The sequence below is a fragment of the Homo sapiens genome, chromosome 2 (assembly GCF_000001405.40).
Source record: "Homo sapiens chromosome 2, GRCh38.p14 Primary Assembly".
Classification (NCBI taxonomy): Eukaryota; Metazoa; Chordata; class Mammalia; order Primates; family Hominidae; genus Homo; species Homo sapiens.
The window spans coordinates 231,570,576-231,838,299 of NC_000002.12; the positions used below are offsets into that span (position 1 = coordinate 231,570,576).

The 267,724-nt window shown below is 49.2% G+C and overlaps 4 protein-coding genes, 2 long non-coding RNA genes, 1 other non-coding gene and 6 pseudogenes across 23 annotated transcripts, besides 95 other annotated features; 9 read left to right on the top strand and 4 right to left on the bottom strand.

Annotated features, from left to right (window-relative positions):
* Positions 6,467 to 7,186: an enhancer, noted in NCBI's record as "NANOG-H3K27ac-H3K4me1 hESC enhancer chr2:232441753-232442472 (GRCh37/hg19 assembly coordinates)". NCBI's record gives its function as "activates a minimal SCP1, AML or CMV promoter by ChIP-STARR-seq in primed H9 embryonic stem cells {active_cell/tissue: H9 hESC(primed)}" and the evidence as "EXISTENCE:reporter gene assay evidence [ECO:0000049][PMID:30033119]".
* Positions 6,523 to 6,817: a silencer, noted in NCBI's record as "tiled region #1477; HepG2 Repressive non-DNase unmatched - State 22:ReprW". NCBI's record gives its function as "represses a minimal TATA promoter and a strong SV40 promoter by Sharpr-MPRA in HepG2 cells {active_cell/tissue: HepG2}" and the evidence as "EXISTENCE:reporter gene assay evidence [ECO:0000049][PMID:27701403]".
* Positions 9,454 to 9,954: an enhancer, noted in NCBI's record as "H3K27ac hESC enhancer chr2:232444740-232445240 (GRCh37/hg19 assembly coordinates)". NCBI's record gives its function as "activates a minimal SCP1, AML or CMV promoter by ChIP-STARR-seq in naive H9 embryonic stem cells {active_cell/tissue: H9 hESC(naive)}" and the evidence as "EXISTENCE:reporter gene assay evidence [ECO:0000049][PMID:30033119]".
* Positions 9,955 to 10,455: an enhancer, noted in NCBI's record as "H3K27ac hESC enhancer chr2:232445241-232445741 (GRCh37/hg19 assembly coordinates)". NCBI's record gives its function as "activates a minimal SCP1, AML or CMV promoter by ChIP-STARR-seq in primed H9 embryonic stem cells {active_cell/tissue: H9 hESC(primed)}" and the evidence as "EXISTENCE:reporter gene assay evidence [ECO:0000049][PMID:30033119]".
* Positions 11,121 to 12,034: an enhancer, noted in NCBI's record as "H3K27ac-H3K4me1 hESC enhancer chr2:232446407-232447320 (GRCh37/hg19 assembly coordinates)". NCBI's record gives its function as "activates a minimal SCP1, AML or CMV promoter by ChIP-STARR-seq in naive H9 embryonic stem cells {active_cell/tissue: H9 hESC(naive)}" and the evidence as "EXISTENCE:reporter gene assay evidence [ECO:0000049][PMID:30033119]".
* Positions 12,035 to 12,946: an enhancer, noted in NCBI's record as "H3K27ac-H3K4me1 hESC enhancer chr2:232447321-232448232 (GRCh37/hg19 assembly coordinates)". NCBI's record gives its function as "activates a minimal SCP1, AML or CMV promoter by ChIP-STARR-seq in naive H9 embryonic stem cells {active_cell/tissue: H9 hESC(naive)}" and the evidence as "EXISTENCE:reporter gene assay evidence [ECO:0000049][PMID:30033119]".
* Positions 15,275 to 16,408, top strand: RPL23AP26 (ribosomal protein L23a pseudogene 26; annotated as a pseudogene).
* TEX44 (testis expressed 44) lies at positions 22,289 to 23,701 on the top strand. The gene has a single exon (NM_152614.3). The coding sequence runs from the start codon at positions 22,377 to 22,379 to the stop codon at positions 23,562 to 23,564; it is 1,188 nt and encodes a 395-aa protein (NP_689827.2). The 5' UTR covers positions 22,289 to 22,376; the 3' UTR covers positions 23,565 to 23,701.
* Positions 23,702 to 23,850: 149 nt separating this feature from the next.
* On the top strand, positions 23,851 to 27,307 carry LOC124906122 (uncharacterized). Its single transcript, XR_007088120.1, has 3 exons — positions 23,851 to 23,925; positions 24,410 to 24,534; positions 26,268 to 27,307. It is a non-coding gene; the product is annotated as an uncharacterized LOC124906122 (long non-coding RNA).
* Positions 26,540 to 26,719: an enhancer, noted in NCBI's record as "active region_17293". NCBI's record gives its function as "activates an Ori minimal core promoter by ATAC-STARR-seq in GM12878 lymphoblastoid cells {active_cell/tissue: GM12878}" and the evidence as "EXISTENCE:reporter gene assay evidence [ECO:0000049][PMID:35858748]".
* Positions 33,859 to 34,158: a silencer, noted in NCBI's record as "silent region_12432". NCBI's record gives its function as "represses an Ori minimal core promoter by ATAC-STARR-seq in GM12878 lymphoblastoid cells {active_cell/tissue: GM12878}" and the evidence as "EXISTENCE:reporter gene assay evidence [ECO:0000049][PMID:35858748]".
* Positions 34,289 to 34,578: a silencer, noted in NCBI's record as "silent region_12433". NCBI's record gives its function as "represses an Ori minimal core promoter by ATAC-STARR-seq in GM12878 lymphoblastoid cells {active_cell/tissue: GM12878}" and the evidence as "EXISTENCE:reporter gene assay evidence [ECO:0000049][PMID:35858748]".
* Positions 36,669 to 36,869: a silencer, noted in NCBI's record as "peak4081 fragment used in MPRA reporter construct". NCBI's record gives its function as "represses an SCP1 promoter by STARR-seq MPRAs in K562 erythroleukemia cells {active_cell/tissue: K562}" and the evidence as "EXISTENCE:reporter gene assay evidence [ECO:0000049][PMID:32103011]".
* On the top strand, positions 41,191 to 43,010 carry LOC105373928 (uncharacterized). Its single transcript, XR_923987.2, has 2 exons — positions 41,191 to 42,310; positions 42,397 to 43,010. It is a non-coding gene; the product is annotated as an uncharacterized LOC105373928 (long non-coding RNA).
* Positions 41,714 to 41,963: an enhancer, noted in NCBI's record as "active region_17294". NCBI's record gives its function as "activates an Ori minimal core promoter by ATAC-STARR-seq in GM12878 lymphoblastoid cells {active_cell/tissue: GM12878}" and the evidence as "EXISTENCE:reporter gene assay evidence [ECO:0000049][PMID:35858748]".
* Positions 41,714 to 42,503: a biological region, named in NCBI's record as "H3K27ac-H3K4me1 hESC enhancer GRCh37_chr2:232477143-232477789".
* Positions 41,857 to 42,503: an enhancer, noted in NCBI's record as "H3K27ac-H3K4me1 hESC enhancer chr2:232477143-232477789 (GRCh37/hg19 assembly coordinates)". NCBI's record gives its function as "activates a minimal SCP1, AML or CMV promoter by ChIP-STARR-seq in primed H9 embryonic stem cells {active_cell/tissue: H9 hESC(primed)}" and the evidence as "EXISTENCE:reporter gene assay evidence [ECO:0000049][PMID:30033119]".
* Positions 42,504 to 43,149: an enhancer, noted in NCBI's record as "H3K27ac-H3K4me1 hESC enhancer chr2:232477790-232478435 (GRCh37/hg19 assembly coordinates)". NCBI's record gives its function as "activates a minimal SCP1, AML or CMV promoter by ChIP-STARR-seq in primed H9 embryonic stem cells {active_cell/tissue: H9 hESC(primed)}" and the evidence as "EXISTENCE:reporter gene assay evidence [ECO:0000049][PMID:30033119]".
* Positions 42,634 to 42,723: an enhancer, noted in NCBI's record as "active region_17295". NCBI's record gives its function as "activates an Ori minimal core promoter by ATAC-STARR-seq in GM12878 lymphoblastoid cells {active_cell/tissue: GM12878}" and the evidence as "EXISTENCE:reporter gene assay evidence [ECO:0000049][PMID:35858748]".
* Positions 42,734 to 42,783: an enhancer, noted in NCBI's record as "active region_17296". NCBI's record gives its function as "activates an Ori minimal core promoter by ATAC-STARR-seq in GM12878 lymphoblastoid cells {active_cell/tissue: GM12878}" and the evidence as "EXISTENCE:reporter gene assay evidence [ECO:0000049][PMID:35858748]".
* Positions 43,150 to 43,796: an enhancer, noted in NCBI's record as "NANOG-H3K27ac-H3K4me1 hESC enhancer chr2:232478436-232479082 (GRCh37/hg19 assembly coordinates)". NCBI's record gives its function as "activates a minimal SCP1, AML or CMV promoter by ChIP-STARR-seq in naive H9 embryonic stem cells {active_cell/tissue: H9 hESC(naive)}" and the evidence as "EXISTENCE:reporter gene assay evidence [ECO:0000049][PMID:30033119]".
* Positions 43,150 to 44,473: a biological region, named in NCBI's record as "NANOG-H3K27ac-H3K4me1 hESC enhancers GRCh37_chr2:232478436-232479082 and GRCh37_chr2:232479083-232479728".
* Positions 43,614 to 43,993: a silencer, noted in NCBI's record as "silent region_12434". NCBI's record gives its function as "represses an Ori minimal core promoter by ATAC-STARR-seq in GM12878 lymphoblastoid cells {active_cell/tissue: GM12878}" and the evidence as "EXISTENCE:reporter gene assay evidence [ECO:0000049][PMID:35858748]".
* Positions 43,797 to 44,442: an enhancer, noted in NCBI's record as "NANOG-H3K27ac-H3K4me1 hESC enhancer chr2:232479083-232479728 (GRCh37/hg19 assembly coordinates)". NCBI's record gives its function as "activates a minimal SCP1, AML or CMV promoter by ChIP-STARR-seq in naive H9 embryonic stem cells {active_cell/tissue: H9 hESC(naive)}" and the evidence as "EXISTENCE:reporter gene assay evidence [ECO:0000049][PMID:30033119]".
* Positions 44,163 to 44,457: an enhancer, noted in NCBI's record as "tiled region #2469; K562 Activating non-DNase unmatched - State 10:DNaseD". NCBI's record gives its function as "activates a minimal TATA promoter and a strong SV40 promoter by Sharpr-MPRA in K562 cells {active_cell/tissue: K562}" and the evidence as "EXISTENCE:reporter gene assay evidence [ECO:0000049][PMID:27701403]".
* Positions 44,394 to 44,473: an enhancer, noted in NCBI's record as "active region_17297". NCBI's record gives its function as "activates an Ori minimal core promoter by ATAC-STARR-seq in GM12878 lymphoblastoid cells {active_cell/tissue: GM12878}" and the evidence as "EXISTENCE:reporter gene assay evidence [ECO:0000049][PMID:35858748]".
* Positions 50,449 to 50,649: a silencer, noted in NCBI's record as "peak4082 fragment used in MPRA reporter construct". NCBI's record gives its function as "represses an SCP1 promoter by STARR-seq MPRAs in K562 erythroleukemia cells {active_cell/tissue: K562}" and the evidence as "EXISTENCE:reporter gene assay evidence [ECO:0000049][PMID:32103011]".
* Positions 50,449 to 50,837: a biological region, named in NCBI's record as "Sharpr-MPRA regulatory region 726".
* Positions 50,543 to 50,837: a silencer, noted in NCBI's record as "tiled region #726; HepG2 Repressive non-DNase unmatched - State 20:ReprD". NCBI's record gives its function as "represses a minimal TATA promoter and a strong SV40 promoter by Sharpr-MPRA in HepG2 cells {active_cell/tissue: HepG2}" and the evidence as "EXISTENCE:reporter gene assay evidence [ECO:0000049][PMID:27701403]".
* Positions 72,477 to 72,536: an enhancer, noted in NCBI's record as "active region_17298". NCBI's record gives its function as "activates an Ori minimal core promoter by ATAC-STARR-seq in GM12878 lymphoblastoid cells {active_cell/tissue: GM12878}" and the evidence as "EXISTENCE:reporter gene assay evidence [ECO:0000049][PMID:35858748]".
* Positions 72,577 to 72,646: an enhancer, noted in NCBI's record as "active region_17299". NCBI's record gives its function as "activates an Ori minimal core promoter by ATAC-STARR-seq in GM12878 lymphoblastoid cells {active_cell/tissue: GM12878}" and the evidence as "EXISTENCE:reporter gene assay evidence [ECO:0000049][PMID:35858748]".
* Positions 72,827 to 72,966: an enhancer, noted in NCBI's record as "active region_17300". NCBI's record gives its function as "activates an Ori minimal core promoter by ATAC-STARR-seq in GM12878 lymphoblastoid cells {active_cell/tissue: GM12878}" and the evidence as "EXISTENCE:reporter gene assay evidence [ECO:0000049][PMID:35858748]".
* RN7SL499P (RNA, 7SL, cytoplasmic 499, pseudogene) lies at positions 75,423 to 75,698 on the bottom strand (annotated as a pseudogene).
* Positions 75,682 to 76,435: an enhancer, noted in NCBI's record as "NANOG-H3K4me1 hESC enhancer chr2:232510968-232511721 (GRCh37/hg19 assembly coordinates)". NCBI's record gives its function as "activates a minimal SCP1, AML or CMV promoter by ChIP-STARR-seq in primed H9 embryonic stem cells {active_cell/tissue: H9 hESC(primed)}" and the evidence as "EXISTENCE:reporter gene assay evidence [ECO:0000049][PMID:30033119]".
* Positions 91,430 to 91,629: a silencer, noted in NCBI's record as "silent region_12435". NCBI's record gives its function as "represses an Ori minimal core promoter by ATAC-STARR-seq in GM12878 lymphoblastoid cells {active_cell/tissue: GM12878}" and the evidence as "EXISTENCE:reporter gene assay evidence [ECO:0000049][PMID:35858748]".
* Positions 91,743 to 92,037: an enhancer, noted in NCBI's record as "tiled region #12409; HepG2 Activating non-DNase unmatched - State 10:DNaseD, and K562 Activating DNase matched - State 5:Enh". NCBI's record gives its function as "activates a minimal TATA promoter and a strong SV40 promoter by Sharpr-MPRA in HepG2 and K562 cells {active_cell/tissue: HepG2 | K562}" and the evidence as "EXISTENCE:reporter gene assay evidence [ECO:0000049][PMID:27701403]".
* Positions 91,743 to 102,993: a biological region, named in NCBI's record as "RN7SL499P-PTMA intergenic region enhancers".
* Positions 91,970 to 96,823: an enhancer, noted in NCBI's record as "VISTA enhancer hs1886". NCBI's record gives its function as "enhancer in: heart[5/8]" and the evidence as "EXISTENCE:transgenic organism evidence [ECO:0001131][PMID:17130149]".
* Positions 95,316 to 96,523: an enhancer, noted in NCBI's record as "amplified fragment containing the chr2:232530602-232531809 (GRCh37) CAGE-defined region". NCBI's record gives its function as "transcribed enhancer that activates a basal EF1alpha promoter by reporter assays in THP-1 monocytes {active_cell/tissue: THP-1}" and the evidence as "EXISTENCE:reporter gene assay evidence [ECO:0000049][PMID:24670763]".
* Positions 95,662 to 95,721: an enhancer, noted in NCBI's record as "active region_17301". NCBI's record gives its function as "activates an Ori minimal core promoter by ATAC-STARR-seq in GM12878 lymphoblastoid cells {active_cell/tissue: GM12878}" and the evidence as "EXISTENCE:reporter gene assay evidence [ECO:0000049][PMID:35858748]".
* Positions 95,871 to 96,406: an enhancer, noted in NCBI's record as "H3K27ac-H3K4me1 hESC enhancer chr2:232531157-232531692 (GRCh37/hg19 assembly coordinates)". NCBI's record gives its function as "activates a minimal SCP1, AML or CMV promoter by ChIP-STARR-seq in primed H9 embryonic stem cells {active_cell/tissue: H9 hESC(primed)}" and the evidence as "EXISTENCE:reporter gene assay evidence [ECO:0000049][PMID:30033119]".
* Positions 96,052 to 96,271: an enhancer, noted in NCBI's record as "active region_17302". NCBI's record gives its function as "activates an Ori minimal core promoter by ATAC-STARR-seq in GM12878 lymphoblastoid cells {active_cell/tissue: GM12878}" and the evidence as "EXISTENCE:reporter gene assay evidence [ECO:0000049][PMID:35858748]".
* Positions 96,323 to 96,617: an enhancer, noted in NCBI's record as "tiled region #815; K562 Activating DNase unmatched - State 1:Tss". NCBI's record gives its function as "activates a minimal TATA promoter and a strong SV40 promoter by Sharpr-MPRA in K562 cells {active_cell/tissue: K562}" and the evidence as "EXISTENCE:reporter gene assay evidence [ECO:0000049][PMID:27701403]".
* Positions 96,502 to 96,561: a silencer, noted in NCBI's record as "silent region_12436". NCBI's record gives its function as "represses an Ori minimal core promoter by ATAC-STARR-seq in GM12878 lymphoblastoid cells {active_cell/tissue: GM12878}" and the evidence as "EXISTENCE:reporter gene assay evidence [ECO:0000049][PMID:35858748]".
* Positions 98,019 to 98,555: an enhancer, noted in NCBI's record as "H3K4me1 hESC enhancer chr2:232533305-232533841 (GRCh37/hg19 assembly coordinates)". NCBI's record gives its function as "activates a minimal SCP1, AML or CMV promoter by ChIP-STARR-seq in naive H9 embryonic stem cells {active_cell/tissue: H9 hESC(naive)}" and the evidence as "EXISTENCE:reporter gene assay evidence [ECO:0000049][PMID:30033119]".
* Positions 100,445 to 100,584: a silencer, noted in NCBI's record as "silent region_12437". NCBI's record gives its function as "represses an Ori minimal core promoter by ATAC-STARR-seq in GM12878 lymphoblastoid cells {active_cell/tissue: GM12878}" and the evidence as "EXISTENCE:reporter gene assay evidence [ECO:0000049][PMID:35858748]".
* Positions 100,645 to 100,694: a silencer, noted in NCBI's record as "silent region_12438". NCBI's record gives its function as "represses an Ori minimal core promoter by ATAC-STARR-seq in GM12878 lymphoblastoid cells {active_cell/tissue: GM12878}" and the evidence as "EXISTENCE:reporter gene assay evidence [ECO:0000049][PMID:35858748]".
* Positions 101,535 to 101,584: an enhancer, noted in NCBI's record as "active region_17303". NCBI's record gives its function as "activates an Ori minimal core promoter by ATAC-STARR-seq in GM12878 lymphoblastoid cells {active_cell/tissue: GM12878}" and the evidence as "EXISTENCE:reporter gene assay evidence [ECO:0000049][PMID:35858748]".
* Positions 101,561 to 102,673: an enhancer, noted in NCBI's record as "amplified fragment containing the chr2:232536847-232537960 (GRCh37) CAGE-defined region". NCBI's record gives its function as "transcribed enhancer that actives a basal EF1alpha promoter by reporter assays in Daudi B cells {active_cell/tissue: Daudi}" and the evidence as "EXISTENCE:reporter gene assay evidence [ECO:0000049][PMID:24670763]".
* Positions 101,685 to 101,734: an enhancer, noted in NCBI's record as "active region_17304". NCBI's record gives its function as "activates an Ori minimal core promoter by ATAC-STARR-seq in GM12878 lymphoblastoid cells {active_cell/tissue: GM12878}" and the evidence as "EXISTENCE:reporter gene assay evidence [ECO:0000049][PMID:35858748]".
* Positions 102,235 to 102,284: an enhancer, noted in NCBI's record as "active region_17305". NCBI's record gives its function as "activates an Ori minimal core promoter by ATAC-STARR-seq in GM12878 lymphoblastoid cells {active_cell/tissue: GM12878}" and the evidence as "EXISTENCE:reporter gene assay evidence [ECO:0000049][PMID:35858748]".
* Positions 102,271 to 102,993: an enhancer, noted in NCBI's record as "H3K27ac-H3K4me1 hESC enhancer chr2:232537557-232538279 (GRCh37/hg19 assembly coordinates)". NCBI's record gives its function as "activates a minimal SCP1, AML or CMV promoter by ChIP-STARR-seq in naive H9 embryonic stem cells {active_cell/tissue: H9 hESC(naive)}" and the evidence as "EXISTENCE:reporter gene assay evidence [ECO:0000049][PMID:30033119]".
* Positions 104,283 to 104,577: an enhancer, noted in NCBI's record as "tiled region #275; HepG2 Activating DNase unmatched - State 4:PromP". NCBI's record gives its function as "activates a minimal TATA promoter and a strong SV40 promoter by Sharpr-MPRA in HepG2 cells {active_cell/tissue: HepG2}" and the evidence as "EXISTENCE:reporter gene assay evidence [ECO:0000049][PMID:27701403]".
* Positions 104,283 to 104,746: a biological region, named in NCBI's record as "Sharpr-MPRA regulatory region 275".
* Positions 104,497 to 104,746: an enhancer, noted in NCBI's record as "active region_17306". NCBI's record gives its function as "activates an Ori minimal core promoter by ATAC-STARR-seq in GM12878 lymphoblastoid cells {active_cell/tissue: GM12878}" and the evidence as "EXISTENCE:reporter gene assay evidence [ECO:0000049][PMID:35858748]".
* Positions 109,352 to 109,431: an enhancer, noted in NCBI's record as "active region_17307". NCBI's record gives its function as "activates an Ori minimal core promoter by ATAC-STARR-seq in GM12878 lymphoblastoid cells {active_cell/tissue: GM12878}" and the evidence as "EXISTENCE:reporter gene assay evidence [ECO:0000049][PMID:35858748]".
* Positions 109,352 to 110,187: a biological region, named in NCBI's record as "NANOG-H3K27ac-H3K4me1 hESC enhancer GRCh37_chr2:232544680-232545472".
* Positions 109,395 to 110,187: an enhancer, noted in NCBI's record as "NANOG-H3K27ac-H3K4me1 hESC enhancer chr2:232544680-232545472 (GRCh37/hg19 assembly coordinates)". NCBI's record gives its function as "activates a minimal SCP1, AML or CMV promoter by ChIP-STARR-seq in naive H9 embryonic stem cells {active_cell/tissue: H9 hESC(naive)}" and the evidence as "EXISTENCE:reporter gene assay evidence [ECO:0000049][PMID:30033119]".
* Positions 109,592 to 109,681: an enhancer, noted in NCBI's record as "active region_17308". NCBI's record gives its function as "activates an Ori minimal core promoter by ATAC-STARR-seq in GM12878 lymphoblastoid cells {active_cell/tissue: GM12878}" and the evidence as "EXISTENCE:reporter gene assay evidence [ECO:0000049][PMID:35858748]".
* Positions 109,752 to 109,831: an enhancer, noted in NCBI's record as "active region_17309". NCBI's record gives its function as "activates an Ori minimal core promoter by ATAC-STARR-seq in GM12878 lymphoblastoid cells {active_cell/tissue: GM12878}" and the evidence as "EXISTENCE:reporter gene assay evidence [ECO:0000049][PMID:35858748]".
* Positions 110,222 to 110,941: a silencer, noted in NCBI's record as "silent region_12439". NCBI's record gives its function as "represses an Ori minimal core promoter by ATAC-STARR-seq in GM12878 lymphoblastoid cells {active_cell/tissue: GM12878}" and the evidence as "EXISTENCE:reporter gene assay evidence [ECO:0000049][PMID:35858748]".
* Positions 110,981 to 111,772: an enhancer, noted in NCBI's record as "NANOG-H3K27ac-H3K4me1 hESC enhancer chr2:232546266-232547057 (GRCh37/hg19 assembly coordinates)". NCBI's record gives its function as "activates a minimal SCP1, AML or CMV promoter by ChIP-STARR-seq in naive and primed H9 embryonic stem cells {active_cell/tissue: H9 hESC(naive and primed)}" and the evidence as "EXISTENCE:reporter gene assay evidence [ECO:0000049][PMID:30033119]".
* Positions 114,807 to 114,856: an enhancer, noted in NCBI's record as "active region_17310". NCBI's record gives its function as "activates an Ori minimal core promoter by ATAC-STARR-seq in GM12878 lymphoblastoid cells {active_cell/tissue: GM12878}" and the evidence as "EXISTENCE:reporter gene assay evidence [ECO:0000049][PMID:35858748]".
* Positions 115,460 to 116,185: an enhancer, noted in NCBI's record as "H3K4me1 hESC enhancer chr2:232550745-232551470 (GRCh37/hg19 assembly coordinates)". NCBI's record gives its function as "activates a minimal SCP1, AML or CMV promoter by ChIP-STARR-seq in primed H9 embryonic stem cells {active_cell/tissue: H9 hESC(primed)}" and the evidence as "EXISTENCE:reporter gene assay evidence [ECO:0000049][PMID:30033119]".
* Positions 116,883 to 117,042: an enhancer, noted in NCBI's record as "active region_17311". NCBI's record gives its function as "activates an Ori minimal core promoter by ATAC-STARR-seq in GM12878 lymphoblastoid cells {active_cell/tissue: GM12878}" and the evidence as "EXISTENCE:reporter gene assay evidence [ECO:0000049][PMID:35858748]".
* Positions 116,883 to 117,636: a biological region, named in NCBI's record as "H3K27ac-H3K4me1 hESC enhancer GRCh37_chr2:232552197-232552921".
* Positions 116,912 to 117,636: an enhancer, noted in NCBI's record as "H3K27ac-H3K4me1 hESC enhancer chr2:232552197-232552921 (GRCh37/hg19 assembly coordinates)". NCBI's record gives its function as "activates a minimal SCP1, AML or CMV promoter by ChIP-STARR-seq in naive and primed H9 embryonic stem cells {active_cell/tissue: H9 hESC(naive and primed)}" and the evidence as "EXISTENCE:reporter gene assay evidence [ECO:0000049][PMID:30033119]".
* Positions 125,878 to 126,379: an enhancer, noted in NCBI's record as "H3K4me1 hESC enhancer chr2:232561163-232561664 (GRCh37/hg19 assembly coordinates)". NCBI's record gives its function as "activates a minimal SCP1, AML or CMV promoter by ChIP-STARR-seq in primed H9 embryonic stem cells {active_cell/tissue: H9 hESC(primed)}" and the evidence as "EXISTENCE:reporter gene assay evidence [ECO:0000049][PMID:30033119]".
* Positions 126,380 to 126,879: an enhancer, noted in NCBI's record as "H3K4me1 hESC enhancer chr2:232561665-232562164 (GRCh37/hg19 assembly coordinates)". NCBI's record gives its function as "activates a minimal SCP1, AML or CMV promoter by ChIP-STARR-seq in primed H9 embryonic stem cells {active_cell/tissue: H9 hESC(primed)}" and the evidence as "EXISTENCE:reporter gene assay evidence [ECO:0000049][PMID:30033119]".
* Positions 136,082 to 136,720: an enhancer, noted in NCBI's record as "NANOG-H3K27ac-H3K4me1 hESC enhancer chr2:232571367-232572005 (GRCh37/hg19 assembly coordinates)". NCBI's record gives its function as "activates a minimal SCP1, AML or CMV promoter by ChIP-STARR-seq in primed H9 embryonic stem cells {active_cell/tissue: H9 hESC(primed)}" and the evidence as "EXISTENCE:reporter gene assay evidence [ECO:0000049][PMID:30033119]".
* Positions 137,359 to 137,758: a silencer, noted in NCBI's record as "silent region_12440". NCBI's record gives its function as "represses an Ori minimal core promoter by ATAC-STARR-seq in GM12878 lymphoblastoid cells {active_cell/tissue: GM12878}" and the evidence as "EXISTENCE:reporter gene assay evidence [ECO:0000049][PMID:35858748]".
* Positions 137,359 to 137,997: a biological region, named in NCBI's record as "NANOG-H3K27ac-H3K4me1 hESC enhancer GRCh37_chr2:232572645-232573282".
* Positions 137,360 to 137,997: an enhancer, noted in NCBI's record as "NANOG-H3K27ac-H3K4me1 hESC enhancer chr2:232572645-232573282 (GRCh37/hg19 assembly coordinates)". NCBI's record gives its function as "activates a minimal SCP1, AML or CMV promoter by ChIP-STARR-seq in naive H9 embryonic stem cells {active_cell/tissue: H9 hESC(naive)}" and the evidence as "EXISTENCE:reporter gene assay evidence [ECO:0000049][PMID:30033119]".
* PTMA (prothymosin alpha) lies at positions 137,950 to 142,976 on the top strand. 2 transcript variants are annotated; one of them, NM_001099285.2, is made up of 5 exons: positions 137,950 to 138,176; positions 140,773 to 140,844; positions 141,312 to 141,408; positions 141,868 to 141,941; positions 142,229 to 142,976. In NM_001099285.2, exons 1-5 carry the CDS (start codon positions 138,132 to 138,134, stop codon positions 142,274 to 142,276), a joined length of 336 nt encoding a protein of 111 aa, NP_001092755.1. In that variant the 5' UTR covers positions 137,950 to 138,131; the 3' UTR covers positions 142,277 to 142,976. The 2 variants fall into 2 exon arrangements, with proteins under 2 accessions (NP_001092755.1, NP_002814.3); NM_002823.5 differs by having other exon boundaries at positions 141,315 to 141,408.
* Positions 137,998 to 138,636: an enhancer, noted in NCBI's record as "NANOG-H3K27ac-H3K4me1 hESC enhancer chr2:232573283-232573921 (GRCh37/hg19 assembly coordinates)". NCBI's record gives its function as "activates a minimal SCP1, AML or CMV promoter by ChIP-STARR-seq in primed H9 embryonic stem cells {active_cell/tissue: H9 hESC(primed)}" and the evidence as "EXISTENCE:reporter gene assay evidence [ECO:0000049][PMID:30033119]".
* Positions 137,999 to 138,058: an enhancer, noted in NCBI's record as "active region_17312". NCBI's record gives its function as "activates an Ori minimal core promoter by ATAC-STARR-seq in GM12878 lymphoblastoid cells {active_cell/tissue: GM12878}" and the evidence as "EXISTENCE:reporter gene assay evidence [ECO:0000049][PMID:35858748]".
* Positions 138,279 to 138,458: a silencer, noted in NCBI's record as "silent region_12441". NCBI's record gives its function as "represses an Ori minimal core promoter by ATAC-STARR-seq in GM12878 lymphoblastoid cells {active_cell/tissue: GM12878}" and the evidence as "EXISTENCE:reporter gene assay evidence [ECO:0000049][PMID:35858748]".
* Positions 138,637 to 139,274: an enhancer, noted in NCBI's record as "NANOG-H3K27ac-H3K4me1 hESC enhancer chr2:232573922-232574559 (GRCh37/hg19 assembly coordinates)". NCBI's record gives its function as "activates a minimal SCP1, AML or CMV promoter by ChIP-STARR-seq in naive H9 embryonic stem cells {active_cell/tissue: H9 hESC(naive)}" and the evidence as "EXISTENCE:reporter gene assay evidence [ECO:0000049][PMID:30033119]".
* Positions 138,889 to 139,198: a silencer, noted in NCBI's record as "silent region_12442". NCBI's record gives its function as "represses an Ori minimal core promoter by ATAC-STARR-seq in GM12878 lymphoblastoid cells {active_cell/tissue: GM12878}" and the evidence as "EXISTENCE:reporter gene assay evidence [ECO:0000049][PMID:35858748]".
* Positions 139,689 to 140,098: a silencer, noted in NCBI's record as "silent region_12443". NCBI's record gives its function as "represses an Ori minimal core promoter by ATAC-STARR-seq in GM12878 lymphoblastoid cells {active_cell/tissue: GM12878}" and the evidence as "EXISTENCE:reporter gene assay evidence [ECO:0000049][PMID:35858748]".
* Positions 139,689 to 140,578: a biological region, named in NCBI's record as "H3K27ac hESC enhancer GRCh37_chr2:232575199-232575835".
* Positions 139,914 to 140,550: an enhancer, noted in NCBI's record as "H3K27ac hESC enhancer chr2:232575199-232575835 (GRCh37/hg19 assembly coordinates)". NCBI's record gives its function as "activates a minimal SCP1, AML or CMV promoter by ChIP-STARR-seq in naive H9 embryonic stem cells {active_cell/tissue: H9 hESC(naive)}" and the evidence as "EXISTENCE:reporter gene assay evidence [ECO:0000049][PMID:30033119]".
* Positions 140,139 to 140,228: a silencer, noted in NCBI's record as "silent region_12444". NCBI's record gives its function as "represses an Ori minimal core promoter by ATAC-STARR-seq in GM12878 lymphoblastoid cells {active_cell/tissue: GM12878}" and the evidence as "EXISTENCE:reporter gene assay evidence [ECO:0000049][PMID:35858748]".
* Positions 140,529 to 140,578: a silencer, noted in NCBI's record as "silent region_12445". NCBI's record gives its function as "represses an Ori minimal core promoter by ATAC-STARR-seq in GM12878 lymphoblastoid cells {active_cell/tissue: GM12878}" and the evidence as "EXISTENCE:reporter gene assay evidence [ECO:0000049][PMID:35858748]".
* On the top strand, positions 140,950 to 141,033 carry LOC124906134 (uncharacterized; annotated as a pseudogene).
* Positions 141,624 to 142,124: an enhancer, noted in NCBI's record as "H3K4me1 hESC enhancer chr2:232576909-232577409 (GRCh37/hg19 assembly coordinates)". NCBI's record gives its function as "activates a minimal SCP1, AML or CMV promoter by ChIP-STARR-seq in primed H9 embryonic stem cells {active_cell/tissue: H9 hESC(primed)}" and the evidence as "EXISTENCE:reporter gene assay evidence [ECO:0000049][PMID:30033119]".
* Positions 142,739 to 142,823, top strand: MIR1244-1 (microRNA 1244-1). Its single transcript, NR_036052.1, has one exon. It is a non-coding gene; the product is annotated as a microRNA 1244-1 (primary transcript).
* Positions 143,927 to 144,086: an enhancer, noted in NCBI's record as "active region_17313". NCBI's record gives its function as "activates an Ori minimal core promoter by ATAC-STARR-seq in GM12878 lymphoblastoid cells {active_cell/tissue: GM12878}" and the evidence as "EXISTENCE:reporter gene assay evidence [ECO:0000049][PMID:35858748]".
* Positions 144,096 to 144,625: an enhancer, noted in NCBI's record as "H3K27ac-H3K4me1 hESC enhancer chr2:232579381-232579910 (GRCh37/hg19 assembly coordinates)". NCBI's record gives its function as "activates a minimal SCP1, AML or CMV promoter by ChIP-STARR-seq in primed H9 embryonic stem cells {active_cell/tissue: H9 hESC(primed)}" and the evidence as "EXISTENCE:reporter gene assay evidence [ECO:0000049][PMID:30033119]".
* Positions 144,144 to 144,438: a silencer, noted in NCBI's record as "tiled region #810; HepG2 Repressive DNase unmatched - State 25:Art". NCBI's record gives its function as "represses a minimal TATA promoter and a strong SV40 promoter by Sharpr-MPRA in HepG2 cells {active_cell/tissue: HepG2}" and the evidence as "EXISTENCE:reporter gene assay evidence [ECO:0000049][PMID:27701403]".
* Positions 144,626 to 145,155: an enhancer, noted in NCBI's record as "H3K27ac-H3K4me1 hESC enhancer chr2:232579911-232580440 (GRCh37/hg19 assembly coordinates)". NCBI's record gives its function as "activates a minimal SCP1, AML or CMV promoter by ChIP-STARR-seq in primed H9 embryonic stem cells {active_cell/tissue: H9 hESC(primed)}" and the evidence as "EXISTENCE:reporter gene assay evidence [ECO:0000049][PMID:30033119]".
* Positions 144,717 to 144,956: an enhancer, noted in NCBI's record as "active region_17314". NCBI's record gives its function as "activates an Ori minimal core promoter by ATAC-STARR-seq in GM12878 lymphoblastoid cells {active_cell/tissue: GM12878}" and the evidence as "EXISTENCE:reporter gene assay evidence [ECO:0000049][PMID:35858748]".
* Positions 145,484 to 145,778: an enhancer, noted in NCBI's record as "tiled region #12341; K562 Activating DNase matched - State 5:Enh". NCBI's record gives its function as "activates a minimal TATA promoter and a strong SV40 promoter by Sharpr-MPRA in K562 cells {active_cell/tissue: K562}" and the evidence as "EXISTENCE:reporter gene assay evidence [ECO:0000049][PMID:27701403]".
* Positions 150,301 to 150,380: an enhancer, noted in NCBI's record as "active region_17315". NCBI's record gives its function as "activates an Ori minimal core promoter by ATAC-STARR-seq in GM12878 lymphoblastoid cells {active_cell/tissue: GM12878}" and the evidence as "EXISTENCE:reporter gene assay evidence [ECO:0000049][PMID:35858748]".
* PDE6D (phosphodiesterase 6D) lies at positions 161,858 to 210,707 on the bottom strand. 4 transcript variants are annotated; one of them, NM_002601.4, is made up of 5 exons: positions 210,490 to 210,707; positions 168,525 to 168,613; positions 167,438 to 167,563; positions 166,612 to 166,717; positions 161,858 to 162,458 (listed from the first exon to the last, which is right to left on the bottom strand). In NM_002601.4, exons 1-5 carry the CDS (start codon positions 210,537 to 210,539, stop codon positions 162,377 to 162,379), a joined length of 453 nt encoding a protein of 150 aa, NP_002592.1. In that variant the 5' UTR covers positions 210,540 to 210,707; the 3' UTR covers positions 161,858 to 162,376. The 4 variants fall into 4 exon arrangements, 3 of the variants coding, with proteins under 3 accessions (NP_002592.1, XP_047300682.1, NP_001277947.1); XM_047444726.1 differs by lacking the exon at positions 210,490 to 210,707 and adding an exon at positions 170,304 to 170,531 and having other exon boundaries at positions 168,525 to 168,627; NM_001291018.2 differs by lacking the exon at positions 166,612 to 166,717.
* Positions 179,384 to 179,678: an enhancer, noted in NCBI's record as "tiled region #13150; HepG2 Activating non-DNase unmatched - State 23:Low, and K562 Activating DNase matched - State 9:DNaseU". NCBI's record gives its function as "activates a minimal TATA promoter and a strong SV40 promoter by Sharpr-MPRA in HepG2 and K562 cells {active_cell/tissue: HepG2 | K562}" and the evidence as "EXISTENCE:reporter gene assay evidence [ECO:0000049][PMID:27701403]".
* RNU6-1342P (RNA, U6 small nuclear 1342, pseudogene) lies at positions 187,312 to 187,375 on the top strand (annotated as a pseudogene).
* Positions 209,874 to 209,953: an enhancer, noted in NCBI's record as "active region_17316". NCBI's record gives its function as "activates an Ori minimal core promoter by ATAC-STARR-seq in GM12878 lymphoblastoid cells {active_cell/tissue: GM12878}" and the evidence as "EXISTENCE:reporter gene assay evidence [ECO:0000049][PMID:35858748]".
* Positions 209,874 to 210,120: a biological region, named in NCBI's record as "ReSE screen-validated silencer GRCh37_chr2:232645182-232645405".
* Positions 209,897 to 210,120: a silencer, noted in NCBI's record as "fragment chr2:232645182-232645405 (GRCh37/hg19 assembly coordinates)". NCBI's record gives its function as "represses an EF-1alpha promoter that drives an FKBP-Casp9 reporter gene in an ReSE screen in K562 erythroleukemia cells {active_cell/tissue: K562}" and the evidence as "EXISTENCE:reporter gene assay evidence [ECO:0000049][PMID:32094911]".
* Positions 210,244 to 210,293: a silencer, noted in NCBI's record as "silent region_12446". NCBI's record gives its function as "represses an Ori minimal core promoter by ATAC-STARR-seq in GM12878 lymphoblastoid cells {active_cell/tissue: GM12878}" and the evidence as "EXISTENCE:reporter gene assay evidence [ECO:0000049][PMID:35858748]".
* Positions 210,504 to 210,733: an enhancer, noted in NCBI's record as "active region_17317". NCBI's record gives its function as "activates an Ori minimal core promoter by ATAC-STARR-seq in GM12878 lymphoblastoid cells {active_cell/tissue: GM12878}" and the evidence as "EXISTENCE:reporter gene assay evidence [ECO:0000049][PMID:35858748]".
* On the top strand, positions 211,096 to 238,678 carry COPS7B (COP9 signalosome subunit 7B). Of its 13 annotated transcripts, none has more exons than XR_001738900.3 (9): positions 215,870 to 215,963; positions 217,980 to 218,157; positions 221,158 to 221,233; positions 223,688 to 223,776; positions 225,531 to 225,733; positions 228,284 to 228,389; positions 230,333 to 230,451; positions 230,565 to 230,632; positions 236,912 to 238,678. XR_001738900.3 is itself a non-coding variant. In XM_006712693.3 (8 exons), the coding sequence occupies exons 2-8, from the start codon at positions 217,996 to 217,998 to the stop codon at positions 237,042 to 237,044; spliced, it is 837 nt and encodes a 278-aa protein (XP_006712756.1). In that variant the 5' UTR covers positions 211,096 to 211,308; positions 217,980 to 217,995; the 3' UTR covers positions 237,045 to 238,678. The 13 variants fall into 13 exon arrangements, 11 of the variants coding, with proteins under 11 accessions (XP_006712756.1, NP_001356412.1, NP_001269878.1 ...); XR_007080108.1 differs by having other exon boundaries at positions 230,580 to 230,632; XM_006712693.3 differs by lacking the exons at positions 215,870 to 215,963; positions 230,333 to 230,451 and adding an exon at positions 211,096 to 211,308.
* Positions 215,508 to 215,587: a silencer, noted in NCBI's record as "silent region_12447". NCBI's record gives its function as "represses an Ori minimal core promoter by ATAC-STARR-seq in GM12878 lymphoblastoid cells {active_cell/tissue: GM12878}" and the evidence as "EXISTENCE:reporter gene assay evidence [ECO:0000049][PMID:35858748]".
* Positions 215,598 to 215,777: a silencer, noted in NCBI's record as "silent region_12448". NCBI's record gives its function as "represses an Ori minimal core promoter by ATAC-STARR-seq in GM12878 lymphoblastoid cells {active_cell/tissue: GM12878}" and the evidence as "EXISTENCE:reporter gene assay evidence [ECO:0000049][PMID:35858748]".
* Positions 215,868 to 216,127: a silencer, noted in NCBI's record as "silent region_12449". NCBI's record gives its function as "represses an Ori minimal core promoter by ATAC-STARR-seq in GM12878 lymphoblastoid cells {active_cell/tissue: GM12878}" and the evidence as "EXISTENCE:reporter gene assay evidence [ECO:0000049][PMID:35858748]".
* RPL28P2 (ribosomal protein L28 pseudogene 2) lies at positions 218,911 to 219,311 on the bottom strand (annotated as a pseudogene).
* GAMTP1 (guanidinoacetate N-methyltransferase pseudogene 1) lies at positions 239,499 to 239,825 on the bottom strand (annotated as a pseudogene).

Sequence of the window (267,724 nt, forward strand, 5' to 3'; positions counted from 1 at the left end):
AACATGTGCCCAAGATGGTTGGGTTACAGCTTGATTTTATACATTTTAGGAGGACAGAAGTTACAGGCAGATATCAATCAATTCATGTGAGGTGTATATCAGTTTGGTCCAGAAAGGCAGGAAACCTCAAAGCTGGGGGGCTTCCAGGTCATAGGTCGATTCAGAGATTTTCTGATTGACAACTGTCTGAAAGAGTTGGTTTTTTTTGTTTGTTTGTTTTTGAGACGGAGTCTCACTCTCTTGCCCGGCTGGAGTGCAGTGGCGTGATCTCGGCTCACTGCAAACTCTGACTCCCGGGTTCAAGTGATTCTCCTGCCTCAGCCTCTCGAATAGCTGGGATTACAGGTATGCACCACCACACCTGGTTCATTTTCGTATTTTTAGTAGAGACAAGGTTTCACCATATTGGTAAGGCTGGTCTTGAACTCCTGACATCAGGTGATCCACCTGCCTCCGCCTCCCAAAGTGCTGGGATTACAGTTGTGAGCCACCACACCCGGCCAAGAGTTGTTATTATCTAAAGACCTAGAACCAGTGGAAAGGAGTGTGTGGGTTAAGATAAGGGGTTGTGTAGACCAAGGTTCTTATTATGTAGATGAAGTCTCATAGGTGACTGCCCTTAGAGGCAAAAAAAAATGGCACGTTTCCTATTCAGATCTTTTTTTTTTTTGAGATGGACTCTCGCTCTTGTGGCCCAGGCTGGAGTGCAGTGGCATGATCTTGCCTCACTGCAACCTCTGCCTCCCAGGTTCAAGCAATTCTCCTGCCTCAGCCTCCCAAGTAGCTGGGATTACAGGCACCCACCACCAAGCCTGGCTAATTTTTGTATTTTTAGCAGAGATGGGATTTTGTCACGTTGGCCAGGCTGGTCCCAAACTCCTGACCTCAGGTGATCCGCCCGCCTCGGCCTCCCAAAGTGCCGGGATTATAGGCGTGAGACACCACACCCTGCCACTCCTATTCAGATCTTTAAAAGGAGCTGGACTCTCAGCTAATCACTTCAGGATAAGAAAAAGATCTGGAAAGGACAGGGCTTCTCTATGGATCATAAATTTCCCCCACAAGAGGAAGCTTTGCGGGGCCGTTTCAAAATATCTCAAAGAAATATATTTGGGAGTAAAATACTTTCATTTCTTTCAGGGCCTACTGTCATGTGATGCTGTACTAGAGTCAGTTTGGAATTTGGTATTTATTGCTACAAAGAGTCTGCTTGATCAGTCTTAAGATCTCTGTTTTAATGTTAATGCTGGACAGTTGTGCCTGAACTGCGAAGGGAGGAGAGTGTGATGAGCATGGCCGACACCCCCGCTTCCCATCATGGCCTGAACTAGTTTTTCAGGTTTACTTTGGAATCCCCTTGGCTGAGAGGAGGGGACCATTCAGTCAGTTGGGGAGTCTTAGAATTTTATTTTTGGTTTACAGGGCTGGAGGCTAGAAAAGTTGACTGGAGGGCTGGGGCGGTGGGAGAGGGTGTGTATGTGGTATGGAGAGGGCTGAAGCACCCTTTGTTTTAGAGATGAGTGGGAGGGATGGTCTCTCAGTTCAATTTGCTTCCCCACTCTATGGGTGTTTGGGTGGCCCCAGGAATCCTATTTGCATAAGGGGTCAAAGCCTCCTGGGGACTTGGGAAGAAGGAATTTATTTTAACTTGCAAATGTGTCCTAATAATTAAGTAATACTGAAAGGGCAAATGAATTGTATGAATTTAAACATGTTCAAAAGCTCAAAAGAAAAAACTTGCCCACAATTCTACCATGACTAGAATTCTGTCTCTGACACTGGCTGCCCATTTGTTGCTATTTGTCTCGCATTGTACACTTTTCACTTTCAGGACAGTCTCTTAAAGCAAGAGACCTTTACTGTAGGAAAACTAGAAAATGCAGCTAGCCCAAGGAAAACAATTTTATTCAGTCACTTGGAATCCTACTACCTGAAGGATCTTGTTTTTGTGTCTTATATTTATTTGACTACTGATACGTTTAAACATTTTTGCAGGTTTATTAGCTATCTGGATTTCTTTGGGGAATAGTCTGTTTTTGTCTTTTGCATATTCTGTTACTGGTTATCTAATGATGCCTTATTAATCTGTTTGGGGTCTTTATATTGTGTTGATGTCAACCCGTCATGGTATTTGTACAAATATTTTTTTCCAGTTTGTGGTTTGTTCTTAAAAATTTTAGAGTTTTTTTTTTTTTTTTTTTTTTTTTTTACCTATGTCTGTTTTCCCCTTTGAAATTACTTTACTGGCTAGGTGCACTGGCTCATGCCTATAATCGCAGCACTTTGGGAGGCCAAGGCGGGAGGATCACTTGAGGTCAGGAGTTCGAGACCAGCCTGGCCAATATGGTGAAACTTCATCTCTACTAAAAATACAAAAATTAGCCAGCATGGTGGTGCATGCCTGTAATCCCAGCTATTCAGGAGGCTGAGGCAGGAGAATCACTTGAGCCTGGAAGGCAGAACTTGCAGTGGGCCGAGATTGCACCACTGCACTCCAGCCTGGGCTACAGAGTGAGACTCCATCTCAAAAAAAGAAAAAAAAAAAAAGAAAAAAAAGTACTTTTTCTTCCCCAGATCATGTATTTTATTTTTTTAGTTTGCTTGTCTCTCTCTCTCTCTCTCTCTCTCTCTCTCCCTCCCTCCCTCCCTCCCTCCCTCCTTGCATTTACCTCTCTGAGCCATCTGGCAGTGAAAGTGAAGGGCTAACCCAGTGTTTTCCAAATACTTAGCAATCCTCCCAGCACCATTTTGTAACTCAGCCCTCCACTGTCCCTGCTCTCTGCGTCCTCAAGGGCAGTCTCTGCCTGCTCCAAGCCAACACGTAGGGGAAAACAGCACCCAGGTCCTGCAGTCGCCCCCAAGCCAGCGCTCACACAAAAGCTTGAGCAAGCAAGGTGGGATTTTTGATGTTGTGGAGGAGGAGGCAAGGCATTTACCTTGGGGACCTCAACACAAACAACTTGAAAATCCCCTTGGCGTTTCTGTTCTCCCCAAGTCCCAGCTGCTCCACCCGGGGAGGCCTGACCTTCCCCCTTCCCAGCACTGCTGGCCTCACTGCTCACCTCCAATACCCCCATTTCCCAGGAACTTCCACTCCTCGCCCCTCACTCCTGCAGAACAACTGGGCTCTACCGCAGCCCCTGCCCAAACCCAACCTCTTCCAGACAGAGGCCCTGTAACAGCATCCACCCTCCCTAGAAAGCAGGGTGGCAGCGTCCTTTGGAACTTGAGAATGCGTGTGGGTCCCCAGCCCCTACCCCATGGGGCTTATTAACCTGTTTCTTCCAAACAAATCCAGTGTGTGTTCTAAGGGGAATTCCCACGCCAGCTGCAAGTGCTGCTCCAGCTCCTGGGTTTCTTACACATTCGGGGAATGGGATTACTGGGGAGACGTGGAATCTGGAGGTCCCCTAGAGGGCTGGTGATCAGAGGGGCTGCCCTGAGAGCTGAGAGCTGGGACAGAGCACCCCTTGGGACAGTCGGCCCGATGACCCAGGTTCCCAAGGACCTTCCCAGGTCCCCCCACCCCCGCACCGCCCCAAAGAGGCCTCGTTGGCAGGCAGGGGCCATGTGCACTGCCCTCCTCAAGGTGGGCGTGGCCATGGGGGCATGCAGACAGGGAGAGCAGAGCCCTGGAAATGTCCAGGCCCACACACCCAGAAGCAGCCATGGGAGGCCCAGTGGGTCCAGATCCCCGTGGCCACCCGGAGGTGGCAGCAGCTAGAGCAGGGACCACAGTCAGCAGTGCCCATCACAGCAGGTGGAGACAGAGAGTGGCTGCAGCAGGGACACAAGGCTGAGGAGGGGTGTGCCTAACTGTAATAAACAAAGTTCCGAGCTTCCCTAAAGGGTGTGCTGGCTCCACAACATCAGCCTACACAATCTTGCAGTAGTCGGGAACGTGGGCTAGACACGAAGCTCAAAGCCCTGCTGTCCTCTTTGCTGAGCCACGGTTTCCTCACCTGTAAAATGGGGATAATAACAGTACCTACCAGCCGGGCACGGTGGTTTATGCCTGTAATCCCAGCACTTTGGGGGGCCGAGGCAGGTAGATCACCTGAGGTCAGGAGTTTGAGACCAGCCTGGCTAACGTGATGAAACCCTGTCGCTACAAAATACAAAAATTATCCGGGCACGGTGGTGCACACCTGTAGTTCCAGCTGCTCAGAAGGCTGAGGCAGGAGGATCACTTGAGTCTGGGAGGTGGAGGTTGCAATGAGCCAAGATTGCACCACTGCACTCCCGCCTGGGCAACAAAGCAAGACTCGGTCTCAAAAAAACAAAAACAAAAAACAAACAGAAAAACAGCACCTACCACCGAGGGCTCTTGGGAGGATTAAGCAGTGCTGCGTGTGACAGTGTCCGGGGTCAAGACTCAATAATGGGTCACATCCTTAGAGGTCCTGTTAGCTCCCTGGGCTGCGTAACAAATGACCACAGACCAGGCACCTTACAACAACACAAATGTGTTATCCCACAGTTCTGGAGGCCAGAAGTCCGCAGTGAAGGTGTTGGCAGGGCTGGGCTCCCCCTTGACTCTTCTAGCTTCTGGTGGCTCCAGGAGCTCTTGGCTCTCACTCCACTCTCCGCCTCTGTCCTCACAGGCCCACCTTCCCTGTGTTGTGTGTTCTCCTTTCTCCTCTTTTTTTTTTTTTCCTGAGATGGAGTTTCACTCTTGTTTCCTAGGCTGGAGTGCAATGGCACGATCTTGGCTCACTGCAACCTCTGCCTCCCAGGTTCAAGCAATTCTCCTGCCTCAGACTCCTAACTAGCTGGGATTACAGGTGCGCACCACCACACCCAGCTAATTTTTGTATTTTTAGTAGAGACGGGGTTTCACCATGTTGGTCAGGCTGAACTCGAACTCCAGACCTCATGATCCACCCACATTGGCCTCCCAAAGTGCTTTGATTACAGGCATTAGCCACCATGCCCAGGGGTATCCTCAACTTAATTATATCTACAAAGACCATTTTGTCCAAATAAAGTCACATTCATACATCCCAGGAGTTTGGATATGGATCTATCTTTTAGGGGCCTCAATTCATCCCACTACAGATGCCAACTTACTGAATCGGTTCATCAATTCTCTGTTCGCTAGTGTAGACTGGGGGTCGGGGACGGCAGCTTTTGCTTTTTTGAATGTTGAGTCTTTCCATGCTGAATTTAAGTGAGGAATCTGGCCATAGGTGAGGGGCAGTGCCAAGGAAGGCTCTGCAGACGGGTGTGGGAGGGGCCTGTGGGAGTGATTTATGGACCAGTGTAGGCAAGAGTCTAGGGATGGAGGGTTCCAGCACCCAGAGCAGGAGGGAGGTGACCCGAGAGCTGCAGCCATGGCAGCCGGAGGAGCCAGAGTGCTCCCAGAGAGGCAGTGTGGTGGGGCCCCACCACTCAGGTTCCCTGGGTGACTTTCAGGCTAGGGCTGCTGTTTCTCAGGGTCCCTTTGGTGGATAGTCACAGGAAGCCCTGGTTCAACTGGCTGAAGCAACATGGAAACAATCACCTCCCATCACAGGAAGTCCGGTGGCTGGGTGGCTGCAGGCGCAGTTTGATCAAGGCTTTGCCCTGCTTTTCTGCAATCTCCCTGGTTCGGCCATTCTCTATGTAGGGCTTTTCTCAGACCAGATGCCCTCATGGTCACAAGAGGCCTAACTGGATATGATCATTTATAGGAGGAGAGGAAGACCATGACTTCCCAGGCCTCCTAATGAGTGAGGAAACCCCCCACGGGCTCCAGGGAGCCTCCCCTTGCTCTCACGACTCCACAGCCAGGACTGCATGAAGGCCCTGAGCATGGGCCTGAGCCAGTGATGCCCAGGGAAATGGCTGAGACCACAGGAACCCACCCCTGGAGCTAGACTGGGGCCAGGCCCCTGAAATATCTGAAACTCAGTGTTCTTTGTGGGGAGGAAGAGGATGGCTAGTACATGGCACCCAGGTCACCGTGTGAAATGGTGGAGCAGCAGCCCGTTGGCACAGCCCCAGCAGGGCCAGCCTCAAAATGAGGGGCCACAAGCTAACAGCAGGTACCCAGGAAGAAAGGGCTCCTGTGCAGGCCATGGTGGTTTGCTGGGAGAGGGGCCCTGAGACCTCGCTTCCCGGATGCTGGGGCTGGGGCACTTGGGGTGAGCACTGGAGGGCATGGACAGACAGGGAGATAGCAGTATCCACAGCCCCTCCTCCTCCCCTGCTTCCCCATGAAGGCTGCTGTGGGGAAAAGCAAGAGAGATCAGATTGTTACTGTGTCTGTGTAGAAAGAAGTAGACATAGGAGACTCCATTTTGTTATGTACTAAGAAAAATTCTTCTGCCTTGAGATTCTGTGACCTTACCCCCAACCCCGTGCTCTCTGAAACATGTGCTGTGTCAACTCAGAGTTGAATGGATTAAGGGCGGTGCAAGATGTGCTTTGTTAAACAGATGCTTGAGGGCAGCATGCTCCTTAAGAGTCATCACCACTCCCTAATCTCAAGTACCCAGGGACACAAAAACTGCGGAAGGCCGCAGGGACCTCTGCCTAGGAAAGCCAGGTATTGTCCAAGGTTTCTCCCCATGTGATAGTCTGAAATATGGCCTCGTGGGAAGGGAAAGACCTGACCGTACCCCAGCCTGACACCCGGGAAGGGTCTGTGCTGAGGAGGATTAGTAAAAGAGGAAGGAATGTCTCTTGCAGTTGAGACAAGAGGAAGGCATCTGTCTCCTGCCTGTCCCTGGGCAATGGAATGTCTCGGTATAAAACCCAATTGTATGCTCCATCTACTGAGATAGGGAAAAACCGCCTTAGGGCTGGAGGTGGGACCTGCGGGCAGCAATACTGCTTTGTAAAGCATTGAGATGTTTATGTGTATGCATATCTAAAAGCACAGCACTTAATCCTTTACCTTGTCTATGATGCAAAGACCTTTGTTCACGTGTTTGTCTGCTGACCCTCTCCCCACAATTGTCTTGTGACCCTGACACATCCCCCTCTTCGAGAAACACCCACAAATGATCAATAAATACTAAGGGAACTCAGAGGCTGGGGGGATCCTCCATATGCTGAACGCTGGTTCCCCGGGTCCCCTTATTTCTTTCTCTATACTTTGTCTCTGTGTCTTTTTCTTTCCCAATTCTCTCGTTCCACCTTACGAGAAACACCCACAGGTGTGGAGGGGCAACCCACCCCTACAGGCTGCTATCTGGCTTGGAGGATCCTTTGATGGGGAGGGGTGGGGCGAGGCTGTGGGAAAGTGGGCCGAGGCTGGGAGCACCTCCTCTGCTTCCTTGGGTGAAGAGCCTGGACAGATGGGGCTCTGCTTCTGCCCTGATCACCCCCACCCTGGGTCTCCGATTCCTTGTTTGAAGACGGGGGGCAAGGATGTCAGCTCTGTCAGTCCCCTCCTAGCTGTGGATATCACCACAGGCAGACGTTCACTACGAGAGAATCTTGGGCTCACTTGATGAGAAAACTCCACCCCCCCCCCCTTTTTTTTTTTTTTTGAGATGGAGTCTTGCTCTGTCGCCCAGGCTGGAGTGCAGTGGCGCGATCTCAGCTCACTACAAGCTCTGCCTCCCAGGTTTGCGCCATTCTCCTGCCTCAGCCTCCCAAGTAGCTGGGACTACAGGTGCCCGCCACCACGCCCAGCTACTTTTTTGTATTTTTTTTAGTAGAGACGGGGTTTCACCATGTTAGCCAGGATGGTCTCGATCTCCTGACCTCGTGATCTGCCCGCCTCAGCCTCCCAAAGTGCTGGGATTACAGGCATGACCCGCTTTTATTTTTTTTAAATGTAAAAGCTGCTTTGTATTAAAGACATATAATCCCAGCACTTTGTGAGACCAAGGCGGGAAGCTCTCTTGAGGCCAGGAGTTTGAGACAAGCCTGGGCAACATATGAGACCCTGTCTGCCGCCACTGTAGGACTTTGAACAGGCCTCCTTAACCTCTCCAGGCCTCGGTTTCCTCATCTGTAGACATCTGGAAAAACAGCAAGCCCTGCCTCATGAAGATGCTGGAAGAATTAATTGATTTGCATTTACAGAGCTTAACATTGTGCTGTCTAGTGGAAGAAAACGTGTTCACATCTGGAGCTGGGAGGACTTCTGGGGTGCAATAGGCACCACCTACCTGATGCCACTGCCAGGAGGCTCTTGGCTGCCACTTGTGGATGAACCACTCACACCAGGCAATGGTGGAGCTTCCGGTGAGAAAACCCTTCAAAGGACAAATCATCCATGAGCTCTCGACAGTAGGCAGCCTGTCCATAAGAGATGAACCATCATCACCATCCCCATCACCATCATCATCACCATCACCATCATCAATATTATTGTCATCACTATCATCATCATCATCACCATCACCATCACCATCATCATCATCATCACCATCATCATCACCATCATCATCACCATCATCATCATCATCATCATCATCATCATCATCATCATCATCATCATCATCATCATCATCATCATCATCATCATCATCATCATCATCATCATCATCATCATCATCATCATCATCATCATCATCATCATCATCATCATCATCATCATCATCATCATCATCATCATCATCATCATCATCATCATCATCATCATCATCATCATCATCATCATCATCATCATCATCATCATCATCATCATCATCATCATCATCATCATCATCATCATCATCATCATCATCATCATCATCATCATCATCATCATCATCATCATCATCATCATCATCATCATCATCATCATCATCATCATCATCATCATCATCATCATCATCATCTCCATCATTATCATCATCATCATCATCATCATCATCATCATCATCATCATCATCATCATCTCCATCATCATCAACATCATCATCATCATCATCATCATCATCATCATCATCATCATCATCATCATCACAATAACCATCATCATCATCAACAACATCATCATCATCATCACCATCATCATCATCATCATCATCATCATCATCATCATCATCAGCATCAACATCATCATCATCAATAATATTCACACCACCCCTACCATCACCACCATCACCACCACCACAACCATCACCATCACCATCATTATCATCACCGTCATCATCATCATCACTGTCATCTTCACCATCACCATCACCATTACCATCACCATCACCATCATTATCACCATCATCATCATCATCACTATCATCTTCACCATCACCATCATCATCACCATCACCATCACCGTCACCATCATCATCACCATCACCATTACCATCACCACCACCATCATGCTGTCCAGCACTCTCCAGGGCACTGTGACCTCCATTACCTCCTTGCATTCTCACAACAATGCTTTCGGGAAGTGCTTGGTTTTTCCAAACAACCAATTCTTCAGTTCTCTGACACTAACTGGGTGTTCTGCAATTCCATTCAATTCCTTCAATAACTACTCAGAGTTAGCACAGACTCTGAGTCCAGAGGCCAAGGGGCTTAGTTCTGCTTCAGATGACAGCCATAAATGGGGTCCCCTGGCTATATGCAATTCTGCCCGGCCATGCTGAGGTTCAATAATTTGCTAGAACGACTCATAGAACTCAGAAACATATACTTATGACTATGGTGTATTATAAAGGACACAAATGGCCAGATGTGGTGGCTCATGCCTATAATCCCAGCACTTTGGGAGGCCAAGGCAGGCAGATCACCTGAAGTCAGGAGTTTGAGACCAGCCTGACCAACATGGTGAGACCCCATCTCTACTAAAAATACAAAAAGTAGTCAGGCGTGGTGGTGCACGCCTGTAATCCCAGCTACTCAGGAGGCTGAGGCAGGAGAATCACTTGAACCTGGAAGGCAGAGGTTGCAGTGAGCTGAGATCATGCCACTGTACTCCAGCCTGGGAAACAGAGCCAGACTCCATCTCAAAAGAAGAAAAAGAAGAAGAAGAAGGAGGAAGAGGAAGAGGAGAAGGAGGAGCAGGAGGAGGAGAAGAAGAAGAAGGAGAAGAAGAAGAAGAAGGAGGAGAAGAAGAAGAAGAAGAAGAAGAAGAAGAAGAAGAAGAAGAGGGAGGAGGAGGAGGAGGGGGAGGAGGAGGAGGAAGAAGAGGAAGAAGAAGAGAGCCTCTGTCCCTGTGGAGCTGGGGTGGCCTTACTCCCCACACATGGATGTATTCAGCAACCCAGAAACTCCCCAAACCTCGTTGCTGAAGTTTTCACTGGGGAGGCATGATTGATTAAATCGTTGGCTACTGGTAACCAAACTCATTCTCCAGCCTCCTGGAGGAAGGGGGAGGACGCGGGGCACAGGGGTGCTGAAGTTGCACCAACCCTCTTCTCATCAAGGTGGTTGGTTCCTGTGGTGACCAGCCCCATCCTGAAGCTATGGGGTGGGGAGGCCCTATCAAGAGTCACCTCATTAGCATAAACTAAGATATGGTCAAAGGGGCTTCTTATGAATAACAAAAGACATTCCTATCTCCAACCCGGTGGCAGGTGCCTATAGTCCCAGTTGAGGTGGGAGTGAAACTGCCACTGCAAAATTATAACTGAGACACTGAAAGAGATCTGACCTAACCAACTCCATCTTGCTTCTAACCTCCAAGCTGTCCTTGTTCATTCCTAACTTTAGGAGGAGCTTTGTTTACAGTTTACAACAAAGACAGTAACAGCCCTTTCCCAAAATGAACCTCCTTCTTGCCTGGGGACTAGACTGCTTTTGTAGGACTAACAAATTAGCCAAAAGGTTAGAAATTATGGTTTAGGAGTCATGCAGCTGGAGGCTACAAGATTCTGACCCTTCCCACATTGCTACTGGGAATAACATCACTATTGTAAAACCTAAGATCAGTGCTTGAGATATCTTGCAGACCCTGCACTTGATGGATCAGCTGGCACCACACAGATCGATAAGCTGGCTCATCTAATCTTGTGGCCACCACCCAGGAACTGACTCAGGGCAAGAGGACAGCTTCGAATCCCTATGATTTCATCTCAGACCCAACCAATCAGCAATCCTGACTCACTAACTCCCCACCCACCAAATTATCTTTTAAAACTCTGATCCCTGAATGCTCAGGGAGACTAATCGAGTAATAATAAAGCTCTAGTCTCCTGCACAGCCGGCTGTGTGTGAATTACTCTTTCTCTATTGCAATTTCCCTGTCTTGAAATTGGCTTTGTCTAGGCAGCAGGCAAGGCGAACTCGTTGCGGGGGGTTACTGGAGGATCATTTAAGGCCAGGGGTTCAAAGGCACAGTGCACTATGATCACACCTGTGAATAGTCGCTGCAATCCATCCTGGGTGACATCAAGACTCGTCTCTATTTAAAAAAAAAAAAAGATGCTCCTATCTATCACTCAAGAAATGTTAGGCCAGGCCAGGCATGGTTGCTCACACTTGTAATCCCAGCACTTTGGGAGGCCGAGGCAGGCGGATCACCTGAGGTCAGGAGTTCGAGACCAGCCTGACCAACATGGTGAAACCCCATCTCTGCTAAAAATACAAAAATTAGCTGAGCATAGTGGAGGGCGCCTGTAGTCCCAGCTACTCGGGAGGCTGAGGCAGGAGAATTGCTTGAACCCGGGAGGTGGAGGTTGCAGTGAGCCAAGATGCCCTCCAGCCTGGGCGACAAAACAAGACTCCGTCTAAAAAAAAAAAAATGTCAGGCCGGGTGCGTTGGCCTGTCTCAGCACTTTGGGAGGCCGAAATGGGCAGATTACTGGAAGCCTGGAGTTCAAGACCAGCCTGGGCCGGGGAGGCGGAGGCTGCAGTGAGCCGAGATTGCACCACTGCACTGCAGTCTGGGCAGCAAAGCGAGACTCTGTCTCAAAAAATAAAAAGAAATTTCAAAGGTTTTTGGAGTTCTGTGCCAGGGACCTGGGACAAAGACCAAATATATACTTTGTATTACACCAAAGGTAAGGACTATTATTATATCCATTTTACAGTTAGGGGAACTGAGGCACAGAGGTGTTAAGTAACTTGCCTTACATTACACAGCTAGCTATAGCAAAGACAGGATTTGAACCCAGACAGCCAGCTCCAAAGGCCACATGTTAGCCACAAAACTAGAATGCCTTGCTCTGTGGGACTCTGGGGAGTCGTGGGGTGTGGTCCTCCTCCACAGGGAACCCTGAGGGTTGCCCCCTTCAGAGGGCAGAGCAAACAGCCACCCCACTGGGAGAAAGAGCATAATCAGACTCAATGCTGTGCGGGGAAACCGTGATTCGTTGTGGGGGAACAGCCCTGATTTGTAGCCACTTTCAGTGGTGAAAATAATTCCACCAAAGCTGACGACACTGAACTCCAAGTTGGGCACAGAGATGCACAATCACCGGCCGCCAGCCGACTGCAACACACACCACGCACAGCTCTGTGGGGCTGGGGACTTTGCTGGGTGTCCCCAGTAGGTCCGTGGTTCTAAGAGGGCAGCTGCTTCCACCAGCGTCTGCACGACAAGCAGAAGCTTCCTTCCACTGTCTTAGGCTTTCAGCCCCACTCAGGGCCTGGACTGAGAGGACAGCCTTGCCCCTCTCCAGTTTGGTGGGCAGCACCTCGCTGGATTCTCGAAGTGGACTCTCCCCTCTCAGCCAGCCCACCCAGGGCCCCGCTTGTTTGCTAAATGCTCCACACACGGCAATCTGGATGGCACCCTGAGGCCATGGCTCTGTCTTCACAGGGACACCCCTGTCTAAGTCCACCCTTCTGGAACATGGGGGTCTCCCATTCTTTCTAGCTCAGCTAGGTATTTAACCTACTGTGGACCACATTTTATCCAGCATTTCTGTGTGTTTGAAGAGAGTGAGAATGTGTGTGAGGGGGTATGTGTGTGTGCACTGAGATAGCAGGCTTCCCACTCACTCAGTCCACCATATTTCTTAGGGTGATTTAAATTTTTATTTATAGGTAGTCATTTTTGCTTCTATGTGTCTTCTGATTTTTTTTTTTTTTTTTTTTTTTTTTGAGACAGAGTCTCACTCTGTTGCCCAGGCTGGAGTGCGGTGGTGCGATCTCGGCTCACTGCAAACTTTGCCTCCCAGGTTCAAGCCATTCTCGTGCCTCAGCCTCCCGAGTTGCTGGGATTACAGGCGCCCACCACCACACCAGCCAATTTTTGTATTTTTAGTAGGGACGGGGTTTCACCAGGTTGGCCAGGCTGGTCTTGAACTCCTGACCTCAAGTGATCCACCCACCTCGGCCTCCCAAAGTGCTGGGATTACAGGCATGAGCCACCGCGCCCGGCCCTGTTTTCTGATTTTGTTAACAATAATCAGAACTTCTTCCGGACATTTTGCTCTATTTCCTGCCAGGCTTTCCCCCAATAAACAGCCTTTCTTGCACATGTCTGTCATTATCATTTAGTGGAGTTTATGTTTCCAGCCCAGCATCCAGTTCACAGTTCACCTTCTTTTGGTAACAGCACCCCAGTTTTCCTCCTGGGAATGATTCCACTACCTTCCACAGGCCTTATGTTAGGGTGGGGCCGCACCCCCCCCGCAACCACATCAGGAGTGGTTGCATGACCCAGGCCTGAGCAATCAGGATGCTGTAGTAATTGCTTCTGAGACACGCCAGGAGCCCACGATCCTGTCCCGAGATTTGCCGAAACCGCAGGGGACCAGCATCTCTTTGAACTGGCCTGAGCTGTTAGGAAGGATGCCTGGAGCGCTAGCAGCCTCCGCATGGAGGAAATCCCCCTGAAAATCTAGCCATCAATGACAAAGGGAGCAAAGAGAAGAGAAAGAACCGAATCCCTGACAGCGTCATGAGCACCTGCTGTGTAGACCCTTTCCTCCAGGCTTTACAGGTTCCTGTGAGCCAAGAAATTTCTTGATTTTTGTTATTTTTGCAGAAGTCAATTTGATTTGGGTTTCTATAGCTTCCAGCTGAAAGAGTATGGGCAAATAAATACACATAGTGTGCATAAAATATTGCATCCTGCTTTTTAAAATATTTTATTTTTTGAGACAGGTTCTCACCCTGTTTCCCAGGCTAGAGTGCATTGGTGCTATCCTAGCTCTCTGCAGCCTCAACCTCCCAGGTCAAGTGATCCTCCTGCCTCAGCCTTCTGAGTAGCTGGGACTATGGGTGCATGCCACCACACCTGGTCCTAATTTTTTTATTTTCGTATTTTAATTTTATTTATTTATCTATTTATTTATTGACGCAGTAATAAATGTTACCCAGGCTAGAGTGCAGTAGCATGATCTCAGTTCACTGCAACCTCTACCTCCCAGGCTGAAGTGATCCTCCCTCCCACCTCAGCCTCCAGAGGAGCTGGGACCGCAGGTGCACACCACCACGTCCGGCTAATTTTGTTGTTGTTGGAGAGATGGGGTTTCTTCATGTTACCCAGGCTGGTCTCCTTCCACCCACCTTGGCCTCCCACATGCTGGGATTGCAGGCATGAACCACCATATCTAGCCTTATTTTTTGAGATGGGGTCACACTCTGTTGCCTAGGCTGGAGTGCAGTGGTGCAATTACAGCTCACTGTAGCCTCGAACACCCGGACTCAAATAATCCTCCCGCCTTGGCCTCCCAAAGTGCTGGGACTACAAGTGTGAGCCACCACGCCCAACCTCCTGCTTTTTAAAGTAACATTATATAACAATCTTTTTCCATGTTTCTGTACAGGCTTTATACAGCTTCATAATATTCCATAAACTGAGTTTACCCTAAAATAAGAGTATTTAATTATTTAATTCGAGAGTCATTCTCCCCAAGAGAAAGGAGTTGAGGGCCAGGCACGGTGGCTCATGCTTGTAAATCCCAGCACTTTGGGAGGCTGAGGCAGGCGGATCACTTGAGGTCAAGAGTTCGAGACCAGCCTGGCCAACATGGCAAAACCCCATGTCAACTAAAAATACAAAAATTAGCCGGGCATGGTGGCAGGTACCCGTAATCCCAGCTACTTGGGAGGCTGAGGCAGGAGAGTTGCCTGAACCCAGGAGGCAGAGGTTGCAGTGAGCCAAGATCACTCACGCCACCGCACTCCAGCCCGCAACCTGGGGGACAAGAGTAAGACTTCATCTCAAAAAAAAAAAAAATTAGCCAGGTGTGGTGGCAAATGCCTGTAGTCCCAGCTACTTGGGAGGCTGAGGCATGAGAATCGCTTGAACCTGGGAGGCAGAGGTTGCAGTGAGCCGAGATCATGCCACTGCACTCCAGCCTGGGTGACAGAGTGAGACTCCATCTCAAAAAAAAAAAAAAAAAAAAAAAAAAAAAGAGAGAGAGAGAGAAAGGAATTGAAAAGAAAGCAAAGGCAAATTATTTGAGACGAATTTCCTCTTATGAGAACTACTTAATAAAGGTAGAGAACTCTTTTTACAAGATGATGCCAAAGGCAAAGAAGGAAGCTCTTGCCCCTCCTAAAGCTGAAGCCAAAGCAAAGGCTTTGAAGGCCAAGAAGGCAGAGCTGAAAGGTATCCACAGCCACAAAAAAAAGATCTGCACGTCACCCACCTTCCAGCGGCCCAAGACACTGCGACTCTGGAGGCGGCCCAGATATTCCCAGAAGAGCATCCCTGGGAGAAATAAGCTTGGCCACTGTGTTATCATCAAGTTTCCGCTGACCACTGAGTTGGCCACGAAGAAGACAGACGACAACAACACACTGTGTTCATTGTGGATGTTAAAGCCAACAAGCACCAGATCAAACAGGCTGTGAAGAAGCTCTATGACATCGACGTGGCAGTGGTCAACACCCTGAATAGGCCTGATGGAGAGAAGAAGGCATATGTTCAACTGGCTGCTGATTATGATGCTTTGGATGTTGCCAACAAAAATGAGATCATGTGGTTGGGCACGGTGGCTCACACCTATAATCCCAGCACTTCGGGAGGCCGAGGAGAGTGGATCACCTGAGGTCAGGAGTTTGAGACCAGCCTGGCCGACATGGCAAAACCCTGTCTCTATTAAAAATACAAGAAAATAAGCCAGGTGTGGTGGTGCGCTCCTGTAGTCCCAGCTACTCAGGAGGCTAAAACAGAAGAATCACTTGAACCCAGGAGGCAGAGGTTTCAGTGAGCTGAGATCACATCACTGCACTCCAGCCTGGGCCATAGAGCAAGACTCTGTCTCAAAAAAAACAAAAAAAAAGCCAGGCGCGGTGGCTCACGCCTGTAATCCCAGCACTTTGGGAGGCTGAGGCGGGCGGATCACCTGAGGTCAAAAGTTTGAGAACAGCCTGACCAACATGGAGAAACCCCATCTCCACTAAAAATACAAAATTAGCTGGACGTGGTGGCGCATGCCTGTAATCCCAGCTACTCGGGAGGCTGAGGCAGAAGAATCACTTGAACTCGGGAGGAGGAGGTTACGGTGAGCCAAGATCGCGCCATTGCACTCCAGTCTGAGCAACAAGAGTGAAACTCTATCTCAAAAAAAAAAAAAGGGATCATCTAAACTGAGTCCAGCTGGCTAATTCTAAATATATATATATCTTTTCACCAGAAAAAAAAAAATAAAAGTAGGAAAGTTTTTAACTAAGATGGAGAAAACTTTCATATATATTTTATTTTGTATTTTATTTATGTACAGAATATATCTAAAATATATATTGTCCACATAACAGAATAAATATATTTTGTTCTATACTGATCTCATTTAATATTTATTTACAAATAAATAATCCTTTATTTTTTGTTCCCCAATTTTAATAAATCTCTCTGCCTTTGACATCAGTGCCTATTCATTCCACTGTAGCCTTCCTTGGGCACGATTTTCAAGCATATGAAACTTTTTTTTTTTTTGAGATGAAGTTTCACTCTTGTTGCCCAGGCTGGAGTGCAATGGTGCAACCTCGGCTCACCACAACCTCCGCCTTCCAGGTTCAAGCAATTCTCCTGCCTCAGTCTCCTGAGTAGCTGGAATGACAGGTGCACCACCAAGCCCAGCTAATTTTGTATTTTTAGTAAAATGGGGTTTATCCACGTTGGTCAGGCTGGTCTCAAACTCCTGATCTCAGGTGATCCACCCGCCTCGGCCTCCCAAAGTGCTAGGATTACAGGCGTGAGCCACCATGCCTGGCCCAAGCATATGAAATGTAACAAGGGTCAACATAAAGTGCAACATGTAGAATCAAAAGCTGAATTCCAAATACAGAGTTTGTCCTTGGTGCCTATAAGGTGCATGATGGTTTTAGTGGGCCACATGAGGGGACATCAGAAACTTTCTATTCTCAACACACACACACAAAGTAAGAAAGAAAGAAAATGGCCAGGTGCGGTGGCTCATGCTTGTAATCCCAGCATTTTGGGAGGCCAAGGCAGGCAGATTGCTTGAGCCCAGAAGTTCAAGACCATCCTGGGCAACATAGTGAGACTCCATCTCTACAAAATATTTAAAAATCAGCCAGCCATGGTGCACACACCTGTAGTCCCAACTACTCAGAGGCTGAGGTGGGAGGATCCCTTGAGCCCAGGAGGTCAAGGCTGCAGTGAGCTATGATTGTACCACTGTACTCCAGCCTGGGCAACATAGTGAGACCCTGTTGAAAGAAAACAAGAAAAAAGAGAGAAGGGGGAAGAGGAAAGAAAGAGAAAGAAAAGAGAAGAGAAGAGGAGGGAAAAGGAGGGAAGGGAAAGGAAGGGAAGGGAAAGGAAGGGAAGGGAAGGGAAGGGAAAGAAAAAAGAAAAGAAAGAGGGAGGGAGGAAGGAAGGAGGGTGGGGGAAGGAGGGAGGGAGGGAGGGAGATGGAAACTATACGAGGTGAGGGATATGTTAATTAGCTTGATTGTAGTGATTATTTCACAGTCTAATGTACAACAAAACATTAAGTCAGCCAGGCACAGTGGCTCACGTCTGTAATCCTAGCACTTTGGGAGGCAGAGGCAGGTGGATCACGGGTCAGGAGTTCAAGACCAGCCTGGCCAAGATGGTGAAACCCCGTCTCTACTAAAAATACAAAAATTAGCCAGGCTCGGTGACAGGCGCCTGTAATCCCGGCTACTTGGAAGGCTGAGGCAGGAGAATCGCTTGAACCCGGGGGCCGGAGGTTGCAGTGAACTGAGATCGTGCCACTGCACTCCAGCCTGGGTGACAGAGTGAGATTCCATCTCAAAAAAAAAAAAAAATTAAGTCATATATAGGTTTTTATTTCCTGGGTAAAGATAGGGAGCGGGGAGAACTTTCTAACTAAAAGCAGGGAGCTGTGTGGGGTGTGGGGCTTTGGAGTCAGGCAGATGCCACTGACCTTGCTATGTGCTTGGCTTCTCTAAGCCTCAGTTTCCTCATCTGAAAAATGGGGAAATAACCCCTGCCCAGCGTCAGGCCTACTGACACTCAGTGCCATATGCTACTCTTGATTGTTTAGGACTGGAAGATATTCAAGCAAACACGGACCAACCACTTGACAGGGATCTCATAACTGTTAGAATTGGATTAGGATTACGTTTAGCTGCATGTAATAGAAAACCAAAAATAATCATTTGGGCACATATAGTGTTATTTTCCCTCACATAAAGGAATTTGAGAGGTTGGCGATAGTCTGGTCTGGTGGCTGCCGGACAGCTCCAATCATGGGACCCAGGGTCCTTCCATCCTTGCTTGGTCCACCCTCTTACTGTGTGCCTTCCACCCTCAAGATTACCTAGAGGGTTGCTAGACCAGTCCTCTTGCTGGACCAAGAGGGTTGCTGTTGCTCCAGCCTTCACATTCCTGATAGGGGGAAGAGCAAAAAGATGTTAAACTCTTTGAAGGATCCTTTCTGAAGTTCGACTCAATACTTTCTGCTTACTTCTCAATGGCCAGAACATGGTCACATGTTCTTACCTACCTGCAAAGGAGGCTGGGAAATGTGTTCTTTTAGCTAAGACACAGAGGCCCTGAATAAAATCAGGGTCCTGACACTAAGTGTCAAAAGACAAAATTACAAGTTTAGTTTAAAGCTCTCAATTGGCTTTGTGATTCTAGAATCAGGCAACACTTGATTTCCTAAAATAGAATAAGGGTTCCAATGAATCAAGCAGTGAAAGTTGGCTTTATAGACAGGAAGAGGGTGGAAAAAAGCAGAAACTAAAAACAAAAACCAGGCTAGGTGCAGTGGCTCACACCTATAATCCCAGCACTTGGGAGGTGAGAGGTTCGCTTGAGCCCAGGAGTTAGAAACCAAGCTGAGCAACATGGCGAAATCCCATCTCTACAAAGAATTTAAAAAATAGCCGGACATGTTGGCACGTACCTATAGTCCCAGCTACTCAGGAGGCTGAGGCTGGAGGAGTGCTTGAGCCCAGGAGTTCAAGACAGAAGAAAAAAAATTAAAACGGAGGGAACTTCATTATCGTGCCACTTGAAGATTGAAACTGGCCTGTTTCTGTCATGTCAGCACTTTGGGAGGCTGAAGTGGGCAGATTCCTTGAGCCCAGGAGTTCGGGACCAGCCTGGGCAACATGGTGAAATTCCATCTTTACAAAAAGTAAAAACAAAATTAACTAGGTGTGCTAGAATGTGCCTGTATTCCCAGCTACTTGGGAGGCTGAAGTAAGAGAATTGCTTCAGCTCGGAGTTGGGATCACACACTGAACTCCAGCCAAGGCCACAGAGCAAGATGCTGTCTCAAAAAAAAAAAAAAAAATACCGGGCGAGATGGCTCACATCTGTAATCCCAGCACTTTGGGAGGCTGAGATGGGTGGATCACCTGAGGCCAGGAGTTCGAGACCAGCTTGAGCTGAGGAAAAAGAATCGCTTGAACCCGGGAGGCAGAGGTTGCAGTGAGCTGAGATCACGCCACTGCACTCCAACCAAGGCAACAGAGCAAGACTCTACCTCAAAAAAAAAAAAAAAGAAAAAAGAAACTGGCCCATTTGGGAAACTGGCAATCATCTCTGTCTCCCGGTGATTTGGAACCTCAGTGTGAGTGACCCCATCTTGACGTTTAGTCCAGTCTGCTGGGGCCTGGTGCAGGAGCCTCATCCGAAGCAGTAGCCTCCTATAATTTCTATTTAGCAATTGTCTGACACTAAGGAAGAAGGTCATCTGGGATGGGCAGCCACCATTCTCTCCAGGACTCCTTTACAAGCTACAGGCTGTACTCATCGGCCCCTCACACTCCAACAAGCCTGGGTTTGCCCTGTGACCTCTGAGGTGGCGGCAGGGTATCTGCGGGGAAAATAAACACTTAGTGAGCAAGGAGCCTGGTGTCAGTAGTGCCGCCAGCCTCAGAGGGTTAAGGTGGAGGCTGGCTGGGCGGAGTCAGTAAAAGGAGTGTGAAGGGAAGGCCTGATCCTGGGAGAGGTGGAGGAGGGAGGGAGCCAGCCCGGAGAGGCAGCAGGATAGAGGACAAGGGCAGAGAGTTTCAGGGAGGGGAATTTTCCATACACTCATGACCATGCTGCTGATGGTGCAGCCCAGCACTGGCAGCAGCTGTCACCTGCTGGTGTGGTGGAACCGGTTCTAATGGGAGGCCTCTGTCTGCATCTGCCAGCATCATTACCATGCCAGTCATTAGATATATCTTTTTTCTTTTTTAAGGCACAGGATCTCGCTCCGTCACCCGGGCTGGGATGCAATGATGTGATCACAGCTCACTGCAGCCTGGAACTCCTGAGCTCAAGAAATCCTCCTCCTGGGCCTCAGCCTCCCCAGTAGCTGGGGCTACAGGTGCACACCACCATGCCCAGCTAATTTTTGTTTTATTTTTTGTAGAGACAGGGTCATACTACGTTGCCCAGGCTGGTCTTGAACTCCTGGGCTCAAGCGATCCTCCCACCTTGGCCTTTTAAAGTTCTGGGATTACAGGCATGAGCCACCATGCCCAGTCCCTCATTCAACGTTTTTAATATCCCTCCTGGGTATGAGAGAGTGCTGGAAAGCTTAGTATTGAAGCCAGACAGGGTTCAAATCCCAGATTCAGCTCTTATTAATAGTGTGGCTTTGAGTAAGTCGCTTATTCTCTGTGAGGCTCAGCATGCCTGTGTGTAAACTGAGTATACTAGTAGAACCGTACCTACCCAGAGGTGATGGGTGATGAGAAGGATGCTATGCGCCCTTTTCTGCCCATAAGCAGTCACTAAATGTTAGCTGATAACCCCTGGAGAAGCACAGACACGACCGACTGAGCCTTCCTCTCCAAACATCTTCTTAATGTAGGCATTTTTTTTTTTTTTTTTTGAGATAGAGTTTCGCCCTTGTTGCCCAGGCTGGAGTGCGATGGTGCGATCTCGGCTCACCACAACCTCCGCCTCCCGGGGTTCAAGCGATACTCCTGCCTCAGCCTCCCGAGCAGCTGGGATTACAGGCATGTGCCACCACGCCCAGCTAATTTTGTATTTTTAGTAGAGACGGGGTTTCTCCATGTTGGTCAGGCTGGTCTCAAACTCCTGACCTCAGATGATCTGCCCGCCTCAGCCTCCCAAAGTGCTGGGATCACAGGCATGAGCCACCGTGCCCAGCTAAGCACAAGTAGGTGTATCTGGGGTTATCCTTCTCCAAGAAACACTCAGAGGTCTGCAGACCTTTTGTTATTCTCTGCCCTTCTAGTCCAGATGAGCAAGGAGAAGATAGAGATTTTTGCCCTACATCAAAAGGGTTAAACCCACAGCCACAAATGGAGCTGCCCAGGCCCTTGGCTTTTGCTTATACCTACTCACCACTGCTGGGAAACTGATTCCCTGCAGGAACACTGACTAAATTGGGGGTGGTTATTTGTTGTTGTTTGTTGTTGTTGTTGTTTTGTTTGTTTATTTGTTTTGAAACGGAGTACGCTTTTGCCCAGGCTGGAGTGCAATGGTGCGATCTCGGCTCACTGCAACCTCCACTCCCTGGGTTCGAGCAATTCTTCTGCCTCAGCTTCCCCAGTAGCTGGGATTACAGGTGCACGCCAATACGCCCGGCTACTTTTTGCATTTTTAGTAGAGACAGGGTTTCACCATGTTGGCCAGGCTGGTCTCGAACTCCTGACCTCAGGTGATCCCCCCACCTCAGCCTCCCAGAGTGCTGGGATTACAGGAGTGAGCCACCATGCCCAGCCTAAATTGGGGTCTTGAGGCACCAGTGTAGACAGAGAGGTGCCAGGAGGGGTCCCTTATAAACACTGTTCTAAATCAACATCTGCATCCCTTCTCATTTGTCAGAGTCACAGCTGTCACTCCTCCTGTGTCCCTGTGGTTGTACTTGCCCCTGTGCACACGCCTCCAGCCCTTTCAAGAACATTTGTCATTTTTTCCCTATGTACCTGCAAAGTTGGCAACAAACTGTCCCATAGACTTAGCCCACTTGGAAGGCTGCTCCAGAAGCTCAAGACCCTTGCTCTATGGGTACCTGTGACATCACCAGTGGCCACAGTCCCTTGTGACCTCACCACTTGGACAACTCAGCCCAGCTGGGTTGCAGCCACTCCCTCCAACCGCCACAAGCAGCAAAGGGCATAGATGACCACAGGAGAGCCCTAGGGGGAGGCCGGCTCCACCAGCAGCCCCATACATGGCACTCCCAGGGTACCCCCTGGGCAACGTGGATGACAGCAGGTCTAAGGACAGCCCAGCAGGAGAGCCCCAAGGTCAGGTCCCACTCACAGCAGATGTCTTGGCAGTGAGCAGCTCTGTCGCATCCACTGACTGGCAGGATATAGATCAGGCCTCCTTCAAGACGGCCACCCCCAGGGCCATATCAACATCTGGAGACAAAGACAAGAGTGCAGTTGTTCCAGAACACGGCCAGAAGACACCCAGAAAAATCACACCTCTGCTTCCCAGCCAAAATCCAAGTCCCCTGCAAGTGTCTATGAGCCTTCAGAATCCAGCGTGGGACAGGCAGGTTCAAGACGCAAGGACAAGTCAGAGTCTAGTGGTTTTCCCAAGTCACCTCCTGGGTAAAGACAAGATGTCACAAATGGCGAGTGTTCCTGAGAGAGAGCCGGAGTCAGCCCCCTCTGCCCCGAGTGCTGAGCTACAGTCCACCCAGCACATGGAGGCTCAGCCCGTCGAGAGTGATGCTGACCATGTCACAGCAGGTGCCAATGGCCAGCATGGCCCTCAGGCTGCCAGCACCACCAAGTCTGCTGAGGAGAAAGCTGAGCATCCAAAGGCCCCACACCCTGAAGCTGAAGCTTTACCATCTGATGAGTCCCCAGTGGCAATGGGGGCAAATGTGGTGGACAGCTTAGGAGACCTGCAGACTTGGTTCTTCCCTCCACCTCCAGCAGGCAGTGTGTCCCCGTCGCCTGGCCCCCACGAGGTGGCCCTGGGGAGAAGGCCCCTGGACTCCAGCCTGTACACGGCCAGTGAGGAGAACAGCTACATGCGCTCCATGACCAGCCTGCTGGACAGGGGCGAGGGCTCCATCAGCTCCCTGGCAGACATCCTGGTGTGGTCCGAGACCACCATGGGCATGGCCATAGCCACAGGCTTCCTGGATTCCGGCCACAGCACTGTGGCAGACCTGCTGCACAGCTCGGGGCCCAGCTTGCGCTCGGTCCCCAGCCTGGTGGGAAGCGTCAGCTCGGCCTTCTCCTCTGGGCTGGTGTCAGGGACCAGCTCAGCCCTGCGCACCATCACCCGTGTGCTGGAGACAGTGGAGCAGAGGACCGTGGAGGGCATCCGCTCAGCCATGCGCTACCTGACCAGCCACCTCACCCCACGCCAGGCCCAGGCTGACCCCAACTATGATTAGAGCCCTGCACAGGGACCCCCGAAGGGCTGGTTCAGTGGCCTCCAGAGATCCCTGGGACCCTCACGCCCTGCTCCCTTGCCCATTCTTGCTCTGGACGGTTCCCCCAGCCCATGCAATAAATCACCAGTGAGCATTTATTTCTAAGCACCAGCCTCCTCCCTTGGGGTGCAGTGAGCAACACGGTGACAGGACAGGAGGGCTCGGGGTGCGGTGGAAACAGCGTCCCCTGAGGGTTTCTCAGGCTGTCCCATTCAGGGGCTGGGGGCAAACGTGCAGAGAAGAACCTGGACAGAGCTGGAGGCAGTGTGGCGGGGGGTGTCTCAGACCTGCAAAAACCCATCCCTACTGAACCTCCACCCAGGTAAGCTCCTGAGGAGCCTTCCCAGGGGCCTAGGCTGGCCTGGCGGGCTCAAGCTGAGAGGCAGAAGAGGCAGTGCAGTTGACAGTACTGAGTCACACCATGTGGGTTCAAACCCCAGCGCCAGCACTTGCCCTGGGCGAATCACGTCACTCTCAGCCTACTCAGCTGTAGAAAGGAGAGAATAAATCCATACCATGACACTGTTATAAGACAGAAGGGAAGCGATGCAGGCCATAATGCATGGTGTCTGGCACTTGATAAGCCCACACATGGTGGCTGCCATTATCATTATCCTCCGGTGAGCTGGGGGTGCAGAGGGAGCAGGAGTCTAAGCAAACCGACTGTCCTGGTTTGCCTCAGACTAAGGGGGTTTCTGGGTTGTAGGACTTTCATATTTAAAACCGGAAAACCCCAGGCAAACTAGGATGAGTTGCTCACCTTAGACCCAGGTCTCTTTACGTGGTATTTACTCTTGTCTGTGAAGATATGCATCTGGGAAAGCATTAGCAAGGCCCGGCCTTGAGTGCAGCGACGGGGCAGCCATCTGCTTCGGAAGCTGTCAGCCCACCCTCTGGCTAGACCCTGTGGAGCACCCGGTGGTATGACCTGGTGAGTGATGCCCCTGCTGGATGTCCGCTCCAGCCCCACCCTTAGCCAAGTGCCCTCAGCAGCTCTCACCTGCATGCCTTCATGTGCGGCCCTGGCCACAGATGGTTCACTAGTCCTTCCTGGTTCCCAGCAGAGTCTCCAAATGGGAGCCCTGGGGCCGCAGCCAGCCAACTGATGGGTTGTTTGACCTACATAGTGCTTCTCAAATTGTAAACTAATCGCTAGCATTTAAAAAATAGATTTTACGGCCGGGCAGGGTGGCTCATATCTGTAATCCCAGCACTTTGGGAGGCCGAAGTGGGTGGATCACCCAAGCTCAGGAGTTCGAGACCAGCCTGGCCAACATGGTGAAACCTGGTCTCTACTAAAAATACAAAAAAATTAACTGGACTTAGCAGTGTACGCCTGTAATCCCAACTACTCAGGAGGCTGAGGCAGGAGAATTGCTTGAACCTGGGAGGCGGAGGTTGTAGTGAACCAAGATCACACCACTGCACTCCAGCCTGGGTGACAAGAGCAAGACTCCATCTCAAAAAAAAAAAAAAAGATTTTGCATTAAAATCTGGATTTCTGCTTCTCTGGGAAAATCTAGGGCCCTCGTTTCTTCAGGACCCCAGGCAGCAGAACTGCCTGCTTTAGGGTGTATGTGCTCACTGTCCACCACAGCCCACCTGGCCTGCATCAGTGACCCATGTCACCAGCCCCGCCCCACCATGCAGAAGGCTCACATGAGGAAGGGTGATACCAGGCCCCAAGGTGGATGCAAAGATGAGCCCGGTGTGCATACCTGCTTCCCTCCAGGAGCTGCCAATTTTTTTCTTTTTTTGGATGGAGTCTCACTCTGTCACCCAGGCTGGAGTGCAGTGGGACGCCATCTCGGCTCACTGCAACCTACATCTCCCAGGTTCAAGCAATTCTTCTGCCTCAGCCTCCTGAGTACTGGGATTACAGGTGCCCACTACTACACTCGGCTAATTTTTTGTATTTTTTAGTAGAGACGGGTTTCCCGTCTTGAACTCGTGACCTCAGGTGATCTGCCCGCCTCGGTCTCTCAAAGTGCTGGAATTACAGGCATGAGCCACCTTGCCCAGCCCAGGAGCTGCCACTTTCTGTAGGTACAACGGGAACTGTCCCCACGTCATGAAAGCAATTAATTCAGAGGTGTGAGATTGCGGACTTAGATCCCAGTAATCAGGGGATTCTCAGAGAAGCAATTAAGCCAGTCCCTAAAAGAGAGAAGGAGGATGCCTCCCAGACAGAGGCAATAAGAACAAAAGCCAAGGCAGGCATGGTGAGGGTGCTGGGGGGTGGCTATCGAGCAGCTGGGGCCCACTGCAGAGGGCGATCAAGCTGCCAGGGTGACCTCAAAATGTGCTCATTCATGCTTTTTTTTTTTTTTGAGACGGATTCTCACTCTGTCGCCCAGACTGGAGTGCAATGGCGCGATCTCTGCTCACTGCAACCCCCGCCTCCTGGGTTCAAGTGATTCTCCTGCCTCAGCCTCCCGAGTAGCTGGGATTACAGGCATGCACCACCATGCCTGGCTAATTTTTGTATTTTTAGGAGAGACAGGGTTTTGCCATGTTGGCCAGGCTGGTCTCAAACCCCAGACCTCAGGTGATCTGCCCGCCTCAGACTCCCAAAGAACTGGGATTACAGGCATGAACCACCGCACCCAGCCTCACTCATGCTTTCAATAAATTTTTTTTCTTTTCTTTTTTTTTTTTTTTTAGATGGAGTCTTGCTCTGTCGCCAGGCTGGAGTGCAGTGGCGCAATCTCGTCTCACTGCAACCTCCGCCTCCTGGGTTCAAGCGATTCACCTGTCTCAGCCTCCTGAGTAGCTGGGATTACAGGCACGTACCACCACGCCCAGCTAATTTTTGTATTTTTAGTACAGTTGGGGTTTCACCATGTTGGCCACACTGGTCTCGAACTCCTGACCTCAGGTAATCCGCCCTCCTCAGTCTCCCAAAATGCGGGGATTACAGGCGTGAGCTACCGCACCTGACCTCAACAAATACTTTTTAAACATCCACTATGTGCCCGGCACTGCTAGACACTGAGACCACAAGGGTGAACCAGCCATCACAAGGGTGAACCAGCCATCAGAAGGAACAGAAACCTAACTCAAACCAGATTAAGCAAAGAGATGAGTCAACCAGCACAACGGCCGGGTGTGGGCCAGGCCAGGCCAGGGCCAGGGCTCACCCTGGTCCTCAGGGCTCTGCCGTTCCGGCTCGGCTCCCCGGGGCTGGCCCCCTCCGTGCTCAGGCAGCTCAGTCACCTTCCGAGAAAAGAGAAGCTTGTTCCCACTGGCTCTGGCAAGAGAGTTGGGGGAGGACGCCGCCAGGCCTGGCTTGGTGCCTGTGCCCTCCCCTGAACCAATCACTGAGGCCACGGGAATGAAATCCCTCATCACCGGGCCTGGGGCCAGGGTCAGACCAGAATTGGGGCCTTCCTAGGGGAAGGGATGCTGGGCCCACCACCAGCAGAGTGGTAGCAAGTGTGTCCTTTGGGTCCAGCTGTCTTGAATCCTGACTCCCTCCCACAAACTGTGTCACCTTCATCTTCCCGTGCTGTTTTCTCATCTACAAAGTGATAATAGTACCTCTGCATAAGACTGTTGTGAGGATTAAATGAGTTAATGTGTCAAGTGCCTAGAACAGTGCGTGGCACGTAGTCGAGTGCTATGTGGGCCTGATGACTACTGCAGACGGGCCTGCGCAGCTGTGTGCCAGCGCATTCATGACTTCATTCCAAGGGGAGTAAACATGGGGGTGCAGCAGCTGCACATTGGCAATTACCTGAGCTGGGTCTTTGCTGTTGGAGAGAGAAGGGCAAAGGCCTGGCAGTGTGGTGATGGTGCCACCTTCGTGCAGGAGGGTGATGGGGGTGGGGGCTGCTCTATGAGGAGATGGTCCAGACCTATGGAACTCAGGCTGGCAGGGAGGGGTGGCAAAGCAAAGGGAAAGGAGACATTGCAGGTGACCAGCTGGATTGAGGGGCCAGGAAAACATGATTCCTGGGTGATTTGGGCCTGGGCAGTTAGGAGACTTGAGGTGTCCCTGACAGGTGGTGGGACATGAGGAAAGGGTTAGTGGAGGCTGGTGGGAAAGGACTGGATCATGTGTTTGTTTTTTTTGTTTGCTTTTGGTGTTTTTTTTTGTTTGTTTGTTTTGTTTTATTTTGTTTTTGTTTGTATAGTTTTTTCTCACTATGTTGCCCAGGCTGGTCTCAAACTCCTGGAGTCAAGCAATCCTCCTGCCTTGGCCTCCCAAAGTGCTGGGTTACAGGCGTGAGCCACTGTCCCAGGCATGTTTGCTTTTAGAAATATTGAGTTTCAGCCAGGTGCGGTGCTGTAATCCCAGCACTCTGGGAGGCCGAGGTGGGTGGATCACCTGAGGTCAGGAGTTTGAGACCAGCCTGGCCAACATGGTGAAACCCTGTCTCTACTAAAAATACAAAAAATTAGCTGGGTGTGGTGGTGGGAACCTGTAATCCCAGCCACTCAGGAGGCTGAGGCAGGAGAATCGCTTGAACCCAGGAGGCGGAAGTTGCAGTGAGCCAAGATCGCGCCACTGCACTCCAGCCTGGACAACAAGAGCGAAACTCCATCTCAAAAGAAAAAGAAAAGTGGCAAGCTAGCACACTTTCTCCCATCAAAGTGTTTATGAGGGGCTAGTATTAACACCTAGAAGTCACTGCTACTCAACAAGGACAGAGCTCATGCCTAGAACAGGGAAAAGTTATGAAGTCCCACTGGAACCACACAACTCTGCCTTGCATTGCATTCTGCAGGGACAAGTTCCCGGTCCCCCAGGGGGCTGTGACAGCCACGCCACATTGGTTGCTTTGTCTCCAGGGCCCCACCACTGGCCAACTCACTCTGTGCTGCCTTGAAACCCACTCAGTCCAGTGTCTGCTGGACGGACCCTCCCTGCTAGCTCTTCTTGATCCTTCCCTCCTTGCTGTGGGGTAAACAGTTGTGTTGGCAAACCCACCTGGCAACACATGGGGACCCCCAGGGATCCAAGTACTATATCATAACTGGGGAGGCAGTCAGAGCTGCATGCTCAGGGCCGGGGTGTCCAATACAGAAAGAAAGGGTACACTCCAGCTCAGGATGGATGGCTGAGGAAGACATTGTAGAGTGAGAAAGCAAAAGCCCAGAGACAGGAGCTTGGGGAAAGGTCCCATCCCACAGGCAAGAGAAGAAGAGGAAGCAGTTCCTAAAACAAAACACAGGAGCAGTCGGCAAGTGGGGGTGATCTGGCCCATTATGGGGACCTGGGCTTGAAGGCATAGGGGACCACCCCCAAAATATGCCACTTTGGCATAAGGATGATTTGAGCTGAAGGCAATTGAGAAAAAGCAGACAGGATGAGCTTTCTGCCCTTTCCCTTTCTGCCTGAAAAACAGGGTGTACATTTCCTTGTGAAGCCCCCTCACCTTGTCCATACCAGGAAGGGGAGAACGGCCTTATCACTGGAGAGAGAGATGGCACTGAGAAGCATCTACACAGACAAGCCTTACTAAATAGCCCTATCTACCATAGTGTCCCCCATATGTTTACCTTCCCACAGCTTACTACCCCTAAAACATTCAGAAGCCACTTTCCTTTGCCTTGTCACTTCTCCACAAATTTATCATCCTTTGTTAGTATGGTATAAAGCCACCAAGTCTGCTTTGTGGGGTTTCTCTTCTATGAAGCACCACCACCTCCCCCATGCCAGGTAACACTTTTAACATTAGGGAGTCACGCTGAACCTATTCTGGTTTAGGGGTCCACCCGATTTGAAAAACAAAAAAAACAAAACTTTTAACATGAAATAAAATGTGTATGTCTTTTATCTGTCTTTTTTTGTTTGTTTTTGTTTTTGTTGTTTTGAGAGAGAGTCTCACTCTGTTGTCCAGGCTGGAGTGCAATAGCACAATCTCAGCTCACTGCAACCTCCACCTTCCAGGTTCAAGCAAGTCTCCTGCCTCACCCTCCCAAGTAGCTGGGATTACAGGCATGTACCACTATATCTGGCTAATTTTTGTATTTTTAGTAGAGACGGAGTTTCACCACGTCCGGCAGGCTGGTCTTGAACTCCTGACCTCAAGTGATTGGCCTGCCTTGGCCTCCCAAAATGCTGGGATTCCAGGCGTGAGCCACCACCACACCCAGCCCTTTTCTCCTGTTAATCTGTCATTTGTCCAATTATTTTGCAGGCCCAGCTACTGAACCTAAGAGGGTAGGGAATACTTTTCCCTCCCCTGCAAAGGCCCCATGTGGTCCACTGCATGCAATGGATGAAAACTGAATAAGCGGGGAGCACTATTAACTGTTGAGGACAAGCAGTTAATAGAGACAGAAGGAGGGGATAAAGAATGAGCAATAGAATAAAAAGATGGCTGTGTGTAGGGTCTCTTCTGTGTTGAGAAGTGAGGTATGACAAAGCTATAAATTCAGCCCTACAAAGCCTTGCATTTCCTCACTCAACAAATCAGGGAGCCTGGTTCTCAGTGACTTCTTGTTTATATATGTTAGGGTTAATGTTTGAAAACAATCAGCATTTCTCTAGGATCAACAGCCATCTTTTTGGTGTGTTCTGCCAGGAGACATTGGCCAAGTAAGCTGAGGTCTGCACCAGCCAATAGGCATGGAGGCTGGACCAGGAGCCAGCAGGGCAGGCACAGTGTCCTAACGCCTGAGCACAGCAGGGGATGGGCTAAGGGGAGGGCACCAACAAGTCCTGGCAGACATCAGAAGGGACACCCAGCCTAGCCGGCCTCCACCCCAAGGTTGGACTGTCCTGACCCCCTCAAAGAAGGCCTTGCTCCTCCAGCCGCTGGGAGCACTGTTGTTGGATAGCCTTCAGCCTCAGCTCCTGCAGAGAGCATCTCACCCAAGGTGGTGAGGTCCCAGGTGGCCCAATCCCCACAATGGTCTGTGCAGGGGTCTGAGGTCTGACCATCCTGACCCAGCTTGGGATAACCGCAGCTCCAGAGCTCCCGCGGGGCTGGCTGGGGCTGTCGTTGAGCCTGCACTACAGGCTCGACCTCTCCCTCTCCAACTCTGTCTTCATTCTGCTCCTCTTCACAGGGCGTGATCCCAAATAAACATCCCGTGTACCAAACCCTGGCTCAGGGCCTGCGTTCTGGGGAACCCAAGATATCACCATAGGCTGCTAATTTCTCCCATCTGAGATGTGTTGTGGTGGGAGGGATTCAAAACATAGAAAAACATCAAAGATTTTTTTCTAATGTCTCTCTTTTTTTAAAGTTAAAAATTTAAGGCAACTTTGAGAATGGTAAAGAAACCAAATCTTTGTCAGTGTTTGTACTTGCTTTGTAAGGATAATTTTTTTTTTTTTAAATCTTGTCAACACACCTCTGCTGGCAGGAGTGTAGGAAAATATTTCTGTTTAGTCTGTGGGCCCGTGGCTAATTGGTTAAAATTCCTATGCCACTGTAGTCTAGGTTATAGGTTTGGCTGGGTGAGGTATAGCTTCTATCAGGGAAAAGAGTGTCTCCAAAACAAAGTTCACACATAGGACAGTCCCCCAAGGAGGATGTGATAAAGTGTAGAGGTAAACGAAGTACTTAAGTACGTATTTAACTATTTAAACGAAAGACCTCCCCAGGCTAAGAGGTAGCCCTATTTCCTAGACTGACTTGATCTTGAGCTTCCAGAGTCTCTAAGGACACAGACTGCGCCCTCTGCTGGAGGGAAGGCACCACCGGCCCATACTAGGGTGGCCCAAGGGCGCGGTGGCTCAACCTGTAATCTCAGCACTTTGAGGCCAAGGTGGGAAGATCACTTGAGCCCAGGAGTTCGAGACCAGACTGCACAACATAGCGAGACACCATCTCTACAAAATTTAAAAAAAAAAAAATAGCCAGGTGTGGCAGCACATGCCTGTAATCCCAGCTACTCAAGAGGCTGAGGGGGAGGATCACTTGAGCCCAAGAGGCTGAGGCTATAGTGAGCAATGAACACGTAACTGTACTCCAGCCTGGGTGACAGAGTGAGACCCTGTCTCAAAATAATAATAATAAAAATAACAATAAAATAAAAAATAATTTTTAAACATTTTTTAAAGAAAGCGGAAAAAAGGGCACAAGGACAGAGGGGCATAGACCCTCCAACTGGAGTGACTGCCAGAGCTGAACAGCACGGCAATATAACAGTGCTCCAAGACTCAGACCACAGAAGGCCCAGAGTCCTCCAGGAAGGACCCAGACACAGAGCAAAGGTCTTCATGGGTAGAGTCTGGCTGAGGGGTCTCAGGACAGGCAAGGCCCACTGACTCCGTGCCTAGAAGCAGGCTGGCCCACCCTGTGGAGTCCTGCACAAGTGGACACTGTGGCCCTTAGTGTCTCCAAACACAAAAAAGTGTTTCCTCATCTGCAAAGTGGTTCTTCCATTTGCCTCACAGAGATGCTGTGGTCAATAATGCTTTTTTTTTTTTTTTTTTTTTGAGACAGAGTCTCACTCTGTCGCCCAGGCTGGAATGCAATAGTGCCATCTCAGCTCACTGCAACCTCCACCTCCCAGGTTCAAGCAATTCTCCCACCTCAGCCTCCCGAGTAGCTGGGATTACAGGAACCGGCCATCATGCCCAGCTAATTTTTGTGTTTTTGTAGAGATGGAGTTTCACCATGTTGGCCAGGCTGGTCTTGAACTCCTGACCTCAGGTGATCCACCTGCCTCAGCCTCCCAAAGTGTTGGGATTACAGGCGTGAGCCACTGTTCCCGGCAATAATGCATATTTTTCAAAAACAGCATTTAACAGTGGGCATCTGACAAATGTCAGTTTTCCTTTACTGGGATTTTCCACATGATCTGTGTATTGGTGAGGAGCCTCTTAATTGAAAGTGACAGAAACCCAGCATGTAGTAGCTTAGGCACAAACCGGATTAACGGGCGAGGTAAGGAAGGGCTAAGAGGAACTGGCTATGAGGATGCTGAATAGGAACTCCCTGCTGCCAGTACTCTGTCCCCATCACTTGTCCTCCACCTCCCATGGAGGTTCTTTCTCTCCGCCAGGCTTCTGCTCCTTGCAGGGACCGTGGCTCCTGGAGACTCCAGGCCCACAGGCTGCTCCTTGATAAACCAGAGAGGAAAAGTCTCGGTTTCCCCTGTTGGATCTGATCAATCCTAGGGGGAAGGACCCTGGTTGGCCCAGCCTGGATCCTGTCAGAGCAGGCTGCTCCCAGAAAGGGGAAGGAGGGGCCCAAAGCAGCCTGTCCCTTGTGGCTCCCCTAAGTCCCCCACTGCAAGGGACACTGTCCTAACCCCCATCCCTCCTATATCTGAAGGTTCCCCAGCAGATAAAAGTTGCCTTTCCCACAAAAATAGGCCAGGACTCCAGATGGGGTCCGATGTTTGCCTAATGCCACACAGAGCCCACACCTAGGTTCTGGGACCCGGGGTATGCCTCCCACAACACACAAACTTGCCTGTGAATGCCCTGCACACAACCAGAACCTTCCTTTAAACACGTGCTTTGGAAAGAGCAAGGCACTCAGATCTTTCTGTACTCATCCCCCCAACCCCATGGATTCAAATATATTCCTTTGCATCTCTAAATTTTAAATGTCAAACAATGAGGAAATAGAATTCACCTAAAATTCTGCCTTGGCTACTCACCTCCTGTATTTTATTAGTACTTTTCAAAATACAGTCTTTGGGGAGGAAAAACACCTCCCACCAATGGGCTCACCACACTGAACTTGAACAAGGCACTCAGGGTCCCTCAGTAAGAGATGGTTAGGATTACCCCAGCAGCAGATGGGTAAGTCGAGGCACAGCAGGGCAGGGGCATGGTGGCCGATTGCCGGTGGCCCCTGCGCAGGTTCTGGGCCTTGCGTCCCAGTCTGGGTTCTGGCTTCAGCACTTTATATTCTGCTGCGGCGGGAACAGCCTAAGAACAGAAACTTGGAGGTGGTCAGTGCAGACCCTTCTGGCCCCAATGCCCTCTTCACCCAGGGGTGGCCTGGCCTGGCCTGACTGCCCCGACTGCCCCCAACCCCAGGCAGCGGTGGAGGAGAGGGATGTCACACAGCACAAACGCCGGCGGAGGGGCCACAGGAGTGGGGAGAGCAACCAGGGATGAAGCAGAGTGGGGTGCGCAGGCCTCGCGTCTCCTCCCCCAGGGCAGGTGGCCAAGCTCAGAGATTTCCTGGGTGATTAGGGGGAGGGGCGCGAAAACGCCCCTTGCTGCCACCTGCTCCTTGTTGCCAGAGCAGGAACCCAGGTTGGGGCTTGGGGAGCAAATGAGGCTGGGACAGAGCACGGGGCAGTCAGATGGGGTGAGGCGAACAAAGGCCTCTCTCTGCGAGAGAAATCCCGACTGGCTGCGGGGCGCACTCAGGCCACAATGGGGCTTTCTCCGGCCACAGGCGGCCCGGCCAGCCTGAGGGCAAGGCAGGGCGTCTGCGCTGCCGCGGGCCAGGCGGCACCGCTTCCGCGAGGGAAGAGCAGCTCCCGTGTCGGGGCCGGAGCTGGGGCCGAGGCTCCGAGGCGGGACCAAGGGCGCGGGTGGCCGACGGGGCCTGCAAGACCGGCCGAGCACCCCCAGCCCCAGCCCGGCCCGGCCCAGCAGGCCCGGCCCAGCAGGCCCGGCCCAGCAGGCCCGGCCCAGCAGGCCCGGCCCCGCCGTCTCCATGGCGACCGTGACCTCAACGCCTGGGCGGGGAGGGAGAGGCTGAGCCGGTTGCTGCGCGACGGCCCAGTGACGTCAGACAATTGAGTTTGGTTCCCAAGGCAACTGGCCGGGCAGCTGGGCCGGGAACTATTTGTGTCTGTCCCCAGAGGGGCTGCGGAGCCTCCAGGGTCTGGCGCAGCTGAGGAAATGCGCTCCTGGCCCGGGGCAGGCGGGGGCCGGGACACAGAGGCCCTTTCAGCCCCGGAAGGCTGCGGGCCCGGGCGGGGCGGGGCGGCACCCTCCAGGAGGACGCCCGGCCTTCTCCCCACTTCTGCCTGGGAGGCCCCTGGCCCGCCGGGCTTTGTCCTATTTATAAACGTGCTCCTGAGTAAACTCCCTGAAGAAAGGGGCCTCTGTGTGCGGCAGCCCGGCCCACAGCGCCGCCCTCAGCACACAGTAGGCGCTCAGCATGGCCTTCTCATGGGACTGAGGACAAGCACCGATCCTTGGGAGCTGCCAGGCGCCTCCAGCACCCAGAACCCCTGACATCGAGCGCCTGGACACCTGTTCCCGAAGCCCTGTGAGCTGATGGGCTACGTAACCTCTGGGCCGCAATGCTAGAATAAAATGCATGGACACTTGTTCCAAAACGATGGAGGGACGGTGTGGGAAACAGGCCCCAGCCCTGTCGACTGAGGGTGAATGCACGAGTGAAAGTGACAATACATGGGTAAACTGAGGCAGGCGGCATCAGCCGTAGAGGAGAGAGGATGAGGTTCCAACCTGGGGTGTAAGAGAAACAAGATGCTACAGGAGCAGAAGGGCCATCAGCTGTGCTAAGATAAAGCAGGGACCTAAATTTGGGCCTGAGAGCTGGTCCAGGCCTGCCAGTGGCAGTGGCTCAAGACGTGGGGCGCTGTGACTGGGTCTCAGACCCAGTGATGCCACCAACCCAGGCTTCTCCCAGGCTCCTCCCCCAGTAGCACTCTGTCACTACAGGGTGACATCCAGGCCCTTCACGATCTGTCTCCAGGGAGCCACCACCTCCCCCAGCCCAACAGGCCAAGCACTGACATCCAAACCAACTGACTACCCAGGAGCCTGGGCATGCTTTGTCCGTCTGGCCCAGGGAGGCATCTGCCCATCCCTGTGAATAGCAGCGTCTCTCCTCAACAGTCAGTGACTGCCTTCTGACAGCCTGACCAGGGGGTCTGAGTGCGAGAGGCATCTGGCATCTCTGAAAAAGCAGCTCCAGCCTGGCTTCCAGGGCAGGGACTCTCCACTGCCAGATCTGCAGACTCTCCACCACCAGGGCGCCTACTGCAGTTGGGAAAAGCCTCAGATCTATGTCCTCTCCTGTCTGGGTGGAGCAGGCACCATGATCCCTGTTTCATGCACAAGGACATTGATGCGCAGGGACTACAGGACTTGTCCAAGGATGCACCCGAGCCCACGTCCCACCTAGGTTCCCCAGTCTCTCCCAGACAATCCCTCAGAAAACAGTCCTGGGCCCAGGAACCAGAGCTGCTGAGCAGGCCCAGCTACGTAATTTGTGGAGCCCAGTGCAAATTGAAAATTTGAGACCCTTTGTTAAGAAATTATGAAGAGGCCAGGCACAATGGCTCACATCTGTAATCCCAGCACTTTGGGAGGCCGAGGCAGGCAGATCACTTGAGTCCTGGCGTTCAAGACCAGCCTGGCCAATGTGTCGAAACCCTGTCTCTACTAAAAATACAAAAATTAGCCGGGCATGGTGGCTGGTGCCTGTAATCCCAGCTACTTGGGAGGCTGAGGCAGGGAGAATTGCTTGAACCCAGGTGGCAGAAGTTGCAGTGAGTTGAGATTGTGCCACTGCACTCCAGCTTGGGCGACAGAAGGAGACTCTGTCAAAAAAAGAAAAGAAAAAAAAAATTATGAAGAGGCTGGGCATGGTGGCTTATGCCTGTAATCCCAGCACTTTGGGAGGCCGGGGTGGGTGGATCACCTGAGGTCAGGAGTTCGAGACTAGCCTGGCCAACATGGTGAAATCCAGTCTCTACTAAAAATACAAAAATTAGCCAAGCATGGTGGTGCATGCCTGTAATACCAGCTACTTGGAAGGCTGAGGCAGGAGAATCGCTTTAACCCTAGACGCAGAGGTTGCAGTGAGCCAACATCATGCTACTGCACTCCAGCCTGGGCGACAGAGTGAGACTCTGTCTCAAAAAAAAAAAAAAAATTATGAAGGATTTCAAGACAATGTCAGAAGACCATCAAACTAAGGATGGGACCCATGTGACTGCACAGGTCATATGCTCATGAAGCTGGCCAGGATGGCAAGTCCAGGACACCAAGCCAGGCTCTTTCCTGGGCACCGTGCACCTCTTCCCTTGCTCAAGGTCCATCTGCTGGCCAGTTCCTGGGATTTCTCTGACCCGCCCACTCCACACAGGCTGGACGTCCAGGGCGTCTTCAGAGAGGTCCACTAGATATTAGGGGACGCTGCCCAGTACTTTCCCATCAAAGACCAAGACCACAGAACACTTCCAGAAACGCTTCCAGAAATGCTCAATCCTGCCAGCACTGGAAGTTTGCCTGCCTATTTTCAGCTGAAGAACACTTGCTCTTGAAGAAAATGTAGCAGGGCTGTCTACCTAAGGTGAAATGTACCAGCTGACAGATGAGAATCTGACACTGATCAACATTAAAACAATATATAAGAACAAAAGTCAAGGGCATGTTTGTGGCCTCCTAGAGTCCACATCATGCCCATGATTTGTCTCACTCTGCCCTCGGAGAGCCAGAGGAGGGAACTTCTGCCTTGGCCCACCTGGGTTTGTCCCCACCCTGGAGTCAGGCCATGTCCACTCCCCTTCCAGTCTCTGCTGGGGTCCCTGCATGCCCTATGCTCTCTTCCAGCTTGTCTGAATCCTGCCCTCCAGTCTGAGTGCCACGTGGGGGGCAGCTTGCTGGGATGCCCGATGCCCCACAGAACTGCAGGGCTGCTGGCCTCAGACAATATGGCCCTCCGCTGTCAGATCCCTCCAGAGATGGCCTCAACTGGAAGAAATGCCTCTCAAAAGCCCACATCTCCCTTTCTTGGGTTCACTCAATGACTGGCGAGCAGTGGCATCCTGATGAGTGACAAGGCAGGTGGAAAGATCCAGCCCTCTTGCCTCAACTCAGGACAATAATACAAGACCCACCGGGCGCAGTGGCTCACGCCTGTAATCCCAGCACTTTGGGAGGCCGAGGCGGGTGGGTCACCTGAGGTCAGGAGTTTGAGACCAGCCTGGCCAACATGGTGAAACCCCATCTCTACTAAAAATACAAAAATTAGCTGGGCGTGGTGGTGTGTGCCTGTAATCCCAGCTACTTGGGAGGCTGAGGCAGGAGAATTGCTTGAACCCAGGAGGCAGAGGTTGTAGTGAGCCGAGACTGTGCCACTGCACTCCAGCCTGGGTGACAGAGTGAGACACTGTCTCAAATTAAAAAATAATAATAATAATAATAATAAAGAGTAATACAAGACCATCCCTGCTCCAGAGCTCCCCTTGGGGTCAGCAGGGCCTTCCAAGTTCTCCCTCTGCCCCTCCTGTGCCTTCCCCCGGAGATGCTGACCCCAGGAGCACTCCCTGATGAACCTCCTGCCTGGCAGTCTCCCTCTCAGAGCTGGCTTTCTAGGAAAGCTGACCTGCCTCCACGAAGCCACGTCTCTCCTACCTGGGGCACCTGTGGGCGCCTCCCACCTCTTCAAATGCCCTGTAACAGTCATCCATTCAGCAGATCCTCACTGAAGGCCTACTATGCACCAGATGCTGTTCTGGGTGCTGACGGTAAAGCAAAATGAAGCAGACACCCCTGCCCTCATGGAGCTCAGGCCTGCAGATGAGCAGGCAAAAAGCAACCAAAAATTTAATGTGATGACGTTAAACATCATACCACAGAATGATACAACAGAGAATCTGATTGTGGCTGGGGGCACCTGCTTTAGAACAAACTTCCTCTGGGTCAAGAAGGGTCTCTCTGAGGAGCCACGTCTGAATCAGAGGCCAGTTCCTCGATAAGTTGAAAGATGAACATTAACCAGGCAAGTTCAAAGGCTCTTGGATGGGAAGGAAATTGAGGTGTTGGATTCAAGGGAACAAAAGTGAAGCTGATGACGGGAGATGAGGTGAGATGTAGGACCAGAGGGCCGGGGAGGTTGCCTCATGCTTGTAATCCCAGCACTTTGGGAAGCCAAGGAGGGCAGATCACTTGAGGTCAGGAGTTTGAGACTAGCCTGGCCAACATGGTGAAACCTCATCTCTACTAAAAATACAAAAAAAAAATTTAGCCAGGCATGGTGGCGTGTGCCTGTAGTCCCAGCTACTTGGGAGGCTGAGTCATGAGAATCACTTGAACCTGGAAGGCAGAAGTTAGAGTGGTCCGAGATCATGCCCCTGGGTGACACAGTGAGACTGTCTCAAAAAAAAGAAAAAAAGAAAAAAAGAAGCAGGACCAGAGGATGCAGGGCCTTGAGGAAGAATCTAGAAGAATCTAGCTTTTATTGTCAGTGAGGTGGGAGCGTCAGATGGTTCTAAGCAGGGCAGTCATGGAATCTTTTTTTTTTTTTTTCTTTTTGAGACAGAGTTTCGTACTTGTTGCCCAGGCTGGAGTGCAATGGCACAACCTCAGCTCACTGCAACCTCCGCCTCCTGATTCAAGCGATTCTCCTGCCTCAGCCTCCCGAGTAGCTGGGATTACAGGCATACGCCACCATGCCCGGCTAATTTGTATTTTTAGTAGAGATGGGTTTTCTCCATGTTGGTCAGGCTGGTCTCAAACTCTCAACCTCAGGTGATCCACCCGCCTCGGCCTCCCAAAGTGCTGGGATTACAGGTGTGAGCCACCGCGCCCAGCATGGAATCTTTACCTGTTTCAAGCCATCACTGGCGGTCAGACAGAAAATGAATTCATCACATGAAATACCTGCTGTTCGGCACATGAGCATTTCTGGAAGTATTTCTGGAAGTGTTCTATGGAATGGGTGTAAGGTTTTGGGTTTTGTTTTGTTTTTTTTCCCATTAGTTTTTTTTTGTTTTGGGGATGTTTTTAGAGATTGGGTCTCATGTTGCCCAGGCTGGACTCAAACTCCTGGGTTCAGATGATTCTCCCACCTCAGCCTCCCGAGTAGCTGGGACTACAGGTACGCACCACTGCACGTGGCTGAACATTAGCTTTAACCTGCATTTGTGCAATATCCTGTCTGCTGTTTAGGAGCTGGAGTCCAGCACTTGGACTTGTTTGGATCCCCAACTGCCTTGCTCTGAGTAGGTATTCAATGAACATTTGATGAGTTGATGCTTCTGTTTTAGCTATGATCTTCTGGGTTTGTTTTGTTTTGTTTTGTTTTTACACAGAATGTTGTCCAGGCTTGAGTGCAGTAGCACAACCTCGGCTCACTACAACCTCTTCGTCCCGAGTTCAAGTGATTCTCCTGCCTCAGCCTCCCGAGTAGCTGGGGCTACAGGTGCCCGCCACCATGCTGGGCTAAGTTTTTTGTATGTTTAGTAGAGACAGGCCTTCACCATGTTGGCCAGGCTGGTCTGGAACTCCTGACCTCAAGTGATCTGCCCACCTCAGCCTCCCAAAGCGCTGAGATTACAGGCGTGACCCACCTTGCTAGGCCTGATCTTCTGGTTTTGCTTCTCAAAGTGTGGTCCTCAGACCAGTATCCGCACCAGCTGGGAGCTTGTAGGAAATGGAGAATCCTAGGCCCCACCCAGGCCTACTAAATCAGAATCTGCCATTTAACAAGATCCCCAAGAAATCCTAATGAATGGTAAAGTTTAAGAAGCACTTCTAGAGGGCAGAATAACTCAAGGGCCTCCGAAAAACCCGTAACAGACAGCAGGAAGTGGGCAGGGGTTAAAAGAGAGGCAGCCCTTAAGCCCAGCTGGGATGGAAGAAGATTTTGATTGGAGGTAAGAGAAGGTACATTCCAGGCTAAGACAAGGCTGGGAAGGAGGAGGCAAGTGTGAGGGTGGAGGGCCAGTGGTCTGAAGCAGCCAGCCCCAGGGGCCAGCAAAATGAGGAGGTAGAAATTCCCAGAAAGGCAGGAGACACCAGTTGCAGTGGCTCACGCCTGTAATCCCAACACTTTGGGAGGCCGAAGCGGGTGGATCACCTGAGGTCAGGAGTTGGAGACCAGCCTGGCCAACATGGTGAAACCCAGTCTCTACTAAAATACAAAAATTAGCTGGGCATGGTGGCAGGCACCTGTAATCCCAGCTACTGGGGAGGCTGAAGCAGAAGAATTGATTGAACCCGGGAGGCGGAGCTTGCAGTGAGCTGAAATTGCACCACTGCACTCCAGCCTGGGAGACAGGGCAAGACTCAGTCTCAAAAAAAAAAAAAAAAAAAGGCAGGAGAAAGCTCTCTCAGAGAGCAGCCCCTCAGATGGCCAAACAAGACTGGGGAGTTAGGTGGTGTGAGGCTGAATTCTGGCTCTGCCTCCCCCTAGCTGAGTGACCTTGGGCAAGTTATCATACTTAACTCTCTGAGCCTCTACAAAGTGGGGATAATAATAGATGTGCCAGCTGTTGGGGGGGCAGGAAGATTAAATGAGATAACACATATAAAACGCTTGGTACAGGAGAAAGGTGGGGAGCGCTCAGTAAATGGTAACTGTGATGACGAATAAAGTGCGGGCTGGATTGGGAAGGCCAGGAGGGGGCACTGAAGGCTTTTGAGACGGGGAGTACTGCAGCCTGTGTTTTAGGGAGATAAATCCAGCGGGTGCACCAGAGACAAGGACAGGGGCATGGCCAGAGGCTGCGGGCAGATGGGAGGTTGGTGTAATAGGGGCAAGACATTGAGAGGTGCCTTGGAGCTCAGAGAGGGGGAAGCAGCTGCCCTGGGGCAGAGAGAGGCTGGGGCAGGATGGCTCTGGGCTTCTAGGCTAGGAGGTGGGCTGAGGGCAGGCAGGCTCTGGGAGAGACGTGCTGTGGGAAGTGTCTGGCTGGGGTGGGGTGGAGAGGGGGGCTTCAGGGGACAGCAGAGAGGGGAGGTCTGAGGCATGGGGAGGATCAGGACCAGAGTCAGAGAGAAAACTTTCAGCCACAGGGGTTTATGGATGCCTCAGGATAGGTGAGGCTGCTCCCAAGAAGGAGGTCCTGAGGGAGCAGGAGGTGAGCTCAGCTGCACACAGAGGACTCAGTTGGGGAGACTCCCTCAAAAGTGGCAGCCACCCTGAGTCACTAAGTCTGTGACTCACCTCTGGCAGAGAGGAGGCAGGACAAGTAACAAAGCTGGTGCTTCCTGGGATGTTATCTGTGGGCCAGTCCCTGGTTTGCAAATCCCTTCCGTGCATGAACTTATCTAAAGCCCTATGAGGTGGAGCTAGTACCGGCACTATCCCATACTGCAGATGGAGAAATTGAGGCCCTGTGCGGTGGGGGTTATTCCAGACTCTTCGGCCAGGACACAGGCATTTGGCTAAACCTAGTGTTTGTGGCAGGGTCTGTTCTGATTGGCCGATGCCTGTCCTACTGGTTAGTCAATGTTTTGAAGGTCACCCTGGTTACACAGCTGGAGGAGGCAGAATCCCAACTAACCCCTGGGGCTGGAGCCCTGGTCTGAACCAGGATCCTCTCTCCGTCTAGCGCCGCAGCGCACCTCAGGACAAGTAATGTGCGTCGAAGGGCTTTGGAAACTGCAAGGCACAGTATAAATAACAGGTTCCTTCATTCCTCCTGGGCAGGAACTTTGGCCTCAACAGTTCCTTCTTTGTTGAGGCCAAAGAAGCTGGGCCATGAGAAGGCAGAGGAAACGCTGCTGTGGGGAACCAGCATTCTCTCTGCTTACTCAACGGGGAAAGTGAGTCAGAAGGGAAGCCTCCCTGAGTGGAGCCCCATGGTCAGCCCCTGGGAGGTTCTCACGTGCCAGACGCCATCCGGCACTAACCAGGTTAGCCTGGACTTGTCCCCAGGGCCCGTCCAGGCTCTCCTGCAACTGGCCACCAGGGGGCGCCGCTCCCCCAGCCTTCCTCTTACTGAACCTACCCCCCACCACCCCCCCAACAACCTGCTCGCGAGAAACCAGGCCTTGGAAGGAGTCCCGGGGAGCAGGCACCAGAGACTTTGAAAAGTGGCAAAAACGCGGGAGATGCTGAGTGGAGGTGGGAGTTCGTCCCTGCCCCACTGGGAGGGAGAAGGGAAGGGGGGACGGAAACCTACATATACCCATTTTCAATTCCCAAACCAGCCCTGTGGAGGAGTGCCTGCTCCCATTTTACAGATGAGGAATTTGAGGCCCAAAGATGTTGGGTAAGATCAAGAGGCTAGGGACAGGCAGCGCTGCGTCATTTGCTTCCAAGGTCAGTTCCTAATGGGACCACAAGCAAATGCTAGCTCATTTGGCCCTGTTGCCTAGCGGGGTCTCCCCCCCCGCCCCCCGTTGATCCTATGTTCTGAGTCGTGGCCAACACCACAACCTATTCCCCCACTGTGTTCCAGCAACAATTCCAGCTGCCCCTTCTCCAACCTGAACTTTCTGGAAGCCTGGGCACCTGCTTCATTGTTTTCCAGGGACCCCCATCAGCCACCCATCCCACACCCTCCCCATCTGGGCAGAGCCGGGAGCCCCCTCTGCAGCCCTGTCCTGCTTGACATCCCTTCCCCACCCCAGGGACCCCGCGGGGTCAGGCTTTGCTCCTCGACACCCCACGGTAGGCAGCAGCACGAATAAACAATGGGACATTTGAACCAGGAAGAGCCTGTGGTTGAGGCCAAAACAGGCACCAAGGTTTTCTCTCAGCTCCTACCAACTCCTTTTATGGCCTCTGGGCCCAGTTCCTTCTTCATAAAAAGTCAGAACTGGAAAAGGCCTCGAGTCACTGGGTCCAACCTGAGCCAACACTTTCCTTTTCTATAGAAAAAACCCGTCGTGCTGCCTCCCCGGCTCCAGCCAGGTTTACAGCACCAGGATCTGGGCCGGCAGCGTCCTTCACCGGAGGGAAATTCTAACCCTGGGGCGGGACCTGGGCACGTCCGCCGGGGAGGCCCAGTCCCTGCACCTGTAAAATGGGGGGCGGGCCTAACCGTAGCTTCTTCAAAGGCCCCCCGCCCCCAGCTTGAGGTTCTGTATCTAGCCCCAGGGACCCGCCCTAACGAACATCTATTTCGGCCCCCTCTGTCCAACCGTTTCCTTCCCTCTGCCCTGAGAGCTGTAGGCAGCTCGCGTGTGTGGGCGCACGTGCGTGCAAGTGATCATGTGTGTGCAGGAGCCGGTGGCGGCCAGACGCAACTCGGCACAGGCGTCCGCGCCTGGCTCTGTGCGCGCCCCCGAGATGCCGGCCTCCCCTAGTCAACCAGGTGGCCGTGTGCAGCCCCGGGTGTGCTCCGCGGGTACCAGCCCGGGCCGCTCGCCCCTCGCGGCCGACAGCACGCGGTGCGCGGCATCTGGAACGTGGGAGCTTCTGGTTCCCAGTCCCGGAGACCAGCGCCCCCTCCCCGCCAGGGATTTTTTCTGCTCCGCGAGGCGCGCTCCGGGGCGGGGGCCGAGAGCAGCCCCGCCCGGGCCGGCCTGCTAGGGCGGCGAGTCTGCCGGGAGCGCGCCGCCCCCACCCAGGCGCCCCGATGGGTTTTTCCATGACTGCATCCGGCCTCGGGCCGCCTTTGTTCCCGCCGTCCCCGGCCTGCCCGCGAAGCGGCCCGCCTCTCCCTGCGCGCCTGGGATTTTCCAGGGCTCAATTGGAGCACTGGCGAGCCGCCTCCCCGCCCCCAGCCTCCCCTGCCCCGGCTGCCCCCGAGTCCTGTTTCAGGGATCCTAGCCCTCTCTCCAGACGCGCTGCTCTGTCCACTGTCCCCGCCTCCAGGACCTGCGTCCTCCCAGCCCCACATTTGTGCGCAAAGTTGACGGTCACCGGGCCCGCGCGCTTCGGCATCTCGCGAAGGCGCTGCCCGCGCCCTGAGTCCTTCCCTGGGGCTGTACGTTGGAAAGGACAGAGGTCTCCTCTGCTTCGCAGTTGCAAAAGGCTTCACGTTTTCACCAAGGGGCAGATGGGGCAGTAGGGGCCCTGGGAGGCCTGGTCCACCAAGGAGGGGGAACCCGCGCGCGCGCGCGCACGCACGTGGCCCGGCGCGCCCGGGAGACCTCCGTGTGATCACCGCGCGCAGCAGCTCCCGGGCGGAAACACCTCCCCCCTCCACGGGAAAGTGGGCTCAACCGGGGGCGGAAAGCGACACGGCTGGGGGACGACTACGTGCTCCCTTAACCCCCTTCCCGCTGTCAGTAAGGAAGTGGAGATAAACCGAAGAGAGGCCTTGGAGAAAGGAGCAGGGCGGGGTGAGGGAGTTGTGGGGGGATTATTTGAGAGTGAGGTCAAGCTCAAGAGCCCCAGGACCCTCTCAGATCCCCCGTGCCCGTGGGAACTGCGCGTCCGCCACCGATCCTGCCCGCGCCGGGTTGAGTTCAGTTTGTGTCTCCGCGCGCTGCGACTTTGCGCGCCTGGGGGCCTCCCAGCTATTGCCTGGCTATGCTGGCGGGAAAAGTGTAAGAAACGCTGTTTGCCCTGCAGGAGAAGCCAGATACGCATGGGGTGCTTCAGGCTGGGGAAAGGTGCCTGCCTCTGTGGGGTTTTTGGAATCCCAGGTGGCGCCCTTCCTACAGCCCGGCAGAAGGCAGCCATGCCTTCAGGTGGGGAAAGATCTGGAGGTGCGGGTGGGAGGAGGACGAAGCAGGAGGGACACCCGGATCCGCAAAGGGTCAGAGACCCAGAGCTGTCTTGCTGTGCCAAGTGAGAGGGAATGCCCCGTCGGCAGCTTTGAGCGCCAGCTCCCTGGCCTAACCAGTCATGAGGGAACGGGCAGGCTGCTCTGGAAGGGCCCTTCCTCCAGGTGTCCTCTTGATCAGCTTTGCCTGCTCTTTAAGGTGTCCCTGTGTCTCGGCCGCCTCCCCTCTCGACCCTCTTTTTTGCTCTCAGAGGCAGCACACCAGTCCCCATCCCCAACCATCCCAGGATGAGAATGTCTTGGTCCTGGCCGGGCGCGGTGGCTCACGCCTGTAATCCCAGTACTTTGGGAGGCCGAGACGGGCGGACCACGAGGTCAGGAGTTGGAGACCAGTCTGGCCAACATAGTGAAACCCCGTCTTTACTAAAAATGCAAAAAATTAGCCGGGTGTGGTGGTGTGCGCCTGTAATCCCAGCTACTCGGGAGGCTGAGGCAGGAGAATCGCGTGAACCCGGGAGGCAGAGGTTACAGTGAGCCGAGATCGTGCCATTGCACTCCACCCTGGGTGACAGTGCGAGACTCCGTCTCTAAATAAATAAAATAGGGCCAGGCGCGGTGGCTCACGCCTGTAATCCCAGCACTTTGGGAGGCCGAGGCGGGCAGATCACCTGAGGTTGGGAGTTCAAGACTAGCCTGACCAACATGGAGAAACCCCGTTTCTACTAAAAATACAAAATTAGCCGGGTGTGGTGGCACATGCTTGTAATCCCAGCTACTTGGCAGGAGAATCGCTTGAACCCTGGAGGCAGAGGTTGCAGTGAGCCGAGATCGCGCCATTGCACTCCAACCTGGGCAACAAGAGCGAAACTCCCTCTAAAAAAAAAATTAATTAATTAAAGGAATTAAAAAAAATAAAGCCTTGATCCCACACCTGGGTTCCCTGCTGCTCACAGGATAACTCAGATGCCCTTTGCCCTTGTAGAATTGGTGGGAGATTCCAGGAGCAGAGGCACAGCCCCTGGCTGGGGCCCAGCCCTGCCATAAGGGGAACTTTAACCGAGATACCTGCTTCCCTCCTCCATCAGTCCCCTCAACGCCATAGCAACAGAGGCCTTCAAGGTGCACAACTCCTCACCTAGTATGCTAACTGATATTGACTAGACCGATCAGACAAGCAGGCCCTCCTTAGACTCACCTAAAAATATTGGGGTGAGCAGGATGCCATCCAGTTCCCAAAATGATAGCACTCTGGCATCTCCTTTCTTCTTCCCTCACCTTGCACAGAGGAGTAAGTCATGTTTAAGATCTAGTCAATTCCGGTGGTGCCAATAGTAATGGTGCCAATTCAAGTGGTGTCAGATGGTTTCTACCTGTCCTCCCTGACCAGGGCCGGCCTTGGGGCAGCAGGAGAGAAAAAGAGCCCGTTGGCAGGTGCTTGATCCCAGTTGTGACTCCCATAAGGGGGCAAACATCAAAAGTTCTGTCACTCAGAGATGAGGTGATTGCACCACTAAATCCTATTTGCTGTTCCTTCATCCTCAGCTGTCATATCGACTGCTCACCCTTCAATCTCCATGTCCTTGCTCAGGCTGAGAATATTCTATTTTTGTTTTGGAGACAAGATTGCACTCTGTTGTCCAGGCTGGAGTGCAGTGGTGCAATCACGGCTCCCTGCAGCCTCAACTTCCTGGGCTCAAGTCATCCTCCTGCCTCAGGCTCCCTAGTAGCTGGAACTACAGATGCGTGCCAACACACCCAGCTAATTTTTTGGATTTTTAATAGAGATGGGTCTCACTATGTTGCCCAGGCTGGTCTCACTCCTGAGCTCGAATGATCTTCCAGCCTCGGCCTCCCAAAGTGCTAGGATTACAAGTGTAATCTTAAGTCCTGGCCTGAAGCATTATTCCTCTTCATCACCTCCCACCTACTCAAACATACACTTTCCAGAACTTTCCTTCTAGTCAGAATGTTTTCTCCTCCCTTTAAAGGCAGAGTTCGGGAAAGCAGAAACAAAGAGAAATGCTTTGATCTTGACGCATTCTAAAAATGGAATTAAACTTCCAATAGTGATAGCAAACAGTTAGTATTTGCTACTTGCCAGGCTGTTCACATATGTTAATTCATTTAACCCACATAACCACTCTGGGAGGTGGGCACCATTATCACTTCCATTTTAGAGATGAGAAAACAGGCACAAGAAGTGAAGCGACCTGTCCAAGGTCACACAGGCAGAGGCTCAGCTGGGAGTTGACCGCGGCAGCCTGGCACAGAGCCTGTGCTCCTATACTGTGCTAGTAAAGTGTTGCACAGGCATACTCAGGAAGTGGTGTTCATATACATAGCTCGTCTGTAGAGTAGGAGGAAAACAATAGGTGCTGGGGTTTAGGAGACATTTTTCTTGGGAAGAGTCACATTCGTAACGGCGATGTCTGCTGCAGTTCCCACTTTGTGGCTGTTACAGTTGTTTTATGGGTTTTTTAAATCACAGCTGTCAACTGAGAAATGTATGCCAGTCAGATCATTACCCTGATGGAAGAAAACTCCAAGTCCTTCCAGCAGTAATGTGCATCCTATAATATTTCTTCATTTCATATTTATTGACCCACTTGCCTGTGCCCAGTGCTGTAGCAGAGGCTCGGGGGAACATTCTTAGCAGGAAGAGAGCTCACTTCACCATCTTCTTGGGGAGACAACAAGTACATCCATGTAACAATGATACCTTCAGTTGCCAAAGGGAGCATTTCAATTGACCAGCAGCTAATATCTGATGAGGACCCGTGGCTGACCGACATGAAGGTGGGCTCATGATCCCTCTGGTCTCCATGCCCTTCTGAGACGCCCCCCATTGGGTGTGGGTGGGGCCTGTGACTTGCTTCTAACTAACAGAATATGGCAAAGGTGACAGGATGGATGTGACTATGTGTACGTTATATGAAATTGTAATGACAGTTTTGCTAGGATGCCTCCTTCCTTGTTGGCTTACGAGCAAGAAACTGATGCCCTCAGTCCAACAACCTGCTCGTAGCTGAATTCTGCAAACAAGTACACGAGCTTGGAAGAAGATCCTTCCCCAGTGAAGCCACAGATGAGACCCTAGCCCTGGCCTGCACCTTGATCACAGGCTTGGAGAGGACCCAGTTGAGCCATGCTCAGACTCCTGTAAGAAAATTGTGAGATAGACTGGGTGCGGTGGCTCACGCCTATAATCCCAGCACTTTGGGAGGCCGAGGCAGGCGGATCACCTGAGGTCAGGAGTTCAAGACCAGCCTGGCCAACATGGTGAAACCTCATCTCTACAAAAATACAAAAATTAGCTGGGCATGATGGCAGGTACCTGTAATCCCACCTACTTGGGAGGCTGAGGTGGGAGAATCACTTGAACCCGGGAGGGGGAGGTTGCAGTGAGCCGAGATGGCACCATTGCACTCCAGCCTGGGTGACAGAGAGACTCCGTCTCAAAAAAAAAAAAAAAAAAAAAAAAGAAAAGAAAAGAAAAAGAAAATTGTGAGGCCGGGCATGGTGGCTCACACCTGTAATCCCAGCACTTGGGGAGGCTGAGGCAGGTGGATCACAAGGTCAGGAGTTCGAGACGTGCCTGACCAACATGGTAAAACCCCGTCTCTACTAAAAATACAAAAATTAGCCAGGTGTGGTGGCACACGCCTATAATCCCAGCTACTCAGGAGGCTGAGGCAGGAGGATCGCTTGAACCTGGAACCTGGAAGGCAGAGGTTGCAGTGAGCCAAGATCTCGCCACAGCACTCCAACCTGGGCGACAGAGCAAGACTCTGTCTCCAAAAAAAAAAAAAAAAAAAGGCCAGGCGAGTTGGCTCACGCCTGTAATCCCAGCACTTTGGGAGGCCGAGGTGGGTGGATCACGAGGTCAGGAGATTGAGACCATCCTGGCTAACACAGTGAAACCCCATCTCTACTAAAAATACAAAAAATTAGCCGGGCGTGGTGGCGGGTGCCTGTAGTCCCAGCTACTCGGGAGGCTGAGGCAGGAGAACGGTGTGAACCCGGGAGGTGGAGCTTGCAGTGAGCCGAGATCACCTCCCTGCACTCCAGCCTGGGCGACAGAGCGAGACTCTGTCTCAAAAAAGAAAAAAAAGAAAGAAAGACAGAAAAGAAAAAAGAAATTTGTGAGATAATAAATATGTGTTTTTGTTAGTTTGTTTCATTTTTGTAGAGATGGGGTCTTACTATGTTGCCCAGTCTGGCTGTGAATTCCTGGACTCAAGTGTTCCTCCTGCTTCAACCTCCTAAGTCTCTGGGACTATAGGTGTGTGCACCCGCACCAAGCTAAGTGCGTATTGTTTTAACCCTCTACCTTTGTGGTGACATTCTTATGTAGCAACAGAGAACCAATATAGAGCCTATTAGGTAAAAAGTCCTCTGTGGGGCTGTTAGACGATACCAAAAAACATAAGGAAGCCAGCACTTCAGGAGCCTCCCAACAGTCAAGGTGAAAAAGAAACCACAGCATACTTTTACTATTTGAAAAAAGAAAATGTTTTCAAAGATTGAACCCAGACAGCCATAGTGGCTCTCGCCTGTAATCCCAACACTTTGGGAGGCCAAGGTGGGAGGATTGCTTGAGGCCAGGAGTTTGACACCAGCCTGGGCAACATCATGAGACCTCCATGTCTACAAAAATAAAAAATAAAGAGGGAAACTGGCTCCTGATTCTAAGAGGAATTTATCATGTGGACAGTATCTATGTACAATCCGTGAACAGAGCATTGAGTCTGTAGGGGCTGGACCACCTGCAATTCAAGAGTCCTCCTCATGCTGATTCCTTTGGGTCTGACCTCCTGCCACATCACACCCTCCTGCTTGTTGCCCTCCTCCTGGACTGCCCTTCCTTCTCTGCCCATTGCCTCCTACATTCCAAAGACCAGCTGGGACCTGTCATTCCTTCTTCAAAGCCTTTAATTCCCAAGCAGAATTACCTGCTTTCTCCCTGAACTCCCAGATCACTGTTATCAAAGACATAACATTGTATTATTCATTTGTCACTGTTTTTATTGAGCATCTGCTAAATGCTGGGCCTCCTGTTAGGTGCAAGAGACACAGTCACAAATGCAGCACAGGGCTGTCCTTGGGGGCCTACAGCCTGTGGCACCGTGGTCATGGCCCCATCCTTTCCTCCATATAGGGCCTGTCCTCTCTTTGCAACCTTGGAGCTAGCGTGACACACAGCAGCCTCGAGTCTCAGCATTTGTGAAATGAATGATTGAGGCTGTGCAGACCTTTCTCTGCTAGCTCACAAGCAGTTGCTGCCTTCCTGAGAGGCTTTGGAGAAAGTGCTAGCTTAAAATATGTCCCCAAGTAGCTGAATCTGTAGGATATCATGATTCTGTGGTGTCCACGTGAACTCAACATTCAACCTGTCGAGAGCAAAAGTCAGCAGAAACTGACTTCGTTTCCCTGTTATTGATATGAGGCTGTGGGGGCTCACTGTAATTAATCAGTAGGGTCAGCCGCCTTTGAAGGTTACTCGTTGTTCCTCATAGCGGCATCTCCGCAGTATGGATGGAGATGCGGAACATCCCGTGGCAGTCATCAGAAATTTATGCGTCTAATTGATCTGAAAACTGAAGGAATTTAGCAACAAGTTAAGACGGAAGGCGACCAAGGTGTGGCCCTATTAGCTTTGTTGCTCAGCACATAGCCCCAGGCATTTACAGGAGGGGCCACACAAGTCCTTTGTCACTAGTCCTTTGTCACTAGCGGCAGCCTCACCTGAGAAGACCTCCAAGGGTGCTGCCTGTACCGTCAGGAGGTGGGGAGTGTCCGAGGGCCCTGGAGTGCACAGATCCGCCCTGGAGGGTAGCCATGGGGACAGCCCACTCCATCCTCCCACCCCTACCCCGACTTCCTGGCCTTCCCAGGCAAATGTAGGCCACCTTGTGTTCAGTTTCCTGGAGAGTCTCCTTTCCCCAGCATCCGGGTCCCCAGGGGAGGGGTGACAGCTACCCCTGTCCCCGATCTGTGGGGCCTGGCCGCCTTCCGCAGGGCTGCGCGCCATTCCCGCATCGTGCTGCGTCTTGGATGATTTTCCTGGCTGTGACCCAAGCACCTGGAGCCTCCATTATCTGTGCTCAGAATTTCCAAGTCTCTCCAAAGTCCTCCAAGGAGAACCCCCGCCCCACCCCCAGACACTGATGCGGGCCTCCAAGAGTTTGTTTTTTTGTTTTTTGTGGGTTTTTTTTTTTGCAGTGTGACAAGGTTCCTGGAAACCACGGGAGTTTTACTACATTCCCTGGGACTTGTTTACCGGAGATGCAGATTGCAGCGGCGGTGGGTGCGGGGGATGAGGGGGGCGGGAATGAGCCTTCTCCCCAGAGCTGGGGAACCTGTTTCTGTTTCTGTTTCATCATTGTCTGGTCTGTCCTCGTTGCCTCTTAGGCAGAGCTGATGCCCCATTATAATCTAAGCTGCAGGAGAAATGGTCTCAGAAATGGGCTCAAAACACTGCCCCTGGATCCCATAATCTAAAATTTAAAATATTCCGTGAAGCATGCCCCTTGTATCATATCAGCTCTCCTCTTCCCTCTGTCCTCCTTAAACCTGCACCATTTTTGGTGTCCTCTCTCTCTCTCTCTTTTTTTTTTTTTTTTTTGTTGTTGTTGTTGTTGAGACAGAGTCTCGCACTGTCGCCCAGGCTGGAGTGCAGTGGCGTGATCTCGGCTCACTGCAGCCTCTGCCTCCCGGGTTCAAGCAATTCTCCTGCCTCAGCTTCCTGAGTAGCTGGGATTACAGGTGCCCACCACCATGCCCAGTTAATTTTTGTATTTTTAGTAGAGACGGAGTTTCACCATGTTGGTCAGGCTGGTCTCAAACTCCTGACCTCCCAGTGCTGGGATTACAGGCATAAGTCACCGCGCCCGGCCGGTGTCCTCTCATTTTTTAAAATTTTTTCTTTTGTAGAGATGGCATCTTGCTTTGTTGCCCAGACTGCTCTGGGACCCCTGGCATCAAGCTATCCTCTCACCTTTGTCTCCCAAAGCATTGCGATTACAGGTGTGAGCCACTGTGCCAGGCTTGGTGTCCTCTCTTTATACTCATTTTTCTGTTTGATCCTTGAGATCTGGTGACTCTAATTTTGGCCTGACCTCTTGGCCAGGTACCTGGGATACCTTGGCTCCCCTCTCGGACCTAACCCAAGCATCCGGAAGGACTGCCTGCTCCACTCTCTCTGCTTGTCCTCAGTGCCCTGCCTCTGCCCAGCCCCAGCTCCAGGCCCAGGATGCTGCTGCTCTGGGGCCTCTGCCTCTCCAGGCTCCAGCTCTTCCGCAACTAAACAGCTCGGCCCCAGGCAGTCCACAGCTAAAATGTGGGACTAATACTGTAGGGGCTGGGTATCCCAGCACTTTGGGAGACTGAGGCAGGCGGATCCCTTGAGGCCAGGAGTTCGAGAGCAGCCTGGCCAACATGGCAAAACCCCATCTCTACTAAAAATACAAAAATTAGCCTGGCATGGTGGTGGGCGCTTGTAGTCTCAGCTACTTGGGAGGCTGAAGCAGGGAATCACTTACACCCGGGAGGCGGAGGTTGCAGTGAGCAGAGATCTCACAACTGGGCAATAGAGTGAGACAATGTCTCCAAAAAAAAAAAAAAAAAAAAAACAAAGGGGTCTGAAACCTGGGCCCAGGGGCAGGCATGATGATTCACGTCTGATTCACGTCTGTAATCCCAGCACTTTGGGAGGCTAAGCTGAGAGGATTACTTGAGCTCAGGAATTCGAGACCAGCCTGGCCAACATAGTGAGAACTCGTCTCTACTAAAATTCAAACAAAATTTAGCCAGGCGTGCTGGAATGCGCCTGTAGTCCCAGATACCACCAAGGGGGCCGAGACAGAACTATCACTTGAGCTGGAGATGTTGGGGTGGCAGTGAGCCCTGATCGTGCTACCACACTTCAGCCTGGGCAACAGAATGAGACCCTGTCTCAAAAAAGAAAGAGAGGCCGGGCACGGGGGCTCAGCCTGTAATCCCAGCACTTTGGCAGGCCGAGGTGGCTGGATCACTTGAGATCGGAAGTTTGAGACCAGCGTGGCCAATATGGTGAAACCCTGTCTCTGCTAAAATACAAAAAATTAGCTGGACATGGAGGTGCACGCTTGTTGTCCCAGCTGCTTGGGAGGCTGAGGCATGAGAATCGCTTGAACCTCAGAGGCAGAGGTTGCAGTGAGCTAGGATTGCCCCACTGCACTCCATCCTGGGCAACAGAGTAAGACTGTTTCAAAAGAAGAAAAACTCCTGGCTCAAGCGATCCTCCTGCCTCAGCCTCCCAAAGTACTGGGATTACAGGCATGAGCCACCACACCACACCCCCACCTGCCCACCAAGCCTTGGTTTCTTAATATTTTATTAGATATTTGTTCAATTTTTTTTTTTTTTAGACAGAGTTATACTCTGTCACCAGACCAGAGTGCAGTGGTACGATCTTGGCTCACTGCAACCTCTGCCTCCCGGGTTCAAGCAATTCTCCTGCCTCAGCCTCATGAGTAGCTGGGACTACAGGTGCGCACCACCACACCCAGCTAATTTTTGTATTTTTAGTAGAGATGGGATTTCACCATGTTGGCCAAGATGGTTTCAATCTCTTGACCTCATGATCCGCCCACCTCGGCCTCCCAAAGTGCTGGGATTATAGGCGTGAGCCACCGAACCCGGCCATTTGTTCAATTTTTTTTTTTTTTTTTTTGAGACGGAGTCCTGCTCTGTCGCCCAGGCTGGAGTGCAGCGGTGCCATCTTGGCTCACTGCAACCTCCTCCTCCTGGGTTCAAGCGATTCTCCTGCCTCAGCCTTCCGAGTAGCTGGGATTACAGGCACCCACCAACACGCCCAGCTAATTTTTGTGTTTTTAGTAAAGACGGGGTTTCACCATGTTGGCCAGCCTGGTCTCGAACTCCTGACCTCAGGTGATCCACCCGCCTCTGCCTCCCAAAGTGCTGGGATTACAAGCCTGAGCCACTGCGCCCAGCCATTTGTTCAAATTTTTAACAAATATTTATACCTTATTTTGTGTAAGCTGGTGGGCCTATTTTAACATACATTTTATGAGTTGATATTTAAGATGCATGTTTACTGTTATAAGAAAAAACATAACTCTTCAACAATTACAGTAAAGTTAATGCTTTCTTGCCACTGTAATAAAGGCATGTTTGAATTAGAAAAGAAATGTACTTTGAGTAAATCTTAAAGAAACACTGTTTTGGCCGAGCGTGGTGGCTCACACCTGTAATCCCAGCACTTTGGGAGGTCAAGGCAGGTGGATCATCTGAGGTCAGGAGTTCGAGACCAGTATGGTCAACATGGTGAAACCCTGTCTATACTAAAAACACAAAAATTAAGCTGGGTATGGTGGCAGGCACCTGTAATCCCAGCTACTCAGGAGGCTGAGGCAGGAGAATCGCTTGAACCCGGGAGGCAGAGGTTGTAGTGAGCCAAGATTTCGTCAGTGCACTCCAGGTTGGGCAACAGAGCGAGACTCTGTCTCAAAAAAAAAAAAAATGTTTAAATTTCTTTTTTTTTTCCTTTTTTTTTTTTGAGATGGAGTCTCACACTGTTGCCTGGGCTGGAGTGCAATGGGGTGATCTCGGCTCATTGCAACCTCTGCCTCCCAGGTTCAAGCGATTCTCCTGCCTCAGCCTCCTCAGTCGCTGGGATTACAGGTGACTGCCACCACGCCTGGCTAATTTTTTGTATTTCTAGTAGAGATGGGGTTTCACTATGTTGGCCAGACTGGTCTCAAACTCCTGACCTCCGCCTCGGCCTCCTAGAGTGCTGGGATTACAGGCGTGAGACACTGCGCCCAGCAAAAAAAAATTTATTTCCAATTGAGTAATTAGGAGTTCAGTGAGTCCTTAATTCAAGACAAGAGATAAACTGTTCTGCCAAGAAAGAAAGAAAAAAAAAGCTTTGCCTAGCTCTTTTTAAAACTTCAGATGATTGATCAAATGTCTCAGCCAAAGATAATTCAGGAATCTACAAAACCTGGAGAGAGGAGCCTAATGGAGATGGTGCATGAGCGAGCATGGCCGTGGGCTCTCTTTGTCCTCATGAGAAGCCACCGATGGCCCGGCCCAGACACCTGCCAAGAGAACATGGCTTAGTGGCTGCCCAGGACTCGCCCCAAGCTCCATTAGGAAACACTTGTTTTTTGAAACAAGCACTTGAGATGAGGACTTCAATTCCTTTGGTTTCTGGGTGACTTCCTCTCTGGCTGGCTTGTCGCTCTGCCTCCTGACATCTCTGTCAGGCATTTTGAGTTTCCTGTAGCCTCTATCAGAAGGACAGTTAGGGCTGGTGTCTACCTGGGCTTTGTGGGTCTGGGTTATTCTCTGGAAAGCTGCTCCTGAAAGTCCCTTGAAATGGAGTTTTGTATGCCCTTTAGATGGCGGAAGAGGACCCACAAAGGCGGTTTCCCTGTCTCCATCCCAGAAACAGTCGAACAGGGGGTCACAGTGCTGAGTGTTAGAATCATAACCATTGGTAGCCATGCATGGTGGCACATGCCTGTAATCCCCGCACTTCGGGAGGCCGAGGCGGGCAGATCACGAAGTCAGGAGTTTGAGACCAGCCTGACCAACATGGTGAAACCCCGTCTCTACTAAAAATACAAAAATTAGCCGGGCATGGTGGCATGCACCGGTAATCCCAGCTACTCAGGAGGCTGAGGTAGGAGAACTGCTTGGACCCAGGAGGCAGAGGTTGCAGTGAGCAGAGATCACGCCACTGCACTCCAGCCTGGGTGATAGAGTGAGACTGTGTCTCAAAAAAAAAAAAAAAAAATCATAAGCATTGGTGTGCAAGAAAGGGGAGCTTCTGAATTACCCATTTCATGCCCAGAACTCAGAAAAGGATTCACTCTCAATAGTTGAATGTCCAAATGTAAGGACCCCTGAGCATCCCACCAGTCCTTGTTCCACAATAGGAGGTTAAGGGGGACCCCACTAGCAGCACCTGGGTCCCGATTGAAGCGAGCAGTCCTTTCCCCATTGGCAGGTGCAGTCGCCTAGGAACCATCCTTTGCAGGGGTACACTACGGGCAAAGCCACACTAGTGGGGATATGGGAATATACAAAATGGCTATTTACAGCCAGAGATATAAACAAGGCTCAACGAACGATCAGGTTGGAACCAGATAGCTGAGCAATCTCTTTCACCTGAGCACATATACAGGAGGATGATACTATTGCAGTCTGTTTAGGGAGTGGCAGGAGTAGAAATGAATCATGAAGATCAAATAACTCGGAGATGACCTCTGCCATGTTAAGGGAGCTAAAGATATTTAGCCCACTGCTATAGTTGGACTTTATTTTTTTTAATTTAATTTTATTTTATTTTATTTTATTTTATTTTTGAGACGGAGTTTTGTTCTTGTTGCCCAGGCTGGAGTGCAATAGCGCGATCTCTGCTCACTGCAACTTCCACCTCCTGAGTTCAAGCGATTCTCCTGCCTCAGCCTCCCGAATAGCTGGGAATACAGGCACCTGCCACTACACCCAGCTAATTCTTTTTGTATTTTTAGTAGAGACGGGGCTTCCCCATGTTGGCCAGGCTGGTCTCGAACTCCTGACCTCAGGTGATCCACCCGCCTCGGCCTCCCAAAGTGCTGGGATTACAGGCGTGAGCCACTGCGCCCGGACTTTTATTTTTATTTTATTTTATTATTATTAGTTTTTGAGACAGGGTCTCTCTTTGTCACCCAGGCTGGAGTGCAGTGGCATGACAGTGGCTCAGTGCAGCCGTGACCTCCTGGGCTCAAGCAATCCTCCCACCTCAGCCTTCTGAGTAGCTGGGACCACAGAAACATGCCACCACACCCAATTAATTTTTGGTATTTTTTGTACAGACGGTATTGCCGCGTTGCCCAGGCTGGTCTCAAACTCCTGAGCTCAAGTGATCCTCCTGCCTCAGCCTCCCAAAGTGCTGTACATGTGTGAGCCACTGCACCAGGCCTAGTTGGATTTTAAAAGGAAGAGTTAAAAACCTAAACTGAAAATTAGCTAGGCATGGTGGCGTGTACCTGTAATCCTAGCTGTTTGGGAGGCTGAGGCAGGAGAATCCCTTGAGCCCAAGAGGTTGAGGCTGCAGTGAGCCGTGATCGCGCCACTGCACTCCAGCCTGGGCAACAGAGTGAGACCCTGTTTCAAAAACAAACAACAACGACATCCACAACAACAAAACAAAACCTAAAGTGGAAGGGGATTTGGTTTCTAAAAGCCACAGGCTGGTAAAGAAATGAGGCTTATTCTGGGAAGAAAGGTCAGAGTCTTTGGATTTCTTCCTCCCTCCCACCACATTCCAGGACAGAGTTTTCAGTTCATTGGCAGGTATACTTCACAACACCCTTGGGGGCAGGAAAAAAACAGCCATTTATTTTTGGAGTTCAGGACGGAATATTCTGGAATGGATTTATTCACATAATCAGGGTTAGACTTGCCTAATTCATGTAGACTAAAGGGTAGTAACGCAAAAGACTTCATTCCTCCCATGGGAAAATCTCTGCGCATTCCAGGGCATTCTGTGGGAAGAGCAGAAAGCTCCAGACCCACACAGGGTAAAGCTCTTCTCAGGCTGGCAACAGTGAAACCGTGGGCAGAGCAGTCTGGAGTCACGGGCTTCACAGAAAGGGGATCTGGGGAGGGGTCCCATGCAGGGCTCAGAAGGTCCTGGGTGGATTTGTCGTCCAGGGTCAAGATGGAAGAAGGTTCCCAGCTGCATGAACAGTCAAGAAAAGATTGGGAGCAGTACAGATTGACTGGAAAATACATAAGAAAAATCTATTTTTTTTTTGAAACAAGCTTTCACTTTGTCACTCAGGCTGGAGTGCAGTGGTGTGATCTCAGCTCACTGCTGCCTTGACCTCTCAAGTTCAAAGCGATCCTACTGCCTCAGCTTCCTGAGTAGCTGGGACTAACCACCACACCCCGCTAACTTTTTTTTTTTTTTTTAGAGATGGGGTTTTGCCGTGTTGGCCAGGCTGGCCTAGAAGAAATTCACCCTAAGCTCAAGAAATTCACCCACTTTGGCCTCCCAAAGTGCTGGGATACAGGCATGAGCTGCTGCGCCTGGCCAATCTTTTTTTTAAACAGTAAATCTGAGCCAGGCATGGTGGCTCATGCCTATAATTCCAGCACTTGAGCCTGGGCAACACAGTGAGACCCCATCTCAATTAACTTTAAACATAATTTATAAAAAGAAATAAAATTTAAAAAGAATAGTATGATCAGATGTGGTGGCTCAGCCGGGTGTGCTGGCTCACGCCTGTAATCCCAGCACTTTGGGAGGCCAAGGCGGGTGGATCACGAGGTCAGGAGATCGAGACCACCCTGGCTAACACAGTGAAACCCCGTCTCTACTAAAAATAGAAAAAATTAGCCAGGCGCCTGTGGTCCCAGCTACTCGGGAGGCTGAGGCAGGAGAATGGCGTGACACCGGGAGGCGGAGCTTGCAGTGAGCCGAGATCGCGCCACTGCACTCCAGCCTGGGCAACAGAGCAAGACTCCCTCTCAGAAAAAAAAAAAAAAAAAAAAAGATGTGGTGGCTCACGCCTGTAATCCCAACACTTTGGGAGGCCGAGGCAGGCTGATCACTTGAGGCCAGGAGTACAAGACCAGCCTGGCCAACATGGTGAAACCCTGTTTCTACTAATGATACAAAAAAAAAAAAAAATTAGCCAGGCGTGGTGGTGCACACCTGTTGTCCCAGCTATTTGGGAGGCCGACCCAGGAGAAGACCTTGAACCCGGGAAGTGGAGGTTGCAGTGAACCAAGATCATGCCACTGCACTCCAGCCTGGGCGACAGAGCGAGACTCCATCTCAAAAAACAAAAAAAAAGTCCCTTTAAACAAGTAAATAAAAAGAATAGTAAATCTGCTGGGCATGGTGGCTTATGACTGTAATCCCAGCTACTCAAGATGCTGAGGCAGGAGGATCACTTGAGGCCAGGAGTTCAAGACCAGCCTGGGTACACAGGGAGACCTCGTCTCGTCTCTAAGACAAAAGAAAAATAGTAAATCTGAAAATGCCAGATACTGGTGAGGATATGGGGAAATGAGTACTATTTTTTTTTTTTTTTTTGAGACAGAGTCTTGCTCTGTCGCCCAGGCTGGAGTGCAGTGGTGCAATCTCGGCTCACTGCAAGCTCCGCCTTCCGGGTTCACGCCATTCTCCTGCCTCAGCCTCCCGAGTAGCTGGGACTACAAGCACCTGCCACCACGTCCGGCTAATTTTTTTTTTTTTTTTTTTTGTATTTTTAGTAGAGACGGGGTTTCACTGTGTAAGCCAGGATGGTCTCAATCTCCTGACCTCGTGATCCGCCCGCCTCGGCCTCCCAAAGTGCTGGGATTACAGGCTTGAGCCACCACGCCCAGCCAAGAGACAGGGTCTTACTCGGTTGCCCAGGCTGGACTGCAGAGGCACATTCTGGGCTCACTGCACCCTCAACAAACCTGGGCCCAGGGGCCAGGCACGGTGGCTCACGCCTGTAATTCCAGCACTTTGGGAGGCCAAGGCAGGCAGATCACAAGGTCAGGAGATCGAGACCATCCTGGCTAACACGGTGAAATCCCGTGTCTATTAAGAATACAAAAAATTAGCCAGGCATGGTGTGGCATGCGCCTGTAATCCCAGCTAAACGGGAGGCTGAGGCAGGAGAATCGCTTGATCCCAGAAGGCAGAGGTTGCAGTGAGCCGAGATTGTGCCACTGCACTCCAGCCTGGGTGATAGAGCAAGACTCTGTCTCAAAAAAAAAAAAAAAAAAAAAACCTGGGCTCAGGTGATCTTCCCACCTCAGCGTCCAAAGTAGCTGGGACTACAGGCACTCACCACCACGTCTGAGTAATTTTTGTATTTTGTGTAGAGATGGGGTTTTGCCATATTGCCCAGGCTGGTCTCGAACTCCTGAGCCAAAGTGATCGCCCACCTCGGCCTCCCAAAGTGCTGGGATTACAGGCTTCAGCCACTGCGCCTAGCCTGAAATGACACTGTTGTTGGTAGTACTTTGAGAGCACGTAGCAATACCTGGTAATGCTGGAGGTGTGTGAATGTGCTCTTCAGAGTTCCTTACCTAGGCTTTCGGAACAGGTGTTCAAGAAACAAGTACAAAGATATTTACTGGAGCACTGTATGCAATTGCAAAAAAAAAGTTAAAACAACCTAATTTTCTCTCAGCAAAAGAAAGGACAAAATGAACCCAAACTTGCTCAAGTTGGTATTCTATGCTGCAGTGAAAATGAATGAACAAGATCTTCATTTTTGGCTGGGCGCAGTGGCTCACACCTGTAATCCCAGAACTCTGGGAGGCCGAGGTAGGTGGATCACGAGGTCAGGAGCTCAAGACCAGGCTGGCCAAGATGGTGAAACCTGGTCTCTCCTAAAAATGCAAAAGTTAGCTGGGTGTGGTCGTGGGCACCTGTAATCCCAGCTACTCGGGCGGCTGAGACAAGAGAATCACTTGAACCCGGGAGATGGAGATTGCGGTGAGCCAAGATCGTGCCATTGCACTTCAGCCTGGGCAACAGAGCAAAACTCCTTCTCGAAAACAAAAAACAAAAAAGAAGAAGCAAAAGTTGGCCGGGCACGGTGGCTCACGCCTGATATCCCAGCACTTTGGGAGGCCGAGGCAAGCGGATCACTTGAGCTCAGGGGTTCGAGACCAGCCTAGACAACATGGTGAAACACCATCTGTACAAAATATACAAAAATTAGCCAGGCATGGTGGCTTGTGCCTTTCTTTTGTTTTAGAGATGAGATGAGGTCTCCCTATGTTACCCAGGCTGGTCTTGAACTCCTGGCCTCAAGTGATCCTCCTGCCTCAGCCTCTTGAGTAGCTGGGATTACAGTCATAATCCCAGCTAATTGGGAGGCTGTGGCAGGAGAATTGCTTGAACCCGAGAGGTGGAGGTTGCAGTGAGCCGAGGCAGCGCCACTGCACCACTGCACTCCAGCCTGAGTGACAGAGTGAGACTCCTCTGTCCAAAAAAAAAAGAAGAAAAAAAGAAGCAAAAGTTGCAAAATGGTACACATAGTGATTCCATTTATGTAAAGTTCCAAAACACACACACAAAATAGTAAGTTCTGTTTAGAAAGACATTTATAATATGTAGTAAAACAACAACAAAAAAACATACACGAGGGTGATTTACATACATGGGGGTGATTTACACCTACCTCAGGATAATGGTCACCTCTGGGGAGAGAGGGAGAGAACAGCCATAGAGGGCTTTAGCTATTTCTGTAAAGCTTTATTTCTTTTTAAAAAAATCTGAAGAAGGCCAAGCACGGTGGCTAACGCCTGTAATCCTAGCACTTTGGAAGGCAGAGGCGGACGGATTGCCTGAGCTCAGGAGTTCGAGACCAGCCTGGGCAAACATGGTGAAACCTTGTCTCTACTAAAATACAAAAGAAATTAGCCGGGTGTGGTGGCAGGCGCCTGTAGTCCCAGCTACTCCGGAGGCGGAGGCAGGAGAATGGCGTGAACCTGGAAGGTGGAGGTTGCAGTAAGCCGAGATCGCGCCATTGCACACCAGCCTGGGTGACAGAGCGAGACTCCGTCTCAAAAAAAAAAAAAAAAAAAAAGCTGAAGAAAATGAGGCAAAATATTAATATGTATTTAATACATATTACACATGTGTGTTTATGATATTTCATTTTATATTTGTGCTGGGCTGAATAGTGGCACCTCCACAAATGTCCACCCGCTATCCTAATTCTCAGAACCTTCATGTTGTAAAGGAAACTTTGCAGATGTGATTATATGTCTTGAGATGGAGATAATCCTGAATTTTCTGAGTGGATCCAACATCATCACAAGGTTCCTTGTAAGAGGGAGGCAGGAAGGTCAAAGTCAGAAAGCGGAAATGTGACAACGGAAGTGGAAGTTGGGGTAATGTGCTTTGAAGATGCGGGAAGGGGCCACGAGCCAGGGAATACAGACAGTTTCTAGAAGCTGGAAGAGACAAGGAAAAGATTCTTCCCTGAGGCCTCCAGAAAAAACATGGCCCTGTCAACACCTTCATTGTAGCCTCTTTTTTCTTTGTTTGTCACCCAGGCTGCAGTGCAGTGGCACAATCTCAGCTCACTGCAGCCTCGACCTCCTGGACTCAAGCGATCCTCCCACCTCAGCCCCGCAAGTAGCTGGGACTACAGGTGCACGCCACTGTGCCCAGCTAATTTTTGTATTTTTTTGTAGAGACGGGGTTTTGCCACGTTACCCAGGCTGGTCTCAAACTCCTAAGCTCAAGTGATCCACCCGCCTCGGCCTCCCAACGTGCTGGGATTCCTGGCATGAGCCACCATCCCCAACCCTTCACTGTAGACTTCTGACCTCCAGAAATGTACGAGAATAAATAAATTTCAATGTTTTAAGTCACTAAATTTGTGGGAATTCGTTACAACAGCAATAGGAATCTAATCCAGGACTTCTGGGAATGTTTCATCATTTTAACTTTTTGTTTGTTTTTCTTGTATGACGTTATGTTGTGAGAGGCCTGAGTCCTGTCTATTGATATCTTCCTGTTCCTCCTCCTTCAGAGGAGGTGGGGAGCTGTTCAGGGGCCCTTCTCAACCAGCCATACCATGAATACATCACGAGACTTCTGTGCGAAAGATGGAGCTATACGCCCATCTCAGGAGGCCCTGGGGTTTCTGGAAGACCTGGTTGTCAGAAAATGTTTGGGGGCTGGGGTGAGCTGCACTAGGGGAACCTCTGGAACTGGTCCCTTTTTCCCTGGAAGGTGGAGCTGCCAGAAGCTCACAGAAGGCTGAGGGTGACAGTTTGCAGAGACGAGCTTTGAGGCACTGAAAGGAGCGCGCCTGGAACCCTCTCCTTACCCTCTTTATCCACCTTCTGAAAAGGCTGCATGAACCACCCAGGGGCTGGCCAGTGTGGAGAAGATTTGCCTGGAAAGGGTGGTGCTGGATGTCAGATGGGCAGGTCCTCCTCCACCACCAGAGCAGCTCAGCAGTGAGGGTGGCAGCACAGTGCTCACAGGGGCTGACACCTCTCACTCGGGGCAGTACCCTCCTGGGCTCCACCTGAGAGCTGAGCCAGTGAAGCTGTGAGGTACCCAGCCAACAGCACCCACTCATTGAAGTTGGGCTTGAGAAGAGAAGGAAGCTGATAGGAGAGGAGGGTTAAAAGGCATGTGAGAAACCAGAAAAAATTATGTTCAGAGGAAAACACCGGTGCATATTTCTATGCGTGCACATGTGAGTGTGTGAGTGTGTGTGTGCAGGCAGGCGTGTATGTAGAGGCTACAAATAAAGCAGTGTGTCTGCGTCTGTGTGTCTGTGTGAGTGTAGAGACCAAGGGTAAGGGTAAGGAGACAGTGTGACGGTGTGTGAGAGTGTGTGTGTGTGTGTGTGTGTGTGTGTGTGTATACGGGTTACAAATAAGCAGCATGCTTATGTGTGTGTGTGCCTGTGTGTGTGTGCGCCTGTGTGTGTGTGCACGTGTGTGCACACGCAGGTATGTGTATTTCTTGACCAGCCTGGAGACTCTGAGAGTATAATAGCATAGGCCCCAGGGGAGGAGGGCCAGGACGAGGAGAACGGGAGTGGAAAATGGCAGGACTAACACACACGTAGGGAAGAAGTAGAGGAAACAACTGACTCTCTGGCCAAAGCATGAAAGGCCTGGCTGGCACGGTGGCTCACACCTGTAATCCCGCACTTGAGCCCAGGAGTTGGAGACCAGCCTGGGCAACACTGCCAAACCCTGTCTCAACAAACAATACAAAACCAGCAGGGCATGGTGGCGTATGCCTGTAGTCCCAGCTACTCAGGAGGCTGAGGCAGGAGAATCTCTTGAGCCCCGGAGGTCGAGACTGCAGTGAGCCAAGGACAAGGCTACAGTGAGCTGAGATTGCAACACTGCACTCCAGCCTGGATGAGAGAGAGAGACTGTGTCTCAAAATTAAATATATAGAGAGAGAGAGACAGAGAGAAAGAAAGAAAAGAAAGAAAAGAAGAAAAAAAGGAAGAAAGAAGGAAAGAAAGAAAGAAGGGGGAGGGGGAGGGGAGGGGAGGGGAGGGGACTGCTGGGACTGCTAGGCCTGCAAGCCTGAGCTGGGCTTGGCTGGGCATGGGGCCCATACTGAGGCACCATGTTACAGGGTAGGGTGAAGGGATAGAGAGAAACAGGGCAGTTCCAACCCTACCTAGGCCAGGGCCAATCTACTTTCATGTCTACCCTGAGGATGAAACCATCCTGCTAGAGACAGGAGAGCTGACAGGTGACAGGCCTGGGCCCTACTAGGGAATGAGAGGAGGGAATTGAGTGACGTTGCAAAGGAAAGCTCGGGTGACCTGGCAGCTTTTCCATAAAAGGGTTTTCTCCAGGTTGCCTTTCCTCATGGCAGCGGGGTCTCTCACAGGCAGGTCCCACAAGATCTGTGCCCTGGGAAAGCCCAGGACAGCCCAACTCCATGGTGACAGCCATGTGGGTAAGGGCCTGAATCCTGACTCAGTCTGTCCACTCCATCCTCTTCAGCAGAGGCCTCCTCACCCCAGACACCTGGCTCAGTATCAGGGGTCTGGTTACCTGCAGTCCAACCTCCAGGTCGCTCCTCAAGAGCCCCTCGCCCATTCATCCTGCCAACTGCTCTCCTTACCGCATCCGCTCCCACCTCCCTGGCCTCATTCCAAGGTCCCACACACCTCAGAGCACAAGGATTCAGGGAAGACTCTGTCCACAGGAGACTGCAGACCCAGGGAGGGGCTGGGTGAAGCCTCAGACTTGCCTGGCTCAGAATATTTATCAACTGCATTTTTTATTAAGACAATAAAATATGCAATAACATTCTGGCACAGGAGGTGCAGGATTTAAGTAAATGTAACATAAAACAGGCCCAGGAGAATTGGGTATACAGTCAAGAAACAAGAGAAAATTACAAATCATTTTTTTTCTTTTTGTTTTAGCAACAATACTGCAATGAACATTTTTGTTGCTGCATTTTGGACGTCTTAAATATTCCTTCCAGAATAATTTCTAGGGGTGGAAATGACTGGTCAAAAGGAATTGGTAATTTAAAGGCTTAATTTTCCTCCAAAAATGCTCTTCCCATTTTATACATTCTTAGAAGTAATTAGTGAGAAAGCCTCTTCTCTAAGTGATACTCATTTGCCAATCTGATAGGTGAAAGGAGAAATGTTATCTCAAATGGTTTTACTTTGCCTTGTGTTGAGTATTAAAGAGGCTGAAGATTTTCTTCTCTTATTAACCATCTGGTTCATCGTTGATTCATCTGCCAGCTCACACATTCTCCATATTTCTCCTTGGTGCCCTATTCTTTTTTTTTTTTTTCTGGAGACGGAGTTTTGTTCTTGTTGCCCAGGCTAGAGTGCAATGGCACAGTGTTGGCTCACTGCAACCTTCGCCTCCTGGGTTCAAGCAATTCTCCTGCCTCAGCCTCCCGAGTAGCTGGGATTACAGGTGCCTACCACCACACCAGGCTAATTTTTGTATTTTTAGTATAGATGGGGTTTTGCCATGTTGGCCAGACTGGTCTTGAACTCCTTACCTCAGGTGATCTGCCCGCCTCGGCCTCCCAAAGTGCTGGGATTACAGGTGTGAGCCACTGTGCCTGGCTGGTGGCCTATTTTTTTTTTTCTTTTTTTTTTTGAAACGGAGTTTTGCTCTTGTTGCCCAGGCTGGAGTGCAGTGGCGTGATCTCGGCTCACTGCAACCTCCGCTTCCCGGGTTCAAGTAATTCTCCTGCCTCAGCCTCCCGAGTAGCTGGAATTATAGGCACCCGCCACCATGCCCAGCTAATTTTTGTGTTTTAGTAGAGACGGGGTTTCACCATGTTGGCCAACCTGGTCTCAAACTCCTGACCTAAGGTGATCCACCCACCTCGGCCTCCGAAAGTGCTGGAATTACAGGCGTGAGCCACCGCGCCCGGCCCCTATTCTTTAAAAAAGCCCCTTCTAGGCTGGGCACAGTGGCTCACGCCTGTAATCCCAGCACTTTGGGAGGCCAAGGCAGGTGGATAAAAAAAAAAAAAATGCCGGGCATGATGGCTCACGCCTGTAATCCCAGCACTTTGGGAGGCTGAGGCGGGTGGATCACGAGGTCAGGAGTTCAAAACCGGTCTGGCCAACATAGTGAAACCCCGTCTCTAGTAAAAATACAAAAAAAAAAATTAGCCAGGCATGGTGGTGTGAGCCTGTAATCCCAGCTACTTGTGAGGCTGACGCAGGAGAATCGCATGAACCCGGGAAGCGGAGGTTGCAGTTAGCCAAGATCGCACCACTGCACTCCAGCTGGGCGACAGAACGAAACTCCATCTCAAAAAAAAAATTAAAAATTAAAACTGGGCCGGGCGTGGTGGCTCATGCCTGTAATCCCAACACTTTGGGAAGCCAAGACGGGAGGAACACTTGAGCCCAGGAGTTTGAGACCAGCCTGGGCAACATAGTGAAACCCCGTTTCTACAAAAAATAGAAAAATTCGCCAGGCGTGGTAGTCCCAGCAACTCAGAAGGCTGAGACAGGAAGATCATTTAAGCCTGGGAGGTTGAGGCCGCAGTGAGCTGAGATCACAACACTGCACTCCAGCCTGGGTGACCAAGGGAGACCCTGTCTCAAAAATTAAATTAAATTAAAATTAAGGCCGGGCCTGGTGGCTCACACCTGTAATCCCAGCACTTTGGGAGGCTGAGGCAGGCAGATCACTTGAGGCCAGGAGTTCAAGACCAGCCTGGGCAACATAGGGAGATCCCATGTCTACAAAAATTTAAAAATTAGCCAGGTGTGGTGGTGTACACCTGTGGTCCCAGCTACTTGGGAGGCTGAAGTGGGAGGATTGCTTGGGCCCAGGAGGTGGAGGCTGCAGTGAGCTAAGATTACACCATTGCACTCCAGCCTGGGTGACAGAGTGAGACCTTCTCTCTCAAAAAAAAAAATTAATTAAAAAAATCTAGTGGAGTTTTGGTTTATTTCCATCTTTGGCACGGCGCTGATTAATCTTTTCAGGTAAAATCAGGGAGAATAGAAAGAAAAGTTGAGGGAGGGAAGGAAGGAATTTGATCTTTGGGAGGAAGGGCTGAGTGTGACTTGGCAAGAGAAGGCATCCAAGGGCAGAAACGCCAGAGGGAAGGGGCGAAGGGCGCAGAACCAAGGAACTTCCAGAGGCTGACGTCTCCCAGTGGGGTCCACAGAGGTCCCAGTTCACTAAGGGTCATTGCTCCAGGGAGGGAAGGAAGTGGGGGAGGAGGGGAAAAGGGGATGGAAGGGGGAAAGATCTGCATGGCCATGTGTAGCCCTGAAGGTGTCCCTAGGTCAGTCCTGTGGGGTGACAGCACTGGAGAGGCCGCCATAGCCTCTGGAAACCAGATTATCTCACCCAAACCAACACAGGCTTGGAAACATCCCAAGAAGGGGACAGAATTGATGGAGCTTAGGACATACCACCCCAAAATATAGCACCTCAGCATCTGGAAAACCCTAGAAGCAGAAAGGGCTCTCACCATCTCACCCTGCTCCTCTAAAGCAGGTCGTAAGAGTCTCATTCCAGAGATGCCCTCCCGATACCCGGAGGAGAGGAACAGCCTTATCTCCAAAGAGACAGGGACACAGACAAGACTCTGAACAAACAGGCCTTGCTAAGTCTCACGCACCCCCCTCCCCCACCAGTTTACTGCCATTAGATCATATTTATTTATCAAACCAAACTTCTCCACGATTATACACTGCATCATCAAACCTAACGTAAAAAATACACAGGTTGGCCGGGTGCGATGGCTCACGCCTATAATCGCAGCACTTTGGGAGGCTGAGGTGGGTGGATCACAAGGTCAGGTGATCGAGACCAGCCTGGCCAAAATGGTGAAACCCCACCTCTACTAAAAATACAAAAGTTAGCCGAGCGCGGTGGTGGGCGCCTGTAATGGCAACTACTTTGGCGGCTGAGGTAGGAGAATCGCTTGAACTCAGGAGGTGGAGGTTGCAGTGAGCCCAGATCGCACCACTGCACTCTAGCCAGGGTGACAGAGCAAGAATCGTCTCAAAGAAAAGAAAAAAAAATACACAGGTTAGGCTGGGCACAGTGGCTCATGCCTGTCGTCTCAGCACTTTGGGAGGCTGAGGTGGAAAGACTGCTTGAGCCCAGGAGTTTGAGACCAGCCTGGGTAACAATATGAGACCTCGTCTCTACAGAAAAAGTTAGCCAGGCAGAGTGGCGCCTGCCTGTAGGGCCAACTACTAGGGAGGCTGAGGTGGGAGAATCGCTTGAGCCTGGGAAGTGGAGACTACAGTGAGCCATGACTGTGCCACTCACTACACTTCAGCCTGGGCAACAGAGCAAGACCCTATCTATATACATGCATACATGCACACACACACACACACACACACACACACACACTCTCTCTCTCTCACACACACACATAATTTAAAGTGATTACTTGAGCCAAAGTGAGGACAGCTGCTTGATAGATTCAGACCCAAGCAACGTTGGATATGAGTTCTTTGACCTTTGTTAGAAGTGGGTTTTTGTTTTATTTATTTATTTATTTTTGAGACATCCTTTCTCTGCCGCCCCATCTGGAGCACAGTGTTGCCATCTCAGCTCACTGCAACCTCCGCCTCCCAGGCTCCAGCAATTCTCATGCCTCAGCGTTTTGAGTAGCTGGGATTACAGGCATGCACCACCACACCCAGCTAATATTTTGTATTTTTAGTAGAGATGGGGTTTTACCATGTTGGCCAGGCTGGTCTGGAACTCCTGACCTCAAGTTGATCTCCCCGCCTCAGCCTGCCAAAGTTCTGGGGTTACAAGCGTGAGCCATCACGTCCAGCCTGCTGGCTCATTTTAATGTCACTCTGGGCCTGATAACTGAAAAGGACTCAGATTCCTCAGATAAAAGCTCTTTTCTTCTCTCACCTGTTTCTTTGGGTTTTCATTTACAAAGCTTCCTGTGTCATGTAAAACTTATATAAAATAAATGTGAGGCCAGGGTGGCCTCACATTCTCTGCCTCAGCCTCCCAAGTAGCTGGGATTACAGGCACCCGCCACCACGCCCTGCTAATTTTTTTTTTTTTTTTGAGATAGAGTTTTGCTCTTGTTGCTCAGGCTGGAGCGCAATGGCGCAATCTTGGCTCACCGCAACCTCCACCACCCAGATTCAAGCGATTCTCCTGCCTCAGCCTCCCGAGTAGCTGGGATTACCAGCATGCTCCACCACGCCCCGCTAATTTTGTATTTTTAATAGAGATGGGGTTTCTCCATGTTGGTCAGGCTGGTCTCGAACTCCCGACCTCAGGTGATCCGCCTGCCTTGGCCTCCCAAAGTGCTGGGATTACAGGTGTGAGCCACCGCGCCTGGCCTGTTTTTTTGTATTTTTTGTAGAGACGGGGTTTCACCATGTTGGCCAGGCTGGTCTTGAACTTCTGACCTCAGGAGATCCACCCCCCCCCAGGCCTCCCAAAGTGCTGGGATTACAGGCATGAGCCACCATGCCCGGCCTCTTCTGTGAATTTTAAAAATTGTTTTCGTGTGCCTGTAGTCCCAGCCACTTAGGCTGGAGTGTTTAGTGTTTCCATGGATGAATTTGAAAACAAACGAGCCCAGGCGTGGGGGCTCACACTTGGAATCCCAGCACTTTGGGAGGCCGAAGTGGGTGGATCACTTGAGACCAGGAGTTCAAGACCAGCCTGGCCACTATGGTGAAATCCTGTCTCTACTAAAAATATAAAAATTAGCCAGGCTTGGTGGCGTGCGCCTGTAATCCCAGCTACTTGGGAGGTTGAGGCAGGAGAATCGCTTGAACCCAGGAGGCGGAGGTTGCAGTGAGCTGAGATGGCACCACTGCACTCCAGCCTAGGCAGAAAGAGCGAAACTCTGTCTCAAAAAAAAAAAAAAAGAAAGAAAAGAAAACAAACGTCAGAGGCATTATTTGTAACTTACTGTAGATATTTCAAAACAATCCTTGGCTACTACTTAGAAGTTACAGAAATAGACCGTTTGGTCACTGGCTGATTAAAATGGAAAAGACAAAGGTTTTCCGGGGGAAACAAAAAGAGGCAAGGAGTCTCAACTGAGCGCTCAAGAAAGAGTGTGTGTTATTGAGGAGTGACTGGGAGTTGGGGGCCTTGCCTGGACACTGTCCAAATCCGGGGAAGTGTTCTGGGGGGCAGATGAGTGGGCTCTTCAGTTCACCAGCTGGTTCTGTCTTGGAGGCTATTCCCAACAGACACATTTGCTTGGAGAGGGGCCGCATTGGCCACCCTGCTTCCTGCAATTCTGTTTGTGCCCAAACAGTATGAGTGTGTTGTCCCAATGTGGGTGCGTCCCTGTGCAGCACTGCTGTGTTGCCAGGCAACCCAGTGTGTGTCCCCTTAGAATTCTCTCTACTCCTGGAGTCTAACGCAGAGCTGGCATGGCTGGCATCCAGGGCTGCGGCCACCCCGACCTGATCAGTCTGGGGTAGCCTCTGGCCTCCAGTCGTAGGGTGCACAAAAGCCCAGGAGGTGTGGCTGGGGACCTGACACACTGCTGCCTCTGGAGATTGTGGCTGAAATGGGAAGTTTCCATTTGGCTCTGTGTGTGTGTGTGTGTGTGTGTGTGAGCGCACGTGCGCTCGTGTGCGCTCTGTGTCTGAGTGTTGGACTGTTCAAGGCTCTAGCAGGACCTGGCTCATGGCTGAGAATTTAGGGAGTGGAGCTTGCCCTTCCACGGTGGTTGTCCGTCTCTGGGGGCCAGCTTTGGGCATTGGGTGGATTTGACCACAGTGACAGCATTTGCTCTTTTTTTTTGAGACAGAGTCTCACTCTGTCACCCAGGCTGGAGTGCAGTGGCATGGTCTCGGCTCACTGCAACCCACCACCTCCCGGGTTCAAGCAATTCTCCCATCTCAGCCTCCCGAGTAGCTGGGACTACAGGCACCCACCACCACACCCGGCTAATTTTTGTATTTTTAGTAGACACGGGATTTCACCATATTGGTCAGGCTGGTCTCGAACTCCTGACCTCAGGTGATCCACCCGCCTCAGAATCCCAAAGTGTTGGGATTACAGGTGTGAGCCACCACGCCCGGCCTTGAGGGTAATTCTTTTTTTTTTGCTCGAGACAGAGTTTCGCTCTTGTTGCCCAGACTGGAGTGCAATGGCGCCATCTCAGCTCACTGCAACGTCTGCCTCCCAGGCTCAGGTGATTCTTGTGCCCCACCCAGCCTCCCACCTCCCAAGTACCTGGGATTACAGGCATGCACCACCACGCCCCGGCAATTTTTTTTTTTTTTTTTTTTTTTTTTTTTTTTTTTTTTTTTTTTTTTTTTTGTGAGACAGAGTCTCTCTCTGTCGCCCAGGCTGGAATGCAATGGCTAACTGCAAGCTCCGCCTCCCGGGTTCACGCATTCTCCTGCCTCAGCCTCCTGAGTAGCTGGGACTACAGGCGCCCGCCACCACGCCCGGCTAATTTTTTGTATTTTTAGTAGAGACGGGGTTTCACCGTGTTAACCAGGATGGTCTCGATCTCCTGACCTCGTGATCTGCCCACCTCGGCCTCCCAAAGTGCTGGGATTACAGGCGTGAGCCACCGCGCCCGGCAGCCTTCTCATTCTTCTTGCAGGAATCTTTTAAATTCGTTATTTGGAACCAGCACAAAGTGTCTTGGTACCAAGTGTAGTGATCACTCAAGACAAAAATGAAATAGACTGGAAATGTGGCAAGGCCAACTTGTATGTTCCAAAAACAGGTTCTGAAAGGAATTTTTGTTTTTCGAGACAGGGTCTCACTGTCGCCCAGGCTGGGGTGCAGTGGTGCAATCACAGCTCACTGCATCCTCGACCTCTGGACTTTAGTGACTCTCCCACCTACAGCTTCGTGCCACCACGCCAAGCTAATTTTTTTATTTTTTGTAGAGACGGGGGTCTTCCTATGTTCCCCAGGCTGGTCTTGAACTCCTGGCCTCCAGTGATCCTCCCGCCTCGGCCACCCAAGGTACTGGGATTACAGGCGTGACTCACTGTGCTCAGCCCTGAAAAGAATATTTTTTAAAACAAGTTTAAAAATAAAATATTTTGAACAGTGAAAGCAACATCTTTGAAATAATCACAACTTTCTAGGATTATTCCTTTGAAGTTCTGTTCTATTTTGATTTTTAAAAGATCTCTCTCAAGACTGTAGAGGTGCAAACAGGTTCAGGAAGAGCAGCTGACCCCCTCCTGCAGCACAGGAGGAAGGAGACAGAGCAGATCCGGGGCTGCAGCGGCTTCCCGAGGGTCCCCGCGGCCGCATCCTGCGGAGGGGTTCCAGTGTTTCTGTTTATATCTGTGTGTGGGTGTGTCTCCCTCTGGGTTGTGCACTAGCAGGCTCTGGGCGTGTCCCATCTAACAGCAGCTCATCCAGGAGGTGTTTCATCGCTGCAGGGAAATTCCAGAGGGCAGCTCCTGCCACAACTGCGGTGAGACATAATTTCCTTGGGAGGAAACCAGTTCTCAGCAGCCAGAAATGAAACAGTTTCCACTCTGGGAGGGCGCAGGAGGGTGTGGCTGCAGGCGGGGCAGAGCTACCCGCCTGGAGAGCCTGCTGGCCGGCCTGGCTCCCTGAAGCCTCCAGTCACAGTTTAAATTTAGACCTTCTATTCTGGTCCGTGCTGCTCACGCCTCACCCCGTGGCCACCGGTCAGCCAGTTTCCCCGAGCACAAGTGTGCTCCGGAGGGACAGAACACGTAGGAGGTAAACGGTGTCCTGACCTTCGTTCTGTGGTGGTGTGGAATTGTGAAGTGGAATGGAAGAAAGACCAAGGCCAGAAAAATCCTCCACCCTAACAAATTTCAGAACCAGGGACCCCATGTGCACGCGCCCCACTAACTTCACAGACAGAAACATGCTTGTCCTACAGCCGTTTGTGGAGAGTCAGCCACGTGAACCACCAAGACTCGGTCCCCCTTCACGGTCTGGTGGAAATTCAGACAAGAAGAGGGCTGATTAGTGAGCAGGAAGAGAGTGCATGTTCAGGGCAACTTGAATCTATGCCTTGAGGCAGGGGCCAGGGCGGGGAGGGAGTAGGCCAAGGGCTGTGAATCCCAGCACTTTCAGAGGCCGAGGCGAGAAGCTTGCTCAAGCCCAGGAGTTCGAGGCCAACCTAGGCAACATAGTGAGACCCAATCTCACAAAAAATACAAAAATTAGCCAGGTGTGGTGGCACACACCTGTGGTCCCATCTACTGCAGATGCTGAGGTGGGAGAATCGCTTGAGCCTGGGATCATGTGCCCCACTCACTTCACAGACAGAAATAGGCTCGTCCTGCTGCAGTGAGCTGAGATTGCACCACTGCACTCCAGCCTGGGTGACAGAGCAAGACCCTGTCTCAATCTATATATATAAACAAAGTTAGCAAAATCTATGAGAATTAAGGCCTGCTTTACCCTAAAAATTCTTTTTTAAAAATCATACACGCTGGGCGCAGTGGCTCACCCGTGTAATCCGAGCACTTTGGGAGGCCAAGGCAGGTGGATTGCTTGAGTCCAGGAGTTGGAGAGGAGCCTGGGCAATATGGTGAAACCCCGTCTCTAACAAAAAAAATACAAAAAATAGCTGGGCGTGGTGGTCTGCGCCTGTAGTCCCAGCAACTCCGGAGGCTGAGATAGGAGGATCCCTTGAGCCTGGGAGGTGGAGGTTGCAGTGAACGGAGATCATGCCACTGCACTGCAGCCTGGGTGACAGGGTGAGACCATGTCTCAGAAAAAAAAAAAAAAAAGAAAAAAAATCATATAACCATAATTCCTATAATTTCCACTTCATTCTGTTCCCTGCCCAAATGCCCCTGCCCTGACCCTCCAAATCAGTCCCCGCCTCTCACTGCCCCTCATCCTGCTTCATGTTCTCCCCAGTGGCACCATCATCTGACAGTGGCACACATCCATGTGTCTTAGCACTTCCTCCCCCAGAATGCAAGATCCAGGAGAGCAGGGACTTGGCTTTGCTCGCTGCTACGTCCCCGGTTCCTAGAGAAGTTACCTGTATTAACCAAACACTTACTAGATACCAGGTGTTGTTAAACATTTCAAATGGGTTTTCTAATTTTATCTTCATGATAACCTGTGAGGTTTTTACCCAAGTAGGAAAAGGAAGCCGGGAGAAGTTGAGGATCCTGTTCAAGGACACACAGGGAACCCGGGCAGTCTGTGCTGGCGTGTGTGCCCTTGGCCACTTCACTGACTGGGTGCCCTTTCCACCCAGCCCTGCACATGCTCTGCGAGGGAAACCACCTCTCTTACTCTCTCACTCAGCCCTTGCTGAGCTCCCTAGCCTGTCTCAGGAAGGCTGAGCCAAACCCCCAGCCCCTGCCGCCCCCACCCCCAACCATCCTGGCCAGTGCCTGGGAAGAGGTGCCTTCGTGGTGAAGGGATCCAGAATGTACACATGTCCCCAACTTATGATTTTTTGACTTTACAACGGTGTGAAAGTGAGCTGCATTCAGTAGAGACCACACTTCAAACTTTGAATTTTGATCTTTTCCCGGACTGGCGATACTGTCAGTGATGCAGCCGCAGGAGCCACAGCGCTGGGTGAGCACCGCACTCTGCGGTGGACGTGCTGCCCAAGGATTCTGATTTCCTTCCTTCCTTCCTTCTTTTTCCTTTCTTCCTTTCCTCCCTCCCTCCCTTTCTTTCTTTTTTTTTTTTTTTTTATTTTTGAGGCAGAGTCTCACTCTGTTGCCCGTCCAGGCCAGAGTGCAATGGCACCATCTCGGCTCACTGCAATCTCCGCCTGCCAGGTTCAAGGGATTCTCACGTGGCTCAGCCTCCTGAGTAGCTGGGATTACAGGCATGTGCCACCACGCCTGGCTGATTTTTGTATTTTTAGTAGAGACAGGGTTTCACCATTTTGGCCAGGCTGGTCTTAAACTCCTGGTCTCAAAGCCATCCACCTGCCTCGGCCTCCCGAAGGGCTGGGATTACAGGCCTGAGCCACTGCACCCGGCCCCTCCCTCCCTCCTGTCCTTCCTTCCGTTTTTTTTTTGTGGTGACAGGGTCTCACTATGTTGCCCAGGCTGGTCTGGAACAATCCTCTCGCCTTGGCCTCCCAAAATGCTGGGATTACAAGTATGACCACCGCACCCAGCCTGCCAAATGATTTTGCCCAACTGTAGGCTGATGTCAGTGTTCTGAGCACATTTAAGGCAGGCAAGGCTAAGTGATGACAGTTGGTAGGTTAGGTGTATTGAATACATTTTCTACTTAAGATATTTTCTTTTTTTTTTTTTTTTGAGACAGAGTCTCACTCTGTCGCCCAGGCTGGAGTGCAATGGCGCGATCTCGGCTCACTGCAACCTCTGCCTCCTGGGTTCAAGCAATTATCTTGCCTCAGCCTCCTGAGTAGCTGGGATTACAGGCACCCGCCACCACGCCAGGCTCATTTTTTGTATTTTTAGTAGAGACAGGGTTTCACCATGTTGGCCAGACTGGTCTTGAACTCCTGACCTCAAGTGATCTGTCTGCCTCAGCCTCTCAAAGTACTAGGATTGTAGGTGTAAGTCACTGCAGCTGGTCTTAGGACATTTTCTTTTTTTCTTTTTTTATGATTTTTTTAGAGACAGGGTCTCGCTATGTTGCCCAGGCTGGAGTGCAGTGGCTACGCACAGGCTCCGTTCTACTAGTGATCATCACAGTGTGATGGTCACAGTAGGATGATCACTTAGGCAACCTGGTAGTTCCCTGCTCCTGGGAAGTCACCATACTGATACCAAACTTACTGTGAACACCTGTTCGGCATACAGCATTAACACCCTGAACTCTTGTGCTCATGCAATCCTGCCTCAGCCTCCTGAGTAGCTGGGACTACAGACACAAGCCACCATGCTCAGCAATATTTTCAACTTACCTATGGGTTTATCAGGACATAACCCCATCATAAATGGAGGCATATCTGTATCACTGGATAGAGTTGTTGTTTTGTTTTTGTTTTGTTTTGTTTTGAGACAGGGTCTCACTCTGTTGCCCAGGCTGGAGTGCAGTGGCATGATCACGGCTCTCTTCAACCTCCACCTCCTGGGCTCAAGTGATCCTCCCACCTCAGCCCTCCCGGAGTTGTTCTTTTATCCCCGCTGAATACCTCCTATCTAAAAGCAGGGCCTCCCAAAAGAATTCAACTGTCCTCAATATCCTTTCCAGGAGTTTCGCAGCAGGGAAGACTGAGAAGTCAGCACAGTGTTAAGAAATCACCTAAACAGACATGTCACAAAAGTAGCTCCACCTATTCTCCTAAAGGCCTCTTTTGTTTGTTTGTTTTGAGACAGGGTGTTGCTTGGTTGCCCAGGCTGGAGCGCAATGGCATGATCATAGCTGATCATAGCTCACTGTAACCTCAAACTCCTGGGCTCAAGCGATCCTCTCGCTAAGAGCCCATTTAGTTCTCCTAAAAGTAATTTGTTTTCCCATAAGTAGCTTTTCTCCCCCTCACTTCTCCTATGAAGATAATATGTAAGCCCCAAATTCTAACCACCTCCGTGAGTCACATTTTTCTGCAAACTCCTGCCTGCAAACATGTCTCTTGCTTATTTATCTTTTTTTTTGGAGATGGAGTCTTGCTGTGTTGCCCAGGCTGGAGTGCAGTGGCGCGAACTTGGCTTACTGCAACCCCGCCTTCCGAGTTCAAACAATTCTCCTGTCTCAGCCTCTCAAGTAGCCGGGACTACAGGCACACACCACCATGCCCGGCTGATTTTTTTTTGTATTTTTAGTAGAGGTGGGGTTTCACCGTTTTGCCCAGGCTGGTTTCGAACTCCCGAGCTCAGGCAATCTGCCCTCCTTGGCCTCCCAGAGTGCTAGGATTACAGGCATGAGCCACCGAGCCCAGCCGTTTGTCTTTTGTCAGCTTCATTTGCAGGCTCCAGAACGCTGAACCTAAGAATTCAGCATGGTCTGCAGTGCAGCCCTCAGCTCTGTGTGCCAGAGGGAATCCCTTTCTGGAGGACCAACTCACACTAACCAAACTCATCAAGCACTGAGGAATAGACAGAAATAAATGGTGCTCTAACACCTGGACTTAGGGACACCACAGATAAAATCCTCTACCCAGAGACCAAGCTACCTCAGATCCTGCTGCCCAAAATTCCACCATCTAGTCATTTTGGGGGGTTAAAGCACCATAGTCCTATGAGGTCCCTTTGAAATGCAAATCCACTGCAGAGGAATACAGAATTACTCAACTCAGTATCCCTAGAATTTTGGAGGTGAGTAAGAAAATCCTAGAACTATCCTGAAATTTCTAACGATGTCTGGGTATTCCTGTTTCTATGGAAAGACATTATTTAATTAATTAATTTATTTTTTTTGAGACGGAGTCTCGCTCTGTCGCCCAGGCTGGAGTGCAGTGGCGCAATCTCGGCTCACTGCAAGCTCTGCCTCACGGGTTCACGCCATTCTCCTGCCTCAGCCTCACAAGTAGCTGGGACTACAGGCGCCTGCCACCACGCCCAGCTACTTTTTTGTATTTTTAGTAGAGACGGGGTTTCACTGTGTTAGCCAGGATAGTCTCCATCTCCTGACCTCGTGATCCGCCCGCCTGGGCCTCCCAAAGTGCTGGGATTACAGGCGTGAGCCACTGCGCCCGGCCAAGACATTATTTTTCAATGGACTGCTTTGGAAATGATCTGAGAAAAATAAAGAGAAAAAAACGAGGATGCTACTTCTATGTAGATAAGGAGCAATCTCCAAAGCATAGGTTGCTAAATAAAAAAGCAAATGCAGGCCAGCTGGGCACAGTGGCTCATGCCTGTAATCCCAGCACTTTGTGACGCCAAGGCGGGCAGATCACGAGGTCAGGAGTTTCAGACCAGCCTGGCCAACATGGTGAAACCCCGTCTCTACTAAAGATATAAAAAATTAGCCTGGCATGGTGGTGGGCGCCTGTAATCCTAGCTACTTGGGAGGCTGAGGCAGGAGAATCACTTAAACCTGGGAGGTGGAGGTTGCAGTGAGCTGAGATTGCGCCACTGCACTCCAGCCTGGGCCACAGAGGGAGACTCCGTCTCAAAAAAAAAAAAAGAGTTTGAGGCCAAGGGACAGGGTGGGAGAGAAACTTCTCACATTTTTTTTTTACCTTTTGAAATGTTGTCCCTTGTGCTCATTTATCTATTCAAAGAGCAGCTGTCCTTAAAGATTCTTTCCACCTGATATTGAAATTACAGATTTCCCTGCCTCCAGCTCTGACACCCCTGTTTTGTGCTCTGATGCTGACCTGCTCCCAGAGACTTCCTCCCAGTCAGGCGCACCCACTGCCTTGGGGAAGAGGTGTCCCAGGGAACAGAAGGACCAGCAGGAACCAGCGCCACCAGGGTGCCGTGTGGGCCAACCCCAGCAGATGGCAGCGTGTGGCCACTCAAGGTGTCTGGCCACTAAGGAGGGGTGCCAGGCCACCTGAGGCACAGGAGTGGAGACAGGGATGCCAGGAGGGAGGGCTGGTGGGGTGACCGTGAGTGTAGTTGGTGCTGGGCAGGGCTGCTTCCTCTTCTGTGCCACAGGCCCCTGGAGTCTAGGGGGGCCCAGGGACCTTTCTCAGAGTGGTTTTTGCATTTTTATTTTTATTTATTTATTTATTTTGAGACGGAGTTTCACTCTTGTTGCCCAGGCTGGAGTGCAATGGTGTGATCTTGGCTCACCGCAACCTCTGCCTCCCGGGCTTAAGTGATTCTCCTGCCTCATTCTCCCAAGTAGCTGGGATTACAGGCATGTGCCATGACGCCTGGCTAATTTTGTATTTTTTTTCTTTTTTTGTTTTGTTTTTTGTTTTGTTTTGTTTTTTGAGATGGAGTCTCACTCTGTCGCCCAGGCTGGAGTGCAGTGGCGCAATCTTGGCTCACTGCAACCTCCCCCTCCTGGGTTCAAGCGATTCTCCTGCCTCAGCCTCCCGAGTATGTGGGACTACAGGTGCAGGCCACCATACCTGGCTAATTTTTTGTATTTTTAGTAGAGATGAGGTTTCATCGTGTTAGCCAGGATGGTCTCCATCTCCTGACCTCGTGATCTGCCCGCCTTGGCCTCCCAGAGTGCTGGGATTACAGGCATGAGCCACCACGCCCAGCTAATTTTGTATTTTTAGTGGAGACGGGGTTTCTCCATGTTGGTCAGGCTGGTCTCAAACTCCTGACCTCAGGTAATCCGCCCGCCTTGGCCTCCCAAAGTGCTGGGATTGCAGGTGTGAGCCACTATGCCCGACATTTATTTTATTTTTTGAAACAGAATCTTGCTCTGCTGCCCAGGCTGGAGTGCAGTGGCACAATCTCGGCTCACTGCAACCTCCACCTCCTGGGTTCAAGCGATTCTCCTGCCTAAATCTCCCAAGTAGCTGGAATTACAGGTGCCAGCCACCAGACCCAGCTAATTTTTGTATTTTTAGTAGAGGTGGGGTTTCACTACGTTGGCCAGGTTGGTCTCAAACTCCTGGCTTCAAGAAGTGATACTCCTGCCTCAGCTTCCCCAAGTGCTGGGATGACAGGTGTGAGGGTAATTCTTTTTTTTTTTTTTTTTTTTTTTTTTTTTTTTTTTTTTTTAGACAGAGTTTTGCTCTTATTGCCCAGGCTGGAGTGCAATGGTGCGATCTCTGCTCACCGCAACCTCCACCTCTCGGGTTCAAATGATTCTCCAGCCCCAGCCTCCCAAGTAGCTAGGATTACACAGACGTGCCACCACGCCCAGCTAATTTTTTTTATATTTAGTAGAGACAGGGTTTCACCATGTTGGTCAGGTTGGTCTCGAACTCCTGACCTCAAATGATCCACCTGCCTCCACCTCCCAAAGTGCTGGGATTACAGGCATGAGCCACCATGCCCAGCCAAGGGTGATTCTTTATAAATGTATTCAATAACTAGATCCAGCAGTGAGCATGATAACTACGACTTTTTTTTTTTTTGAGACATGGTCTCACTGTTACCCAGGCTAGAGTGCAATGACGTGATCATAGCTCACTGCAGTCTCGACGTCCCAAATTCAAGCAATTCTCCCACCTCAGCCTCCCAAGTAGCTGGGACTACAGACGCATGCCATCATGCCCAGCTGGTTTTTTTTTTTTTTTTTTTGTAGAAATGGTTCTCACTATGTTGCCCAGGCTGGTCTCAAACTCCTGGACTCAAGCAAATCCTCCCACCTCAACTTCCCAAAGTGCTGGGATTACAGTCGTGAGCCACTGTGCCGGGCATTACCATGATTTCAAAATCATGATGAACATGAAGACATCCAAAATATCTTCCACAACTGTGGCGTGATAAGAAAATACCTCGGCAGGGCGTGGTGGCTCACGCCTGTAATCCCAGAACTTTGGGAGGTCGAGGTGGGCGGATCATGAGGTCAGGAGATCCAGACCAGCCTGGCCAACATGGTGAAACCCTGTCTCTACTAAAAATACAAAAATTAGCTGGGCATGGTGGCACGCACCTGTAATCCCAGCTACTTAGGAGGCTGAGGCAGGAGAATCGCTTGAACCTGGGAGGCAGAGGTTGCAGTGAGCCGAGATCACACCACTGCACTCCAGCCTGGCGACACAGCAAGACTCCATATCAAAAAATAAATAAATAAATAAAAAGGCCAGGCGCAGTGGCTCACGCCTGTAATCCCAGCACTTTGGGAGGCTGAGGCAGGCGGATGACGAAGTCGGGAAATTGAGACCATCCTGGCTAACGCAGTGAAACCCCGTCTCTACTAAAAATACAAAAAATTGAGCCAGGTATGGTGGCTCATGCCTGTAATCCCAGCACTTTGGGAGGCCGAGGTGGGCAGATCACGAGGTCAGGAGTTTCGAGACCAGCCCGACCAACATGGTGAAACCCCATCTCTACTAAAAATACAAAAATTAGCCGGGCCTGGTGGTGTGCACCTGTAATCCCAGCTACTCAGGAGGCTGAGGCAGGAGAATCACTTGAACCCGGGAGGCGGAGATTGCAGTGAGCCAAGATCATGCCATTGCACTCCAGCCTGGGCAACAGAGCAAGACTTCGTCTCAAAACAAAACAAAACAAAACAAAACAAAACAAAACAAAACAAAACAAAAAATTAGCCAGCTGTGGTGGCGGGCGCCTGTAGTCCCAGCTACTCAGGACGCTGAGGCAGGAGAATGGCGTGAATCCGGGAGGCTGAGCTTGCAGTGAGCCAAGATCATGCCACTGCACTCCAGCCTGGGCAACAGAGCAAGACTCTGTCTCAAAAAAAAAAAAAAGAAGAAGAAGAAAATACCTGTGCTTGCTTTCTTTTTCCTTTCTTTTTCTTTTTTTTTTTTTTTTGAGACAGAGTTTCACTCTTGTTGCCCAGGCTAGAGTGTAATGGCGCAATCTTGGCTCAGTGCAATGGCGCAATCTTGGCTCAGTGCAACCTCTGCCTCCCTGGTTCAAGCGATTCTCTTGCCTCAGCCTCCCGAGTAGCTGGGATTACAGGCACTTGCCACCACGCCCAGATAATTTTTGTATTTTTTTTAGTAGAGACAGGGTTTCACTATGTTGGCCAGGATGGTCTCGAACTCCTAACCTCGTGATCTGCCTGCCTCGGCCTCCCAAAGTGCTGGGATTACAGGCGTGAGCCACCATGCCTGGCTTATTACCTGTGCTTTCTGTAGGTGACAAAGTCCCAGGAACTGCCTCTACTACTGTGGTGTGCTGCTTACATACACATGGAAAGAAATGCTAGATGTCAACGAGAGATTAGTAAAACTCCACGGTGTCACTTTTTCCCATCCTAAGTTCACGGAATCCTTAACTGTAGACTAAGAATCTAAGGAGCGCAGGTCCGAAGGGGCCTCAACCTGGGAGGAAAGGCTGAATTTCTGGACGCCTCCACGAGCCAGAGTTGGATTCTGCTGTCATTCAAAGTTGGTGTGGGAGCCGGGCGTGGTGGCTCACGCCTGTAATCTCAGCACTTTGGCAGGCCGAGGCAGGTGGATCACCTACCTGAGGTCAGGAGTTTGAGACCAGCTTTAGCAACATGGTGAAACCTCCTTCTGTACTAAAAATACAAAAATTAGCTGGCGTGGTGGCGGGTGCCCGTAATCCCAGCTACTTGGGAGGCTGAGGCAGGAGAATCGCTTGAACCCAGGAGGCGGAGGTTGCAGTGAGCTGAAACCGCACCATTGCACTCCAGCCTGGGCAACAAGAGTGAAACTCCGTCTCAAAAAAAAAAAAAGTTACTGTGGGAGACCTGGAAGGCAGAGTGGGGGCCAGGGATAGGAGGACAGCCTGGGCACGGTGGAGCTGCCACCAGGGACACTCTGCCCTGGCTGGAAGCTGGCCTGGAGTGTGCATGGATAGATGCTCCGCCTGTCGCCTCCAGGCCCTCCAGTGACAACAGCAGTGCATGGCTGGTCTGGCTGGGAGGACTGTCAGGGCTCCCCTCTTCTCACGTCCCCAGCTCTCTCCCAGGCACCCCAGCTCCTTTCACTTCAGAGGAGCCCGTGATTCTCTGGAAACCAGAAGGTACCCCAGGGCCCCTCTTCCACCCTCCAGAGGGTGGTTCACGTCACCTTGACAACGGGCCAGCAACAAGGAAATGGGGTGAAGTGCGTCCCCTCTGCCCTGTTCCACCTTTGCAGGAGCCTTGAGTCTAAACCAAAAAATAGCCAGGAGCTCTGTGTTGCCTAGACAATTCCATCTTATGTCTGAGGTCAGGGCACCTTTTTTCCTGTTTGTGTATTTGGTTTGTTTTTCCACTTTGTGTTACAATTTTTTCTTTTTTTTTTTGAGACAGAGTCTCGCTCTGTTGCCTAGGCTGAAGTGCAGTGGTGCGATCTTGGCTCACTGCAACCTCTGCCTCCTGGGTTCAAGCAATTCTCCTGCCTCAGCCTCCCGAGTAGGTAGGATTACAGGTGCGTGCCACCAGGCCCAGCTAACTTTTGTATTTTTAGTGGAGATGGGATTTTGTCATGTTGGCCAGACTGGTCTCAAACTCCTGGACTCAAGTGATCCACCTGCCTTGGCCTCCCAAAATGCTGGGATTACAGGCGTGAGCCACTGCACCCTACCAAAAATTTAAAAAAATACATGAAAGTATAAAAAAATAGGCCAGGCGCTGTGGCTCACACCTGTAATCCCAGCACTTTGGGAGGCTGAGGTGGGCAGATCACAAGGTCAGGAGTTTGAGACCAGCCTGGCAATATGGTGAAACCCCATCTCTACTAAAAATACAAAAATTACCTGGGCATGGTGGTGGGAGCCTGTAGTCCCAGCTACTTGGGAGGCTGAGGCAGGAGAATCCTTGAACCCTAGAGGCAGAGGTTGCAGTGAGCCGAGATAGTGCCACTGTACTCCGGCCTCGGTGACAGAGCAGGACTCTGTCTCAAAAAAAAAAAAAAAAAAGTAAAATATACTCCCATTACCTCCTCGCCCAGATTCTACAATTCTCAACCTTTCACCACAGTGGTTTTCTCTGTCCCTTTTCAGCATAATTATTAGTTGTGCCATCTTTTCCCTCAGAAGTCCTGGTTTGAACAACTTAATGCAATCTCTGGCCCTAGACTGAATGCTGCCCTGGAGGAAAAAAAAAAGTGCTATTAAGGACATATTTGGGTCAATTGATAAAACTGGAATATAGGCCAGGCGTGGTGGCTCACGCCTGTAATTCCAACACTTTGGGAGGCCGAAGCAGGTGGATCACCTGAGGTCAGGAGTTTGAGACTAGCATGGCCAATATGGCAAAACCCCATCTCTACTAAAAATACATAAAAGTAGTTGGGCGTGGTGGCATATGCCTGTAATCCCAGCTACTAGGGGGGCTGAGGCAGGAGGATCGCTTGAACCTGGGAGGCGGAGGTTGCAGTGAGCTATCACGCCACTGCACTCCAGCCTGGGCAACAGAGCAAGACTCCGTCTCAAAAAAAAAAAGAAAAAAACTGGAATATAAACAGTGGAGCAGATACAACTCTTATCAAAGTTAAATACATTGAAGTTGATTTTTTTTTTCAAGATGGAGACTCACTCTTGTCGCCCAGGCTGGAGTGCAATGGCGTGATCTCGGCTCACTGCAACCTCTGCCTCCCTGGTTCAAGTGATTCTCCTGCCTCAGCCTCCCGAGTAGCTGGGGTTACAGGCATCCACCAGCACGACCAGCTAATGTTTTATTTAATTAGCCCAGCTAATTTGTATTTTTAGTAGAGATGGGGTTTCACCATATTGGCCAGGCTGGTTTAGAACTCCTGACCTCAAGTGATCCACCCGCCTCAGCCTCCCAAAGTGCTAGGATTATAAGCGTGAGCCACTGTGCCCGTCCAAAGTTGATTTTTTTTTTTTAATGTGGTTATACAAGGCAGTTTCCTTATTCTTAGAAAATACACACAGATCAGCCGGGCGCAGTGGTTCATGCCTGTAATCCCAGCACTTTAGGAGGCCGAGGCTGGCGGATCACGAGGTCAGGAGTTCGAGACTAGCCTGACCAACATTGTGAAACCCTGTCTCTGTATAAAAATTAGCTGGGCGTGGTGGCACGTGCCTGTAATCACAGCTACTCAGGAGGCTGAGGCAGGAGAATTGCTTGAACCTGGGAGTCAGAGGTTGCAGTGAGCCTAGATTGCGCCACTATACTCCAGCCTGGGCGACAGAGCAAGACTCCGTCTCAAAAAAAAATAAAAGAAAAAGAAAATACACACAGATTCGCCAGGCGCGGTGGCTCACACCTGTAATCCCAGCACTTTGGGAGGCTGAGGAGGGTGGATCACCTGAGGTCAGGATTTTGAGACCAGCCTGGCCAACATGGTGAAACCCCGCCCCTACTAAAAATACAAAAAATTAGCTGTGCGTGGTGGCGCTTGCCTGTAATCCCAGCTACTTGGGAGGCTGAGGCAGGAGAATCACTTGAATCCGGGAGGTGGAGGTTGCAGTGAGCGGAGATAGGGCCACTGCACTCCAGCCGGGGCGACGAGCGAAACTCTGTCTGAAAAGAAAAAAAAAGAAAAAATTTGCCCAAGAAAATACATTAGCAAACAACGAGAAGCATTAGTTCAAACAATAAATACTATGGCCACCCTACCTAAACTCTAGAAAGTCTAAAATGTCCAACGCAGACTTAACCAGAAAGCTGGCCCTAGTATTCTGGGCTTCTGGGTTTCAAGGTCTCACGTGTCAGGGGCCTATCCCATGCATTTGCATCCATCTGAAAGGAAACGGAGAATATTCGTGAAACCAGGCAGCTGTTACAGAGCAAGGGCTTCAGACAGAGCCCTGGGGCAGGAGCGGTGAGGGGCAGAGGCAGCTGGACAGCTCCTGCCTCCAGGAGGCTGCTCTTGGGCAAGTGGGCAGCATTTGTGGGCCACCATGATGGCACGGGGCTCTGTAGCCCCAAGGCTAGCACTTGTGGGCTGGCCTACAGCAATCCCCTGCCTGGGCGTCTCTGCACATAGCTGGCAGGATGCTGCTGCCCACTGCGTCTCTGCACATGGCTGGCAGGATGCTGCTGTCCACTGGAATGATCCAGAACGAGAGCTCTCAGCTTTCATAAAGGTCTAGGAGTCCCTGAGATTTGCAAGGTCCAAGATTGTGTCTTTTCTTATTCAAGGCTGAGTTGGAATTTAACATATCTCTCCTAATCACCTGATGTCTCTGCATCAATTAGCGTGCACCCTCCCCCTGCAAACTTCCCTCGGAAATGAAAACCATATGCATGATAACAATATCCCTGGCTAACAGTTAAGGGCACTTGTGTGCCTCACTTAATCCTCCCACGAACCCAAGGAAGTGAGTTTAGGAAATGTTAACTAAGGCCACTAAGATAGAAAGGGGTGGAGTTGAGTTTCCAGCACAGCAAGACAGGAGTGGGGAGGATGGAGCAGGCAGGTGCATGGGGAACCGCCCCGCCTGGAGGACATGGGAGCCCAGAGGTAAAAAAGCCTACTCTGGAAAGGAGACGCAGGTAGGGTACCTCACAGCATTTACAAATCTCCATGACCCTTGTGTCGGGTTCTGAGCATGGATTTAAGAACCAAGGTTCAAACCCCAGTTTAGCTGATCACTAGCTGGGTGACCTTGGGCAAGCTTCTTTTTTATTTTTTTTTATTTTTTGTGAGACGGAGTCTCCTCCTGTCACCCAAGCTGGAGTGCATTGGTGAACTCGGCTCACTGCAACCTCCGCCTCCTGGGTTCAAGCGATTCTCCTGCCCCAGCCTCCCAAGTAGCTGGGATTACAAGCGCCCGCCACCACCCCCAGCTAATTTTTTGTATCTTTAGTAGAGACGGGGTTTCACCATGTTGGCCAGGCTGGTCTCGAACTCCTGACCACGTGATCGGCCAGCCTCAGTCTCCCAAAGTGCTGGGATTACAGGCGTGAGCCACCGTGCCCAGCGGACAAACTTCTTAACCTCTCTGTACCTCAGTTTTCTCCTCTCTAAAACAAGGATAATAATAATGCCTTATGGAGTGGCTGTGAGAATGAATGAATTACACACACAGAATTGACGGCTTAGCTTTCATTTTACTCCTATATAGGTGCCAACATTTCTCAAAGAAAAAAAAATGGGCCGGGTGCGGTGGCTCACACCCATAATCCCAGCACTTTGAGAGGTTGAGGTGGGCAGATCACTTGAGGCCAGGAGTTTGAGACAAGCCTGGCCAACATGGTGAAACCACATCTCTAGTAAAAATACAAAAATTGGCCGGACGCGGTGGCTCACATCTGTAATCCCAGCACTTTGGGAGGCCAAGGTGGGCGGATCACGAGGTCAGGAGTTCAAGACCAGCCTGACCAATATGGTGAAACCCCATCTCTACTAATAATACAAAAATTAGCTGGGCGTGGTGACACGCGCCTGTAGTCCCAGCTACTCGGGAGACTGAGGCAGAAGAATTGCTTGAACCCGGGAGGCGGAGGTTGCAGTGAGCCGAGATCGCACCACTGCACTCCAGCCTGGGGACAGAGCAAGATTCCAACTCAAAAAAAAAAAAAAAAAAAAAGGCAAAAATTAGCCGGGCATGGCGCACACCTGTAATCCCTGCTACTAGGGAAGGCTGAGGCAGAAGAATCGCTTGAACCCGGGAGGCAGAGGTTGCAGTGAGCTGAGATTGTGCCACCGCACTCCAGCCTGGGTGACAGAGCCAGACTCTGTCTCAAACAAACAAACAAAAAATCTGTTTAGCATGTACTATCATTGCTCTTTAAAAAAGTATTAAAAATAAAAAAGGTTAGCCGGGCGTGGTGGCTCTCAACACTTTGGGAAGCCAAGGCAGGAACACTGCTTGAGCCCAGAAGTTTGAGACCAGCCTGGGCAACGTACTGAGACCCTGCCTCTATCAAAAAAACAAAACTAAACTAAACTAGCCAGGCATGATAGCACACACCTGTAGTCCTAGCTACTCAGGAGTCTGAGGCCGGAGGATCGCTTGAGCCCAGGAGTCCTGTGATTGGACCACTGTGCTCCAGCCTGGGGGACAGAGCAAGACCTTGTATATAAAATAAATAAATAATAAAAAGTGGTTACCAGACAGCACCTGGTGCTGTAGTATGGGCTGGCCCACCCCTTGGCTTGCTCCTGATGGATACTGCTGTCACTACAGGCAAGATGGGCAGGGTCTGGGGACATCATCATGCTACAGGTGCAAAGTCCCCAGAGTATGTGATCTCAGTGGAAGAAAGGGGCAAAGAGCCCTCAGTGAGTGCCTCTGCTGCCTCGTCAAGCCCACATTTCTCAACCTGCCCACAAAACCAGTTTCCCCAGGTCCTTGCAAGATGGTTTCTACCTATTGGGTGTGCCTCCCCTATATGGCTGTGGGACAAAAGCCGTCTGTCAAGAATTGAAAAATGGGAATAAAGGCTGGGCGCGGTGGCTCACACCAGTAATCCCAGCACTTTGGGAGGCCGAGGCGGGCAGATCACGTGAGGTCAGGAGTTTGAGACCAGCCTGGCCAACATAGTGAAATCCCGTCTCTACTAAAAATCCAAAAATTAGCCTGGCATGGTGGCAGGCACCTACAATCCCAGCTACTCAGGAGGCTGAGGCAGGAGAATCGCTTGAACCTGGGAGGCGGAGGTTGCAGTGAGCCGGGATCACACCATTGCACTCCAGCCTGGGGGACAGAGACTCCGTCTCAAAAAAAAAAAAAGAGGGAATAAATGCTGAAGGTACATGGGGAATCATACTCTTCTACTTTTTTGTATGTTGAAAATTTACATACATTTTTAAAATGTGCCAGGCACAGTGGCTCACGCCTGTAATCCCAGCACTTTGGGAGGACGGGGCGGGCAGATCACTTGAGCTCAGGAGTTCAAGACCAGCTTGGGCAACATGGTGAAAACCAGTATCTACAAAAAATAAAAAAACTCACCGGGCATGGTGGTGCGTAGTCCCAGCTACTCAGAAGATCACTTGAGCCCGGGAGGTTGATGCTGCAGTGAGCCACTACACTCCACTTTTATCCCAGCTCTTTGGGAGGCCGAGGCAGGCAGATCACCAGGTCAGGAGATTGAGACTATCCTGGCTAACAAAGTGAAACTCCATCTCTACTAAAAAATACAAAAATTAGCCAGGCGTGGTGGAGAGCGCCTGTAGTCCCAGCTACTTGGGAGGCTGAGGCAGGAGAATGGTGTGAACTGGGGAGGCAGAGCTTGCAGTGAGCTGAGATTGCACCACTGCACTTCAGCCTGGGCAACAGAGCGAGACTCCATCTCAAAAAAAAAAAAAAAGAAAAGAAACGAAAGTGATTTGCTCAGGTCACACAGCCAGCAAGGGGGAGAGCTTAGGCAGTCCAACTCCAATGCCATACAGAGCACACTGCTTCTCACACCAAGGCCAGACACCAAATCACTCATTCACATCACACATAGAAATACCTCCTCTCTAGAGTCTTTTGAAGCATATCCATACAGTGGAATATTAGTCAGCTATAAAAAGGAATGATACATGCTACAACATGGATGAACTTTAAAAATTACGCTAAGTGAAAGACGCCAGACACAAAGACCACATATTGAATGATTCCATGTATATGAAATGTCCAGAATAGAAAACTCCATAGAGACAAAAGGAGATTAGTGGTTGCCAAGAGCTGGGAGGGAGGCGGGCAGATGAAGAGTGACTACTAATGAATACGGGTTTTGCTTTGGGGTAATGAAAATGTTCTGGAATTAGTGATGATGGTTTTTCAGCTTTATAAATACAGTGAAAACGGCTGAATTATACATTTTTCTTTTTCTTTTTTTTTTTTTTGAGACGGAGTCTCGCTCTATCGCCAGCCTGGAGTGCAATGGTGGGATCTCAGCTCACTGCAACCTCCGCCTCCTGGGTTCAAGCAATTCTCCTGCCTCAGCCTCCCGAGTACTGGGATTATAGGCGCCCGCCACCACGCCTAGCTAATTTTTTGTATTTTTGGTGGAGACGGGGTTTCACTGTGTTGGCCAGGCTGGTCTCAAACTTCTGATCTCAGGTGATCCACCCACCTCAGCCTCCCAAAGTGCTGGGTGTGAGCCACTGCGCCCGGCCTCATGAAGTCTTATTAATAGGAGTCAGGGACCTGTTAAGATTGAGTCTCTCACCAAGCAAGACAAGGACCTACCACTTATCAGTATTGCTGAGTGTTGGAGTCCCCACCTTGTTAAAGTTTTTTTGTTTTTTTGTTTTTGAGACAAGGTCTCACTCTGTTACCCAGGATGGGGTGCACTGGTGCAATCTCCAGATTCAAGTGATTCTCCTGCCTCAGCCTCCTGAGTAGCTGGGATTACAGGCACACGCCACCACACCAGGCAAATTTTTGTATTTTTAGTAGAGATGGGGTTTTGTCATGTTTTCCAGGCTGGTCTGAACTCCTGGCCTCAAGTGATCCACCTGCCTTGGCCTCCCAAAGTACTGGGATTACAGGCATAGAGCCAACATACCACTCTGCCTTGTTAAAGTTTTTTGTTTGTTTGTTGAGATGGAGTCTCACTCTGTCGCCCAGACTGGAATGCAGTGGTGCGATCTTGGCTCACTGCAACCTCCGCCTCCCACGTTCAAGCCATTCTCCTGCCTCAGCCTCTCCTGAGAGTAGCTGGGATTACAGGCGGCGCACCACCATGCCCACTAATTTTTTGTATTTTTTTAGTAGAGATGGGGTTTCACCATGTTGGCCAGAGTGGTCTCGAACTCTTGACCTCAAGTGATCCACCCATCTCGGTCTCCCAAAGTATTGGGATAACAGTCGTGAGCCACTGCACCCGGCCACCTTGTTAAAGTTTTAAAAAGAGAAATAAGGATGGACACAATTAAAAGATCATATAGACCTTAAGGACTTGGAAACTGAGGTTGCAAGTCAGACACCTCAACTTGGATGAAGGATCTCTGCTCCGCTATTAGTTTATGAATTTGGGCAAGGCTAATAACCTTAAAATCTCAGCTGCTTCAGGTATCAATGACGAATGATCCCTGCCCTCTGCCTTCTACTTTGACCCCATTCTGACCTGCAAAAATGCCGTTCCTCATAATCCTCAAATGAGCTGCGGAAACTTGAAAGGTAATTGTGACCTGCGAATGTGCTACTGACTACTGAGACCCTGTAGGAAAAAATAAAGGGAGGGAGGAATACGGATACTTTTCCTTCCAACCCCATGACCTGATCACAAGAGTTATGTGCATTCTGGATCCCAAGTCACCAGATAACTAACATTCTAACCTTTGAACGTGGTCTCTCAACTGGCCGGGACCTAGCTCTCCCCAGAGACCGTGAGAAACTGGCAGTTGACCGGCTCCTCTGAGCCTGCTGAGTTTTTTTCTATTTGCCCAACCACAGCTCTGCCAGAGAAGCAAAAACTGCTCCAGTATGTATGTAAACCATGAACCAAACTTCCTAATGCACGGAAGAGCGCTGGCAGGAACCATGCCACTGAATCAGACAGTGGCTGTACTGGAAGGTGGAAAAGACTATTCGTCCTTTCGCGTCCTTTAAGTACTTCTGTACTTATCTCTGTGTGTCAGTTCTTCCACGTGGACCTGGTTATGAAAGTTAATGCACTTAAAACAGGGCCTGGCATACTGCAAACGGAAGGTGAACACTACCATTCTTTCTTTCAAAAATTTCTACTGGCCGGGCGCGGTGGCTCACACCTGTAATCTCAGCACTTTTGGAGGCTGAGGCGGGCAGATCACGAGGTCAATATATCGAGACCATCCTGGCCAACATGGTGAAACCCCTTCTCTACTAAAAATACAAAAATTAACTGGGCGTGGTGGTGGGCGCCTGTAGTCCCAGCTCATAGGGAGACTGACGCAGAATTGCTTGAAAGCGGGAGGCGGAAGTTGCAGTGAGCTGAGATCGCGCCACTGAACTCCAGCCTGGGCAACGACAGCGAAACTCCGTCTCAAAAACAAACTTCTACCAAGAACTTGTATTAGTTTTATGGCTAAGGTTTGCTTTTAAACATTTTCTTGATCATTGTTTTACAGGAACATCTCTTTAATGGAAATTTTTAAACTTATTTTTGCCTCCCCCAAATCCATAACCCCAATTTGAAGTAGAAAGTTGCAAACTATGGGGATGAATTTGCGGAAGGGTATGTCTTTTCTTTTTCTATGAACAACTCAGAATCACATCTCAAAAGGTGTAGGCACTTTCAAGAACGCTTCATCCGCCCGCTTTAAGCACGCGCACCGACGAAAGAGTTTGGGGAGCGAGCGCCTCGGGCTTCCCCGGAGGGGAATTTTCACCCCCGCCAGAGGAAGAGGGCCCAGCTGCGCCATTAGCGCGTGCGAGGGAAAATGGAGGCTCCTGGTCCCACCCGCGCACCGGCGCCTGCGCCCTGGGCGCCCACCCCGGCCCGCGAGGCGGCCACGGCCGGAGAGAGAGGGCAAGGGAACCAGTGCCGTGTCGCGCCCCACCCTGCGCCCGAGCGCAGTGCCGGCGAGCCCGGCTCCGGCCCTTGAGAGTCCGCTCCAGGCCGCTCCACACCACGAGCCGCTCCGCAAGTTTGCAGCGCTCCGTGCTTTCCCTCCAGCCCTTTGTGTTCTAGCGCGCGTCGGAAGGAACGCGGGAACGCGCGCCGTGCTGTGCGCCTGCGCAAGGGTTCAGGCGGTGCGCCAAGCCTGGAGTCAAGAGTGGGCGAGGCTCTCGGCCGCTCCGCCCCGGGCCGCCTTCGCTCCGCCCCTCGCCCGCCATTTCGTGCTCCGCCGCGTCTCCCGCGTCTGGGGCGCGGCTTCCGCGTGATGGACGCCCGGAAGCCGGCACAACAAATGCCCAAGCGCCAGGGCTTCGCTGTCTGCAGGTCCTTCCGCTGCCCGCGGAGCGAAGATGGCGCCTAGAGCTTGCAGCGTTGCCCAAATATGGGGGGAATTAGGCGCCTCTACCTCCTCAAGAAGGGTCTGCCGGCTGACCTCGGGGGTGTGCACGTCCTTCTGTGTGCAGAACCCTGGGGCGTGCGCCTTTCTGTATGTGCACAACCTCGGAAGTGTGCGCATACCCTTGCTTACACTCCCTAGCACGCACACCAAAACTCTGGCATGCACGAACCCGCGGGTTTCCATGTTTTCGTATGTGCACGACCTCGAGGATGTACTTGGACCCGAGAATGTCCGCATTTGTGTTTGCACAGGTCCGGGTGTGCACGGACACGTGCATTCAGGAATGTAGTGGTTCACAGAAGCCGCTGTTTGCGCGGCCCGGGGATGTACGTGGACCCTCGAGTGCTAGCCCCGCCTCCGCTGTCTGTGGCCCGCGAACACGATCTTGTTTCCGGCCTGTTTTGGATTCATTTGCACTTGCCCAGTTTACATGCAAAGCATAATCTGCCGACCACCCCAAGCAATTTTTAATCTTTCCTTCGTTCTTTCTTCACTGATTTTTTGGCTCCTGCCCTGGACCCAACTTTGCACTTGGGCGCACACGGTGATAGTGACGCAGAGCATGAAGCCAGTGGGAGAAACGCCTAGAAATAGGCAGTTAGGACAACCTGAGACCACTGTGAAGGAGGCGCTTGGCTTGTCAATGACAGGGGAAGCGGCCTGGAGGAAGCCGTGAGCCGAGACCAGGGCATGGGGTAGAGGGAATAGGGTAATGGGCCCAGGACTGTTTGGGGAGGCATTCAGTCTCATTTGAGAGGATGGTGGGTGGAAGCAGAGGAGGCAGGTCATGGAGAGGAGTGTGTGGGGAAGGGACCTGTTGGTGAGGCTCGGGGGGCAGAAGACTTGGGCAGGCGTCTGAAGTGAGAGCTCGCATGGACTGGCCTCCCTAGGGAGCAGTGGGGAGAAGCAGCTGGGGCCTGGGGGTAGAGCCCGTGTGCCCACTGTTGACACCTTCGCGGGCTACTGCTCCTCGTGGCTTCTGTATGGAGCACAGGCCTCTTTCCGGGAGAGGGACTCGGACTGCAGGCTCCAGCCCTGCACTGCCATGAAAGGCCTGGGCAGGTTGTCTGCATAAGAACAGTACCTCTGGTGGTGGAAATGGAGGGAGACGCCACGGCACAGAGGACCTGTCCCAGACACGCGGGATGGCAAGCATCAGAGCTGGAGTGACTGCCGAGGTCCCCTGGTGAGGCCCTCCTTGTCTCTCCCTCAGCAGCCTAGTCCCCTCTGATTTTTTTTTTTTCTTTTTTGAGACGGAGTCTCTGTCGCCCAGGCTGGAGTGCAGTTGGCACCGTGTAGGCTCACTGCAACCTCTGTCTGCTGGGTTCAGGCACTCCTGACCTCAGGTGATCCACCCGCCTCGGCCTTCCAGAGTGCTTGGGATTACAGATGTGAGCCACCGCGCCCGGCCCGTCCTCTGTTTATGGTTACGGGTACTCTCCAGTCATGCTCACGGAAAACCTCTCCCTGGAGGTGTCTGCGTTTGCCTTGAGAATCCCTCTCCACGAGGTCCCCAATGTGTCTGTCCCCAGCTCATTGGAACATGTCTCAGGGAGCAGGGGCCACTTCGCACACTTTGCAGGACAGCCTTTTTGCTGTAGGCCAGATCTTTTTTCTTTTTCCTTTTTTTGGAGACAGAGTCTTGTTCTCTTGCCCAGGCTGGAGTGCAGGTAATATGATCTCAGCTTACTGCAACCTCCACCACCTGGGTTCAAGCGATTCTCATGCCTCAGCCTCCTGAGCAACTGGGATTATAGGCATGTATCACCACACCTGGCTAATTTTTGTATTTTTAGTAGAAATGGGGTTTCACTATGTTGGCCAGGCTGGTCTCGAACTCCTGGCCTCAAGTGAACCACCCGCCTCAGCCTCCCAAAGTGCTGGGATTACAGGCACTAGCCAATGCACCCGTCCTAGGCCAGATTTTTTTTTTTTTAATCTGAAATGAAGGTTTTTTTTCAGTCACCCAGAAGACACTTTTTTGTTTTGAGAGAGAGTCTTGCTTTATTGCCCAGGCTGGAGTGCAGAGGTGCAATTTCGGGATTACAGGCACATGCTACCACGCCTGCCTAGTTTTTTGTCTTTTTAGTAGAGACGGGGTTTTCTTGGCCAGGCTGGTCTCAAACTCCTGACCTCAGATGATATTCCCGCTTCAGCCTCCCAAAGTGCTAGGATTACAGGCGTGTTCCACCGCGCCCAGCCTAGACCAGATCTGTTTTATCTGAAACGGAAATGAAGGCTTTTTTTCTGTCACCCAAAAGATACTTTCTGAGCACATGGTCTGTTAAGCCTCTGTCTGGACTAGAGATAGAGCTGTGGAGCAGTTCCTGCCTCTAAGGAACATACAGGCCCAAGTCCCAGGACATGAGGGTCCAGAAGCAGACAAACAGCTTCTTTCCACTGAACCTGGACCTGCCTTCACCCTCCCCACCCAGCCCCGTGCATCTTGAATTAAAACAGAGAAGCTGGGGATTGGATGGCGGCAGGCCCTTCTCCCCACCAAGAGAGTGGCCCTGCCAGGCACTGCCTTCCTCTTTCCCAGGCCTGGGAATTGCCCCCAGCCCCTGCTTCTGGGAGTAACGGGGAGTTGACTGCACTCTGGGACACCAGTTGGGACCCTCCTCAGAAGGGGATGGGGACAGTCCTCAGTGCAGGGCAGTCTGCGGGGGAGGCCATGGTGGGGCTATCCCACTGACCTCCCTCAGCACCATATCTGGACAGCCGTGCCACCCTGGGAGGTGGGGTGAGGGGGCCAGTGTCTAGCCGTCTAGCTGTTGTTCCCGTGACACTCAGGCCTCAGGGCAGGTTGTGCCACTTTCATCCACCAGCAGGGCCAAGGCCTGGAGCCCGCAGGGCACCAATTCTGAGATCTGCTCTAAACAAGGCCTGCATCCTTCAAAGTTGGTGAGGTGGTCTCTTCTCCTGTAGGACAGGCAGGTTTCCTACTTTCCCCAAAGGCCCCAGGACTTGGGTGATGTCCTTCTCCGTCAACGGTCCTCTCCTTCAGCACAAGGCTCCAGAGGCAGCTCCCCATCCCACCCCACTCCTGAGCAGGCGGCCGGAGCTGCCCCCTCTGAATGCCACGCTGGGCAAGGGGTCCGTGCCTGGGAAACACCTGGTGGGCAATGCTCTGGCCTCAAGAATAAACAACGGGGATCTAGATGATGCCACCGTCCTCAGTCTCTGACCTCCAAAGGAGCCACATTCAAGAGAAGGGAGGTCCCTCCACAAATGAGACAGCAGAAGAATAAATGCTACCCTGTGCCTGCCGACTTCCTGCAGAGGTCTGTGGGCTCGTGTAAATAATTGAATGGAAAACTTCAGAAGGAAGGCAGCCCACGGGAGCCTGGCCTTGCCCGCCAGAAAGCAGGTTATAAAATGTTTCCCATGTAAGTGGTGGCTGGGGGTAGTCAGGAGGCCTAGTTACAACCCCGAGAAGTAAGGCTGCCCTGGGCTCCCAGGGGAAACACTGGGCTGGGTGGGTGGGCGCTCTTCAGGGAGTAGATTCCTCCCGGCCACCCTCAGCTCCTAGTCTCTTGGGTGTGGTAGCTCCAAGATCTCAAAGCCCAATCGCCGAGCCCGGTGGTTTCCGATGTGTCCTACCCTCCCTCCTGCTGCACATGCAGCTTGCATTGCTGGGGAGTAAGGGGAGATGATTTCCGGCCAGCACAGGCAAAGCCAGGCAGGGAGTCCCCTGAGGCGGCGCAGCAGGAGGACCACCAAGTGTGGCCCATACGCCCGGCATCCGGCCCTCTCCCTGCCTTGTCCTCAGCTGAGGCCTGAGGTGAATTGTAGGCTGGGCCGATTCCCCACCCCTGGCCTCAGGGCGGTTCCTCCTGGGTCCAACTGCCCCAGCCCAGGCCATCTGGGAGGCAGGCTGGGCGGGGAGAGAGGGAGGGAGGACGTGTGTGAGCCACTGCCCAGCCCCCGAGGCACAAACATTTCCTTATGTGGTGGCTCTGAGTGCCCGGGCGACACCCTAGAGGCTGCTGGGGAGGGCCAGGGCCGGACACACCCTGGGTGATCGCAGAAGCAGAGCCCCTGCCCAACAGGATCTTGGCCTCATCTTGTGGAGGAACGGACCCCCACCTGGCTCTTTGTCCCCTGGAGTGGCCCACAATCCCCTAGGAGGAAGTGGTCACTGCTTCTGTACGGGATGTTTCCCCAAATTCCCCGTGTTTGCAAGAGAAACTGTGAGATTAGAGGTACAGCAGAGACCCCAGCCCCGGGACAGGAAGGGGTGAAGGGTGGGCTGGCAGGCCCCTAGCCTCAGGGTGCGCCTCCCGCACCGCCCCCCACTCAGCACCAGGCACGGCGCTACTCCCTTTGTTTCCGGCAGGCTTTGGGAGCTATATTTGGCTGTGGGGGGATAACAGGGTGACTCATGGGAGGGACGGCCCGGGGTGGGAAGTGGAGGAGCTGTGTCTCTGGAAATGCGGCTCCCTCTGTTCCCAAGCCTGCCGCAGGTGCTAGCCCTCCGTGAGCGCTGAAAGCAAAACAGCCAACAACGCCAGGGCTCCCACCTGTAATCTCAGCACTTTGGGAGGCCGAGGGGGGCAGATTGCTTGAGCCCAGGAGTTTGAGACCAACCTGGCCAGCACAGTGAGACCCCGTCTCTACAGAAAAAAATTAGCCAGGTGTGACGGTGCACGCCTGTGGTCCCAGCTACTCTGGATGCTGAGGCAGGAGAATCACCTGAGCCTAGAAGTTCAAGGCTGGAGAGAGCCGAGATCACGCCACTACACTCCAGCCTGGGCAACAAAATAAGACCCTATCTCAAAAAAAAAAGAAAGAAAGAGAAAAGAAAAAGAAACTGGGCAGACCCAGCATAGCTGCCTCCCACAGCAACGCAAGGCTGCATGGTCCCTGCACTTGCTCTCGGGGTGTAGGACATTGACCTCAGGGGGCACCCCAGCTGTCCAGAGTCTGGTTAGCACACCCCAGGCCTGATCCCCTGGGATGTCTACTCAGACCCCCGAACTGCCCTAGCTTCTCAGGCCAGTGTCATTTCTCCAAGGTGACAGCCTTTAAAGCAGATTTGAATGGCTGACAGGGCGTGTTCCCCATGGGATATGTATTTTATTGTTGTTTTATGGCTTTTTTTTTTTTTCTTGAGACAGAGTCTCACTCTGTCGCTCAGGCTGAAGTGCAATGGAGCAATCTCGGCTCACTGCAACCTCTGCCTCCTGGGTTCAAGCGATTGTCCTGCCTCAGCTTCCCAAGTAGCTGGGATTATAAGCACCTGCCACCATACCTGGAGAATTTTTTTTGTTTTGTTTTGTTTTTTGAGACACACCTGGCTAATTTTTGTTTTTGTTGTTGTTTGTTTTTTTTTTTTGAGACAGAGTTTCCCTCTTGTTGCCCAGGCTGGAGTGCAACGGTGCAATCTCGGCTCACTGCAACCTCCGCTTCCCAGGTTCAAGCAATTCTCCTGCCTCAGCCTCCCAAGTAGCTGGGATTACAGGCACGTGCCACCACACCCAGCTAATTTTGTATTTTTAGTAGAGATGGGGTTTCTCCATGTTGGTCAGGCTGGTCTCGACCACCTGACTTCAGGTGATCCGCCTGCCTCGGCCTCCCAAAGTGCTGAGATTACAGGCATGATGAGCCACTGCGCCCGGCATTTTTGTATTTTTAGTAGAAATGGGGTTTCACCATGTTGGCTGGGCTGGTCTCGAACTCCTGACCTCAGGTGATCTGCCTGCCTTGGCCTCCCAAAGTGTTGGGATTACAGGCATGAGCCACCGTGCCTGGCCAGGATATTTTTTAAATGGGGCTCCAGTAAGAAATGTGCTCATTCCAGTGCATCTTGAATTGGTCTGATTTCAGGGAGTATATAGGTTGAGGCTGACTCCGAAAGTTAACCCTGGTCTAGGAGGCCTTGGCATGCCAGCACCGCCAGTACCACCCCCACCGGGCTGAGGGGATGAGCCTGCTGGGCCTGGCTGCCAGCTGGCCCTGCGACTCCCATCTTTTCTCCGACAGCCCCTTGATGCTCGGCTCCCCGGGGTCTGTCCTTGGTCCCTCAGTCAAGGGACATCCATCTCTAAATTGCCTTCCTCCCTTGGTCAAGGGACATGCATCTCTAAAGTGCCTTCCTCCCAGCGACTACCCTTACCACCTGACACTGGGAAAGTCACCTCCTGCCTCAGAGCTCCCATTGGCCCCAGCCCAACTTGCCCCATCCTGATTCAGTGGGAATGGGTAGGATTCAAGCCCCCCAGTTCGAGACCCAGTCTTCTGTGGTACACTAGGATCCCAGAGCTGAAGTAGAGAATCTGGTTAATACATCAGTGTACAGACTCTTCAGTTTTAAGATTCTCTTTCCATACTGGGGGAGGTCTCAGGAATCTGTAGAAGGTAGATGGGGAAATGGACACTCAGAAGCATCAGACACTTCACAATCCAGATGCTGATAAAATGGCCAAACCTTGGTGTTCAAAGGGATCTTAGTGGTCATCTCATTCAACCCAACTACCCAAAGCAGAAATCTCTTCTACTGCTTCCTTGATTGCTTCCAGCAGCGGGGAACTCACTGCCTTGGTATGGTTTTGTTTTGCTTCTTGTTTTTGAGATAGTCTCTCTTTGTCACCTAGGCTGGATTGCAGTGGCATGATCATGGCTCACTGCAGCCTTGACTTCCTGGGCTTGAGCGATCCTACCTTCTCAATCCACTCCCCCTCAAAGTAGCTGGGACTATAGGTGTGTGCCACCATGCCCCACTTATTTCTGTATTTTTAGCAGAGGCAGGGTTTTGCCATGTTGCCCAGGCCAGTCTTGAACTCCTAGGCTCAAGTGATCCTTCTGCCTTGGCCTCCCAAAGTGCTGGGATTACGGGTGCGAGCCACCACGCCCGGCGGGTGTGTTCTGTCTTATACTTAAAGGAATTAAAATTTTCCTCCTTCAGCGTCTGTCCTCGTGGTCCTTGTTCTGTGTGTTCTGTGAAAGCAGAGTTACAGGGTGGTTTGCTACCCGCTGCATCCCACCACCTCATACAAAGCTGGGATGTAGCGATGTTCAATGGATATGCTGCCGGAATGATGGATGAAGCAATACTGAATGTTAGCCATGGTGCTGCCTTGCAGTCATCTACTCTAGGCTATACAGCACCATCTCACATATGACAGACAGGGTTTCCAGAACATTCCTCATCCTTCCCACGCCTCTACCACATGCAGGTTGCAGAGTTCTTTTGAGCAGTGGGCCCTCTGCAGTGAACTCAGTTTTCCAGGACTGTCCTGAATGGCACAGAAGTGGAGTGGGGCATGCCACCCCTCGGGGTGCACTCCATGCTGCTGTCCGCACAACCTGCCCTGCGAGGGCTTATTTCAGCATCACGCCATAGGTGCATCTCTCTGAGCCCCAGGCTGGTCCTTGGTGCAGCAGAGATGCAACTTTAACTTCCAGAGTTTTAGCAAAGCATGGGGCTCCTTGCTTTGTATGGCAATGGTACCACACCTTGGAAGAGGGCAGCCCCAGGCCCTCCTAGGTGGAACCTGTTCAAGGGGCCAACAGTCTCGTTGTGGGGCAAGAAGATGCCAGAGTGTGCCCCTTGCTTAGTTTCCTCAGTGAGCGAGACCTGGCATTGGGGGTCTCCCAGTCCCCAAGCTGAGAGACCCATAACCAGGTCATCAGCAGTTGTCTGACTGTGGGTGGAGGAGCCCCTGGGCCCCAGGGCTTCCAGGCACTGTGGCTCAGCTTTGCCGGCCCAGAGAGCCACATAGGCATGAGGTAGTTGTGAACACACAGTTCTGGGTTAATAAGTGTTTGCTGACTGACTCCCAAGGGCTAGGAGGTGGGGAACTGCCACAGGCTGGTGGCTGGCAGACTTCATATGGCACCTGGGACGCTGGGGGGTCCTGGTCCCCTCTGCCGTGAGGGGCCAGGTCAAACTCATCCCTCTCACCCCAGCCCACAGGTTGCAGGTCTTTTTTTTTTTTTTTGAGATGGAGTTTCACTCTTGTTGCCCAGGCTGGAGTGCAGTGGTGCAATCTTGGCTCACTGCAACCTCTGCCTCCCGGGTTCAAGCGATTCTCCTGCCTGAGCCTCCCAAGTAGCTGGAATTACAGGTGCCCGCCACCACGCCCGGCTAATGTTTGTAGTTTTAGTAGAGACAGGGTTTCACCATGTTGGCCAGGCTGGTCTTGAACTCCTGACCTCAGGTGATCCACCTGCCTTGGCTTTCCAAAGTGCTGGGATTACAGGCGTGAGCCACCACGCCCGGCCACACAGGTTGCAGATTTGATGAAGGGCAGGGAGGAGGCTCTGGCTAAGACCAGGCTGGATCTGAACTTGTAGTCCAAAGGCAGAAGGAGTGAGATCCAGACTATCCCAGGAAGGAACTGGGGCCTCTGGAAAACCAGAGAGGTTTTCCTCCCCTGAAGGGGTTTTGTGGCACCGTCCCTCAACAGGCCACCTGGTGGCCACAGAGGCTCAGGCAGGGTTGGGTGGGGGGGAATGGGAGGGGATGGGGTGGGTCAGGGCCATTGCTCCCTGCTGAGTCCCACTGGGGATCATTGTGACAGAGAGGAAACCCCTGTTGGTGCAGGGAAGCCAAAGGAAAATAAAATTTGCCCCACCCTGAAAAGGAAAGGAAGACTCAGGAGAGAGGCCCCAGAGGGGGAGGCGTTACTGCCCAAAGGCTCCCAAGACCTGTCAGGTCAGCAGACACCAGCTGTGTCCCAGCAGAAGGTGGCCGGTTGAGCCCAGCTCCAGGAGGACACCAGCTCGGCTCCCATGCCACAAGGGCTGGTCGGGCCTGAGAAAGCGCCTGCCCAGATGTGCCAAGGAGAGTTGGCCCCACACCCAGACCTGCACTGCTGACTCCAAGCAGAGGCTGCGCCCACCTCACCCTCCTTCCTGCAGGAAGTGTGGCTTTGCAACAGTGGCTGGTCTGAGGAACTGCCTCCTAGGCTAAGCCCTCTGGCTACCTCCCCAGGCCTCAGGGATCCCCCTGGAACACACCTGCAGTCCCGTCCAAGGCAGGCTGTGTACTCTGAAAGAGCCCTGGGGTTCCAGGACAGAGCCCACCGGCGCTCACTGGCTAGAGAGCCTGGGGCAGTTCACTCTGCCAGCCGGCCCCCAGTGCTCAGTCCCAGCTCTGCCAGCCAGCATGTAATTTTTCTGCCTGTGAGAGCGTGAGCCACCTGAGCCGGCTGAGCTGAGTGGGCAGGACCAGAGGTCAGGACCAGAGCCTGGGTGCAAAATGCAAACATGGCCCCGTATGCAAATCACTCAGTTGTTTGTTCCTTCTCTCCTGACAAGGGCCAGCCACACCCAGATGCCGAAAAGAGCGCGCATGGCCTGGTCCCTGGGTGTCCTCAAGAGAGGAGTGGGCTGGGCACCTGATGGAGCACAGCAGCGCTAACCTCTGGGGCAGGACCCAGCTGAGCAGACGGCCCTTTCTCTTCGGAGCCGCGAGCCCTCGGTCTCCGCCCGAGGGAATTCATAGCATTCTGCCTTTCCTGAAATCACTCCTGTCCCAAGTGGAGTCATCCCACAGACCATCAGTGATGTCTGTTTCCCCAGGCTCAGGGCAGACTTTCAGTCTGGGGCTGAGGTGGCCCTGTGTGTCTAGGGGCTGATGTGGGCAGACCTTTGAGGAGCTGGCTGGGAACCCCTCCCCCGCCTTCATAACAGGGACCACTGCAGGGTGGTAAGCCAGGCCCACATAGCTCTTTTTTTTTGCCCAGCTAATTTTTTGTATTTTTAGTAGAGACGGGGTTTAATCATGTTGGCCAGGATGGTCTTGAACTCCTGACCTCAGGTGATCCACCCACCTAGGCCCCCTAAAGTGCAGGGATTACAGCCATGAGCCACTGCACCCGGCCATCCACATAGCTCTTTCTTGCCTGAAAGATCCTGGGCCAGGAGGGAACTAAGCTTGGGACCCTGCCTCAAAGGATGCTGGGCAGGGTGACGCCAGCACTGGGTGGGTAGCAGTCCCCTGAGGCTGCGGGTGGCAGACAGCTGGGCCACGGGGACCCTGGGGAGTCCCAGATGTTGTCTCTTTCAGCTCACTGCTTCTCCGAATGTGACGGGGAGACTGGGGAGGCCACAAGGAGGAGACGAGGGGCCCCCACGGGGGTTTACTGAGGAGCACACAGTGCGGGCAGTGGGCCATCTGTCCCAGGGCTGGGCCAGGGAGGGGCTTCCCAGTATCAGCAGGCAGGGCCGCCCTCAGGCCCAGCTCCCCCAGGAGTGCATGGCAGGGGCACCTGGCTCAGGGCTGAATGGAATGAGATGGGTCCAGAGCACCCCCTGCACACAGTGAGGCTCAGGTGAACCTGGGAATGTTCAGGGAGAGGCACAGGAGAAACAGGAGGCCTGAAAGGGAGGGGCCTGGCCTGAGGGCAGATCTGGAGGGAGGGCCCACCCGCAAGCTGCTTCCCTCCGGCCTGCTGGAGGCGCCAAAATCACCCTAGCCCGGGCCCCACCCGACAGTCTGAAAGCCCTTTCTCTTTCCATACTGGGGGAGGTCTGAAAGCCCTGGGCAGGGACCGACGTTCTGATTTCACGGCAGACCTTGTTTTCCACCAAATCAGTGAGCCCTGGTTCTGGAGGGTCCTTGAAATCTCCCCTAAGAGCTTGGTCAGAGCCTCGGAGGAAGGAGGCGTTTGGGGGAGGAGACTCAGATCTGGGAGGCCGGGTCTAGAAGGTCCGGCCCATCCTTGGGACCCCAGAACCTGGTCCCTGAAAGGCATGGCCCCTCCTGAGGCACTGACTCTGGGGACTGAAGCCCCCACAGAGCTCTCACTTCCAAGGCCCCCCAACCCTGGGCCACTGGGGAATCCCTGCTCCCTCCCCTTCCCCACCCATCCTCTTAGGCTCCTTCTCCTCCCATCCCCCAGGGAAAAGAGGGCCCGCCCCCCACGCCAGGGCATCCCACTTCCTGCCTCTCACCGGCAAACAGCTCCCAATCCCAGTCCTCAGTGAGGAAACGGAGGTGTGTCTGACCCCTCCCAGCCAGGCTCCACCACAGTGCTGGCCCTTGACTGTATTTGTCCGTCCTGTTGGCTTCCTCCAGGTCGGTCTTGTGTTCACACAGGGTACTCTAGCCCACCTCCCTCCTGCTTCCCTGACTTCACAGCCTCCATATATATATATATATATTTTTTCCTTCTCCTTCCAGATGGAGTTTTGCTCTGTTGCCTAGGCTGGAGTGCGGTGGCAAGATCTCGGCTCACTGCAACCTCCTCTTCCTGGATTGAAGCGATTCTCCTGCCTCAGCCTCCAAGTAGCTGGGATTACAGGCGCCCACCACCACACCCAGCTAATTTTTTGATATTTTTAGTAGAGATGGGTTTCCCGAGTTTCACTGTGTTGGCCAGGCTGGTCCCAAACTCCTGACCTCAAGTGATCCGCCCGCCTCGGCCTCCCAAAGTGCTGGGATTACAGGCGTGAGCCACCAAGCACGGCCCCGCAGCCTCCTTCTTGAAAGAGATGTCCACACCCCATCTGCCCCTCCTTCTCCCTTCCTCATTCCTCAGCAGCTGGCCTCCTGCGGCTGCTCCCAGGATCTTCTGCAGAGTCTGGTCCAGCCAACCCCACCTACCTGGCTCCACATCCACGTCTTTTGAGCCCTCCTCTTCTCCGCCCCATGGGTGCCCGTTTCTCCAGGCCTGCCTCTCTGCCCTCCTGTCCTCACCACAGGCCCTTCTTTCTGCCTGGGCCTTCTTTCTGCCTTCCCTCTGAGAGTGGAAGTGGGGAGGCTGGGAACAAAGGCTGGCATAGGGCACCCTGGGTGCAAAGAGGCCTCACTGTGTACCAGCTGGATGGCCTTGGTTTCCTCAGGCATAAAGTGAGGTTGGTAACGTGGAATTGGCCTCTGGGTCCTGTGAGGACTTAGAGGCACACATCCAGGCAGCTGCTGCACACCCAGGGGGCTGAGATTTGCCCAATGGACTCTGGCACCAGTGCTTTCAGCCACAGTGAGAGGTTTGCAGAGGGCTTCATAAGTCCTCAGGCATTTGGGCTGATCTGGGAGTCCCAGTGACCCAAGCAGCCACACACATTCCCACACAGCTCAGCGCATTACTCTTCCAAGCAAGGGGCAGGCGCGTTTTGAGGGCCTCGACCATTTGTACGGAACACCGTGTTCTGTCTGCTGCCACTGGTCTCAAGGAGGACGAATCCCCTCGACCTTACCCCACCCTGGGCATCTCCACCCAGAGCCCTGGGACGTGAGGGCTGGGGGCTGGCAGCAGATGGGTTAACTCCTGGCCTGGCTCCAGAAGGATGCCCCGTCAGCCTGCAAACCCCTCTGGACTCCTGGCACCCCTCCCCTCCCACACGGCCCCTCTACCCTCCGACTGAAGGGCACAGGGGCTCCCCCAGGTGGCCAAATGCACGAAGGCCAGAAACGGGGGAGTCCGGCAAAGACTCACTGCAAACAGCTCGCCCCTTCCGCCCCATAAATACAGCTCCCTGGTCGGACCAGGTGTTCTGACTTGGGATTTGGAAAATCAGGCCACCTGTATGTGGATTTGCGTCTGTAGGAAGCCAGCGGCTTTGCAGCCCAGGTGTTGTAAAGTATTCTTAGCAGGCTGTGGGGGAACTGCTTGCAGCCATTCTAAAGCTGTGGCAGGGTTTAGAATGACACACTCTGCCATGTGTCATGGGTCACAGGACACAGAGATATGGGGACAGGAAACAGCCCAGAGGCCCAGCTCGAAGCCAGAAATGCACCAGTAACCACTATCATGTATAACATGCCTCTGTGTGCCTGTCACCATGCTCAAGGCTTTCCATCCCTCGTCTCATTTACTTCTCACAACAGCCTAGGAGTTAGGCACTCTGATTCTCCCCATTTAGCAGATGAGGAAACTGAGGCTGAAGTTAAATCCTTTGTCTAGAATCACACAGCTAGACAAAGCCTGAACTTGAACTCAAATATGTCTGCCTCCCAGCTCTTTGCTCTTTTTTTTTTTTTTGAGATGGAGTCTCGCTGTGTCGCCCAGGCTGGAGTGCAGTGGCGCAATCTTGGCTCACTGCAAGCTCCGCCTCCCCGGTTCACGCCATTCTCCTGCCACAGCCTCCCGAGTAGCTGGGACTACAGGCACCCGCCACCGTGCCTGGCTAATTTTTTTGTTATTTTTAGTAGAGACGGGGTTTCACTGTGTTAGCCACGATGGTCTCGATCTCCTGACCTCGTGATCTGCCCGCCTCGGCCTCCCAAAGTGCTGGGATTACAGGCGTGAGCCACCATGTCCGGCCTTTAGCTCTTTGCTCTTATGCAAGCCTGCCTGTGCACAGGAAGATGACTTGGCCAAGTAACTAGAGAGCCACGAGTATACTCGTGAGATGCTCATCAACGAGGATGTGCAACGCCTTCTTACCCCAGAAGCATGCACAGCAGGCGCTCCGCAATTGCAGCTGGAACACAGGGAATGCATACACATGAGAAACAGGAAGGCAGGACCCAGCTTCCCCCAAAAACAGCACACACAGGCACCCAGGGGCCCTGATACCTGCCAACAGCAAGATGTGTACAAGACTCAGGGCTTGGGTACTGGTCCTTCTAGACCACAGGCACCTAGACACCATTGAGTGAACCAAGATCCAGAAAGTTCCAGTGACAGGTTGTGGCCCACTCTCGGCTTACTGGCAGGCTGAGCTCCAGCATTCTCAGACCCAGACAGGTTCCTGGTGACAGCCATGCACAAGCAGGGAACACATCCATGAATGTGGGTTCAATCACACACGGCTCCACCCACATATACATCTTCCAAAGACAAAACCTGCTGCCACCATCTGTGCAGACACAGTTGAACACCTGGCCTCTTGGTCACACAGTTCAGCTCACAATGACAAGCACACACACGACACACACAGAGAGACACAGACACACGCACACACAATACAGACAAACACACGCACATGAAAGGGGGTCTCAGAGAGAAGGGGAAGAAAGGAGGAGCTGGCTCAGGAGCTGAAAATCCCTGCAGTCCCACAGACACGCAGGGCCTAAGCCCTGGGATCCGGCCCCTGGGCTGCAGACTCTGTCCTCAGGTGGCTGCCACCCACCTTCTGGGGCCCCGCCTGCCTTCTGTCTTCTGTCCTTCCATTTTATTTATTTATTTATTTATATATATATATATATATATATTTTTTTTTTTTGAGACAGAGTCTTGCTCTGTCACCCAGGCTGGAGTGCAATGGTGAGATCTCGGCTCACTGCAACCTCCACCTCCCGAGTTCAAGCAATCCTCCTGCCTCAGCTCCCTAAGTAGCTGGGACTACAGGCACGTGCCACCGCACCTGGCTACTTTTTTTTTGTATTTTGAGTAGAGACAGGGTTTCACCATGTTGGCCAGGCTGGTCTCGAACTCCAGACCTCAGATGATCTGCCCCCTTTGGCTTCCCGAGGTGCTGGGATTACAGGCGTGAGCCACTGTGCCCAGCCTGCCCTCCCATTTTAGTTAGTTAGTTATTATTATTATTATTATTATTATTTATTGTATTTTATTTTTTTTGAGATGGAGTCTTGCTCTGTCGCCCAGGCTGGAGTGCAGGGCATGATCTCAGCTCACTGCAAACTCCGTCTCCCGGGTTCATGACATTCTCCTGTCTCAGCCTCCTGAGTAGCTGGGACTACAGGCACCCGCCACCACGTCCGGCTAATTTTTTGTATTTTTAGTAGAGATGGGGTTTCACCGTGTTAGCCAGGATGGTCTCGATCTTCTGACCTCGTGCGTGATCTGCCCGCCTCGGCCTCCCAAAGTGCTGGGATTACAGGCATGAGCCACCACGCCTGGCCAATATTATTATTTTTGAGACAAGCTCTCTGTCACCCAGGCTGGAGTGCAGTGGCGCCGTCACAGCTCATGGCTCGCTGCAGCCTCAGCTTCCTAGGCTCCAGCGATCCTCTCACCTCAGCCTCCCAATTAGTTGGGACTGCGGGAGTCAGCCACCACACCTGGCCACCTGACTAATTAAAACTTTTTTTTTTTTTTTGCAGAAATTGCGGGGGGAGGGGTCTCACTATGTTCCCTAGGCTGCTCTTGAACTCCTGGGCTCAAGCGATCCCCCTGCCTCAGCCTCCCAAAGCAAAGCACTGGGATGACAGGCATGAGCTACCTTGTCTGGCCACCTTCCTGTTTTAAACGCTGAGCCGAGGCCTGAAATGCCCCTGATGACCACCAGAGGGCGGATGAGCATCAAATAATCCCTTCAGCCAGCCTCCTTCCAAAACCCTCCTCATTCATTCATTCTGAAACATGTATTAAGCACCCGTTTGTGCCAGGTCCTGGGACACAGAGAAGAAAGGTGGGGGAAAGTAGGGGAAAGGCGATTAAGGCAAGGGAAGAGGTGTGTGCCTAAAGTCCGGTGGGAATGGAGGTTAGATTTTGGGGAAAGGTGTTGGTAGGAGGGGCTGGGTAAAAAAAAAAAAAACCCAGCTAGACTGTACTGAGTATCAGCAGTGTTCCAAGCTGTTCCAGAGTTTTTTTGTTTTGTTTTGTTTTGTTTTTTCTTTTTCGAGACGGAGTTTCGCTCTTGTTGCCCAGGCTGGAGTGCAATGGGGCAATCTCGGCTCACCGCAACCTCTGCCTCCTGGGTTCAAGCAATTCTCCTGCCTCAGCCTCCTGAGTGGCTGAGATTACAGGCATGCACCACTATGCCTGGCTAATTTTGTATTTTTAGTAGAGATGGGGTTTCACTGTGTTGGTCAGGCTGGTCTTGAACTCCTGAGCTCAGGTGATCTGCCCGCCTCGGCCTCCCAAAGTGCTGGGATTACAGGTGTGAGCCACCGAGCCCGGCCCAGAGTTGGTTGTTTTTTTTTTTTTTTTAGATGGAGTCTTGCTCTGTTGCCCAGGCTGGAGTGCAGTGGTGCCATCTTGGCTCACTGCAACCTCCACCTCCTGGGTTCAAGCGATTCTCCTGCCTCAGCCTCCCGAGTAGCCGGGATTACAGGCGCCCACCACCACACCCGGCTAATTTTTGTATTTTTAGTAGAGACGGGGTTTCACCATCTTAGCCAGGCTGGTCTTGAACTCCTGAACTTGTGACCTACCTCGGCCTCCCACAGTGCTGGGATTACAGGCGTGATCCACTGCGTCTGGCCCAGAGTTTTTTGTTTTTTGTTTTGTGACATGCATTAATTCATTTACTCCATGAGTGTATGAACTAGATATCCAGTATAACTTCCATTATTCTACTTATTATTGGTACAGTAAGGGAGACATAATGAGAGTTACTACTCCACCAGGCTGTTGTAGGGATTGAACTGCTCAGCAGGAGTATGTGTAAAGCACTCAGAAAACTGCCCTGTTGTTATCGTCATTCTCATTTTACAGATGGGGAAACTGAGGCATAGTTAGCAAGGAGTAGGGGTCAATCATGAGCAGGCTGGTTCCAGTGCATGAGTGGAGGAGGCCAAGGCAGTGGCTGGGGAGCAGAACAGGAGAGGTAGGGGCGTGTGGGGCATCTGAGTGGAGGAGAAGCATGGGGGCCCAGGCCTACCCTCTGGCCTTGACCTGGGAGAGGGCCTCCATATCCCCAGGGATGAAGATAAAGGACAAACAGCCCCCAGATCCCTCTGCCTCATCTTTCTTGGAGAGCTTGGGGAGGTGTGAGGGCCAGGTCCCTAAACTCTGGCTCCCTTCTGTTTGGGGCTCATGGGGCTCGGGGCTCATGGGGCTCAGGGCTCCACAGCGATGGGCCTCTGGACTGGTCTCTCCCATCCGGCCTGGCACCCTAGCCCTGGCCCATGCGTTGGGGACAAGGGGCCTACCCACTCTGTGGCTGCCAGTCCCCCAGCATCTGGGCAGAGTGATAACACCCTTCCACCTCCCTACACATGTTGAGGCTTTACTCCCACAAAGCCCTCTTCTCATTTTTATTTATTTATTTTTTTTGAGATGGAGTCTCGCTCTGTCGCCCAGGCTGGAGCACGGTGGCACGATCTCAGCTCACTGCAACCTCCATCTCCCAGGTTTAAGCAATTCTCCTGCCTCAGCCTCCTGAGTAGCTGGGGCTACAGGTGCCTGCCACCACGCCCGGCTACTTTTTTTGTATTTTTAGTAGAGACGCGGTTTCACCGTGTTAGCCAGGATGGTCTCGATCTCCTGCCCTTGTGACCCGCCCGCCTCGGCCTCCCAAAGTGCTGGGATTACAGGCTTGAGCCACCGTGCCCGGCTAATTTTTTGTATTTTTACTAGAGATGGGGTTTCACCGTGTTAGCCAGTGTGGTCTCAATCTCCTGACCTCGTGATCTGCCCGCCTCGGCCTCTCAAAGTGCTGGGATTACAGGCGTGAGCCACTGCGCCCGGCCTAAAGCCCTCTTTTCTATAGGATCCCATCTAATCTTCACAGCAATTTGGGAGATAGGCCCTTATTATATTAGTCTTACAACTGCAGGAGCCACGTGGGAAGGAAGGGGATTGCCCCAGGTCACACGGCTCCTCCCTGGGCCAGCCCTCTGCCATGATTTTTGCCGCAAATCATGAGCTCTTACTCCCACGCCGCCCTGTTCCCTGCACTACCGGACCCTTGGTGGCCATCTAGGGGATGGAAGTAGCTGTCCCTTGCGGATGATGACCCCTGTGCCGGACTGGGGATGGGGCTGCATGAGGCATGGTTTAGAGTCACCAGCATTCAAAGGGGCAGAATCTGAGTCCAACTTCATTCCAGGCTGGGGACACCTGGGGAGGCGGGAACCAGCTGTGTGAGGAACAGAGCCTCCAGAAAGGTGGGGTTGGAGTGGGACGTGCCTGGGCAGGCAAGTGGGGACAAAGAGGGCGCCGGCACACCTGGCGGCCAGGCAGCCCGCGCCCGCCAGCACAGATTCAAAGTGGAGCCGAGGCTGTGATTGGCGGCCCAGCCCAAGCCCCACCCCTTCTCTCACCTCCCAGGCCGCTGGGAAAGACGCAGGGAATGGAGAAGGCCCCTCATCCCGCCTTTAACCACGCAGCAGTGGCCTGGCTGGTAGTGAACTGCTAACAACCTCTCCTGCTCCAAACCCTGCCGGGCCCCCGCTTGGCATTCTGGCGCCGCCTTCGGTCCCAGTGACTCCTGGAGCTGCTGGGGCTCCGGCCATCGAATCACCCCTCCCTGAGCCGTCTTTCAGCCTGCGGCCTCCTCCACTAACTGGTCTTACCCCAACCCGCCCTCTCCAATGTCCCCTGTTCTCTGAGCGCTCTCCCAGTCCAGCCACCAGCCACGGCCAGGCCCAGGACGGAGTCGCTTTCTGGGCCCCGTCCCGTGCCCATCGGGCTTTTCCCCCACAGCGGTGGCCCAGCCCCTGCTTGGACCCCGGGGACTCCGAGCGCAGCTGGGCCGGGGGTGGCAGCGGGGGAGGCCGGTGCACAGGTTGCCGGACCGCGGCGGGGGCAGGCGGCGGAGGCTGGGCGGGAACCCGACTCTGGGCCCGCGCCCCGCCCCGGCGCAGATGGCGGCGGCGCGGGCTGGTCCCGGGCCGCCGCTGGGGGCTCGGGTTTCGGCCGAGAGGGGCGGGGCGAGCGCCTGGGGGCCCCGGGGAGGCTGCGGCCCAATCACTGCCCGGCCCGGACGCTGCCCCCGACCCCGGCCTCCAATCACTGCCTGGCCGGACCGCCCCCGCTCCGCTGCGTCCTTTGTTCCCGCTCCCCTCTGCCTTCCCGGGCGCCCCGCTCCGGCCCTGCGGCTTCCGGCCCGCGCGGACCCTGCCGTGTGGACGCGTGTGGGCTGCGCCCGCCCCGGGCGCACTCCGGGCCCCAACGCCAGGCACAGGCCCGCTTGTGGCTGGGCACGCTCGTGTGCCCTTGGCGGCCCCGGGCGCTTCGGAGGGCCTGGCCAAAGCTCCCAGAAGAGCCCTTTGGAGGGACTGAACTTTGACCAGGGGCAGAGGGCAACGGAGGAATCCAGGACCCGGGCAGTGTCCAGCCCGGGCCCCACCTTCCCTTCCCGGGCTGCGGCTCTCCTCACTCTCAGCCTCCTTGCTTTGCCCACGCTGCTGCCATGGCCTAACTTCTTTTCACGTACATTCCAGCCTTCCTTCCAGACCCGTTTTGGGGGTGCATCGTCTGTGACGCCACCCCCACCCCGGTAGTGGTCCCTTTTTGGTCTGGGTCTGAGGCCTCCCCAGCAGAGAGCCCCAGCGCCCGGCAGGGCTCACTTACAGTGCTGCAAGGGGCCCTCAACAAGCCTTGGTCCCCAAGCTTCCGCGGGCACCCCAGGCCTGATCTTGGTTCCGTGTGAGGCTGCGTGGAGGCTCTGTCACTCACTGAATCGGAGCCGCGGTGTTCTCAGCGGTGAAATGGGCACGATAATAGTTAACGGGGTCAACTCTGTTTCCCAGGTCAGGACTGTCGTAAGGATTAAAAGAGCTGGCCGGGCGCGGTGACTCACGCCTGTAATCCCAGCACTTTGGGAGGCTGAGGCGGGCGGGTCACGAGGTCAGGAGATCAAGACCCTCCTGGCCAACGTAGTGAAACCTAGTCTCTACTAAAAATGCTAAATTAGCTGGGCGTGGTGGCGTGCACCTGTAGTCCCAGCTACTGGAGAGGCTCAGGCAGGAGAATCGCTTGAACCAGGGAGTTGGAGGTTGCAGTGAGCAGAGATCGCGCCACTGCACTCCATCCTGGCGACAGAGCAAGACTCAGTCTCAAAAACAAAACAAAACAAAAAAACCCTAAAATCTGTGAAGAGCAGAATACCCAGCTAGGAGCCATGGTGCCTACAGAGGCCCCACCCCTGCCTCTTCCTAATCCCCAGGTCCAGGGGACACTCCTGCTCTCTGTCTCCCTCCTGGAGTCCCCTCCCTGGACCTCTGCACCTTCTGCTCAGGACCCCACCCTCAGCCCCTTCTCCCCTTATTCTCTCCACCTTCTGCCAGGCCAGCCAATCTCAGACCTCCTTGCCCTGGCCCCACCTCTCTTCTGGGTCCTCTGGAGATATCCCTCAAACACCTCCAACCAGTTTTTCTCAAATTCAACGTCCTCAGCAGCAACCCACTGGCCACATGTGTTTCTATTTCTGTGGAGGACTCACCATCCTCACCACTGCCCACCCTAGAGACCCGAGTGTCCTCGTCACCCTAGTGGCACCCCACCGTATGCTGGGGCCAAGCCTGTGCTCTCAGGCCTAGCCTACCCTGTTCTCCCAGGGGCAGCGCCTTGGCCCACACTCTTCTCCTTTTGGCCTGATCTCCTAATCTGTCCCTTAGCCCTCTGCCTCCAGTCTGTAGGACCCACTGCCGGGAGGGCTCCCCAGCGCTGCCCTCAGCGTCCAGTCCCAGCTCCTGGGTATAACTGACAGAGCCCAGCTCCTGGGTGTAACTGACAAAGCCCTGCCATCTGGCCCTGCCTGCCTTCCTGTTTCAACTACAGGCACACAGAATTACTCCCGCTGAAGCCCGTGATGCAGGCGAGGAGGTTGGGAGTGGGTCCACCTTCCCAGGGCCCCTAGCAGCAGAAGAAGGGCCAGGCCCTGGGGGCAACCAGAGGGGCAGCCGAGGCTGGGAGCAGGCTGGCTCTGCAGACAGGCTCTGCAAACAGGCACACAGGGTGTGAATCCTGACTCTGCCCTTGCCCTGCTTAGTGACTTTGGCTTGGTTACTTACCCACTCTGCCTCTCATGGTATCCCAGATGGGTTTAATATCACCTTCTGGAGAAGAATTTGGGACCCAGGGCCAAAAATGGTCAGGGGCTGCCTTCCCTCTGGGATCCCCCAGGGCCCCAGCTTCTAAATCACTTGGATGGGGGGAAGCGGAGGAGGAGGGCCTGATATGGAGGAGCCAGTTGGGAGGCACTGGGGAGGAGGGGAGGAGTAGGGGGGCTGAGGGGGCAGGGGAGGCTGACAAAAGAGACCAGCTGCTGTTTGCACACAAACCCCAAGTTGATAATGAGTGGAGGGGTGGGGCGGGGCGGGGAAATGGCTTGGCAGGAGCCTCTGCCAGCTGAAGAGGCTGCCCAGAATGCCCCCCCCTACCCCACAGACCCCAGCTCTGGGCTCTCACTACCCACGCCCAGGGCATAAATCTGCTCCCAAGACTGCAGCAGGAAGGGCAGGAGGGCCCAGTCTGGGCAATCTGGTCCCCACTAAGCCCAAGGCTTAAATCCTTCTTGGGCCACACTCATCCTGAGCCCTGCCCTGGGGAAGCGCTTGTCATGGAGCCCATGACCCCGCAAGGAGCTGGGAGCAGGCCCAGGCTCCCTCTCTGAGCTCCTGGTTAGAATGAAGGCCCTTGGAGAGGCTCTGAAGAAGAGGGGAGGCTCCCAGATGTGAGGCCTTGAAGAGTCCTCTGTACTGCAGCCTCCCGGACAGAATCAAAAAGGCAGACCCAGGGATGAGGGGTCAGGAAGCCCCTGTCAGCCCCTTTGCCCCCAGTAATGCCAGGAGGGCTCTGGGTAGTCCCCTAGATAGGATGCAGACAAACAAAGGCAAAGAACAAACTGTTGCAGTGGCTCACGCCTGTAGTCCCAGCTGCTCAGGAGGCCAAGGCAGGAGGATTGCTTGACCCTGGGGTGTTGGAGGCTACAGTGAGTCATGATTGCACCATTGCACTCCAGCCTGGGCAACAGAGCAAGACTCCATCTCCAAAAAGAAGAAGAAAAAAAAAAAAGCTAAGGAAGACCAGCTGGGCTCCCTGGGTTGTCAGGAGTGGGAACCCCCCCCCCCCCGTTTACTCACCCCCATCTGCCTGGAGAGTCATGGAAGGGCTTCCCTTTCTGTGGCCCCAGGGCCCTGCTCTGTCCGTTTGTGCATGCACCCCCCTGCCCCTAGAGTCTGACTGGCCTGTTGGCATCCCCCTCCAGGCAAAGAGCTGCCCCGTGCCCGCAGCCGCCTCCTGCCATGTGGGCTGTGGGCGCAGCTGACAGGCTGTGCGTGCAGGAGAGCGAGAGCACGTGCTCCTGCTGCTGCCGGGTGCCAGCCTAGCAACGGCTCCCAGGGGCCCAGAGAGGTGGTGCTGGCAGGGGATGGCAGCTCTGGTGCCCTCCCCACCGCGCTGCCTCCTAGTTCCCTTGCTGCTTGAGCTCCCTGCCAACACCTGCTCCAGAAGAGGGTCAGCCTGGCACTGGGCCCCAAGGACAGCAGTGGACCACAGCAGCCTGCACAACTCGGAGGCCTCAGTCTTCTGCTGGGGCTGGTCCCTAAGAAGCCAGGGGCTGAGCTTCATGGGGAGCAGGGAGGAAACCCCGCTGTGTGAACCAGGAGCCCCGCCTTGGGCAGAGCATGGTTGAGGAGCAGGATGGTTCTCTTGGGTGCCCTTCCTAACAGCTCACCCCCTTCTCAAGGCAAGAGGGAGACTGGGTGCGGCAGGAGGGGAGGGAGGTAGAAGAGCCAGGCAAAGGCTTGGAGGGGCGATGAGAGAGGTTGGGGGAGAGGCACACAGCGAGGAGGAGGAGGATGGGGAAGGGGAGGAAGAGTGAGAGGGGAAGGGGGAGGAGCGGCATGCAGCCAGGTGGTGGAGGGACCTTGAATGCTGAGCAAGTAGTTAGTCCTGGTGTCAGTGGGAGCCACAGAAGATGCTGAGCAAGGAGCCACCAGAGGCACAGAGCAGGAGGGAGATCACGGCTACAGGGCAGTGAGAAGAAGCCAGAGGGGTCCGCATTCGGGGAGTGGTGCCCTCCTGTAGGGGCAGCTGGAACCCAGGCCTGGTTCCAACCTGTGCTTGAGCTGCTGTGGGCAGCTAGGCAGCTGTGATTTGGGGCAACATGATGGCCTGTCCCTGTTTGTTGGGAGGGTCAGATAGTATAATGTGGGCAGAGCTGTCCTGGAAGGGAATTACTGTCACTAGTAGGGAGGAAGCATGGCTTGGATTGGGGCTTAGGCTCCCGAGTCACAAGGCTTAGCCTCTACGTGTCAGAAATGGGCACCTTTGCTCACTTCCCCTCCTGGGCTCTGGGGGCAGTGGTGTCCACAGTGAGCGCTGGTGGGCTCCTGAGGGGCCCTGCTTGGCACTGGTCATGCAGCTGGGGCCACAAGCAGTATGTGTCCTTGAGCCCAAATGTGGCACGAGGTGGTGAGGGGAGGAGCTTGGTCTGAGTGGGCACGTGAATAGGCAGGAATGCGGGGGGTTTGAGCAACGGCCCACAGAGGCAGACCAGTAACCAGCGTGAGGGGCTCCAGAGCCCTAAGAGAGGCCTGGGTACCACCAGGGAAGAGGCAGCCGGGGACAAGGAGCCAGCAGCACACCAGGTTCTAGAGGGTGAATGGGACTTGATATGAAAGGGATGCTGGAGTGTAGACGTTTTCCTCCTATGCCTGAGCGTGTGCCCACGTGCCCGCCCTGGTGCACCTGGATGAGTGTGTGTTCGGGATGCTTTCTCTGAGCTGGATTTCACAAGCCACCACAGGGCCCACCTCACTGGGGGGCTTCCAGGGCACCGGGCCCTAGGGATGGAGCATGCCTATTTAAGATGCCAAGGCCAGTGCCAAAGAGGCCAGCCCAGTGCCACCCGGAGAGGGGACTGAGCTGGCTGGGGCCCCAGGCCTTACCCGGCCCACCCTCCCAGGCCACAGAGGAGGCATTGATGGCACAAGAGCACCGCAGCTGGCGCAGCATGGGCACTGCTGGGTCTTGGAAGGGGGAGTCGGGATGAGCCTGCAGCCTGAGCTGCTGCCAAACAGGCCCCTGAACCCAAAGGCGAGAGTGCCTATGGTCAGCCTGTGCCCTGGGCATCCTGGTCTCCAGTGCTCCTGGGCAGGCAGGGGTACCTGAGTCAGTGCCCACACACCCATCTGTGGGTGTTGGCAGGAGGTCAAGGACCCCCAGTCCACCCTCACCCCCGCTCAGACTTCTGTGACCCTTCCCCGCTGGGCAGCACCTGGGCCTCTGTGCCCGGCCCACCGTGAGGGTCTGGCCTTGCTCCTCACCCCTGGACTCCCAGTGAGCCCCTGTACTCCCACCTCTCCCCCTGATTCTCTGCTCTTCTGTGCCTTGAGCCCTTTGAGTGCCCCCCTTTTTTCTCAGCCAACTTATCTGACCAAGGCTTTACCTCCCCCTCAAGCCTCCAGGCAGGACTGTCTCCTCCATGGAGCCTCCTAGGATTGCTCCAGGCCATCTAGGTCACCAAGTATGCCCTGTGTTTTGCAGGCACCTCCAGGGGAGCTAATTCTCATGCTAGATTCAGCCTCCCCGCATGCAAAGCTCCTTAGGGGATGGAGCTGAGACCTACATTGTCCTCCCTTTCTCCTTGTAGGCACTGAATAAATGTCACAGTGGCCGGCAGACCACTCTGCCCGCTTCCCAGTTTCCCTCCAATTTTCAGGCAGGTTGTCCCCAAAGTCAGGCTCAGGTAAGTGAGGCCCTGCAACCTCCCCTGGCCTCAGCCTGGCTCCATCACATCCCACAGGGCCAAGCCCAGGTGGACACCCACATTCATACAGACATGCACCCGCATAAACACACAGTGAAAAAAGGACTCAGGCACGGGCACACTCCTACAAGCACAGATGCAGACATGCATTCATAACACACCTGCACATGCTGACACACGGGCATGTATACATGGACAAAAACAGACACAGATGTGCAGACAGACACACACAGATGCATGCTCACAGATTCACACACACACTCACGGGCACACCCTGCGCACATCAGACACAGGCATTCCTGGGACACATCAGCAGACACAGACACACATAGACCTGCTCACATACAGCACATACTCACACAGAACCCACAGGCACCCACCAGCACACACCCGGCCAGGCCTTAGATGCTGGAAGAGGAACTGCTGATCAGGGACCTGGAGCTGCTACCTCCTCCCTCGAGGAGCCCCCCAGGCCGGCAGAGGGCACTCTAGGCCCCATCCCTCCAGGCCCAGCCACTGGAGGGTTAGGGGTTGGGAGGGAGCACGTGGTCACCTCCTGCCCTCCCAAGCCAGGTCCCTTTTGTTTCACCACCCCGCCAACTCCCGGGAGGCGGCTGTGCCTGGGGACCTCCTGTGACTATGCCTGGCGACCGAGAGTCCTGCAGGACCTGCCTGGTTGAGGTTGTGCTCATCTGAGCCCCAGAGATGAGCCTGGGGGGCTGTGGAGCAGTGAGAGGACCCAGGCTCCAGGCAGGTGCCCAGCACTAGGACAGCAGCCACCACAAGGATGGAGAGCCCGCCCATCACCCATGCCTGTTCCAGGCAGGACCGTGCAGCCCCCAGAGCCCTGCGATCCTCTGCCCCTCACAGTGCAGCCCAAGGGGCCAAGGGTGCTTACCCTGTGGCCTCCCCATTGTCCCTCTGAGAGCTTGTTAATGTACTGTCCCCTGGGCGGGAGGTGGGGAGGGGCTTCCAGAATGCTGAAATGGGAGCTGAGAACCCCAATGGCAAGCCCCTCAGTGTTCCCCTTCTCTCAGTGCCCGGCTCTTCTGACCTCACCTTTCAGTACCCCTTCACCCCAACTTGGAGTCTTGGAGGTTATGCGTGGGAATCATTCAAGACACCACGTCTGCTACTTACAAGTTAAGAGTCTTGGGCGAGTGATTTAACCTCCACAACCTCAGTTTTCTCATCTGTAAAATGGGCATCTTTAGCAGTCCCTGCCTTGCAGGTGGAGCTGGGGGCAAACAAGGCAGTGCATGCAGAGCCCTGGTTTGGTGCCAGGCCATGGTGGGTGGATATTGGCTGCTTTCGCTGTGGTGATCACTGTGTGCTGAGTGCTTTCCTGGCTGAGCCTTTGGGACAATGTGTGGACCCCAGCAGGGAGTCACATAGTATGTGCTCACTAAACCCTGGTACATGAACCAGAAAGGGATGGGGCAGCCCAGGAATGCCACACTTGTGCCATCAGCCAACAGCCAGCATCAGGGAGAGCCTGGCAAGATGCCGGGCCTTGTTTTCTAAGTGGTTTGTTTCTTGGGACTTGAGTTTCTATTTGGTAGGACCACGCTCTGGACCTGGTGATGGGCCTTGGCTGAATGAGGTTCCTCCTCCTCCCCCTTCCACCAAGGAAGGACGAGACTGACCCTCCCCACCCACCAGCAACCCCCAGTCTCCTTCCCAGTTGCTCCCATAATTAGGCCCTGTGCAGTTCAAGAGGGGGTGTCTGCACTGCCTCTCCTCCCCCAGCTTCATCAGGCCAAGGGTGGGGGGTCTCCCCTCCCTCAGGGGTGTTTCTGGCCCTCCCGAGGGCAGGCAGGGAGCTGGCCAAACCTGTGGCAGGGGTGGGGATTCTGTCCACCATCGTAGGGCCCCTTGCTAGGAGGTTAGCGGTACACGCCGCTCGGCAGGGCTGCGGTGTACTTAGGTACATGGGCCGTCGTTAGTGCCGGCCTCACTGCAAGTGAATTAGCTGGTCCTCAGGGAGCAAGTGCTGAAGGCTGCAGGCTCCTGGCCCTGGCCAGTGATTTATTACCACAACCTCACCCACAGCAGAGGCCGGTGGCATCCCTGCCCCCAGCCTACTGGCCTGGCCGGCGGCCGGGAGCAGGAGGCTGGTGCCCAGAGCTGCCCTGGCTGCCCGTCCACCTGCTACTCATCGGTCTATTCATCAGGACATCCCTGCTCCCTCCCACTGTTCCGCTGCCTTCATCCACCAGGCCCACCCACACGCAGGCCTGACCCACCCTGCCAGGCTCCGTCTCCTACTCCGAGTCCCCTGGCACCTTGGGTGACCCAAGGGAGGCCCCTTTGTCCTCCTTCCCCCACCTCTGTGTCTTTCTGCCCCCCTCAACTGGAGCCCCAGGATCCACTAACTGGCGTTGATGAATAGCAGAGGTCAGCTTGTGCCAAAAAGCAGGCCCTTGGCAGCCTCTAACAAGGTTGAGGGAGTCAGCCCCTTGGTCCCAGCCACAAAAGCCCTGAGGAACCCATCCCTCTCCCTTCCATGGCCCCCAGAATGTTCACTTCCTCCAGTGGAGGCAGGTGCTCAATGCGCATGTGCTGACGGGTGCACGGACGCATAGCTACCCTTCCCCACGGCAAGTGGCTCGTGCTTCATCCACTTGCGTGGCTCACATCTGCTCCCATGTCTCCATGTCTCTGGCTTGAAAACTGGCCTACTGCGGCCACAGAGTGAAAAACGCCCATATTCTGAGGCCAAAAGACCTGAATTCCAAACCTGGCCTTGTCTGTGAGCTGTGTGATCCTGTCTCTGAGCCAAAACGTCCTCAAGGTCATGTGAGGCCAACCCCCCGCCCCCCTGCTGGCTCTGAGGCATTGATCTTGTGCAGGGAATGCAGGGCATAGAGATGCCACCCAAATGCACTGCCACCACAGCAGAACTTGGCTCAAAGTGTTTGTCCTGGGGGTCTCCTTAGCACATATGTGTGCAATTTTCCTGGTATTGTTCTATGATCCTTGATGTGTTGCTCTGTAATTGGTCTCAAATGGTTTCACCATAATAAATAATATCTACAGAGCTGTTCAGAGTCTGCAAAGTACCTTTTTTCTCATTCTATTCCCACCTTTACAAAAAGAAATAGAGTGGCGGGCCACGGTGGCTCACGCCTGCAATCCCAGCACTTTGGGAGACCAAGGCGGGTGGATCACCTGAGGTCAGGAGTTCAAGACGAGTCTGACCAACATAGTGAAACCCCGTCTCTACTAAAAATACAAAAATTAGCCAGGCGTGGTGGTGCGCACCTGTAATCCCAGCTACTCAGGAAGCTGAGGCGGGAGAATCTCTTGAACCCGGGAGGTGGAGGTTGCAGTGAGCCGAGATCATGCCATTGCACTCCAGTTTGGGCAACAGAAGGAGACTTTGTCTCAAAAAAAAAAAAAGAAGAAAAGAAGCAGAGGCTCAGAGAAGTTAAGCTGGGGCCTCCCCTGACCCCCGGGATCTGATGGTTCATGGGAGAGGCCAGCGTTGCACTCATTAGGAGGCAGGGTTTTCTCATGAGCAGGCTGTGCTTTGACGTCCCAGGTGTGGGTGCATGACTGCTCACCTGGGTGTGCAGGTGTCCAGGCTGAGAGCAGGTGAGCCCCGAAGGGGGCTTATGGAGGAGTCATGCCTGCCATGGTGGGCTGTGGGACTGGGTTAGCTCCACAATCCCTTTCTAGTGTGGGGAAAGGGATTGGACCACATGAAATGCCTCTAGTGGAACTGAGTTTCTTTTCTTTTTTTTTTTTTTTTTTGAGAGGGAGTCTCGCACTGTCCCCTGGGCTGGAGTGCAATGGTGCTATCTCCGCTCACTGCAACCTCCGCCTCCCGGGTTCACACAATTCTCCTGCTTCAGCCTCCCGAGTAGCTGGGATTACAGGCACACACCACCACACTCAGCTAATTTTTTTTTTTTTTTTGTATTTTTAGTAGAGACGGGGTTTCACTATGTTGGCCAGACTGGTCTCGAACTCCTGACATCGTGATTCACCTGCCTCAGCCTCCCAAAGTGCTGGGATTACAGGCGTGAGCCACCACACCTGGCCTTCTTTTGAGATAGAGTTTTGCTCTTGTCACCCAGGCTGGAGTGCAATGGGACGATCTCAGCTCACTGCCATCTCTGCCTCCTGGGTTCAAGTGATTCTCCTGCCTGTCTCCCTGGTAGCTGAGATTACAGGCATGCGCCACTATGCCCTGCTAATTTTTTGTATTTTTGGTAGAGACGGGGTTTTGCCATGTTGACCAGGCTTGTCTTGAACTGACCTCAGGTGATCCGCCTGCCTCAGCCTCCCAAAGTGCTGAGATTACAGACGTGAGCCACTGCGCCTGGCCCTGAGTTTCCATCACCCAGATAAGTGGCATTATTAGCTGTTTGATTGATTTGCTTATTTTGTTGCTGTTTTGGTCAGAAAACTGAGGCACCAGGGAGGTACAGTGACTTGTCCCAGAGGCGCAGTAATGTGAGAATGGGGGATGAAAACAGCAAATCCGAGTACTGGGAGGGCGGGCTCTGCCAGAGGAAAGCTGGTGGGGGCAGCGATCAGCAGGGGAGGCCCCGGGAATCTACCTAGAATTGTCCACCCTGGAGTCCTAAAGCCCAGTCTGGAGTGCAGTGGCACACTCACAGCTGCTGCAGCCTCGACCTCCTGGGCTCAGGCAAACCTCCCACCTCAACCTCCCAAGTAGTTAGGACCTCAGGTGCAACACCACACTTGGCTAATTTTTTTTTCTCTTTTTTTGAGACGGAGTTTCACACTGTTGCCCCAGCTGGAGTGCAACGGCATGATCTTGGCTCACTGCAACCTCTGCCTCCTGGGTTCACGTGATTCTCCTGCCTCAGCCTTTAGAGTAGCTGGGATTACAGGTGCACACCACGACACTCGGCTAATTTTTTGTATTTTTAGTAGAGACGGGGTTTCACTACGTTGGCCAGACTGGTCTTGAACTCCTGACCTTGTGATCTGCCCGCCTCAGTCTCCCAAAATGCTGGGATTATAGACGTAAACCACTGCGCCTGGCCGCTAATTTTTCTTTCTTTCTTTCTTTCTTTCTTTGAGATGGAAGCTCACTCTGTTGCCCAGGCTGGAGTGCAGTGGCACGATCTCAGCTCACTGCAACCTCCGCCTCCCGAGTTCAAGCAATTCTCGTGCCTCAGCCTCCCGAGTAGCTTGGATCAAGGCATCTGCTACCACACCCAGCTATTTTTGTATTTTTAGTAGAGACGGTGGTTTCACCATGTTGGCCAGGCTGGTCTCGAACTCTTGACTTCAGATGATCCACCCGCCTCAGCCTCCCAAAGTGCTGGGATTACCGGCATGAGCCACCATGCCTGGCCAAAATGACTTCTTCTTTTTTTTTTTGAGACAGTTTCGCTCTGTCACCCAGGCTGGAATGCAGTGGCGCGATCTCGGCTCACTGCAACCTCCATCTCCCGGGTTCAAGTGATTACCCTGCCTCAGCCTCCAAAGTAGCTGGGATTACAGGCATGCGCCACCACACCTGGCTAATTTTTTGTATTTTTGGTAGAGACAGGGTTTTGCCATGTTGGCCAGGCTGGTCTTGAACTCCTGGCCTCAAGGGATCTGCCCGCCTGGGCCTCCCAAAGTGCTGGGATTACAGGCGTGAGCCACCATGCCCGGCTTAATTTTTTAATTTTTTTGCGAGACAAAGTCGCCCTATGTTGCCCAGGCTGATCTCAAATTCCTGGGCTCAAGTGATCCTCCTGCTCCGGCCTCCCAAGGTACTGGAATTACAGGCATGAGCCGCTGTGCCCTGCCAAAAGTTTTTTTTTTTTTTTTTTTTTTTAATACAGAAACATACAAGGGAGAATAAAACCAACACCCACAGATCTGCAGGGACCTGCTTGGTGCCCCGGCCCCTAGGAGGGGAAAGGGTGGTTGAACGGTTGGTGGTATCATGGGCACATGCTCGCATCTGCACACGCATGCACACATCTGTGGCCACATTCAGGACATGGGATCCGTGTTCATGGTTGTACAGACATGTACATGCACACCGAGAGACTGGGCGTGGGAGTGTGGAACGGGCCTGCTACAGGGAAGAGAGGACAGGCTGGGCCAAGGCCTGGGTGTGGCCGCGCGCCTGCAGGTGCCTCTTGCCCTGCGTTCTATGCCCGCACCAGGCCTGCCCCCAGTGGCGGCTCCATGCTGTGCTTCCATCCAGGTAGGCAAGGCAGGCCCCCTCAAATACCCACCAGCGAGCAGCTGGGGCTCGGGCCCCACAGCACTGTTTCCTAGGTTTTCAGGCTTGGCTCTTTCCTGGCCTTTCCCACTGGCCCCTCTGGCCAGACTGGTCCCCTGAGCTCCAGCAGCCTGAGGCAGTACATGGGCATGGCTGCCTAAGAACAGATGAGGATGGACATGCTTCTGTGGAGAGGGGAAGTTGGCTGACACCCGTGTGGACACACAGGAAACACTCAAATTCACTCACGTTGTTCCTGGGCTGTGGGGCCCAAGGAAGTGTGTTTCTGGTGGGAGTTTGGGGTGATAGCACAGAGCTCAGTGTGTCTATGCAGCAGGGGCCAGCAAGGCCCTGGCCTGAGGCCTTGGGATGACTGAGGGCCCCCTGGGAAGGGGACTCCAGGGCAGGGGTTGGAAACTTGGGAGCAGATCTGACTTCGGAGGTAACACCACCAACTGCGCTGCCACACATTCTTGAAAAGCAACAACCATAAGCTTTGAATACCAAGAACGGGCATTATGAACACATTATAAATGGCAGGTTGCTTTGTTATTGACATGTCATGCCAGTGGAAAGGCACCGCTGTTCCCCTTTCATCCTGAAGGGCAGCGCAGCTCTCTCCCACCTTGGCCCCAACTCAGCTCTTGCCCGCCTGGCACGTCTGTAGTTTCAGGTGCTCAGCTGGATACCAAGGCTGTAAGCCCCCAGGGGAGGTGGGGTCTTAAAGGGGGTCTCCCTTCTGCATCTCACTGGCGATCTGTGACCCCCCAGGGTCAGGGCCTTCCCTAAAGAACTCCCTCTGGGAGCAAGGGGTTGCTGGGCGAGGTGGTGCGCTCCCGCCAGCCTGCCTGTGGGGTCTCTGAGGCACTGGCCTGGGCCTGGTGTTCTGAGCTCCTGCGGCCTGTTCCTCAGAGTGTGGGACCACATTTCCTTAAGGCTGAGCAGCACGATGCCAATCCCAGGGATGTTCCTGTCTGTCCCATGAGGGAAAGCCAAATCGGAACCATTTGGTGTAAATGCCATGGAGGGGCCGTGCAGAGGCGTGGCTGGTTTCTTACTCATCCTTCAGTAAGGGAGGGAATGCCATAATCTCTTGGAAAGTTCCCTCAAAGGGCCAGACAATGACACTGGGGAAATGGAAGGTGACATGGATGTGACCACATAGTCACAAAGCTATGTCCAGGCGGGGGACAGTGGGAAGGGCTTATGTCCAGGCGGGGGACAGTGGGAAGGGCTTATGTCCAGGCAGGGGACAGTGGGAAGGGCTTATGTCCAGGCGGGGGACAGTGGGAAGGGCTTCATGAGTGGGGGCAGCCACTCACGGAGCCGGGACAGGGTCAAAGCCAGGGGACAAAGCTGGGACGGGGGCAAAGCCAGGTTGGTCCCCACCTCCACCAGTTCCTTCTGGCAGCCTTGATCTCCACTTGTGTGAAATGGGGACACCTGCCTTGATTGGCGTGAGGCTCAAATGACATAACCTATGGGAAACTGCCCTGGGTATAAAAGGCTCTAGTTTGTTTAATTAATTACCATTTTAATTAATTTAGGCCTCAGTTCTAAAGTTTGTAGAAATACCTAAAGGACGCTGGGCACAGTGGCTCATGCCTGTAATCCCAGCACTTTGGGAGGCTGAGGCGGGCGAATCACCTGAGGTCAGGAGTTCGAGATTAGTCTGACCAACATGGTGAAACCCGGTCTCTACTAAAAATATAAAAATTAGCTGGGCGTGGTGGCGTGCACCTGTAATCCCAGCTACCTGGGAGCCCGAGGCAGGAAAATCGCTTGAACCCAGGAGGTGGCAGTGAGCTGAGCTCGCACCACTGCACTCCAGCCTGGGCAACAGGGTGAGGCTCTGTCTCAAAAAAAAAAAAAAAAAAAAGGACAACAGGGAAAAAATAACTGAAGTTGTTGGGTCGAGGAAAATAGGGTAGGAAAGAAGAAGACAGAGACAGGGTGAGTCCTGTTGGCCTCCAGGAGGCCACGGAACCAAGAGCTGCAACTCACAGCTGGCACCGAGCTTCCTAGCCAAGAGAGAAGGAAGGGGACCAGTTACAAGACCTGGAGGCCCTATAAAGAAAAAAGGGAAACAAGTTATTCAAAAGCCTAGCTTTTCCTGGTAATAATAAGTGGCTGGTGATTATCAAGTGTTTTTTTTTTTTTTTAGATGGAGTTTTGTTCTTGTTGCCCAGGCTGGAGTGCAATGGCATGATCTCGGCTCACTGCAACCTCCGCCTCCTGGGTTCGAACGATTCTCCTGCCTTAGCCTCCCAAGTCTTAGCCTCCCAAGTAGCTGGATTACAGGCACCCACCATCATGCCCAGCTAATTTTTGTATTTTTAGTTGACACAGGGTTTGACTATGTTGGCCAGGTTGGTCTTGAACTTCTGACCTCAGGTGATACTCCCTTCTTGGCCTCCCAAAGTGCTATGATTACCGGTATGAGCCACAGAGCCTGGCCAAGTTTTTTTGTTTGTTTGTTTTTGTTTTTTGAGACAGAGTCTTGCTTTGTTATCCAGGCTGGAGTGCAGTGGTGCAATCTTGGCTCACTGCTACTTTGATCTCTTGGGCTTAAGCGATTCTCCCATCAGCCTCCTAAGTAGCTGGGATTACAGGCATGCACCACGAAGCCCGGCTAATTTTTAATTTTTTTTGTAGAGACAGAGGGGGTGTCCCACTATGTTGCCCAGGCTGGTCTTGAACTCCTAGGCTCAAGTGATCCTCCCGCCTTGGCCTCCCAAAGTGTTGGGGTTACAGGCATGCACCACCGGGCTGGCCAGGAGGTTGTTATATTCATGTGTTTTACATACGAGAAGCGGCTCACAGGGGTCACACTCTTGTCCGAGGACTCAGCTTCATGACACAGAAGCAGGCAAGGAGCCCAGTTCTGGGGGGCTCTTGCCCCACTCACAGAAGGGGCCACCTGGAGCCTGTGCTCCTAAACACTGAGCCACACTGTCCTGCTGGTGCTGAGGCCCGAAAGAAATTTGTCCTGTGGGTCCCCTTAAAAGGAACATTGTGCAATGCAGTACTTCCAGGCCCAACTCTGGAGCAAGGCCATGGGATAGGTTAGCCTGGAAACATGTTCAAGGCAGATGTTACCAATTATCTACTGATGCCATGAAAAATTTCAAAAGAACACCCCGGGAGCACATTTTTAGTAAGCCTTCTGGTGAGCCTCTGGCAACAAACAGTTGCAAAATGTCCTGCCCCCAGGTCACCAGGTCCTACTAGAAAAATCTTGCCCACAACTAGAAATCACTCATCTGGGACACCCTCCCTACCCTCATACCACCTTTGAGGCAACTGCTGGAGAATGAGGGCCTCAGTTTGTGAAAATAAAACTCCTGGCCAGGCATGGTGGCTCACACCTGTAATCTCAGCACTTTGTGGGGCCCAGATGAGAAGACTGCTTGAGCCCAGGAGTTCAAGACCAGCCTGGGCAACAAAGTGAGACCCCATCTCAAATACATAAAATGAAATAAAGTAAAACTGCTTATCAATCAACAGAGGACACCCCCAGATCCCCTCTGTGGTGCGTGAGGGGACAGGGTGGTCAAGGGGACTGGCACGTGGATGGTGGCAGTACTGCTTGTGACTTTTCCCCTTGAAGCTGAGGCTGCAACTGCAGGTAGCATGGGGCTCTGGAGTCAGCTGGGGTTCAGATCCCAGCTCTGCCACTGAATAACTGTAGGGCTTTGGGCAATGTCTGCTCACTCACGCTGAGTGGAGGACACAACCATGCCTTCCCCGCCCACGCCCAGCTCACAGGGTCCTCAGGGAGGCGGGTGCCAACACGGCCGTCCATGCTCAGAAATCTGCACTCCTGTCAGCCCTGCATGAGGGGAATGAGGTGGGGGAAGTAAAGAGACCTGTTTAGGACCAGTGTCAATCAAGCCTAGGCATGAATCCTGCAGGCAGCGAGCTCCCTGTCCCACTGTGGCTGGGGCAGAGGGACCTGAGAGGGGAGCGGCTGCAATGGAGACAAAGCATGGCGAAACCCTACTACTGCCAGGTGACAGTTCTCCATGAAGCTGAAAGCTTTGAAAGCTAGGGTTCTCAGCTAAGGATCTTTCTTTTTTCCACACCCAGGCCAGTATGCAATGGCGCGATCTCGGCTCACTGCAACCTCTGCCTCTCAGGTTCAAGAATTCTCTGCCTCAGCCTCCCGAGTAGCTGGGGTTACAGGCACACACCACCATGCCTGGCTAATTTTTTGTATCTTTAGTAGAGGCAGGGTTTCACTCGAACTCCTGACCTCATGATCTGCCTGCCTCTGCCTCCCAAAGTGCTGGGATTACAGGCATGAGCTACCGCACCCGGACTCTTTTTTTCTTTTGAGACCAAGGTGATTCACCTGCCTCAGCCTCCCAAAGTGCTGGGATTACAGGCGTGAGCCACCGCGCCCAGCCAGAATGTTTCTTGACACCCATCTCTCCCTGCTTTGAGAGCCGTTGCTTTGAGAGCTGTTTCATTTCATATAGAATCACAAATTTCTAATTTCTCTTTCATCTGTTTCTGCAGGTATTCAGAACACATTTTACTTTCCCTCATGAATGCCCTTGCATCCAAATTCAGCCTTAAGAGAAGCAGACATGTCTTTTTTTTCTTTTTCTTTTTCTTTTTTTTGAGATGGAGTTTCACTCTTGTTGCCCAGGCTGGAGTGCAATGGTGCGATCTTGGCTCACTGCAACCTCCGCCTCCCGGGTTCAAACAATTCTCCTGCCTCAGCCTCCCAAGTAGCTGGGATTCAGGCGCCCGCCACCACGCCCAGCTATTTTTTTGGTATTTTTAGTAGAGATGGGGTTTCACCATGGTGGCCAGGCTGATTTTGAACTCCTGACCTCAGATGATCCACCGGCCTCAGTCTCCCAAAGTGTTGCAATTACAGGCGTGAGCCGCCGCGCCCAGCCGAGAAGCAGACACTTCTGAAGAGCATTCCAGAACACATCATACAATCCTAAAAGTTTTTTTTTTTTTTTTAAGGCAGTCTTGTTCTCACCCAGGCTGCAGTGCAGTGGCTCGATCACAGCTCACTGTAACCTTGACCTCCTGGGCTCAAGCAATCCTCCCATCTCAGCCTCCAGAGTAGGTGGGAGTACCGGCATGTGCCGCTATATATGGCTATTTAAAAATTTTTTTCAGCTGGGCGCGGTGGCTCATGCCTGTAATCCCAGCACTTTGGGAAGCCAAGGTGGGTGGATCACCTGAGGTCAGGAGTTCCAGACCAGCCTGACCAACATAGTGAAACCCCGTCTCTACTAAAAATACAAAAATTAGCCGGGCATGGTGGCGAGCGCCTGTAGTCCCAGCTACTTGGGAGGCTGAGGCAGGAGAAATGCTTGAACCCGGGAGTTGGAGGTTGCAGTGAGTTGAGATCTCACCACTGCACTCCAGCCTGGGTGACACAGCGACTCTGTCTCAAAATAAATTTTTTTTTTTTTTCGTAGAGATGGGGTCTCCTTATGTTGCCTAGGCTGGTCTCAAACTCCTAGGCTTAAGTGATCCTCCTGCCTCAGCCTCCCAAATTGCTGGGATTACAGGTGTGAGCCACTGTGCCCAGCCCCTGAAAATCTTTATTTATTCTTATTTATTTACTTACTTATTTATTTATTTATTTTTTGAGATGAAGTCTCGCTCTTGACCCCCAGGCTGGAGTGCAATGGCGTGATCTCGGCTCACTGCAACCTCCGCCTCCCGGGTTCAAGCAATTCTCCTGCCTCAGCCTTCTGAGTAGTTGGGATTACAGGTGCGCGCCACCATGCCTGGCTCATTTTTGTATTTTTAGTAGAGACGGGGTTTCACCATGTTGGCCAGGCTGGTCTCTAACTTCTGACCTCAGGTGATCTGCCCACCTCGGCCTCCCAAAGTGTTGGGATTACAGATGTGAGCCACCATGCTGGGCCGAGCCCCTGAAAATCTTAATTAAGGAAACTTCCAATGTATCACATAAGGCCCAAAAGGAGACTGATTCATACCAAGGTGATTCATACTTCAGGGTCTCAAAAATATGTCTTAACCAGGGCCTTTGTGCCTCAGCACCACGGCCCTGTGAAGAGTCAGGTCAAAGTGGGGACAAACAGCCACACTGCTCTCTCTCTGGGAGCTGGGCCATATTCTTCGTTCCGTTTAGTTAAGTGGGAATGCTGAGACCGTGCCAGCAGCGAAATGGATGAGAGGTGTCTGCCCAGTGCTTTTTTTTTTTGAGACAGAGTCTCACTGTGTCGCCCAGGCTGGAGTGCAATGGTGCAATCTTGGCTCACTGCAACCTCCATCTCCCAGGTTCGGGCGATTCTCCTGCCTCAGCCTCCCAAGTAGCTGGGATTACAGGCATCTGCCACCACGCCTGGATAATTTTTGTATTTTTAGTAGAGACGGGGTTTCACCATGTTGGCCAGGCTGGTCTCGAACTCCTGACCTCAGGTGATCCACCCTCCTCAGGCTCCCAAAGTGCTGGGATTACAGGCATGAGCCACCGTGCCCAGTGAGATAACACTGTTACAGCATCTAACAGCAAGAGGATGGCATAACCAGGAGAAAGATGCTGGAAGGGGCCGTAAATGACCACAATTCAAGGTCGGGCCACAACTTGCCAGGCTCGGGAGAACTCACTGAGGCTGAGGACAGCTTGGGAAGCTCTCGGTCCAGGTGCTGACTGGCAGCTTTCCCCTCGGACTTCACATGTGCATGGGACTCGAGCTTTCCTGGAAAGGCGCCCACCTTGCCTTCCCCTCCCTGATGAGGCTTCACTTCTGGGTGATGCTGCATCCTATTTTGAGGTTTTCCTATAGAATTGTTCAAGTGAGATTCCTCCTGTGAGATTCTCAGAAAATGTCTTGGAGGAAAGAATGTTTCTGAAAGGAGCCTGAGAAATCTCTTCCCCTTCTAGAGACGCTTGCTCTGCCGGGAGCTAGAAAGGAACGGATCTCCATGCTCTGGACCTCATTAGCGAACCTTACCTTGGAGGCAGCTGAGAGCCCTCCCGAGGGGTCCTGATCCTGGGCACCAGCTCGCTCTGTGATCTACCTAAGCCCTTCAATCCCCCGACTCTGCAATGTGAAATCCAAATGCTCCCGGTGTCCTTGTAGCTCTGTCACCCTGGATTCTTGTGGCAAAGAGAGATGGATCTCAGTGGGAGGCTGGTTTTGGATGGAGGGCCACAGGGACTCATGGTCTTGGTGGTGGTTACAGATTTCTTGAGAAATGTCATTCTTTGGCCGGGCACAGTGGCTCACGCCTGTAATCCAGCACTCTGGGAGGCTGAGGCAGGAAGATCACTTAAGGGCAGGAGTGCGAGACCAGCCTGCATAACATAGGGAAACCCGGTTTCTATGAAAAATTAAAAAATTAGCTGGGTGTGGTGGTGCGCACCTGTAGTTCCAGCTACTTGGAGGCTGACGTGGGAAGATCACGTGAGCCCAAGAGGTTGAGGCTGCAGTGAGCAGAGATTGCGCCGCCACTACACTCCAGCCTGGGCAGCAGAGAGAGACCCTGTCTCAAAAAAAAAAAAAAAAAGAAAAAAGAAAAGAAATGTTCCCAGTATGTGATAAGGAGTGAACTAGTGAACTAGTATGAGCAACATGTCCCAGTTTGCCCAGGAGTTTTTCTAGTTGTGGCACTGAGAGTCCTGCATCCTGGGAATCCCTCAGTCAAACAGGGACTGTCGGTCACCCGTCGTCCGTAGCTCCCTGTGGTAGGAGGAGGGTGAGCCAGTCCGAGTTGGTGGTGTGTCCTCCCCTCGCCTCTGCCCTCTGCTCCTTACACCTTTCTCCCCAAACAAGGTGGGGAGATTCTCTGCCAGAGAAGGGAAGGTAGAAAAGACCTGTTTAAGATGAACAGAGAAGATGCAGTGAGCTGAGATCGTGCTGCTGCACTCCAGCCTCAGTGACATAGTGGGACCCTGTCTAAAAAAAAAAAAAAAGAGCTGGACACGGTGGCTCACACGCCTGTAATCCCAGCACTTTGGGAGGCCAAGGCAGGTGGATCACCTGAGGTCGGGAGTTCACGACCAGCCTGACTGAGATGGGGAAACCCTGTCTCTACTACAAATACAAAATTAGCCAGGCATGGTGACGCATGCCTGCAATCTCAGCTACTCAGGAGGCTGAGGCAGGAGAATTGCTTGAACCCAGGAGGCAGAGGTTGCGGTGAGCTGAGTTTGGTTTGCCCCATTGCACTCCAGCCTGGGCAACAAGGGTGAAACTCCTTCTTAAAAAAAAAAAAATTAACAGAGAAGGGGAAAGAGTAAGTGTCAGGATGTCGCAGAGCCTGCCCTCCTCACCCTCACGATTATCAGGGCTTGGCCTCCTGCTTGGCACGGGCACACAGACGCTCCTCAGGGCCTACTTGGGCCTCCTGGTCTTCGGGCTCCCATGTGGGGCCGCGCAGCAGGAAGTCACATAGTGGTGTCCAACCTTTCCTCGGGTGCAATGCTCTTGTGGGCATTCACAGGTAGGGTGCCCAGGTGTGTGCCTGCTCATGTGCTCCCCCAACTAGCACCTTTCCCTGCTGCCGTGCTGCTGGGCCCACCCACTCACGAACTGTAACCGGAACTTCAGCAAAACACCCACGGAACTCGAGCTATGCAAATAGGTGCACACACACGGAGGGATCCAGGGAAGAGAGCCAGGAAGTGACACAGGCAGGCAGAGGATTCCTGGAGGGATCTGAAGGAGCATGTGTACAGGGAGTCAAGGACTGGCACGATGGCCTTTTGCTGTCCGGGGGCAGTGGCGTCTGTGCACACTGCACACTCACCTCTCCCAGCCTCCTTACCTATGCTCATGCCCGGGCCCCACAGGCCTTGGCATCGGTTTGGGGACAGGCCTGGAACATTAAGAGACATTTCCCACCCTCTCCCTGTAGGAACCTCCCAGGGTGGCCAGACCTGTGTGAGTACCAGGAGCCAGGTCTCTGGCACAGCTCCCCAGGAGAATGGGCAGGCCTGGGCGTGCTGAGGGAGCAGGCGTTGGGGGCTCTTACACAATCCCAGCCAGGCTCGCAAGGCGGGAGGGTAGAAAGGCTCCTGGCAGCTCCCCAGGCCCTTATGCCTGGATAAGGAAACCACAGTCTGAAACTCCTGGGTTTCTGAAGGGCTGGAAGGCGGGATTTTTTGAGACCTGCTCCACTCCACCTGCCTCCCAGACTCTGTCATGCCTTTGAGGCCAGAGGGGCTGCCAAGCATGTCGGGCACCAAATCACAGGCTTCCAGAAACTAGAGAGGCCAGTGCCCTCATTTCCCACTGAATACGGAAAGAACTTGCTGAAGACATTGTTCCTTTGTCCAGAGTCCTACAAGCTCTGTAAAGCCAACCCACTTAGGTACAGATAGCAGCTGGAAAATGGGGTGCAGTGGTTTCCCAAATGTGTCGGACACTATTTTAAGCACTTTCTGAATATTAACTTATTCAATTCTCACAATAATCCTGCAAAGTAGGAACTATTATTGTCTTCTCTTTTTTATTTGTTTTTATTATTTTTTTAATATGAAGTCTCACTCTGTTGTCCAAGCTGGAGTGCAGTGGCGCTATATCAACTCACTACAACCTCCACCTCCCGGGTTCAAGTGATTCTCCTGCCTCAGCCTCCTGAGTAGCTGGGACTACAGGCACGCGCCACCATGCCTGGCTAATTTTTGTATTTTTAGTAGAGATGGGGTTTCACTATGTTGGCCATGCTGTTCTCTAACTCCTGACCTCGTGATCAGTCTGCCTCGGCCTCCCAAAGTGCTGAGATTATAGGCGTGAGCCACCATGCCCGGCCTCTCTTTTTTATTTTTAATTTTTATTTTTATTTTTTATTTTTTGAGAAGAAGTTTCACTCTTGTCACCCAGGCTGGAGTGCAGTGGTGCCATCTTGGCTCACTGCAACCTCCGCCTGCCGAGTTCAAGCGATTCTCCTGCCTCAGCCTCCCGAGTAGCTGGGATTACAGGTGCCCACCACCGCGCCCAGCTAATTTTTGTATTTTTAGTAGAGACGGGGTTTCACCACATTGGCCAGGGTGGTCTCGAACTCCTGACCTCAGGTGATTGCCCGCCTTGGCCTCCCAAAGTGCGGGGATTACAGGTGTGAGCCATCACACCCAGCTTATTTTTAAATTTATTATTATTTTTTATTTTTCTCGAGACGGAGTCTTGCTCTGTTGCCCAGGCTGGAGTGCAATGGAGCAATCTTGGCTCTGCAACCTCCACCTCCTGGGTTCAAGTGATTCTCCTGCCTCAGCTTCCAGAATAGCTGGATTATAGGCGTGCACCACCATACCCAGCTAATTTTTTGTATTTTTAGTAGAGATGGGGTTTTACTATGTTGGCCAGGCTGGTCTTGAACTCCTGATCTCGTGATCCGCCCGCCTCAGCCTCCCAAAGTGCTGGGATTACAGGCGTGAGCCACAGCGCCTGGCCTATTTTTTATTTTTTAAGACAGAGTCTTGCTGTGTTGCCCAGGCTGGAGTACAGTGACACCATCATGGCTCACTGCAGCCTCAACCTCCTGGACTCAAACAATCCACTCACCTCAGCCTTCTGAGTAGCTGGGACTACAGGCACATGCCACCATGCCCGGCTAATTTTTAAAAAATTTTTAGAGTCGATGTTTCGTCATGTTGCCGAGACTGGTCTCCAACTCCGGAGCTCAAGCAATCCTCCTGCTTAGGCCTCCCAAAGTGCTGGGGATAGAGGTGTGAGCCACCACACCTGGCCGTCCTCTCTGTTTCTTAGAGGAGAGAAAGTAACTTGCCCAATTCACAAAGCTAGTGTATGTCAGGGCTGCCATTTGAACCCAGGCAGCTTAAAAATTCATTCTGCCTGATCTTTTGGGGATCAAGCAGATTTGTGAGATAACCAATTAGAAATATGTTGTAAATGGCTTTAGGAGCAGGCTTAGTTGCAAACTGAAGTGCCCACAGGGCCAGGCAGATGAAATCAATGTGTTACTCAGGCTGGGCGGGGAGAGGCCTGTGGGCCATGTGGACAGTGTGTAGACCACCCAGAGGTGTCCCTGTGAAAATTCCCCCAAAACAAGCCAGGCACAGTAGCAAGCATCTGTTGTCCCAGCTACTCAGGAGGCTGAGGTGCGAGGATAGCTTGAGCTCAGGAGTTGGAGTTCAGCTTGGGCAACATAGCAAGACCCCATCTCAAAACAAAACAAAACATGCCTGGAGGACATATTGGGTCCCTTGCTCACAGCAGCTCTAGCCGAAGCCCACTGTATCTCAGGCTGGGGTCAGGAAAGCAGGCTTACCAGGGCACACCAGCTTGTCTTGGGGGGTTTGAAGGGCAAGGTCACCAAAGTGCCTGACTTCCTCTGTAATAACAAAGGGCATGAGATGTATCAATGAGTGGAAGTGACAGAGGACAGGAAGAATAGTCTGTTCAGAAACAGCAAAAGAGGGCCGGTGTGGTGGCTCATGCCTGTAATCCCAGCACTTTGGGAGGCTGAGGCGGGCGGATCACTTGAGGTCAGGAGTTTGAGACCACCCTGGCCAACATGGTGAAACCCCGTCTCTACTAAAAATACAAAAATTAGCTGGGCATGGTAGCAGGTACCTGTAATCCTGGCTTCTCAGGAGGCTGAGGGAGGCAGGAGAATCACTTGAACCCACGAGGCGGAGGTTGCAGTGAGCCAAGATCATGCCAATGCACCCCAGCCTGGGCAACAGAGTGAAACTTCGTCTCAAAAAAAAAAAAGCCTGGCACGGTGGCTCACGCCTGTCATCCCAGCACTTTGGGAGGCCGAGGTGGGCGGATCATGAGGTCAGGAGTTTGAGACCAGCCTGGACAATATGGTGAAACCCCGTCTGTACTAAAAATACAAAAATAGTAAACCCCATCTGTACTAAAAATACAAAAATTGGCCAGGCATGGTGGTGCACGCCTGTAGTCCCAGCTACTCGGGAGGCTGAGGCAGAAGAATCCCTTGAACCCGGGAGGCGGAGGTTGTGGTGAGCTGAGATCACGCCACTGCACTCCAGCCTGGGCTGAACAGAGTGAGACTCTGTCTCAAAAAAAAAAAAAAAAAAAAGAAACAGCAAAAGAGGTAGGGAGCTACCTGTTGCTGAAGGAACACGGTTCTTCATAGCCTAAATAACTCCCCCACTATGAGCTGTCAGATACCACACTCCTGGGATGAGAGGGAGGTCCATGGGGGCAACTTCTGCCCCAGGGCTCATCTAAAAATGCAGATTCCTCTGTTTTAGGACTTAGCCTCGGCTCCATCATTGATCCAGTGGGTAACTCCAAGTCCCTTGCTATAATCTCTAGGTTTGCTTTTTTGATTTGTTAAAAGGAGGGTTATATCAGAAGTTGAACCTGTAAATGTGTTGATTTTCAGTTCGTTTTCACCTACATAGACATCAGTTTCATATGGTTCAACTCCATAACTGTCCTACCCACCTTGTACATGAAAATGAAGCATGAGTCAAAGGCTCACTGCCATGTACACAGCGGGCATTCAGTGAGTGTTTGGGAAATTTAAGTGGTGGTTCTGGAACCAGATGGGCATGAGCCTTCCTCACCCACTTCTAGCAAAGGCACCTGCATGGGAATAACGTCAGAAAACAGTTCTTTTTTTGTTTTTTTTTTTGAGATGGAGTCTCACTCTGTTGCCCAGGCTGGAGTGCAATGGCGTGATCTCAGCTCCTGCAACCTCTGCCTCCCGGATTCAAGCGATTCTCCTGTCTCAGCCTCCCGAGTAGCTGGGATTACAGGCGCACGCCACCAGGCCCGGCTAATTTTTGTATTTTTAGTAGAGACGGGGGTTTCACTATGTTGGTCAGGCTGGTCTCGAACTCCTGACCTCGTGATCCACTCACCTCGGCATCCACCCACCTCAGCCTCCCAAAGTGCTGGAATTACAAGCGTGAGCCACCGCGCCCGGCCAGGCAAAGCAGTTCTTAGAGGGAAATTCACATTCATCAGTTCCTTCTGGGTGTTTGACCTTCCCGCTCCCACAACAGCCTGAATCCAGAACTGTCAAGTCTGGTTTTCAGCTATGGACACAGTCCACTGCCCGAAGGCCACCATCCAGACGACGGGGAAGCCTTGATGGCCTTTCCGGAGCCACTGCCCGAAGGCCACCACCCAGACGAGGGGGAAGCCTCGATGCTTAGAGATGGTACAAGCCAGGCTCTCATTGCATCTGGGTTTCGTGGAAAAAACAATCCTCTCGAGGGTAACTGGAACTTAATGGATGCGCCGCAGGTGGAAGGCGCTCTGTCCCCCTGTTTACGATGACGCATAATCCCTCCAACTCTCTGAGAATGTGACACAAAGGAGGGGGTCACGGTGGCTGAGGTCAAGGAGCCCTTCCTCTGTGAAGGGCGGCCCCAGGTCTGCGCGGCGGTGAAGACAGACTGGCAGTGGGAGGGAGGGAACCCGACAAAGAGTTGAGACGCGTAGTCCTCGGGAACAGCACTGTGGAAGTCCCCCGGATTGAGGCGCGCCCGTCCAGTGGAGAATGCCACCTCCAGCCACTGGGGCGCCTGGGGGCAGGGCGGAGACACAGCGGGCGTCCCTTCGCCGCTGCATAGGAGGGCGACCGCTGGGCAGCGGGTGTTGGCGCGGTATCCCCGCCCTGCCCAGCATCTGCCCCACGTTTCTTCAGGCTAAACTACCGGGATCCCGGGCTTCTTCCTAAAGTAAAACTCGCTCCGGAAAGGCCAACAGTCCAGCGGCCAGACGGGCACCTGGGAACGCGGGCCTAACGCGTACTGGAGACGGAGTGGCGCCCGGCACTGCGCGCCTCCTCCCCGCCGGGAGACTGCGTGCTAAGCTCAGCAAAGCCCCGCTGTGGAGACGGAGCCATGTCGCCCATTACCTAATGAAACTGAGAAGGGAGACTCAGTCTCTCTTCTAGCCCCGAGCGCAAGCTCTGCTGGACTTGGCATCGTCCGCCCTCCACGATCCCACACTCCGGGTTTTCCCCATTCCCAGCTCGGCTGCAACCGAGAGACAGACGGAAGAAACTGCCAATGGAAGGACGCAAAGCGTCAACTTTGTGTTCGCCCGCCACTCTCGGCCAATGTGCGCTCGTGTCTCCGGAGTCCCGCCTTCCGTGTCGGGCGCCCCCTTTTGGCAGCACAGGGACGAACCCTACGTCTCGCCATCTTGTGTGTGGCACAGGTAAATTTCTGGACTATCTTTCCACCTATTCTGGTCCTTTTTCCCACACAACCGATTTCTTAGTTCGACAGCTAAGTGCGGTGGCGATAAGGCCAGCGTAGCCTGTTGTTCTCGGATCGCCCACGTGAGCTAGATCGCTACGTCACGCCACGCTTGCCGAGCCCGGCGCCATCTTGAGTGTGGCGTTTTGATGCTCCCCTTTCTCGGGGCTCCGCATGGTTCTCTAAATGGTCCCCCAAATTTCAGGTAGTCCCCAAAGATTAGCCCAACTGGCTCCAGAGACGATGATTTTTCCCGAGGAACTCTGTAATGTTCATGTGCCCATCGCAGTCCAGCAGTGGGGTGGGAGAAGGGTAGACTCGATGGCCCGGCAGGCCCCTGGAGGAGGCTGCCCTGAGGCTGTCGCGACGGCAGTGACCGCTCGGGACAGACCCTAACTAGAAACCTAGAATGAGGGGACCGCTATGCCGTGCGGGGCCCGCGGGCTGTCCCACTCGAGGGCTGGAGCCGGCATCGCGCATCGAGTCCGCTTGATACATGAATCCGTGTGTGCTTGGGACGGTGCCCGCTTGTCGACTGACTTGGCCGACGGACGCCGGACCTGATGGTGGGCAATCGAGGTCGCCTGCCCACAGGACTAGGGGTGCCCTGCCCTGGGAGGGCGCGAGGGCATGGCAGAGGGACGGGGCGGCCCAGGTGCCCGGGTCTCGGCCTCGTGACCTCGTTGCTCGTCGTGGGGCTGCCGTCCACTTGCACTGGGACAATCCTTGGTCCAAGGCGCCCAGGCGCGGGGGGCGGGCACCTCCGCGGGCACTGCGCTGGGCACCGCCCGGGGCGAGCGCGGCCCAGCACCCCGCCTTCCCCTCCCCCGCGCTGGCAGCCGTCGTGTGCCCGCCGCCCCCTCTTCCCTCCCCCTCCTTCCGAGCAGCCGCGGGGAGGGCGGGAGAGGGAGGGAAGGGGGTTGGGCGGGCAGCTTTGCCGCGCTTTGGCTTTCTGCGTCAGCAGCCCCAGCAAAACAGCTGCGGGAGCGCGCGTCCGGAACGCGCTCGCGCACCCCTCCCCCGCGCCCTCGGCCCTGCTGAGACCCGGCAAACTCCGGCCTTGAATGACAGTGCGATCGGCGACTGCGCAGCGCGGGACGCGCCGGGGCACTGCCGCTTTAAGCACGCTTGTCCATTGTTCGGAATCGAGCCAATGAGCGAGCGCCCGCTCCCTGCGCTCAGCCAATAGCGGCCGGGCATGGGAAGCCGAGCGCCGCCCACTAATCTATATTAAAGCTTCTGGCGCCGCGTGAGTCCCCCACTGGCTGCTCTGAAAAGCCATCTTTGCATTGTTCCTCATCCGCCTCCTTGCTCGCCGCAGCCGCCTCCGCCGCGCGCCTCCTCCGCCGCCGCGGACTCCGGCAGCTTTATCGCCAGAGTCCCTGAACTCTCGCTTTCTTTTTAATCCCCTGCATCGGATCACCGGCGTGCCCCACCATGTCAGACGCAGCCGTAGACACCAGCTCCGAAATCACCACCAAGGTGAGGCTGGACGCCGCCCGCCCCCTCGGGGTCCGCGCGCCGCCGCTCGGGCGGTGTTTGGCGCGCAGCAGCTGGACTGTCTCAAGCCCGCTGTTGCTCCCTCTCGCGGGGAAACGGCCCGCCCCCGGCGCGGTGCCCTCAGGCAGCCCACTCTTTGTGTGGTGCGGGGGAGGGGGCGGGAACCGCCGCGGGCAGACGTGATGCCCGTCGGGGAGTGGGCCGGGCGCCCTCGGGGGCCGAGGGCTAGGCGCGGAGGCCGGCTCACGGCCCTCGAAACTCGTCTGTGGCCGGTATGAGTGGCGGCGGGAGGAGAAGAGCCTGGCTGGGGGTCGTCGGCCCGCCGGGCGCACGGAAATAACTTTGAAACTCAAGCGCGTTGGGAATCGGAAGTGCTGGGGGGCGCGTGTTGGGGCGCGGGCCGGCCGCGGGAAGTGGCGGCGAGCGCCCGCCGGCCGCGCTGCTCTTTGTTCGGCGCCAGGCCGGCGGTTTCGCGCCCTGCAGCGGACCTGAGGTGGTTTGTCTAGACTAAGTCCCGATAAGGCGGATGGGGCGACGGGCTGGCTGGCCGCGACGTCGGCCGTCCCGGCGGAGGTGTGACGGGCTTATCCGCTTTGGGCGCTCTGGGAGGCGGGGGTGGGCGCCCTTCGAGGTGAGTGCGCCGGGAGCGGCCGCCCAGCTTCAGTCATGCACCCGCGGTGCCGGGCTTGGCTGAGGAGGCGAGAGCCCACGCGCCGCAGGGAGGAAAGAGAAAGTGAAGCGCGGCGCTGGGGCGACGATGGGCGCCCCCCGCGGCTGCCCGGGAGCACCGTGTGCGCCGCAGCTCGGGGCGACGCGGGCCAACACGGCGGCCGCGACAGGCCAATGGTAGGGTCGAACTGGGGGGGCGCCCGGGCCCCGTGGCGGGTTCACTGCCCTCGGCTATGAGGTCCTGCGCGGCTGGTGCGGCTCCGCTCCTGTTGTCGGCGCCGCCTCGGTCCCACTGCCCGCCCTGGGTAGCGTCTCCGCCCTTGGCGGGAGCGGGGCGCTCTCAGACTGACTGGCTCTTTCTTAATATTTCGGCCCTCGTCCGCGCCCGTCGTGCCCCTGCAGGGATTGGCGCGAGTCACCTTGGCGTCTCCTTAACCCTTGTGTCCCTGGCGTCATCTCTGACTCTCCCAGGGGCGACTTCTTGGCAGAGCGGAGCTCGGGGCCCGGATCTCCACAGGGGCTCTCAGTGACCCCTTCTGGACTCAGTCCGGGAATGAGTTTGTGGGGTGAGAACACCGTCCCCAGTGCGGGGCCTGGCTGTTCGATTTTCTCCGAAGCACCAAAAGGTGACTTCCCGCGAGGGCGATGAGTAGTAGCCCGAGAGGCGCATCCCCGACAGTCTCGGACCTACGCAGCCCGGTGGACTTTGGGGCGACCTCCCGTGGGACTTGGCCCGCCGAATGCAGACATTCGGGCCTGCCGGGGTGGCGGCAGTGGGGCGTCGAGTCGAGAGCCCGGCCGACCGACGCGCGACCCGCGCGCGTGCCACTGCAAGCTCTGCCTGCCGGCCGGGAGTCTCCAAGGCAAGGGACGCACTCGGCGGCCCCGGGCCACGTGCTCCCTGCGCGCGGTGCGTGCCGAGGCCCGCGCGCAAAGCCCGCCGGGCGGGGGATGCGCGCCTGCGCGCCGCGACCTCCCTGCCCCCACTGCTCCCCGGGGCTTCGGCCGCCAGGGGGCGAGAGCGGGCGGAGCCGGGGTCCGCGGAGCGGAGCGGGGCGGGCCGGACTGAGAGGGCCGACAGGTGGCCCGGAGCCGCTCGCCGGACAGCGGCCGAGGGGTTCCCGCAGGCCCGGACGCCGGACCTCTGTTGGTATTGGTGGCCGTGTCGTGTGGAAAAAGTTACCGGGCGCCCGGGGCCGCGCTGCCTTTTGGATCCCGGGCGGAGTCCCACCCCCGAGGTGCTGTCGGGATCCCTAGCCGCCGCGGGGAGGCCGGGAGTTGGTGGCTCCGGCGGCAGGCCCCGGCCTGGGGCACCGCCAAGCAGCGGTTTGCGGCCTCTAGGAACAGCGGTCGGATTTGGGGGGTCGGTGTGCTTTGGCTTTTTTAGATACCTGTCCTGGCCGGGGCGGTGCGGCCTCGCGGGCCTTCCAGGCTGGCGCGCCTGTGGGGCTCTCCCCGAGCGCAGGCCCCTCTCTCTTTGCCTTATTTATTTTTGGAACATAACCTGCCGCCTTTCTAGACGGCTCGAGGGGCGGGCTCTTTGCACTTGGAAGCAGGCTGATGGGCGTGAGTGTCCGGGGCTCGTCCACCCGGCCGGACGGGCTGGGGGCTGTGGCGCCACATGGCTCCTTTTTCCTGGGAAGCGCCAGGGGGCAGTGGGAACCGCCACCGGGGCCGCTGTAGCGGGCCTTAAAGGATGGGAAACCTTGATCACAGATGCCCCCCGCCGGCCTTCCTTCCACCAGACCAGTGGGAGAGGGACCGCAGGGGCATCAGGCCTTTCTCAACATGCGACTCTTAATTTGGGACGGACAGAACAGCCGTACAGACCAGTAGTTCTCAGCGCCTTTGCTTACCCTGGGTTGCTCAGAAGACTTACTGGTTACTGGTTCCTTCTTCCCTTTTGAAGGACTTAAAGGAGAAGAAGGAAGTTGTGGAAGAGGCAGAAAATGGAAGAGACGCCCCTGCTAACGGGAATGCTGTGAGTGTCTGCTTTGCTCCTGAGCCCTGGCAGCTACCGCCCCACAAAATTTTTCCTGTTCTACTTTAAACATACCTATATATGTGTGTGTATGTGTATATGTATAGCTTTGCACAGTGGCAGTATCGTAGCCAATGAGCTTTACCCGAGGCGCGATTATTGCTAGTTAAATATTTATAAAAACCTTTCGAGCAGCGCCTGAACAAGAATAGGTTCAGAGGAGACTCCGGTAGTCTGAGTTTGGGCTTGGCCCAGGGTGGGGAAAAGCCCTTGTCCTGGGGCAGTTAATGTGCAGGTTTCATGATGGAGCCTGGAGGGTGTTGACTGGAGAAGGGTCTCTGGGGTGGGCTTGGCTTGGCTGGGCTGTAGATGCAGCCGCCAGCCTCTGGTGGGAGGCCGGGCATCAGGAGCAACGCTCTGTCCAGCCTGGGGCCAGCTGGTAATGACATGGCCTGTTTTCTGTCGAGGAGAATGAGGAAAATGGGGAGCAGGAGGCTGACAATGAGGTAGACGAAGAAGAGGAAGAAGGTGGGGAGGAAGAGGAGGAGGAAGAAGAAGGTGATGGTGAGTAGCCTTGTCTATCTTCCCCTTTTCAGGTACTTTTTCCTGGCCTTGTCTGGCAGAAGGGGAAGGAAGGAATTGGGGCTCCTGGGAGTGGGACAATGGTACTTGGGGCCAGTGGACCACATGGCCCTGGGCACCCACCTGTAGAGTCAGGGAAGGTCTCCCTGACATGGAGTTGTGCCCATGCCCACTCACACTCACTCGCACACCTGAAAGTTTCTTTCGTGCAGCTCTGAAAGCCACTGATCTATTGGGCTGGCCTTTTGGGGTGCAGCTGCTTGGGCCTCTCTCCTCTGGAGAGTCCCACCTGTGTAGTGGGCGTGGGTGCCCTGATTGGGCCCAGTTGCAGGCAGTAGAGGCAGGGCAGGGACCTTGCAGTCCACTACATGTTCCTCGGGATTTCCCCAGGAGCCACAGTAGGAGGGAAGTGTGGTTTACCTGGCCTTTGATTCTCTCCAGGTGAGGAAGAGGATGGAGATGAAGATGAGGAAGCTGAGTCAGCTACGGGCAAGCGGGCAGCTGAAGATGATGAGGTGGGTTCTGGCTTGAGAAGAAGGGGGGTTTGGCATCTGGGTCTCCCCACCTGCCTTTAGCTGAGGTGCTCAAGCTGCGGAGGGACTGTTTCTGACTTTGTAGGTGGCCACTGTGTGGTCCTGAATCTTAAGAACAGGAAGGAAACAGGGCTGGGCTCAACTTCCCAGAGGCCTTGGGCTGTGGAGCTGGGGGTCCCTGGTTCTTGCTCTGCCAGCAGGAGCTGAGGCAGTGGGCTGGATAGGGCTCCTGGGGTTGGAGGGGCCTTTGACAGTCTTTCTCTGCTTAGGATGACGATGTCGATACCAAGAAGCAGAAGACCGACGAGGATGACTAGACAGCAAAAAAGGAAAAGTTAAACTAAAAAAAAAAAGGCCGCCGTGACCTATTCACCCTCCACTTCCCGTCTCAGAATCTAAACGTGGTCACCTTCGAGTAGAGAGGCCCGCCCGCCCACCGTGGGCAGTGCCACCCGCAGATGACACGCGCTCTCCACCACCCAACCCAAACCATGAGAATTTGCAACAGGGGAGGAAAAAAGAACCAAAACTTCCAAGGCCCTGCTTTTTTTCTTAAAAGTACTTTAAAAAGGAAATTTGTTTGTATTTTTTATTTACATTTTATATTTTTGTACATATTGTTAGGGTCAGCCATTTTTAATGATCTCGGATGACCAAACCAGCCTTCGGAGCGTTCTCTGTCCTACTTCTGACTTTACTTGTGGTGTGACCATGTTCATTATAATCTCAAAGGAGAAAAAAAACCTTGTAAAAAAAGCAAAAATGACAACAGAAAAACAATCTTATTCCGAGCATTCCAGTAACTTTTTTGTGTATGTACTTAGCTGTACTATAAGTAGTTGGTTTGTATGAGATGGTTAAAAAGGCCAAAGATAAAAGGTTTCTTTTTTTTTCCTTTTTTGTCTATGAAGTTGCTGTTTATTTTTTTTGGCCTGTTTGATGTATGTGTGAAACAATGTTGTCCAACAATAAACAGGAATTTTATTTTGCTGAGTTGTTCTAACAAAGCTGTCTCAAGCCTGGTTTTTCTGTTTCAGTTTCTTCAGACCTTCCAGGGCACAAGGATAGGAGGGGGAGGATCCTGGGGACAGTGGGTTGACATTTTGGGAGGCAGTTGGATGTGTCCTGTGATGGGCAGCAGAGTCTGGTGGGTGGGCAGGGACTGAGCTGCAGTTGGCTGGGGGGGCTGCTCACTGGGGCAGTCAGTGATTGCCCCAAGAAGCCTTAACTGGGGAGGAGGACTTCATCACTGGGTGCCACATGGGGACCCTGGTGCCCTGGGGGTGGGGGTTTGCAGTCCTAGACACTGGAAACGGGCCACACGGGACTGCCATTATGTGGAGCGCAGGGTGCTGGTGGTATAGGCCAAGAGGGAACTTGCCAAGCCTCCCAGGATGAGCGTCCAAGTGGTGGCTGCCTCTGCAGGCCTCACAGGTTTAGCTCCATGACGTGGCTCCCCCTGCTGGTGGCACGTGGTACCCCCCGGCCTCTTAGAATGCCGGGGTTTTGGTTTGGCACTGGTGCAGCCTGGCAGTCATCCAACCTTTGGTCTCCAGGTCCCTTAGGTTAGTTGGGCAGGCCCACCCTGCCCCTTGAACACAGTTGGAGAAGTTACTGTGCCGTTTGGATATTCATACACGGGCTGTGAGCAGTGGGTCAGGATAGCCAACTGGAGGAAGTGCCACCAGCTCGTGCCCTCAGAGGTGGAGGTAAGGATTAGAGCTCACCTAGAACCTTCTGGGATCCTCCAATGAGAGCTGCAGGGGCAGGGGCCGGTATAGGCACTGCTAGTGGGCCTGTTGCCCAGGTAGGACCTGAGGAAGCCATCCAGTGGTATCTGCAGGAAAACTCCCAGGAGCAGACTGAAGTGTCTGCAGAGGCCTGGCCTGGGTTAAGGGGAGATGCTGGGAAGGAGGGAAATGTGTGCATTGAAGAGAGCAAGAGAGACCAGTTCCCTCTACCTGCCCCTTGACACCGTGTCCACCCCATTCCATGCCCCCCCGACCTTTGTGTTTCACACCAGGCACCAGAGTTCTGGGGGGACCTTTCCCTTCTCTGGCTGGAGCTTAGTCACTCTCATGGGGCTGCTCAGGCCGCTTGTTCAGCATGTCCCCAGGCAGCTGCCACCAGGATCGGGGGCAGGTTGAGGCCTTGGTAGGAGGGACCCTCTGACCTGTATCTACCCCACACCCCCTGCACAGCCTGGGTATCTGCATCCTGGCTCATCCAGGGAAGAAAGGGAGGGTCTGGAGCCAAAACGCTGGCTCCTCTCTGTTCTGCCGCCCAAGGCGACTCAGTACTGCAGTGTTCCCAAGCTCGGCGCCCAGGAGGGTGTCTCTAAGGCAGGAGTGCAGGCGAAGGCCGTGAAGGAAGGCCACACAGGGCAGGTAGCGCTTGGAGCTGAGAGCAGATCTAACCCAGCTCCCTCAGGCTGCAGTCCTGCTCGGGACCACTACCGCAAGGCCCCTGAAAGGGGAGAAGCTGTGCCCTGGTCCGCACACAGACACGGCAGGCATGTTAGCATGAGGCAAGTAACTGAACCTTGTGGGCTTCAATCCCCTCCTCTGCAAAATGGGAACAATAGGATGAGGCATGAGCCAGGGCCCAGGGCTGCCTTGCTAGGGTCCCCCTGAGACACCCATATCAGCAGAGCTTACTGCCTCTGCTGTCTGAGCTGCCTCATCCCACCAAAGGTTTGGCCTGGAACAGCATTTGCTGGTTCTAGCAGAACACACTTACCCCTAGTCCTGAGCCTAGCACACAATTAACCACTGCCTGAGGATATACCTCAGGGCCCAGAGTCACCTTGATACCACTCCCAAAGTCCCCGAATGACCTCCCACTGGAGCCCAGGTTAAAAGATTATCAAGGAATGGGCGCCCCCTGGTGGACACAGAGGAACTGTAAAGCGTGCCGCTGAATTCTGTCCAGGAAAGACCCTTCAGTGGGCCCTGGTCCCAAGGTAGGCAACGCCAGTCACCCTCCACCTGACTCCCGCAACAAGACCTTTCTCCCTCTCTGTTGCTGGAACCCCAGTCAGATGTGACAGTCAGTGGTCATTTCCCAGACCTTCCTTCTGGGCAACTGATGCCCTCTCCCAAGGACTGAGTCCTTTACGTGGAACCAAAGCTGGAAGCAGGGGTCCACTCTTCCACGGTCTTGGGCTTCCCTGTGGCCACACACACCCTCACTGGACTCCACGCACCCTCACTGGACTCCATGCACCCTCACTGGACTCCATGCACCCTCACTGGACTCCATGCACCCTCACTCACTGGACTCCATACTGCCTCAGCAGACTCCACACTCTCTCACTGGACTCCCTGCTCCCTCACTCACTGGACTCCACGCACCCTCACTCACTGGACTCCACGCACCCTCACTGGACTCCACGCACCCTTACTCACTGGACTCCACACATCTTCACTGGACTCCACACATCCTCAGTGGACTCCACACATTCTCACTGGACTCTACAGACCCTCACTGGACTCCACGCTCCCTCACTGGACTCCACACTCCTTCACTGGACTCCACACACCCTCACTGGGACTGCTGCCCTGAGTACAAACTAGGAGAGTTTGAATGGGGGGTGTTCACTAGAATGACTAGAATGACTCAGTCACTAGAATGGGGGGCGGGGAGTCAGGGGCTCCCAGCTCTACTTCCTGGCTTTATCTTGGCTGTTGGCTACACAGCCCCAGGAATCAGTACTGCTTCTCCTCTACTGCTATCACAAGCCCTGGGGTCAGGATCCTCAGCCTCTGGCCCTTCCTAACTCCTCCCAGATCTCAGTCCCTCCAGGGCCCTGCTGCCTACCCTGCCTCTACCAAGCCTGCGGGTTGGATGCCTGTGTCCTAGATACAGGCCAGCCCTGCCTGCCTCAGGGCGCTGGCTGCTGCGTGGTCCCCTCCTGGTGGGAGCTGCTTCATGAGGGTGGAATCCCTGGGCCCCGTGTTATTTGGGGCCTGCTTCAGTCTGGCTGGGCCTCACAGGCCTGGCCCCCCGCTATGCCCAACCTGTCTGCTCAGCAGCCCATCTCCTTGATGCAAGTGTGCTCAGTTTTGCTGTGTCGCTGCTTGTCCTCCCTGTACCCCAGGCCCATGGAGGCATGGGCAGAACCAGCCAGGGAATGGGGCAGAGCTGTGCTCTGAGCTGTTCCTCTCGGGATACCTCAGCCTACGCTCATGGGTCTGGCCTGAGCTCAGAGAGGTGGAGGAAGCACAGATTAGGAAACATGGCTGAAACATTTTAAGGCCGTCCGGCACACTGACCCTATTTATATACTGGGTGAATGACACATGCATTGTTTGCAGAGAAGGCCTAGCAGCCAGTGACTGATGTGGATTCCATGAAGTCCTGAGCATAGCCAAGGATCGATGGTATGCCTCCATGGGCTCTCTGTCAAGGCTGTCACCCACAGCAACAAGAAGTACCAGGTGGTCACTTGAAGCAACCTCATTTTACATGCACCCATGTGGGGACCCCACTGTGAGACTCTGGGCAGGGAGCAGATCCCTTACTGAAAGGAGCTGCTGGTGGATTCCATAAGGTCCCAGGGGACATCTATTGTTTTTGCCACCAGCAGCCATTCCTTCACCCTTTTCTTGGCAGTAATGCCCTGAAGCAATGTCCAGCTTTTTTTTCTTTTAGACAGAGTCTAGCTCTGTCGCCCGGGCTGGAGGGCAGTGGCGTGATCTCGGCTCACTGCAACCTCCGCCTCCGGGGTTCAAGCCATTCACCTGCTTCAGCCTCCCGAGTAGCTGGGATTACAGGCGTGAGCCACCAGGCCATAGCTTTCCTTCTGAACTTCCCCCCTCCCACACTCAGACAAGCCCCAAGGCAGAACATGTGACTTGGTCCTGGCCAATCAGTGGCCTGAGGTGCCCTGGCTGCATTGGTTGGTTCACAGTTGGCACATGACCTAAGTCATCCAATCAGAAGGAGTTCTGGGATTTTTTTTTTTTTTTTTTTTTTTTTTGCGGGGGTTGCCGGAAAGGGAAGAAACATTTGGTTTTGTCCCTCAGGGATTTGAACTTAAGAGGCTGAGAAGATGAGGCTGCAGACTACTCAGTGAGAAGCAGAACTGAGCCAAGAGGCAGAGGAACCTCAATTCTGATGACATTGCTTGAGTGCTTCAGTCCAGCCACGCGGAGTATTCAGTTACACAAGCCAGTAAATTTCCTCCCGGTTTAGGCTAGTTCAGGATGGGTTTTCTGTCATCCGTAACTGAAAGACTCCCAACTAATAAACAGGGAGAATGCAGGGCTTCAGGCTTCAGTCTCCAGGGCCAACTAGGCCTCCATGAACAAAGACAGCTTGCTGGTGGGGGACAGAGGTGTGGGGATGCCTTTTCTGGTGTGGTTTCCAGATTGGGAGGAATACAGAGAGGTGAGTCAGCCTCAGAAGAGGCTGTGATCTCATGGTCAGTCTCTCAGCAGGATCTGAGTCCTGCCTGAACCATTCCAGCCAGGTGGGGGGATGGCTCGAGTCATCTGAGCTGCCCACCTGGCGTCCTCTGTGTGAAGCTTCTAATCCCCTCTTCTCCAGCCCACAGTGATCTCTGGCCCGCTGACCTCCCAGTGCTCCCATCGGGCCTTACAGGCAGACACACTCATTGAAGTGACTCGATGGCCCTGGGAGGCTTCTGGATAAGGTGTGAGATCCCGTCTTCATGCAGCCTGGAACCTCCCAGTTGTCTCTCTGCCCCAAGGTGTACCTGAGAAAGGGGAGGTGACTCCATCCCATCTGGAGAAACGCTAGGTTAAGCAATGCTAAAAGGGTTTTCTGGCAGGACATTGTGGCTCGTGCCTGTAATCCCAGCACTTTGGGAGGCTGAGGTGGGAGGATCACTTGAGATATAGAGTTTGAGACCAGCCCCAGCCTGGAAAACACAGTGAAACCCTGTCTCTACAAAAAATTAAAAATTAGTCAGGAGTGGTGGTGCACGCACCTATAGTCCCAGCTACATGGAAAGCTGAGGTGGGAGGATAGCTTGAGCTTGGCAGGTCGAAGCTGCAGTGAACCACTGCACCACTGCATTCTGGCCTGGGTGATAAAGCAAAACTCTGTCTTAAAACAAAACAAAACAAAAAAACAAAAGAGAAAGGTTCTCTTTCTGTAGAACTCACTGGGCACTGGGCAGTGCCCAGGGAATTCTAATATACAAAGGGTACTGAGTTTCCGAGAGGAAAGTTTAGCATGCAGTTCGCTCTCAATTTATTTGACCTGGATTTTTTCACAGAGCGCTATTAATATATTGAAGGACATTAGTGTCCAGTAAAAGCTGATCTTGCACAAGGACCCTCACCAGGGCTCGGGAAATGTTTGCTGAACTAAGCAGATGATGGAGAAGGATTCCTTTGAGAATTTGTTCCACAGTCTGGCTCTTGGAACCCCACATGGGCCTCATCCTCCTATGGCTGCAGGCAGCCTGGGCCCTGTGCTGACAGCGCTCCGTGTCAGTGTCAGCCCAGCACGGGAGACAGGCATGCCCTTGGCTGAGGAGGTAACTGGCATTTCTAGGTGGGGGGACAGTAAAACGTGGAAACTGGCATAAACCTTTCTGGAAAACATTTTGATCCTGTATATCAAGATCCAAAAAATATGCGCACATACTTTTGACCTAGAAGTTCCACTGCCAGGAAATCTGCTGAGGAAAGGCCGGGCAAGGTGGCTCACGCCTGTAATCCCAGCACTTTGGGAGGCTGAAGCGGGCAGATCACTTGAGGTCAGGAGTTCAAGACCAGCCTGGCCAACATGGTGAAACCCCATCTCTACTAAAAATACAAACATTAGCTGGGCATGGCGCGCGCCTGTAATCTCAGCTACTCTGGAGGCTGAGGCAGGAGAATCGCTTGAATCTGGGAGGTGGAGGTTGCAGTGAACCGAGATTGGGCCACTGCACTTCAGCCTGGGAGACAGAGTAGACTCCGTCTCAAAAAAAAAAAAAAAAAAAAAGAACTGCTGAGGGAGGCACTAGACCTGAAGGTGTCCATAACAGCATTATTATTATTATTATTATTATTATTATTATTATTTTATTGAGATAGGGTCTGGCTCTGTTGCCAGGCTGGAGTGCAGTGGCATGATCTGGGCCCACTGTAGCCTTGACCTCTTGGGCTCAGCCATCCTCCCCCCTCAGCCTCCAGAGTAGCTGGGATTACAGGTGTGAGCCACTGTGCCTGGCCTGACATTATTGATTGATAAGAGTAAAAAATTAGAGACAAGCCAAATGCTCGATCATCAGGAAGCAGGCAAGTCACTTACAGTATAACCACTTGGTAGATATCACAATGTTTACGAGAAATTTTCAAAATTGTTTTTAAATTTATAAAAGCATTCCAGGCCCACTGCATGACCTTCACGCTAGACAAAAATACTATGTGAGGAATACAGTGAGACCCCCGCTCAACCCCTTGTCTGGTCCAGTAGCCCTCTGTTAACTGTTAATGTGAAGCATGTGCCCTTCCCTCCAGAACTACAAGTAGTTTTGAATAATGTAGAGAAGAGCCTGTTTTAAAATGTCAAGAGAAAAAAAGTTGATACAGAATTGTGTCTACAGTATAATCTAATGATCAAGAAAAAAAAAGTCACGAATGAAGTTCACCAAAATGTCACTTCTTGGTGGTGGAATTATTTTTTCTTTAAGGTTGTTTTGTAAATTTTCCACACATAGATTTCAGCAGGGAAATAAATTAACAATCAATAAAAAGAAAGAAAGAAAACAAAGAAAAAAAGGCAAAACAGCAATCTGCACATCCGTTAGGTCTCTTTCAGTTGCAAGTGACAGAAACCTAACACAAACTGGTTTATGAAAAAAGGAAGTTTGTTGTCACTAGGATGTTCTGAGATAGCATGGCTTCAGGTACAGCAGGATTCAGGTCCTTAAACCATGTCATCAGGAACCCGTCTCCCTCCCGCCCTCCGTCAGCTCTGTTTTCTTTGGCATTGGTTTTGTTTTCTGGCCGTTTCACAGCTATAATACTATTGAATATGGTGACTACTGTTCGCAGCTTCTTCACCTAGCTTGGTGGTGGGAGTGGGAGGGCTGAAAAGGTAGTATGTTAACAGGACTGTTAGTTTTCTAATGAAACTCTTGAGAAAGCAGTGTGACAGACATCATGAGCCCTGTGGGAAGCCAGCAGCCCCTCATTCCCCATTCCTAGTTCAGTTGGGATTGGGCTGTGCTCTGCAGGTTCTCCTCATGGGGCCTGCTGGGACCCGCCATCTCTGAGGGGGAACCAGTCTTTTTCCCCATGGTTCCAGCCTAAGTCCTGCAGAAGGCTGTCACTGGTGAGATCTGGTCATGTGGCCCCACCCACAAGTCAGACCCACAGAGGCACTTGGACAGAGGGTGAGAATGGGGTAGGAGATCTTCCATTATGAAAAGTCAGTGTTATGAATAGGAGGGAGGCTGGGCAGGAGAAAGCAACTGATGTCTGCCACATCCAGTCAGTGGGTACTTGAGGAATTTCAATACAATTCAAAATGGAATCAGGGTGACCTGGGCCTGCTCTTGGGCAGGTGGACCTGGAGTATGACTGCACCCAGTGGTAGTGGAACCACATGTCAATATTGCCCTTGTTATTGCCCCTGAGTACTTCTTTCACTTCCCCTCATAGCTCTTCCACCACTAGGGCTAGGCAGGGAGCTTGAGTCTCATTCTCTGAGGGAAGGACGCAGCCTGGGCCAAGAAGACACTGCTCAGCTTGAGTTTCAAAGTGACTCTCTTTACTCATAGCAAGATGAGAAATCAAGCTCTCAAGAGTAGAAAAGGGCTAATGTGTTTTTATGTATCATGGACCAAAGTTCAGAGACGTGACCACAGTGGGAGAGAACAGTGAGAAAGGGCCCTGCTGACTACACAGGGAGGCGTCAAGCCCTTCAGGGCTGACTGGAGTGGGGCTTGGATCAGGAGAGAGAGAGACGATTTAGACATAAGTGACCTCATGGGCTGGCAGCTAGTGCCACACAGTGCCCCAAAGACCACACAGGTCCTTCAGTGGATGCCAACATAGAATGCCTGTGTCTTGGGGTGCCAAGCCACCAGCATCTGAGGAACTATACGCTCATCCCTGCTCTCTGGGTCCTTTCCAAGCAGAGGAAAGACGGTGCTGTCTGAGGGGTGTGGCTGCTTGAGACCTTGTCACATAGCTGGCCACCAGTCTTACTCACCACTCCTCCTTTCTGGTGCTCTCAAGGTCACTCCAGCCAAAAAATGGCCATCTGCTCTCCAGGTCAAAGTGGTGCATGGAAGGGATCAGATGACATCCCAGCCAAGGACTTCTAAGGGAACAGGCAGCAGCAGAGGATGGCGTATCCTCCACAGCTGTCATGCCCAGCCTTGTCCTGAAGATGCTGGGAGCAGGACAGGCCCGGCTCTGACCCTACTTGAGGGAGGCTTTAGGCAAGAAACTTCCCCTATGAGGCTTTGGGTTCCTCATGACTGGAACGGAGCTCACCAGCTCTGCTCCTCTCCAGGTGAGGACAAACACAGGCCCCCCCCAACTGTCACTGTTCATTATGATTAGTGACTGCAGGTTACAGGGATTTTGGCAACCCTTCTACAGGCAGGATGGGTCAGGGTTCTCAGGTGACACAGTGTGACAGGGACCGGTGCAGCTCCAGCTGTTTATGGCATAGGAGGCTCATATAGCAGAGGACTCAGCCACTGGAAGAGCTGAGGGGTCTGTGGGGGGACTCAGGAGGTAGGAGGGGGGGAATGTGAGGGGGACTGCGGGGTGAGACTAAGGGGTGACTCAGTCAGCTCAGGCTGCTGTAACAAAATACCTTCAACTGGGTGGCTTATAAACAGTAAATATTGGCTGGGCACGGTGGCTCACACCTGTAATCCCAGCACTTTGGGAGGCCGAGGCAGGCAGATCACCTGAGGTCAGGAGTTCGAGATCAGCCTGGCCAACATGGTGAAACCCTGTCTCTACTAAAAATACAAAAATTAGTTGGGCATGGTGGCAGATGCCTGGAATCCCAGCTACTCGGAAGGCTGAGGCAGGAGAATCACTTGAACCCAGGAGGCTGAGGTTGCAGCAAGCCGAGATTGCACCATTGGACTCCAGCCTGGGCAATGAGCGAAACTCCATCTCAAAACAACAACAACAACAACAACAACAACCCAGCAAATATTTATTTCTCACAGTTTTGGAGTTTGGGAAATCCATGATCAAAGGTGCTGGCTGTCTACGAAAACAAAAACAAAACAAAAGCGTGCTGGCACACTTGCCGTTGGGTGAAGGCTGCTTACTGGCCCATGGATGATGCCTCTTTGCTGCGTCCTCACATGGTGGAAAGGGGGAGGGTGCTCTCTGGTGTCTCTTTTTATAAGGGCACTAATCCCATTCATGAAGCCTCCACCTCCATGGCCTAATCACCTCCCAAAGGCCCCACCTCCTAACACTGTCTCCTTGGGGAGACATAGGAATTTTGGGCGGGGACACCAACATTCAGACTATAGCAGGGGGATACAGAGAAGGGACTGAGGGGACTGGAGGGGGGACTGGGAGGAGAGACTGAGGTAGGACTGCCCAGGGCCTACCAAAATAACAAACTGGTTGGGCACGGTGGGCTCATGCCTGTAATCCCAGCACCTTGGGAGGCCAAGGTGGGGGCACTGCTTGAGCCCAGGAGTTTGAGACCAGTCTGGGCAACATAGTGCAACCCGACTCTTACAAACATTTAAAAAATTAAAGAGAAATCAAAAACAGCAACTTAACTTTTACCGGTAGCCTCTTGTGCAATGACATGTTTTTGATGTGGCCGTCCCAGTGGCTTTTTGCCTTCTCAGGTAAGAGGCCAAGGAGATGCCTGTGTGCAGAGGCATGGTTTTCCTTAGAATATCACTGTGTATCTCCTCCAGAAATACCATTAAATCCACAATTGAGGTTCTAGAATTTGGTGCTATAACATCATTTGTAGCCTACAAATGTTTGAGGATCACTCTGGTTGTCAAATTATTTTAGTATCATAAAACGTCTACTTTTTTTTTTTTGAGATGGAGTCTCCCTCTGTCGCCCAGGCTGGAGTACAATGGCGCAATCTTGGCTCACTGCAGCCTCCCCTTCCCAGGTTCAAGCGATTCTCCTGCCTCAGCCTCCTGAGTAGTAGCTGGGATTACAGGCGTGTGCAACCATGCCCGGCTAGTTTTTGTATTTTTAGTAGAGACAGGGCTTGACTATGTTGGTGAGGCTGGTCTTGAACTCCTGACCTCATGATCCGCCTGCCTCGGCCTCCCAAAGTGCTGGGATTACAGGCATGAGCCACTGTGCCTGGCTGAAAATGTCTATTTTTAAGTAAGTCTGCTTTTACTTTCTTGGAATCCTCCAAGAAAAACGTTATAATCTTAGCCTAATTTTACCAAATGAATATTATTCAAATTTTTCAATATCTGTTAAATTATATTCAGCTTGTTGCTGAATATAAGCCAATTAAAAGTTAGTATATACCTGCCAGAGGAGATTATTTAGATTCTAAACCTGACTGAGGGCTAGACCTCAAGTAAACAATATGCATGGCCAACAGTGTATCATAAAGAAAAGAAATGATCATGATTGAACTGTTTAATAACATAAAACAATAAAATGTAATTTTAAGTTCTGTAAACAAGTAGACCAATCATCTCCACTGGATTATGCCAGGGCACCTTGTGACCCATAAAATATTCAGATAGCATATTATATCTCAAATGCACATAATTTAGCTCAAAATGAAATAATATAATATATATAAAGCATTCAAGTGACAATAACTTTGCTTATCCTCTTATAACAGAGAAGAGTTATTTAGGGGATGATTTGAGTAAGTCAGTTCACTTAAGAAGCCATTCTAAGATATCTGACTAGATGCCTTTTCCGTTGAATGCATTTCCTTTAATAAGTGCAAGAATTCAAAAGCATTCCATTGAACCAAGAGCTGCTTCAGAGCTCAGAAGTGAGTGGTCAATACCCATTTGTTGCTACAGCTGCCAGTGATGGTGATGAGTGTATGTTTCTTTCTTGAGACAGGGTCTCACTTTGTCACCCAGGCTGGGGTGCAGTGGAGTGATCTCGGCTCACCGCAACCTCTGCCTCCCAGGCTTAAGCGATCCTCTCGCCTCAGACTCCTGAGTAGCTGGGACTACAGGTGTGCACCACCACGCCCAGCTAATTTTTGTATTTTTTGTAGAGAGGGGGTTTCACCATGTTGCCCAGGCTCATCTCGAACTCCTGATCTCAAGCAATCCCGTCTCCGTCTCCCAAAGTGCTGGGATTACAGCAGGGAGCCACCGTGCCCAGCTGAGTATATGTTTTTAACCCTCTGAAAGACATTTTGTTTTTTTGAGACGGGAATCTCACTCTGTTGCCTAGGGTGGTGTGCAGTGGCATGAACATGGCTCACTGCAGCTTCAACTTCCTGAGTTCAAGTGATCCTCCTGTCTCAGCTTTGCAAATAGCTGGGACCACAGGTGTGTGTCACCATGCCCAGCTAATTTAAAACAAATTTTTTTTTGCAGAGACGGGATCTTGCTTTGTTCCCCAGGCTGGTCTTGTATTCTTGGGCTCAAGCAATCCTCCTGCCTCGGCCTCTCAAAGTGCTGGGATTGCAGGTGTAAGCCCTGGTGCCTCGTCCTTCAAGACAAATATGTCTTTAAACTAAGAGCTTAACAGAGGTCCCCCAACTTTCTCTGTTCACAGCAATCTTAGTGTTTCAGTAACTTTTATGCCAAAATAAATATCCAACTCCTCTTTAGTTAGTTAGGTTCAAACAACTTATGAAGCATTTCTGCCCTTAGTAGCTTGTCATATTATTTTGGAGAAAAGAAGCCACATAAATTGAGAAATTTTTTTTTTTTTTTTTTTTTGAGACGGGCTCACTCTGTTGCTCAGGCTAAAGTGCAGTGGTGTGATCTCAGCTCACTGTAACCTCCACCTCCCAGGTTCAATCGATTCTCCTGCCTCAGCCTCCCAAGTAGCTGGGGCTAGAGGCACATGCCTCACCACACCCAGCTAATTTTTGTATTTTTTGGTAGAGACGGGGTTTCACTGTGCCAGGCTGGTCTTGAACTCCTGGCCTCAAGTGATCCACCCGCCTCCCAAAGTGTGGGGATTACAGGCATGAGCCACCGCGTCCGGCCTAATTTCATTTTTGATTACAACGAATGACTTACTAATGGGGTGTGTGTGCCTGTTAGGCACTGCACAGCTTTTTGTACCTTGGAATCCGAACGGACGCCACCACCCTCATCTCCTGTTCAAGTTGATTTTCTCTGGGTTCTTGCTTCTTATCACCCAAACCTCCGCAAGCTCAGCTTCCCAGATATTTCATCAAAGAGAATGCAGCACAGCCTAATTTGAAACTTAACAATCTTAGCTAATAGTTAAGCATTAATAGGACAGATGTTCAGTGCCACTGTATTTTCTTTGAAAATTAAAAAAATCCTGCGGCCTCCCTGTGAGTTTGTGGAAGTGCCCTGGGAACGAAACATCTTCACCAAATCCCCGATTCTCACCCGGCTCCACCCCTCAGTTTATTTAAAGCTACAGCTGAAGCTGCTTGGTTACAGATCAAATAAAATCACCAAAGAGAATTGCTAAGCCTGATTATGTCTTCACTTTGAGGACCATTTTAACAGTGTGTTTTGAAAGCTGTGCAACAATTACCAGGTCACTAGCAAGAAGTTCTAAAAATAAACTTGACAATACAGGCTTAAAGTACTGTCCCACAGGTATAGGACAGTATTGTAGCTAGCAGGGCTGGTGATCAGATTGCACCTTAGCTTGTTCTTTCTGGCTGTGATGTGGAGGGTAAGTCAGGAAGGGAGGCCCGTGCTGCAGTCCTGAGATGGTTACAGGACCTGAGGTGGGGCCCGTGGGGATGGCGAGGACCCGAACAAGATGTTTATGAAGTGAGGTCAACGGGCTAGGGTCTACTGGGCTGTGGGGCAGTAGGGCAAGGAGAATGGAGACAGCCCATGCCCACCTGGGTGGATGTATCCAGCCACCCCTCTCACCCGTGACTGGGAGTGAAGGAAAGCAAGGACACTTGACCTCTTTGCCCGACTTCTTCCTCATTTCTCTTCTCCATCCTACTCTAGGCTGCAAGGGGAGGGCTTTCACCTCCTCCTATAACGCAGGGATTTCCCTCACGTTGTAGCCTGAGTTCTCTGTATTCAACAGGTAATCAAGTATGGTACCCCTGGTTCTTGCCATGTTGATGTCAGTTTAAGAGATTTAAAAACTCTTTTCTTTCTGAGTAAAGCCTGGCTTTCCAGAAGAAAATCTGGAAACTCAAAAATCCTGTTTTGTGCTGGAGACTCAAAAATCCTGTTTTGGAAGTCAATTGCTGAATGTTGACTTCTTTCATTTGTTTATTAAAAAAAAAAATACAGACAGGGTCTTGCTATGTTGCCCAGGCTGGTTTCGAACTCCTGGCCTCAAGTGATCCTCCCCCTTGGCCTCCCAAAGTGTTGGGATTATAGTTGTGAGCCACCCATGCCTGGCCTTGACTTCTTTCAGTTTCTATACCCCCTCACTCCAGACTGATGCTGTCATTGCACTGTCTTGTTTTCTTCAGAACACTGATCACTATCGAAATTATTTATTTGCCTTCTGTCTCCTCCCATTAAAATCTAATGGGAGATTGGCTGGGCATGGTGGCTCACGCCTGTAATCCCAGCACTTTGGGAGGCTGAGGTGGGTGGATCAGGAGGTCAGGAGTTCAAGACCAGCCTGGCCAACATGGTAAAACCCCGTCCCTACTAAAAATACAAAAATTAGGCAGGCGTGGTGGCAGGCGCCTGTAATCCCAGCTACTTGGGAGGCTGAGGCAGAAGAATTGCTTGAACCCGGGAGGACGAATTTGCAGTAAGCTGAGACCACGCCACTGCACTCCAGCCTGGACAACAAGAGCGAAACTCCATCTATAACAAACAAAAAAATCTAATGGTAAAATAGGGCCCTCATTCATCTCGTCTAGTAAGTTATCTCCACCGCTTAGAACAGTGTCTGGAGTATAAAAAGTGGTCAGTAAATGTGTGTGGAGTAAATGCGTAATGCTTAAAGAATTGGCACATAGCATCTTCTCAATACACTACAACTAAAAAAGAAAATCTAAAACATTTTTGGGACGAGGCAGCTGGAAGAAAAATGAAGAGCCTACAGATGAGGAAGGAGCAGAACACCCAGAAGAGGGGCTCCCAGAATCTAAGGAGAAGGGAAACCCAGCAGACGTCAGAAGAATCAGATGCAGCAGAGAAAGCAAGGACTTGAAGGGGCCCGACAAAGGGGTGGGGCCAGAGCCAGATGGCAGTGTTTGAGGAATGGATGAGAGGAGTGGGAAGCGTGAGTGAAGACAATTCCAAGTTTGGATCTGCAGAGAAAGAGAAGGACTAGGGCAGGAGCTGAAGGCCATGCAGGATTGAAGAGAAGTCTTATTTTTAGAAATTTATTTTTTAAGGTGATTTGAACATGTTTTGTGGGCTGAGGGTTGAAGGATCTGGAGAAAAGGCTTTTCCGATTTTGTCTTGAGCATAATCTCCTCTTCCTTTAAATTTCTAACTGGTATTTCTCTTATGGCATTTTTTTTTTTTTTTTTTGTGAGAAGGAGTCTAGTTCTGTCGCCCAGGCTGGAGTATAGTGGCACAATCTCAGCTCACTGTAACCTCCGCCTCCTGGGTTCAAGCTATTCTCCTGTCTCAGCCTCCTGAGTAGCTGGGATTATAGGCACCTGCCACCATGCCCAGCTAATTTTTTGTATTTTTAGTAGAGACGGGGTTTCATTGTGTTGGCCAGGCTGGTCTCGAACTCCTGACCTCGTGATCCGCCCGCCTTGGCCTCCCAAAGTGCTGGGATTACAGGCATGAGTCACCGTGCCCAGCTTTTTATTTTATTTTATTTTTTTTGAGATGCAGTTTTGCTCTTGTCACCCAGGCTAGAGTGCAGTGGTACAATCTTGGCTCACTGCAACCTCCACCTCCCGGGTTCAAGCGATTCTCCTGCCTCAGCCTCTTGAACAGCTGGGATTATAGGTGCCTGCCACCACGCCCAGATATTTTTTTTTTTCCCGTAGAGACGGGGTTTCACCATACTGGCCAGGCTGGTCTCAAACTCCTGACCTCACGTGATCCACCCGCCTCAGCCTCCCAAAGTGCTGGGATTGCAGGCATGAGCCACCGCCCCAAGCCTCTTATGGCATTTCTGGTAATTATTTGTTGTATCCTCCTACTACAGACAAACTCAATAAAGGTAAGCTTGTGCCTAGCACAGCATCTTATTAGTGGGTATAATAGGCCTATCAGTGTGGCCTGAATGTGGCTATATCCCCTTTGGAAGACTTTCCTGCCTAACGAGGGCCAGACTCGGTACTTCATCACATTCCCCATCACAAAAGCCCAATACTCAAAACACTGGCAAGAAACATAATGGGGGTACTGATGCGAGGGTGTATTGCATATTACACAGCAAAGTTTAACCAAAATTCTCTAAATAGAAATCTATATTCTTTCTTGCAAGTTTCCTTCTCCAAGGCTGTGCGGCCTGGGATTCTTCCCCCTTTCTCCTCCCCAACACAGACTCTTAAGCTCCTCTTGATTGCCCTGAGCAGGTGAACAATCCCTCTCAGCTTGTACAGGTCAGAGATGGGACTCTGTTCCTTAAGCAAGCTGCTTGGAGACCTCAGTCTGTCCTGCAGCCATCCTCATGTACACATCTATGTCTCTAACACATATTAAATGCCTCTACCAGTATTTCTCAAAGCATGGTCCATAGACCACCTGCATCGGAGTCACCTGGCGGCTTTAGGGTGCAGATTTCTGGGCCTCACACCTACTGATCAGACTCTCTGGGAGCCGGGTGGGGCAGGGAGATGCCCATCATTGATTTGAAAATCAGTGGCCATAGACTGTGCCAGGCCTGGTCTATATGAGTCTCTTTCCAGGAACATTCTGCAGCCTTCAGTGTATCCAGAAAAAGCTGCATCTCCAGGCATCTGGGCCTGCATTAAGGCCCACCATGCAAGAGCTGACTTTGACTTCACAAGGGTCCTAGTCCCTACAGTTCTCCTGTCCTCTCCTTTTGCTTGTGTTTACTTAGGCCTGCGCCAATTCCCTCCTTCTCCTAGCATTCAGCCTTCCTCCCCACCAGTTCAAATCCCACCCACACTACTTGGAGCCCCTAGTCAGTACTGTCCCTGAAGCACACACTTTCTATTTTTCTCAGAGCAGCTAGCAAGAAGCGTGTCTGACTGTTTTGGACAGATGAGTGAGTGGAGAAGCATTCTCTGGGAAGTCCTTTCTCCACTACAGTGTGTAGAGTACCATGAGAACATTCCTTGATGGAATTATGGGGAGCAGATATGGTTTAGCAAAGAGGAGATGGGTTCACTCTGAGAAAAAGAGATGGCATTTTAAGAAGGTAATTCAGGCTGGGCGCGGTGGCTCACGCCTGTAATCCCAACACTTTGGGAGGCTGAGGTGGGTGGATCACGAGGTCAGGAGTTCAAGACCAGCCTGACCAACATGGTAAAACCCCGTCTCTACTAAAAATACAAAAATTAGCTGGATGTGGTGGTGTGCGCCTGTAATCCTAGCTACTCAGGAGGCTGAGGCAGGAGAATTGCTTGAACCTGGGAGGCAGAGGTTGCAGTGAGCTGAGGTCGCATCACTGCACTCCAGCCTGGGCGACAGAGTGAAACTCTGTCTCAGAAAAAAAAAAAAAGATTTTTAAAAATTAGCTGGGCATGGTGGCACACATGTGTAGTCCCAGCTACTCGGGAGGCTAAGGTTAGAGGATCTCTTGAGTCCAGGAGTTTGAGGCTCTTGTGAAGCTAGTATGCCACTGCACTCTGGCCTGGGTGACACAGAGAGACTCTGTCTCTAAAAAGAATAAATAAATAGATAAATAAACAATAAAGCAATTCATTTTCACCTTGTTTTTTTCTTTCTTTTTTTTTTTCCAAGGCGGAGTCTCGCTCTGTTGCCCAGGCTGGAGTGCAGTGGCATGATCTTGGCTCACTGCAACCTCCGCCTCAGCCTCCTGAGTAGATGGGACTACAGGCGCCCGCCACCATGCCCGGCTGTGTTTTTTCTTTTCTTTTCTTTTCGTTTCTTTTCTTTCTTTCTTTTTTTTTTTTGAGACAGGGTCTTGCTTTGTCACCCACGCCAGAGTGCAGTGGCACGATCTCAACCCACTGCAACCTCTGCCTCCTGGGCTCAAGCAATCCTCCTGCCTCATCCTCCCGAGTAGTCAGGACTACAGGCACACACCTCCATGCCTGGATAATTTATGTATTATCATTTGTAGAGACTGGGTTTTACCATTGTTGCCCAGGCTCGTCTCGAACCCCCAGGCTCAAGCGATCCTTCCGCCTTGGTCTCCTAAATTGCTGGGGTTACCCCAACTTGTTTTTCCATCCAAACTTTGGTATTTAAAAAATAGCTTTTGGGCCGGGCATGGTGGCTCATGCCTGTAATCCCAGCACTTTGGGGGGCCGAGGGGGGTGGATCACCTGAGGTCAGGAGTTTGAGACCAGCCTGACCAATATGGTGAAACCCTGTCTCTGCTAAAAATACAAAAAAAAAAAAAATTAACCGGCGTGGTGGTGTGTGCCTGTAATCCCAGCTACTTGGGAGGCTGAGACAGGAGAATTGCTTGAACCCAGGAGGTGGAGGTTGCAGTGAGCCGAGATCATGCCACTGCACTCCAGCCTGGGTGACAGAGCAAGATTCTGTCTCTAAATAAATAAATAAATAAATAAAATTAATAAAAAACAGCTTTTGAAGACAACAGATCTAATATGAGGAATTGAATCATCATTGAAAGATGGTAGTACACTAAAAATATACGGTTTCTCCTCCCCACCCGCAGATGCAAACAGACTCAGGTAATAGAGAGAAAAGGAAAAGAGGAATCTGAGAGCAAGAGCTACACCAAAGAGAGCCATACCTTTGATGTGTTCTGTCCTCTGGCCTCAGACCTTACTGCTTTGGTAACTTGAAAACATGTAATTGTTGGTATTTTATAAAAGACAGTGAAGGCATGCTGGGAGCGGTGGCTCATGCCTGTAATCCCAGCACTTTGGGAGGCCGAGCCAGGCGGATCACCTGAGGTCAGGAGTTCGAGACCAGCCTGGCCAACATGGTGAAACTCTGTCTCTACTAAAATTACAAAAAAATTAGCCAGGTGTGGTGACGGGCTACTCGGGAGGCTGAGGCAGGATAATTGCTTGAACCCAGGAGGCAGAGGTTGCAGTGAGCTGAGATCCCGCCATTGGACTCCAACCTGGGCAACAAGAGTGAGACTCTGTCTCAAAACAAAACAACAAAAAAAGACACTGAAGGCTACTAGTAGCTCAGAGGTAAGAACACTTTTTGGTGTTCTCTCTTATGTCGGACCTGAAAGCACTGCCAGTTGTAATCCCTTCTCTCCCACGCTGGCTTCCAATGACGACAGTCTTAAAGGCCTCCCAGCCTCCTCCCAGCCCAGACGCCTTCCCATCATTCTCCAGTTAGGTTCATGCAGATCTTTTCATTTTGTAGCTTCTAGTCTCATTTAGGAATATGAGAGTCCCTACTCTACTAACTTAGAATTGCCCTTTCTTGAAACTTCTTGAACAAATGAATACTGTAAACAAATAGAAAAAATTAACAATAATAAACAAACAAAGGGTGCATGTATGTTGTGGAAAAGAACCATTAAAGATTGTGTCTAAAAGACAAATGTTAAGGTCATGGGTTTGGTTCAAGTATGTTGCACAATTTTGGAAAGCAGTAACTGTGGCACTAGGGAACAAGATCTATCAGTTCCATTCCTGGAGTGAAATACAGTTGTGATCTTATATTTGGTTTCTTTCCATTATGCAGCCAGGTTCACTTTCCAGAAAAAGGAGAGATAAAAGCAGTGCCATGCTAAAGACTGTAGGAATATTTTAATTCATATTTTTAATTACATTATGTAATAATATCACAGTCTATTTTACAAGTTAAATGTATGAGAATGTATGAAATAGAAATGGTAGGAAAAAACTAAACATGGGTCAGGAACACGGAATTTTTCCAAAACCAGGGGCCAAAGGTAGATGTGTAGCCTGTAGGGCCCAAGGAGGAGACAAGGAGGGTGACAGGTACAGTTACCGGTTTGTGGTATGTGTTTGTTCCCTGTGTGTATGCTGGGAAGGACTTGAGACCTGTCCCCTGCCCTGGTCTGGGGTTGGGAGTTTAGTCTGGTCAGCTGGAAGATGGTGGCTTGGGAAAAAGAGCCATCTGGTTACCTACACAGAGCTGGTCCCCTGGTGGCTGCAGGTAGGTTCTGCTGTTGAGGGAATTAGGGGTGTATGTGTCAAAAATCAAACGTGTGGAGGAAAAAAGTAAACAGTTTCCTCCTCCCTCCAAAAAACCCAAATTCTTGAAATGTACACACATTCTTCTTTCAAACATAGAAAAGTCTCACTCTGGATGTGCTTACAAGAAGATCGTCGTCAAAAAACTTTGTTTCTATGATAACGTTCCCACTGTAAGTAAGAAGAGAAACAGAGGGCAAAAGAGAGTGAGCATGTTAGGCACAAGATTTCATTTCCACAAAGTGGTTTCCATCTGGATTCCTGGGCCAATGGACATGCACCCACCCAGAGTCTTAGCTTGGGGACATTAAAATCCTTGTCTATATGGGGCTACAAGTCTAACATGACATTTAACTTATGTGGTTACATTCATCCCTGTCAAGCTCACAAATCAGAAGTGAGAGCATGTCTCCACTCCTTGGTACACTCTAAAGCCCTTAGTAGAGTGCTCTGCACACAGGGTGCTTATAGATCCGACTGACTTTCTGATACTGCATTCATGGACACCTCTGGCTGGCTTACATATAGAAGCCTGCAGACCTCAGGGGCAGTATCCTTCCCTACAGTACTCACAATAGTCGAAAGGTGGGCTTTGGCCTGGCCCACATCTATTTTCCTGCCTTTGGGTAACAGCACCTTGCTCTTCATTTGGGAACCACCCTTCCTCCAGTCCATGTGCCAAGTGAGTGGCCCCTCACTCACCTGGCAAAAGGGTGAACAGAGGATGTAACTTAGGCCAATCAGACTCTTTCTCTTGAGCAAGATCCTTCCTGTAGCTTCTCCTTGAGGAAGCCATCCAGGGATTCCTGCCCATCTGCATCTTCCAAGCCGCCCAGCTCTCCCCCTTAGTCTTTCAGCTCTTGTATTAGCCAGAGCCTGTTTCTATGACTTACAACTACAGAACACTAAATGATGCACCTGTATTGTGAGGTGTGAGGGAAGAATTTCATTTTTCTTGGTGGGTATCTCGGTGCTCCCATTTGTAAAATGGGAGAGACCATGGCCTTACCAAATCACACTTGAGCTGAGTTTAGGGCAACTGTTTTTGGGGGTTCTAAAAAGTTAAGTAGCCGGGCACGGTGGCTCATGCCTGTAATCCCAGCACTTTGGGAGTCCGAGGTGGGCGGATCACAAGGTCAGGAGATTGAGACCATCCTGGCTAAACAGGGTGAAACCCTGTCTCTACTAAAAATACAAAAAAATTAGCCAGGCGTGGTGGCGGGCGCCTATAGTCCCAGCTACTCGGGAGGCTGAGGCAGGAGAATGGTGGGAACCCGGGAGGCGGAGCTTGCAGTGAGCCGAGATCACGCCACTGCACTCCAGCCTCCGCGACAGAGCGAGACTCTGTCTCAAAAAAAATAAAAAAAAATAAAAAATAAAAAGTTAAGTATAGTTGGTTCCCTACTTATAATGAATCAACTTATGATCTTTCAACTTTATAGTGGATTTATGGGGATATTAAATGCATTTTTGACTTATGATATTTTCATCTTATGATAGGTTTGAGACAGAGCGAGACCGTCTCAAAAAAAAACAGCAACAAAAAATCACGCCTCGTGAAGAAGAAGTCAAATGAAGTTTAATAAAATCTAAAAAAAAAAAACCCCTGCTTTCCTAAACTACTCTGTACTTTCCCAGGGTAATTAATAACCAGCAGATACATTTCTGCTGGTAATTAATTATAAAACAGGTAAATAGGCCGGGCATGGTGGCTCATGCCTGTAATCCCAGCACTTTGGGAGGCTGAGGCGGGCAGATCATGAGGTCAGGAGATCGAGACCATCCTGGCTAACATGGTGAAACCCCGTCTGTACTAAAAATATAAAAAAAAAAAAATAGCCGGGCGTGGTGGCGGGTGCCTGTAGTCTCAGCTACTCAGGAGGCTGAGGCAGGAGAATGGCGTGAACCTGGGAGGCGGAGGTTGCAGTGAGCTGGGATCATGCTACTGCACTCCAGCCTGGGCGACAGAGCGAGACTCCGTCTCAAAAAAAAAAACAAAAAAAAAAACCCCAAAAAACAGGTAAATAAGGTACTCAGAATCTGACTGGCTGATAAGATATAAAAATAGCTACTACTGTAATTAAAAAATCTACTTTTAGGCCAGGCACGGTGGCTCACGTCTGTAATCCCAGCACTTTGGGAGGCCGAGGCGGGCGGATCACGAGGTCAGGAGATCGAGACCATCCTGGCTAACATGGTGAAACCCCGTCTCTACTAAAAATACGAAAAATTAGCTGGGCGTGGTGGCGGGTGCCTGTAGTCCCAGCTACTCGGAAGGCTGAGGCAGGAGAAAGATGGGAACCTGGGAGGTGGAGCTTGCAGTGAGCCGAGATCTTGCCACTGCACTCCAGCCTGGGCAACAGAGCGAGACTCCATATCAAAAAAAAAAAAAAAAAATCTACTTTTAAAACTATTAAAACTTTAAAAAATTCTATTACAATTTTTTTTTTTTTTTGAGGTGGAGTCTCGCCCTGTCACCCAGGGTGGAGTGCAGAGGCGTGATCTCGGCTCACTGCAACCTCCGGCACCCAGATTCAAGTGATCTCCTGCCTCAGCCTCCCGAGTAGCTGGGACTACAAGCGTGTGCCGCCATGCCCAGCTGATTTTTTGTATTTTTAGTAGAGATGGGGTTTCACTGTGTTAGCCAAGATGGTCTCGATTTCCTGACCTCGTGATCCACCCGACTTGGCTTCCCAAAGTGCTGGGATTACAGGTGTGAGCCACTGCGCCCAGCCTCTTACAAAATCTATGTTGCCCAAGCTAGTCTCAAACTCTTGGACTCAAGCAATCCTCCCGCCTCAGCTTCCCAAGTAGCTAGGATTATAGGAAAGTGTCACCACACCTGGCTGTTAAAAAAACTATTAAAAACTTTAAAAAGGGGCTGGGCACGGTGGCTCATGCCTGTAATCCCAGCACTTTGGGAGGTTGAGGCGGGTGGATCACCCGAGGTTAGGAGTTCGAGACCAGCTTGACCAATATGGTGAAACCCTGTCTCTACTAAAAATACAAAAAAAAAATTAACCGGTGTGGTGGTGTATGCCTGTAATCCCAGCTACTTGGGAGGCTGAGACAGGAGAGTTGCTTGAACCTGGGAGGCGGAGCTGGCAGTGAGCTGAGATCACGCCACTGCACTCCAGCCTGGGTGACAGGGCGAGACTCTGTCTCAAAAAAAAAAAAAAAAACTTAAAAAGTAGAGACAGGCATGGTGGCACATGCCTGTAGTCTCACCTACTTAGGAGGCTGAGCTAGGAAGATCACTTGAGCCCAGGAGTTGGAGTCCAGCCTGGGCAACATGGCAAGACCCTGTTTTTTAAAAAAATAAAATAAACAAAACCCAAAACAAAAACAAAAAACCTTAAAGTCAATAACCTCAATTTTTAACAAATTCAATATGGCTTTCATAAAGGAACTGTTGAAAGAGATGATCCAATATTACACAATTATCTGTGGGACTAACTCTTTTTTTTTTGAAATAGAGTCTTGGTCTGCTACCCAGGCTGGAATGCAGTGACATGATCTTGGCTCATTGTAACCTCCACCTCCTGGGTTCAAGCAATTCTCCTATCTCAGCTTCTTGAGTAGCTGGGATTACAGGTGTGTGCCATTACGCCCAGCTAACTCTTTAGAAGGTACTATTACTATAACATTTGAGAGACTAACATCTTTCCCACAGACAATGGGAGGTAGGAAGTTATTGACAGTGTTTTTGGAAAAAGCACAAACAAATTGTTCTTGGAACAGGAACCAAAGCTATTAATATGGTAAGCCATTCTCCAAAAAACTGTAACCAAGTAGTATCCTCGAAAACAGAATTATTAATAGGACTTTGCCAGATTCTGTTAAAGGTGATCTAAACAAAATACAGAGATACCGGAAGTACGGTAGTCAGGAATGGGAGCAAATTAACATAGATTCGGTATATATATTAAATGCCAGTCTCCTTCCATGTCATCACATTTTATCTTCATTACACCTCTGTAAGACAGAATTAATTTCTGTGTTTAGAGATGAAAGACTAAGGCTCAGAGAGATAAAGTATATTAGTGCCCAAGATGACACAGGTAGTCAGGGTGAATCAGGAATTTAAATCTGGTTTAATCTAAAGTTTTATTTTTATTTTTAGTTTTTTATTCTTTCTACTCTATCATACTGTCTTTTTCATATGAAAAAGGTCAGGAACCTGGAAACCTAGATACCCTTGGATACTCTTTTACTCTATTTCTCAACCGAGCTCTCTGCCCACTGAATGGCACCAGGAGTCCCACCTGCCTGGAATGCCTGTTTCTAGACACACTTCATAATTTCCTGAGACCTGCTCACTCACGTTAAGACGCTTGCTGGCATCATCTGGGACTCGGGTGCTGCCTCTATCAAGGACTGCCAGGTATTTGTGGAGTTAGGGATCACAAAGCCAAACTCGAAGAACCATTCTGAAGGAAGAAGGAAAAGCCGGGGTGAGCAGGTGCCCCAGTATAAAGTTTAAGGGCTCTTTGTCTCCCTCTCTAGAGTGAGCCTCTTCCTACCCTGAGAACCACCAAAGGAAGCTATCAGCAACCTCTCAGACCAGGGGCGTAAAAAAGACAGGGAAGCCTGCTCAGGTTGTCCTCTGAACCACACCAAAGGCTTGCTTCTCATGCTTTGAGGTCTAAAGGACTAGGACCAGCGAGCAGGACACAATATAAGCAGCATTTTCTTAGAGGTAGGCTAGATGTGAACTATATATAGATACATAGTTAAATTCACTTGGAATTAGCTTGAAGGGGCTTATGTGCCCTTTACACTGCATGGTGAGAATTCAATGCAGAGTGGCCTTGCCAGTCAAATCTGTATGATACTGTATGTAGAGCACTGTACTAGGCCCTGCTCATAGCAGCTTCCTCCATGATCATATCACAATACAACGTCAGTGCCTAAACCAGGCACCACCATCCACGCTCCCAGTGTCAGAGACCTCAAAGCCCCTTGTAGTGGCTAGCTTTGTTTTGGTTTGTTTCACTGGGGATTCACAGTCTTGCAGAGTGTAGGAATCCTACCACAAACTGAGTTGTAAAAGGAATGTTATCAAAGCACTGCTTTAGTTCACTGGGTATTGTTGCCTTTTGTCCTGGTCGCCCTAAGCCCTGATTTCAGGCATGTAGGCAGCAGAATACCTTCTAGGCATTGCCCTTTGAAGTAAACTTTTTGTTCCAGGCGGAATTTTTCCATTTGTTCTGTCGAAGAAAAATTAAGTTCTCGAGACACTGCCTTGCACTTGAGGATTTTCTTGGGAACACGGGCTGGTAAGAGAAAAACAAATGTTGAAGCCTTTCTAAATGAAAACCACAGGACTATGATGCTTCAAATTTCTGGGAGCTTCTTACAGCTGATTTAGAGAACACTTTCTTACAGCTGATTTAGAGAACACTTTCTTACATTTTGGATAATGCCTTGGTAAGTGCATTACACTTTGTGTGGCTGAAAGCAGAGGTCTCTAATTGGTCACCCGTATCTGAAAGATATTAGATCTTCAAGGAACACCAGGTTTTGTGCATCTAAGGGCCTCATCTAACTACTCTCATCAGGAAGGGGGCTGCATGGGTACCTTCTCTCTACTCTGTTCTGGTGATTTTAACCCCTTCCTTCTTCTTTACTTCAGGGAGATAAAAATGCAAATTTTCTTTTGGAGAAAAAGTTGAGATCTTAGTTTCTATCTTTGGGTATGTTCTAATGGTAAAATATCAGCACAAAATGGGTTTTGGGAAGTGAGAGAAAGAACTGTTAAGAAAGTAACTGGCTGGGCGTGGTGGCTCACACCTGTAATCCCAGCACTTTGGGAGGCTGAGGCGGGCAGATCACTTGATGTCCGGAGTTCGAGACCAGGATGGCCAACATGGTGAAACCCCATCTCTACTCAAAATACAAAAATTAGCCAGATGTGGTGGCGCACGCCTGTAGTCCCAGCTACTCGGGAGGCTGAGGCATGAAAATCGCTGGAACCTGGGAAGCAGAGGTTGCAGTGAGCCAAGATCACACCACTGCATTCCATCCAGCCTGGGTGATAGAGCAAGACTGTGTCTCAAAAAAAAAAAAAAAAAAAAAAAAAGAAAGTAACTGAAACTGTCAACAACACATGGATTAACATGCTGTGTCTTCAGGGGCTCACCCGCCTATTAGGTATGTGTTAACTTAGCTCTCTTATGCTCAGGTGCTAGTCTGGCATTGGTCACAGCCCTGTGTAGATAAAGGGTTGGAAAGTACCTTCATGCTCCACACCAGGGACAGACAGGTCTTCTGTTCCTTGCCAGAGTATCTTCCCTGTCTCAGCATCCCGAAGGTTCATCCAATTTCTGATCAAATATGACTAAGGAAAAATAAGGCACTGAAAGTGACTCCCACTTTGTATTCTAGGTGTCTCATGTTTACTCCCACCAACTCTTGTTTACTTTTTAAAAAGTTTGTCAAACTGCTCATTGCCATGGAAGCACATAAGAATGTGAGGAGAGTCAAAAAGACATCTAAAGGAAGAAGCAGAAACCTAGAGAAGTTACTTTTATCTATGAGAATCCTAAGACTGCACACACCTAGAGACTGCAAGAAAGGGACAGAAAACGAATAGTGCAAAATTTAAAATTTACCAACAGGATCTGACCAACCAAGATAAAATACCTAAAGAAACAAATATCAGATGTACCCCAAGGAAACAACTCATGAAGATCACTCTATAGTGAATGCCACAGTCCATAAACTTCACCCACAAGCACAGAACTCTCAAATTGCTTTGTAGTGGCCCCCTCTGTTTTTTTTTTTTGAAACAGAGTCTCACTCTGTCACACAGGCTGGAATGCAGTGGCACAATCTCGGCTCACTACAACCTTCATCTCCTTGGTTCAAGCAATTCTTGTGCCTCAGCCTCCTGAGTAGCTGGAATTATAGGAGCACGTCACCAAGCCCAGCTTATTTTTGTATTTTTAATAGAGATGGGGTTTCACCATGTTGGCCAGGCTGGTCTCGAACTCCTGACCTCAAGTGATCTGTCTGCCTCAGCCTCTGAGTGCCCTGTTTTTAAATATGAGAAGATAGCCAAGTATCAACAGAAATTTAAGAAAGCATTTATTATGAAAGACAGACCAAAACAAACTAAAAGAAAAAAGTAACTTAGAAGAATAAAGAGGCTTACAGATAAAGACATAAGTTTTAAAAAGGAGCATTAAAAAAGAGAGATAAGACATAACCTTTACAGACACTAAAAATTAATATAATAAAATTCTGTATATTTTAGGTGAATTTCTCTGGTTTGAGGTTACAACTTATGAAGCTGGTTAACTGATGTTCTCTGTCAGAAAATGCCTTCTAACATAAGTATTTATATTTTCTAGTTTCTGTATTGTTTCATACATTAAATGAGTCAATAATACCAATTTAAAAAAGAATATTCAGAGAACAAAAAAGAACTCTAGAAACACATATATTTTGATAGCAGAACCAAACAACTCAACACAAAGACAAAATTGAAGAAAGCTTTCAGAACGAAAAAGGCAAGGATAGAAAACAGGAGAGCAGGCTGAGTGTGGTGGCTCACACCTGTAATTCCAGCACTTTGGGAGGCTGAGGTGGGTGGATTCCTTGAGCTCAGGAGTTTGAGATTAGCCTGGGAAACATGGTGAAACCCCATCTCTACAAAAATACAAAATTAACAAGTCATGGTGGTGCATGCCTGTGGTCCCAGCTACTCTGGAGGCTGAGGTGAGAGGATTGCCTGAGTCCACAAAATCAATGCTGCAGTGAGCCGAGATCATGCGACTGCACTCCAGCCTGGGCGACAGAGGGAGACCCTGTCTCAAAAAAAAAAAAAAAAAAAAAAAGGAGAGTAAAGGCACAAAAACTTATAGTCCAAGAATAGTCCAAGAGTTCTAGTGTCTAACTAATAGAAGTTCTAGAAAGGTAGAACAGAGAGAACAGAGGGGAGGATGGCATCAATAAATTAATTCAAGAAAATTTCGTAGATGGAAAGTGTCTAGGCCAGGAGCGATGGCTCACCTGTAATCCCAGCACTTTGGGAGGCTGAGGCGGGCGGATCACCTGAAGTCGGGAGTTCGAGACCAGCCTGACCAACATGGAGAAACCCCATCTCTACCGAAAACACAAAATTAGCCAGACGTGGTGGTGCCTGCCTGTAATCCCAGCTACTCAGGAGGCTGAGGCAGGAGAATCACTTGAACCCGGGAGATTGCGCCATTGCACTCCAGCCTCAACAAGAGCGAAACCCTGTCTCAAAAAAAAAAAAAAAAAAAAAAAAAGGGTGTAGCAAATGCCCAAGTCACATCATTAGTGCATTTACAGAATATCAAAGATAAAGAAAAGCGAAAAGCTTCCAGAGGTTAAACAAGTCATTATACAAAGGGTCAAATCAGAATAGGAAAAAAAATCAGAATAAATCAAATTCAAAAGGAACCCTGGAGGGTAGGAGACAACTTAGCAGGGCCTTTAAAATTTTCAGGGAAACAATTCCTGAAACAAACTAAAAAATATTTGCTTTCTTAAGAAACTAAGGAAAATATGGCTTCATCAAAATGACAGAGAAAACCAAGAAAGGGGATGACATGGGATATAGCAAGCAAGAAACAGCTGAAGGGAGTCCCCTGAGTGACAGTGAAGGAAGATCCCAAGACAATAGCTCTTTAACAGGTCTGGAGAGTGACTAGTCCAGGGTCCAGGCTAGAGCAGGTCACAAAGCTCAGGAAGAGATTTTCTTTTAAAAAGATAAAATTCATAGAATACCTAGTGTGTTTATATGGAAAGGAGATTTATACAATTAGAGGGAGATTTTGGGGTCAAATTCATGAGAAGCACAGAAAATCTAAGCAAATGACAAAAATCCAAGTACTGACATCAAGAAAAATTAAAGGTAGTACTGGAAGAAAAAAGTAGTCATAGTATAACTCATGGCTTCATTGCAAGTAGTGCTGATATGGTCATAACAATGAAAGCACATGCTAACACCCAATATAATTTACCTGGGAGGATGGGGGAACAAGAGTATGTATATCTGGATAGTCAGGCACGAAATGTTGAGAAACAACAAAACTGTCATTTTCCGTAGTGGAAAGTGGATAAATAATGCTAAAATGGAAACATTACGACATAGCCACATTTTGCTTTTTAGAAATACCAAGATGAATACCAAATAAATAAGCTAAAAAGGATTGAAAATAGTTTTCTCTGGGGAGTAGAAAATAGGGGGACAGGGAGTGGTGCTCTTCATTAGAAACTAGATAGACTGTGTTTTTTGTTTTTTTTTTGAGATGGTTTCGCTCTTGTTGCCCAGGCTGGAGTGCAATGGCATGATCTTGGCTCACTGCAATCTCCACCTCCTGGGTTCAAGCAATTCTCCTGCCTCAGCCTCCTGAGTAGCTGGGATTACAGGCATGCACCACCATGCCCGGCTAATTTTTGTATTTTTAACTGGAGATGGGGTTTCTCCATGTTGTTCAGGCTGGTCTCAAACTCCCGACCTCAGGTGATCCGCTTGCCTTGGCCTCCCAAAGTGCTGCGATTACAGGTGTGAGCCACCTTGCCCGGCTGACTATGATTCTTTAAATGATGAACACATACAACTTAATAAAAATAAAGACTAACTTTAAGAAGAGAGTGCTAAGGTTTTTTTTGTTTTGTTTTAAAAAACAATTGACAAACCATTAAAGGAAAAGAAAATTAACATTATGCAAGCACAGAGGCTGTCTGCAAAAGATCGTTAATATTTGCGAAGAGACTGAGCTGCAGATAAATATATGTATAATATAGATATAGTTTACATGTGTCTTTTTTTTGGTTTTCTTTTTTTGCTATCTTGTGATCAGACTCTCTTCCCAAAGAAGAGAGTCTCTACCTTGTGGAAGGCAGTGACTGCTTTGCACTACAGCAGCTAGAAAGGCCAGATCCTTTTCTCCCAGCCCTGGCATAATCAGGGGTGAGCACAAGAAGGCCTAGCCTTGGACACGTGCTACCCAGTTCTGGGGTCCTGAAGCTACAGGACTTTCGAGGGAGTTGGAAGTTCTTCAGGGTGGGGGCAGCAGGGGCATGCCAACCTGCCCTTTCCTACTGTGTGGTCTTTGCTACAGACCCTGTCCTTCAACTTCCAGGCAGCTCCAAAAGCCTCAGATACCCTTTCCCATTGTTTGAATAGCTTGCAGTGAAGAACCCTAAACAACACAGCTGACTGGAATCATCATGTGTGTAATAACACTATATTTTACCCTCTGGAGAGATTCTGTCTAGGTTTTGCTGCTATACGAGAAAAGTCTCGGCTGGGCGTCGTGGCTCACGCCTGTAATTGCAGCACTTTTGGAGGCCGAGGCGGGCGGATCACGAGGTCAAGAGATCAAGACCATCTTGGCCAACATGGTGAAACCCCGTTTCTACTAAAAATACAAGAATTAGCTGGGCGTGGTGGTGTGCGCCTGTAGTCCCAGCTAATCAGGAGGCTGAGGCAGGAGAATCGCTTGAACAGAGGAGGCGGAGGTTGCAGTGAGCAGTGAGCCAAGATCATGTACTGCACTCCAGCCTGGCGACAGAGCAAGATTCCGTCTCAAAAAAAAAAAAAAAAAAAAAGAAAAGTCTCAAAATATAACAAAGGGTTATTCAGCAGAGTGCCTGCAATGTGATGAGGAGTCTATCTTTCTGTGCACTCAACCTGCTTGTGGGCATCCCTGCATGAATGTACTGTCGCTTTCAGATCACATTGGCTGTGTCATTCTCCCCTCAGGGTGTGCAATTCCTAACAAACTCTCCTTCTATGCTCAATACATCTCCAGACAGTGCCGTTCCTCTCCACCCGTGTGATCTGCCTTCCTCTGGTTCATATTTTCAAACTCCACTTTTTTTTTTTAAACAACTAAATTCAAAAGCAAGTTCACATACTTCCTTAGGTCATGTCTCACAATTATAATTACTATAAATATGCTCACACATCCCAGGGTCTCTATATGTTAAGAGAAAGCTTCCCAACGGCAGAAGGAAAACAACAGATACTACTGCTCTATCAATCCCCTCTGAGCTCAGATCTAAACTGTCCCAGGCAGCTAAGCCCAAGGTTTTCTGAAGACATAGTCCTCATTCGACCTTCTCTGAACAAGCTTTTCATTCTTTCACAGCCGATAGTGTCCTATGTACCCACTACGGCAACATGGACATCAGACTTTCTTAAATTAAACAATAAGACTAAACAAAACTAAAATGACTTCTACAGTTCCAGGCTCACAGGCAGATGAGGCATTCTAGCAAAACTAGAAAAGTCCCGGAGGGTCCCTGCACAAAGCTGCAGTTGGAGCAGACTGAACTTCCAGAAAAAGCACTACTGTGACTGGCAGAGGTCAGAAAAGCAAAGCCTGGGGCCAGGACTTACTCTTCAATCTATGTATTAAATGATAAAAAAGAAAGATGTTTTAAATTAGTCTTCTATCTGGCATTTAGTGAATAGTAAATTTAAGCTCCCCTTATTTCAAGGGAGAGAAGTAGCTAAAAATACATGGTTGATTTCCACAACATGAATGTCTTTTCTCTGTAAATAACCAGGTTAAGGACTTAATTGCTTTTCTTTTTTTTTTTTTTTTGGAGACAGAGTTTCGCTCTTGTTGCCCCGACTGGAGTGAATGGCACGATCTCGGCTCACCACAACCTCCGCCTCCCGGGTTCAAGTGATTCTCCTGCCTCAGCCTCCTGAGTATTTGGGATTACAGGCATGCGCCACCATGCCCGGCTAATTTTGTATTTTTAGTAGCGATGGGGTTTCTCCATGTTGGTCAGGCTGGTCTCGAACTCCCAACCTGAGGTGATCTGCCTGCCTCGGCCTCCCAAAATGCTGGGATTACAGGCGTTGAGCCACCGTGCCCGGCCCTAATTGCTTATCTTTTTGGGAATCACATAAAAATATATTCTATAAAATATATTTATATGTTTAGCCAGTTCAATATACATAGTTATTCCTGCATGTGCCCTAATCTGGAAAATTATCTACCAGTATCTATATCATGTGCATCATTTTATAATCCTTGCACATTTTAATCCTTAACAAGTTTTGTAAGATTTTATCCTCAATACAGCATTAGAGAAATACAAAGAGAGCTCCATCCAACGACGTTGGGATTGAGGCCATTGAAGGCCCCTCTAAGTTCTGTAATTTTAGGGGTGAAAAGGAAGCCCTTAGTTCATGGTAGAAATGCAGCAATTTGGGAACATCTTTATAAAATGGAAATCCATAATAGTCTATTAGTAAGGAGAAATAAAAGTTATTAAGGTAGATGTCTTAAAATAATAACAATGAGAAAAGCTGGTCCTCAAAAGAGGAAACTTCAAGTTGACTTCTGAGGAGCCAAAACAAAAACAAAAACACACAAAAAAAACCGAGGAAACATTTGGCTAAAAATGCTAGAAATGAAAGACAAGCTTTGATGATTGGTCATCATCTGGCTAAAAACATATTTGTTTTAACAGCTTACTGCTAACCAGATTTTTTAGAGAAAAAGAGCCTGAGTTTTAAGACTCAAAGGTCAAGTCACTTCCAATCTTGAGAGGAGGATTAGGTGGACAGGCTTTAAAGGAGGGGCTGGAGTACTATTTATAAGTTCTACCCTCTGGGTCAGCCAGGTCTTTGTTCATTTAAAAGCTCCCTGGTGATTTATACGAAGGATGAGCACAAAGGAACATTCCTTTCCTATGGGAAGCCTCCTGCTTAGAGGAGATCGGGCTCTGGTACCCTCTAATTTGGAACCAGGCAAACATAAGGAAGCACTTTCGTATGTAAAATAAGAATATCTTAAAAGTAAGCTTCAGAACAAAACCAATAGTTTGCAAAGTATTAAGCGTTAGGAAAGGTAAAAAAGGAAGTAAATATTCCATAAATATTATGGAAGAATGGGTGACACTTGGCTCAACACAGGTTACGCAAATCCTCTTGTGTCTTACAGAATAGTTGTGACCTGGTGTGATTTAGGTGCAGTCTGGTGCTGGAGCTGGGGGCAGACTTGAGGTATAGAAGGCAGTGAAGGAGGTGGGTGGTAGAATGGGAAGGGAAGGATTGGGGATCAGAAGAGATCAGTTAGATGAACGGGGTACTAGGTAAATTTCCTTGAGAGATGTGAAAGTAGAAAACAGGATAATAAAATGATTTGAACCAAGCTTGTCCAACCCATGGCCTCTGGGCTGCATGTGGCCCAACACAAATTTGTAAACTTTCTTAAAACTTTTTTATTTATTTTTTAGTTCATCAGCTATCGTCAGTGTATTTTATTTTTTAATTTTTATTTTACTTTATTTTATTTTTGAGACGGAGTCCCAATCTGTTGTCCAGGCTGGAGTGCAGTGGTGCAATCTCGGCTCACTGCAACCTCCACGTCCCAGGTTCAAGTGATTCTCCTGCCTCAGCATCCTGAGTAGCTGGGATTACATGTGCCCGCCCCCATGTCCGGCTAATTTTTTGTATTTTTAGTACAGACGGGGTTTCACTATGTTGCCCAGGCTGGTCTCAAACCCCTGACCTCAAGCAATCCACCTGCCTCGGTCTCCCAAAGTGCTGGGATTACAGGCATGAGCCACAGTGCCTGGCCCGTTGGTGTATTTTACATGTGCTCCAAGATAATTCTTCTTCCAATGTGGCCCAGGGAAGCCAAAAGATTGGACACTCCTGTTAAAGTAGTTTGTAACAATCATCTATGAGTATTTTGGAATGAGTACACTGGTTCTGAGAGACTTGATTCGTTTTAAATGGAAATAGTCAACATCATTTTTTATATAATAAACAGATCCACACTACATGCCCGTACCTCACCGGCCAGTTGAAGGAGGAAGAAAGAGAAATCAGGGTAAGAGAACAGAGAGTGAGAAGGAATGGGGAAGACAAAAAGCAGAAAGAGAAAAGAAACACGGGGGACACACACAGGAGAGACACAGGGACGGAGTGAAGGGGAAAAAAAGACTGAGAAAAAACACAGAAAGGCCCACATACAACTCAGAACCAAGAGACAGAGCCAGGACAGAAGGCAACAAAAAGGAAGAGTCTCCGAAAATTTGGAGATAGATCCCATACAGTTTTCTTCCTACTTTAATACTGTATAGCTGTCTGGGTTAGTGAGTTTCACAAGACAGTTTGAAATTGATGAGAACAGGAGGAAGACTAAGTATTCCAAGTGTTAAGCTCCTCTGAAAATGTTAATTGGCTGGTTCATAGTTTCGTGTAATTTATCATCCAAACGATGATACTTTTTTTCTTTTGAGATGGAGTTTCGCTCTTTGTTGCCCAGGCTGGAGTGCAGTGGTGCGATCTCGGCTCACTGCAACCTCCGCCTCCCGGGTTCAAGCGATTCTCCTGTCTTAGCCTCCTGAGTAGCTGGGATTACAGGCATGCGCCACCACACCTGGCTAATTTTTGTATTTTTAGTAGAGACGGGGTTTCACCATGTTGGCCAGGCTGGTCTTGAACTCCTGACCTCAGGTGATCCGCCTGCCTCGTCCTCCCAGAGTGCTGGGATTACAGGCGTGAGCCACCACACCCGACCTATGATACTTTAAAGAATGAAAGAGTGTGCTAACTGAAGAGCACATTTAAATGAGCTGGTTCATAAAATGTGCTACAACAGTCCTTGGCATTAGTAAGCCATGTGTTAGCTATTATTATTATCAATGACAATTAATTCTTTATTGTCTCCCATCTAGCATTCTGACTGGTTTTCCCCGCTTCTATTCTTGCCTCCTTCTCCATTCTCTTCATAGAAGGAAAGGGTCTTTTAAAACTGTAAGTTAGATGTCAATCCCTGGCTTTCCTCTGCACTTAAAAAAATCGAGTTCTTTCCATGGTCTACAAGGCCCCTCAATCACTATGCCCTAGGCACAAAAGCCTCTTAACTCTTTCTCCAATACACTAATACCTCTTCTCACCTGCACCAAGCAGCCTGAGTACTCTTAACCTTATTCTTCACAGCCTCAGGTCCTGGTGTCAGTGGCACCTCCCTTGAGAGGTTCTTGGGAACACTGAGTCCACAATGGGTTCTGAATGCACTATTGCTTCTTCCTCATTTTCTCTTGCCGCCGCCATGTAAGAAGAGGCTTTCACCTCCCGCCATGATTCTGAGGCCTCTCCAACCATGTGGAACTGTAAGTCCAATTAAAGCTTTTTTTTTGTTGTTCCCAGTTTCGGGTATGTCTTTATTAGCAGCATGAAAACAAACTAATACAGTAAATTGGTACCAGTAGATTGGGGGCGTTGCTGAAAAGATACCTGAAAATGTGGAAGCAACTTTGAAACTGGGTAACAGGCAGAGGTTGGAACAGTTTGAAGGGCTCAGAAGAAGACAGGAAAATGTGGGAAAGTTTGGAACTTCCTAGAGACTTGTTGAATGGCTTTGCCCAAAATGCTGATAGCAATATGGACAATAAAATTCAGATGGAGATGAGGAACTTGTTCGGCACTGGAGCAAAGGTGACTCTTGTTATGTTTTAGCAAAGATACTGGTGGCATTTTGCCCGTGCCCTAGAGTTTTCTGGAACTTTGAACTTGAGAGAGATTTAGGGTATCTGGTGGAAGAAATTTCCAAGCAGCAAAGCATTTAAGAGATAACTTGGGTGCTGTTAAAGGCATTCAGTTTTATAAGGAAAGCAGAGCATAAAAGTTTGGAAAATTTGCAGCCTATGTGATAGAAAAGAAAAACCAATTTTCTGGGGAGAAATTCAAGCCAGCTGCAGAAATTTGCATAAGTAGCAAGGAGCCTAATGTTAATCCCCAAGACCATGGAGAATGTGTCACAAGGCCACATCAGAGAACTTCCCTGCAGCCCCTCCCATCAAGGACCCAGAGGCCCAGGAGGAAAAAGTGGTTTCACGGGCTGGGCCCAGGTTCCCCATGCTGTGTGCAGCCACTTGGTGCCATGTCCCAGCTGCTCCAGCCGTGGCTAAAAGGGGCCAATGTACAGCTCGGGCTGTGGCTTCAGAGGGTGGAGGACCCAAGCCTTAGCAGCTTCCATGTGGTGTTGAGCATGCGGGTGCACAGAAGTCAAGAATTGAGGTTTGGGAACCTCCGCCTGGAGTTTAGATGTATGGAAATGCCTGGATGCCCAGACAAAAGTTTGCTACAGAGGCAGGGCCCTCATAAAGCGCCTCAGCTAGGGCAGTAAGTAAGGGAAATGTGGGGTTGGAGCCCCCACACAGAGTCCCTACTGGGGCACTGCCTAGTGGAGCTGCGAGAAGAGGTCCACTCTCCTCCAGACCCTAGAATGGTAGATCCACCAACTTGCACCGTGCACCTGGAAAAGCCGCAGACACTTAACGCCAGCTGGTGAAAGCAGGCAGGAGGGAGGCTGTACCCTGCAAAGCCACAGAGGCGGAGCTGCCCAAGACCATGAGAACCCGCCTCTTGCATCACCGTGACCTGTTTGTGAGACCTGGAGTCAAAGGAGCTCATTTTGGAGCCTTAAAATTTGACTGCTCCGCTGGATTTTGGACTTGCATGGGCCCTGTAACCCCTTTGTTTTGGCCAATTTCTCCCATTTGGAATGGCTGTATTTACTCAATACGTGTACCCCCACCGTATCTAGGAAATAACTAGTTTGCTTTTGATTTTACAGGCTCATAGGCGGATGGGACTTGCCAAGGCAAGGCAAAGTCTCAGATGAGACTTTTTTTTTTTTTTTTTTGAGATGGAGTCTCACTCTGTTTTATTTTTTTTGAGATGGAGTCTCACTCTGTTCAGGCTGGAGTGCAGTGGTGTGATCTCAGCTCACTGCAATCTCTGCCTCCCGGGTTCAAGTGATTCTTCTGCCTCAGCCTCTCAAGTAGCTGAGATTACAGGCACTTGCCACCATGCCCGACTAGTTTTTTGTATTTTTTAGTAAAGATGGGGTTTTGCCATATTGGGCAGGCTGGTCTTGAACTCCTGACCTCAGGTGATCCAGCTGCCTTGGCCTCTCAAAGTGCTGGGATTACAGGCGTGAGCTACCGTGCCAGGCCTCAGATGAGACTTTGGACTGTGGAGTTTTGGGTTAATGTTGAAATGAGTTAAGACTTTGGGGGATTGTTGGAAAGGCATGACTGGTTTTGAAGTGTGAGGACACGAGATTTGGAGAGGCCAGGGCAGAATGATATGGTTTGGCTATGTCCCCACCAAAATCTCAACTTGAATTGTATCTCCCAGAATTCCCAAGTGTTGTGGGAGGGATTTAGGGGGGAGGTAATTGAATCATGGGGGCTGGTCATTCTCGTGCTATTCTTGTGATAAGTCTCACGAGATTTGATGGGATTATCAGGGGTTTCTGCTTTTGCTTCTTCCTCATTTTCTCTTGCTGCTGTCATGTAAGAGCCTTTCGCCTCCCGCCATGATTGTGAGGTCACCCCAGCCATGTGGAACTGTAAGTCCAATTAAACCTTTTTCCCCCGTTTCAGGTGTGTCTTTATCAGCAGTGTTAAAACAAACTAATACAACCTACTATGTACCGGTATTAATGTCAAAGTTGCATCTAAAAAATTTGGGCAATATGTTTCATTTAAAATGACAGGTGGTATAGAGGGGGACAATATCTTTAAATTCATATATTATTTGATAAAATTTATGGTCTTAGTTATATATGTGAAAATATATGTCTATTTCATCCATATCACTTTTTTTTTTTTTTTTTTTTAGACAGAGTCTCACTCACTCTGTTTCACTCACTCGCTTTGTTGCCCAGGCTGGAGTGCGATCTCAGCTCACTGCAACCTCCTCCCGGGTTCGAGAGATTCTACTGCCTCAGCCTCCCAAGTAGCAGGGATTACAGGTGTGTGCCACCATGCTCATCTAATTTTTTTTTTTTTTTTTTTTTTTTTTTAGTATAGACTGGGTTTCACTGTGTTGGCCAGGCTGGTCTCGAACTCCTGAGCTCAAGTGATCTGCCCACCTTGGTCTTCCAAAGTGCTGGAATTACAGGAGTGAGCCACCATGCCTGGCCTCACATCACTTTTTAAAAATATTTTTTCACTGCAAAGATGACAGAATGCATTATATTCAGGGTTACCTTGTATATGGACATTATTCTCATAATTTTATGGGTTCCTTCTAGTTAGAACCAAATAACTTATTCACTCATCTCCTTCAAAATAGCTCATATGCAAGTTGACACTTCTTAATGATACTGAGATAATCCTCTAATGATATTATCCCAAATCCTCATTACCAATCTAGGGATGGAAAATCTAAAACATTTCAATTCATATCAATTCACCAAGAAATAAATTGTTTTATCAGGTGTTATTCTATTCTAGTCTTTTTTTTTTAAAAATAAACATTTATTTTAGAATAGTTTTTTTCTTTTTTTTGAGACAGGGTCTTGCTTCATTGCCCAGGCTGGACTGCAGTGTTGCAATCACTGCTCATTGCAGCCTTGAGCTTCCAGGCTCAATTGATCCTCCCACTTCAGCCTCCTGAGTAGCTGGACTATAGGCACTTACCACCTCGTGTGGCTAATTTTTTAAAAACATTTTTTATAGAGATGGGGCCTTACTATGTTGTCCAGGCTGGTCTCAAGTGATCCTCCCACCTTGGCTTCCCAAAGTACTGAGATTACAGGCGTGAGCACTATGCCCAGCCAAGAACAGTTTCAGATTTATAGAAAAGTTGCAAAATAGTAGAGTTCTCATTTATTGCACACCCAGTTTACTCTATTATTAACATCTTACATTTGTCACAACTAAGGAACCAATATTGATGTTATTGCTCCTCTTGGATGTGAGAGATTCTCAGACTTTCCTTGTTTTTGATGACCTTGACAGTTTTGAGGAGAACTGGTCAGGTATTTTGTAGGATATCCATAAACTGGTATTTAATGTTTTTCTTATTATTAGACTGGAGTTATGGGTTTTTTGGGAGGAAGACCACAGAGATAGTATCATTTTTATCACATCAATATCAAGGATACATGCTATCAACATGACCGATCGATGCTGATGTTAACCTTCATCACCTGGTTGAGGGTACTCTGTCAGTTTCTTCCATTGTGAAGTTACTCTTTTCCTCTCCTTTCTACACTGTCCCCTTTGGAAGGGAGTTACTAAATCTGGCACAACTTAAGGGGTGGTGAATTATGCTCTACTTCCTTGAGGGATAAATAACTATATGAATTACTTGGAATTATACACTGGAGATTTATCTCTTCTCCCCATTTGTTTTATTCAATCATTTATATCAGTCCAGCTTTTTTTAATCAAATGACTGTGCTCTGATACCTAAATTTTTATCACCAAGATGAAAGTATTTTAACACTAAGAAATCTGCTTAGAAATATTTATTTGAGATGCTTACATGTCTCAGGAATTCATTTGAGTTATGGGGTAAGACAGAAACCACAGGGTATGTTAGTTTATAGTCAGAAGGAAAAGCTGAGAGAGGGGAAAATACAGTTGGTTTAGAGCAGAACACCTGCTGTGGAGTCCAAGTTCTATCACGTAGCAGCTGTGATCTTAGATCAGTCATTTAACCTGCCTGAGATTTAATTTGTAAACAACAGATAATATGAAGGCCTTACAGTTGTTCCAGGATTATATGAAATGCCTACAAAAATGGTTTAGAGATTATAAAACACGATATAAGCAAGTGTAGGACATTATTATGCCATAATTCTTCAGGATTGAAGGAGGCACATTATGGAAGTGACTTTTTATGAACAACTTCAAATTCTCTAATAAAAGCATATATTATTATCTTATTCTTTCTCTAAAATCTTCAAAAAGGAAAACACAACTGAAAGCTTATTTGTATTAATTAATGTTTGACTTGAGTTTTATTCACTCAAAACCTTGTAATTCCTGGAAAACCTGCTGCAATCTTTTGTGCTGCTCATATATTAATCTTCATCTCTTTGCTCATCCTCTTTTGTTTTAGAGATAAGGCCTAATTCTACTTTTATACTTGTATTATATATATATTAAATATTAGATAGATATATACAGAGCAGAAATTATATTTGAGAGATTTGAGTTTTTTTTTTTTTTTTTTTTGAGACGGAGTCTCACTCTGTCGCCCAGGCTGGAGTGCAGTGGCGCAATCTCAGCTCACTGCAAGCTTCGCCTCCCAGTTCACCCGTTCTCCTGCCTCAGCATCTCGAGTAGCTGGGACTACAGGCGCCCGCCACCACGCCCGGCTAATTTTTTGTATTTTTAGTAGAGACGGGGTTTCACCGTGTTAGCCAGGATGGTCTCAATCTTCTGACCTCGTGATCCGCCCGCCTCGGCCTCCCAAAGTGCTGGGATTACAGGAGTGAGCCACCGCACCCGGCCTTCTCTTTTATATTACTGGTCCAACAGCCTCCCAACTCATTTTTCTCCTCCAGTCTCTGGTCCATTGTTTCTCAAAGGGTGGTTCCATGACCTTGTTAAAAATGCTGTTTCGGCCGGGAGCGGTGGCTCACGCCTGTAATCCCGGCACTTTGGGAGGTCGAAGTGGGCGGATCACGAGGTCAGGAGATCAAGACCATCCTGGCTAACACAGTGAAACCCCGTCTGTACTAAAAAATACAAAAAAAACCCCAAAAAACAAAAAACAAAAAACATAGCTGGGCGTGGCGGCACGCGCCTGTAGTCCCAGCTACTCCGGAGGGTGAGGCGGGAGAATGGCGTGAACCTGGGAGGCGGAGCTTGCAGTGAGCCGAGATCGTGCCACTGCAGTCCAGCCTGGGCGACAGAGCAAGACCCTGTCTCAAAAAAAATAAAATAAATAAATAAAAATAAATAAACAAACAAATAAAAATAAATAAATAATAAAAGATAAAAATATAAAAAGCCACTAGCTTTCACATAGATGAGCTTTTGCATGGAAATAAATTAAATAACAAATAAAAAATGTAAAAAACCCCTCTAGTCTGGCTTTTACAATCTAATACATTGTGACCAGAGTGCCAGTCCTAAAATACAAACTGGATCATATCATTACCTCCTCTTCAAAAACCTTCAATAGGTTTTCACTGTTCAGAGAAAAGTGCTAACTTCTTAGCTTAGTATTGAAAGTTTACATTGTGGCTCAAAGATCTCTCTGGCTTCCCTTTCTGTTTTACACTCCTTCCTACACCCATTCTCATCCAGGCACAGTGAATATACTATGCACATATGCCCCTCTATGCACTCTGGTGAGCTTGCACACTCTTGTCTGAAGCTTCTCATAAGACTTCAAACATCAGCAACATCAAAAGAGTTGAGTGGCCTTTCAGGGACCCAATTAAGTGTTATGATGACCATAGGACCACATCAGACAAAGATGATAAAGGAGGGAGGAATAAACCTCTCCCTAACTTAGAGGATCCCTGTGGAGGTAACCATGACAGAGGAAAATGGGAGTAACAAAGACAGCAATTATTGTTATCAGAGGCTGGCTACAAGTGCCCCAGATGTACCATACCATGTACCAACTGCAGAGTAAAGCCAGCCATATCACCCCAAGAGAATCTCTCTAAAACAAATCATCTCAATAGTCTTCACTTCCATTGCTGTGAGAAGAAAATGGCTTTTGTCTTTTTTTTTTTTTTTTTGAGACGGAGTCTCCCTCTGTTGCCCAGGCTGGAGTGCAGTGGTGCGATCTCAGCTCACTGCAACCTCCACCTCCCAAGTTCAAGTGATTATCCTGCCTCAGCCTCCTGAGTAGCTGGGGTTACAGGCGCCCACCACCATGCCTGGCTAATTTTTTTTTTTTTTTTTTTGGTATTTTTAGTAGAGACAGGGTTTCACAATGTTGGCCAGGCTGGTCTTGAACTCCTGACCTCAAATGATCCACCTGCCTCAGCCTCCCAAAGTGCTGGCATTACAGGTGTGAGCCACCACGCCCAGCCTTCTTTTGTCTTTTTTTTTTTTGTATGAGAATGCCATTAATGCCATGCAGCAAAACTTATTCCAAAGAATGGCAGTTTCTCATTGTGTGATGAGACTAAGAGAAAGGTAATAAAGTAGACTGGTTAAGTGCCCTGGCCAAGGTTACAGAGCAACGATAAAAGGATAATCTTCTTCTTGCTCTGCTATCACCTTTCTTATCCTCTCTTCCAAAGACTAAATTTTACCCTTATTTCTTACAATGAACTAAATGTTTATGTCCCCTCCAAATTCATACATTGAAATCCTAACCCCCAATGTGATGGTATTAGGAGGTGGGCTTTGGGAGGTGATGAGGCCATGAGGGTGGAATCTTCATGAATGGGATCAGTGACCTACAAAAGGGACCCTAGAGAGCTTTCTCCTCTCTTTGAACCACATAAGGATACGAGAAAACAGTAGTCTGCAACCTGGAAGAAGGCTCTCACCAAAACCTGAACATGCTGGTACGCTGATCTCAGACTTCCAACCTCCAGAGCTATGAGAAATGTTTCTGTTGTATATAAACCACCCAGTCTTTGGCACTTTGTTACAGCAGCCCGAAATGACAGATATCTCTACTATAAATTTTTAAAATTACAGTGCTTTTTTTCATAATGAAATAAAGAACAACTTACTTGTAAAAAGACCCAGAAAAACTAAGTCTTAAGCACTTCTATAAGCACCAAAGTGCTCAAACCGATGACAATTCTGATTTCAGTCATAGGCTCCCAATTCTGGGGAAGCTGATTGCTTATGAAAGTGATTCACGCCGAGCCTGTAATCCCAGCACTTTGGGAGGCAGAGGTGGGCGGGATCACTTGAGGTCAGGAGTTCAAGATCAGCCTGGTCAACATGGTGAAACCCTGTCTCTATGAAAATACAAAAGTTAGCCAGGCATGATGCCCAATATTTATTTTCCTACCACACAAGATCTCTAAAAAAAAAGTTGGCTGGGCACGGTGGCTCATGCCTGTAATCCCAGCACTTTGGGAGGCTGAGGCGGGCGGATCAACTGAGGTCAGGAGTTCCAGACCAGCCTGACCAACATGGAGAAACCCCGTCTCTACTAAAAATACAAAATTAGCTGGGTGTGGTGGCGCATGCCCGTAATCCCAGCTACTTAGGAGGCTGAGGCAGGAGAACCACTTGAACTTCGGAGGCAGAGGTTGCAGTGAGCTGAGATCGTGCCATTGCACTCCAGCCTGGGTGACAAGAGCAAAACTCCATCTCAAAAAAAAAAAATTATATATATAAAGCCTATTTCTCTGAAAATAAAAACTGTGCACTTCTGAAACTTTTATGTACAGATTCTGGTAGAGAAATGGTTAAAAGAGGTAAAAATGTGATGACAGAGCTTTTCTCTTGCAGAATAATCCACTGTGCATCTTTATAAAAGTTCCCTAATTACAGAACATTTCTCTTTTCTTTTCATTGTAAAGAGACCATTAGCAAAATTACTCTCTTCCCCTATAATGCAAGCAGACTGGGGCAAGAACAGAAGTTTTGGGGGCAGACCATTTCTTTTGTTGAAGTTGTTGGAGTGGTATTTATTCCCAAAGGTTTGGGCAAGAAGACATATTCGACTTTGATTACAACATAGCTTGGCCATCATATACCATTGAAGTTTTCAAGATGTTGCTCTAAGGATTTTCCAGCTTTCCACATCATAATGTACATATTAATGCAGAGGAAACTCAAACTGTAAGAGATATTGGTTGTCCTGAAGCACAATTCCAACCAAATCAATGGTTTATTTATTTGTTAAAGACAGGGTCTCACTCCGTCGCCTAGGCTGGAGTGCAATGGCACAACTGAAGCTCACTGCAGCCTTGAACTCCTGGGTGCCAGCAATTCTTCCCACCTCAGCTTCTTGGGTAGCTAGGACTATGGGTGCAAACTACTAAACCTGGCTTTTTTTTTTTTTTTTTTTGAGAGACAGGGTCTCTCTCTGTTGTTCTAGGCTGATCTCTATCTCCTGGCCTCAAGTGTTCCACCTACCTTGGCCTCCCAAAGTGTTGAGATTATAGGCATGAGCCACCACACCTGGCCCTAAACCAAAGATTCAAAGAGAAAGTTTAGAAATATAACTCCAGCCACAGGTTGCAATCCAAACATCATTAAGAATTCCCTGTGGTGAAGCATCTTCTGAGAAAGTGAAGTCAAGCTCTATGTGTTAGGTTTAAGTGCTCAAAAAAAAAAAAAAGATAGTATTCAATTGACTATTGTTGTAAAAGCCTTAGAGAAGGGCTAATCTAACCTCGCTTCCAGATATCTTTTCTTTTTTTGAGACAGGTTCTCACTCCTGTTGCCCAGGCTGGAGTGCAGTGGTACGATCACAGCTCACTGCAGCCTCAACTTCCTGGGCTCAGGTGATCCTCCCACCTCAGCCTCCTGAGTATGTGGGGCTACAGGTGTGTGCCACCACACCTGGCTAATTTTTTATATATTTAGTAGAGACAGGGTTTTGCCATGTTGCCCAGGCTGGTTTCGAACTCCTGGGCTCAAGCAACTTGCCTGCCTCAGCCTCCCAACAGACATCTCCTTTTAAACATGTCCCCTCCTGTGGACCAGGACAATTTCCAAACACTAAAAGTTTCAAGTATTAAACGATTTATTTTTTTTCTTTAGATGAGTTTTGCTCTTGTTGCCCAGGCTGGAGTGCAATGGCACGATCTCGGCTCACTGCAACCTCCGCCTCCCAGGTTCAAGCAATTCTCCTGCCTCAGCCTCCCCAGTAGGTGGGATTATAGGAGCGTGCGACCACGCCCAGCTAATTGTTGTATTTTTAGTAGAGACAGGGTTTCACCATGTTGGCCAGGCTAGTCTCCTGACCTCAGGTGATCTGCCCACCTCAGCCTCCCAAAGTACTGGGGTTACAGGCGGGAGCCACTGCGCTCGGCTAAACAGTCAATTTCTTAAATCCCCATATCAGTATGTAAATAAAATTAAGGTAAAAATTCAGTTATCCTGGGTCAGGATTCACTTTAAACAATATAAAAGCCTATCTAATAATGTTTAATGATAATGAGAAAATGTTCATAATGTATTGATATGTGAACAGGAAGAGTATTTTTTAATTAAAAAGCAGTTTACAAAACATGTATAATGTGATCACAGTTATTAAAAATTATATTTACACATATATTTCCTTTACCAAAGGAATGGCTGTTACAGAAAGTTTGGAAAATAGAGGACAGTGCTTGCTTCGGCAGCACATATACTAAAATTGGAATGATACAGAGAAGATGAGCATGGCCCCTTAAAAAAAAAAGAAAACAAAGGACAAAAAAGAAATAACTGTAATCTTATAACCCACAGATTACTGGGTTTAATATTTTGATGTATATATTTCTAATTTTTGATGCACATATACTTCTCCCCAATAAATGTAATTGTAAAAGTTTTTTTTAGTCATTAGCTTTGCCTATATATCTACCTACCTACCTGTCTGTCTGTCTGTCTAAAACGGCATCTTAGATAGACAGACAGATAGGTAGATAGATAGTGCAGTGGTGCACATGGCTTACTGCAGCTTCAAACTGTTGGGCTCAAGGGATTCTCCTGGCTTGGACTCCTGAGTAGCTAGGATTACAGGCACCCCCAGCTAATTTTTTTTTTGTTTTTTTTTGTAGAGACAAGGTCTCACTATGTTGCCCAGGCTGGCTCAAACTCCTGGGCTCGAGTGATGCCCTTACCTTGGCCTCCCAAAGTGCTGGGATTACAGGCATAAGCCACTGCATCTGGCCACATCAACTTATATATACCTTGTGTTCTAAGAAGCTAGGGCAAATTATAAGAATCATGTACAACAGTGCTTCTCAGCCTTGGCTGCCTATTAGAATCACTTGGGGAACTTCTAAAACTCCTGATTCCTGGACCTGACCTTTCAGACCAATTAGAATCTCTGGAGGTGGAACCCAGGCATCAGTATTTTTCACAGTTCCCCAAGTCATTCCACTGAAGCCAGGGTGGGGAACCATGACTTGACAAAGTGTCTCCTAATCCCTGACCCTTGAGCAAAAGGTGATTTACAACAGGGATTTCTTAAATTTTCATATGCATACCAGTCATCTGGAGATCTTGTTAAAATACAGATTCTGGTTCAGTAGATTGGGGTGGGATCTGAGATTTTGCATTTCTAACTAGCTCCCTGATGATGCCAATGCTACTGCCCCAGGGACCATACTTTGAGTAGCTTTAGGGTACCAGGAAAGAAAACTCTCATAAAGAGTGAAAAGAAAAAAATTATAGCCACTAAAGCCCATACTCTATACCACCAGACAGGAAGGGGTGGTCCACAGTGGATGAACAAAGGGTTGAGGCTGGGAATTAAAAGACATTTCTAGGCCAGGCATGGTGGCTCACGCTTGTAGTCCCAGCACTTTGGGAGGCTGAGGCAGGAAGACTGCTTGAGGCCAGGAGTTCGACACCAGCCTGGGTAACATAGGGAGACAGCATCTCTATTAAAAAAAAAAAATTAGCCAGGCGTGATGGCACATGCCTGTAGTCCCAGCTACTTGGGAAACCGAGGTGGGAGGATTGCTTTAGCCCAGATGTCAAGGCTGCAGTGAGCTGTGTTCATGCCATTGCACTCCAGCCTGGGCGACAAAGTGAGACCCTGTCTCAAAATAAATAAATAAAGCAATTTTAAAGAGGAAAAAAAGGAAAAAGGTATTTCTAGGAAATAAGATTTTAGAGATTGGAAAGGTTTGGAATAACACATTTTTCAGGGGGAAAAACAGCCATTGGAGCTTATTATTCGTGTGTACAAAGGAAGGCAAGCAAGCATGGGGGAGAAGAGGAGCAGGCAGTGAGAGAAAAAGATCAAATGTCTAAAAAATTGTTATGGAAAAAATAAACCCTTGGCTACAGTGCTGGAAAGGGATAGAGAAGCACTATAAAGGGATCTGTGGAATCTATTTCTCTGCCAAAAACATGTTTGGGAAGCAGAAAAGCTAATAAACTGAAGTTGGTATAGATTAATAACCATCTTCCATCAACTCCCTCTTGGGGACATGAAGAGACCCCAGGAGTATAAGTCTCCCGTGGCAGTGCTTTAGGAACTAACAACAAACAGTGAACTACTGCCCAAATGCTTCTCTTTATAAGCAGTAAGAATGGCAAGAAACTCAAACATGGCATCCCTTTGCGGCTTCTTGGCAATATCCTTCTGGGAATTTCTAAACTTCCAGGCAGGCTAGAGACATAGCCCCCAAAACAGGGAAAAAAGTGTTTTTCTCCTGAGGGCTTTCCCATAGAAATGAGAAATGTTTAGTATTTTTTAGAACAATAAGGTAAACATTTAATGTAAAGATATTCATAAGTCACTACCAGACTTTTATACCTCCAAAATAATTTCTAAAAACAATAAAATAGGAAAACCTTCATGTAAATTAGCTGGAGCAATTATTTGAATCAGCTGGTATACTTTATCAGCTGGTCCTTATCAAATGGGTCACATCCAAGTAAATTTCTGTTTAAATCAATAGAAGAAAGTAAGGGGAAGACTTTACCAAGATATGGAAAGAATTCTGTTGTCACATGATTTGTGTTACACATCGCTTAGGTATATGAAACTTTGGCAGAAATGTATACAGTCTTCACATTCAGTATCTATTTACTATATAATGATGATGGCTAAGATGTACTGAGTACTAGATAGTATGCTAATAATTTAGATATTATTCATGTATAAATTAATCCACATAACCCTATGAAATAGGCATTATTATTATAGCTCTTACATGGATGAGGAATCTGTACAGGTTTGAGGATGGTAAGTTTTTGCTTCATTTCATTGCTAAAAGGTCACAAAGCCAGTTAAGTGGTCAAGTTGGTTTTTGACTGCCTGATTCTAACATCTGTGATTTTTAACTTTATATGACACCCCCAGCTATCCTGCATACCCAGTTTGTACCAGGGAGAGACTGAGGGATATAAGATGAATAACTCATGATCCCTAAACTCATGGTACAAGACAAGTAGTTCCTCTAGCACATGAGATTAGAAAGACATTTCCAAATGCTACAGGATACAAGATGCCAGATCAGATTATGCTGCTAGTGTATTCCACAGGTCAAAACCCATATACTTTTGGAGCCCTTGATTTTTAAGTTTTATATAACCTTAATGGGTAAAAGGCAGATTTATAAAAAGGACACGCTGCAAGGCTAGTGACACTATTTTCTAGCTCAGCCAAGCTCTCCAGAAATTACTGAACCACATCAGTCTATATAAAGGTGATAAAGCCCTAACAATGTCCAGGTAACAGATCTAATACCAGTTGAGTGGATGATCTCTTCCATATTCAAGTACTAGCGTGTTGCCTGATAACTTGGTCCATGAATACATTAGAATGGAGACAACAGAAATGAGTCTAAGACTAAGGTTGTGGTCTCTCTTCTGAGACCATTTCTATAAAATCTCCAAAGGCTAAACGGAAATCCCATTGATTGTATTGGCCCAACAATGGCTATAAATCAATAATTCTTTTTTTTTTTTTGAGATGTAGTCTCACTCTGTCGCCCAGGTTGGACTGCAGTGGCGCAATCTCGGCTCACTGCAAGCTCCGCTTCCCAGGTTCACGCCATTCTCCTGCCTCAGCCTCCCGAGTAGCTGGGACTACAAGGTGCCTGCCACCACGCCCGGCTAATTTTTTTGTATTTTTAGTAGAGATGGGGTTTCACCATGTTAGCCAGGATGGTCTCAATCTCCTGACCTCGTGATCCGCCTGCCTTGGCCTCCCAAAGTGCTGGGATTACAGGCGTGAGCCACCAGGCCTGGCCTATGAATCAATAATTCTTAACCTGTGGTTCATTATCAATGCAGACAGATAAAGTCTTAACTATTTTTGCATTTCTCAGGGCTAGCTTTCTAACAGTCTTGTTTAACTTAACTGCAGACAGCATGAGGCCAGGGAAAAGGTGAACAATATTTCTAGCCTTATCTGGCATCTAGCTATATTCATAGTTTAAAGGTAGTCCTCAAAGAAACAAGAGTCAGGGTAAAAGAGCTAATATTTGAGTACCTACTTTCAACATATATGTCACGTGCTGTGCTAACAGTCCCTCTTTTTTATTTTTCAGTCTTATTTAATACTCATACCCACATAAAATACTGGTGCTCCCAGCAGTCAAATATCTTTCTCAGGAACTCACAGCTGGTAAATAACAGAGCTAACATTCAGACAGAGGTCTGTTCACACTACATACCCTTGGGAACAGAAAGGCTCCAGGGAACTGCAGGGTCCTGGGTATCTTTGTGACGACATTCCTCCAGGGCTAGAAGAGCTGAGGGAACTGATGACAGGGTGAGAAAGGCAAGCAGACTTCCTCAAATATACCATGGAAATGGCCCTTTTGCCCTTCCTAACAATGTTCTCTTGGGGATATGCTTAGTAGAGAAGGAAGATGATGTATTGAGTTATTGAATTTGTACTGATCCACATTGAAAACAAAATTCCATTTATGATAACAAAACTTCCCTGTTGTAAGTTGCACTTAAATATTGTGAGCTTAAATATTTCAAAATAATGATCTCCATTGAGTATAGCTATGTGTGTGGCTATTAAAAAGTAGACCTCCTCTTTTCTATCCCTTGAATGAAACTATTTTTTTTTTTAAATCTGAAGTGGATTCAAGGACTAACGCTTTTTTTTTTTTTTTTTTTTTTTTAGACACAGTCTTGCTCTGTCGACCAGGCTGGAGTGCAGTAGTGCGATCTCAGCTCACTGCAACCTCTGCCTCCTGGGTTCAAGTGATTCTCCTGCCTCAGCCTCCCGAGTAGCTGGGATTACAGGTGGGCACCACCATGCCCAGCTAATGTTTGTATTTTTAGTAAGGACAAGGTTTCACCCTGTTGGCCAGGCTGGTCTCAAACTCCTGACCTCAAGTGATCCTCCTGCCTCGCCCTCTCAAAGTGCTGGGATTACAGGTGTGAGCCACCGTGCCTGGCCTAACAATTTGGTTTTAAGAACTGAAGACTTGTAGTGCTGTAAGCAACGCAAAATTATCTTAATGGACGTAGAAGGCTTGTTTGTTTCAAAGTTTTTCATAAAAATATTTCTTACCCTATTCAGCTAATCTTTTGAGAGGACACAGAGGAAACAAGAAAATCTCAGACAGAGATCTTAGGTGCAGTGGCTCACACCTGTAATCCCAGAACTTTGGGAGGCCAAGCCGGGAGGATCAGCTGAGCCCAGGAGTTCAAGACCAGACTGGGCAACATAGTGAGACCCCATCTCTACTAAAAAAAAAAGAAAAGAAAAGAAAATTGCAGCCAGAGAAAGCATTTGGTGGTATGCTCCATATTGCAACATGGAAAAATGCACTGGTTCTAAGAGCAGTTGTTAATATTTGAAATCAATCCTAGCTACTATAGATCTGCTCATGAGAGCAAGTTTAAATAAATAGGTTGACATCTTTGTGCAGTCATTTAGAGCAAGTTCTACATATTCAGCAAGATCAAAACTATATTTTGCAGAAATTCAGAGAGAGTATTTATTAGTATTTATCTGTCTTGCTAGAGAGCCAAAGGAACAGTATTCAGAGTGAATGATGACAAAAAGTTTGTTTTACATGGAGGGTAGCATTATTGCAGTCATCTTGAGTTTCTCACTTAATCATTTCCCTCCAATTCTCCAAAGAGAGCCTCTATTCTCCTTTTTTCCTTGCCTACTACTATAATCATTCCAATCGTCTCATTCATGTATTTACTGCACAAACATGTATTGAGGTACTGTGTATCAGGTGCAAATATTGGGGATTCCACAGCTGTACCACTCAGAATGTGGCCCACAGACTGGTCCTGGTCTGTGAATCCATTTGCTACCAGCCTGTGACATGTGTTTAAAATTTTTAATAACAATACAGCAGAATAATTTATTTGTTGATTTCAATAATAATTTAAAAAAACTTTTATGTCATTTTTCTTTAAAAACTTTTTTTTTCTTTTTTTTTTTTTTAGAGACAGGGTCTCACTCTGTTGCCCAGGCTGGGGTGTAGTGGTATGATTACAGCTCACTGTAACCCCAAATTTTTGGGTTCAAGTGATCTTCCTGCTTCAGCCTCCTGAGTAGCTGGGACTACAGGCATGTGCCACCATGCCTGGATAATTTTTAATTTTTGTTGTTGCTGTTGAGACAGAGTCTATGTTGCTCAGGCCGGTCTTGAATTCCTGGGCTCAAGTGATCCTCCCACTCTGGCCTCCCAAAGTGCTGGGATTACAAGCTTGAGCCACCAGGCCTGGCTTTATGTTATTTTTCTAATAATTAATCTCACTGTATTTTACAAAAATATTGGTCTATGAAGGATTAGAAGTAAAACCCCGATTCTTTTGCCAGCCATAGTTTAAGCAGCATTGTTCTAGGAAACAGGAAGAATAAGATAAGACTTTTGCTCTTGACAAGGTCTTAGTCTAGTCTTGTGTGAGTGTTCAATAAAAAATCTTGCCAGATGTAGTGGCTCAAGCTTGTAATCCCAGCACTTTGGGAGGCCAAGGTAGGAGGATCACTTGAACCCAGGAGTTTGATACCAGCTTGGGCAATATAGTGAGACTGTGTCTCAACAACAACAACAAATTAGCTACATGTGGTGGTGTGTGCCTTTAATCCCAGCTACTTGGGAGGCTGAGGGCAAGATTGCACCACTGCACTACAGCCTGGGCAACAGAGTGAGACCCTGTCTCCAAAAACAACAAAAACTCCTTCCATCCTCATACACATTTCTGAGGAACACAGAAAGTTTAGGCTTTGTAAATAGTTATGGGGAATATTAATTTTTTTCTAATGAGCTATTAATAGGTTAAAAGGACAACAGAGAAGGGTGAGATAAGAAAGGCTGTCAACAGAAAGGATAGTTTGATAAAGAACAGGAAATCAACAGGCAACCAGGAGGCCAGCATGTGTAACAAATTGCTATATGCCTCAGGTGAAGAAGTCAAGATGGCAAATCAAGGCTTACTGGAGGAAGACACTGAGTCCAGTCTCTGCCATACATTCCATTCTCCAAAGTGTTGTTTGTTACAGCATCACCTCCTATCCTGGCCACTTGTTTATACCTGTGTCACAGTACTTATCGGAGAGTACCATGAATATATTAGTTTGCAAGTCAAATTCTACTGACACTATATTATTTATCTTTCTCTTCTCAGTGCTCAGCATGTAACTGACACTCAAATATGTGTTGAATCACACTAAGCAATAGAGGGAGAGTTCATTAGAATTCTCTTCAGGCTGAGCAACCACAAGCGATGCTTTCAGGGTCCAGTGGACTGTAAAAAGGGCAATTCAGGCTGGGTGCAGTGGCACATGCCTGTAATACCAACACTTTGGGAGGCCAAAGCAGGAAGACTGCTTGAGCCCAGGAATCCAAGACCAGCCTGGGCAACACAGTGAGATTCCATCTCCACGGAAGGGAAAAAAAAAAAAAAAGACAAATTAGCCATACAGTGGTGCGTGCCTATAGTCCCAGCTACTCAGAAAGCTGAGGCAGGAGGACTGCTTGAGCCCAGGATTTCAAGGCTGCAATGAGCCAGGATCTTACCACTGCACTTCAGCCTGGGTGGCAAAGCAAGATCCTATCTCAAAAAAAATAAAAAATAAAAAAGTGGGAGGGGGGCAACTTAAACCTGGAACTCAGAAAGAAAAAAAAAGCAAAAACCAACCCACCAACGAACCAAAAAACCTCCACTCTCCCTAAGGACAACACCTAAGTCAGTCAGCTGAATTGCAAGTAACAATATATTAGAATTTAAAAGCCCATTCTGCATTAAGTTTGAATTCATGACTTGACAGAGTACTCATAAATTATATATGGGCATGTGGCTCTGAGTAATTTCCAGGTAAGTATATTTTTCAGGCAAAATGGCTGACTAAGCATATAATGATATATGCTAATGTCTACTATGGCAGACCAGAGCACTATGAGGCAAAGCTTCAAAACCAAGGTCACAGGCATAAAGAAAAACCTCTCCCTTCTCATTACTTTGGGGTGGAAGCAGCTGCAATGACTAGCAGTAAACAAAGGGAGTTTCTATTTGGTGGTATCCTGAGCATTTTCATTACAGGGCTGTCTGTCTTTACTCTGTTTTCATAGTTTTTGGTTGTGGCTTTTTTCTTCCTGTTCTCTATCTTTTCACACTTTGCCTTTATGATCTCTCCCCTCTCAAACTCTCTCCTCCTTGTTTCCTTTCTGAACTCATTTCCTTCTCTTACTCCCACTTTCTTCATTAATTCTTAAATACCACTTATGTCAGAGCCCTCTTATGCTTCTGCCTTAGTGTTGGTTATACAGAGCATTCTGCCTTTAGTTCCTTCTTAAGGACCAATTCTAATTCACGGTCATTTAAATGCATTTCTCCACCCAATAATTTCCCAGTGATTTTCCCATTTATGGGGGATAAGATGAGAAAATATAAATGGATCTCTGAGAACCCAGGTTTCAGTATCCTTGAAACATAATATGCAGCATTGTAATCAGTGGTGATATCCCCGTGAAATAATACTCTTGTGCTGGCAAAGTTACTATGCTTGGAAAGTATACAATCAAAATTCAAACTGGCCTGGGAAACAGTGGAGGCAAGTAATTTAGTAATGAGAAAAAGATCAGTATTTGAAACATAACACAGTCTTCTCCCTAGCAAAGTCAAACAATAACGCAAACCTTTCTTTTTTCTAGTCAGCCCATTATCCTACTGACATGTACAGTTATGTGCCTGGAACTGGTCAGAAACAAGCTAGAAGAGACATATCCAAAGAGATTCTTAGAGGCTCCCTTTGCACTTTTATTTGCTTCCCAGCACCTCCTGACTGAGGAAGAAATAATACAAGGCCTTTTCCCAAGGGCATGTTCCCAAAAGGGCCACTGTTTCTTTCAGGTTATTTGGAGGCACAGGGATATTGCCTTGAATCCTGTCAAAATCTACATTCAGATTCCTGAATTTCACCCAGTTTTTAAAAAATGCTATAGTATTGGGAAGAAACTCAACTCCTTCAAATTATAACTCTTAAAAAAATGAAAGCTGGCGGGGCATGGTGGCTCATGCCTATTATCCCAGTACTTTGGAAGGCTGAGAAGGGTGGATCATCTGAGGTCAGGGGGAGTTTGAGACCAGTCTGGCCAACTGAAACCCTGTCTCTACTAAAAATACAAAAATCAGTTGGGCATGGTAGTGCATGCCTGTAATCCCAGCTACTCGGGAGGCTGAGGCTACTCGGGATGGCTGGAATCCGGGAGGCGGAGGTTGCAGGGAGCTGAGATCACGCCACTGCACTCCAGCCTGGGTGACAGAGCGAGACTCCGTCTCAAAAAAAAAAAAAAAAAAAAAAAAAGCTAAGTCAAAGATGATTCTGGTTTTTCAGTGTCATCTGGGGGTTTCTTCTGTTGTCACTCCAAGAGCCACAATTAATTCCCAGAAATGTGAAAAAAGGCTCACAGGTATCGAAGCTAAAGTAAAAAACAATCACTAAGGCTCTGACTTTTCTGATATCCTACTTTAAAGCAAAGGTAAATAATGATTGTAATAATGTAATAGCAAGCATAGTGCATTTGAAGAGCTATGGTTTTTAAATTGAGTTGGCATGTATTATTTCGTTCAAATTTCATAACATCTCCATCAAACAGCATGCATTATCCTTGTTTTTTTTTTTTGAGACAGAGTCTCCGTTGCCAAGGCTGGAGTGCAGTGGTGCGATCTTGGCTCACTGCAAGCTCTGCCTCCCAGGTTCATGCCCTTCTCTTGCCTCAGCTTCCTGAGTAGCTGGGACTACAGGCGCCCGCCACCACGCCTGGCTAATTTTTTGTGTTTTTAGCACAGACAGGGTTTCACCGAGTTAGCCAGGATGGTCTCAATCTCCTGACCTTGTGATCTGCCCGCCTTGGCCTCCCAAAGTGCTGGGATTACGGTGTGAGCCACCGCACCCAACCACTTTATCCTTGTTTTACAGATATTAAGTGACTTGTACAAAGTCAGCTTAAATAAGTGATTTCCATTATTTAATGAATTCTATCTACCCACTCAAGCTGCTCCCCTAATATCTGCTTTCTTAGGCCACCAGATTTCTTGAAAGAGTAATCTATTATTTCTGACTTTATTTCCTCATGTATTCATTTTCTAATCTTGAAAGATTATACTTTGTTTCTTTAACTATTCTTTTTTTTTTTTTTTTCCAGACAAGTTCTTGCTCTGTGGCCCAGAGTGGAGTGCAGTAGCCAGTGGCACAATCTTGGCTCACTGCAATCTCTGCCTCCTGGGCTCAAGTGATACTCCTACCTCAGCCTCCCGAGTAGCTGGGACTACAGGCACACACTACCATGCCTGGCTAATTTTTGTATTTTTGGTAGAGGCAGGGTTTCACCATGTTCCCAGGCTGGTCTCAAACTCCTGAGCTCAAGGGATCCATACACCTTAGCCTCCCAAAGTGTTGGGATTACAGGTGTGAGCCACTGTATCTGCCACTATCTATTATTCTTAAAAAGATCACAATGACCTATAAGGTATCATGGGACTCTCAGCTGATTCTTAAATATCATTAATGAATAAAATTTCAAAGAATTCCAAGAATTTGTTTGGTCCTCATCCTTCCTCATTCCTGACTCCAACTCACTCTTGAAACACTTTCCTTCCTCTGTTACTCCCTACTGTCATAAAGATTAAACTGGGTAACACCTCATCTTTTAAGATCCTATTCAAGTGATAATCCTTTTGTTGTTGTTGTTGTTGAGATGGAGTCTCCCTCTGTCGTACATGCTGGAGTGCGGTGGCGTGATCTTGGCTCACTGCAACCTCCACCCAGGTTCAGGCGATTCTCCTGCCTCAGCCTCTTGAGTTGCTGGGATTACAAGCATGCACCACCACGCCCAGCTAATTTTTGTATTTTTAGTAGAGACAGGGTTTCACCATGTTGAAACCATGGGCCAGGCTGGTCTCCAACTCCTGACTTCAAGTGATCCACCCGCCTCAGCCTCCCAAAGTTCTGGGATTACGGGCGTGAGCCACCGCGCCCGACCTCAAGTGATAATTCTTGAAGTCTCCCACAACACCCCTAGTAGGAGTCACCCTTTCTCTGAGTTTCCACAGTACTTGATACTACTCGGCATGTAACACATTGCATTCTGATTGTTATGGTCTCTTTCTCTCTCCCTTATATAATACAAGTTATTTGGTCATGGAAACTGGTTTATCATTTTCTTTTTTTTGAGCGGGAGTTTCGCTCTTGTTGCCCAGGCTGGAGTGCAATGGCACGATCTCACCTCACTGCAACCTCCGCCTCCTGGGTTTAAGCGATTCTCCTGTCTCAGCCTCCCGAGTAGCTGGGATTACAGGCACACGCTACCACGCCCGGCTCATTTTGGTATTTTTAGTGGTGACGGGGTTTCATCATACTGGTCAGGCTGGTCTCGAACTCCTGACCTCATGTGATCCGCCCACCTTGGCCTCCCAAAATGTTGGGATTACAGGCGTGAGCCACCATGCCTGGCCTGCTTTATCATTTTCTTTCTCTTTGGTTTAGCAGATGATATGCCACGTACAGATTCTGTTAACAAATGTCTGAATGAATGGCCAGTGAGTGGCAGCACTATGACCAGAACGCAGCTTTTCTGGTTCCTTTGTCTTTGCTCCTTAGGCAGAAGATGGCTCAAAAGCAATTAAGGCTTACAGTTACATTTCTCACTTCCTATTTCATGAAAATGCTGAATCTCAGATTTAGTCCCTTTTTCTTAATCTTTAGCAGTGACCTGGTGAAAACCATACTTTTCACACAGAGTAGTCACCTAGGTAGCAGTGCCACACATGGCATAATTATGACTATCCTACAATTTGCTCTCTCTCTCTCTCTCTCACACACACACACAGAGATATGTATATATATATATACACATACACACACAGATATACATATACACACACATGCACACAGACACACACAAACACACAGTTTCTAGAGATGGGGTCTTGCTCTGTTGCCCAGGCTGGAATGAAGAGGCACAATCATAGCTCACTGTAGCCTCGAATTCCTGAGCTCAAGTGATCCTCCTGCCTCAGCCTCCTGAATAGCTGAGACCACAGATGGGACCACATTTTTTAACAGAGAATCACAGAAAAGGAAATAGTCTGTTAGATTCTTATCTCAATCCATAAATACTTAAGGGGCCTTTGAAACAAACTCTAAATGCATAATAACACTCTGTAACAGGAACCCTCGAGTTGGTTCTATAAGCTACCCACAATATACTTTCACCTGATATTTTTCATAGACATTTAAGGAAAAGGTTTCAAAATGAAACTGAAATAAGCTGGTCACAAGGTAGCCTTGTGTATTCTGAACAAAGCCAGGACATGTTTGTTTATCCATGCTAGTATCCAAGACTTTTTCACCTTTTTTTCCCTATTAACGAGATTATCTGAATTGCTCATCTGAAAACAACTTCGTTGTGGGATAAATTTTGTGTTACTTTATTGGACAAAACTATATGGACACAATCTTGTGCTTATCAGACTTGAGTAACAACCTCCTATGTTTGATCATCACTGAAGTTGCTAATCAGACCCCTATGAGTAGCCATCTCTTGACTACAGAGGACAATGTTTAAGAGGACTGTGCTTAAGATGAAAAAAATATGAAAACAAGAATATATCCACCTGCTGCTTAAGTATTTTCTGGAAAATGTCTTTTTTTCCTCTGGTAACTCTAATTGTTAAAAAATTCATTATCCTGGGCTAAACCCTGGCCCCTGTATCTGGTGAATTGAGGGAAAAAAAAGAATATAGGAGATATGACCACATTAGAAGAGGATAATTTTCAAGTGAAAAATAAATCTGGCTGTGACTTAAACACTGAGACAAGGGCTGGGCATGGTGGCTCATGTCTGTTAATTCCAGCACTTGGGGAGGCCAAGGCAGTCAGATCACTTGAGCCCAAGAGTTCAAGACCAGCCTGGGCAACATGGCAAAATCTGGTCTCTAAAAAAATAACAAAAATTGGCCGGGTATGGTGGCTCACACCTGTAATCCCAGCACTTTGGGAAGCTGAGGTGAATGGATCACCTGAGGTCAGGAGTTTGAGACGGGTCTGGCCAACGTGGTGAAACCCTGTCTCTACTAAAAATACAAAAATTAGCTGGGTGTGGTGGCAGGCGCCTGTAATCCCAGCTGCTCGGGAGACTGAGGCAGGAGAATTGCTTGAACCTGGGAGGCAGAGGTTGCAGTGAGTTGAGATCGCGCCATTGCACTCCAGCCTGGGTGACAAGAGTGAGACTTCATTTCAAAAAAAAAAAAACCCACAAAAATTAGCCAAGCATGATGGTGTGCACCTGTAGTCCCAGTTATCTGAGAGGCTGAGGTGGGAGGATCACTTGAGCCTGGGAGGTTAAGGCTGCAGTGAGCTGAGAAATTTTTTTTTTTTTTTGAGCAACCTCTGCCTCCCGGGTTCAAGCGATTCTTGTGCCTCAGCCTCCCAAATAGCTTCTGTGGGGTTTGGCGTGTTGGCCAGGCTGGTCTCGAACTCCTGACCTCAAGTGATCTGCCCACTTAGGCCTCCCAAAGTGCTGGGATTACAGGCGTGAGCCACCTTGCTCAGCCAAGCTGAGAAAAATTTAAAACTCAAAATTAATAATACAACAACAAAAGAATAAATTCTCCAGAGAGGCATCATGGTATACTGTAGAAAACATGGACTTTTAAAAAGACAAAACAAGGCTTAAATTAAGGTTCTGCCTTCGTCTAAGTGACTGCCTCGTCGATCCTCAATTCCTTAGTCTATAAAGTGAGGATAACAATGAATAGGGTTGTTGTGATAATGCAGTAATATATCAAAGTTCTTTAAAAACCGAAAAGCAGTATAGAATTATGAGATATTACTAGACCATGCTGTTTCTTCTTGTGGCTATATTTACAGTGCTAATTTATATTACAGCTATTTATGTTTCATTCTCTAAATGTTATCTAAATTCAGAGGCAATAATTGCTCTCCTTGACTCTGAATCAGTTGTATCCACAATGCACTAAACCAAACACTTCAATACTGAGTGTCTCAGAGTTGTGTCAGAAACAAAAAGGAAACAATTGGGTCACAAAAAAACTTTTTGCCGATTTTAGGTGTAGAACATATCTCAATATAAACATTTGCCAAAAAAAGTACTTGTTAAGTAAGAAAGGCTGTCACCAAATCAAAGAATTGTAGTGCTGGAAAAGGATTTGAGTATTTCTGTAGATCATCTACTGTAATACACATTTGATACATACAAAATTTCCCTCTGCAACACTCTTGACAGACAGGCATCTATCTGCTGCTTAAAACACTTTCTGGAAAATGTCTTTTTTCAGGTAATTCTACTAATTGTTAGAAACTGGCCTAAACTCTGTCACCTGTAATTTCTACCCCGCAAATCTTGTACTTCCTCTGAGAGCTACACAGCAACATTTAATTCTTCCTCTTTAGAACAGTTGTTTTTTTTTTTTAACTTTAGAAGAGAATACTCATATCTCTTGTCCAACTCTTTTCATCTTTAGGTTAAACTCCCTTCAGTTCCCCCATTATTGAATGTATGCCATGTTTCAAGTGGCCCACCTTTATACCAGCTCCACTTTCCCCTGCCTCCCTTTGCAGTAGACTAAACAAGCTTTCATGTGTCCTACGGTGAGACCATCGCCTTCTTTGCCATAAACAGTAAGCTTTAGTCCAATCCATTGAAATCTTTGTGGATATTGGACTGTAAGAAATATATTTGCTTTTCTTCCCAGCTCCAAAATTATAAGCAGGTCAAAAGCAAAAAAGAATGCTGCTCTCAGAACTTTGACAATTTGAGTTTTACGCATTCAAGCAATTATTAGAATAGTCAGGCTGCTGGAGAAGATGGCCTTAAAATTCCTTCCTATGATGCTAGGCTTTAGCTCAGGAATAGAGAGGGATAGGTCTATAAGTCAAATCCTCTCATAACACGAGGATTTGTGGATGCAGAATGCTGACAAGTGAGGCCTGGGAGGCAAAACTGAGGTCAACCCTAGTAAGAACCTAGAGCTTCCAAGCCTCAGAACCATTGCTAGTCCTTTATCAAATGTAGTGGTGATACAACTGGAATTCTCCATGACAGTTTTACCGTGTTCTGTCCCATTTCTCCAGAAGTTACTGTAATGTTTCATTATAAACCATATACACAACCCTGGCAAGAAACTTAGAAAGTCAGTAGAAGACTATAAATATCTAATTATACACTAAATTCCTTCCAAAAAACAAAAGCAGGAATGCCTGTTTAAGAATCCTAAGTAAGGCCGGGCGTGGTGGCTCACGTCTGTAATCCTAGCACTTTGGGAAGCCAAGGTGGGCAAATCACTTGAGCCCAGAAGTTCAAGACCAGCCTGGGCAACATAGTGAAACCGTTTCTCTACAAAGAAAAAATACGAAAATTAGCTGGGTATAGTGGTGCACACCTGTGCACCCAGGCACTCAGGAGGGTGAGGCAGAGGATCATCTGAGCCTGGGAGGTCAAGGCTGCAGTAAGCTATGATAGCACCAGCCTGGATGACAATGAGACCCTGTCGCAGAAAAGAAAAAAAGAATCCTAAGATAATCAATAGGACATTATATTCATTTAATCCATTCAGGATAACAATACAAACTCTCAAGAGTCCATGCATGAGGAAACAAGCTACCAATCACAATCTACATGAAACTGGGCTTTATGAGTGGTATGTCTGGTTGCTTTCCAAGACTTTGGGTTGTCAGACAAAACCTATATTATGGGAAATAATAAACCTCAAATTCATTTTTAACATTTGGCCAAGGCAACTGTACCAGGGAATACTGACTTTCAAGAGAAGTTCTACAGTCGACTTTTCTTAATATGTCTACTATTCTTATTCTTTATTCTAAGTGAGTAAATAGAAGATGTAAAGCCAACTGTTTTTTGATTGGAAGCAAAGTCAAGGATTAAGGTACTATGAGAAAGAAGATACAGGGATTCCAGGACCAAACTATGGGAGAAGAAATGTAAGAAAACAAGTGAAAGATGCTTTCAGAAACCTTCTGAGCCCAAACTCTTTTTGCTAACCTGCCATAAATTAGAATGAGATTCATTTTCTAGACAAGATAAACATGAGGTATATATCAATGCTTATTGAATCATTTATTCAGAGGCAAAATGGAAATACGATAGTTTTTCAGTAAGAAAATATAACTAGAATGAAGGCATTAGTTATATCTCAGAGAAATAAGTAGCTTTACAATCATATTAACACTATTGTCATTATTATTATTATTATTATTGAGATGGAGTCTCACTCTGTTACCCAGGCTGGAGTGCACTGGCGTGATCTCGGCTCACTGCAACCTCCACCTCCTGGGTTCAAGCAATTCTCCTGCCTCAGCCTCCCGAGTAGCTGGGATTACAGGTGCACACCACTACGCCTGACTAATTTTGTATTTTTAGTAGAGACGGGATTTCACCATGTTGGCCAGGCTGGTCTTGAATGCCCAAACTCAGGTGATCCACCCACCTCGGCCTCCCAAAGAGCTGGGATTACAGGCATGAACCACTATACCTGGCCTGTCATTATTATTAGTAATTATTAATAAAATGAATGGCAGCAGATATTACTATATGCCAGGCCCTGAACCAAACATCTTTTATGCAGTTTCATTTAATTCTCAAAACAACCCTCTGATAATATGAGATACAGATGCTGAGGCTCAGAGTCTGAGTGTTCTGTTGAGAGTCACAATAGCAGAGGCAGTAAGTCTAAACCTTGGAAGTGAGCCCATACTCTCAACCACTGTGCTATATACTCTACTGCAGTAATGTGTAAACATTTGATAGATACCAATTACTTTCTACAGACACTACACACACACACATAAACCAAATGAGAGTGCCCCTTTCCCTCAATGTTGTGAACACTGAATATTATCTTTTTTTTTTTTTGAGACTGAGTCTCTCTCTGTCACCCAGGCTGGAGTGCAGTGGTGCAATCTCGGCTCATTGCAACCTTGGCCTCCCAGGTTCAAGTGATTCTTCTGCCTCAGGCACCCTAATAATAGCTGGGATTACAGCTGTCCACACCATGCCCAGCTAATTTTTGTATTTTTAGTAGAGACGGGGTTTCACCATGTTGGCCAGGCTGGCCTCGAATCCCTGACCTCAAGTAATCCGCCCACCTTGGCCTCCCAAAGTGCTGGCATTACAGGCATGAGCCACTGTGCCTGGCATCTTTTTTTTTTTTAATAAATTTTTATTTTTATTTTTTTTGAGACAGAGTCTCACTCTGTAGCCCAGGCTGGAGTGCAGTGGTGTGATCTCAGCTCACTGCAACCTCTGCCTCCTGGGTTCAAGCAATTGTCCTGCCTCTGCCTCTTGAGCAGCTGGGATTACAGGCGTGTGCCACCAAGTTTGGCTAATTTTTTGTATTTTTAATAGAGAGGGAGTTTTGCTATGTTGGGCAGGCTGGTCTCAAACTCTTGGCCTCAAGTGATCTGCCCACCTTGGTCTCCCAAAGTGTTGGGATTACAGGCGTGAACCACTGTGCCTGGCCTAATTTTTAATTTTATTTTCGTACAGTGCCACTTTCAGGATATACATATATATTATCAATCTTTTAAATCTGTGTCAATTAATTGGGAAGAGATAGTCCATTATTATTATTATTGACAGGGTCTCACTCTGTTACCCTGGTTGGAATGCAGTGGGGCACAGTCTTGGCTCACTGCGACCTCCACCTCCCAGGCTCAGGTGATCCCCTCACCTCAGCCTCCCAGTAGCTGGGACCACAAGCATGCACCACCACACCTGGCTAATTTTTGTGTGTGTTTTTTTTTTTTTTTTGTAGAGGCGGGGTCTTGCCATGTTGCCTAGGCTGGTCTCAAACTTCTAGGCTCAAGCAATCCACCCACCTTGGCCTCCCAAAGTGCTGGGATTACAGGCATGAGCCCCTGCACCCGGAAGATAGTCTATTATTTTAACAAGGTTGAGCATGTCCTCATTTATTCATTGGTCATCTGCTTTTTCTTCTAGGAACTGCTTGTTCATATCCTTTGTCCACTTTGAGTTAAATGCTTATCCTATTGATTTGTAGGCAGCCATTTATATTCTGGATATTATAATATCTGACGTATAAATGAATTAAATAAATAAATGGAGACAATAAGCCAATATTAAAAAAAAGCTACATTACTACTCTGTATCTTATACCAAAGAAAATTCAGATGGATTAAAGATAATGAAATCATAAAAGCATAATTCATTCTTATGGAAGTCTGTCAGTTTCTTGTTAATTTAATAAAGTTATATTTTTATGTTGATGAAAAAGCTATTCAAATAGGCAAAACAGTAGATACAGACTATACTAGAAAGCTAGTATAAGAGTACTGTGACAAATGCTAGGTGCAGTGGCTCACGCCTGTAATCCCAGCACTTTGGGAGGCCTGAGGTCAGGAGTTCGAGACCAGCCTGGCCAACATGGCGAAACCCCCTCTCTACTAAAAATACAAAAATTAGCCGGGCGTGGTGGCAGGTGCCTGTAATCCCAGCTACTTGGGAGGCTGAGGCAGGAGAATCGCTTGAACTCCGGAGGTAGAGGTTGCAGTGAGTTGAGATCACATCACTGCACTCCAGCCGGGGTGACAAGAGCAAGACTCCGTCTCAAAAAAAAAAAAAAAAAAAAAAGAGTACTGTGACAAATCTGTCAGTGAAAGCAACTGAAAGTAACTATCTTTGGAAATCATAAACATGGTAAATCTATTATTAAGTGAACAAAGTAAGTTACAAAGTGATATTTACAATTCCATTTTTATAAAAAACACATTAAACATTAGCTACATTAGAAGGCTATATTAAATAATATTTACAAAGGTCACTCTAGGTGGCTGGCGTTTGTAATAGGAAAATTAAATAGAATTTTAAAAAATGCATTGCTTTTGAAGATATTCCTTCTAAACAGACATAAAGCTGGTTAAGCTTCTGGAAAGAAGGGACTGTAAGTTATTCATTTTTGTATCCTTCAAGTGTAGAGTGCCCTATACATAATAGTCACCCAACAGACCTTTGTTGAAGGAACGAAATGGGAAACGTGGGATTTACAAACATCAATCTCTATGTCAGCTGCTTAAAATAATCAAATCCAAAATATTTGCAGGAGAATCATATTGTTCCCCAAGTAACATTTCATTCATAACATTAATTTACAATTAGGAAATGTTATGCTTTTAACAAACAAGAAAGAAATGCAAGGTTCTTAATGTGTATGAGAGCCTTGCATTTCTTGAGAGGTAGTATAGCGCCACAGTCCAGTATAGCTCTTAACCACTATGCTATATTACCTTGTATGGATCTAGGGATCCAGGAAAATACAAATCGAAACAATGTGTTGTCCAAACTGGCAAAAATAAAAAAGATTGACCTAGTCAACGTGGAAAACTGAGTACTATCAACACTGTTGGCAGGAGATCATAATGGTGCTCTTTTTGTAGTGATAAACTCTTCTCACAAAAACAGATACTCTGAAAGAGGTAGGGTGAGATGGGGTGAAGGTGATACAAGAATAAAATCTTATAAGATTTTGTTTTTGAAACAACTGATGGCAAATACAAAGCTTCTACTGAATTCACTCAGACCATGCCTAATTTATGCATACAGTATTCACTTTTATGCAGTATCTTTAAATTTTTTTTTTTTAGAGTTGGGGGTCTCGCTATGTTGGCCAGGTTGGTCTTGAACTCCTGGCCTTGAGCAATCCTCCCACCTAGGCCTCCCAAAGTGCTGGGATTACAGGTGTGAGTCACCATGCCCAGCCAAGTCCTCATGTTTCTATCTACTATGGGCATATGGGCAAGCTTCCATGTGAACAAAAGGGGCACATATTTGTAGGGACCTTAAACACACATATTATGTTAGTCACAGACCATTCTATTGTAAACTATACTAAATCATATTATAAAGCTATAATAATTCAATCAAATGTGTATAGGTACAAGAAGAGACAAATAGATCAATGAAACAGAAATAATCCAAAAAAAAACCTATGTCTTATGAAAATTTAGTATATGACAAGGATGGCATTTCAAAACAGTGAGGAAAAGATGGACTAACTACTTAGTAAATAGTACTGGAACTATTGGCTATCCAAACAGCAGAAGTACTTAGATGTCTACCACATACCAAATGTGTAAATACGTTCCAGGTGGATTAAAGAGCTAAACATTGAAAAGAGAAGAAAAGATAGGATATTTAGTTAATCTTGGGATAAGAAAGATCTTTTTAAACAAGATACAAAATGCAAAAGCCAGATGGCAAATATTAATAAATTTGAGGCCAGGCACGGTGGCTCATGCCTGTAATCCCAGCACTTTGGGAGGCAGAGGCAGGCAGATCATGAGGTCAGGTGTTTGAGAACAGCTTGGCCAACATGGTGAAACCCCATCTCTATTAAAAATACAAAAATTAGCTGGGCATGGTGGCATGCACCTGTAATCCCAGCTACTCAGGAGGCTGAGGCAGGAGAATTGCTTGAACCTGGGAGGCGGAGGTTGCAGTGAGCCAAGATTGCGCCACTGCATTCCAACTTGGGCAACAGACCAAGACTCCGTCTCAAACAAATGAAATAAAATAAATTTGAAATGACAATTTAAAAATTCTGTTCAACAAAAAAGGAGACAATACATTGAAAGAAAATATTTGCAAAATACATAATAGGCAAAGGATTGATATTACAATATGTAAAGAACATCTACAAATAAGAAAAATAAACAATAGTAAAATGGGCAAAAACAAAATTAACAAACAATTTACAGAAGAAAAAGAAATGGCCAAATAGAAGAGATGTGCAACTTCTCTAATAATAACAAGAATAACACTGGCTAAAGCATAATGCTCACTGTGGATCAGGTGCTTTTCTAAATGCTTTAGATATCAACTCATTTACTCTTACAGCCCCATGAGATAGGTACTATTATTTTCCCCATCTTACAGATAAGAAAATTGAGGTGAGGTTAAAGCAGTTGCTCAGGGACACACAACTAGGAGCGCAGGGCTGGAATTCCAATGCAGGCAGTATAGAGACATAGTCCAGTATAGCTCTTAACCACTATGCTACATTACCTTTTCATGGATCTAGGGATCCAGAAGAATACCAATTAAAACAATGTATCATTTGTTATCCAAACTGGCAAATAAAAAAGACTGACCTAGTCAACGTGGAAAACTGAGTACTATCAACACTGCTGGTGGGAGAACATAATGGTGCTCTTTTTGCAGTGATAAACTATTCTTACAGAAACAGATACTCTGAAAGAAAGTTCAGAAAATCTATTTACCCAATAAAAGGTGGACAATAGTCAGTTTCTTACTAAAACATTAATTTTACTTTTTCCTGAAGGTAGTAGCATATCTTAACATTCCTGCTTTTCTTTTCTCTCTTACTCCACAAATGCCCAGTAAAGGCTACCAGAGGATGAGCACGCCACTGCTCTCATGCTAACTTTTTGATGTGGCTGCTTCCCTTGTGCTTCAGGATTTAATCAGCTCAGGTCAAGCTTTTCCCAAAAGCCTGTTTCTGGATGCACTAACATCACTGAATCGGTTGATTCGCTTTTCCTTCCAGTGGGCTGACACAGATTCTGCTTTCTGAAACTCTTTTCCGTATTTGTCTCTTATCCTCTTTCTCAACAGGTTCAAGAGCTAAGACTGAAGGTGAGAAGCTCAAACTTTTCTGCTTTGTTCAAAAGCCATTAAAAAGGCCTTTCTTCTTTTCAGCAATACGGTATTTCCAATCAGATGAAAACGTTGCTTCTGAAATCTCTCAATTCTCCAGTTTCCGGTTTACTGTCTACAAAGCATGTTAAGTAGCAATATTATTACATTGTTAGATGTTAATAGTATAAATTATTTGAGGGAAAAATAAAATCCATGTCATAGCTTTTCCAGCACTTCAGTCATCCCTATATACCTATTTGATCCATTATGGAGAGAAACACAGAAAGGCACATGGAGCTATAAAAGAGGCTGCTACTAAACCAAAACATGAAAGTACTGAAAGTTTATCACAGATGGTAGTATGCAAAGGTGATACAGCCTTTAGTTTTTTTAAAAAGCATAGATCAATTTCCATTCGAAAAATCTCACTTGTACATCCAAAACTTCCTTTTTGCACTGTGGTCTAAAATGTATTACCAACTTGGTTTCTGATTATAGCAAAGCAATTAAATTTGCAAGCGTGACATGGACATTGTGAAAACGCAACAGAATACCAAGAAAACAGTGCTTTACTAAACCTCCAAGGGAGGAGCCCTGAAGTGGTGACTACCTTTTCACTGAGGGAGCAATTTAAGAACGTTCGTACTATAGATTACAGATAGGATGCATGAAGAGATTAAAGTTGGCAGGAGAATGGAAAATTTGAATATCCAAGTTTGCATTTTTTCATCTGCATCATATGGTGACAGACTAACACACTCCACGAAAACACAAAGCTTCCTTACGGAGAGGATGCAAAAGGGGCACCACAACAGGCCCGAGGCAATGATTTCTCTACCCCACTCTATCCTACCGTGGCCCCAGCGACATCACACCATTGCTGGACAGCTCCACCACAGCTAGGCATAACCGCACCGACAGGAGCGAGCAAAGACACCTCGGCTAGGAGTCCCAGCGCGAGGCACCCCACACCTAAGCCTATGGTCCTCATCTTGCTGGAAAGAAAACTGAGGCGCTGAGGGGGAAGCAGTGACCAATGCCTGAGAAGGCCAAGAGTGTTAAGACGAGGTCGATCTTGGACTTCTCTTTCCCCACCTCCCCCAACTACTCCAGTCCTGGAAGAAGCCACAAGTTTGGAAGAGAAGTTGTGGAAACCAGACGGGGGTGGGGTGCGGTGCGGTGCGGTGGGGGACCTGAGAGAGTTTTAAAAGCACTGGTATTTGTCCCACACAAGGTCGCCCGCTCCAAGTCACTGTTCCCCGCTCCCCGGGTAGGCTTATAGCCAAAGAGGCTTCTAGGCTTCGAGATCAGCCCACCGCGCCCCCTCAGCCCTTCTCCGCGGGCCGCAGCCCCATCCCGGCCTCTGGGTCCCGGCCGGGGATCGGAACCCAGCCGGCTTCTCCGACAGCGTTTCCGACGCCCGGCACCTCTCGCAGCCCCGTCCCCCAGGCTCCCCCGTCTCCACCCGCCACCCCCCGGCGCTCCCGTCAACGTCCCCTTCCTCCCTCAGGACGCCCCTTGGGGCGCCTCTCGCGCCGGGTCCCGCCGGGTGCTCGGCACGCTGTTCCTTTCCTCTCCCCTCCCGCGGCCCTTCTTCTGTGGGGCCCACCTGGCGCGGCCCCCGCCCCCGGCCAGTCTCCTCAGTGAGCGGCCGCCTCCCAAGTCCTCCCGGCCCCGCCCCGCTCCCGGACGGATACAGTTTGAAGCCCCTCAGGATCTCCCTGGCCCGCTCGTCCTTGGCTGACATGATGCGGCGGTCGCCGCCCGCGGCTTTCTCACTCTGGTCGGCGGAGCCTCGCAGACGGTGCCCAGGAGCCGAGGATGGAGCCGCAGCCCGGCTTGGAGACCTCGGGCTAGCAGCCGCAGCGGCCAGACCAGGACCGGCCTCTCTCTCCCCTCAGCTCCCGCTTCTGATCCCTTCTCCTTCCCCCTAGCCTCGCAGTGCCCTCCTGGAACCAATGGAAAGCCAGCCTTGGCGATTGGCATCTCAACCAGCCAGTAGGAGCGCGCAGCGGCTTCGCAGGGGGACTGTTAACGTCAATGGGAAGGGCCCTCCCCGGGAAGTCCCATAGGACACAATATTCATCTGGTGTTGTTGCCTAGAGTTTGTCCCAGCGGAGGGTTGGCTTCGGATCTGCAGAGGCTTTAGGGACCTGCTCCAGCCACTGAGCACACTAGCCGTCTGAGACGGCAGCTGAGTTGCACTGTGCGACGCGACAGAGACTACATTTCCCAGCATTCCAGCGGCGCACTCGGGGGACCACAGATCCCAGCGCACCACAAAGAGGCCCGGGGACTACAAATCCCAGCATCCCCTGCACTCGGTTCCTCTGTAACTTAGACTCCAGTGTGCCGCGCAGTGTGCGCAAATTCACAAACCCGCCCGCTGAGTTGGTCGTTTCGGAATCCCGAGACTTGAAACCCAACGGGAAGACCCTTCTCACCCTCAAAAGAAGATGACAGCCCGCAGAGAGTTAACTTCTGTTTACATGGAACTCAGACATCTGCAAATCATGGTAAGGCTGCAAACAACAAACAAAAACACTGATTAAACCGTGAAAGAGAACAAAATGACTTCTTCAAATCGTGCTTGTTTGTTGGTCTGAGGCGCCTTTTACATGTATTTCAGGGTTTTTTGCTGTATTCCTGGTTTGCACCGGGAGAGCTATGGATTGTATACTCAGAATATCAAAACATAAAGGGACTTTGCTAATCTATCCCCTGTTGTTACGTATGAGGAAATTGAGGCCCAGAGAGGCGAAGGGATTGGCCACAGATCACAGCAAGTTCGGGCAGAGTTAGAATTCAGCCCTAAGTCGGCTGACTTGCAGTCTGGACTCTTTGCACCACACTAAGGAGGTGATATTTTTAGCAGCATGGCAATGTGAATTATTCTCCTTGAACGGTTTTCCTATCCACTGTTGAAACACCCAGAATTAGGTAGCATTTATTTGGTGGATTTCTTGCGAGTGAGGGAGTGTGATATTTATTTATTTTCAGCCTAGGTAGGATTTGGTGTTTTGTTTTTTGCCACTCAAGGTGACATTTAATGTGATTTCAGGAAGTAGGTAAAATTACAGTGTGAGCCACGGTTTCCTTGGAAACCTCCTCTGTCCTTCTCTTGGCCTTCCTTCCTCTGCCTGTCCCCACTTTCACCCATCTGGGAACTCACCCAATTTTTTCTTCCATGTAATTCAACAAATATCTTTTCAGCCTGTTATTTGTCAGGCACTGAGTGGGTAAAAGGTGAAGGACATGGTCACTGCCACCAGGAAGATGAACATATATTTAGGGAAATAAGGAGACTCCACTGAGATTCAAGATGGAGTGTGATAAAATGGCATAAAGAAATGACATCAGAATGCTAAGGAGGCCCTGATGAAAAGGTTCATTGCAGCTGGCAAAACTTTAATGGACAAGGTGGCATTTGAACTTGAATTTTTTTTCCATGTTAAAAAAGTTTTTTTTTTGTTAATGAGGTGTAACATACAGTATGGGAACAATTTTCACATAGGTATACACCCCTGTCGCCACTACCCAAATCAAGATATAGAACATTTCTAGCACACTTAGTGCTCCCTCCCAATCAGTATTACATCCTTACATATTGAGATAATCACTCTTCTGACTGTATCACCATAGATCAGTTTTCTCTGTTCTTGAATTCCAGTTAAATATAATAATACAGTATGTACAGTATGTGTCTGGCTTTTTTACTTTATCAGTATTTTTGTGAAATTCATCCATGTTGTGTGTAGCCTTTTAATTGCTGAATAGTATTCTGTTGTATGTTTATACCACAATTTATCTTTTCCACTGTTGGCGGGCATTTGGGTTGTTATTTTTTGGACTATTATTAGCAAAGCCGTAGTGAGCATTCTTACATGTTTCTTTTTGTAGACACTTGCACACATTTCTAGGAGAGGAATTGCTAGTGTGTAGGGAGGGTATGCACATGATCAGTGATAGTAGACATTGCCAGTTTTTCAAAATGATTGTACCAATTTACGCCTTTGCCAGCAATATGAGAGAGTTCTAGGTGCCTCTTATCCTTGTCAACACAAGAGTTTTGTTGTCAGTCTTCTTAATTGTAGCCGTTCTGGCTGAATGTGGTATCTCATTAAGGTATTTATTTGCATTTTTCCTGATGTTGAGCACCTTTCAATGTGCTTGTTGGCTAGTTGAACGTCCTCTTTCGTGAAGTGCCTGTTCTTTTCCCAACTTTTAAAAATTGGGCTGTCTTCTTATTGATTTGTAGTTCTTTACAGTCTGGATATGGAGTTCTTTGATATATGCTTTGCAGATATCTTTTCCAAGGCATGGCTTGTCTTTTCACTCTCTTACTGGTGTCTTTTGAAACAAATTATATTTTTGAGGGATGGGGTCTCTGCTGTGTTGCCCAGGCTGGAATGCAGTGGCTATTCACAGGCACCAGCATTGCCCACTGCAACCTCGAACTCCTGGGATCAAGTGATCCTCCTGCCTCTGCCTCGCAAGTAGCTATAGTAAGACTATAGGTGTACTCCACTGCATCTGACAAGCAGAAATTCTTAATTTTAACACAGTGCAATAGTTCCGTGCTTTTTATTATGGTTAGTGTTTTTTGCATTGGATTTCAGAAATCTTTGCTTTTAGAGTTGGCAGGTTTTTTACAGGCTGATAGAAGAGCATTCCAAAAAAGAGCAAGCTTGAGCATAGGTGTGGTGTCTGAGAGGGAGGGTGTAAGTTGTGCCGGGCATGGGAGTTTGGACTGAGAAGGGGGAGGGGGTGGGGTGCGACAAAGCTGGAGTTAGGAGGGAGGCACACTTTGAAGGGCTTTCAGTGCAGCCACTGCCTGGGCGTGGTGGCTCACGCCTGTAATCTCAGCACTCTGGGAGCCAAGGTGGGAGGATCACTTGAGATCAGGGAAGACCAGCTTGAGCAACATAGTGAGACCCCATCTTTAAAAAAAAAAAAAGGAATAAATTTGCCGGGTGTGGTGGCACGCACCTCTAGTCCTAGCTACTTGGGAGGTGGAGGTGGTAGGATCCCTTGAGCCCAGAAGTTCAAGGCTGAGGTGAGCTATGATAGTGCCACTGCACTCCAGCCGCGGTGACAGAGTAAGACTCTGTCTCTTAAGGGAAAAAAAAACCAAAATACTAAATCCAAATTGCAGCCATGGAGTCTGGACATTGTTCTAGAGGAAGTAGAGGCATTGCTGGAATTTCTATGAAGTCACACTAAACTCACTTGTCTTCCTCTCACTCTCATATTTGTCCCTCCTCTTCCATAGCCCTGTTCACTTAACACTAGCTCTAGACAGCTCTGGCCTCCCAGCGCAGAATCCTGGGTGTTATGCTCCCTCCCTCTCCTTATATTCAACTGGTCACCAAGTCTTATAGATTCTATAGTCTAAATGTCTCCAACAGTGTCCCTTCTTTTTCATCCCCAATTGCCACTACCTTTGTTTTTGTTTGTATTTTTGAGATGCAGTCTCAGTCTGTTGCCCAGGCTGGAATGCAGTGGCGCAATTTCGGCTCACTGCAACCTCCACCTCCTGGGTTCAAGCGATTCTCATGCCTCAGCCTCCAGAGTAGCTGAGATTAGTAGTGCATCACCATGCCCAGCTAATTTTTGTATTTTTAGTAGAGACAGAGTTTTGCCATGTGGCCCAGGCCGGTCTCGAACTCCTGACCTCAGGTGATCTGCCCACCTTGGCCTCCCAAAGTGCTGGGATTACAGGCGTGAGCCACCGCGCCCGGCAACACAATCTCTTATCTAGAATAAATCGGTCACCTCACCGGAGGTTTTCCCTGCCTCCAATTCTCTCCACATCCAATCCACTCCTATAGCACCTAGCATGATCACTCTAACAAGGCAATTATTCATACCTCTCCTTAGCTTAAAAAGCCTAAGTAATTCCCCAGTACCTGGCATGTGGATTCCAAGACCTTTGATGACCTGACTCCAGCTCTGTACCCCTCATTTCTCACTCTTGAAAACCCTGGGGTCAAACCACTCTGGGTTTCTTTTTGACATCAGTATATGCTGCACAGTGCGAGCCTCTGTGACAATGGGCACTACCCCCCTTTTTTCCCCTTTTTGTCTGTTTTTTTCTTCCCCAACCTCTTCTGTGCTTCCAAAGTGTTGTCATATCTTCCCCATAGCATTTAACACATTGGAGCTTTTGAGGGTAAGAGCTTTGTTTTATCTTCATATAACTTTTCAGGACATAATAGGTGCTAAAGAAATGTTTTTGAATAAATGAATGAGTTGGTTGATGCTAGGCTCCTTTGCATTTGTCCTGTCTCATTTCTGCATTCTAACGCACGATAGGCAAATAGGGCTGTTTTTCTCTCTCATTTTCAAGACCTGAAAGACTGTGGTGTATACAGGAATCAGTTTAAGTGTTCAATTATGTGGCATTTCTTAGCCATCTTCCCAGGGGAGTTGGTAAGCACCAGATGCAACTCTATCAATGACATTTTGGTCATAGAACCATTGTTGGCTTAACCCATCTCTTGCTTATTTTAAAACATTTTCTGAATAGAGGTCAAGAACATCGTCTTCGGCCTCAGATAGCCTGGGTTTGACAAAGATAGCAAGCTTTGTCACTTTCTGACTTTTGGACTTAGTTAACTCACCTGAAAAATGGGAACAATAATACAAGCCACAGTTATGAGAATTCAACGAGATAATGCATGTACAGCACCTGGCACATGGTAAAACGCTCAATAAGTGGTAGTTAGTAGGCTTAATGTATCTCGGTGCCCAGGGGTAGCGCAGTAGCCATGGGGAGCTCCTGAGAGAGAAAGCACAGCCTAAGGGGAGGATTTGGGGCCCGGGATGGCGATGGCGACGGTTGGGCTGCAGTACCGTCTAGGCCGCATTCCTCTCCTTGGGCCCCTAGCCACCCCCTCCCCGCCTGGTTCCCGGGCTGCAGACTCTTCCCCGCCCCCTCGCTCCCACTTCCCCACCGGAGGTCGAAGGCTGTAAACGCGGCGGGTGGAACCTTGTGTGGGCGGAACGCGAGTGCAGCGGTGGGAGGCTTCCGGGGGAGCTGCACGGGCGACGGGTCGGCGGAGACAGAAAAGCGCCGGACGCCGGGGTGATCATGGACGCTTGACAACCTGCGGGCAGGCGCCGGGAGGCCGAGCCAGCGACTAAGAGGACCGAGAGGTGGCGTGGACAGGTAGGAGCTAGCGAGAGGGTGGGCCGAGCGGGGCCGGCGCTCCAGGCTCGGCCAGACGATCCGGCTTAGAGCCCGCCGCCAAGGAAGCCCGCGGCCGTGCCCGCCCCGCCCCCGCCTTGGGGAGCGCGTCCCGCGGCTCCTCACTCCACGCCTGCGGCCCTGCTTGGAGCATACCGCCCACCGTGAGGTCTGCTGCAGCTTGCGACCCTCAGCTTCAGTGCTGTGGCTGCTTTCGCTCTCCCATCCCCAAAGGCTGCTCGTTTGCCCCTCTCCAGTCCATCCAAATAGCGCCCTCCCCTGACGGGAATTTATCTCCGCTCTGTGCCTAGCCTCTGGCCCTCCCACTCCAGAAGAAAGCGACTGTCTCCGTCTCTTTACATTCTCTGCGCCCACAGGCTTTGCTCCTTAAGCCGAGATTTTTTGAAGGGACAGAAGTTTCTCTCCATTTCCCTACCCCCTCTCCACCCCCACCTCCTAACATTGGGACTCTTTGCAGAGATCCCCATCTGTCTCTTCACACGGGTCCTCTTGGAAGGGCCTTTTCGCTCCTTCCCTCTTTACCGTCACCGACCCTCCTTTCTTCCCTACTCCTTTCCTTCTTCCTCGTATCCTCTCCCCTTCTCTTTTCCCTTTCCCTTCCGTCCTCAAACTCGTTGTTCCCCAGCACTTCATTGTTTTTCCTGTGTCTGGCCGGACCTTCTTAGGTAACCCTAAGTGAGGCGACATACTTGTTTCTCTAATACTGTGAAAGGGCAACTAATCTGTGTGCCTGCCAACACAAAACTTAGTTCCTCTTGCACCAAACTATTCTTCAAATTGTTCTTTGCTGCACTCTACTATACCGTTTTTCGTTCATTTTGTCACGCTGCTCTAATATGTATCATTCTTGGAGGAGAAATCTTACCTGGAACTCCTGTACACTCAGCGTGTAATTAGATTACACAATTGAGGGACCCTCCTGTACTTAATGTCTTCGGAGCGCTGATACAATATTTTCACTGTTTTCCCAAATCTTTTTATCGTTTTCTTGAGGTTTTTTTTTTTTTACACATTCTGAAGTCACGTTTGGTTAAAATGTCGTATCAGGAGGAGGCCGAATACAGGGATTTTTCCCCATGGTCTTACACAGCATGTATGTTCTTAGTTTGAATATATCGCTACTTTTCTTTCAAAATGATGTCTCCCTTTATCTGTGCTTACTTGACTTGATTAAATGAGACATCTTTCTTGTCTGGTTTTTTGTTTTCCTTATCTGTCTGGCTGTAGATTGGATTCTGATGACACAGTGGGAGCTGTAACTGATTGCTTTTGCTTACATCCGGTGCCTCTGTGTATAGGCAGTATCCTCCATTTCTTAACCAGAATGTATAAACGAGGTGGATATAAAACAGCTGCTGAGAAACTCATGTGTTTTTCTTTAGGTCCTGGTCAGGTTTAAGGACTTAGAAGGTGTTGCCTCTGGAGGAGGGACAGGTGGAAGTGAAATGACTTTTACAAAGTGTGTTTCAAACACCAGAATTTAGGACAAGATCCTTTTAACTCCAGGTTGAACTCCACCCATCTCATAAGGTGGTCATTGCATCTGGACTCAGGAACTGTTTTTTTTTTTTTTTTTTTTGAGACAGTCTCGCTCTGTTGCCCAGGCTGGAGTGCAGTGGCACAATCTTGGCTCACTGCAACCTCCACCTCCTGGGTTCAAGCAATTCTTGTGCCACAGCCTCCCAAGTAACTGGGACTACAGGTATCTGCCACCAGCCTAGCTAATTTTTGTATTTTTAGTAGAGATGGGGTTTTGCCATGTTGCCCATACTGGTCTCGAACTCCTCACCTCAGGTGATCCACCCGCCTCAGCCTCCCAAAGTGCTGGGATTACAGGCATGAGCCACTGCACTTGTCCTGTTTTTTCTTTATCAACACTATAAAAGTAAAGTATTCTGGTGTTTGATTCAGCACTGAATAGGCACAGACTTTGCAAAGGAGAAGGAAGAATGACTGACACAATTTTCTTTTGGACAGATTTCAAGGCCAGAGAATGGCAGGGGAACAGAAACCCTCAAGTAATCTCCTGGAGCAGTTTATTTTACTAGCCAAAGGTACCAGTGGCTCAGCCCTCACTGCTCTCATAAGCCAGGTCTTAGAGGCTCCCGGAGTGTATGTCTTTGGAGAACTTCTGGAGCTGGCCAACGTGCAGGAGGTAAGAACGGTTTGCAAACAATTTCTCTTTATTCTAAGACTCTGTAATTCTCCAGGTTTCCAAAGAATTTCAGTGCTGAAGTATTGTGAACCTGTGAGGTACCCTATTGTGAGACAGATGGGAATTGGTGGGGCAGAGGGAGAGATTGAGAGAATATCCTTGGCTCCTTTTATCCAGTATTTTTATCTTACCTTGGGTAAAATTAGATTGTTGCTAATAATAACCTAAAAGATAGTAAAAAAGTCAAATTGATCCTGATAAATTAGAAAAGTAGTGCTGTAAGCATGGGCTGTTTAATAGGAGTAGATTCATGCATTCTTAAGGACCAGAAACCTCCAGTGCAATATCGATAAGGAAGATTGGTCAGGGACACACAGCAGAAACATACTGCTATTGAACATAAGATGGACATGAATAGGAGTGTATTGTTCTTGAGGAAAAGGGCAGTGTTGTGCTAAATGTGTTAGATGTGTTAGATATGACATGAAAAGCTAGGACATAGTTCATTTTACTTGTTTGCTTGCTTGTTATTAAAACCTTGGATATCCAGTTTTGGTCATTGTGCCTCAAAAATGAGAAGATCCATTGAACAGAAGGAACAAAGAGATGTAAAGCAATCTATACTTCTCAACCTCTACTTTCCAATTTGAACATTTTTATTTATTTATATTTATTCACTTATTGAGAAAAGTCTGTAAGCATCTTTATTGTTTTGTGGGGTGGAGGCTGGTGCTCAGGAGCTTTTGGCGGATTGGTGGGGCAGGTCCCCTTCCTCTTCATCCTCACAGGCTTCTGGCTATGCAGACTGGTGCTGGCTCTGTGGAAGCTGCCATGCATAGATCTGGGTGATGGTACTTCTTGTGGAGCATGTGCTGGATGCTGTTGAGAGTGGCCCCGGAGTTCTTGGTGGTGGCGATTTGCATATAGGAGGTGGTTTGCTTTTGTTGGGCAGTTTATCACCTTCATGACCACCACAACACCTTTGCTGTTGGCTCCACACCCACAGTCAGTTTTAACAGGAGTTTCAGTGAATCAGTTAGTTGTAACCAAAGGAGTTGCCGGCCTTCAGTTTATTGGATTCGGTGCTGTGTGTCTGCCTATTCCTCTTGATGGGGAAACTGGAGCAGTTCCCTACAGTCCAGCCATTTCAGGTGCCCAATTATGTCTCCTCTACCTGTGATGTTCAGAGATGAGAAGAGCCACTTTTACTTTTTCACTGTAAATTTTTATTTAATGTCAGCCTTGCTTGCCGAACTATAAACTCTGTGAGGAGGTCTGTAGTGCTCACCATTGTTTCTTTAGAGCTGAATACGTAGCCTGACACACAGTAGGCTTTCAATAAAAATTTAATTTACCAGAAGTGGAAAATGAGTTTTATGAAGAAAATTTCAGAAAACTGAGTTCATTTTTCAACACAAGAGATGACCAAGGGGTAATATGTTCCTTCAGGTTCATGAACAGCCTGCATGAATATGCCAAGTAGTTGTTTTGTAACTGTGGAAGATTGGCTAAGAGGAGATGGATGGAAAGTAAAGTCAGAAAGACCTTATTGATTTAGGCCAGTGGGAGAAGTGTTGGAGTATCTGCTCTGGAGAAAATGCTCTTTTCCGGCTAGTTTTGTTAATTATGTTTCTGAAAAGGGGGGCTAGATTGGATGGTCTTTACCAGGTTTCTTCCCCTTCTGATTCAGGGACTTCAGGAGGTTTGTGGTAACCTGAGAAAGTAGCCTGAGGTATTATGGTGCTGGAGTTCTCCATAGGGTGCTTAGCAGACCACCTTTATCTCCCCATACATTGCGTTTTTCCATATGTGAGCTGAGAATAAGCTGGTTGCCTTTCAGTGATCTGAAATTATAGATGCATTTCTTGGAAGCTTTATTTTTTTTAATGGCTAAAATTGAGTAGTATCGCTATTGCTGTCTGTAGACTACCACTTGCTATTCCTGTTTAGAGTTTACTGGGCTTGGTAAGTTGGAAGGGTAACAGGAGCACGTTTGTGATTTTTTTTTTTTTTTTTTGAGACGGAGTCTCGCTCTGTCGCCCAGGCCGGACTGCGGACTGCAGTGGCGCAATCTCGGCTCACTGCAAGCTCCGCTTCCCGGGTTCACGCCATTCTCCTGCCTCAGCCTCCCAAGTAGCTGGGACTACAGGCGCCCGCCACCGCGCCCGGCTAATTTTTTGTATTTTTAGTAGAGACGGGGTTTCACCTTGTTAGCCAGGATGGTCTCGATCTCCTGACCTCATGATCCACCCGCCTCGGCCTCCCAAAGTGCTGGGATTACAGGCGTGAGCCACCGCGCCCGGCCCACGTTTGTGATTTAAACAACAACAACAACAACAACAACCAGTTAACGTAATTGACAGCAGAGAAGTTCCAGGCAGAACAGTGGCTCTTTCGTTTTTCTTCTACACATGGCTTTTTGCCATCAGCATCAGTGAAGAGTAAGTAATTTTAATGAACATTTTGATTTGGGGCAGACTGATACCCTGGTTTTCTGTCCCAGCCTGGCTTTCTGTCATACCTTATGATGTGCTGGTCTCTCCCAGGGTTCATAGTCCACGTGTAGTCCTGAAACTTGGAACCAACCCTGAGCTTTGTTCACTTTGGGTTGGTGGTGGCTCATGCCATACCTACCAAGCTGGTATGTAGATAGGGCTGCTCCAGTCTTTGTTTTAATGCAAACAGAATCTTGAGAAGATTTGAACTCCTTCCAATGCTTAATGCTTTGTATGTGTGTGTGAGAGAAAAGCAGTTCGTTGGGCATGCTGTATAGAAAGTAAAACATTCCTGAGAGAGAGAAATTAAATTTGGGGCTTTAATAATCTTGTTTATTTTTTCCCGAAGAACCAGAGTTGGTAGAGACCCCAGGGGCCAAGTAATCAAATAGTACAGAATAAACAGCCATGGCATCTTTGACACATGCTCACCCGTCCTCTGTTTGAACACTACAGTGATTGGTAGACAGTTTGGTCTGTGGTGAACTTTTTTTTTCCTCTTCAGCTTGCGGAAGGAGCTAATGCTGCTTATTTGCAGTTGTTGAACCTGTTTGCCTATGGGACATACCCAGATTACATAGGTGAGTTGGTGAAGATCCTTCAAAAGACTTGTGTTAATTATGTTGCTCAGTTTGGAAGACCATCAAGGTTTGAGATATAAAGCATGGGGTAGTGGGGAGACTTCTTGACCTGGCTGCCTCCCATTTTGCTGTGCCCGGTGGGTGACCTCACAAAGGGAATGTTCCTTCTCACCTTTTATATTCTAGTGGGTCAAATGGGGCCTGTGTGTGCTCATCCACAAATGTAGCCCTTGTTTGTTTTCCAGATGAGATTCTTGAGGACTGGTGTTTGTAGGGCTCTTGGAGTGCTGTGAAGTGCAGAATACCCACCTGTAGAATGTTTCAACATTTTAAATATTATCAAAATAATACCAGCATATTGAAGAAAATTTGGAAAATAGACTTTTTAAAAGTCACTCATAGGCTGGGCGCGGTGGCTCATGCCTGTAATCCCAGCACTTTGGGAGGCCGAGGCAGGCAGATCACTTGAGGTGAGGAGTTTTACACCAGCCTGGCCAACATGGTGAAACCCTGTCTCTACTAAAAATACAAAAATTAGCTCGGCGTGGTGGTGGGCGCCTGTAATCCCAGCCACTCCGGAGGCTGAGGCAGCAGAATTGCTTGAACCTGGGAGATAGAGACTGTAGTAAGCTGAGATTGCACCGCTGTACTCCAGCCTGGGCAACAGAGCGAGACTCTGTCAAACAAACAAATAAATAAATAAATGTCACTCATATGTTGCTCAGACATTTGGATGCTGGACTTTTTTGTGCCCCTTATGTTTGTGTTTTGTATTACATAGGTACAACTATGTATACAGTTTTATGTCTTGCTTGTTTCTTCCCACTTACAAACATTTATCCATATTTTAAGTCTTTTTAATATTTTTAATATTTCATAATCTACTTAGCTCATTTTCTGTTGCAGGGCATTTGGGTCATTTTAAATTATAATCTGAAGTATTAGGTTGAGGTATTTGTATGTCCAAACACTAACTTACCTTCTACCCAAAGCATTTTTTTCTGGCTTTCCTACCCTTTTTTAATGGTATGACTGTAGCCTGATACTCAGGGCCTTCGCTGCGATATCCCTGACTTCTTCTTTCTCCCTGGTCACTTCTACTTTGTGCTGCTGTCAGACTGGACAGTTTGCCAGTTCCTGGTACACCACATTTTTTTCTGACCTTCCCTTTGTTCCAGGGAATGTGTTCTGTTTTTCTGTCCTTGCTTACTAAAGAGGCAGCATTGCACAGACTCTGTTAGCAGACTGCCTGTAGCCAGTCTGGCTCCACTTCTACTAGTTGTGTGTTCGTTGACAAATGAAGTAACCTTATGCAGCTCAATTTCCTCGTCTGTAAAGTGGGAGTAACAATACAAGCCCATTATTCCTTACCTACACTCCTCGAAGTTAGATGTTTCAGAATTTAGAATTTTTGGGACTTTAAAAAGGTAATATGATGCGCATGCCTTTTTATGTAACACTCCCAGAGGAATGTGGAAACAAGTGGGATAAAAAGCCTGTCTCCGTACAGGTTAGAAATTCCCACCAGGTGAATTTCAGCACCATGCTTAAGAAAAAATCAGTTTGGATATAGTTTTTTGGAATCCAGAATTATCGTTAAGGAATTGAGGACACTTGGAGTCTTGCGGGTTGTTGTGAAGATGAACTGGATGTGTGTATGTACGTGTGGATCTATGCAATCCACAAGATGTAAAGCTTGCTATTTATGTTAGCTGCTGCAGCTGCTGCCCTTGCTGTTATTATCATTTATGGTTATTATTGAAATTTTGCCTCTTTCTCAAGGCTCAACTCAAACTCCATCTCTTCCATGAATTCTTTCTTTTTATCTTCTGTACTTTCCAAATGATACTGTTCTCTTTCCCTCTCCCCTCCCCTTTCATCTCTTTCTCTTACCCCTGTCTCCTCCCCATCCCTCTCCTCCTCTCTTCTAGTAGCTTGTACCTTTCTTCTGGTAGTTCTGCCTTGGATTTGTAGCTATGGAAACATCTGATTGTAAGACCGAGGACAAGTCCAGGGCCATGAAGTTGCACACCTCCAGGTGGTTGGTGGCCCTGGAGTTGTGCCATGCAGCAGCCCTGGCAAAGCCCATCTTGTTCATCCTTGATTCTTCTCAGTACAGAGCATTGCACACAACAGATGCTCGATGAAGATATGTTTAATTTAATTGAATGTCACAAGGGGCACAAATAGTACTCCATTAAGATAATTGCCACATCATTTTGCTTGTTTGCTTTTTAGGAGACTAAACTCTGTGTTTGTAGAAACTGAGTCTTTTCTTCTTTGGAAGTACATAGTCTTCCAAAGAAGACAGGAATATTTGTCAAATGAATAAGTGCAAAGTCATGATAGTGATTCAGTAGTAGATTTGGTTTGGGGAGTTGGTGAGCTTATTCCATAAAAGAAATCCTAATTTTATTTTGTGTCTTGATTTTTGTGGTGGGTGGGACTGAGCAGCCAACAAGGAGAGCCTGCCAGAACTGAGCACAGCTCAGCAGAACAAGCTGAAGCATCTTACCATCGTGAGCTTGGCATCAAGAATGAAGGTACGGTACTGAGCCTTCTCTTGTCTTCCTCCTTACCCCAAGTCAGCTGTCTCATTGACATCAATGAAGGAAGTCCCAGCTGCACATAGGAGAGTCACATCATAAATGCATAAAATTTGCTTGACAGAGGAAAAGATAAAATGGTGTAGAAAAGTACTCCCCATTCCATACAGGAAAAGTATGCCCAGAAGTGATTGACTCAGCAGGTCTTAGTCCTGGCATGCTGTGGTGCCGCATGTGGCATGATCATTTTGCCATATTAAGGGGAGACTGCTGTTAAAGATATACATTTTTCAAATAGCAAGGCATCTCAAGGCAAGTTAACAGCTTAATCTGTTGCTCAGTACACAGTGAACTATGCCCATGCTGGAGGAAAAACTTGCTATGTCGGACTTGCTAGATTTTTTGTTGTTGTTGTTGTTGAGACGGAGTCTCACTCTGTCGCCCAGGCTGGAATGCAGTGGTGTGATCTCAGCTCACTGCAACCTCTGCCTCCCAGATTCGAGCGATTCCCCTACTCAGCCCCAAGTAGCTGGGATTACAGGCGTGGACCACCCCGCCCGGCTAATTTTTTTTTTTTTTTTTTGAGACAGAGTGTTGCTCTGTTGCCTGCGCTGGAGTGCAGTGGCGCAACCTGGGCTTACTGCAACCTCCACCTCCTGGGTTCAAGTGATTCTCCTGCCTCAGCCTCCCGAGTAGCTGGAATTACAGGCACCTGCCACCATGCCCATAATTTTTATATTTTTTAGTACAGTCAGGGTTTCATCACGTTGGCCAGGCTGGTCTTGAACTCCTGACCTCAGGTGATCCACCTGCCTCGGCCTCCCAAAGTGCTGGGATTACAGGCATGAGCCACCGTGCCCGGCCTTTTTAACTTAAAAAATTTTTTAAATTGAGACAAGGGTCTCACCATGTTGCCTAGGCTGGTCTCAACCCCCTGACTTCAAGCGATCCTCCCATCTCAGCCTCCCAAAGTGTTGGGATTACAGGTGTGAGCCACTGCACTTGGTTTTTTTGTTCTTGGATTGCAATTTCAGTTGCTGAAATCATTTTATCTGATCTAATGGCACATTTCTGATTCTCAGCCTAGCATTTCAGGTGGGAGGCCTATTTTGTTGTGAAATGAGGACCTGACCTTTTTTCTTGTACTGATTGTGGACTTCTCAAGTGTAGTAAAGAATGTTGGTACAGCCCAATAAAGAACTATTGTTGGGGAATTCATATTGGTTGTGTCTGAGAAAACAGATACAAACTTCAGGGTGACATCTGAGCTGGCAGTACCCATTGGCCACCTATAGGTAGATATGCTGGCCTGCAAGTTTTTTTTGTTTGTTTTTGCACTCTGCTGGGCAAGTAGCCAGCTCTTTCCAGTGACTGGGATCTGTTGGAGATTTATGGTGATCTAGCAAAGTCTGAAAGCTTCCAGAAGGTGGCAGAGTGGCATATACTCAGTAGTTCCCTTTCTCTCCACTGGTACAAGTTTTTAGGATCTCTACAAGTATGCTGCAGCATGTGAAATCTGAAGGCTGGGTGAAGCCAAGGAGGCAGAGAACCAGGAGGTTGCTTTCTTAGATGTTGGGTCTTCTAGGTCTCATGGTTCATTTATCCACCTCTTGTTGCCCTAGCTATTAATAATTACCACTAGCCTGCGTTTCCCGAGCCTAGAGGCAGCTGTTGGCTATGGGAGTAATACCTGCATTTTCGCTAATGCTTGCCAGATGGTTTTTATAATGATCACATGGCCTTATCTACAGTGTATCCCCTACTCCGTGTTGCTGAAAGACCTGGAGATGCGGAATCTCCGGGAACTAGAAGACCTTATCATTGAGGCTGTCTACACTGACATCATCCAGGGCAAGCTGGACCAGCGAAACCAGCTGCTGGAAGTGGATTTCTGCATTGGCCGTGACATCCGAAAGAAGGATATCAATAATATTGTCAAGACCCTGCATGAATGGTGAGGCTAAAAGGAGGAGGGGGATATCTAGCATGTCTTTTGTGCCTCTCCTTGCAAAAATGTGATTCCCTGGTGTCAGCTGAGGGTTTGGGGTGGGCCTGTAGCTACCTGGGAGCTGGGGCTTAGTGAGCCGGAGAGTGGAGCTACATTTGTGATCACAGCTGTGTGATAACAGGAGTCATTTCAGGCCTCCTGGTGCCTTGGTTGTAAAATAGTTCTTTCCTTAAATGCAACTGGGAGCTATTTAAAAGTGGGCTATAAAATGCCCAGGGTTAGCAGGTGGAGCCTATGTGTCCTAGCTGTGTGAGGCTAGTCCTGCCCTTTCCAAACTCACGCTCAAAGTTTGACCAAACTCAGGAAGGCTAGTGTTTGTAAGATTCTTTCTTTGTTTTTATTATTTTTTCTATCCCTGTTGAAGTTAACATGTTTATAAGATTCTTCGGATAAAAGAACTTACGTTCAAAATCAGTAACATATTGGGCTAATGTTTGTAAAACACCGTGAGGGACATGGAAGACAAGGAGTGGGTCATTTTAACTTGGAATACAGACTCATACAAAGAATATCTGATAACTATACTCTGGTATATAAAAAGCATTGGGACATTTGTGTTTTCTCTGTTTTAATGGAATTTGATATTTGTAAGAGCTGTCTCACATTCTACGAGGATTCACTGTGGAGTGATTTAAATTATTTGGGGCTTATAAAGCCAGATGGACTGATTGGAGAAGTTTTAGCTCAGTTTTGAAGGAAGGCCAGGGTTAGAGTATACCTGGAGGTGAGGAGAGTGTGTTCCCAGGCAGGCACGTGGCATGTTGGAAGCCATGAAGCAGACCCGGTGAGCTTTGTACACAGGTTCGGGAGGGAGAGAGAATCTCTGCTCATCCCCGAGAGAAGCATATCCAGAGAGGAGCAGTGCCACTTTGACTCCTTGGGGCCTGATGTCCCCTGAGTTTCCCTCACTTCAGCTACTTTTACACCCCAGGACATGTGTTGCTCACCCCTCACCCCAAGTTCTGTCCCAAATATAGCCCCAAACACCTTCTCTATACAACATCTGCCACAAGTGGAAGTTTTCAATAGCTTACAAAACTTAGAATAAATAAGAAATAAACTTAGAAATACCCCAACACAAAAATGGTCTGGCACACAAAATCTAGTTTCTGAACCTGCCAAAGTTGGCTGTCCTATTCTGTTTTTGAGATGGCTGACACAGCTTTTTATGTCCATAGTCTGGTTTCCTGTTTTTAAGCCCCCAATATGTTTGACATAGAGGTGCCAGACTAACTGGTTACCATGGGATGTTTACTAGTAGAAACTCTTACAACTCATGTTTAGGCACTGGAGGTAGATTGAAACAAAATTCATAGGCTGAGGGCTACCACATATATGGCAAAATGCTCACACTGTTGGATCTTAAGTGGAGGGTATGGGGATATTCATTGTAGTCTTTCAACTTTTTCATTTTTAAAAAAATTAATAGTGGGGAAAATAGGAGGAGGGGTATGGCAATTAGGAAGTAACTTAAACTTCTGAGAAAAGGCGGAATCTTCAAAACAGGATGCTTTTAGGAAATCTTTTTTTGTTTGTTGTTTTTTGAGACAGTTTTGCTCTTGTTGCCCAGGCTGGAGTGCAATAGTGCGATCTCAGCTCACCGCAACCTCTGCCTCCCAGGTTCAAGCGATTCTCCTGCCTCAGCCTCCCTAGTAGCTGGGATTACAGGCGTGTGCCACCAGGCCTGGCTAATTTTGTATTTGTAGTAGAGACGGGGTTTCTCCATGTTGGTCAGGCTGGTCTCGAATTCCCGACCTCAGGTGATCCGCCTGCCTCGGCCTCCCAAGGTGCTGGGATTACAGGCATGAGCCACTGCGCCTGGCCTAGAACATCTTTTTTTTCTGTTGAGAAAAGGATTACTCAGTGCCATCTATAAAATCTATTCTACCTTCTTTTTTTTTTTTTTTTTTTTGCGGCAGAGTTTCGCTCTGTCACCCAGGCTGGAGTGCAATTGCGTGGTCTCAGCTCACTGCAACCTCCGCCTCCCGGGTTCAAGTGATTCTCCTGCCTCAGCCTCCCAAGTAGCTGGGATTACAGGCACCCGCCACCACACCTGGCTAATTTTTGTATTTTTAGTAGAGATGGGGTTTCACTGTGTTGGCCAGGCTGGTCTCGAACTCCTGACCTGGTGATCCACCCACCTCGGCCTCTCAAAGAGCTGGGATTACAGGTGGGAGCCACTGCACCCGGCCTGTCCTACCTTCTTTAATCGTATGTGCTACAAAACCATCTTCCATGAGATACAAAGTTGAAAATTAAAGCTGTATTCTAAGAAACTAGCCCCAGACTACCATATTTGTCTCCTAATGTCCTGCATTATGTATTTAGAAGTGCTTGTCTTTGGGAAGGAGTGAACGGGCAAGAGATGTGGCAGAGGGAGTATTAAAGGAGGTCCCTGTAAGATACTGGGGAGAGCTGTTGGGGAAGAATATTTCTGAGCCTGGAAGAGACTTCCCAGGCCATTCTGCAGCTCAGGGCTGGTTTTCTCCATTGTAGGTGTGATGGCTGTGAAGCAGTTCTACTGGGCATCGAGCAGCAAGTTCTGAGAGCCAACCAGTACAAAGAGAACCACAACCGAACTCAGCAGCAGGTAGAAGCAGAGGTAAGGAAGGAAAGGAACATTTGTTTCTCTCTCCAGGCATACCTGTTTATTCGTTTGCAGTGTTTATGTTTTTGTTTTGCGAATCTTGGTGTAGATGAAACAAGCAGTCACCAACAAGTGGGCCTGGGCTAGGTGCTGGGTTACAGGGATGAGTGTGACACGGCTCCTGCTCTTGGTGTTCTGTCTCTTTTTTCTGATTCCTGGTCAGCATAGGGTGATCAATCAGGCTTGGAGAACAGAGAATGTTGTAGTTTCAGTACACATGTACTTTGCAGCTATAGAGCAAAAGAAAATGAGTTTGGGGATGGATCTTAAAAATGGATAGAAGGATGGTGGTAAGTTACCAGGTGGAGTGGAGGGAGGGGTACAGCTGGGCAGGGGCATGTGGGGCTTCAAGGCCCTGGGAGTGTTCTGCTTCTTAAGTTGCGTGGTGGGCACATAGTTTCATTTTATTCTTTCTCTGTGAACTGTACATATATATTATAAATGTGTAAAATGCATGACATGTTTCATACGGAAAGAAGAAAGGGATAAAATTTGGCAGATGAGCTGCAAGTGAAGTAAAGAGGATGTAAGTGTGGTTTTAGTGACACCTGGTTGTTGAGGAAACTTTTAGCTTCTTGGACAGATGTAGGCCCCAGCCTTTGCGTTATGGGCATTTGTGTACCTGTAACCTGACACATGAAGTGACCTCACTTCACAATTTATTTGGAGCCCTGCACTGATTTTCCTTAGCATTGGAAGTTCTTTTCTAGTGTGAATGGAGTTTGAAGTATTAATGATGCTTAATGAATTTTGAAAATCAGGTGTCTAAGAGTGGCGGAGTGGGACCCGTAATTCCAGCTAAGAAGCATAAGAGATGAGTAGATGGTGCCTTTCAAAGGGGGATTTGTGAAATTTGGAGTGATTCTCTATACTGTTATATGCACTCCTTGAAAATAAAACCTGTGTCCTATTTGTAAGACGAGCGTCTTGTCTCATGCCTAACCCATAGTAGGTACTCAAATGTTGAACTGAATATTTCTGGCACACCATAAAAGTGTGTCAGTGGACTGCTGAACTCTGCTTTTCATGAACTTGAGCTAATTTTTTTGAATACACACACACACCACCCTATATACATATACTCTGTGGATGTTCAATTCATAGACCATGTTTAATCCGACTAGCCAAGGAAGTATGAGGCTGGGTGCAGTGGTTCACACCTGTAATCCCAACACTTTGAGAGACCGAGGAGGAAGTATTGCGTGAGTCCAGGAGTTCGAGACCAGCCTGGGCAAGGAAGTGTTAACTATATTTAACATTAGTCCAAAGCAAAGACAATTAGGAAAATAAGCTTGCTGCTTTTCTAATAAGCTGTGCAACAACCCTCTTGATGATGGTGGCCTTTTCTCTGACTTGGGATTGAGGTCTGAACAAAGTAGGAAGGGCTAACCGCTTTCTCCTTTCTGTTTATTCTTCCCTATAAATCAAACTCTGTACAAAATGAGGTTGGGAGGCTAACCACACTACCTAATCTTTGGTATCAAGGTCATTAACAAAGATGAATGATACTTGTTTTAGAATTTTGAACTGTTCAAGTTTATTTTCATTATAAATAGCATCAGACAAAAGAAAGGCGGGTGTGCACAGAGCTATTGTAGACACTTGGCTAAAGTTTGAGGCACACCGTGTAGTTACACAACAGTGTAGACTCTTTAAATTTTGGTTATTTAAACACAGAGGGTGGGTGTGTGCACGAGCAGAGCCTGGTGCTGCCAGCAGGTGGCGGTAAGGATTTAAGTTTGAGAAAAAGAAATCTGAGCAAAAGGCCAAGGCCACCTCCACCACCAATTAAAACAGTCCATTGACGTAATAATCTTTTAGAAAATCTGAACCAGACCAATATGGTCTGTTCCCTGAGCATGGCCAAAGCTTAGGACCTTGTCATTTTTTCCATTTAGCAAATGCATGATCTGGCTGCTAAGTGTTGAAGGCTGCTTGCCACCTACTTGAGGCACACAGAAGATACTCACCAAATAGCTACTGACTTGAAAGGAAAAGAAATCTACAAAGAATCAGGGTGATTCTGTCGTATTCTGTTTGTATTTATGCCTCTGTTACCCTTGGCCTAACTTTTAAAAGCCAATTTTGTCAACTGATTGGTGATCTTTTCTTTATTTGTCCTTAAATTAGATTGCTTGTTTTCAGAGGGAAAAACGTGATGTCCCCCTCCTGAATCTTATAACAACAGCTTTCTTCTGGTGAGTTGTAGCTTTAAGAGCCCTCCTTCTTAATGAAGTCAGCCCTATCACAGACTGCCGAAGAATATTCTCTCCATTTAGGCTTTTGTGGAAATAACCCATATTAGTTCCTAGTTCCAGCATACCTGGGGGACCATTATGAGCTGTTTCATTATTTCTGAGGAAGCACTGTGGTGGGGAGGTAATACTTAGAGCATTACAAAGCACTTTCACATTTAAATTTGATTTTGGAAAGTATTTTCTTTTTGAGACAGAGTCTCTGTCACCCAGGCTGGAGTGCATGGAGTGCAGTGGTGCAAACACAGCTCGCTGCACCCTCAACCTCCTGGGCTCAAGCAGTCTTTCCACCTCGGCCTCCCAAGTTGCTAGGACTATAGGACTACAGGTGTATGCTACCACACCTGGCTGATTTTTTTTCTTTTCTTTTTTTTTTTTTTTTTAGGGAGAACTGGGTTTTGCTGTATTATTCAGGCTGGTCTTGAGCGCCTAACCTCAAGCTATCCTCCCACCTCTGGCTCCCTCTTTGTTGGGATTACAGGCGTGAGCCACCATGCCCAACCTACTTTTCTTTTTTTCTTTTTTGAGATGGAAATTCACTCTGTTGCCTAGGCTGGAGTGCAGTGGCATGATCTTGGCTCACTACTGCAACCTCCGCCTCCTGGGTTCAAGCAATTCTCATGCTTCAGCCTCCTGAGTAGCTGGGATTACAGGTGCCCGCCACCACGCCCAGCTAATTTTTGTATTTTTAGTAGAGACGGGGTTTCGCAATGTTGGCCAGGTTGTTCTCCACCTCCGGACCTCAAGTGATCCGCCTGCCTCGGTCTCCCAAAGTGCTGAGATTACAGGCCTGAGCCACCGCGCCCGGCCTCATTTTTCTTTATATTTGGATGTGCCTATGTCTGATGTTAGGTGGAATGTTAATTTATAACTATTGCTACATTTACAAAGTAGGCTGTGTTCCAGTCATGGAGGTCGTAAAGTGTAACTGGACAAAGTAAGCTCTGTTTTCCATTATGTAGAAAATCTCCTAGGAGTTAGTGACAATCTTGAGATTTATACAATGCACCAAAAGTATGCTTCCTGGTACCTCTTGGAAAGGGACTCTCCATCACCCAGTTCTCTTTTTCTTTGTAGCACTTTTCCAGTTGTGCACTGTGTTTCCTCTCGTCTGCCTTTGCTTTGCCCCTCAACTGAAGGAAGGTTTCCTGCCCCAGAAAGCTCTTTCTCCTTTTGCCTAAATATTTAAGGTCTCTGATGGAGCTAGGCTGCATTTTTGCTAGCAGTGCAATCTTACTTGAAAATTTCTGAGGTTCATGTTTTGAGGAGCCTGTAAGCCAGGCCACTGGAGGAAGAAAGTCATAAGGAACTCTACCAAATTTAGGTAAAAGAAGACAAGTCTGTGGTGATGATATTTGTTGTCAGTTGAAGGGTGACTGTGGAAGAGGAATTGGAATTCTTAAGAAAGTCTACGAGACCAGAATGGGTTTAATTGGTTGACCTACCTGGGTGGCCAATTTGGAGTCCTAGAAGGAGCTGTCTGCGGTTACAACTGCCCAGCTACTGGAAGAAGCTAGTTGAATTTTAAGATCCCCTTCCACTAGGAGAGTCTGTCAGTGCTTCAGAAGTCTCGTTTGTGAGTTGTGTGTTGTAAATGCAGTGGTAAAGCTGACTTGAGCAAAGTGTCTCTGTAATGGATCCCAGTGTGAGGGCCATGGCCCTGCCCCAGCCCAGGCCAGGCCTTTGTGGAGGATAAAAGGCTCATTTCCTAGGCTTAGAGACACTTGCCCAAGAAGCCCTCTTTTCCTCTGCAGGATGTTTACATTTTGCCTCAAAGTGGTAACGACTGTAGAGGACTTAGATTTGTCAGCAGTCTTATTGGAGGAGTGAGGTGTGTGCATCTGAAACACAAAGGAGATGCAGTGGTGTGGGAGGCCATCGAAGAGGGAGAGGCACTGCCAGGCAAGTACAGATTGAAGGGTGGCAGATCAGTGTGGGCTGCAGCAGTCAGGGCAGTTTGTATGGACCAGGTGCTCAACTCTCCAGGCAGGATCAGAGGGGCAACCTGGGGAGGAGCGGTAACCCCCGGGGTGCATGAACAACAGAAGGGCATAGGGGGAATGACTGCTTCCAAGTGTGGTGTGGGGGACGAGTGTGGCTGAGATGGCTTGAGTGCAGGGCATGTGTTGAGGAGTGGGAAGGAAGGTACCTGATCTTGGTATTTCAGAACTAGAGAAAAAACCAAGTTTTTCCCTGGGCCAAGTCTTATTTCTTTTTATTGCATGTCAGGGTTACTGAGCCCCTAAAAAAGCTGAATGAGAGCAGTTTCTACAGGAGAAAATGGCTTGAGGAAGTAAATAGGCATCTGAATAACAGGGGAAAGTGTCCATGCTTCTGTCTACTTATTTGTTCAAAAGCTTTTGACAGGATCTTGAATCTCAAAGGCTTTTAAATAGAATTGAGTCACCATGAGAGAGGGAGGCTGCGTTATGGTAGGGAGTGGCAGTACAGAAATGAAGCAGAGGGTCAGCCCTTCTGTGACTGCAGAAGGATGATGCGCGGGCTCCCTCAGGACCAGAGTGAGAACCATGAGTTTGTGGCTCTGTGAAGGAGAAGCATTGGAAGTGTTGAGCTTTGAAAAGAAAAAGAGTAAAACAGCAAAGCCTTGGGAGTCAGTTGAACTGGTCAGTTGCTGAGAGGCTGGCAGCGGAGCGTTGCCGTTGGTGGATGTGCCACAGGCAGAGTTTGCTCCTTGGCTGGCAGGTCAGGGACTCATCACTCAGCCCAGCCATAGATACTCTGAGTCCAAAGCCGGCCCAAATCACCTTGGGCCACTCTAAAGAGAGAAATAAATGCCGGTTGTCACTTTCTGATAGGCTGATAATGACTTTATGCTACAAAAACATAGGTGAAGCGGATTGAAAATATAACCATTATTTGGGGATTGATTAATGCCTTTTCCTTACTCATGCAGGGGTTATGAGACTGTCAGTAAATCTAAGACATGTTAAATAATGTAGAAAACTATTTGTAGTATAAGCTGATTTTTTTTTTTTTTTTTGAGACAGAGTCTGGCTCTGTAGCCCAGGCAGGAGTGCAGTGGCGCGATCTTGGCTCACTGCAAGCTCTGCCTCCCGGGTTCACGCCATTCTCCTGCCTCAGCGTCCCGAGTAGCTGGGACTACAGGTGCCCGCCACGTCACCCGGCTAACTTTTTATATTTTTAGTAGAGATGGGGTTTCACCGCGTTAGCCAGGATGGTCTCGATCTCCTGACCTCGTGATCTGCCTGCCTCAGCCTCCCAAAGTGCTGGGATTACAGGCGTGAGCCACTGTGCCTGGCCTAAGCTGATTGTTTAGTAAAAATTATTACACAAATAACTTGAGGAAATAAGGCTAAATAGTGCTTATCAGACAAGATGAAATTAGGAATTTTTTTTGGTTTTGTTTTTTTAATTTTTAATAAAGCTATTTTGCCAAATGGGAAAGGTAATTATTTGCTTGGAAAGATACCCCATTTTGGAAATACAGTCCTTGAAACAAAAACTTGTTTGTTTTCTAATGTCTTATTTGATTAAAATTTTGTCAGCTTTTGGGGAGACTTTAAAACACATTCCCTCAGGTAATGTTAAATTGCAGGATCTTCTTTGGAAGTTAGAGGTAACTGACATGCAAATAAATAAACTAAAGTCATGTCGTTACCTCTTATTATGATTTTAGTTCATTTTCTTCTGGATATTTAGAAAATATATCAAATTGGAGAAGCCTTAGAATGTTATTTTATAAAGCAGTGTTCCCTGAGAAGTCAAATTTCTTAATTTTTCCTCCAATGTCATCAAAATATGCCTTAGCTGGGCATGATAGTATGTGTCTGTAGTCCCAGCTACTTAGGAGGCTGAGGCAGGCAAATTGGTTCATGCCAGAAGTTTGAGACCAGCCTGGGCAACATAGCAAGATCCCATTTCTATTTTTTAAAAAAAGTCTTAAAACAAATAATATTTCTTTTATCAGAGAAAGAGTGATAAGCCATTGGCTTGCTCCAGATCATTCACTCACCACCTTGCCAGGTGACTCACTGAATGAGGTACACCAAAGTGGCAGTGAGCCGCTGGGAGGGCGAGATGCCTCAGGGTTCTGGGGTTCCCAGATTGTGTTTTGTTGTCTGGCAGGACACTGGATAAACCCAGAGTTGAATTCCCCTCCCTGTTTATTATATATATATATATATATTTTTTTTTAAATTTTATATATATATATATATATATATTTATATATTTCCAGGCACTGGGTCTTGCTGTGTCACCCAGGCTGGAATCAGTGGTGTAATCATAGTTCACTGCAGCCTCAAACTCCTGGACTTAAGTGATCCTCCTGCCTCAGCCTCCTGAATAGCTAGGACTATAGGCATGTGCCACCACACCAGGCACATGTTTTTTTCTTTTATGTCTTTTTGTTGAGATAAGGTCTTACTTGAATGTCATCTAGGCTGGAGTGCAGTGGTGCAGACATGGCTCACTGTAGCCTCTACCTCTTGGGCTTAAGCGATCCTCCTGCCTCAGCCACTTGAGTAGCTGGGACTACAGGTGCATGCCACCATACCTGGCTAAAATTTTTTTTTTTTTTTTTAAGAAAGACAGGGTCCCACTATGTTGCCCAGGCTGGTCTTGAACACCTGCTCTTGAGCAATTCTCTTTGCTCAGCCTCCCAAAGTGCTAGAAGTATAGGTGTGAGCCACCATGCCCAGCCTGCCCTCTGTAATGACTGTTCCAGCCCACAGTCCTCTGTCATTCTCTCTTCAGAAAGGCTACAGCGTTGATTGAGGTTACAGAAGTTTAGGGCATGGCTTTTCCCCCTGTCTCAAAATAGTGACAACAAAAAACAATTTATGATCTAGTTAAGGTGGATTCTGCAGATGATGGCTCTCCTCCAGGAACCCAATTTTTGTCTCACCCTCATAGCATTGTTTTGTCTTTGCATTTGGACTGTCTCTTACCCTCAAGCTCATAATATTCTGACTGTTGAGAACTTTTGACCCTGACAACTCCTTTTCACTATGTAGAAAACTGGCTGGGTGTGGTGGCTCATGCCTGTAATCCCAGCACTTTGGGAGGCCAAGGTAGGAGGGTCAGTTGACCCTGGGAGTTTGAAAACAGCCTGGACAACGTGGTGAAACCTTGTCTCTACAAATAAGTTTTTAAAAATTAGCCAGGCATGGTGGCAAGCGCCTGTGGTCCAAGCTGCTCAGGAGGCTGAGGTGGGAGGATCACTTAAGCCTGGGCAGTTGAGGCTGCAGTGAGCTGTGATTGTGCCACTATACTCCATCCTGTACAACAGAGTAAGACTCTGTCTCCAAAAAAAAAAAAAAAAAAGACTAAAAAAGCTATTACTTATTTGACTGCACTGTTCTTCCCTACCACCACCATCCTCTTCCTGCTGTTTCTTCCTCTCAACGAACTGAGGAGCAAAGGTTTGGAATAGTCACTTTTCAGCAGGCAATATAGCAGTACTGATTCAAATGTAAAATGTAAATCGACTTTGATCTGGAAAGCTCACTTCTAGGAGTATCTTCCATAGATGTTCACAGAAGTATGCAAAGGTAAACATAAAGGGCTGTTCAGAGTAGCACTGAAACCCAAACTAGGAACCAATTCAAAAAACTGGAAAACTGGAGAACCTTCCTAATAGAATAGGGTTCAAGTGTCACAGAGGATATCTGTTCTGACGTGGTAAAATGTTCAAGAGCTGCTTAAGTATTTACGAGTCTGTATTTTGTTAAGTGAAAGAAAGCTATACTGCACACGGTAGTGTCATAGCATTTTGCCAGTACTTCTATTACATTTTCTTCATTTCTCACTTAGTTGGCTGAAGTTCATCCTCTACTGGTTTATTCAAGAAGGTTCATGGAGCTGTATTCCCAAAGTTTTTATGAAAATATTTGTGGTTTTATAAATGAATAACAGCAGAGTGTAGAATTCTTGGGTCCCTCTTTCTGAGGACATTTTAATCACGATTTATTTCACTGTTGGTGATGTGCCTCTTTGCCAAATGTTCCCCTTCCATTTGTTTCAACCAGGAGAGCATTAGTCCCACATTTTTGCTTGACTCATTTCCACAAATCTGCTGTGAGTAGCCCAGGCTCGTTTCTGCTCATCTGGATTTCTGAAGAGAATTTCAGGTTTTCTTGCAGAGGATTTTAGCTTCCTGTCTGAAGTGAAGACATAGTGAGAGCAAGTTTTGGTGAGCACATACAGGCTGAGCACTCCAATTCTATATCTCCCCACCAGGTTACCAACATCAAGAAGACACTCAAAGCCACCGCATCCTCCTCGGCTCAGGAGATGGAGCAGCAGCTGGCTGAACGGGAGTGTCCCCCTCACGCTGAGCAGAGGCAGCCCACCAAGAAGATGTCCAAAGTGAAAGGTCTGGTCTCCAGCCGCCACTAGGGCCGGCTGGGGCAGCTGGCACTCACCAGGCCTGGGTCAGGTGGGGAGGGGACACCAAGGGCCCATTTCCTCCCCTCTCTACCTGCAGTGAGTTCCAGACCTGCCCGTCCCCTCACCAGCGCCTCCCCACCCTGTTGGTACTGTTCCAGAAAAACTGTTACTCCCCCTCACCCACTCCCTCCTTCCCCAGTTGTTCCCTTCAGACTCAGGGGCTCCACCAATGCCATCCCAAAACAGGGTCAGACACTGCCCAGCTTCCCTCCAGGAGGTTCTTGTCTCTGTGTAAGGGCTTGTCTCCCTCCCAGTTTTTCTTTTGCTCCACGTCATTTTGTCAGGCTGGTTATAAGCCGGAGGCAGCTTTAACCAGCCCCCAGGGATGATTGTGAAGGAGGCCCCTCCCCTTGTGAGGAGGGGGCACTCCTCTCCAGCCCCTGGTACCACAGTCCTCACGATGGTGCAGTGATTTCTAGCCAGGCGTCAAGATGCGCTGCTTTCCCTCTCCTGCCTCATCCCTTGTTGGCAGCTCCAGTTCAGGCCGTGGAGGGACGTGATGCTGGGCTGTGTTTACTAAACCCACGGGTTTTCAGCCTCTTAAGCCCAGCTCCGATCTCCAATTAGTTGAGAGCGCTGGGTTGACTAACCTCTGGTATCTGAGCACAGACAGAGGGTGCTGTGGGTCTGCTGGGTGGCAGAAATGGTTCCTTCCGGCTTGGCGTTCTCTCCTGGCCACTCTTCCTGCTGCCTCTGACTACTCAGCCTTGTTTTCGGTGTGTAGGCCCCAGCTGCCCACTGGAACTGCCGGCTAATGCTTGCTCTCCCAAGATCTTTAACTCCTCCTGGCTGCACCTGGGTAGGGATGGTGGCATCGATGCCCCTCTGTCTGCTGAAGGACCTGTTGCTGCTTCTGTCTTTTCACCCCTCCTTGGCTGATGACCCAGAGCCCTCTGATGATGGCATTCTCCTGGCAAGAGAAAAAGACTTAACTAGACTTCTGAACTTGAACAGTTTCAGGTTATATTTTAATTTTTTTTTTTTTGTACAGGTTCTGATTCTAATACATTTCAACATGCTTTTGTCCCCCCTCGTGTCAATATTTGTTATAGACTAATCGCCGGGGATTTTTCACCTGGTTGGAGGGTGGGGGTGGGGTGGGGTGTGTGTGTGTGTGTGTGTGTGTGTGTGTGTGTGTGTGTGTGTTTGTAGGTCCTGGACTGATTAAAGTTCATTGAGGAAAAAGCACATTTTACAACAAAAAAATAAAAGTGTAGATTTAATGTATGTGACTGGGGTTTGGGGTTGCATACCTGGTGGATCTTGAGGGGCTGGGATTAGGGTGGTTCAGGAAAATGTGATGCTGTTTCCCCATGTTTAGCCATGGTCAAAAAATGGATTTCTCCTTTTTCTAAAATGTCCAGCAACTGCCTACTGTTGATCAAATGTTGAAGTATTCTTGTTTCCCTTTTAAGCCAATCCATGTGCCCACATAACATTATGCCCAAGTGGAGAGTTCACTTTAATTTCCAAAGTATGTTTCATGCAGCCCCCTGTCAGCTGCTCTGTGGAAAAGGGGTTCTGTTATGAAATAAATGTTGCACTCCCTGCATCCCATATCCTCATTGGAAATTCATTACTCAGGTGTCCAAGCATTCCTTGTTGAGGAAGCCTGTACCCACATCGATTTTACCGCCAAATCCTTTTGGGTAATATCTAGGTGGAACAAATCTTAGGGAAATTTTGGGGAAAGTATATTTCTGAAGAAGCCTAAGAGTGCTGGGCGCAGTGACTCATGCCTGTAATCCCAACACTTTGGGAGGCTGAGGTGGGAGGATCATTTGAGCCCGGGAGTTTGAGGCCAGTCCACACAACATAGTGAGATCCCATCTCTGCTACAAATAAAACCCTAAGAGAAGCTGAACACCTTTCAACCTTACAGGTTTTCCCAGCTATTCTTTCTAGACCTCAAACAGTCACTCTCAGCAAGTTTTCTTTCATTCTTGTTTTTCCCACTGGCAAGTAGACTAGGAAACATGGTTTGACTTGTATGAAGTCTGTGACCATTCTTTATTTGATTGCCCCAAGGCCCTAAGGGTCCTCTCCATGATTCACCTTCCTTAAAAATAATGATGGCGACAATAATAACTTGTCTCTAAAGTGCTTTACAAAGTGTGTTTGCATACAATAAGTCATTCAGTCCCTTCCACCCAAACAGCCTTCTGAGGTTGGTAAGGGTATTCAGCCATCTTCGCTTTGCATATGAGAAGACAATCTCAAAGATTTGAAGTGTCCCAGTGGTAACTGGCAGAAGGAGAACTCTTAGATCTCCTGACTTGCACATCCTGTCATCTGCTGTGTTACATTCTCATCTAGAGTCTGCTCTCCACACTTGATCCTTGCTACCCCTCTACCTGCTGCTGTTCCTCTGAGAGTTCATCTTGCCTTTATTTTGAGGGAGGGAGGGGCAAGCCCAGTGTTAGTGTTGATTTTGCCCTCAAGGACCCTGGCGGGGAAGCAGTAGTGTTCCCATTGTAGAGGCCAGAAAAGCTGCCCAGTGACACAGCCAGGATCAGTCATGGAGCCATGATAGGCCAGAGCCTGAGCTCCCAGCCACTGAGGAGGGGTGGCAGAGGATTGTTTGGCCAGGTCTGTGTGGGCTGAAGGCTTGGTGACCAGGGACGACATGATCATCTGCAAGACCAATGCTATCACTGCCCTGAGGATGTTCTTCCCCCGAAAGTTTGCCTCCAATAGCACAGGCACCTGCGTCTCAGATGGTGGTGACATCTGAGTACTTGGACTTCATCAGCTGCCTGTAGGAGGTGAGGTAGCAGGAGGTGAGGGCAATACTCCCTTCAGCTTCAGCAGGTGAAAAGTGTGGTTCTCAATGAAGTTGAGCTAGTGTGTGCCAGGTCTCCTTCTACAGTGGGTACGCGTCATACAGGATCCCATCAAAGCGACCACCTGGCAGGGGAGCGCCACCTCCTTCCACAGGACTTTCAAGGGGATGACCTTGTGTGGCTGCTGCTGGGTCCAGTCCTGGAGCAGCTGGAAGATGCTGTCATTGCACTCCATGATCCAGTGTTCCTGGATGGCGACCTCCTGCACCTTCCATATTCTTGTGGCCATGCCGAAGCCCACCTCTAAGACTCGGCCCCCTTTGGAGGTGGTGAAGGCAGCGAAGGGGGTTGCAGTAGGGGCGCTCTTGCTGCAGATGGAGCCCCAACTTGGAACCCGACGTGCCAGGGCCCAGTCCCTGCAGCCATCTCACTTTTCACATACCTCATTTCTGCTTGCCAAACCCACCCAGCCACTTAATAAGGAAGCAGAGAGTATGGGATAGAGAAATTGTGGGAATAGTGGCCCAGCCAGATGTTCATTGCTCCACTGGGACTCTGATAGGAGGCTTGGCCTTCAAGCTCTGCAGTTTCCTGTCTGGCACCCTGGCAGCTGGGCTCAAGTCTAAAATGTGCAGAAGTGTTTTATAGATAAATAGAACATTCCAAAGAGATGGCCTCATCAGCAGTGAGACATCTTAGGGAAGGAGACACCACAGTATTAAAGAGAATTACCTCAATGGCAGTGCCTGTGAGCTGGCTTGAGCCACCTTCTTTACCTCTGAGCTTTCTGCCTTCTGAAGCCCTTTTTGCTCTTTCTGTTCAGATGAGAGGCATTATGGTTCCTATTTGGGTAACATTAGGGAGGTGGTCAAAGCCCCCAGTATAGCCCATTCCTGTAGTCCTAATCCAAGATGGTCATCACTGATAGTAGGATTCTCCTCTCCCCATTTCAGTCACAGGAAATGGGGTGGTGACCAAACAAGCTCAAGTGATAAACTGCTGGTGATATGTATATATGTTTGTTGTTTTCTCCACCTCTGAGGTGCTGGGTTGCCTGATACCAAAGTGTTCCAGTTTGTGTACTAAAGTTGTTTTTCTGGCAGCCTGAGACTTCGCTTTTTAAAAAATGCAGCAATTGGTTGATTTTTGTTGTTCCTGAAGGACCCATCACACTACCCACGGTATCTGAGTTTCAAGTCTAGCATGGCTTGGGTAATCTGTGATTGTACCTGTTTCTTCCTGGGATTCTGCACATAGCCAGGAGCATCTCATTGCTTCATTCCGTGTTTTCTTGCAGTTATGCCTGGGATATGCAGATGGAAATGCATATTTTATTGTAAATTTCATTTTATATCTAGCTTATATTACCCTTAGGGCATTAAGTGGGTCTTTTAAACTTATGTCTGTTAAGTAGGTTGTCTGTGACTTGACGTCGGGCAGTAAAGGTAGATGCTAAGCAAGTATTTATTATCAAAAGGAAATGTTGAGTCAACATTAAGGGTGAGAACTGCTCTTCGTGGTTAAGGATAAAACCAAGAAGGAAAGAAGTGATGGGAATGCAGAGACAGGAGGCAGCCCAGCTCTTCTTGGGGTTGTTTACGCCCATCCTTGCGTTGGTCTGCGGCGTTTCCCCAGCAGACACCACTGTGGGCTACTCTAATGACTTCTCTTTCCTCCTCGAACAACTTCTGGAGAAGTCGCACCGTTGCAGAGTGGTGCCGCTACACATTGATCATCTAACCTTACCTGGGTCCTCAGCTATAGGGCCGTCTGTCTCGAGTCAGCTGTCACTTAAAAGTTTCACCATTTTCTCTGGTTTGACTTGCTGAAAAAAAAAAAAGAAACATTAAAAAATTTCACTATTTTCTTAAAATAGTTTACCTTATCACACCCTCTCATGTTCACTGGATGACTATCCTTTCTTCCTGGTGAAAGCAGAAACCCTCAGTTTCTCATCTTGCACCTACAGACTCATCTGCAATCCTTACCTCCTTGGGAAAAAAAGACGTCTCTCTTTCCATGTGAGTATCAGTCATCCCCCTGTGCCATTTCATTTTCTGGTTTTCAGTCCACCCTGCCTTTTCTCCGCAAAGTTTTCACTTCTGTGTCTTTAGCCTTTCCTCTAATGGATGTAGGTGTTGAATAATTTTACATTTAAGGGGACCCTCCCTGAACCTGATGTCCCTTTCCAGCCGCTGCCTTTTTCATCCTTAACGACCATGCTTCTTGAGAGTTGTCTACCCTTTCTGTCCCTCTCTTCTCCTTCACTGACACGTGACATTCTACTGCTACCCAGCCACTGATCATTTTCCTGTCAAGGGGACCATTGATCTCCAACTTGCTATCCTCCTAAGTTTTTATCTGGCTTGATCTTTGTGTTACACTTGGCACTGTTGGGCCCACTTCTTTAAGTGTTCTCTTAGTTTTCATGGCTCCAGTCTCTCCAGATTTTCCTGTGTTCCTTGACCTATTTTAACATTTCTTCAGGGGGGCACCTCTTCCTTTGGAGTTGGTGGTGTTTTCTAGGGTTCCATTGTGACCTCATTTTACTTTTATACATCTCCAGAAGTTATATGATTCACTGCCATGGTTCCACTTTCATTTATAATGCCCAAATCTCTACCTCTGGCTTGTTCTGCCAACATGAATAGTCAGCAGCCACCTGGACATTTCTGCTTGCCATCTCCCAGGTCCACTCCTGTAGTCGGTAATCGGTGCCCACCATTCACGAAGTATATATTAGTTTGCTAAGTCTACCATAACAGGATGCCACAGACTAGGCCCAAGCAACAGAATTTTCTTTTCTCACAGTTTTAGAGGCTTGAAGTCTAAGATCACCGTGTCAGGAGGTTTGATTTCTCCTGAGGCCTCTCTCCTTGGCTCGCAGATGGCCATCTTCTTGCTGTGTCCTCACATGTCCTTTTCTCTTTTGTGTGTGTGTGTGTGAGACGGGGTCTTGCTCTGTCACCCAGGCTGGAGTGCACTGGCACAATGACAGCTCACTGCCCCCTCAACCTCCTGGGCTCAAGTGATTCCTTCCACCTCAGCCTCTCAAGTAGCTGGGAATACAGGTGCATGCCACCACGCCTGGCTAATTTTTTGTATTTTTGGTAGAGATGGTGTTTCACCATGTTACCCAGGCTGGTCTCAAACTCCTGAGCTCAAGCAATCTGCCCGCCTTGGCCTCCCAAAGTGCTGGGATTATAGGCATGAGCCACTGCGCCAGGCCAGGCCTCTTCGCTCTGCACACATACATCTGGTGTCTCTTCCTTTTATAAGGACATTGGTCCTATTGGATTAGGGCCCCACCCTTAGGACCTCATTTAACCTTAATTGCCTCTTTAAAGGCCCTGTCACTAAATACAGTCACATTGGGGGTTAGGACTTCAACATAATGAGTTTTGGGAGAGACAGTTCAGTTCATAACAGCCATTTGCCTGAGCAAGAACTGGGGGTTCTTCCTTAACTCCTCTGTGTTGCGTATCTGATTCACCACATCTTGACCGTTCTACGGGCGTACCTTGGAGATACTGTGGATTTGGTTCCAGACCACTGCAATAAAGCAAATAGTGCTATAAAGTAAGTCACACAAGTTTTTGGTTTCCCAGTGCATATAAAAGCTGTGTCTATACTGTAGCCTATTAAGTACCCAATAGCATTATATATATTAAAAAAAGTACATACCTTAACTAAAACAAAAAAATGCTAACGGTTGAGCCTTCAGCATGTCGTAATCTTTTTGCTGGTGGAGGATCTTGTCTTAATGTTGATGGCTGCTGACCAGTCAGGGTGGTGGTTGCTGAAGGTAGGGATGACTGTGGCAATTTCTCAAAATAAGATAGTGATGAAGTTTGCCACGTTAATTGACTCTTCCTTTCACAAAAGATTTCTCTGTAGCATGTTAACGCTGTTTGATGCATTTTACCCACAGTAGAACTTATTTCAAAATTGGAGTCTTCTCAAACCATGCCACTGCTTTATCAACTAAGTTTCTGTAATATTCTAAATCCTTTGCTGTCATTCAACAGTGTTCACAGCATCTTCACCAGGAGTAGATCCCATCTTAAGAAACCACTTTTTTTTTTTTTTTTTTTTTGAGATGGAGTTTTGTTCTTGTCACCCAGGCTGGAGTGCAATGGCACCATCTCGCCTCACTGCAACCTCTGCCTCCGGGGTTCCAGTGATTCTCCTGCCTCAGCCTCCCGAGTAGCCTGGATTACAGGCAGCCACTACCATGCCTGGCTAATTTTTGTATTTTTAATAGAGATGGGGTTTCACCCTGTTGGCCACGCTGGTCTCAAACTCCTGACCTCAAGTGATCCACCCATCTCGGTCTCCCAAAGTGCTAGGATTACAGACGAGAGCCACTGTGCCAGGCCAGAAGCCACTTTCTTTGCTCATCCATAAGAAGCACGCCTCATCCACTAAAGTTTTGTCATGAGATTACAGTAATTCAATCACATCTTCAGTCTCCACTTCCAGTTCTCTTGCTGTTTCCACCATATCTGCATTTACTTCTTCCACTAAAGTCTTGGACCGTTCGAAGTCATCCATGAGAGTTGGAATCAGCTTCCTTCAAACTCCTGTTAATGTTGATATTTTTATCTCCTCCTGTGAATCAAGAATATTTTTAATGACATCTAGAATGGTGAATCCTTTCCAGAAGGCTTTCAGTTTACTTTACCCAGATTAATCAGAGGAATCACTATGGCAACTGTAGCCTTTGAAGTATATTTCTTAATAATAAGACTTGAAAGTCCAAATTACTCCTTGACCCATGGGCTGCAGAATGGATGTTGTATTAGCAGGCATAAAAACATTAATCTGGCTAGGCATGGTTTGGCTCACGCCTGTAATCCTAGCACTTTGGGAGGCTGAGGTGGGTGGATTGCCTGAGCTCAGGAGTTCTAGACCAGTCTGGGCAACATGGTGAAACCCTGTCTCTACTAAAACAAAAATTTAGCTGGCATGGTGGTGCGCATCTGTAGTCCCAACTGCTTTGGAGGCTGAGGCACAAGAATCACTTGAACCGGGGAAGTGGAGGTTGCAGTGAGCTGAGATCATGCCACTGCACTCCAGCCTGGGGGGACACAGCAAGACTGTCTCGAAAAATAAATAAATAAATAGAGCATTAATCTCCTTGTTCATCTCCATCAGAGCTCTTGGATGGCCAGGTGCATTGTCAGTGACCAGTAATATTTTGAAAGGAATCTTTTCCTGAGCAGTAGTTCTCAACAGCAGTCTTAAAATATTCAGTAAAGCATGCTATAAACAGATGTGCTGTCATTCAGGCTTTGTCGTTTCATTCACAGAGCACAGGCAGAGGAGATTTTGTGTAATTCTTAAGAGCCCTAGGATTTTCAGAACGATGAATGAGCACTGGCCTCAACTTAAAGTCACCAGGTGCATTAGCCCCTAACAAGAGAATCAGCCTGTCTTTTGAAGCTTTGAAGCCAGGCATTGACTTCTCTCTAGCGATGAAAGTCCTAAGTAGCATTGTCTTCAGTAGAAGGCTGATTCATCTACATTGAAAGTCTGTTTTTTATGTTGCAGAGATTGCTTCTTTCCTTAAACCTCGTGAACCAAACCTCTGCTAGTCTCAGACTTTTCTTCTGTAGCTTCCTCACTTCTCTCACCCTTCAATAGAACTAAAGAGAGTTAAGGCCTTGCCCTAGATTAGGCTTTGGCTTAAGGGAGTGTTGTGGCTGGTTTAATCTTCTATCTAGACCCACTGAAACGTTCTCCATATCAGCAATAAGACTGTTTTGCTTTCTTACTCATGTGTTCACTGGAGTAGTACTTCTAATTAACTTCAAGAACTTTTGTATTCACAACTTGGCTAACTGGTGCAAGAGGCCTAGCTTTGGCCTATCTCAGCTTTCAACATGGCGTCCTCACTAAGCGGATAATCATTCTAGTTTTTGATTTGAAGTGAGAGTTGTGCGACTCTTCCTTTTGCTTGAACACATAGAAGCATTGCCGGGTTATTCAGTGACCTAGTTTCAATATTGTGTCCCAGGGAATAGAGAGGCCCAAGGAGAGGGAGAGAGATGGAACAGCTGGTTGGTGGAGCAATCAGAACAAACATACATTTATTGATTCAATTTACAGTCTTATGTGGGGTGGTTCAGTCATCCCAAAGCAATTACCATAGTAACATCAAAGATCACGATCACCAAAACAGATATAATGAAAAAGTTTAAAATATTGCAAGAATTACCAAAATGTGACACAGACATGAAGTGAGCACATGCTATTGGGAAAATGGTACTGACAGACTTGCTTGACTCAGTGTTGCCACAAACCTTCAATTTGTAGAGTGCAGTATCTGCAAAGGCAATAAAGTGATACACAATAAAACAAGCTGTGTATGTATTTTATTATTGTTTGAACCCATCCTTTTTCCATCTCCTCTGCCACCTCAAGCATTTGAAAATTTATTCATTCAGTGCACTTTTTATTTTTATTTATCTTTTGAGACAGGATCTCACTCTGTCGCCCAGGCTGGAGTGTAGTGGTGGGATCATAGCTCGCTGCAGCCCCTCGACCTTCCAGGCTCAAGCAGTCCTCCCACCTCAGCCTCCCAAGAAACTAAGAATACAGGCATACACACCAAACCCAGCTAATTTTTTATTTTTTTTTAATTTTTTATTTTTTTTTGAAACAGAGTTTCGCTCATATTGCCTAGGCTGGAGTGCAGTTGGTGCAATCTCAGCTCACAGTCACCTCTGCCTCCCGGGTTCAAGCAATTATCCTGCCTCAGCCTCCTGAGTAGCTGGGATTACAAGCATGCGCCACCACTCCCGGCTAATTTTGTATTTTTAGTAGAGTTGGGGTTTCTCCATGTTGGTCAGGGTGGTCTTGAACTCCCAACCTCAGGTGATCTGCCAACCTCAGCCTCCCAAAGTGCTGGGATTACAGGCATGAGCCACCATGCCTGGTGCTAATTTTTTACTTTTTTGCAGGGATGGGGTCTCTCTATCTTGTCAGGGCTGGTCTCAAGCTCCTGGGTTCAAGTGATCCACCTCTGCCTCCCAAAGTGTTGGGATTACAGGCGTGAGCCACTGTGCCTGGCCCAGTACACTCTGCATACACATTATATGCTAGGGATGCAGCCAAAGAAGTTTAAAAAATATACAACTTAAGTAGGCGGAGTGGGGTGGCTCACGCCTGTAATCCCAGAGCTTTGTGAGGCCGAGGCAGGCGGATCACTGGAGGCTAGGAGTTCGAGACCAGTCTGGTCAACATGGCAAAACCCCGTCTCTACCAGAAATAAAAAAATTAGCCAGGCATGGTGGTGTACACCTATAATCCTAGCTACTTGAGAGGCACGAGAATCACTTGAACCTGGGAAGCTGAGGTGGCAGCGAGTTGAGATGGCGTCACTGCACTCCAGCCTGGGCGACAAAGTGAGATTCTGTCTATAAAAAAATGAAAAAGTAGATGGAAATGATAAAGCTAAATGAAGAAAAATTAATTGGCAAATCACAATTATAAATCTAATAGAATTCATTTGATATAGGCTGGCACGGTGGCTCACGCCCATAATGCCAGCACTTTGGGAGGCAGAGGCGGGCGGATCAGTTGAGGTCAGAAGTTGGAGACCAGCCTGACCAACATGGTGAAACCCTGTCTCTACTAAAAATATAAAAATTAGCCGGGTGTGGTGGTGGGTGCCTGGAATCCCAGCTACTTGGGAGACTGAGGCAGGAGAATTGCTTGAACTTGGGAGGTGGAGGTTGTAGTGAGCTGAGATCATGCCATTGCACTCCAGCCTAGGCAACGGAGCAAGACTCCGTCTCAAAACAAAACAAAACAAAAAACATTATTCTGATGTAATGAAAAATACCTGTCAAATCGAATTAAGAAAAGACAATGAGTAAAGAGAACTGTTATGATTTTAAAAATACGTTACCCACAATCACTTTGGAACTCAAAATAGTTTCCTGGGAGGATGAATGATCATAATTTATTCAAAGAGATAAAATACTAGAACTGGCTAATAAGAAATGAATGTAAAAACCACGGAAGTTGTACTTTTAAAACTGGGCTCATGTTTACTGGGTGAGTTTTTGTTATTAAAGGATCCAGTGATTCTCTTTCATCATAAGCTGACCAGGTTAAAAATAAGGGAATGGAGGCCAGGTGTGGCGGCTCACGCCTATAATCCCCACACTTTGGGAGGCTGAGGTGGACGGATCACTTGAGGTCAGGACTTTGAGACCAGCCTGGCCAACACGGTGAAACCCCATCTCTACTAAAAATACAAAAATCGGTTGGGCATGGTAGCACACACCTGTAGTCCCAGCTATTCGAGAGGCTGAGGCACGAGAAACGCTTGAACCTGGGAGGCAGAGGTTGCAGTGAGCTGAGATCATGCCACTGCACTCCAGCCTGGGCAACTGAGCGAGGCCCTATCTCAAAAAAAAAAAAAAAAAAAAGAGGAATGGAAAATTCAATTTACAAAAATGTGTCTAGTTGAGACCCGTTACCAAACTCCAACAAAGATAAGTTTATTCTTTTAAAATAACCTTGTTTGTGTAGATGAAAACAATTCTGTAAAATTCGACCTATAATCCTGTCATGAATTAGACAATTTAAGAAAAAGGATGCTTCCCTAATGTGATAAGATATGCATATTTAAGTCCAGTGACCACATTGTTATTCCAGTAGAAACACCAAGGCCTTCCCACAAAAGCAGTGATCTTGATATGCTCCTGACCATTCAAAATGAGTTTTAAATCTGAACCGCGACTGATGGTTCTAGCAAGAAGAGAGCCCTCCAGTCACTGAACTGCTGTGGTTCCCAGAAAACGCTGTATCCATCTGCACCCCTTGTCTTTTGACTACCCTGTCCACCCTCCCTGGGTTTCCTTCCTCATCCACCTGGCAAACACTCATCTATGAAAACCTTTTTCCAACCTCCCATTTCCAGGGGTAATCACTCCCACTCTGCAGTGTTTGAGCACTGCACAACTTTTTCTGTTTGCACCTGTTACCCTGCATTACATTCCTCTGTTAAAGCATCTGACCCCTTTGTACTAGAGTGTGAGCTCCCTCAGGGGAGGGACTGTGCTCTACAGTCCCTGTGTCTGCCTTGCCTCGCATAATGCTTAGCACATAATCCATAAGGCATGTCCTGCAGGAACTGCTGCAGGCACAGTCTGGTCCACTGTGATAGGGGATGGAGTCTGAAGTCACCAGGAGCCCTGGATGCTGGAGTCACACTGCTTTTTTGGGCTTGCACTAATCGTTGCCAAAAAATGTTCTTCAGGGTTGTGGCTCCCAGTGGGTAGGCCTATGCCAACTTAGGCTTGCCCAGCTGGGGTAGCCAGCACCTGAGCACTTACTATGTACTAGGTGCTGGGTTAAACACTGCATGGGTAGCTCACTGGATCCTCACAATGACTCTAAGGTAGGTGCTATTATAACTCCTGTTTTCCTACTGAGGAAAGAAGTTCTGAGTTACTTTATGATGGAGTTGGGACTTCTATCTGGGTGTGCCTCAGGCAAAGCCACCCTCCCACAGGATTTGCTGACCTGAGGTTGAGGCTCTTCTGGAAGGCTGGGGGTGGCAGAGATCAAGGCCCAGGTTTAGGGCTCAAGACTGGGCAAGGGTAGGCAGCAAAGGGGCTACTAGCTCTGCCAGGCTGTTCATAGTGTTCTGTAATTTGATGCTTTTTTTTTTTTTGAGACGGAGTCTTTGTTGCCCAGGCTGGAGTGCAGTGGTGCCATCTCGGCTCACTGCAACCTCCACCTCTTGGGTTCAGGTGATCCACCCTTCTTGACCTCCCAAAGTGCTGGGATTACAGACGTGAGCCACCACACCTGGACTGTAATTTGCTTTTTAATATATTGTGACCATCTTTCCATGTTGTAGTAGTTTTAAAATATGTCTAAAAATTATTTAATACTCCTCCTGTAAAAGGTAGAGCCTGATTCCTCTCCCCTTGAATATGGGCCAGTCTCTGTGACACACTTCTATTGAGTGGAATGTGGCAGCATGATGGTGAGTGACGTCTGAGGCTAGATTGGAAAAGGTTGCTACAGCATCCACCTAGTCTGCCTGTCTTGGGACACATGACTTGGGATCCCTGAGCTGACTTGTAAGAAGTCCAGTTGGGTTGGGGAGGAGAGACGCCCAAGGAGTCTTAACAGTACAGGTGCCAAGTGGGAGTGAGCGGGCCTGCAGGTGACTCCATCCCCAGCCATAGAGGCTGATTCAAACACAGCAGAGAAGACCCCTGCCCAGCCACCCCTCCGCCGGATTGCAGATTGTTTAGGAAAATAAACACTGCTGCTGTTTTATGCTACACGTTTTGGAGTAGTTTATCACACTGCGTGAGACCACTAGAATTGATGTCAATAAGAATGGTGCTACCTCTTTAATTCCATCATGTGGATGTGTCAATTTGTACAGCCGTTCTCCTAACCCTGAGAAAAGTATCTCGATTCACAAAAACGTTTCCACATGTGTAATCCAGATGTCAGCCTGCCGTTTTGAGGGTTATTACCTTCCTCTGGCATGTTTGGGAGGGCAGAGCCTTGTTTCACATCCACTGCTGGTCAGCTCCGCAATGCAGCTCCTCAGCAGTGTCCTGGCTCCTCCAGGTCCCAGCTCATTCCCCTCCTACTGGGCACCCCTTGGAACTCCTGGACCACTGTCGTCTTCGGTGCAGTACTGCTCACCCTGGGCCAGCCTCCTCCCCGACCTGGGTTAAAGTCTGATTACTCTCTAGCTTTTTGTTTGTTTGTTTGTTTGTTTGTTTTTTTGAGATGGGCTCTTGCTGTGTTGCCCAGGCTGGAGTGTAGTGGCGCGATCTCGGCTCACTGCCACCTCCGCCTCCTGGATTCAAGTGAGTCTCCTGCTTCAGCCCCCCGAGTAGCTGGGATTACAGGTGCCCATCACCACACCCAGCTGATTTTTGTATTTTTAGCAGAGACTACCCTGTTGGCCAGGCTGGTCTTGAACTCCTGATCTCAAGTGATCTGCCTGCCTCAACCTCCCAAAGTGCTGGGATTACAGGTGTGAGCCACCATGCCTGGCCTAGAACAGTAGCTTTCAACCAGGGACAGTTTTGCCATGGGGACCTTTGGCAATATTTGGAGACTTTTTTATTGGTAATTTTTATTGAGATAATTGTAGATTCATATGCAGTAGTAAGAAATAACACAGAGGGATCCTTTGTATACTTTGTTCAGTTTCTCTCAATGGTAACATTTTGCAAAACTAGCATAGGACAACCAGGATACTGGTTTATTTGTGTATGTGTGCATGTGTGTTAAGTTCTGTGCAATCTTACCACTTACATAGGTTTGTGTTTCCACCACAGTCAAGATACTGAACATTCCCATCATCACAAGGCTCCCTCTTGTTGCTCTTTAATAGCTACACCCACTTCCCTCCTGCCCGCACCCCCTCCATTATCCTGGCAACCACAAAACAGTTCTCCATTTCTGTGACTTTTTCATTTCAACATTGTTATATAAATAGAATTATACAACATGTCACCTTTGGGAATTGTCTTTTTTCACTCAGCATAATTCCCTGGAGATTCATCCAGGTCGTGTGTATCAGTAGTTCACTCCTTTTCATTGCCAAGTAGTAGTCCACAGTATGGATGTACCACAGTGTGTTTAACCATTCACCTGTTAAAGGACATCTGGATGGTTTCCAGTTTAAGGCTATTAATAAAGCTGCAATAAACGTGTGTGCAGGTTTTGGTGTGAACACAGTCTTCATTTCTCTGAGATAATTGCCCAGGAGTGCAGCTGCTGGGTCGTATGGTAGTTGTGTGTTTAGTTTTGTAAGAACTGCCAACTTTTCCAGAGTGACTATCATCTTACATTTCCATCAGCTGTGTAGGAATGATCCAGTTTCTCCACATCTTGCCAGCATTGGGTGTTATCACTGTTTTAGATTTTAGCCATTTGATAGGTGTGTAGTCTTCAGCCATACCACCCTGAACATACCGCATCTTGTCTGATAGGTATGTACCTATCACAAAACCTCATTAAGGTTTGAATGTGCATTTCCCTAGTGGCTAATGATGTTGAATATCTTTTCATGTCCCTATTTGTCATCTCTGTATCGTCTTTGGTGAAATGACTCTTTATGTCTTTTGTTCATTTTCTAATTGGCTTGTTTTATTTACTGTTGAGTTTTGAGAGTTCTTTATATATTCCAGGTACTAGTCCTTTATCATATCTGGAGACATACGTGGTTATCACCATGGGGTGGGTGGGAAGAGTTCTGCCACTGGCACCTAGTGGGTAGAGGCCAGGGATGCTGATAAACATCCTACAAAGTACAGGCCAGCCGCCACATCAGAGAATAATCTGCTCCAAATAGAAATAGTGCCCAGAGTGAGAAACCCTGCTCTAGAAACCCTACAGTGTACAGGCCAGCCGCCACATCAGAGAATAATCTGCTCCAAAAAGAAATAGTGCCCAGAGTGAGAAACCCTGCTCTAGAAACCCTACAGTGTACAGGCCAGCCGCCACATCAGAGACTAATCTGCTCCAAAATAGAAATAGTGCCCAGAGTGAGAAACCCTGCTCTAGAAACCCTACAGTGTACAGGCCAGCCGCCACATCAGAGAATAATCTGTTCCAAACTAGAAATAGTGCCCAGAGTGAGAAACCCTGCTCTAGAAACCCTAGAGTGTACAGGCCAGCCGCCACATAAGAGAATAATCTGCTCCAAACTAGAAATAGTGCCCAGAGTGAGAAACCCTGCTCTAGAAACCCTACAGTGTACAGGCCAGCCGCCACATCAGAGAATAATCTGCTCCAAATAGAAATAGTGCCCAGAGTGAGAAACCCTGCTCTAGAAACCCTACAGTGTACAGGCCAGCCGCCACATCAGAGAATAATCTGCTCCAAATAGAAATAGTGCCCAGAGTGAGAAGCCTTGCTCTAGAAATCCTACAGTGTACAGGCTCCAGAAACCCTGCTCTAGAAACCCTACAGTGTACAGGCCAGCCGCCACATCAGAGAACAATCTGCTCCAAAATAGAAATAGTGCCCACAGTGAGAAACCCTGCTCTAGAAACCCTAGAGTGTACAGGCCAGCCGCCACATCAGAGAATAATCTGCTCCAAATAGAAACAGTGCCCAGAGTGAGAAGCCTTGCTCTAGAAATCCTACAGTGTACAGGCTCCAGAAACCCTGCTCTAGAAACCCTACAGTGTACAGGCCAGCCGCCACATCAGAGAATAATCGGCTGCAAAATAGAAATAGTGCCCAGAGTGAGAAGCCTTCCTCTAGAAATCCTACAGTGTACAGGCTCCAGAAACCCTGCTCTAGAAATCCTACAGTGTACAGGCGAGCCGCCACATCAGAGAATAATCTGCTCCAAATTAGAAATAGTGCCCAGAGTGAGAAACCCTGCTCTAGAAAACCTACAGTGTACAGGCCAGCCGCCACATCAGAGAATAATCTGCTCCAAATAGAAATAGTGTTCAGAGTAAGAAACCCTGCTCTAGAAACCCTACAGTGTACAGGCCAGCCGCCACATCAGAGAATAATCTGCTCCAAACTAGAAATAGTGCCCAGAGTTAGAAACCCTGCTCTAGAAACCCTACAGTGTACAGGCCACCCCCCACATCAGAGAATAATCTGCTCCAAATAGAAATAGTGCCCAGAGTGAGAAACCCTGCTCTAGAAACCCTACAGTATACAGGCCAGACGCCACATCAGAGAATAATCAGCTCCAAATAGAAATAGTGCCCAGAGTGAGAAACCCTGCTCTAGAAACCCTACAGTGTACAGGCCAGCCGCCACATCAGAGAATAATCTGCTACAAATAGAAATAGTGTCCAGAGTGAGAAACCCTGCTCTAGAAACCTTACAGTGTACAGTCCAGCCGCCATATCAGAAAAATCATCTGCTCCAAATAGAAAGAGTGCCCAGAGTGAGAAACCCTGCTCTAGAAACCCTACAGTGTACAGGCCAGCCGCAACATCAGAGAATAATCTGCTCCAAACTACAAATAGTGCCCAGAGTGAGAAACCTTGCTCTAGAAACCTTGCAGTGTACAGGCCAGCCGCCACATCAGAGAATAATCTGCTCCAAATAGAAATAGTGCCCAGAGTGAGAAACCCTGCTCTAGAAACCCTACAGTGTACAGGCCAGCCGCCACATCAGAGAATAATCTGCTCCAAATAGAAATAGTGCCCAGAGTGAGAAACCCTGCTCTAGAAACCCTACAGTGTACAGGCCAGCCGCCACATCAGAGAATAGTCTGCTCCAAATAGAAATAGTGCTCAGAGTGAGAAACCCTGCTCTAGAAACCCTACAGTGTACAGGCCAGCCGCCACATCAGAGAATAATCTGCTCCAAACTAGAAATAGTGCCCAAAGTGAGAAACCCTGCTCTAGAAACCCTACAGTGTACAGGCCAGCCGCCACATCAGAGAATAATCTGCTCCAAATACAAATAGTGCCCAGTGTGAGAAACCCTGCTCTAGAAACCTTGCAGTGTACAGGCCAACCGCCACATCAGAGAGTAATCTGCTCCAAATAGAAATAGTGCCCAGAGTGAGAAACCCTGCTCTAGAAACCCCACAGTGTACAGGCCAGCCGCCACATCAGAGAATAATCTACTCCAAAATAGAAATAGTGCCCAGACTGAGAAACCCTGCTCTAGAAACCGTACAGTGTACAGGCCAGCCGCCACATCAGAGAAAAATCTGCTCCAAATAGAAATAGTGCCCAGCGTGAGAAACCCTGCTCTAGAAACCTTACAGTGTACACGCCAGCCACCACATCAGAGAATAATCTGCTCCAAATAGAAATAGTGCCCAGAGTGAGAAACCCTTCTCTAGAAACCCTACAGTATACAGGCCAGCCGCCACATCAGAGAATAATCTGCTCCAAATAGAAATAGTGCCCAGAGTGAGATACCCTGCTCTAGAAACCTTACAGTGTACAGGCCAGCCGCCACATCAGAGAATAATCTGCTCCAAATAGAAATAGTGCCCAGAGTGAGAAACCCTGCTCTAGAAACCCTACAGTGTACAGGCCAGCCGCCACATCAGAGAATAATCTGCTCCAAATAGGAATAGTGCCCAGAGTGAGAAACCGTATTCTAGAAACCCTACAGTGTACAGGCCAGCCGCCACATCAGAGAATAATCTGGTCCAAATAGAAATAGTGCCCAGAGTGAGAATCCCTGCTCTAGAAACCCTACAGTGTACGGGCCAGCCGCCACATCAGAGAATAATCTGCTCCAAATAGAAATAGTGCTCAGAGTAAGAAACCCTGCTCTAGAAACCCTACAGTGTACAGACCAGCCGCCACATCAGAGAATAATCTGCTCCAAACTAGAAATAGTGCCCAAAGTGAGAAACCCTGCTCTAGAAACCCTACAGTGTACAGGCCAGCCGCCACATCAGAGAATAATCTGCTCCAAATACAAATAGTGCCCAGTGTGAGAAACCCTGCTCTAGAAACCTTGCAGTGTACAGGCCAGCCGCCACATCAGAGAGTAAACTGCTCCAAATAGAAATAGTGCCCAGAGTGAGAAACCCTGCTCTAGAAACCCCACAGTGTACAGGCCAGCCGCCACATCAGAGAATAATCTACTCCAAAATAGAAATAGTGCCCAGAGTGAGAAACCCTGCTCTAGAAACCGTACAGTGTACAGGCCAGCCGCCACATCAGAGAATAATCTGCTCCAAAATACAAATAGTGCCCAGAGTGAGAAACCCTCCTCTAGAAACCCTACAGTGTACAGGCTCCAGAAACCCTGCTCTAGAAACCCTACAGTGTACAGGCCAGCCGCCACATCAGAGAATAATCTGCTCCAAAACAGAAATAGTGCCCAGAGTGAGAAACTCCGCTCTGGAAACCCTACAGTGTACAGGCCAGCCGCCACATCAGAGAATAATCTGCTCCAAATAGAAATAGTGTTCAGAGTGAGAAACCCTGCTCTAGAAACCCTGCAGTATACAGGCCAGTCGCCATATCAGAGAATAATGTGCTCCAAATAGAAGTAGTGCCCAGAGTGAGATACCCTTCTCTAGAAGCCCTACATTGTACAGGCCAGCCGCCACATCAGAGAATAATCTGCTCCAAATAGAAATAGTGCCCAGAGTGAGAAACCCTGCTCTAGAAACCGTACAGTGTACAGGCCAGCCGCCACATCAGAGAATAATCTGCTCCAAAATAGAAATAGTGCCCAGAGTGACAAACCCTCCTCTAGAAACCCTACAGTGTACAGGCTCCAGAAACCCTGCTCTAGAAACCCTAAAGTGTACAGGCCAGCCGCCACATCAGAGAATAATCTGCTCCAAACTAGAAATAGTGCCCAGAGTGAGAAACCCTGCTCTAGAAACCCTACAGTGTATAGGCCAGCCGCCACATCAGAGAATAATCTGCTCCAAATAGAAATAGTGCCCAGAGTGAGAAACCGTATTCTAGAAACCCTGCAGTGTACAGGCCAGCCGCCACATCAGAGAATAATCTGCTCCAAATAGAAATAGTGCCCAGAGTGAGAAACCCTGGTCTAGAAACCCTACGGTGTACAGGCCAGCCGCCACATCAGAGAATAATCTGCTCCAAATAGAAATAGTGCTCAGAGTGAGAAACCCTGCTCTAGAAACCCTACAGTGTACAGGCCAGCCGCCACATCAGAGAATAATCTGCTCCAAACTAGAAATAGTGCCCAGAGTGAGAAACTCTGCTCTAGAAACCCTACAGTGTACAGGTCAGCCACCACATCAGAGAATAATCTGCTCCAAACTAGAAATAGTGCCCAGAGTTAGAAACTCTGCTCTGGAAACCCTACAGTGTACAGGCTCCAGAAACCCTGCTCTAGAAACCCTACAGTGTACAGGCCAGCCGCCACATCAGAGAATAATCTGCTCCAAATAGAAATAGTGCCCAGAGTGAGAAACCCTGCTCTAGAAACCCTACAGTGTACAGGCCAGCCAACACGTCAGAGAATAATCTGCTCCAAATAGAAATAATGCCCAGGGTGAGAAACCTTGCTCTAGAAACCCTACAGTGTACAGGCCAGCCGGCACATCAGAGAATAATCTGCTCCAAATAGAAATAGTGCTCAGAGTGAGAAACGCTGCTCTAGAAACCCTACAGTGTACAGGCCAGCCGCCACATCAGAGAATAATCTGCTCCAAATTAGAAATAGTGCCCAGAGTGAGAAACCCTGCTCTAGAAACCCTACAGTGTACAGGCCAGCCGCCACATCAGAGAATAATCTGCTCCAAATAGAAATAGTGCCCAGAGTGAGAAACCGTATTCTAGAAACCCTACAGTGTACAGGCCAGCCGCCACATCAGAGAATAATCTGCTCCAAATAGAAATAGTGCCCAGAGTGAGAAACCCTGCTCTAGAAACCCTACAGTGTACAGGCCAGCCGCCACATCAGAGAATAGGCTGCTCCAAATAGAAATAGTGCTCAGAGTGAGAAACCCTGCTCTAGAAACCCTACAGTGTACAGGCCAGCCGCCACATCAGAGAATAATCTGCTCCAAACTAGAAATAGTGCCCAAAGTGAGAAACCCTGCTCTAGAAACCCTACAGTGTACAGGCCAGCCGCCACATCGGAGAATAATCTGCTCCAAATACAAATAGTGCCCAGTGTGAGAAACCCTGCTCTAGAAACCTTGCAGTGTACAGGCCAACCGCCACATCAGAGAGTAATCTGCTCCAAATAGAAATAGTGCCCAGAGTGAGAAACCCTGCTCTAGAAACCCCACAGTGTACAGGCCAGCCGCCACATCAGAGAATAATCTACTCCAAAATAGAAATAGTGCCCAGACTGAGAAACCCTGCTCTAGAAACCGTACAGTGTACAGCCAGCCGCCACAACAGAGAAAAATCTGCTCCAAATAGAAATAGTGCCCAGCGTGAGAAACCCTGCTCTAGAAACCTTACAGTGTACACGCCAGCCACCACATCAGAGAATAATCTGCTCCAAAATAGAAATAGTGCCCAGAGTGAGAAACCCTGCTCTAGAAACCCTACAGTGTAAAGGCCAGCCGCCACATCAGAGAATAATCTGCTCCAAATAGAAATAGTGCCCAGAGTGAGAAGCCTTGCTCTAGAAATCCTACAGTGTACAGGCTCCAGAAACCCTGCTCTAGAAACCCTACAGTGTACAGGCCAGCCGCCACATCAAAGAACAATCTGCTCCAAAATAGAAATAGTGCCCAGAGTGAGAAACCCTGCTCTAGAAACCCTACAGTGTACAGGCCAGCCGCCACATCAGAGAATAATCTGCTCCAAATAGAAACAGTGCCCAGAGTGAGAAGCCTTGCTCTAGAAATCCTACAGTGTACAGGCTCCAGAAACCCTGCTCTAGAAACCCTACAGTGTACAGGCCAGCCGCCACATCAGAGAATAATCGGCTCCAAAATAGAAATAGTGCCCAGAGTGAGAAGCCTTCCTCTAGAAATCCTACAGTGTACAGGCTCCAGAAACCCTGCTCTAGAAATCCTACAGTGTACAGACCGGCCGCCACATCAGAGAATCATCTGCTCCAAATAGAAATAGTGCCCAGAGTGAGAAACCCTGCTGTAGAAACCCTAAAGTGTACAGGTCAGCCGCCACATCAGAGAATAATCTGCTCCAAATAGAAATAGTGGCCAGAGTGAGAAACCCTGATCTAGAAACCCTACAGTGTACAGGCCAGCCGCCACATCAGAGAATAATCTGCTCCAAAATAGAAATAATGCCCAGAGTGAGAAACCCTGCTCTAGAAACCCTACAGTGTACAGGCCAGCCGCCACATCAGAGATAATCTGCTCCAAATAGAAATAGTGCCCAGAGTGAGAAATCCTGGTCTAGAAATCCTACAGTGTACAGGCCAGCCGCCACATCAGAGAATAATCTGCTCCAAAATAGAAATAGTGCCCAGAGTGAGAAACCCTGCTCTAGAAACCCTACAGTGTAAAGGCGAGCCGCCACATCAGAGAATAATCTGCTCCAAATAGAAATAGTGCCCAGAGTGAGAAGTCTTGCTCTAGAAATCCTACAGTGTACAGGCTCCAGAAACCCTGCTCTAGAAACCCTACAGTGTACAGGCCAGCCGCCACATCAAAGAACAATCTGCTCCAAAATAGAAATAGTGCCCAGAGTGAGAAACCCTGCTCTAGAAACCCTACAGTGTACAGGCCAGCCGCCACATCAGAGAATAATCTGCTCCAAATAGAAACAGTGCCCAGAGTGAGAAGCTTTGCTCTAGAAATCCTACAGTGTACAGGCTCCAGAAACCCTGCTCTAGAAACCCTACAGTGTACAGGACAGCCGCCACATCAGAGAATAATCTGCTCCAAAATAGAAATAGTGCCCAGAGTGAGAAGCCTTCCTCTAGAAATCCTACAGTGTACAGGCTCCAGAAACCCTGCTCTAGAAATCCTACAGTGTACAGGCCAGCCGCCACATCAGAGAATAATCTGCTCCAAACTAGAAATAGTGCCCAGAGTGAGAAACCCTGCTCTAGAAACCCTACAGGGTACAGGCCCCCCGCCACATCAGACAATAATCTGCTCCAAATAGAAATAGTGCCCAGAGTGAGAAACCCTGCTCTAGAAACCCTGCAGTGTACAGGCCAGCCGCCACATCAGAGAATAATCTGCTCCAAATAGAAATAGTGGCCAGAGTGACAAACCCTGCTCTAGAAACCCTACAGTGTACAGGCTCCAGAAACCCTGCTGTAGAAACCCTACAGTGTACAGGCCAGCCGCCACATCAGAGAATAATCTGCTCCAAAGTAGAAATAGTGCCCAGAGTGAGAAACCCTGCTCTAGAAACCCTACAGTGTACAGGCCAGCCGCCACATCAGAGAATAATCTGCTCCAAAATAGAAATAGTGCCCAGAGTGAGAAACACTGCTCTAGAAACCCTACAGTGTACAGGCTCCACAAACCCTGCTCTAGAAACCCTACAGGGTACAGGCCAGCCGCCACATCAGAGAAAAATCTGCTCCAAATAGAAATAGTGCCCAGAGTGAGAAACCCTGCTCTAGAAACCCTACATTGTACAGGCCAGCCGCCACATGAGAGAATAATCTGCTCCAAAATAGAAATAGTGCCCAGAGTGAGAAACCCTGCTCCAGAAACCCTACAGTGTACAGGCCAGCCGCCACATCAGAGAATAATCTGCTCCAAATAGAAATAGTGGCCAGAGTGAGAAACCCTGCTCTACAAACCGTACAGTGTACAGGCCAGCCGCCACATCAGAGAATAATCTGCTCCAAACTAGAAATAGTGCCCAGAGTGAGAAACCCTGCTCTAGAAACCCTACAGTGTATAGGCCAGCCGCCACATCAGAGAATAATCTGCTCCAAATAGAACTAGTGCCCAGAGCGAGAAACCCTGCTCTAGAAACCCTACAGTGTACAGGCCAGCCGCCACATCAGAGAATAATCTGCTCCAAATAGAAATAGTGCCCAGAGTGAGAAACCCTGCTCTAGAAACCCTACAGTGTACAGGTCAGCCGCCACATCAGAGAATAATCTGCTCCAAATAGAAATAGTGCCCAGAGTGAGAAACCCTGCTCTAGAAACCCTACAGTATACAGGCCAGTTGCCACATCAGAGAATAGTCTGCTCCAAAATATAAATAGTGCCCAGAGTGAGAAACACTGGTCTAGAAATCCTACAGTGTACAGGCTCCAGAAACCCTGATCTAGAAACCCTACAGTGTACAGGCCAGCCGCCACATCAGAGAATAATCTGCTCCAAATAGAAATAGTGCCCAGAGTGAGAAACAGTGCTTTAGAAAACCTACAGTGTACAGGCCAGCCGCCACATCAGAGAATAATCTGCTCCAAATAGAAATAGTGCCCAGAGTGAGAAACCCTGCTCTAGAAACCTTGCAGTGTACAGGCCAGCCGCCACATCGGAGAATAATCTGCTCCAAATAGAAATAGTGCCCAGAGTGAGAAACCCTGCTCTAGAAACCCCACAGTGTACAGGCCAGCCGCCACATCAGAGAATAATCTACTCCAAAATAGAAATAGTGCCCAGAGTGAGAAACCCTGCTCTAGAAACCCTATAGTGTACAGGCCAGCCGCCACATCAGAGAAAAATCTGCTCCAAATAGAAATAGTGCCCAGAGTGAGAAACCCTGCTCTAGAAACCCTACAGTGTACAGGCCAGCCGCCACATCAAGGAATAATCTGCTCCACATAGAAATAGTGCCCAGAGTGAGAAACCCTTCTCTAGAAACCCTACAGTATACACGCCAGCCGCCACATCAGAGAATAATCTGCTCCAAATAGAAATAGTGCCCAGAGTGAGATACCCTGCTCTAGAAACCTTACAGTGTACAGGCCAGCCGTCACATGAGAGAATAATCTGCTCCAAATAGAAATAGTGCCCAGAGTGAGAAACCCTGCTCTAGAAACCCTACAGTGTATACGCTCCAGAAACCCTGGTCTAGAAACCCTACAGTGTACAGGTCAGCCGCCACATGATAGAATAATCTGCTCCAAATAGAAATAGTGCCGAGAGTGAGAAACCCTGCTCTAGAAACCCTACAGTGTACAGGCCAGATGCCACATCAGAGAATAATCTGATCCAAACTAGAAATAGTGCCCAGAGTGAGAAAACCTGCTCTAGGAACCCTACAGTATACAGGCTCCAGAAAACCTACTCTAGAAACCCTACAGTGTACAGGCCAGCCGCCACATCAGAGAATAATCTGCTCCAAACTAGAAATAGTGCCCAGAGTGAGAAACCCTGCTCTAGAAACCCTATAGTGTACAGGCCAGCCACCACATGAGAGAATAATCTGCTCCAAATAGAAATAGTGCCCAGAGTGAGTAACCCTGCCCTAGAAACCCTACAGTGTACAGGCCAGAAGCCACATCAGAGAATAACCTGCTCCAAATACAAATAGTGCCCAGAGTGAAAAACCCTGCTGTAGAAACCCTACAGTGTACAGGCCAGCCGCCACATCAGAGAACAATCAGCTCCAAATAGAAATAGTGCCCAGAGTGAGAAACCCTGCTCTAGAAACCCTACAGTGTACAGACCAGCCGCCACATCAGAGAATAATCTGCTCCAAATAGAAATAGCGCCCAGAGTGAGAAACCCTGCTCTAGAAACCCTACAGTGTACAGGCCAGCCACCACATCAGAGAATAATCTGCTCCAAATAGAAATAGTGCCCAGAGTGAGAAACCCTGCTCTAGAAACCCTACAGTGTACAGTCCAGCCGCCACATCAGAGAATAATCTGCTCCAAAATAGAAATAGTGCGCAGAGTGAGAAACCATGCTCTAGAAACCCTACAGTGCACAGGCTCCAGAAACGCTGCTCTAGAAACCCTACAGTATACAGGCCAGCCGCCACATCAGAGAATAATCTGCTCCAAATAGAAATAGTGCCCAGAGTGAGAAACCCTGCTCTAGAAACCCTACAGTGTACAGGCCAGCCGCCACATCAGAGAATAATCTGCTCCAAATACAAATAGTGCCCAGAGTGAGAAACCCTGCTCTAGAAACCTTGCAGTGTACAGGCCAGCCGCCACATCAGAGAATAATCTGCTCCAAATAGAAATAGTGCCCAGAGTGAGAAACCCTGCTCTAGAAACCCTACAGTGTACAGGCTCCAGAAACCCTGCTCTAGAAACACTACAGTGTACAGGCCAGCCGCCACATCAGAGAATAATCTGCTCCAAACGAGAAATAGTGCCCAGAGTGAGAAACCCTGCTCTAGAAACCCTATAGTGTACAGGCCAGCCACCACATCAGAGAGTAATCTGCTCCAAATAGAAATAGTGCCCAGAGTGAGAAACCCTGCTCTAGAAACCCTACAGTGTACAGGCCAGCCGCCACATCAGAGAATAATCTGCTCCAAATAGAAATAGTGGCCACAGCGAGAAACCATGCTCTAGAAAGCCTACAGTGTAGAGGCCAGCCGCTACATCAGACAATAATCTGCTCCAAACTGGAAATAGTGCCCAGAGTGAGAAACCCTGCTCTAGAAAGCCTACAGTGTACAGGCCAGCCGACACATCAGAGAATAATCTGCTCCGAATAGAAATAGTTCCCAGAGTGAGAAACCCTGCTCTAGAAACCCTACAGTGTACAGGCCAGCCTCCACATCAGAGAATAATCTGCTCTAAACGAGAAATAGTGCCCAGAGTGAGAAACCCTGCTCTAGAAACCCTATAGTGTACAGGCCAGCCGCCACATGAGAGAATAATCTGCTCCAAATAGGAATAGTGGCCAGAGCGAGAAACCCTGCTCTAGAAAGCCTACAGTGTACAGGCCAGCCGCCACATCAGAGAACAATCTGCTCCAAATAGAAATAGTGCCCAGAGTGAGAAACCCTGCTCTAGAAACTCTGCAGTGTACAGGCCAGCCGCCACATCAGAGAATAATCTGCTCCAAATAGAAATAGTGGCCAGAGTGACAAACCCTGCTCTAGAAACCCTACAGTGTACAGGCTCCAGAAACCCTGCTGTAGAAACCCTACAGTGTACAGGCCAGCCGCCACATCAGAGAATAATCTGCTCCAAAATACAAATAGTGCCCAGAGTGAGAAACCCTCCTCTAGAAACCCTACAGTGTACAGGCTCCAGAAACCCTGCTCTAGAAAACCTACAGTGTACAGGCCAACCGCCACATCAGAGAATAATCTGCTCCAAACTAGAAATAGTGCCCAGAGTGAGAAACCCTGCTCTAGAAACCCTACAGTGTACAGGCCATCCGCCACATCAGAGAATAATCTGCTCCAAATAGAAATAGTGCCCAGAGTGAGAAACCGTATTCTAGAAACCCTACAGTGTACAGGCCCGCCGCCACATCAGAGAATAATCTGCTCCAAATAGAAATAGTGCCCAGAGTGAGAAACCCTGCTCTAGAAACCCTACAGTGTACAGGCCAGCCGCCACATCAGAGAATAGTCTGCTCCAAATAGAAATAGTGCTCAGAGTGAGAAACCCTGCTCTAGAAACCCTACAGTGTACGAGCCAGCCGCCACATCAGAGAATAATCTGCTCCAAATACAAATAGTGCCCAGTGTGAGATACACTGCTCTAGAAACCCTACAGTGTACAGGCTCAGTCGCCACATCAGAGAATAATCTGCTCCAAATAGAAATAGTGTCCAGAGTGAGAAACCCTGCTCTAGAAACGCTACAGTGTACAAGCCAGCCGCCACATCAGAGAATGATCTGCTCCAAACTAGAAATAATGCCCAGAGTGAGAAACCCTGCTCTGGAAACCCTACAGTGTACAGGCCAGCCGCCACATCACAGAATAATGTGCTCCAAAGAGAAATAGTGCCCAGCGTGAGAAACCCTGCTCTAGAAACCCTACAGTGTACAGGCCAGCCGCCACATCAGAGAATAATCTGCTCCAAAGAGAAATAGTGCCCAGAGTGAGAAACCCTGCTCTAGAAACCCTACGGTGTACAGGCCAGCCGCCACATGAGAGAATAATCTGCTCCAAATGGAAATAGTGTCCAGAGTGAGAAACCCTGCTCTAGAAACCCTACAGTGTACAGGCCAGCCGCCACATCAGAGAATAATCTGCTCCAAACTAGAAATAGTGCCCAGAGTGAGAAACTCTGCTCTAGAAACCCTACAGTGTACAGGTCAGCCACCACATCAGAGAATAATCTGCTCCAAACTAGAAATAGTGCCCAGAGTGAGAAACTCTGCTCTGGAAACCCTATAGTGTACAGGCTCCAGAAACCCTGCTCTAGAAACCCTACAGTGTACAGGCCAGCCGCCACATCAGAGAATAATCTGCTCCAAACTACAAATAGTGCCCAGAGTGAGAAACCCTGCTCTAGAAACCCTACAGTGTACAGGTCAGCCGCCACATGAGAGAATAACCTGCTCCAAACAGAAATAGTGCCCAGAGTGAGAAACCCTGCTCTAGAAACCCTATAGTGTACAGGCCAGCCGCCACATCAGAGAATGATCTGCTCCATATAGAAATAGTGCCCAGAGTGAGAAACCCTGCTCTAGAAACCCTACAGTGTACAGGCCAGCCGCCACATCAGAGAATAATCTACTCCAAAATAGAAATAGTGCCCCGAGTGAGAAACCCTGCTCTGGAAACCCTACAGTGTACAGGCCAGCCGCCACATCAGAGAATAATCTGCTCTAAATAGAAATAGAGCCCAGAGTGAGAAACCCTGCTTTAGAAACCCTACAGTGTATAGGCCATCCGCCACATCAGAGAATAATCTGCTCCAAATAGAAATAGTGCCCAGAGTGAGAAACCCTGCTGTAGAAACCCTACAGTGTACAGGCCAGCTGCCACATCAGAGAATAATCTGCTCCAAATAGAAATAGTGCCCAGAGTGAGAAACCCTGCTCTAGAAACCCTACAGTGTGCAGGCCAGCCGCCACATCAGAGAATAATCTGCTCCAAAATAGAAATAGTGCCCAGAGTGAGAAACTCTGCTCTGGAAACCCTACAGTGTACAGGCTCCCGAAACCCTTCTCTAGGAACCCTACAGTTTACAGGCCAGCCGCCACATCAGAGAATAATGTGCTCCACATAGAAATAGTGCCCACAGTGAGAAACCCTTCTCTAGAAACCCCACAGTGTACAGGCCAGCCGCCACATCAGAGAATAATGCTCCAAATAGAAATAGTGCCCAGAGTGAGAAACCCTGCTCTAGAAACCCTACAGTGTACAGGCCAGCCGCCACGTCAGAGAACAATCTGCTCCAAAATAGAAATAGTGCCCACAGTGAGAAACCCTGCTCTAGAAACCCTACAGTGTACAGGCCAGCCGCCACATCAGAGAATAATCTGCTCCAAATAGAAATAGTGCCCAGAGTGAGAAACCCTGCTCTAGAAACCCTACAGTGTACAGGCCAGCCGCCACGTAAGAGAACAATCTGCTCCAAAATAGAAATAGTGCCCAGAGTGAGAAACCCTGCTCTACAAACCCTACAGTGTACAGGCCAGCCGCCACATCAGAGAATAATCTGCTCCAAACTAGAAATAGTGCCCAGAGTGAGAAACTCTGCTCTGGAAACCCTACAGTGTACAGGCTCCAGAAACCCTGCTCTAGAAACCCTACAGTGTACAGGCCAGCCGCCACATCAGAGAATAATCTGCTCCAAACTACAAATAGTGCCCAGAGTGAGAAACCCTGCTCTAGAAACCCTATAGTGTACAGGCCAGCCGCCACATCAGAGAATCATCTGCTCGAAATAGAAATAGTGCCCAGAGTGAGAAACCCTGCTCTAGAAACCCTACAGTGTACAGGCCAGCCGCCACATCAGAGAATAATCTACTCCAAATAGAAATAGTGCCCAGAGTGAGAAACCCTGCTCTAGAAACCGTACAGTGTACAGGCCAGCCGCCACATCAGAGAATAATCTGCTCCAAAATACAAATAGTGCCCAGAGTGAGAAACCCTCCTCTAGGAACCCTACAGTGTACAGGCTCCAGAAACCCTGCTCTAGAAACCCTACAGTGTACAGGCCAGCCGCCACATCAGAGAATAATCTGCTCCAAAACAGAAATAGTGCCCAGAGTGAGAAACTCTGCTCTGGAAACCCTACAGTGTACAGGCCAGCCGCCACATCAGAGAATAATCTGCTACAAATAGAAATAGTGTCCAGAGTGAGAAACCCTGCTCTAGAAACCCTGCAGTATACAGGCCAGTCGCCATATCAGAGAATAATGTGCTCCAAATAGAAGTAGTGCCCAGAGTGAGATACCCTTCTCTAGAAGCCCTACATTGTACAGGCCAGCCGCCACATCAGAGAATAATCTGCTCCAAATAGAAATAGTGCCCAGAGTGAGAAACCCTGCTCTAGAAACCGTACAGTGTACAGGCCAGCCGCCACATCAGAGAATAATCTGCTCCAAAGTAGAAATAGTGCCCAGAGTGACAAACCCTCCTCTAGAAACCCTACAGTGTACAGGCTCCAGAAACCCTGCTCTAGAAACCCTAAAGTGTACAGGCCAGCCGCCACATCAGAGAATAATCTGCTCCAAAGTAGAAATAGTGCCCAGAGAGAGAAACCCTGCCCTAGAAACCCTACAGTGTACAGGCCAGCCGCCACATCAGAGAAGAATGTGCTCCAAATGGAAATAGTGCCCAGAGTGAGAAACCCTGCTCTAGAAACCCTACAGTGTACACGCCAGCCACCACATCAGAGAATAATCTGCTCCAAATAGAAATAGTGCCCAGAGTGAGAAACCCTTCTCTAGAAACCCTACAGTATACAGGCCAGCCGCCACATCAGAGAATAATCTGCTCCAAATAGAAATAGTGCCCAGAGTGAGATACCCTGCTCTAGAAACCTTACAGTGTACAGGCCAGCCGCCACATCAGAGAATAATCTGCTCCAAATAGAAATAGTGCCCAGAGTGAGAAACCCTGCTCTAGAAACCCTACAGTGTACAGGCCAGCCGCCACATCAGAGAATAATCTGCTCCAAATAGAAATAGTGCCCAGAGTGAGAAACCGTATTCTAGAAACCCTACAGTGTACAGGGCAGCCGCCACATCAGAGAATAATCTGGTCCAAATAGAAATAGTGCCCAGAGTGAGAAACCCTGCTCTAGAAACCCTACAGTGTACAGGCTCCAGAAACCCTGCTCTAGAAACCCTACAGTGTACAGGCCAGCCGCCACATCAGAGAATAATCTGCTCCAAAACAGAAATAGTGCCCAGAGTGAGAAACTCTGCTCTGGAAACCCTACAGTGTACAGGCCAGCCGCCACATCAGAGAATAATCTGCTCCAAATAGAAATAGTGTCCAGAGTGAGAAACCCTGCTCTAGAAACCCTGCAGTATACAGGCCAGTCGCCATATCAGAGAATAATGTGCTCCAAATAGAAGTAGTGCCCAGAGTGAGATACCCTTCTC

Excerpts from the sequence above, each read along its gene's own strand:
- PTMA (NM_001099285.2), top strand. The coding sequence starts at position 138,132 with ATGTCAGACGCAGCCGTAGACACCAGCTCCGAAATCACCACCAAG. Across the intron at positions 138,177-140,772 it reads GCTCCGAAATCACCACCAAG|GACTTAAAGGAGAAGAAGGA; the intron begins GTGAGGCTGGAC and ends TCCCTTTTGAAG. Across the intron at positions 141,942-142,228 it reads GGGCAGCTGAAGATGATGAG|GATGACGATGTCGATACCAA; the intron begins GTGGGTTCTGGC and ends TTCTCTGCTTAG.
- TEX44 (NM_152614.3), top strand. The coding sequence starts at position 22,377 with ATGGCACTCCCAGGGTACCCCCTGGGCAACGTGGATGACAGCAGGTCT.
- PDE6D (XM_047444726.1), bottom strand. The coding sequence starts at position 170,381 with ATGTTGGTCAGGCTGGTCTCGAACTCCCGACTTCAGGTGATCCGCCCG. Across the intron at positions 168,628-170,303 it reads CCAAAGTGCTGGGATTACAG|TCATATTTGATCAGAAATTG; the intron begins GTGAGCCATCGC and ends ATTTTTCCTTAG. Across the intron at positions 166,718-167,437 it reads CAAAGGGCAATGCCTAGAAG|AATGGTTCTTCGAGTTTGGC; the intron begins GTATTCTGCTGC and ends TTCTTCCTTCAG.
- COPS7B (XM_006712693.3), top strand. The coding sequence starts at position 217,996 with ATGGCAGGGGAACAGAAACCCTCAAGTAATCTCCTGGAGCAGTTTATT. Across the intron at positions 221,234-223,687 it reads GACATACCCAGATTACATAG|CCAACAAGGAGAGCCTGCCA; the intron begins GTGAGTTGGTGA and ends GGGACTGAGCAG. Across the intron at positions 223,777-225,530 it reads GCTTGGCATCAAGAATGAAG|TGTATCCCCTACTCCGTGTT; the intron begins GTACGGTACTGA and ends CCTTATCTACAG.